The 254,421-nt window shown below is 42.4% G+C and overlaps 7 protein-coding genes across 15 annotated transcripts; 3 read left to right on the forward strand and 4 right to left on the reverse strand.

The window, feature by feature from the left end:
* Positions 1-5,296: 5,296 nt before the first annotated feature.
* On the reverse strand, positions 5,297-14,555 carry sin3b (SIN3 transcription regulator family member B). Of its 2 annotated transcripts, none has more exons than XM_029707313.1 (19): positions 14,073-14,555; positions 12,907-13,013; positions 12,623-12,776; positions 12,036-12,368; positions 11,692-11,844; positions 11,450-11,572; positions 11,272-11,361; positions 11,040-11,158; positions 10,645-10,858; positions 10,059-10,175; positions 9,662-9,900; positions 9,365-9,548; positions 8,512-9,247; positions 8,213-8,382; positions 7,856-8,029; positions 7,499-7,591; positions 7,100-7,194; positions 6,553-6,751; positions 5,297-6,307 (listed from the first exon to the last, which is right to left on the reverse strand). In XM_029707313.1, exons 1-19 carry the CDS (start codon positions 14,178-14,180, stop codon positions 6,074-6,076), a joined length of 3,642 nt encoding a protein of 1,213 aa, XP_029563173.1. In that variant the 5' UTR covers positions 14,181-14,555; the 3' UTR covers positions 5,297-6,073. The 2 variants fall into 2 exon arrangements, with proteins under 2 accessions (XP_029563173.1, XP_029563172.1); XM_029707312.1 differs by having other exon boundaries at positions 12,015-12,368.
* A 991-nt stretch (positions 14,556-15,546) lies between these two features.
* LOC115158406 (HAUS augmin-like complex subunit 5) lies at positions 15,547-23,567 on the reverse strand. Its single transcript, XM_029707314.1, has 20 exons — positions 23,474-23,567; positions 23,193-23,293; positions 22,930-22,992; positions 22,749-22,781; positions 22,556-22,580; positions 22,291-22,423; positions 22,004-22,163; positions 21,797-21,887; positions 21,613-21,704; positions 21,469-21,523; positions 21,240-21,367; positions 20,607-20,685; positions 20,364-20,512; positions 20,001-20,163; positions 17,141-17,221; positions 16,903-17,048; positions 16,667-16,763; positions 16,409-16,547; positions 16,091-16,223; positions 15,547-15,974 (listed from the first exon to the last, which is right to left on the reverse strand). Exons 2-20 carry the CDS (start codon positions 23,288-23,290, stop codon positions 15,872-15,874), a joined length of 1,968 nt encoding a protein of 655 aa, XP_029563174.1. The 5' UTR covers positions 23,291-23,293; positions 23,474-23,567; the 3' UTR covers positions 15,547-15,871.
* Positions 23,568-31,526: 7,959 nt separating this feature from the next.
* Positions 31,527-35,606, reverse strand: LOC115158407 (fizzy-related protein homolog). Of its 2 annotated transcripts, none has more exons than XM_029707316.1 (13): positions 35,062-35,606; positions 34,712-34,840; positions 34,526-34,589; positions 34,297-34,424; positions 34,137-34,216; positions 33,856-34,039; positions 33,682-33,747; positions 33,462-33,564; positions 33,180-33,364; positions 32,809-33,042; positions 32,609-32,713; positions 32,431-32,523; positions 31,527-32,290 (listed from the first exon to the last, which is right to left on the reverse strand). In XM_029707316.1, the coding sequence occupies exons 1-13, from the start codon at positions 35,128-35,130 to the stop codon at positions 32,249-32,251; spliced, it is 1,482 nt and encodes a 493-aa protein (XP_029563176.1). In that variant the 5' UTR covers positions 35,131-35,606; the 3' UTR covers positions 31,527-32,248. The 2 variants fall into 2 exon arrangements, with proteins under 2 accessions (XP_029563176.1, XP_029563175.1); XM_029707315.1 differs by having other exon boundaries at positions 34,297-34,427.
* Positions 35,607-35,626: 20 nt separating this feature from the next.
* On the forward strand, positions 35,627-38,335 carry LOC115158408 (protein ANTAGONIST OF LIKE HETEROCHROMATIN PROTEIN 1). The gene is made up of 2 exons (XM_029707317.1): positions 35,627-36,180; positions 36,366-38,335. The coding sequence occupies exons 1-2, from the start codon at positions 36,007-36,009 to the stop codon at positions 37,584-37,586; spliced, it is 1,395 nt and encodes a 464-aa protein (XP_029563177.1). The 5' UTR covers positions 35,627-36,006; the 3' UTR covers positions 37,587-38,335.
* rfc4 (replication factor C (activator 1) 4) lies at positions 37,809-44,939 on the reverse strand. Of its 2 annotated transcripts, none has more exons than XM_029707319.1 (11): positions 44,779-44,939; positions 44,432-44,548; positions 44,140-44,218; positions 43,959-44,038; positions 43,713-43,832; positions 43,379-43,522; positions 43,095-43,215; positions 38,530-38,655; positions 38,331-38,411; positions 38,096-38,209; positions 37,809-38,009 (listed from the first exon to the last, which is right to left on the reverse strand). In XM_029707319.1, exons 2-11 carry the CDS (start codon positions 44,542-44,544, stop codon positions 37,920-37,922), a joined length of 1,068 nt encoding a protein of 355 aa, XP_029563179.1. In that variant the 5' UTR covers positions 44,545-44,548; positions 44,779-44,939; the 3' UTR covers positions 37,809-37,919. The 2 variants fall into 2 exon arrangements, with proteins under 2 accessions (XP_029563179.1, XP_029563178.1); XM_029707318.1 differs by having other exon boundaries at positions 44,432-44,552; positions 44,779-44,938.
* A 4,675-nt stretch (positions 44,940-49,614) lies between these two features.
* mcf2l2 (MCF.2 cell line derived transforming sequence-like 2) lies at positions 49,615-181,122 on the forward strand. 2 transcript variants are annotated; one of them, XM_029707320.1, is made up of 34 exons: positions 49,615-49,859; positions 70,957-71,040; positions 74,272-74,386; positions 84,957-85,047; positions 85,371-85,490; positions 93,029-93,145; positions 93,382-93,531; positions 93,906-94,030; positions 94,140-94,254; positions 99,005-99,124; positions 99,342-99,533; positions 111,422-111,613; positions 111,726-111,912; positions 112,265-112,371; positions 113,019-113,107; positions 135,628-135,694; positions 136,083-136,198; positions 156,855-156,924; positions 157,023-157,115; positions 157,614-157,706; positions 158,138-158,263; positions 158,490-158,708; positions 159,308-159,400; positions 160,562-160,640; positions 162,214-162,268; positions 162,414-162,511; positions 166,415-166,513; positions 170,857-170,943; positions 171,514-171,588; positions 171,963-172,052; positions 172,400-172,515; positions 173,002-173,117; positions 178,306-178,403; positions 179,121-181,122. In XM_029707320.1, the coding sequence occupies exons 1-34, from the start codon at positions 49,781-49,783 to the stop codon at positions 179,210-179,212; spliced, it is 3,765 nt and encodes a 1,254-aa protein (XP_029563180.1). In that variant the 5' UTR covers positions 49,615-49,780; the 3' UTR covers positions 179,213-181,122. The 2 variants fall into 2 exon arrangements, with proteins under 2 accessions (XP_029563180.1, XP_029563181.1); XM_029707321.1 differs by lacking the exon at positions 178,306-178,403 and having other exon boundaries at positions 179,121-179,161.
* A 2,483-nt stretch (positions 181,123-183,605) lies between these two features.
* On the forward strand, positions 183,606-210,922 carry ect2 (epithelial cell transforming 2). 5 transcript variants are annotated; one of them, XM_029707324.1, is made up of 26 exons: positions 183,606-183,917; positions 184,915-185,073; positions 185,223-185,302; positions 186,490-186,585; positions 187,167-187,349; positions 188,016-188,105; positions 188,239-188,346; positions 189,051-189,124; positions 189,743-189,873; positions 190,063-190,178; positions 190,548-190,610; positions 191,073-191,298; positions 192,283-192,407; positions 193,530-193,649; positions 193,869-193,937; positions 194,014-194,124; positions 194,329-194,425; positions 195,366-195,447; positions 195,584-195,662; positions 199,532-199,651; positions 200,729-200,867; positions 204,951-205,105; positions 205,858-205,965; positions 206,111-206,251; positions 206,889-207,257; positions 209,906-210,014. In XM_029707324.1, the coding sequence occupies exons 2-25, from the start codon at positions 184,944-184,946 to the stop codon at positions 207,231-207,233; spliced, it is 2,988 nt and encodes a 995-aa protein (XP_029563184.1). In that variant the 5' UTR covers positions 183,606-183,917; positions 184,915-184,943; the 3' UTR covers positions 207,234-207,257; positions 209,906-210,014. The 5 variants fall into 5 exon arrangements, with proteins under 5 accessions (XP_029563184.1, XP_029563183.1, XP_029563186.1 ...); XM_029707323.1 differs by having other exon boundaries at positions 183,607-183,917; positions 206,889-207,160; positions 209,906-210,922; XM_029707326.1 differs by lacking the exon at positions 206,889-207,257 and having other exon boundaries at positions 183,607-183,917; positions 209,906-210,922.
* Positions 210,923-254,421: the final 43,499 nt, after the last annotated feature.

Raw genomic sequence — 254,421 nt, forward strand, 5'->3', positions numbered from 1 at the left:
ATTTATTCAAGCACAATCTCAGTATATGATATTGGTATAGATGAGGTGGGATTACACACACACACACACACACACACAGTTTTGAGTTATTCAGACAAAGAGGGATACACACAGGAACATATTTGAAAACCCACCAAGCACTGGGATTTTCCTATCAGTACTTTTATTTTTTAACAGACTTTGTGTTGATACTTTTTTGTTTGTATTTTTGTTTTTGTAGTTCTTTGCCATTTTTGGAGATGTATTAGAGATCAAACGACTGTTTACATGCATTTATTATATTAGGATCAACAGGGAGAAGAAATATTTATCAAAAAGACTAATAATAATAACAAGCCTGAGCATGGACTCTGGAACATTTACCACAGCATATCAACATCAACTGGTTTCAACCTGTTGCTTTTTTCTACTCCACTTACTGGGTTGGTTTTGTTTATTGAGTTGTAATAATAAAGTCAGTGTAAAACCCTGGTGGCACTTGCAGGAAAAGTGCATTTAATACAAACAAACAAAAACAACTTGTACAAAAATATAATTTAAACATATTTTAGTCTGTGAAAGTTGCTTGTATATTTGTTCATGTGCACTATTATTTACTCCATGTATTATTTAGAAGGAGAATAGCTCAAGCATCTGTGCAATGATATGTATGTGTTTCTCAATGGTGGGAATGTTGAATTAGACTTGTGCCATGTTTTCTAAAAGCTACTGTTTCCCCTCTTGTCCTGTGTGGAAGACTAAGAACACTTCAAGTGGCATAACTGTACTTTGCTTTTCTGCTAAAGCGTTATTTTAATGAATGTTGTTCACTGGCATAGCATCAATCATCTAGCTAGCCTGAGAAGAATAGTCTGTTTGTTGTACTGTCCAGCTGAGTTGAGATGTCTGAGAGTCTCGTGCATTTCTCTACCCTTTAAGAATAATTTCCCATTCTCTCTTTTTATTGCTCAACAACTAAAACAGCACTGTGACCATTTTCGATTGCAGTGTTTTCTACTGATTGTGTGGGGCACTTTGTATTTTTTCTGTTGTTCTGCTTTCTCAGAAGCAGTGGAGATCAGCGAGATCAGCTGACAGGGATCAGGGTTTTCCACTGGGGTTCCTCTGACTGTAATACCGCCCAAGTAGGTCATGTGGCATCTTCACAGGATATTGATTTCGTGTGCTGAGATGGGTTTTCCATAGGAGGGATGCCCTGGCTAAACAGGAGATCCTCATCTGTCATGTCTGCTAGCACTTTCACTATCCAAATAACAGTCCACACCATGACCTCTGTCATTTTTCCTCTGAAATATCTACGGACATTACAACATAGCTGCTGCATCACCTCTTTTGAATACAGAATGCATGTGTCATGTACAGTATCATAGGCCCTGGGACTCTGCGTGTGTCAGGGTTTTGAGTGGTAGGGTTTGTCAGGCCTGTTGACTAGAACAGGGACCAAGTGAGTGAGTCGTATACCTGCTGTGTCAAGTGATCTTTAATCCTGGAAAGACTTTGCTGTGAAACAGTAGTTCTCAGATCAGATAGCCGTGATTAAATAGGCCCGTCCTCCTTGGGTTGTAGACCTGCAGTATTTACTCTGTTGTTTAGGACTGGGTTAGCTCACAGTTTCAAGTCTCAGTGCCCAAAAATGATGTTGAAGGTGAGGTTGATTTCAATTATCAACTCATTCTACAGTACATTTCTGTTTCTCATGCTTTTATGGCAATGTACTCATCAACAAAACTCATGATTTTGCTTTAATGTATGTTGTTCCTTGATTAACATTAGTAATTTTTATTACTTGGTTTCGCCAAGAAAAAGAACCCCATGGAAATTGTTCAACTGGCATCCATTGTTAGCGCTCTTTTTGTTTGTTCATTTTGTTACATGCATGCTTTACTTATATAATTTACAAGCACAATCTATCAGCTGTAACTTTGAAGCGGGTAAGCCCCTTATCGTGGACCTCGCGGCTTTTCAAAGGAAGGATAAGTGTGTGTGTTGTTGACTGCTTTCTCCCCACTCCCTGTGTGTGACACCCTCTCTCTTTCACCCTGGGGCTCAACTGTGTTTACACAATGCAGTAGTTGATGTACAGTGTTGATGTGTTGATCAATCAGCATGAGCTTGTCTTGCCTTCCTCTTAGCTTTTCTTGACTATTTAGACTGTTGACGCGTCTAATGAGAAATGACAGTTGGGGTCCCAGCGTAAAATATTTGTTTAAATTGCAAAGTTCATAGGCTACAAAATGTTGTAAATGTGTAAGAGCACCATCAACAACAAGAAATACACACAATGTCGTGTGCCTTTGAGATAGATTTCTTCCATTACTGTGGTGATGATGCAGTTAGACATATGGAAATTATGGCTGTGCAATGAAGTCTGGTAGTGATGGAAACCGCTATCACAAAACACACAATTCAATTATCTAACTACTGATTGTGTCCTCTTTGTTGGAAGAATAGTTGCTTCCACTTTCTTCCCACACTCACTACAAATATGGAACAGGCTAGTCAACCAGTCTTTCCACCAAAGAGCACCCTGCTGCAAGGTCGCCTTTGGCATTTCAGTCCTTTTGAAGTGATGGAGAGCTCTTCTACCCCTCAAAACACACACAGATACACACACACTGTTTTATCTAGTCTAAAAATGTAACACTGTCCTCTTTTGACAGAGACCACAAACTCCTCCCTCCCAACTTCATGAGATTGCTTTAGTATCACTCTGACAATTGTCTTGCCTGCATGCTGCTTTTGTTTTCCATTGTACATATCTGAATGATTTTTTTTATTATCTGGAGAATACTGTAAATTCTAGCTGTACTGTTAAATCTTGATTACATACATTGTTTTTCATTTAGCTTTAGAACAAGCAGTATTCCAGGTGTTGAGGAGCATTTTGATTGTTCACAATCCTGCATTCTTTAAGTGTAAAACCTGTTGAATTGTGTTTGTTAAAAAAAGAGAAAAAGTAGAAAGTGAACCTGGATTGTGATTGGCTGTATCTTGTTGGTGTTTCCATATTCTTTCCTGGCTCCCTCATCCTCAGGGTTTGCGTCCAGGGCTACTGGAGGGAGGGGACTAGGGGTTGACATCCCTCAGTCAAGCGAGTGATGACACTAACAAGATACTAATGGTTTCCTAAGATGTTACCTTGGAAGCATTCTAATGCATATGACTGCTTAGCAGTTATTCACTAATTTATGTACAACTGAGCCATTTTTAATGTCAAGATATGGTTAGAAAGTGATAACCCTTTGACATTGAGGGTTATTTTGTATAGTTTTTTCTAAGACCTGAATCATACGCAAGCCCTGACATCACATTTTCTCATGAGTAAAACCTCTCAATGATTTGCTGATTTTACTGCTTGCTAAATCCCATGTTATGTGCTTGATGTCTCTGCATCTATACTTCCTTCTTGATGTTGTTGTACCCTTTCTAAAGTAGAAGACTAACAGTGTCTATAGTAACTACATGGATGTACTTTGAACGCGTTATGAAAACTGATAAAGATCAGCTATGTGGTTGTGTTTTAAAAAGACAAAGGAAATGTCTTACAATAGCCCTTTTCCAGAGTAGATTGTAAATGTTGAGTGTATAATGTTGTACTATGATGGTTTTAATGATGGTCTCATTTCTATTTCTGTATACACTTTGGTGATCCTGTCACATCTGGGTTTTATAAACCACGCATATTTTTTTAAACTGTTGCCCTGGCTCTGGCTTTTTTATTTTGTCCATTCCATAATAAAAATAGTGTTGTCTGTACCGAGATTTCCTAATGTTGAACATACATACATAGGTTAGGAATTTTGTTGGCAAATTCTTTGGAATGAGAAGAAAAGCCACAATGTTGCACTTCCAAGTTCTGCAGCCCAACACAATCAAGAAAACAAATTATATGGGGAGGTGTTGCTGTACATACAGTACCAGTCAAAGGTTTAGACACACCTACTAATTTTTCTTTATTTTTACTATTTTCTACATTGTAGAATAATGAAGGCATCAGAACTATGAAATAACATATGGAATCATGTAGTAACCAAAAAAAGTGTCCAAATGAAAAGTAGCCACCCTTTGCCTCAATGACAATTTTGCACACTCTTGGCATTCTTTCAACCAGCTTCACCTGGAATACTTTTCCAACAGTCTTGAAGGAGTTCCCACATATGCTGAGCACTTGTTGGCTGCTTTTTCTTCGCTCTGCGTTTCAACTCATCCCAAACCATCTCAATTGGGTTATGGTCGGGTGATTGTGGAGGCCAGGTCATCTGATGCAGCACTCCATCACTCTTTTTTCTTGGTCAAATGGCCCTTACACAGCCTGGAGGTGTTGGGTCATTGTCCTGTTAAAAAAACAGATGATAGTCCCACTAAGCCCAAACCAGAATGCTGTTAAGTGTGCCTTGAATTCTAAATAAATCACAGTGTCACCAGCAAAACACTCCCACACCTCCTCCTCCATGCTTCACAGTGGGAACCACACATGCAGAGATCATCCGTTCATCTACTCTGCGTCTCACCAAGACACGGCAGTTGGAATCACAAATCTCAAATATGGACTCATCAGACCAAAGGACAGATTTCCACCGGTTTAATATCTATTGCTCATGTTTCTTGGCCCAAACAAATCTTATTGGTGTCCTTTAGTAGTTTATTTTTGCTAAAAAAAGGTTATTGAATATCCGAAACATGCAGTATAGTAATGGTTTCTTTGCAGCAATTCGACCATGAAGGCCTGATTCACGCAGCCTCCTCTGTACAGTTGATGTTGAGATGTGTCTGTTACTTGAACTCTGAAGCATTTATTTGGGCTGCAATCTGAGGTGCAGTTAAGTTCATTAGAGTTATCTTCTGCAGAGGTAACTCTGGGTCTTCCTTTCCTGTGGCGGTCTTCATGAGAGCCAGTTTCATCATAGCGCTTGATGGTTTTTGCGACTGCACTTGAAGAAATTTTCAAAGTTCTTGACATTTTCCGTATTGACTGACCTTGATCTTAAAGTAATGATGGACTATCGTTTCTCTTTGCTTATTTGAGCTGTTCTTGCCATAATATGGACATGGTCTTTTACCAAATAGGGCTGTCTTCTGTATACCACCCCAACCTTGTCACAACAACTGATTGTCTCAAATGCATTGAGAAGGAAAGAAATTCCACAAGGAACACCTTTTAACTGAAATGCATTCCAGGGAACTAACTCATGAAGCTGGTTGAGAGAATGCCAAGAGAAACCCTGGAATGAGTAGGTGTGTCCAAACGTTTGACTGGTACTGTATATAAAATGTTAAAAAAGGCTTTTCCAGGCTGTTTAAGAAGTTCACAACTAGGTTGTTTATTCATGATAACTGATACAGGATAAATGTTATACATTATTTTTTTAACACTGATAGTTTATTTTAGTATGCAAAATGACAAACCAAAGTAAAGATTTGAATATGATACATAATTCTGATGTTCCATAAAATGTACAAAGTTAAATCAATTGTGAGGACTTGTCACACTGGCAATCAATCATCTGTTTAGTCACAAGAAAAATAAAAATGACCAGAAAAAAGTAAATATCAAGAATTGGCTGCCTGCAAAACACTAAGATCCATGTAATTTGACATTTTTCATCATATTCATGTAAATGCATATATAAAATGTGTACAGTTGTATATGCACATACAGTAATCAAATTACTGAAGTTGAGCTTACTGTACAAAAGACATTGTGGAGCATGAAACACATTTTTAACCATTTCTCAGTACTTCAGTATAAACATATACAAAAACAAACAAAAAAGGCCCTCTGGCTTCAGAAGCTAAAAACTACAATGGACTTTAAAAAAACGAGACATTCACATTTCTGAAACAAACATTTCTGAAACAAACAATGATTTTATTCTCACGTCCCTCTGCTTGCACTGCTGACTGTGTGAACAGAGAAGCAGCATGGGTGAATCGGATGAAGAGCTCCTGTGTTCCGCACTGGATCCCCCAATCTCAGTCTCAACATGTCTGCAAAGTCCACCCAGTCTCTCTCAGTGTGTGTAGTAGGTCAGGTGTGTGTGTGAGAGAGAGATTGTGTGTGTGGATCCAGCCTCTAGGGAGAGGAGGGGGGTTTCCTACTGTAATGCACCTGGTATCTGTTGACAGGCAGGCCTTTGACCTGTGTGTTGAGGCAGGTGGTCTTGCAGGGGATCATGTCCTCTTCCTCCTCACCCATCAGCCAGTCGTGGACCGAGCGATCGGCCGCCGGAGGCACGTGCTCTGCCAGCCAGCCCTGGTGCCACTTGTCAAAGCGCTCGTGCTGTTTCACAGCCACCCTGTGCTGGGACTAAGGGAGAGAGATGGGAAGAGTTAGTCAAACCTACAGACAGGGCTTCATGCACCACTGTGGAAGCAGTCTGGATGATAAGGTCTAGCTGATGCCAAAATAAGACACATAACACATTAAATTAACTTGGAACCAGATTTTATGTCTGCCATCTAAAGCTATAAATCATTAAAGCGACAAGATATTCCTGCCTTAGCTGTTCTTCACCTCAAAACACAAACAGAGTAAGAAATACTAATAGCTACCTTCCTGGCTTTGACCAGAGCTCCCCGGCGGTACATGTAGTCCTCAGAGTTCATGACGAACACCATCTTGTGGGTGTTGAGTTTAAAGCGGCAGTCCAGACTGCCAGCACTCTCCACGCCCAGCTGCCTGTGCCACTTCCGTCTGCAGCGCATCGCTTCCACCTGGCGCACCTGCCAGCGTCTGAAGTGCCTCAGGTTCCTACACACAGAGACCCACACACAGTAGCACAGGGAAGCGGGGGACAGTCAGAGTATATCAGAAGGAAAATACTGTGCCTCAGGTTCCGACAGAGGACCACAGGGACAGCCACATTCAGATTCAAATCAGAGCCGGTGATACTAGGACTCATTTTGTGCATTGCTGTTATGGCGGGCAGAAACCATCTGCACTCAAATACTTTTACGCAGTCATTAGTTAAGACAGTGAATGACAAAATGTGAAAACACAATAGAGGATTGCTATGTAACATCTAGGGAAATAATGTGGCTTCATACGATGGCCAATATATGGAGATCACAACTAACAGTAATAGCATGAATCTCTTACCTGGGCAAAAATACAGGTTTGAAAAAGTAGCCTTCGGTCTGCGAGCAAAGCGTCGACTCTGTCCCTACAAACTGTTCCATATAGCTGGACAGGCACTGGACAGGGAAAGAGAAAATGTAATCAATATGGAAAAAAAGCCAGGACATTGCAAAAACACTAAAACTGTGAGATTAAATAACAAAAAGGCCATAAACTCAGAGGTATAATGATCATTTTATCTTGTATTGACTTTTGAAAGTGGGTGGGAGAACTAATAATGTTTACAATTTAATAACCTCAACACGCAAGCTGCCCATCAAAATCTGAAGCAGCAAGTTGCCTTACAAGGTCAGTCTATGTTCATGTCCAAAGGGAATCCTGTGACATTCTATAGGTGCGACTGTCCATAGGATTCTTTACCTGCACATCCAGGGGATCATCGGCCTGGGCCTCCTCTGTGTCCAGCAGCTCAATGGTCAAGGTCACCTGGCCTTTGTTCTGAATGAACAACACCTACAAAGGCAAATCACACCACAGCAAGCCATTAAACATCAATGATTAACACTTATGACGGTTTCAGAATGGACAAAATCTCTGTTCCAAAAAAGCAGAAGCTAAAGCCCTACACTAACGCTAGGAGGAAACTATTCCCTCTCAACCAAATAAAAGATACACCCTCGGAGTCTCCCCATGCTCAAGCACAGAATCAATAGGAAATATCATCAAATATTCAAGGCTAAAAGGTTCGGCGTTTGTCTCCCCAGGGCAGGCCGTTACCTTGAAGCAGTTCTCCTCAGCCATGACCCTCTCAGACTTCCACTGGTAGCTGGTCTCCCAGGCTGCTCTCACACACTGGGACGACAGGTTCCCCCCCGCTGCGCCCCTCTTCCTCTCAGCCAGGTACAGCTCAGCCACCTGCAGGCACACCTCGTCACTCACCAGGTGCTGCAGCTGCACAGAGACAGAGAAATGACATGTCAGCCCAGAGGAAGGAGAACCTACAGGCATTCAGAGAACAATCAAACACGTCAGGATCACAATGTTATTGAGGTAAAGCATGAATATGTAATGAACGGATATGGCTCTGGTTCTGTAGAATGCAATTTGGCAACTAAAGTAAGAGACAACCCTGACCTGTCTAATGATATTCTGGATGAGCTTGTCGATGGTGAAGCCGATGTAGGCGTGGATGGTGAACATCTCCCGCAGTGTGTCCTCATACTGCGTAGACTCCAGGTTCCCATCCAGAAGACTGCGCACCATGTCCAAAAACGCTGGGTAGTACTCCTCCAGTTCCACCTCACCTGTGGATCGAGTACAAAAAAAAAAGGGGGGCAACTTTAACCCAATGTTCCCTCTCCCATACAGAGATACACACTCACCAATGCGGAATACAAAATATTAAAAAGACAAAATCTGAGAAGTTCTCTTACTTGGCTGTTTGAGGCGGAGCTCCATGGCCAGGTCGCTGGCCTTATCCCTGCGGCCCTCTGCCATCAGCAGCCTCTCACGGTTCTGCTCGGCACGGTGCTCCAGCAGCTGCCGTTCTGCCTGCCGGTACACCCTCAGCAACCGCTGGCACAGGGTCTGGTGCAGCCGCAGGAAGAAGTACCAGTTGTTGTTGACGAAGAACAGGTTGTAGACTCCGTCCAGCTCCTTCTGGTGCTCTGCCTCGGGGTCTCTCAGGTCCACCTTCTCCCCTCCTTCTGGGGCCAGGCTGTGAGAGGAGGCTCCACCCAGCTCCGCTGTCTGAGGAGAGGTGCAGCGCCGCCGCCTCGACTCCCCATTCAGTTGCTGTTGTTGCTGCGGCTGGCCAACTGGTGTCGCCACTGCTCCTGTTATGCTGCTGCTACCACCACCTCCCCGGTCTCCTCCCTCCTCCACCTCGGCCTCCTCGTCCGTCCACTCCTCCGTCTCGCTGAGCTCGCCGCGGCGGGAGAAGAATAGGTCAGGGACAAAGTGCTGGATGATGCGCTTGATATGGTCCTTGTCATCCTTGTGGATGGTGGGCTGGCGTTTGACGTGGTAGATGATGAGGGAGGCGGCGTCCTCCAGGATCTGCTTGTCCTCATAGGTGAACACCATGTGTGGCTCGCTGACCACTGCCGCACTGCTCCCATCACGCCCCTGCTGGCCCACGCCCCCCTCCTCTGTACTCTGCTCCTGACGCTGAGGGGTACAGACGTGTTAGACACAGAGAGGAGATGTTCTCCTGTGCTCAGAACATTTGATGTATCAGTTTATCAATACAAAGAAAGTAGACTGAATTGACATCGGAGTAGTCACCTCATCATAGACACTTTCAATCTCATTGAGCAGGCTTTTGGATCGCAGGGCCTTCATGTCATTCTGCTTGAAGTTGACCCCCTGGTGGTCCAGGGACTTGAGGTAGGCCTTCTCATACTGCTCCCTCCAGATCTTGTTGAAGCCCTGCTGGGCTTCTCTCCACTCCTCCTCCTTCGCTTTCAATCTACAGACATAGCAGAGAGGACATGGAAGAATTAACACACAGCTAGATTCACATTAGCCAAGTATCTTAGTTACACCCCTGGATGTGTGTGTGGTTTGTGTGTGCACCCTGACCTCTTGAGCACCACAGGCACAGCAGTAGCAGGGCTCCTCTTCAGACCCTCTATAATCTCAGGGGCCTTGTCGCCATAGATACGGTAGATGGCTCGGCGCTGGATGACCTCAGAGGTGCCACCCAGACAGTCGTCCAGACGGAAGCGGTCCTGGTCCTCGGGCGACAGACGGGACAGCTTCTTCTGAACACTCTCCAGGACCCGGATGGTGGCCAGGTTTGTCTCCAGGACCACATCCAACTTGAGGAAACAGGAAAATAACCATTAGCAATCGTTCTGGAACATGTTCATCTAAATTATTCTGCAGAATGATGCTCTGGGTAGACAAGGGAGAACAGTCCGTTTGTATATAGTTGGTGGCTGTAGTAATAGTAGTTCTGATATCTCATCTTGCTTACTTCAAACCTCTCATCCTCACAGCGATGAAGCTGCTCCTCATATGGGGTTTTCTTAGAGCTTGCAAACGTAGAGTCCTCTGACCACGAGGGGAAGGAAACCCAGGTGTCATTCAACACCTGTAAATGCAGGAAGTCAGGACTTTAACACCTGTTTGGTTTCACATTCAATAACCATACAATTAAGAATATTATCATTAAAGCCAACCAGAAGCCATTAGTGTCTGGGAAAAATAATAATCACATGCTCAATTCTGATTGGTTGTTACCAATACCTTATCCTCACTGACACAGATGTCAAGTTAAAAGCTCCAACTAAACATTGGTCAAGTTCAACTCTAAAAGAATGTGTGGGGGGGGGGGGGGGGGGTGACTAAGAACTGGCATGCACTGACAAACAAAACTTGTATGGGAGTAGATTCACAGCTACTGGAGCAATAGTAATCCCTGTCAATGCCATATATCTAGCCCTCAAACAACTTGTTTCTGTCTTCCACTACCAGACTCAAAAAATGCTATGAACTTGGACTAGAAATCAGTGCAGGAATGGCCACTCTTAAAAAACAGAACTGGTTTAATTTCTGCAGACCTCTTTGCAGATGGCAGTGCGACCGCTGCACTTGGGCTGCTGGTAAGTCTTGGGTAGTGCTCTGTAGCTGGATCCCAGGCGCTTGCAAGATGCATAGTCAACCTCCCTGCCCCCACCTCCTTCCATGTAGCGGTCTGACAGGCCAGACATTGAATGAGAGAGCTCTTTGTCCCCCAGAAATGACTTGAACTGGGTATATAGCTCTGGAAACTTCCTGGAGGAAATAATGAACATGTACAAATAAATGAATGGGATCAAGAGGAGACTTGGCAAAACATACTGCCCTTCATAGAGTACAAAAATATCAGTATGCATTTATTTACTCCGGAAGACATCAGTGACTGTTCCCTTTGAAAGCTCCCATGGTCCAATGCAAGCTCCCACAGTCCACTTACCCCAGAAAGGGGGTGACAAGCTGCAGCAGCTCTGCTCCCGAAACCACTTCCTGGTTAAACAAAGCAATGCAGCGGAGGAAGTTTTCATACACCTCCTGGCTCTTGAAGAAACGTCGAACCTGCAACGAATCAAAACATTGTCATTGGTGACCAAGGATTTCATGACGTCTGTCAGAGCCAAAACATTATGGAATGATTCCAACACTGACACTTGTGCTGTCTTGAGCATTACCTTGTCAAAAAAGGTGAACTCCCGCAAGACTCCATGCTTCCCAACTGAGGCAAAGGACTGGTCTTGGGAGCACGAAAACTTCATCTTTTTCTAAAATAACCAAACCATAACCAATCACATACAGTAAAGGTCTTCTAGGAAAATGCTCAAGCATATGAATGTGTGATTAAGTCCAAACCTTGAGCAGTGGCGTCATGTGCGGCAGCAGCATGGGCCTTGATCTCTTCTTGCTATGTTTGCTCATATCCTCATCCTCTGCCCTCTTCAGTTGGTCTTTCCCTGTCAGGGAGCTGCCAGTGAACTGAAAGGACACAGAACTGATAGTTCGATATAGCAACACAAATGGCACTGAAAATCAACTGATCAAACATAATGACCATGGACAGGTAACATTCTCAGAAAAAAGGGGAAAATACTAACCAATGATCTCTTAGCATCTGGTAAGAACTGTCCAAACTCAGCCAGTAAGTCCTCTTGGCCTTTGAAGAGGCTGGCCACTTTTGAGAAAACTTCATCCTCTGTCATCCCACTACTACTACGACCCCGGCTCTCCTTGACTTCAAGCTGCTCCTTCTGAAAACACAAAAACAGACCGTTGTTCCATCTGAGTAACTGTGATAGGATACACACTTATCTGCAACAATTTAAAGTGGCCTTGACCTAGATGCTAGCAAACAACTTCACTTTAAGCAGACATCAATCAAATGTGTTGTTTTCAATTGACAGAAAAACAAATCAATTACCATATTGATGACACAGTGTACCTGGTAAGTGTGTAGTATCTCAAGGAAGGATCTGTAGATCTCTGGATGGTCTAAGAAGCGGTTTTTGATCTTGTTGACATAGCTGATAGCACTGTCAAATTCTACTGGGCTGGGCTCCGAGGCAGGGGGGGACACCGAGGAGGACTGTGGCTGGCTCTCTCTGCTGGGGAGTGGCAAGGACAGTCTACTGGGGGGTTCTGGGGGTCCAGAGGACGAGGAGATGCTTTCAGGCGATGCCACAGCTTCACTTTGGGCAGAGCCAGCTTCAGCAACAGATGAGCCAGTGGCACTCACAGCAGGGCTTGCAATACTCTTCCCCTGGCCTGGGGAGACCTACCAAAGAAAAGGCACACTCATGTTTAACATAAATTATCTTCACAACATGCATCTTAAGCGCACCTTCGTGTGTGACCATGTGGTCTGCTCTGGTGGAAAAGTTGTAGCACACTCCACTTATATATAGGCCCACTACCAGTACTTTGTGTGGATATTGATTCAAAAAACTGGGTTACACAACTTGTTGTGCAGAGGCAGCCAGTATTACGATTGTCTGGAAACCCAATCAATACACATTTATAGTGACCCACCTGGGCAGAGAAAGGTGACTGAAGGAAAACCACTCCATTCTTGGGAATCTCTATCCGATAGCCTGGGGGCAGGAAGGCATTGAATCCTAAGACAAGGTCCGGGTGTCCGTGGAAGAGCTGAGACACACGGTTTATAACACCTGGTGTGTCAATGCTATGAACGAGGAGAGAAAGACTTTTATAGGGACAGAGGACATGACCTTAAATGAGATTGCATTAAGAACATCTTTTCAACACATTTAAAGGCCCAGTGCTGTGAAAATTGGGAAAGGGAAATGCTATACCTTTGTGATTTAAATTCTTTCATTATGTCAAGAAATTTGTTGTATATTCCAGGGTCATTCCCAAATCGTATTTTCACTTGGTCCAGATATGATAGGGCATCTTCAACCTGAGGGTAAAGATAATGGTGAGGCATTAGAGAAAATTGTATTTTTTTCTCTCCATAAAAAGCAAGAAATTAAGGGGCCCACTGCAGAACATCAACAAAGAACAGTGTGGTGTGTGTTATGTTATCACTGTTATTACACGTTCACAAACACTGGGGCAAACCAATCATGCTGCTCCTCAATGCAGTCATTAGCTGAATAACTTATGGCATGTCTTGACCATAACTCGTTTAGCTAACTAGCTTTCCAACTATCTACCAGTATTATTCGCAGCTACACTTCAAATAATAGGCAGATAAAAAAAATCTTGCTCAGACTAGTTTAAATAGGCTTACTATACACGACATCGAAACACCTTTGTCTTTGATACATTAACGTAGCTCAAATCTGGCCAACTATGAAAACGTAAACTGTATGGTTAGCTAGCTAACAAAATCGATGGTTCTGTGTGCTTGGTGGAAAACAAGGAATACGCCTGAATAAACAATAACAAAACGTTTGGGTTTTCTAAATATACCATTCTGTTCATAACCAAGCAAGTGAACCGACGAGTATGTTTGCTAGCTGTCGACCTCGGATTACAAACCAGCAAAGACAAGTCTCCCATTTTGTGCCAACAAACACCATCCCATTCTAGACAACGCACGTTTGACTTTGTTCTGCCTGGTAGTGTGGGCAGAGAAGGTGAACAAGGAACTTCGGATGTCCGAAGTTATCTGACAATCAAACTAGGTAGCTTCTAGCCAGCCAAATCAACTTGCTAGATAACTAACGTTTTGTCCTACTGGGCTGTATTTGGAAGACCTAGTGACTCATTACTAAAATCGTGTTTAACGCCATTGAAGAACCCAAGTTAGCTGGCGTTTGCTAACCTCCACTAAAGTACTGTGCATGCATGCGACAACAAACGCCAACTAGCGTTATCTAGCTAGTAACATTCCAATCAGAACCCCTTATGATTAGCTAGCAAGCTAACTCGTTAGCATCGAGAGATGGCCAATATCTGACGAACACAAAATGGTTCTGAGGAAGACTTTTCCATTTTTGTTCCCGTCTCTTACCTTCAGTTTCTGAAAGTGCTGTTGTTGCACTTGTTTTTGTACAACATAGGCCTTGTCTTGAATTTGGTTTATTTGCTTCGTGTTGCTGTGTGCCTGAATTTTCGCCATTATCCCGGCGATAGTAGCCACTACTACTTGATTATAAGCCTCAATATATGGTTGTTGGCTAGCCGACAAATCTTGCTCTTCGTCGGGAAACCAGCTAGCAACGCTTATTTGGCTAACGTTAGCCAGCAAGCAAGAGGGAAAATCCAACCAGGTAACTTAGCTATGAGGATAAGCTACTACTCGATTTGACTTTGATTAAACGCCATTATTGGTCCAACGAGTGACTACTACTGGTGCGCTATGTCAGAGTGAAGCCTCTTTTAAAACAAGCTTTGAGACAATGGTTGCTGATTATGTTATTTTAAATAAACGATTGCCTGTCTCTTTAAATTCGGCGGCAGCTGTGCAGTCAGTCTTGCTCAATCTTGGCATCCGGAAGCAGAGTTGATCAGTGCGCAGACTCATGGAGAAAGGGGTGGAGTCTGCTTCATAATGATGCGTTCATAACAAAGTGGGAAGGTGGTTATTACCAATAGGATGCATTCACGTGCCTTCAACTCGTTGAGAAATGCAGATTGGCTAATGGCCAACAAGCTACTTCAACCATAAACGAAAGGTACAGCTATCATGCTTGTAAACAATTATGATTTCTATGTTGTGTTACATTTAACTGCCGAAAATGCTGTTATCGAGATAATTTCCTTAGTGGGTGACTTCAGAGATCTGTATGTGGGAGAAGCCGCGCTCAGGGATGATAGACTAGTAATTACCAGTTGAAAGGGTCGTTCATGTGGCCTTTTCCCAGTTGAATACGGTAAATACCACCTTCCCACTTGGTTATGAACGCAGAATAATTCGAGTCGGGGCTCGGATTGTTCTGCATCATCGTTCAATATAACAGTACAGTCCTTTTTCAATTTTCACACCTTCATACGCAGACTAGAGGACAAATTTGTACAGAAGTGTTCACGTTGCACGTATAATTGGCATATTTTTACGAATGCCTCCACTTGCAAAGATTGAGATATGACCGGTGTGAGCAATGTCATTTGACTGCCTGCCTCTCATCAACTGGGAAGGAAAGTACAGGGTGTGCCATAAAATTGGTCAAACAATGCAAATCACACAGAAAACCATTCCATGTGTCAAGAACAAGTCCTGAATATAGCTAGTTGCCAATAATAAACACAGGATATTAGGATAATTCATCCAACTACAGCTCACAGACATTGCAAAACCACACCATGAACAAAGTGGTCCTATATGGAACACTCATTTATTTCAACAATCTATTCCTCTATCAACAAAAAAGTATTTGTCTATTGTCAATAACATGGTCATATGGATAACAACTAATGCAACGGTCTTGGTCAAATAGGATTACATTTGTGATTGAGATTAACCGTCAAGCGCATTAAAACAGAGATAAGGTGCAGGCAAAGTTCATTTAATGGCATAAAAACAATAGCAATTTACATGTGATACAGATTGAATGGCATCATGTTTAGCAAAAAGAAGATGTGAGAAACAAACAATATTGTAAATTAATGTCAGTGGGAATAAAATTGTAGTTTTAGTACTACAAAGAACAGTATTGTTCTCTAAAATTCACCTTGGTGCATACGCTGCAAACAGAAATTAGTCATTAAGATGTCCCCAGAACTTCAGGAGGTTGTGTCATGGTCCCCTGGACATCCTGTTTGCTGGGTATCTATGCACTTCAGTCTTGTCTTTATTTTCTAGGGAGCTCATCAAGAAGCCTTAGCTGCAAATTTCCACCTCTGTAGCCACTGCTGAAAAGTCAGTCCCCCCTTGCGTATGTCAGGCAGAGCAAACTGAGCAGGCTGATCCCACCTGCACAGAAAGAACACAGAAGAAAAAGGTGAATTGTCAATAGTAGCTGGTGAATAATATGGAGGTTCAATATGAGTAAGAGTTATATGGGAGAAAGTGTTAATGGTAGCACTTACCAATGGGAAATTGCAGTCTTGACCTGATACCCATAACAAAGGCCCTGTGAGCAGCGCTGGGCAAGCTCCCGAACCTTGGGCAATAAAGACTTAAGCAGCTCCTTGTCTTCCTCCAGGACACGTAGCAGGAGGGCTAAGGAGGAATACATAAGAGGGAGATGAAAGCGAGATGAAGAGATCAAACATGTACGATTGCATAATCTGCCTTTGGTTAACTAGGTAAAGATGAGTGATACAGTTTGATTGGCATCTGATTGGATGGCATCGAGCTCTCCCATTTGTTAGTTTGCATCTTTGAACTCTATAGAAGATCTGTACCTTGTTGGTCAGGTGCAGGAAGCAGTGCTCCCTGCTTTTCCACATTTGTTAAAGAGGAGGAGTGCAATTGCAGCAAACGATGCAGAAATCGAAGCTCCAGATGCTGGGATAGAGCTTGGGTGTACAGTTCCTCAGGGGCCTGGCAGAGAACCATAAAGCAGGCAAAAAACAGACAATATTTAAACAAACAAGAGGATAAGAGCAAGAAGCAAACCACTAGGTGCATAAATGGTCATGGAATAATAAGCTGGGACTCACCCGATACATTGGGAAAGCCAGGCTTTGACACAGATTGTGGAAGGGCAAGGAATGCAAACGATGGATAGACAACCACGCAGCTGGAATTCTCTGCTCGCTGAAATATATATAGCAGTTTACAAAACTTAACCATCTGAAAAATGTCCCTTTGAGCATTTTTTCTCATCCAGACCAAATAGTGATTAGAAGGATAACGCCTCTCACCCATCAAAGACGAACAAATATGAAGCACTTACCCTTCAATGATCCTGCGGTCAAGTGTCAATAGTGACACGTTTCCAAACTGTCTGGCCTCCTGGGACACAGAGTTGCGAAGCCTATTGGCCGCTGAAAGAACTTTAGCAAACTGGGGAACCAGCTTTCCCTGGACAAACTGTCCAATCTCAGGTCAGACAGGAGAGAAGAAAAGGTCAAGTTAGATGGCCACTGTTTACACAATATGTATTACAGTACACAGCAGCATAGTGGGCCTACCTCTTTGTGCACACGAGTCAGTTCAGTCTTAGCTGTTGAGTTCCCCTTGATCAGACCTCTTATCTGTTCCTGCCTGACATCCTATAAAGAAAAACAAAAAAAGTGTCACATTTTGGTTTTTACCTTTATTTAACCAGGTAGGCCATTTGAGAACAAGTTCACATTTACAACTGCGACCTGGCCAAGATAAAGCAAAGCAGTGCGACAAAAACAACAACACAGTTACACATGGGATAGACAAACGTACAGTCAATAACACAATAGAAAAATCTATATACAGTGTGTGCAAATGTAGTAAGAGGAGGGAGGAAAGGCAATAAATAGGCCATAGTGGCGATATAATTACAATTTAGCATTAACACTGGAGTGATAGATGTGCAAGTAGAGATACTGGAGTGCAAAGGGGCAAAAAAATAACAATATGGGGATGAGGTAGTTGGTTGAGCTATTTACAGATGGGCTAGGTGCAGTGATTGGTAAGCTGCTCTGACAGCGGATGCTTATAGTTAGTGAGGGAGATAAGTCTCCAGCTTCAGTGACTTTTGCAATTCGTTCCAGTCACTGGCAGCAGAGAACTGGAAGGAAAGGCGGCCAAAGAAGGTGCTGGCTTTGGGGATGACCAGTGAAATATACCTGCTGGAGCGCGTGCTACGGGTGGGTGTTGCTATGATGACCAGTGAGCTGAGATAAGGCGGGGCTTTACCTAGCAAAGGCTTATAGATGACCTGGAGCCAGTGGGTCTGGCGACAGATACGTAGTGAGGGCCAGCCAACGAGAGCGTATAGGTCGCAGTGGTGGGTAGTATGTGGAGCTTTAGTGACAAAACGGATGGCACTGTGATAGACTGCATCAAATTTGTTGAGTAGAGTGTTGGAAGCTATTTTGTAAATGACATCGCCGAAGTCAAGGATCGGTAGGTTAGTCAGTTTTACGAGGGTATGTTTGGCAGCATGAGTGAAGGAGGCTTTGTTGCGAAATAGGAAGCCGATTCTAGATGTAATTTTGGATTGGAGATGCTTAATGTGAGTCTGGAATGAGAGTTTACAGTCTAGCCAGACACCTAGTTATTTGTATTCGTCCACATATTCTAAGTCAGAACCGTCCAGAGTAGTGATGCTAGTCGGGCGGGCAGCGATCGGTTGAAGAGCATGCACTTAGTTTTACTAGCATTTAAAAGCAGTTGGAGGCCACAGAAGGACTGTTGTATGGCGTTGAAGCTCGTTTGGAGGTATGCTAGCAGTGTCAAAAGAAGGGCCAGAAGTATACAGAATGGTGTCGTCTGCGTAGAGGTGGATCAGAGAATCACCAGCAGCAAGAGCAACATCATTAATATATACAGAGAAAAGAGTCGGCCCGAGAATTGAAACCTGTGGCAACCCCATAGAGACTGCCAGAGGTCTGGACAACATTCCCTCCGATTTGACACACTGAACTCTATCTGAGAAGTAGTTGGTGAACCAGGCGAGGCAGTCATTTGAGAAACCAAGGCTGTTGAGTCTGCCAATAAGAATGCTGTGATTGACAGAGTCGAAAGCCTTGGCCAGGTCGATGAAGAAAGCTGCAAAGTACTGTCTTTTATTGATGGCGGTTATGATATCGTTTAGGACCTTGAGCATGGCTGAGGTGCACCCATGACCAGCTCGGAAACCAGATAGCATAGCGGAGAAGGTACGGTGGGATTCGAAATGGTCAGTGATCTGTTTGTTAACATGGCTTTCAAAGACTTTAGAAAGGCAGGGGAGGATGGATATAGGTCTGTAGCAGTTTGGGTCTAGAGTGTCTCCCCCTTTGAAGAGGTGGACGACCGCGGCAGCTTTCCAATCTTTGGGGATCTCAGACGATACGAAAGAGAGGTTGAACAGGCTAGTAATAGGGGTTGCAACAATTGCGGCAGATCATTTTAGAAAGAGAGGGTCCAGATTGTCTAGCCCAGCTGATTTGTATGGGTCCAGAATTTGCAGCTCTTTCAGAACGTCAGCTATCTGGATTTGGGTGAAGGAGAAGCGGGGGGGGGTCTTGGGCAGGTTGCTGCGGGGGGTGCAGAGCTGTTGGCTGGGTTAGGGGTAGCCAGGTGGAAAGCACGGCCGGCCGTAGAAAAATGCTTATTGAAATTCTCGATTATCGTAGATATATCGGTGGTGACAGTGTTTCCTTGCCTCAGTGCAGTGGGCAGCTGGGAGGAGGTGCTCTTATTCAAACTTAATGGAATTAGTGCTACAGGATGCAAATTTCTGTTTGAAAAAGTTAGCCTTTGCTTTCCTAACTGACTGTGTATATTGGTTCCTGACTTCCTTAAAAAGTTGCATATCGCGGGGACTATTCAATGCTAATGCAGTACGCCAAAGGATGTTTTTGTGCTGGTCAAGGGCAGTCAAGTCAGGAGTGAACCAGGGGCTATATCTGTTCTTAGTTCTAAAATGTTTCAATGGGGCATGCTTATTTAAGGTGGTGAGGAAAGAACTTTTAAAGAACAACCAGGCATCCTCTACTGACGGGATGAGGTCAACATCCTTTCAGGATACCCGGGCCAGGTCAATTAGAAAGGCCTGCTCGCTGAAGTATTTTTGGGAGCGTTTGACAGTGATGAGGGGTGGGCATTTGACCGTGGACCCATTACGCACGCAGGCAATGAGGCAGTGATCGCTGAGATCCTGGTTGAAGACAGCAGAGGTGTATTTTGACAGCAAGTTGGTCACGATGATATCTATGTGGGTGCCCATGTTTACGGATTTAGGGTTGTACCTGGTAGATTCCTTGATCATTTGTGTGAGATTGAGGTAAATGTGTGGCAAGTGATGAAATGCTGTGGTGTGTGTGGAAGACACAAAAGTACACAGTTTTAATGATGGCAGGTTCTCACCCCAAGCTGTCTGAAGTCCATGATGTTTTGCCATTGGCTCCGTAGGTTGCGGAGGTCCTCCTGTCGGTCCCTGGCATGCTGCTCCATTTGAACACACTGGTCCCGCAAACCATTTCTCACTGCTGCCTGAATCCCACACTGCATCTCCAGCTTAAACACTGACCTGAGCAGGACGGAAACATGGGAGAAAAGAGGTTTTAAACTGGGAAAGAGTAAAGAGCATCACAAACAATAGATACAGACAACAAACCAAAGTCTTCTGATGAATTGACATGACTAGTTTAGAGGCTGGGCATGTTCATTGATGACATGTAAATGTAATGTAAATTATGTGGAAGAAGTCAATCTATTGTGCAGATTTACTGTGACAGGGCTTCGGTTTGAGATTCCCCGCCAATCAGCTCTAACTGTGCCTCTTTCTTTCGGGCATGAAGCTGGGTCTGGAGCAGTTGAATTCGTGACCGTGTCTGAGCCAGTTCCATCAGACTCTGTTCCACCTCCTCCCAGGCTGACTGCAAAAAGATCACACATATATTACTGTTCCAGCCTATGCAGTGTCTTGGCCCCATGTTGGTATTTTAGTGTAAATGGAAACGTGTAAAGCACCTGTAAAAGACTCTTAACGGTTGGTAGCTCTTCCTCTTCTTTTGAGATGTCCGGCAGGTGATTACTCTCGTAGCGAAACCTAAAATAAAACAGATACATTTGCCCCTATAATTCAAATCCATGCAGATATTTTTGTCCAGCTAACTTTCTTATCAATTTAACCATTTATCGGCCTCCTGAGTGGCACAGCGGTCTAAGGCACTGCTTTGCAGTGCTATAGGTGTCACTACAGACCCGGGTTCGATCCCGGGCTGTATCACAACTGGCTGTGATCGGGAGTCCCATAGGGTGGCGCACAATTGGCCCAGCGTCTTCCAGGTCAGGGGAGGGTTTGGCCAGGGGGGCTTTACTTGGCTCATCGCGCTCTAACGACTCCTAGTGGCGGGCCGGGTGCCTGCAGGCTGACATAGGTCGTCAGTTGAACGGTGTTTCCTCCGGCACATTGGTGCGGCTGGCTTCTGGGTTAAGCGGGTGGGTGTTAAGAAGCGCAGTTTGGTGGGTCATGTTTCAGAGGACGCATGACTCGACCTTTGCCTCCCGAGTTGCAACGATGAGACAAGATCAAAATTGTGGAGAAAAGGGGTTAAAATACAACAACCAAATTTTACATCTATATTTTTTTTAACCATTTACCGTAATGCAGCAACATCACGAGCCACATCCAAAGAGGCAAGCATCTCCTCCAATGTCATTTCCTGTCCCAAGGCCAGGTACTGCAAGGCTGACAGCACTTGGTTCGGAGGATAGCATTGCAACAAGTCCTGATGAGATTAAAAAAAATAACAATATGATTCTCACTCAAATGAAGAAAATATGAAACAGACCATGATGTAACTAACTAAGTGCAAACAATGCAACTTACCTCCACAGCACTTAACCAATGCTGAAATACTGCAGTTCTCTGTTCACGTGTCAAGCTGAAGAGAGAGAGACAACAATGATTTAGCAATAGAAGTATCCCATGGATGACTCCGGTTCCTATATAAAACCATCTGATGATTCTTACTGTGTGGCAGTGGAAGATGTCATGTTCAGTTCACTCTCTTGCAAAGACTGGAAGAACTGGAGTCTTTCATCACATAACTCTCTGACTTTACGCTAAGGGAAAAAATAAACAAGACCTGTAAAATGCAAAACCATCACAAAACCAAGACTATCATATAAGTAATAAAATATAGTAAAGCACTTACCAGAACCTTAGGCTCTGCTCCTGATGGGTTGAGATGGTCCCCACTGCTATTGGAGATTTCATTTCCAAACACCACCTTCATCTCTGCCCTCCTGCAAAACACACCAAAAGTAAAGAATGGATTTAGGGTTGGCTTGAGGCGTCAAATGCATGTGGAAGTGTGGTAAGAAATGGTAAGGGTAAACGGCAGAGGCTCTAGCAAGCACACCTAGACAGCTGCTCCAGAACTTGAGAGTGCCCACTGATCTTGTGGATATCCTCTGAAAGAGAGTGGCGCTCCTTCATGCAGCGCTGCTTAAAAGCCTGTAAAAGCAGCTCCCTGCATTGGTTCTCCTCCACCATCTCCCAGCTCCGGTTAATGGACTCCTCTACTCAATACAAAGGGATTACAGAGTACAATGTGTCAAGGCGAAAGAGGACATCCACATATACAGACCTAGCACATTTTAGGATGTGGTATGTAGAAAAAATATATATTTTTGATCAAATGCTCACCCTCAGTAACCAGCTGTGCTTCAGTCCCATTGATTTGAGAGTCCAGGTGGTTTAGTTCTACTCTCAGCTCCTCTATCTGCTCCTGAAGCTCAAACCGCTTAGCAGCATCACTCTGCCCCACTACCTGTTTCAACTGCAAATGTGTACATACAATAATGTAAAAGAATGAGCACACAGAAAACATAACGCTAACACATTGCTACAGTATCACATTTTTAAGACTATCAAACTATCTCGACATTTGTTTAGTGAAATATGGTTGTACCTCCTTATCGTGCAGAACTTTGTACCTGAGAGATCACAACGTCAAGGCTTGTACAACTGTACATACAACAAAACCTGTGTCATATTAATGTCAGAGAAATTAGGCAGTTATCCTATCAAGAGTTGGTGTCATCTCAGAGACAATGAAATTATCACATTTGTAGATAACTCAAGACACCAAAAATAAAGGATACCATTGGAGATTTCCACGCATAACCCTTACATTCCTGCAAAGACAAAGGAATAGACGAATATATTGGAAGAACAAACGTATTAGGACAAAACGACAATAGTTGACCTAGCTACTACAAATAATTGCTAGAAACACTAGGAAGTATAAGAAATAAGGTTGTAAAAACCTGTCTGCATACCCACCTCTGATTGAAAATATGTTGTGTGACATATCTCCATATAGAGGCACCTGGGCCAACACATAACCTGAATCAAAACAAACATCAATATACTTAACGTTACTTGGGTTAACTCAATGTTGGGACAAATTCGTTTTAATTAATCTGCTACTGCCGATATGAAAGACTGTAGTTAGAATTGCTACCAAGACATAAAGGAATAGCTCAACAAGGCCAAAGAAAGGTGCATGTACGTTAAATTGGACATTTATGAATGACGTTACGCACGTTTTAAAGTAGTTGTCGTTTGGGAGACTTTGGGTTGGTAGATTAAATTCTTCAATCGCCCACCGCTTTAGTTCCCGCAGCAGGGTCCTGTCTCCCATCCTCTAGACAAAACAAGCGAGGCGTTAGCAAGCTAGCTATCCAGCTCAATAATGCTCACCAAAATCGAATACTAGCAAGTACATCTTAGCTTGACAGGTAGCTGTAATAGTACGATGGCGAAGTAGATTTGTTTCCAAGTGATTGACTGTCAAAAAGATGGCAAGAAAAGTTAGCTGTCCTACTTTGCTCAGTTGGGCGATTGTTATTTTTCCGCCCGTTCAATTTCCCGCTCTGCAGCATATCCGGTGACGTTTGCTTACGTTCTGAAACAGGACAAATAGTACGTCTAACGTTCTACAACATTACGCCGATTCTGTTGCAAAACATTTCTTAAACGGAAGCAAACTGAACGAAACGGGACGAGATCTACCTGGATTTGTCTATTCAGAATTCTCCTTTTGCTCTGTTTGATTCTCAAACGTGTTCCGTAATGAATACGGAAATGTTACACAAAATGGGAAACTTACATTTGAGTAATTTAGCAGACGCTTTTATCCAGAACGACTTAAAGTTAGTGCATTAATTATGAAATAGCTAGGCGGGACAACCACATCAGAGTGAGTACATTTTCCCCTCAATAAGATAGTCAGAGCGACACAGCAGCTTTCATCCACTTCACCATTCCGTATAAATATATACATTATTTTCAGACATATGGCAAATAATAATAAATACCTAATGGGCAGGGCCGGTCCTGGACGTTCTGCCGCCCTAGGCGAGATACACATCTGCTAAAAGTCGGAGGAGCAGAACATAATAGCAGCCCAATTAATAGGCCTATGCTACAAATTAAACAATTTAACACATCTGGTTAGTAGGCTATATTATCAGTTCAATGACAATAACATAGCCTAATATTTTTAATCTGATTACATTGATAAAATCACCAATGCCCTGGATGTTCTGCCGCCCTAGGCGAGACAAAAATAATGACATCTTACACATCCTTATGAATCTAAGCATGGCACTTTCAGAAGTTACCTTTCCACCCAGACAGGCTCTACTGACGCAGAAAACTGTAAGCTTCAAATGCTGAGTACTCCTCCGTATTTTCATCTTCTTCATCTTCTCATTTCGGAAAGAGAAAAGCTCAGTTTATAGGGACAGAATAGCAAAGTATATATTTTTTATCTGCTCGAATATTATAGGCTGGAGTTAAGCTTCAGATTGTCATAGAGAGGAATCAATATATCCCCGTATGCATTGGAGTCACGTCTTTCACAGTCATTTTAGAGCATCAGAGTTAAGCGTTGTTATAGAACGCTTTATGTAATCTGGATACGTTTTATGTATTTATTTCAAAATAGAAAGCAAACAATCGATTTAAATTTTGCCCTTTTATTTAACAAAGGGTATGTGATACCCTCACTCAATTCGAGCCCTGGTTTTAGTCAAACACACCAAGCCCTTCCCAGACACAGGTATTTAGTCAGTGCATGCGACAGTGTTGGAGTATTTGGCTATAACAACATCGATGGATAGGATAATTGTGTCTGTCGAACAGGTAGGTTAACTACAAATGTTTTGGAAGATAAAGAAATAAGCTCCAATTATATTTAACCCCTGCATTGGAGTGTTACAATGTTGATATCATTATGCAACCTACTACCTATAGTAGGAAAACAAGTTTCTCATTAATAATATCCCACCTGTTAAAAAAAATCAATCAATCAAATGTATTTATAAAGCCTTTTTTACATCAGCCGATGTCACAAAGTCCTGTACAGAAACCCAGCCTAAAAACCCAAACAGCAAGCAATGCAGATGTAGAAGCACAGTGGCTAGGAAAAACTCCCTGAAAGTCCAGAACCTAGGAAGAAACCCAGAGAGGAACCAGGCTCTGAGGGGTGGCCAGTCCTCTTCTGGGTAGAGATTATAACAGAACATGGCCAAGATGTTCAAACGTTCATAGATGACAAGCGGGTCAGATAATAATAATCACAGTGGTTGTTTTGGGTGCAACAGGAAAGCACCTCAGGAGTAAATGTCAGTTGGCTTTTCATAGCCGATCAATCAGTTAGAGACAGCAGGTGTGGTATAGAGAGAGTCCAAAACAGCAGGTCCGGGACAAGGTAGCACGTCCAGTGAACAGGTCAGGGTTCCATAGCCACAGGCAGAACAGTTGAAACTGGTCATCAGGCCTGGTAGTCCTTAGGCATGGTCCTAGGGCTCAGGTTCTCCAAAAGAAGAGAGAGAGAAAAGAGAGAGAGAATTAGAGGGAGCATACTTAAATTCATACAGGACACCGGAAGAGACAGGAGAAATACTCCAGATATAACAGACTGGCCCTAGCCCCCCGACACATAAACTATTACAGCATAAATACTGGAGGCTGAGACAGGAGGGGTCGGGAGACACTGTGGCCCTGTCCGACGATACCCCCGGACAGGGCCAAACAGGTAGGATAAAACCCCACCCACTTTGCCAAAGCACAGCCCCCACATCACTAGAGGGATATCTTCAACCACCAACCTACTACCCTGAGACAAGGCCGAGTATAGCCCACAAAGATCTCCCCCACGGCACGACCCCGAGGGGGGCGCCAACCCGGACCAGATCACGTCAGTGACTCAACCCACTCAAGTGACACATGGAAAGGCACCAGTAAGCCAGTGACTCAGCCTCCGTAATAGGGTTAGAGGCAGAGGATCCCAGTGGAGAGAGGGGAACCGGCCAGGCAGAGACAGCAAGGGTGGTTTGGTGCTCCAGTGCCTTTCTGTTCATCTTCACACCCCTGGGCCAAACTACACTCAATCATAGGACCTGCTGAAGATATGAGTCTTCAATAAAAACTTAAAGGTCGAGACAGAGTCTGCGTCTCTCAAATGGATAGGCAGACCATTCCATAAAAATGGAGCTCTATAGGAGAAAGCTCTGCCTCCAGCAGTTTGCTAAGAAATTCTAGGGACAATAAGGAGGCCTCGGTCTTGTGACCATAGCATACGTGTAGGTATGTACGGCAGGACCAAATCGGAAAGATAGGTAGGAGCAAGCCCATGTAATGCTTTGTAGGTTAGCAGTAAAACCTTCAAATCAGCCCTAGCCTTAACAGGAAGCCAGTGTAGAGAATCTAGCACTGGAGTAATATGATCAATTTGTTTGGTTCTAGTCAAGATTCTAGCAGCCGTGTTTAGCACTAACTGACGTTTATTTAGTGCTTTATCCGGGTAGCCGGAGAGTAGAGCATTGCAGTAGTCTAATCTAGAAGTGACAAAAGCATGGATACATTTTTCTGCATCATTTTTGGACAGAAAGTTTCAGATTTTTGCAATGTTACAAAGATGGAAAAAAGCTGTCCTTGAAATATTCTTGATATGTTCGTCAAAAGAGAGATCAGGGTCCAGAGTTACGCCGAGGTCCTTCACAGTTTTATTTGAGATGACTGTACAACCATCAAGATTAATTGTCAGATCCAACAGATCTCTTTGTTTCTTGGGACCTAGAACTAGCATCTCTGTTTTGTCCGAGTTTAAAAGTAAAACATTTGCCGCTATCCACTTCCTTATGTCTGAAATATAGGCTTCCAGGGAGAGCAATTTTGGGGCTTCACCATGTTTCATCGAAATGTACAGCTGTGTATCGTCCGCATAGCAGTGGTAGTTAACATTAGGTTTCCGAATGACATCACCAAGAGGTAAAATATATAGTGAAAACAATAGTGGACCTAAAACAGAACCTTGAGGAACACAGAAATGTACAGTTGATATGTCAGAAGACAAACCATCCACAGAGACAAACTGATATCTTTCCGACAGATAAGATCTAAACCAGGCCAGAACTTGTCCGTGTAGATCAATTTGGGTTTCCAATCTCTCCAAAAGAATCTGGTGATCGATGGTATCAAAAGCAGCACTAAGGTCTAGGAGCACGAGGACAGATGCAGAGCGTTGGTCTGACACCATTAACAGGTAATTAAACACCTTCACGAGTGCAGTCTCAGTGCTATGATGGCATGACCCCATAATTGTTACAATTACAATAAAAATAAATTGTTTATATAACATATTTAACATATATTTTAATATTTCTGTGGAACTGTAAAACAGAGTAAGATCATTTGAGCTTTGGAAACAACTGCTTTCATAAATGCATGGCTAGCCTCGTTTCGCTGGAGTAGTGTAAAATAAGCTTTATGTCAATGACCCAGCCTTAAGGAATTTAGTTTATTTAGATATCGAATTTGATTGCCCAACATCAATTTCAACATTATTTATTTTGTCTCCACCTAGAGTTTCCGCTTTCCTCTGTTGTGGTGCTGATGTGTTTTCTCTCGGGAGCTGTACATGGTCCTGAAATCAAATCATCTGATTTTGCTTGGACGCCAGCCTGATCTCCAGCTCCTTCCACCGCTGGAAACTATCTAGGTGGTCATGCGACTTCTCATGCGAGCTGAGGAGGTGGCACAGATTCTTCCAGTCCCTGGTTCCATCCCTGACCAGTGCAGATTTGCACTCGTGTGAAAAAGGTTTGCAGCAAAAACAGGAGGCTGCATCGTTTTGCTTGGAATAGACAAGCCTTGGTCTCTCCCAATTCTCCATCCTCCTATTGTAGTGGGCCACAGAAAACTTTCATTGTCCCTCATCTCTTGGGAAATTCCCCTCCTTATCCTGATGTGGCCCAGCCTGCACTAACATATCCCTTAAAAATCCATTCCTATATTTTGGCCACTCACCGGGATCTTTTATGTTTTTTTGTCTGGGAGTTCGGATTTAGCAGCAGCACCACCACTGTCATCTGGGACGGGGAGCGACGAATCTGAGTCTGGGTCCAAGATAGTAGGGTCTTCGCCGGCATTGTTTGGAGGTGTGGCTAGGCCTGGTGCGACCACCTGTTCTTGTCCAGACAGAGAGCTTTAATCATTGGTGGAAGTGCATGGCTCGGACTCCTCCGGTTTACCCTCTTCGCTGCTGGGATCAGCGAATTGGGGCTCGTCATTCTCGGCGAATGAATGGCCTGTCCTAGTAGGCTTGTCATTCTCCACACCAGCTGATGGACATTGCTGCACGCTGATCAATTTCACCAGCGAATTTGTCTTTGGTTTGAGATTATGCCTCTTTTCTCATTGTTTTTTTTAATATTCGCTTCCTGATAGTTTTTGTCTCTTAGACATGATAGCAAATTGTTTCAAATCTCTATAGATTACTTTTAGCTAAAATAATATCCACTAGTAGTAGCTAGCTAACGTTAACAAGCTAGGTTAGGCTACTGCCTTAATCACTAATCGTTTTCGTCACACACAAACAAAATAAAAATCCAATCATTTAATTGGCAGATTCATTTTTGTTAATGTTTCACAATTGGATGATCCCATATAAACACACGCATCACCATAGCTACCAAGGATAGTGGGAGTGAACTTCGGGAGAAGAGGGAATGGGGTGGGGCGGGAAGTGCAGCAAGGCTTTTTGTTGTTGTTGATTTAAACTTGCTTTAAAAAAAAATGTATGCACACAACAAATACATTTTTTTTTAAATATACAAACAAGAGTACATAAACCTAACAGACAGGGGTATTACATATCAAGATTCATTTTCAATTTGTTAAATACTTTTATGGTGCGTATTGCTTTTTTGTTTTTACATTTACTGATCATTTCAAAATAATATTCTTCATTTTATGGACAAAGAATCTTCCATGAAAGATAAACAAATGAACAATGAAAGTTAAATCAGGGTCCATATCATTTGGATCAAAATAAAACCTATCAGAGTCTTTCAAATTAACATTAATAGTCGTTTTTTTAAAAACAAAATCTTCTAACTCACTCCAAAATCTTCTGACATAAGAACAGTCCCAAAATAAATGGTCAAGAGTTTCTGGTTCACAACCACAAAATACACATTTGTTATCAATAGCTATTTTAAATCTATAATAAAGGTCTTTACAGGGTTGATTCTATGAATGAGTTTGTATGATACTTCTTTCACCTTATTAGATATACAATATTTACCAGATAACAACGAAACTTTGTTCCAGTTCACTTGTCCCAGGGCTGCATTCCAGTACATTTTGGCAGAGGGAATAGTAACACATTGACATAGTTTCATTATATACATGTTATTACATTTATAGTTTAAAATGTCAATTCCTTCTAATTGTATTGAGGCTACAAAATCCTCAACAGTTGCACTTTGAGTATCGTTATATTCTCCTAAAAGAAGAATAGCACCTTTAGGGACAACTCTAACAACAATTTGGTACTCCTCAGGAGTGAATGTAACATTGTGTGTTCTAATAAATTCTGGATAATCATATAATTGTCCATCATTTTTCAATAATTCTTTAACCCAAATAATGTTGTTGTCAAACCTGTTCTGGAAAAATAAAGACTTGTTTTTGTATTTATGTCTTTATTATTCCAGATTGTATACCAATGTGGGGGAAAATTGTGTTTGTACATGAGGTTCCAAGTTAGCAGTACTTGTTAATGAAAGTTTGCAAGCTTAACAGGGATTTTACCCATATCAAAGGTGCATTTCAGTAAGAATTCTAGACCACCAATCTGTTGGAATATTACATTAGGGATGATATTCCAAATGCAATCCTTATTTCTTAAATAGTTTTGTATCCATTTAATCTTAAATATTATATTAGAGGTTTTAAAATCCAGAGCATTCAACCCTCCCTCACTTTGGGTGCTACATATTACCGCTTTTCTTAAATAATGAGGTTTATTCCTCCACATGAAGTTAAATCATTTAGTATCAACCATCTTAGTTACTGACAGAGGAACATCCAAGGGAGGTATAAACTAATCGGGACAGACCTACAGATTTTGATAAAAGTGCACGTCCAGATAAAGAAAGGTCTCTTAATAACCAGGAGTTAAATCTCTTACCAGTTTTCTCTACAATAGGAGAGAAATTTAAGTTGGCCCTTTCTTTCTGATCTTTGCTAACTTTAATACCAAGATATGTGATCACATCTTTTAAAGGGATATTACATACTGAGTTTTAAGTCACATCTTTTCAACGCAAATAATTCCCATTTCCTAATATTCCGAGATAAACCTGATACATGTGAGAAGGCATTAATACACTCAATAGCTTTCCTGACTTCATTATGATCTTTCAAAAAAAGGTGGTGTCGTCAGCCAATTGTGAACATTTTATCTCTTTGTCTTGTATCTGAATACCCCTAAAACTATCCTTATTTATATGATGTGCCATAACTTGTCTGACAAATAAGAAAGGAGAAATTGGGCATCCTTGTTTAATTCCACGTCTAATGTCGAATCTTTGTGAAGTTCCATGGGATAATTTAACGGAGCTGTAACTAATATTGTAAAGTGTCTTAATTACACTTTGAAAATATTGATCAAAAGCAAAAAATCTAAGAGTCTCAAAAATAAAATAATGTTCAACTGTATCAAATGCCTTGTAAAAGTCTACAAATAAAATAATGCTATCTTCCATAATGTGCTCATTGTAGTCTATCAAGTCCAATACTAGTCGAACTGCAGCAAGGCTATGCGCTGGTGGCGCCGGAGGGCGGCAGCCAAATTGTCAAAATGCCGCCCCAAATTGATGTGCCGCCATAGGCTGGGGCCTAATCTTGCCTATTGGGAGGGCCGGCCCTGCTAATAGGCCAAAACCAGATCGTTGTTTAGATTGTCTCATGACGACAGATGCACATTTAAAAAGTATACTGAACAAAAATGTAAACACATGTTGGACCCATGTTTCATGAGCTGTAATAAAAGATCCCAGAATGTATGAAAAGCTTATTTCTCATTTTTCTGTGCAAAAATGTATTTACATCCCTGTTGGTGAGTGTTTCTACTTTGCCAAGATAATCCATTCACCTGACAGGTGTGGCATATCAAGAAGCTGATTAAACAGCATGATCATTACACAGGTGCACCTTGTGCTGGGGACAATAAAAGGCCACTCTAAAATGTGCAGTTTTGTCACACACCACAATGCCACAGGTGTCTCAAGTTTTGAAGGAGTGTGCAATTGGCATGCTGAATGCAGAAATGTCCACCCGAGCTATTGGAAGAGAATTCAATATTAATTTCTCTACCTACCATAAGCATTGTTTTAAAGAATTTGGCAGTACATCCAACCGGCCTCCAACCGCAGACCACGTGTAACCATGCCAGCCCAGAATTTCCACATCCGACTTCTTCACCTGCGGGATGGTCTGAGATGTCGCACTGCATGAGGCAAATGGTGGTCGCACCAGATACTGACTGGTTTTCTGATCCACGGCACTTTTTTTTAAGGCGTCTGTGACCAAGAGATGCAATTCTTTATTCCCAGTCATGTGAAATCCATACATTAGGGTCTAACTTATTTATTTAGCTAATTTCCTTATATGAACTATAACTCAGTAAAGTCTAAGAAAACACCAGACATTTCTTTTGAAATACTCTTGTTATATCTTGTTCTTGAGTTCCAGCAATTTAACATCACATTTTACTCAGTTTTGTTTACTCCACCCTACTATATTCAATGTAGTGCTTTGGCACATTTAGTGGCTATTTTTTTAATTCCAAAAGTTAATTGTTTTTCTTAAAACAACTGCCATGGATTGCCATGATTGTCCCATTATATTATACAATTTGCCCCAGTCTATATAACATTCAAATATAGAATTTCAAAAGGCAAAAAAAAATAATCAACAACTTAAATTGTAGATCCATTTCTCTACATTGTACTTTAAGGCTCCTTTAACACATACTTTCAACATAGACATGGAATACAAAAATCAACATAGAAAAAGCATAACTGTATATTGAAGTGTACATGAATAGAAAAAAATCTAATAAAAACATTGAGGACAAATTATTTTCTATCTGAAAATGATCCAGTTTCACTTTTTTCTGGGCAAAGTAAAACAGTTCTTTCCTCCCATGACAAGATGTCATGTCCATGTTGGGTCATTCTTTTGCATTGGGTTGATGAATGTTGTGATGAATTCAAGGCACTCCAAGTCCATTCCTGCGTTGCCGTTATCTTATCCTGGTAAAGAGGTTTAAAACTGACACAGATTCCTGAATAAAAAGAGGAAAAAGTTCATTTAAAATCACAGGACAACAAGAAAGTAAAACATAGACACGTACTGTAATTTTAAGAGCAGATTTGAGTGTAGTGTGTACTGTACAGAAATGTGAAAAAAACTCCACTTTTGCACCTTTGTTGACCGTGTTTTACTAAAGAGATTCCAAAAGCGTAGCGTTTCATCACCAGCCCCTGTGACGATGGCCTCACCATCAGGAGACATTGCCTTCATAGTGCAGGGGATAGACAATATCAGAACATTAGGAAAAGCTAGGAGGTTAGGAACATCAAAACAAGACAATGTTACTTACCAGGTAGAGCACCCTGTACGAGTGTCCGGTAAGCTTGGCTACTTGACTGAGTGCAGGATATTTCCACACCAGGATCTGATTCTGAGAGTAACCATGTGTGCTGACCTATAGAAAAGGGAGAGTGCCACCAGACCATCAAAGTGCCATCAAGGTTTAAATAACGTTATAGGATCACCATCTCAACAGTGAGTGGTACGTACCAGTTCATTGGCATGTTTCGACCATGCCAGGTTGCAGACCTGCGAGCCTGTGTCCATGCACTGCAGTGGCTGTGCGGTGAGCGTGTTCCAGAAGCGAATGCAGCGGTCAGCCGTTCCTCCCCCAGATGCCAGCAGCCCGTGCTGGTGGGGGGACCAGGCGATGGCTTTGACTGCAGCTAGGTGATCCGTGTACTGCTGCACTGGTGCCGTACTAGAGTGGTTCCACACAAGCAGCTGAGAGAAATGCAGGCCATAACCAGAACAGACATGCATGGTTGGTGAGGTTGTCATGTTATGTAAACTTGGCTAATCTATGTTAAAAGCCATATCTGAGGGTTGTGGACACAGAGTCATGATATATGCTATTATACCTTATTGTCGTTGCCCCCAGATGCAAGCAGCTGGTGGTCTGTACTCCACTTCAGACCACACACTTCCTGCCGGTGACCCTGCAACTGACGGTCAGACTGGAGAGGTGGTGTGCGAATGTCCCTCTGCAGGATCATACGGTCTCGACTACCTGATGACAACTGGTCTGCGTTCCATGCCAGTGCACCTGTGGAAGATCAGACATGGGAATGGTGAGGGAGAGACCGATGAAATGAACAACTAGTATGCTACATCTATAACAGGGATTTCCACTGAGTGCTCACCAACTCTAGCAGTGTGACCCTCTAGTGTAAAGAGCTTTTTGCCAGCTGCTGCATCCCAGATCTGTACGTAGCCTTTGTGAGTCCCCACCGCCACATGATTGCCCTGAATCAGAAACGCACAGCATTGGAGTCAGCAAACCACACACAAAAAACACCTAGAGCAAGTAAAAAGTGTTATGGTGGGATTTACAAACGGCAGATTATATGGAGTTGAACTCACTCTCTCTGACCAGCCCACGGACGTAACAGAATTTCCCTCCACTGATAAGTCACACAGACGAGTTACCTGGAAAGACAAATCAATGCTCTCTGAGGGTTTGTATAGAAATGAACACCATGTGTAATGAGAGGCTAATTAAATCATATGCACATGTATTAGTCACACAAGCAGTACCTGGCTGGTGCAGGCACTCCAGAGATAGACGCATGTGCCTAAGCCAACACTCAGCACATTTAAAGCAGACCAGTCCACAAGGTTGAGGTAGAAGTCATCCTGTAGTTCTGGAGCATCCAAGACCTTGAATGGGATCTTTGAGATTTTACGAGTCTGCTTCCTGGGTGACCGTAGCAACTTCTGACTGCACAGAAAGAAAACAAACCAAATGAAAAAACATTGATTTGAAGTTAACAGTAACCACCCTGCATCTTTACAGAGACACCAACTTATGAATTTACCTTTTGCTACTGACAGGTGACAATGAGTAGGGAGAGATGCCATTGTCCTCATCTGTTGTGCTCCTAGCACTGAGAGAGTACTGCACATAAAGGAAAAGATTTGGGTCAGACCTTGCTCCAGAATAACTTCATGTAGCTTGGAAACAAATTAGATTCTTACACTGAAGAGACTCCTCTTTTCCGGCGTGGATGGCTGCAACCGTCTGTCCTCTGTCTGGGGGTCCTGAACTTTGTCAATGCCTGCTCCGAGCAGCTCATTTTTCAGCAAAGCAGAGTAGGCCAGCCCATCTGCTAATTCAGAACCACAGTTACATTAACTACTATAATGTATGCTGTTCTTAAATGTTAGTAATTTCATCTGATGTGGCATAGTTTGTTATGTAACTTACCTTTGCTGCTATCAGATGTCGCATCCTTTGTTTTTCTATTCTGACTTGGTGATTTCTCATTCTCCTAAAAACGCAGATCACATAAACATTTCTCCATGAGCTGACTAAATGTGTCAATAAAAGAAGCTATAGTGAGGTAATGTATTATAATTGATAGGGTATTAAAGAGGTTTAAGTGACATATACATTGATCCTGTGGAAGTTGATGTTCCAGTTGGCCCCTGCACGGGATGGGATGAACCTGTCACCGTGTTTGCTGGGAGAGGACATTGGGGAGTTGTTGGGCGTCAGGTTTCGCATCACCTCGGTCACCTTCTGTATAATGACAACATGTAAAATAATGACTAATGATGAATCATGACAGGTAAATGGAGAACCAACAAGTGCCAGTGTCCTTTTAAAATAACATTGTTCTAATAGTATGGTCATCACTGCACCACGTTGGTTAGGTGAGACACACCTTCCTTTTAATAACACTTCAGAAATGTTCCCAGTAATATAATAAAAGCGAGAGTGGCATGATAATGAATACTCACAATGGGGCTGGTGTTTTCGTTCTGAATGTTGATCTGCCGAAGCAGGCGACGCTGATACTCTTGGTCCATAGTAGTGGTAGTGCCTCGCTGGCTGGATCTTGATTGGAAAGCCACAGTTAAAAGAGCAGTCTACTGCTGGCACTGATCCTCTGCACATTGCATGCCAGGTATTTTTTTTAACCAAGTTAACAGAAACAACACCACCAAAGAAATGAGGGTTCAGTCTACGTCGATGACATTTCACTAAACCACAGATAGCTAGCTAACTTCACTAAGGTCCGGAAGAATAGACAGGGAGCCTTCCCGTCTGCTTGGTAACGTTAGCAAGCTAAGCTAACTCTGATAAGCTACCAAATACCACACACAACGCCTTGGACACGGAAGTAAATATTTTTAAATCGAGTGCAGGTGTCAGGACACACCAGTATAATTTTTCTCTTATTCACGAGCAACTGAGGAGCAATAATGTAGAATGAAATAAGTACACGTTCTGTGTGCTAGCTAGTTAACGTTAGCCGGCTAGCATAAAATGTTACTGACCAAATTGCAATGCATTGTGGGAAATGTTTACGTAGCTAAGCTGTTCAAATCAAAACACTGAACAGTCACACGTTGTTGCCAGAGGAGAAGAATGCTGCTGCAGCTAGCTAACGTCCGTTTGGTGAATTCTGAAAACGCACATAAGCTATGTCGTTAGGTTAGCTAATCAACGTAGCTACTTCCTTTGCTAACAGTATACACAGGTTAGCAAGCAAAGAGTTTAGCCAAATAATACTCATAACCAGAGCCATCTATGTATCTTAATACATGGCTGTGCTGATAACACCCATGGAATTATAATGAGTTAACGTTATCTAGCTCAAATTGAGCTTGAAAACATAGCAGTTAGCTGCATGCATGTCTCCATTCTGATGCTGTAACGTTAGCTAGATTCGACTCTAAGCCATGGAGAGTTCTATGAAAAAAGCTGTTGTGGAACGGAGGTCGAGGCTTCTGTATCTGTCCATGAGGCGTAGAGAGAAGATTAGGAAAGCCATCATGGATAAACGGATGGAAATCCAACGGCATATCAGACATAGAATGTATATCCTCAACAAAATGAAGAGGCTTGCACATACAGTAAGTAACACTTTGATGTGGAATCAACCTGACATAAGGTCAAGTGTCTGTATCAAGAGAACACATGCAGTATTTCAAAGCCAAAATCAAATAGCCTAGGTGATTCAAACATCCCAACTTGAACAGTTTTTCAATGAGTAAAAAGTGGCAATTCAAATATCCATAATTGCTATATCTTTTTCTAGTTTCAGCCACCACCAAGCTCACCTTCAAGACCATCCTCCCCATCAAGACCCTCACCCATGAGACATTACTCACCTGCAGAGCCTAAATCAGACTGGTGGGAGAGGGTTGTGACTAAGGAGTTCCATCCTCAAGACTGGCTCAACACATTCCATCTGACCAAGGACACATTTGACCTACTCTGTGACCAGCTCAGACCGGAAGTTAAAGACCCTACCTGTCATGTCTCTCTGGAGAAACGCGTGGCAATGGTTATATTACGGTTGGCCACCAACTTGGACTATCTCTCTATCGGTGACCTACTTGGCACGAGCAGCACCACAGTAATCAAATATGTACGAGACGTATGCAATACCATTGTGACCGTGCTGAAGCCACTCTTCATTCATCAGCCAAGTGAACAGGAGCTAGAGGAAATTGCTGCTGCGTTCAACACACAGTGGGGTTTCCCTCATTGTGTGGGTGTCATTGATTCCCTTCACATTTCTGTGAAATCTCAAAGCCAAACCAGTGATGGCTGGAACAGCAAAGGATGGCCCTCCACGGTGGTGCAGGGAGTTGTGAATGGACGTGGTCACTTCTGGGACATCCGTGTAGGCTTTTCAGGCAGCACTGATGATGCAACCATACTGCAGGGCTCTGAACTATGGATGTTGGCGAGAGAAGGGGGACTGTCACCTAAGACACCTCACAAACTCATGGGCCAACCTCTTGGCTATGTGCTGTTGGGTGATGCAGCCTTCCCTTTGCAGACCTGGCTGCTCAAATGTTATCCAGAGTCACCTCAACTAACACCTCAGCAACGTACATTTAATACTCAGCTAAGCCAAGCACGGACCCCTATTGAGGTTACCTTTCGTCGCCTGAAAGCCCGCTGGCAGTGCTTAAAGCGCAACAACAGCAATGCTGCCCTGATCCCTGTGATGACTCAGGCATGCTGCATTCTACATAATATGTGTGAGATGAATAATGATCCCTTTATAGAGAAGTGGCTTGAAGAGACGAGCCAAAGCCTTTCCCAGCCTTGTGACCTAGCTCCTGCATGTCTGGATGACTCCAATGGCGAGGCGGTGAGGTCTTTGCTATGCAATTACCTCCATCAGCTACCAGAATCACAGAAGCAGGGCAGTACACATACAGCGCCACCTGACCTGGCAGACTCTCGCCCTGTCACACTCTCTGAGTGTGCTGAAGCAGTCAACATATTAACTACACTAGACTGACAATGTTGATCTGTTACATCTGTAATCCTACTTTTCAAATGCATTGAAAAGTGATGTGTGTGTATGTATGACGTATATTATGGACAGTATGTGCATGTCTGCCATGAAGCATCCATCTTTGTTTCCTAACTGACTCAAAGCCCAGATGATAAATGTGAAAATGTTTCTATAAAACTGACCCCTGAAGTATGACTTGAACAGCACTGATTGACAAAGACAGTATTTACAGGAAACAATTAACATTTTAATACAGTCAACCTACAAAAATGTATAGAAAAGGCTGTTGGTCTAGATGCATATGGAGAGGAATGATCCATAAGGTTGTGGAGTCAGTTACTCAGTGGCTTGCTGCATGATCACAGAACACAGACTCAGCATCTGCAGGTACTCATCTGCACCATCCACTAAACACTTGTCAACCACCTGAAAAATTAGACAAATCAATAAGTCACTACTACTGTAAAATAAATGCCACATTGATGTAAGTTATGCCATTTTGAAACACCTACTGCCATCTTTTCCGTGATGGCAGACTTCTGCTTGTCATTCAGCTCTTCCTCTATGATGGCTTCGTGTAGCTGGTTGACGATCTGTGTGGCAGCATAGCCCTCATCTACCATGTTCTGTAAGTGGAAGAATGGCCGGGTGATTAGTCTGACAAAAAGCTGCTACATTAAAAGTGTCATGCAGTTAGATTTTCGATCCCTATGTAATGAAGCAGCAATAAAAAGTGAATGTGCATACCCGAACAGCAATCTCTAGTTTTTCAAATGTTCCCTTGTAACAGATTTTGAGCAAATTGTCAATCATCTTGGGAGGAACAACCTTAGAGAGGAATGTGAGCATAGGTGTCAGCAAAGTTGGATACCTCTCTTTTGACTAGGCTGCAGTGCATAAAACAGGCAACTATTGTTGATGATTGATATACAATAAAAGCACTCACCCCTGCTATCTCTATGACCGCACTCTCCGTGATCTCATTATCTGTGTTCAGCCGTGCAGCACTTTGAAGAAAGGTTATGGCTTTTCTAAGATCCCCTTCTGAAACCTTTACCAACGCTGCAATACCCTGCAGGAAAACAGAATGGAAGACGATTTTTATTAACTTTTATTTAACCAGGGGAAAAACACATATTTGACCTAGGTCTCATTTGCAAATGTGCCCTGGGATCAATACAGAAAATACAATTATACACAATTTAAAACAATAAATAAATAGCAAATATTATATATAAAAAAAAAAAAACACATTCATCAATATAAAAATTCCTTTCTCCTAAACTGACCCAGAGACAACACATCCAAATGAAAAGTTACTTGGAGATTATCCCACATGATAGGGGCCTGATAGGAAAAGACAGATTTACCCAGCTCTGTGGAGTCTCCAGCATTAACCAACCCTGTGTTGTAATCAGAGTTTCTATAGTTCCACAATGATGTTAAGTAAATTGTAGTTTGAGTTAGGCTTTATAAACAAAAACAGAATAATGAAATGACCTGTGTTTTTAGCAAGGTCCAACCAACTTTACGATAAAAACATCTAACAGTAAAAACGGTTTGATGTTATAAAATGAAGTGTTTATTTTATTTCACCTTTATTTAACCAGGTAGGCTAGTTGAGAACAAGTTCTCATTTACAACTGCGACCTGGCCAAGAATAAAGCAAAGCAGTTCGACACATACAACAACACAGAGTTACACATGGAATAAACAAACATACAGTCAATAATACAGTAGAAAAAAAGTCTACATACAGTGTGTGCAAATGAGGTCATGGCCATGGTGGTGAAGTAAATACAATATACCAATTAAACACTGGAGTGATTGATGTGCAGAAGATGAATGTGCAAGTAGATACTGGGGTGCAAAGGAGCAAGATAAAAAAATACAGTATGGGGATCAGGTAGTTGTATGGGCTATTTACAGATGGGCTATGTACAGGTGCAGTGATCTGTGAGCTGCTCTGACAGCTGGTGCTTAAAGCTAGTGAGGGAGATATGAGTCTCCAGCTTCAGTGATTTTTGCAGTTCGTTCCAATCATTGGCAGCAGAGAACTGGAAGGAAAGGCGGCCAAAGTAGGAATTGGCTTTGGGGGTGACTAGTGAGATATACTTGCTGGAGCGCGTGCTACGGGTGGGGGCTGCTATGGTGACCAGTGAGCTGAGATAAGGCGGAGCTTTACCTAGCAGAGACTTGTAAATGACCTGGAGCCAGTGGGTTTGGCGACGAGTATGAAGCGAGGGCCAGCCAACGAGAGCGTACAGGTCGCAATGGTGGGTAGTATATGGGGCTTTGGTGACAAAACGGATGGCACTGTGATAGACTGCATCCAATTTGTTGAGTAGAGTGTTGGAGGCTATTTTGTAAATGACATCGCCGAAGTCAAGGATCGGTAGGATGGTCAGTTTTACGAGGGTATGTTTGGCAGCATGAGTGAAGGATGCTTTGTTGCGAAATAAGAATTCTAGATTTCACTTTGGATTGGAGATGCTTAATGTGAGTCTGGAAGGAGTTTACAGTCTAACCAAATACCTAGGTATTTGTAGTTGTCCACATATTCTAAGTCAGAACCGTCCAGAGTAGTGATGCTGGGCGGGCAGGCAGGTGTGGGCAGCGATCGGTTGAAGAGCATGCATTTAAGAGCAGTTGGAGGCAACGGAAGGAGAGTTGTATGGCATTGAAGCTCATCTGGAGGTTAGTTAACGCAGTGTCCAAAGGGCCAGAAGTATACAGAATGGTGTTGTCTGCGTAGAGGTGGATCAAAGAATCACCAGCAGCCACAGCAACATCATTGATGTATAGAGAAGAGTCGGCCCGAGAATTGAACCCTGTGGCAACCCCATAGAGACTGCCAGAGGTCCAGACAACAGGCCCTCCGATTTCACACACTGAACTCTATCAGAGAAGTAGTTGGTGAACCAGGCGAGGCAGTAACTTGAGAAACCAAGGCTGTTTAGTCTGCCGATAAGAATGTGGTGATTGACAGAGTCGAAAGCCTTGGCCAGGTCGATGAATACGGCTGCACAGTAATGTCTCTTATCGATGGCGGTTATGATATTGTTTAGGACCTTGAGCGTGGCTGAGGTGCACCCATGACCAGCTCTGAAACCAGATTGCATAGCGGAGAAAGTACGGTGGGATTCGAAATGGTCGGTGATCTGTTTGTTAACTTGGCTTTCGAAGACTTTAGAAAGGCAGGGCAGGATGGATATAGGTCTGTAGCAGTTTAGGTCTAGAGTGTCTCCCCCTTTGAAGAGGGGGATGATCACGGCAGCTTTCCAATCTTTGGGAATCTCAGCCGATACGAAAGAGGTTGAACAGGCTAGTAATAGGGGTTGCAACAACTTCGGCAGATCATTTTAGAAAGAGAGGGTCCAGATTGTCTAGCCCGGCTGATTTGTAGGGGTCCAGATTTTGCAGCTCTTTCAGAACATCAGCTATCTGGATTTGGGTGAAGGAGAAATGGGGGAGGCTTGGGCGAGTTGCTGTGGGGGGTGCCGGGCAGTTGACCGGGGTAGGGGTAGCAGGTGCCAAGCATGGCCAGCTGTAGAAAAATGCTTATTGAAATTCTCAATTATAGTGGATTTATCGGTGGTGACAGTTTTTCCTAGCCTCATTGCAGTGGGCAGCTGGGAGGAGGTGCTCTTATTCTCCATGGACTTTACAGTGTCCCAGAACTTTTTTGAGTTTGTGCTACAGGATGCAAATTTCTGTTTGAAAAAGCTAGCTTTTGCTTTCCTAACCGCCTGTTTATATTGGTTCCTAACCTCCCTGAAAAGCTGCATATCACAGGGGCTATTCGATGCTAATGCAGTACGCCACAGGATGTTTTTGTGCTGGTCAAGGGCAGTCAGGTCTGGAGTGAACCAAGGGCTATATCTGTTCCTGGTTCTACATTTTTTTGAATGGAGCATTCTTATTTAAGATGGTGAGGAAAGCACTTTTAAAGAATAACCAGGCATCCTCTAATGACGGGATGAGGTCAATATCATTCCAGGATCCCCCGGCCAGGTCGATTAGAAAGGCCTGCTCGCTGAAGTGTTTTAGGGAGCGTTTGACAGTGATGAGGGGTGGTCATTTGACCGCAGACCCATTTCGGATGCAGGCAATGATCGCTGAGATCTTGGTTGAAAACAGCAGAGGTGTATTTGGAGGGCAAGTTGGTTAGGATGATATCTATGAGGGTGCCCATGTTTATGGATTTGGGGTTGTACCTGGTAGGTTCATTGATAATTTGTGTGAGATTGAGGGCATCAAGCTTAGATTGTAGGATGGCTGGGGTGTTAAGCATGTCCCAGTTTAGGTCACCTAGCAGCACGAGCTCTGAAGATAGATGGGGGGCAATCAATTCACATATGGTGTCCAAGACACAGCTGGGGGCAGAGGGTGGTCTATAGCAAGCGGCAACGGTGAGAGACTTGTTTCTGTGTGCTATGATAAATTGTGTCCAAGGGCTTCAAAACACTGGTAGCTGCATTCATGTATATAATATCACCATAATCTATAACAGAAATAAATGTGGACTGAATATTTGTTTTCTACTATTTAATATAAAGGTCCTATTCCTATGGAAGAAGCCCAACTTAATTCTTAATTTTTTGAGTAACTCGTCAAAATGCTTTTTAAAAGATAACTTTACCTCAATCCAGATATTTATAGGCGTGGACACGATCAATCCAGATATTTATAGGCGTGGACACGATCAATTGGGGCACCATCTAACATACTTATGCATAAATCATCAGTTACATTATTACATGATTTGGAAAATAACATGTACTTGGTTTTACCAGCATTTAGTATCAACTTCTGGTCAACCAAGGCCTTCTGCAAGGTAGTAAAAGCAGATTGAAGAGTCAGAGCCTGAGCTGCCATAGGGGCAGTAGCGTATACAACAGTGTACGCAGATGACATGAAAGTTACAGTTTTGTACAGATAGACCAATGCTGTTAATACAAATAGTGAAAAGAACTAGACCAAGAATTGAACCCTGTGTGACACCTTTTGTTATGTCTAGAAATCCTGACTTAACCCCATCAGTAAGTATACACTGTTCTGTCTTTTAAATAATTCTCAAACCAGCTGCAAGCAGTCCGATCTAAGCCAATCATAGAGTTTCTGAATAAGTAAGGTGTGATCCACAGTGTCGAGTGCCTTGGACAGGTCAATGAAGAAGGCAGCACAGTGTTTCTTCGTATCTAAACAATTTATGACATAATTTAAAACCATAGAAGTAGTAGAGATGATACTATGACCTGGTCTGAACCTGGACTGTTTTACATTCAGAAAAGATGTAGCAGTTAAAAGGGATCCAGCTGAGTATTAATCAATGATTCCAGGATTTTTTCTAGGCAAGAGAGTTTGGTAAGGGGACGATAATTATTTAGATCACTCAGGTCGCCACCTTTATGTAGAGGAAGCACATGGGCTGCCTTCCAAACTCTAGGGATAGTACTCAATATAATTGTAAAACAATGATGATGCAGTGTGTGCAGTTGTAATCATTACCTCCTTTGAGTACTTGAGATTCTCCTTGTCACAGATATCCAGCAGGCGCTCTTCTTGGACCTGATTTGCTAGAGGTTTGAAGCGGAATTTGGAGCATCTGGATGTCAAGGGCTCAATAATCCTGGAAATAAAATCACAGAAAATCACAATAAAATCACAGATTTAACATTTATTACATCATATTGTAAAGTGTCTCAAAGAGTTTGTAATGTTATGTAAAAAAAAAATACAACTTATAGATTTCATATTCTAGAGTGCCTCTTGGAATACGAAGCCCAATTGACCTGCTGATGTAGTTGCAGATGAGACAGAAGCGGGTGGTCCGGGACTCCTTCTCCATGGTGCGTCTGAGAGCAGCCTGAGCAGCATTGGTCATTGAGTCAGCCTCATCCAGGATGATGATCTTAAAGGGTGGACATGGTTTCCCACTGTCAGAGGTGAGGAATGGAAAGAGGCTTTAATATCCTAATTTAACATGAACAATATGCTGACTGTTATAGGGGGTAAGGAAGGTACATGTATTATATGATCTGATTTGTTGTGTAGATTGAGCTAGCTACGTGTGTGTTTGGGGGGGGGTATGTGAATGTAATGAAGGTTAATTAAACTGGTACTTGCTCAGTGCGGTGGCCTGCTACAGTCAGCTGGGCAAATCTCTTGACTTTCTCTCTCACCACCTGAATCCCTCTCTCATCGGAGGCGTTCAGCTCCAGCACTCTCTGTCGGTACAGCTCTGGCCTGTGGAAAGGAACGGAAACTGAAAACTTACTGTGGTGTAGACAATCACTGAAACCCACAAACGCAGATCTGCATCAGTTGGGAGTTGGAATGCAGTAATCTGGAAAGCTGGTGAGTCACTCTCACCCATAAAGTTCCCTGGCTGCAGCCAGGATGGTGGAGGTCTTTCCTGTTCCAGGTGGTCCATAGAACAGTAGATTGGGGAGCTGCAGCAGAAATCATGTAATATTCAAACAGAATCCCAGGCAGACAGTATTTACCCTAAGCATATGAAGTCACTACTCATGGAATTGAAGAGGCTACTTACATCAGCGCCCTCTATAGTCTTCTTCAGCACAGCAACCACCTCCTCTTGAAACGCCACCTCTTCCATACATTTTGGTCTACTGTAAACAGCCAAACAAGGGTTTTCAGTGTAGTTGATCAAATGAATGCAGGGTTTTCTATCTGACTAAACATATTAAGCCACTTTAATTATCACCAAGATATTTGTCTGCAGCTACCGAATAGCATTTCTATTCTTTGGGTGTCTGTAATTACATTCTATGAATGAAGATTCTCAAGGGCTTATACTACAGCCGCTGAGAAATTGAACTTACTATTTCTCTACCCAGGGGACAGATTTCTGCTTCTTCTCTCCACTGGTCCCTGTACCTTTCTCTTTCAGAGGTCTGGTGCCTTGAGTTGATGTTCCTTTCAAAAACGCCTGCATGGCTCTTCCTTGAAAATAGGATTTAGAAAACAGATCACTGCCCATTAGTCACTGAGTCTTACTTGACTGTCTTGAGTGTCAAAAAGAGGGATACGTTCACCTCTTTCTTTGACAAGCTAGCTAACGTTAGCTGGCTAAACAATAACAACCAGCAGCTAGCTCGCAGAACAGTTAGCAAGTAGCAACAGTGCTCAGTAGCTAGCTATATAGCTTTGGTAATAAGAATGAACTTACCCAAAGTTGATTGAAACCAGACTTTACACTTAACTTACACCGTTTAAAATAATTAGGTATATGTAGCTAGATAAAATGCGCTGACATTCGGAATGTGTAATCTGTTGACATGTGTCGTTAATTTCCCGCCCTGACGGTTGTCACTAGTTACTATAGCCACAAAATTAGAATTATGTCTAAAACCCCGCCTATTTATAAAATGTATCTTCTTAAAATCAAACCCTAGACGTAACCCTAACCTTAACTGAACGGCTAACCTCATACCTAACATTACATTAAGATCAAAAAGCATTTTTGTTTTATTTTCATTAATTTTTACAACACAGACAATGTTGACTTTGTGGCTGTTGTAACTAGTGACAACCCGCCCTGATGGAGAAGATGCGACGCCTTCTTCCGCCTACGGTAATCTTTTTCCTCCAATCAGAGAGTTGAGCGACGGTAATGTTTTAATATTTCAAGACGTCTTCTCTTCATCCGTCTCCTCATCTTGGGCGGTAGCTCCTGTTGTACTACTATCGAATGATGTATTTAAAATAACATCGTGAGAAAATAAGTAAAATTATGCCATGGCATTGTTTAATACTCGTTTCTTATTGGCTTGAAGGGCATTCTAGAGCGTGCATTATTTTTGTATGACACACGGTATATCGGCACGGTAGAATTTGGCTTTAGTTCATACTTACATGTTTTGAAAGCAAAAGTCGAATTGAAAACATGATTGGTATTGTTGAATTCGATTATCATAATAGAAAGCTCGGACTGATGGTTTGGTTAGCTAAAATAGCAAGTCTGTTTGATTACCACAGCAACTATTGAAGCTATCTAGTAAACTTGCTAGCTACTTCAGATGTTGAACACATTTCTACTGGCAAATTAATGAACACATTTCTAGTGGCACATGTGTTGAATTATAGCCATGGTATAAAAGGGATAATTAACTCGGGGCTCAATGCTTTCTCTGGAAAATAACGCAACTCCTTGGAAGGTAATTTCAACTCAAGTTTCATCGTCATGGAAAACACCTTTGGCGTCCTTCAACATTATTTTCCATAGAACGCATAGCCCCTCGTTGATTATCCCTTACACATTTTCATTTTGTATGCCTCATCACCAGTCACGACCAGCTGTCAGTTATTCATGATTGTCGCCTGGGGTAATGGAGTGACCATTTCTATTTCTATGGGAGTGACATTAGGGGCGCAGATGTCTATGGGGCGGCTGCTCGTCTCCTAGGCAATCGCCAAGGTCCCAAGGGCAACAACGTGTGGTAAGAAGATAATGCCCTTGGCTTGCATGTTTGCGTTCATCAAAATGTGGGACAGAGTAGTAGAGGGATGGGTTGACCTTATTGTATTGAATCATGCTTTCTTGCATGACATTACACTATTAATACTATCTGTATTAATACAGCCAGTGATGGGGAAGCTACTTTGAAAATATAGGTTACCAAGCTACCATGTTACTTCACAATGGAAGAAGTTAAGCTACACCAAAGCTACCCTAAAGACAAATGTTGTTTACTTAGCTAAAGTTGATTCAACCTGTTTTTGCCCAGTGAGTTGTTCCAATAGTTAGCTAGACTGCTCATGGTCTGCAAAGTTCTAAACTTTTGATAGATTTAAACAAACTACAGTGTATTCTGAAAGTATTCAGACCCCTTGACCTTTTCCACATTTTGTTACGTTACAGCCTTATTCTAAAATGTATTACATTATTTTCATCAATCTATACACAATACCCCATGATGACAAAGCAAAAACAGGTTTCACAAATGTTTGCAAAATTATGAAAAATAAAAAAATTGAAATATCACATTTAGATAAGTATTCAGACCCTTTACTCAGTACTTTGTTGAAGCACTTTTGGCAGCAATTACAGCCTCAAGTCTTTGGGTATGACGCTACAAGCTTGGCACACCTGTATTTGGGGAGTTTCTCACATTCTTCGAGGCAGACTCTCTCAAGATCTGTCAGTTTGGATAGGGAGCGTCGCTGCACAGCTATTTTCAGATCCCTCCAGAGATGTTTTTCATCAAGGATATCTCTGTACTTTGCTCCATTCATCTTTCCCTCGAACCTGCCTAGTCTATCAGTCCCTGCTCCTGAAAATATCCCCACAGCCTGATGCTGCCACCACCATGCTTCACCGTAGAAAGAGTGCCAGGTTTCCTCCAGATGTGACACTTGGTATTCAGGCCAAAGACTTCAATCTTGATTTCATCAGACCAGAGAATCTTGTTTCTCATGGTCTGAGTCCTTTAGGTGCCTTTTGGCAAACTCCAAGCAGGCTGTCATGTGTCTTTTACTGAGGAGTGGCTTCCATCTGGCCACTCTACCATAAAGGCCTGATTGGTGGAGTGCTGCAGAGATGGTTGTCTTTCTGGAAGGTTCTCCCATCTCCACAGAGAAATTCTGGAGTTCTGTCAGAGTGACCATCTGCTTCTTGGTCACCTCCATGACCAAGGCTCTTCTCCCCCGATTGCTCAGTTCTAGGAAGAGTCTTGGTGGTTCCAAACTTCTTCCATTTAAGAATGATGGAGGTCACTGTGTTCTTGGGGACCTTCAATGCTGAAGAAATGTTTTGGTACCCTTCCCCAGATCTGTGCCTCGACACAATCCTGTCTCGGAGCTCTACAGACCTCATGGCTTGGGTTTTGATCTGACATGCACTGTCAACTGTTGGACCTTATATAGACAGGTATGTACCTTTCCAAATCATGTCCAATCAATTGAATTTACCACAGCTGGACTCCAATCACGTTGTAGAATCATATCAAGTATGATCAATTGAAACAGGATGCTCCTGGGCTCAATTTCGAGTCTCATAGCAAAGGGTCTGAATACTTATGTAAATAAGGTATTTCTATTTTTTATCTTTAATACATTTGCGAAAATTGCAAAAAAACTGTTTTCGCTTTGCCATTATGGGGTATTGTGTGTAGATTGATGAGGATTTTTTTTAAATCCATTTTAGAATAAAGCTGTAATCTAACAAAATGTGGAAAAAGTCAAGGGATCCGAATACTTTCCGAATGCACTGTAATTCGAAATCACCATGGTCACAACTATAAACTGTCAACTCCATCTATCTGATGGATAGAATATGAATTTTGGTTCAAATATGTTTGTTTTTATGTACATTTTAGAGTCATAAAGCAACTGAGGAAAAACAAAATGTGTACTTTTTACACCACTTGAATGAAGAAAAATGCAATTTTTGTTAACTCCGTCAGATTTTTGTCTCACGTCAACTCTGTCAGAGTACTGGAAGATCTGATATAATGGTTATGTTTATATTGGGGATTTTCAAATAGATCATGTTTCATATTATGTGTGGCTTGTCAAATCTTTTCACTGATGGCTAACCACCTTAATATACATTTTATTTGTCAATATTCTGAAATAAATGTAAGCACTGTTCTGCAACATATGCTTAAACTATTGAAGCATTTGCTGTGCTAGACCTAAGGGATGATGTTTGCTTTATAAATGCCCTGAGTGTACAAAACATTAGGTACACCTTCCTAATATTGAGTTGCACCACCCTTTTGCCATCAGAACAGCCTCATTTTGTTGGGGCATGGACTCTACAAGGTGTCGAAAGAGTTCCACAGGGATGCTAGCCCATGTTGATTCCAGTGCTTCCCACAGTTGTGTCAAGTTGGCTGGATGTCCTTTGGGTGGTGGACCATTCTTGATACACACAGGAAACTGTTGAGTGTGAAAAAGCCAGCAGCATTTCAGTTCTTGACACATTCAAACCAGTGCACCTGGCACCTACTACCATACCCCGTTCAAAGGCACTTACATTTTTTGTCTTGCCCATTCCCCCTCTGAATGGAACACATACATAATCCATGTCTCAATTGTCTCAAGGCTTAAAAATCCTTCTTTAACCTACTTCTCCCTGATTGAAGTGGATTTAATAGGTGACATCAGTAAGGGATTATAGCTTTCACCTGGATTCACCTGATCAGTCTATCTATGCCATGGAAAAGCAGGTGTTCCTAATGCTATAAAACAAAACAAAAAAAATATTTGTATTATATAGTTCAATAATCTAATGTTAGACTTAAACAATCAAAGGCCTTTAAAAACTTGTTGGACAATAAATGTAGAAATGAAATGTCTTATGGAGTTGACATAAATCCAGTTGGGTGCATTTTATGAAACAAATCTAGAATTAGTAGGTTGTTCCCTTACATGGTGTGATAGCTGATACTTTGGTCTATCAAAATATATATTTCCAATTTTGTTAATATGAATAAAAATATTTGTGAAAAAAACTAGTTGAGATTGTCCCGTTTTTCAAGAGTCCCAGAACTACATATTTAGTTTCTGTATGCTACCAGCCTATTTCAGCCTACACATTTCCATTATTAAAATGGATTACTTGAAAATGAAATCCTTTACTTACAATATTATATTTTAAATGTATATGATATTATTTGATATTGTCTGCCATTTAGATTAAGCAGATTTTTTTTAGAAGCAACATTTTCATCATAGCTGAATTGGTACTGTAGCTCCATTCCAGTGGCTCTATAGCTCCAGGTTTTGTGTTAGTGAATCCATTAGCCCCCTATCTCCCCAAGGCAGGTAGCTGCTCTCTGATTTGCTTCCTGGTGTCTGACTCAGCCTTTATTACAGCAAGCCGAGCATCAGCCTGAAAGCAGCGTTAGCCCCTCCTGATTGGCTCACCCAGTGAGCGTGTTTGTATCCATCCATTATTAAGGACACATACACATACTATGCTAAATTGTATTGCACTTTTTGAGGAAAATATATCTTTTTTGTGGAGTTAGAGATATCCGCAGACCCTGAAGTTGCTTCCCTTCTCTCACATCATCTCTGAGGTGCTTTCGGACTGGGAGTGGCACTGTGCTTTGTGTGTGAAGGGTCCTTCAGCCTCCGGTGAGGGAGCGGATTGACAAAGGACAGTGGTGGAGAGTAGAGCAGAGGAGGGGAGAGAGGAGAGCCAAAGCTGCACACACCCTGAGATGCTCTGCTGGCTAAGAGAGGAGGAGATGTCTCTGCAGGAGTTCCAGCAGCGTGTGGACTGTGTCATCACACATGTCGGTGAGTGTCCTGTCTTCATCCCTCCATCAGCCATCAGCCACACTGGGGGTTGTGGGGAGGGAAGGGGTATGTACCAGGGAGAGAGAGAGGGAGCAGGGAGGTGATACCCAGCAGCTGCTCCCTGGATGGTCTCCCTATTCCAGGCAGTATCCTTAGAAATGCTCAGATATGGAATTGCTTTATAATAGAGATACATGTGTAAATGTATGGTCTAAACTGGTAGAAATGTCAGATTTGGGCTGATCATTATAGCTGCAATTTACATAGTTAGTTCAAGGTCATAGTCAACGTTACACAAATAACCATGAAGTATGTGGTTATATCTAGTGGGATCTGGTATGTGGATTTATATTTTATTATTGTATAGATTCATAATGGACGCATCATGTTCCTCACACCAGTCAGACTTCTCATACTATGCTGGTGTAGTAACTAGTTGTCACAGAACTTCACAGGGGTGTCATCAGAGTGTGATTGTCAAATCAAATCAAAGAGAAATCAAATTTTATTTTGTCACATACACATGGTTAGAAGATGTTAATGCGCATGTAGCGAAATGCTTGTGGTGTAGCACAATACTTGTGATGCAGCGAAATGCTTGTGGTGTAGCAAAATACTTGTGATGCAGCGAAATGCTTGTGATGTAGCGAAATGCTTGTGATGTAGCGAAATGCTTGTGATGTAGCGAAATGCTTGTGGTGTAGCAAAATGCTTGTGATGTAGCGAAATTGTTGCAGTGTAGCAAAATGCATGTGGTGTAGTGAAATGCTTGTGATGTAGTGAAATGCTTGTGATGTAGCAAAATGCTTGTGGTCCTATGCTCCTATATTGAAAAGGATTTTTCCATTATCTGGAAATCCCATCCCATTCTTATTATGAATTTAATTGTAAATCAGTATAACCACATTTAAGCGCTAATATGTATATCATCATGAAGATAGATATACTGTATTTACTGGTATCTATGGGTTTCATTAGCTATTTAATGAAAGTCAATGTTATTAGCCACAGAAAACAGAAAACCTAATATAAATCTCTTTAGATTCCTATTTTCCCCCTCTCTCAATTCCTCTTGTTGACCACCATTTCACATTCTACATCCGGGTCTTCCGGGCTGGGCAGAGGAAGTAGGTTATTGTGCCACGCTGGAGATTGTTACGGAGTGTCTTCTATCATGGCTCTAGTGAGGTAGGCAGTCAGCAGCCATCCATGGGGGAGGGGACCATGCAGGCAGTTACCATAGAAACTGAGATAGCCCAGGCTTGTGTGCATCAGGCCCTATTGATTTATGGTAGCAGCCTCCCCTGTGTTGCTGCTTGCATCTCTCACGCCCCCAATTTGTCCGAGACCCCCAATTATCATCAGTGTCATGTTATATGTTGAGCGTTATAGATCGCTGTCGTGACAATACAGTTGAAGTCGGAAGTTTGCATACACCTTAGCCAAATACATTTAAACTCAATTTTTCACAATTCCTGACATTTAATCCCAGTAAAAATTCCCTGTCTTAGTTCAGTTAGGATCACCACTTTATTTTAAGAATGTGAAATGTCAGAATAATAAGAGAGAATTAATTATTTCAGCTTTTATTTCTTTCATCACATTCCCAGTGGGTCAGAAGTTTATTTACACTCAATTAGTATTTGGTAGCATTGCCTTTAAATTGTTTAACTTGGGTCAAATGTTTTGGGTAGGCTTCCACAAGCTTCCCACAATAAGCTGGGTGAATTTTGGCCCCTTCCTCCTGACATAGCTGGTGTAACTGAGTCAGGTTTGTAGGCCTCCTTGCTATCACACGCTTTTTCAGTTCTGCCCACAAATTATCTATATGATTGAGGTCAGGGCTTTGTGATGGCCACTCCAATACCTTGACTTTGTTGTCCTTAAGCCATTTTGCCACAACTTTGGAAGTATGCTTGGGGTCATTGTCCATTTGGAAGACCAATTTGTGACCAAGCTTTAACTTCCTGACTGATTTCTTGAGATGTTGCTTCAATATACCCACATAATGTTCCTTCCTCATGATGCCATCTATTTTGTGAAGTGCACCAGTCCCTCCTGCAGCAAAGCACCCCCACAACATGATGCTGCCACCCCCGTGCTTCATGGTTGGGATGGTGTTCTTTGGCTTGCAAGCCTCCCCCTTTTTACTCCAAACATAACGATGGTCATTATGGCCAAACAGTTCCATTTTTGTTTCATCAGACCAGAGGACATTTCTCCAAAAAGTACGATCTTTGTCCCCATGTGCAGTTGCAAACCATAGTCTGGCTTTTTTATGGCGGTTTTGGAGCAGTGGCTTCTTCCTTGCTGAGCAGCCTTTCAGGTTATGTCGACATAGAACTCGTTTTACTGTGGATATAGATACTTTTGTACCTGTTTCCTCCAGCATCTTCACAAGGTCCTTTGCTGTTGTTCTGGGATTGATATGCACTTTTCACACCAAAGTACATTCATCTCTAGGAGACAGAACGCGTCTCCTTCCTGAGCGGTATGACGGCTGCGTGGTCCCATGGTGTTTATACTTGCGTACTATTGTTTGTACAGATGAACGTGGTACCTTCAGGCGTTTGGAAATTGCTCCCAAGGATGAACCAGACTTGTGGAGGTCTACAATTGTTTTTCTGAGGTCTTGGCTGATTTCTTTTGATTTTCCCATGATGTCAAGCAATGAGGCACTGAGTTTGAAGGTAGGCCTTAAAATACATCCACAGGTACACCTCCAATTGACTCGAATTATGTCAATTAGCCTATCAGAAGCTTCTAAAGCCATGACATCATTTTCTGGAATTTTCCAAGCTGTTTAAAGGCACAGTCAATATAGTGTATGTAAACTTCTGACCCACTGGAATTGTGATACAGTGAATCATAAGTGAAATAATCTGTCTGTAAACAATTGTTGGAAAGATTACTTGTCATGCACAAAGTAGATGTCCTAACCGACATGACAAAACTATAGTTTCTTAACAAGAAATTTGTGGAGTGGTTGAAAAACGAGTTTTAATGACTCCAACCTAAGTGTATGTAAACTTCCGACTTCAACTGTGTGTTATTACACCAATCTGACCTAAATACTGTATCCCCAAAGTGTTCTTTATAAAAGGTTCATAATGAGCTTCTCTATACAGAAGATGATTGACTTGCTACACAAGATGCTGATGACAGTAATGTTATTCTGCTAGTGGCATTTATTCTCCATTGATTTATTTAAGATCAAAGACACACCCCTCTGTTTATCTGTGAGGGATGTAGAACTGTGCAGCTTCAATCACATACTTGACATTTTAAGCCATGAGTGGGAAATGGTGAGCTTGGCAGCTGAGGTATTCAGAGGTATTATTGCAATTAAAACCTTGTAACAGGCTCCATGACTCACAGGGAGAGAGAAAGAGAGAGATTCAAGCCTTATCTGAGCTCTCATTGGTGGCAGGTGACATCATAGTTGCCAGAAAGTGAAGGCTGCGCGGGTATTTGTATCCAGTCACAGCTCTCCCAAACAAATGATATTTAGAGGAAAATACATGACCTAATTGAAATGAACCTTCAAATAGTTTTCAGGAAGAAAAGGTCAGGCAAAAGTATGTTATGTTTTGTTGCCTCTATAGCAACAGAGGAATTACAGTAGTACAACGCTTCTTGTGTACTGGGAAATCCTCCATAACACACCCCAAGGATTTCTAATATGAAGAAATACATTTCCATACAGGAAAATATAAACTCAGTATTACTGGTTGAATTCTTAACCTCATTGTGTGCAAAGAATTTGGCCCAGTGTAGCAGTAACCCTAATTTTGCACACTGTACTATTTAGCAGAGTAGAAGAATGGAAATGTGTGGCATCAGTCACCCGTAGCTAATTGAACTAAGAGGATTAGTATGGTCTGGCCACTCATGGCTGGCCCCATATACAGTATGTGGTTAACACAGGGAAATGAAACAGTCTATAGGCCTATAGAAAAAGAAAATACAACCACTTCCAAACATGAGCACAGAATAAAGACACAGCTTGCAGCTGACTGGGAATCATAAAGGCACCAAGGCTGGAAAACACATTAAAATGTCAGAGTAATAACTACAATATATGGTTTCCGGAGGCATTTCGTTTCAAGCATACTTTTCACTGATAAGTGATAATTGACATGACAATGTACATGTTCTGCAGGCTCTACAACACAGACCTCTATCCTAGACGTTATGTATTTTGTGTGAGCATGTTTATGGTTTCTCTCACCATAAATGTGGTCTGTCATTCATTTTGTTGTAACTATGGCACTGTGGTAGTTATATCCTCTTACAGTAAGCCATGAATCTATTGAAACTCTATGGACATCTGCGATGTTGGTTTGTGCAGGTTATCACAGATAGATAAATAGAAATCAGCATTGTTTTGTCCCTCCCTTTATCTATGTGCCCATCCCTCATCGGCTTAGCAGCCAAAGGGTCAGTGCTCTTCTCTAAAATCAATACCAGATGCCACCATGAGGGCCTGGTGCCATGTTATTCTGTGATACTGATAGTACATTCATAAGCCTTGGCACAGAATGAGACACAATTCAGATCTATAAAAAACTGTCCCATACGCAGAGAGGTAAACAATGGGAAGGTCAAAGGGTCATCCTCTCTCCTGTTGGAACAGCAGCCCTGGTGTTCATCATCTCAAACGGCTTGAGCAGATGCCTTCCTTCCTTACCTCTCACCTCTGAAATCATATCCCCTCACAACAATGCCGTCAACTTTATCTCCGTGTTTGGATTTTAGATTATGTGGATTTAGGATTTAATGTTTGTAGTGATTCAAGATTATATTATTTGTAGATTTGATTTAAACAAAATTGCAATCTTACACATTGGCACAAGTGCATAGAATCTGCAGGCACATCATAGTCTGTTTGTTTTTTGTATCAGTCATAGGTTGTCAACATCTTTGAACCTCTTTAGGTCAGATTGGGGTTCCAGCCATCAATATCACTGGTGACATAACCCCAGACAGCTCTGGGCTTGTTTACCCAGTCAGGCCAACCTTGTTTTTATGACGTAGGCTGTATTCACACGGCTTCCTATTTGTCCCTGCTTTACGTGAAATGGGCTCTCGACATCCTTTGGAAAACGTTTGTCTTTTTTCGCACAGTCCCCTTTGGGCTTTGGCCAGCATTTGACTTGTGCTCACAGTAACACAATGGAACAATAACCCACTGAGCCATAAGATATGAACATATATTTGAGAGTCTGGCCTAATTTCTGACTCTAGTGTAACTACTCGAGTCCTAGAGGGCTCAGGGTGGCCCCTCAGATCAGATCAAACGAGGTAAAGCTCCACAGTATGCTTGGGAAACCAGATGGCACGTAGGGGGAAGAGAGGAGTCTTACTAGGTCAGCCTAGGACACACAGAGGGAGTACTTAGGATTACTACTCCCCATTCTCCTTCTGTGACCTTGACCCCATGACCCTCCACTCTCTGAAGGTGGGTAGGAAGGTTTGCAGCAAGGTTTGCTCACCCCCCCACAGGGCATTGTTTTTGAGAATAATTACCTCTCAAGGCCACTGTGTCGATTCATTGTAGACAATAACACTGCAGATGTTTAGAACCTTAATCTATCTCGCAAGGGGCTGCAGTATATTGTGTGCAGTCACAGCAGACCTGATCTTTGGATCGATTTCCTATCCTCAGTGCCTCTCACGATTGAGAGCTTTGATGCATTCTCTGCTCCTGCCCTGGTAACTGAGGTTCACAGCACTAACAATTTATACATCAGATAATAGACCAGATGTTTACAACAGCTCTGAATGTGGGACAACATACTGCTAATTTATTATTAAATGGTGCTGAAACTATCTTTTTTCATGATGTTTTCACATATTTTAACAATGTTTTTTCAGACTGGGTAGGGTTGTTCCTGTCAGATAAATCAACAAAGGGAAGGTAAATATATGCTATTTGGACTTGACGGACTCGATTGTAATTTAGTCATGTACTACTTGTGAAGAGGACCAGATGAACCATCCAATATCTATCTTTTAAAAACAGGGTGACTTTGTGTTGACATGACAACATACATGTGCGAGCCTCATTACAATAGCAGGAAGAGATAAGACACTGTATGTGTGTAACAGTTTCGCCCCAACCTGGGCTCGAACCAGGGACCCTCTGCACACATCAACAACTGACACCCTCGAAGCATCGTTACCTATCGCTCCACAAAAGCCGCGACCCTTGCTGAGCAAGGGAAACAACTACTTCAAGGTCTCAGAGCGAGTGACGTCACCGATTGAAACGCTATTAGCGCGCACCCCGCTGACTAGCTAGCCATTTCACACCGGTTACATGTGGTTATCTGACTCAGTGTGTGTGACCCTGGACCTCTTGACTACCAGCATGGTGCTGGTCAGAGCTCACATATACAGTACTAATCCTCACCATCCTTGTGTGTGTGTGTTTGTATGTGTGTGTGTGTGTTTTCTCTGGAGGGAGGAGTGACTGCCAGATGCCAGTGACACTAGTATAATGTGGCCTTACTGCAAACATTGGACCCATGCAGTGCAGGCTTATAGTGCAGGCGTATAGCCCTGTGATTCGTTGATGTCAACCATGGGTGATGGTAAGGGCTGGCCGGCTGATCAGGCTTCAGAACTGAATAGGTCATGGTTCAGGGAGGGCTGCAGAGGACGTGGAAATGGGAAGTGTGATCTCCAGATCCAGACTTCTTATATGCCAGCATCTTGTTCCTGTTTTTCTGTTTTTAGAGCACATGTCCCAATGGTAAAGGTCATCCCTCCTTCTGCTGACAGAGAAACATGGTGATGTCATATGATGTAATTTACTCCTTGCCCTTAAGTTGAAAAACAAACAGTGCAAATGTTGTTATAATATGCTTGCAGGAGTTGCTGCTTTTGTAGTCTTTCGTGCTGTTTCATTAGCATAGTGGTTTAAAATAGATTCTGTCAATATAGTGATTCAAAATCATACTGTTGATCTGAACTAAGGATAGTTCTACTCACATGAAGTAATCGCTCCACCGCTACAACACTAGGGAATAGGAGTCTGGACCCTGCCATTCTCTCAGCTTGAGAGACCAGCTCTATGAACGTAGGCTGTGGAGACTTATCTCAAAGTCATCTAAAAAGAAAGCTGGGACATTTCACTTCTTTACATTATATGCAAAAAGTGGCATATCACCTGATGTGATATGTGCGCTATACGGAATGTTTGAGCTGTGACAGAACAAGCCATCTTTGTGGACTGAGCTGTGGTCTATTGTTGTTAAAGTGTATTGTTGGGGCATGCAGAGGTAAACACTAATGCTAAAAAAGGCATATCATGTCAATAAACTTCTCCCTGAATAGACTAGTGTATTAATATTAGCTAGCGAGAGTAATATATGTTTATCAGCCAGTGGAAAGGTAAGCTTTAAGATACAGACCTGTGTGTTATATCTCTTTAAAGACAGGAAGCCCACTGGTTACAATTTCCTGTGACAAACATCAAGGCTACAGTATCACACATTGGTGTTTGCTTGGACACTAAAATGACACATTTTGATGTAATGGTTGGTAACTCCTTTGCCTCTTCAGTTGTTACAGTATGCTGTGTGGTGTAAAAAAGTTATATTGGAGTAGTAGGATTTCTCTTTCTTTTTTGCAAATAGCAGTTCTACAAACTTAGCCCCCTAAATTTGAGGGGACACACAAACACATGCACACACTCCAACACACACATCATTTGTGTTGTTGTATTGTTTGTATATCGTTGTATTTTACATTTGTGTGACTGTCCTTGTCTATCAGTGTATTAGTGTTTTGTTGCTGTTTTGTGATTTTTGTGGACCCCAGGAAGAGTAGCTGCTGCTTCTGCAAAAGCTAATGAGGATCTGAATAAACAAATAAACAAACAAATAACTGCCATGCCCATGGGTTTAACTTAGATACAGTATGACTGAGTATAACTGATAATATTCTTGTGTGTTTATTCTCATGTGATACATACCCTTGTCCACTGAGAGTGTCTTGGGAGGGAGGGGTGAGAAAGTGCTTCCGAGACAAGGCCAGGCCAGTGAATGAGCTACAGCCAGAAGGAGGAAAAGCTGTGGTGGGTTCTTGACGCACGGTGGCCACACAGCACAACGGCTGAATGTCGGGCAGGGTGGGGGAGGAAAGGGAAGCCCCCAGTGCCTCAGGACATTGTTGAGGAGATTTGTGTAAACTATGCCAGTCTCCTGAGCTCCACTGGTCACAAGACTTCAACTCAGACTGCTGGCGAGAGCCCTGACAGAACACATACACATGCACCCACACACTCACAGAAACACACACAGGAAGGAATCTGCTCTGCGGTGCTCTGCGCGGCTCTCCATACCACAGCTGGAGTCCTCAGGGCAGGACTGTCGGTCTGGTCCAGACAGAAAGACCTCACCATGGGCTCAGTTATGTGTAAGTGACTGGATTATCTACTTTAAACCTTCATGGACATTTTCTGTGTGTTTGACACTCATACAGGTCTGGCTCCTATGGTTATTTTGCCTATGAGTGGTGTGAAACAGATGTATGCTAGTTGTGGTACTGGAGAAGCCTGCTCAGTAGATAGCAGTAGGTAGGGGCTGGTGATTGAGTGGTGTTTCCTTGTGACGTCTTGAGTAAGGAGTTCTGTGTGCTTACAGGCTGAAGACGTTCAGAAAGGACGGTGATTACCCTGTGAACACCTTGTGGGAACCTTGTTACGAATAGAGCTAGTAGTTCAAAATGCCCTATAAATTCACATTGGAATGTATGACAGAGTTCTTTTTCAGTTTCCATTGCTTCTATGTTTCCATGTTGTGCTTCACAGTGATGGTGCATTTCACTGTTAGATTCTCACCTGAGTGTGAAGTCACCTGAGCTTTGATAGAGGTTAGCTAAGAAGGGTTTGTGATTATTCTCTGTTGCATGTGCCTGACAAAGAGAGGGAAGTGGAGGGAAGAGACCTAGGCAGAGGTCAGAGGCAGCAGCTCACTGCCTCCCTGGACTGAAGAGAAATACTTGTGGTGGTAGAGGCTGGCAGGGGACCTGGTGTGTGTGTACTGTATGCAGTATGTGTGTGTTAGAGTTGTGCTGCTCTGAGAGACCGGGCTATCAGATGCAAGGCACTGTAAGAGAAGAGTGTCCAGGGGACATGAATAGCAGACCGGGGGGGATTCAGGAGCTCTAAACCTGGGAGGAGAGTGACGATCTGGTAGCCACTCAGAGTTCTGTCTGTCCCCGTCTCCCTACTGTCTCCCTACTGTCTCCCTACCGTCTCCCTACCGTCTCCCTACTGTCTCCCTGAGCTGAAGTCTGGACTGACCTTGGCTATACTAGGCACTGAGTAGGAAGGAACTACACAGGCTGCTGTGCAGGAAAGCCACCCCTTGCACACAAACACACACACTCAGACTCTATATTAGAGATGACTGGTGCAGATATTTAGATGCTCTGCTGTGGTGGGATGATGGACGGCTCTCCGCGGTACCAGACCATCCCTTCGCAGTGTCCGGCGTGCGGGTGGCACACGAGTCAGCCAGAAGTATGTCCTCCCTCTCTTCCCTCTCACCCTCCTCCTCAGTTCCTCTCCCTTGCTCCATCCACCTGCCATTTGACGTTTTATTTTACTAATTTAGTAGACACTCTTATCCTTAGTGCAATGCATTCATCTTAAGATAGCTAGATGAGACAACCACATATCACAGTTGTAGTAAGAGCATTTTACTTCAATAAAGTAGTTATCAGCGAAGTCAGTGCTATTAGGAAAAGACAAGTGGGGATCTGTCAGGTAGTTGATTGATGTTGATCTGCTAAGGCCCTGCTATATGTTAATGTTAAAGGCCCTGCTATATGTTAATGCTTTGGTGAGATTTCATTAGTCTGCAGCTGCTATCTGTGGTGTGCCTTTCCTTCTAATATTATTAGACTGATGCATTTATGAATAGGCAGTTGTCACCTTCTCAGATAGGAAAGCAACCTGGCATACACTATCTGCATGTCAAATGGCTTTCATTGTCCAGGATAGAAAAGCTCCACATCACAACTACCTTTGAAAGAATACTGAGTAGAACATGTCTTATAACATGCAAGCATGCACCATTTTGATTGTTTCCTTCTGTGGAGAAGTGGCAATGACAGCAGAAAAAATAGCTTCAGGTTTTTATTCCAAAATCTGAATCGGCGTGTGTCTATGGTTGGATAAAGCTGTCCTGTCTGACTTTTTTAAATGTGTGGAAAAAGACTAGCTGGCAGTATTCCTCAAAGTTGAATGATGTCACAAAATAACCTACCCAGAAGCCGTTGATAGCAGTTTTTGTAAAACCTTACAAGGTCCCACAAACCCTCAGTGCCTGTCTTTTTATAGTGTGTGTGTGTGTGTGTGTGCGTGCGTGTGTGTGCGCATGCTCAGCCTACTCACTCTGACACATAATGTGTAGACATGCACCCTCTCTTATGTGTGATTATCCCGAGAATGGAATGTACATCATTTGTCAGTCACTTCTCCATATGGTGTCCAGTTAGCTGCTGAGCCTTGAAAATACAGTGCATTCGGAAAGTATTCAGACCCCTTGACTTTTTCAACATTTTGTTACATTAAAGCCTTATTCTAAAATGAATTCATTAGTTTTTTCCCCTAATCAATCTACACACAATACCCCATAATGACAAAGCAAACACTGGTTTTTAGGAAAGTTTACTGAAATATATTTACATAAGTATTCAGACCCTTTATTCAATACTTTGTTGAAGCACCTTTGGCAGAGATTATAGCCTTGAGTCTTCTTGGGAGTCACACTACAAGCTTGGCACACCTGTATTTGGGGAGTTTCTCCCATTCTTCTCAGCAGATCCTTTCAACTCTGTGAGGTTGGATGGGGAGCATCGCTGCACAGCAATTTTCAGGTCTCTCCAGAGATGTTCGATTGGGTTCAAGTCCGGGCTCTGGCTGGGCCACTCAAGGACATTCAGAGACTTGTCCTGAAGCCACTTCTGCATTATCTTGGCTGTGTGCTTAGGGTCGTTGTCCTGTTGGAAGGTGAACCTTCATCCCAGTCTGAGGTCCTGAGTACTGGATCAGGTTTTTAATCAAGGATCTCTCTGTACTTTGCTCTGTTCGTCTTTCCCGCGATCCTGACTAGTCTCCCAGTCCCTCACGCTGAAAAACATCCCCACAGTATGATGCTGCATCACCATGCTTCACCGTAGAGACGGTGCCAGGTTTCCTCCAGACGTGACGCTTGGCATTCAGGCCAAAGAGTTCAATCTTGGTTTCATCAGACCAGAGAATCTTGTTTCTCATAGTCTGAGAGTCTTTAGTTGCCTTTTGGCAAACTCCAAGCGGGCTGTCATGTGTCTTTTACTGAGGAGTGGCTTCCGTCTGGCCACTCTACCATAAAGGCCTGATTGGTGGTGTCACACCCTGATCTGTTTCACCTGTCTTGTGCTTGTCTCCACCCCCCACCAGGTGTCTCCCATTTGTTCCCATTATTCCCTGTGTATTTATCCCGGTGTCTTCTGTCTGTCGCCAGTTAGTCTTGTCAAGTCAACCAGCGTGTTTGTCCGTGCTCCTGTTTTTGATAGTCTCTGTTTTTCTAGTTCTCCTCGTTCTGACCCTTTGCCTGCCCTGACACTGTACCTGCCTGACCATTCAGCCTGCCCTGACCTCGAGCATGCTTGCCGCCCTGTACCTTCTGGACTCTGACCTGGTTTATGAACTTCTGACTGTCCTCGACCTGCCTCTTGCCTGCCCCTTGTTTTTCAACAAATATCAGAGACTCTAACCATCTGCCTCTGGTGTCTGCATCTGGTTCTCTCCCTGTGTTGTTATAGATGGAGTGCTGCAGAGATGATTGTCCTTCTGGAAGGTTCTCCCATCTCCACAAAGGAACTCTAAAGCTTTGTCAGAGTGACCATTAGGTTCCTGGTCACCTCCCTGACCAAGGGCCTTCTCCCCCGATTGCTCAGTTTGGCTGGGCGGCCAGCTCTAGGAAGAGTCTTGGTGTTTCCAAACTTATTCCATTTCGAATGATGGAGGCTACTGTGTTCTAGGAGATCTTCAATGCTGCAGAAATGTTTTGGTACCCTTACCAAGATCTGTGCCTCGACACAATCCTGTCTCAGAGCTCTACGGACATTTCCTTCGACCTCATGGCTTGGTTTTTGCTCTGACATGTACTGTCAACTGTGAGATCTTATATAGACAGGTGTGTGCCTTTCCAAATCATGTCCAATCAATTGAATTTACCACAGCTGGACTCCAATCAAGTTGTAGAAACATCTCAAGGATAATTAATGGAAACAGGATGCACCTGAGATCAATTTTGAGTCTCATAGCAAAGGGTCTGTATACTTATGTAAATAAGGTATTTCTGTATTTCTCTTTGTCATTGTGTGAAGGTTGCTAAGGATTTTAACAAATTAAATCCATTTTAGAATATGGCTGTAACATAACAAAATGTGGAAAAAGTCAAGGGGTCTGAACACTTTCCGAATGCGCTGTATGTGGATCTAAAGATTGAAATGTAATTAAATTGTTTGGGTACATTCAAGTGAGGATCTGTTTCCCTTTTTCTTGTTCCTGGACTGGCTGTTTCCAAAGGTCTTTCTGATAAAATTATATTTAGTCTGAACAAAGGAAAAGCCAAACAGCAGTTTCTGTAACTGCCAGGGTGGAAATTCCAAGAAGTATTTGATTGTTAATAAGAGAATGGGGAATCCATCTTAATGTCCTGAATGTATGACTGAAACCATAATGACCATCACATGACCTTGGCATCTCTTCCTTAGATATCCTTTCTGCTCTTAGCACTATAATGACGTCCATTAGTTCTGTTCCTAGGACAAGTTACCATATGAATGTTAGCATAAAATGTATGATCAAAGTCCCTATTTTCAGCCCTATCTTTCCATTTGGTTGGTTGGTTGGTATTCCCTCCACCTGAAGTCCAGATTATAACACAGCTGGGGCTCATTCAACTTTCAAAGGGCTCAAACACAACCAGACTCCCATTGTCTCCCAAAACCTTGCCCCTTGTAATCAAACCGTCATGACAACATACCTTTGGTTTGGTCTGGCCCCCATGCCCGCCTCCCCCTTTGTCTCCTAGGAGCATACTGTCAGGAACATACCTGGGAACATACATGGTTTTGTTTTCCTATGGTAGCTGTATATGTACAGTAGCCTTCCATGTTATGACATCTCTTCAATCTTGTGTTGGTTTTGGAGGCAGTGTTGGCTTCGCTTTCATTTGATATTCACCACTAGGTGAGGTTTGTTATTGGGAGATAAATGGACCTTTCTGACACATCCTTTTATTGTTTTCTTGCACGGCTGCCCTTTTCCTGAGTGTCAATGGGAAACGTGCTCTTTTGGACGTATCTGGAATTCCGAACCAAAATAACTGCTATATCCAGACTTCCTCTCCAACAATATTGTAGGAGATTACATCAGGAGTGTTTGTAGATCTAGGACCCTGGCAATGCCATGTTATTGTAAACTGTATGTACAGGTGACTTGATACCGGTACTCCTTGTATATAGTCTTGTTATTTTGTGTTACTATTTCCTGTTTTGTTTTTTGCAAATTTGTCTTTTTAACTCTGCATTTTTGGAAAAGGGCCCATAAGTAAGCATTTCACGGTAAAGTCTACACCTTTTGTACTCTGCGCATGTGAGAAATAACATTTCATTTGATGTATAAGTCAAATGGAGTACAGGGAGGATTTCTTTATATAAACACAATCAATTCTACCAACTACATCATGTTAGGTAGTTTGAATACTCAATGATAGAGAGTACTTACCACATATTGTATCAAAGATGATGTTTGATGTTCTTCTTAGAGAGAGAGAAATATTAGCGGTGTTGTATTCTCCCTGTGTTATTAGCTTACACCATTGTGTGTATGTCAGAATGAGCGTGAGGGCTTCCCCTCCCCCACTGGGCCAATGGAGGGTGGTGGTGGAGAGATGCTTGGCCTAGTTCTTCCAAAAACACTACCTCACTTTGTTTTATGGGCTCCTGCTCTGCTCAGCATGGAGTGTTGGTCACAGCTTCTCATGTGCCATTAGTTAAGACAGAACTTTTGTTCTGGAGAGGCTGTTTCAACCACTATAAAATGACATTAAAATCACAAGGCTGGACTATTTTTATACAATACGTTATGTGTGTAATTTGATTGGGCTTCTGTGTTAAATGTGGATTTTGAGAAACGTATTACTCCACATGGACACACCTGTATGTGTTTGCGCGCATGTGTGTGTGTGTCTCTGTGTGGGTGGAGGTCGTGTAGCAGGGATCCAACTGGATAAGGAACATTATGGGATGCTCAGGCCTGGTTGGCTGGGCGTCTTTACAGTCACATGTTAATGTTAGGGGAGCTCGAAAAACAGTGCTGTGGTCCCTGATGCTTTTCGTTAAATAGTCCTCTGCTTTAAGTTGCTCATTAGGAGGGCTCCTCATGTAACATTGATATTTTAGTCATTTAACAGATGCTCTTATCCAGAGTGACTTACATGAGCAATTAGGGTTAAGTGCCTTGCTCAAGGACACATCGCCAGATTTTTCACCTTGTCGGCTTGGTTATTCAAACCAGCGTACTTTCGGTTACTGGCCCAACGTTCTTAATCGCTAGGCTACCTGCCACCCTGTCCTCTCCTGGAGGACAGATTTTGTTAAAGGGATGAACTTCTCACCCCAGGGCTCAATTTCTCAACTAAGGGGTTCATATTCTACAAGGAAAGTGTGGAGAGAAAGTGTGATGAATGTGTGGCATTTAGGCTATATGTGGTGGAGATTGTAGGCTTTGTTTTTCACACAAGAATCTAGAGTGTATGTGTTACTTGTGTCTTCTGTTTGGAAGAGAACAGTGGGAAATGTTGTCATCAACATTGATTTGCACTCTCCTTCTGAACAATTGGCTGTCTCCTTATCCTGTCCTCAATAATGGTCTCTTGTTACGTAACCCTGTAACACTGTGTGTGAGATACATGGTGGCTCAGGCAGGTCGGCAGGGCAGACACAGCAGCCCGTCTACCCGTTCAGACACAGCTGACCTCCCTGCTGTAGATTGCTGTTGACCCTCCAAATTATTAAGCACACAGCTAATTATCCCATTATAGCAGATCTACTGGTGCTTTCTCTTACCCCCGTCATGCAGGGGGCCTCGTCTCCTAACGAGCTCTCTTAGTTACGATAAGCTGCTCTCGTTGGGTGGGGGGAGAAAGCTTGTTTACACAATCAATGGTAGGATTTTAAGTATAAACCTTGACATGGATTCAGATTGCATGGACATATGTTTTGTAAGTGATATAATGTGTCCTCAAATTGAATATTAAATTAAGGGACATAAAACGTTTAATCGGATTTACAAAAGAGAATGTTTTTCAAGTTGTCCTTTGACCTTTTTGAGACCATTGTAACACATTTCACCTGGCAAACTGGACATGTTTCAGTGAATCTCACTATTTTAGAATCTAATGGGAAGGGAAGCTGCTTATTTAACATACAATGCCTCAGTAGCTGCCACCGGTGTTTTGGGACATGCTTCCTCTAGGACCATAAACACCCCTGTACTCTCAGCCAGCTGCTCTGACAAGGGGGAGGACTCAGAGGAGGGAGGGGCGGGGGGTGTCATGTTCAGTCAACCACAGAAAGGACAGAGAAAGACAGAGTCAGATTAGAGAGGGGTGCACGGTCAGCGTGTGACTTTAATGAAGAGGGATGATGTTGAAGGGATCTTCTCGCTCTCTCTCTCTCTTCATTCTTTCAAAAGTATGTAGTTAAATGTTTGGGGCTGCCCCCCACTTAAAGAGGCAGTAAGCAGTGTGTTTATGATCTCCCTCCCTCCTCCCTGATGTCCTGATAGGTTGCTTGTATGGTTGCTATGTTCTGAGAGAGCCTTGTGAGAGGTTAGACTGGAGCTGCGTGAAGCAGCTAGGGCTGGAAAAAGTGACAAAAGACTCGGACGCACTGCTTCCTTAGAAAAAACTGTACGAGATGGGTGGGTGCGTGTGTGTGTTTTGGTGTGTGTAAATGGGGGGAGGGAGTGTAGGAGTGTGTGTGTGTGTGTCTGCCTGTCTGTCTGTGTTGTTACTCAGGAAGTCTGAAGAGAAGAAAGGGATGATAATGGTAGAAAAGCAAGTCTGGACTAAGTTCTACTGGTGTGATTTACCTCTGTCGCCTGGATTAGTGTGACTTCTCTCTGTTCACACCCGACTATCGTGGCGCTATGATGAAGAGAACCAGACATGTCATAGGTAAGGTATTGATACTCCCCTCGCTCGCTGGCTCTCTGTCGGGAGCTATAGGGTGTTTACATGCCAAACAGAGAGACACATTTGTTGTGTCCTAGACTTTATTTCCATTACAACAGAATATCAAGAGGTTGATATATTCTCAAGTGTCTTCTGAGGAGCTCAAGGGACTCTTGCCCGTCTGTCCATAGCTAATGCTCAGGGAAAAAATGCCTCAATTGTTTTGCAGTTTTCTGTGCGGGAGATGCAACTGTGCTTCAGGATTTTGTGATTTTCTGATGGCGGCCGGGTGTGACAATTAGATTGTTGTGTTATAAACCTTATGTAGGCTACAAATATATAACATGTGTTGCAATTGCTTTGTGTTTGGTATCCTGTCCTCTACTCATTATTTCATAACAGCCTTGTTGTTCATTTGTAGGCTAAGCAATGATGCATTTTTTAGCCTTTGTATAAATCGATTTAGAGGGAAAGTAGGGTAAAGTGAAGTAGGATACTTGATTTAGGGAATTCTCGGACCTCGCACATTGTCCTAATATTCACCATAGCTAATGAAAAAAAGGTAAAGCACCTGGTTGGTTGGACTCCATCTAGGTTATTGAGGTTAAAAATGTATTTGAAGAAATTATCTACTTTCCAGAGAGAGTAACTGGTGCCCTGATCTGCACCAAGCATACAGTACTCTACAATGGGAATCCTAAAAGTTTAGGGTAGTTATAGCTTTATTGTTGTCAGTCAAATACAGTTGAAGTCGGAAGTTTACATACACTTAGGTTGGAGTCATTAAAACTCATTTTTTAACCACTCCACAAATTTCTTGTTAACAAACTATAGTTTTGGCAAGTCGGTTAGGACATCTACTTTGTCCATGACACAAGTAATTTTTCCAACAATTGTTTACAGACAGATTATTTCACTTATCACTGTATCACAATTCCAGTGGGTCAGAAGTTTACATACACTAAGTTGACTGTGCCTTTAAACAGCTTGGAAAATTCCAGAAAATGATGTCATGGCTTGAGGAGCTTCTGATAGGCTAATTGACATCATTTGAGTCAATTGGAGGTGTACCTGTGGATGTATTTCAAGGCCTACCTTCAAACACAGTGCCTCTTTGCTTGACATCATGGGAAAATCTAAAAAAATCAGCCAAGACCTCAGAAAAACAATTGTAGACGTCCACAAGTTCATCCTTGGAAGCAATTTCCAAATGCCTGAAGGTACCACATTCATCTGTACAAACAATAGTACTCAAGTATAAATACCATGGGACCACGCAGCCGTCATACCGCTCAGGAAGGAGACGCGTTCTGTCTCCTAGAGATGAATGTACTTTGGTGTGAAAAGTGCATATCAATCCCAGAACAACAGCAAAGGACCTTGTGAAGATACTGGAGGAAACAGGTACAAAAGTATCTATATCCACAGTAAAACGAGTCCTATGTCGACAGAACCTGAAAGGCCGCTCAGCAAGGAAGAAGCCACTGCTCCAAAACTGCCATAGAAAAGCCAGACTACAGTTTGCAACTGCACATGGGGACAAAGATCGTACTTTCCAGAGAAAGGTCCTCTGGACTGATGAAACAAAAATGGAACTGTTTGGCCATAATGACCATTGTTATGTTTGGAGGAAAATGGGGAGGCTTGCAATCTGAAGAACACCATCCCAACCGTGAAGCACGGGGGTGGCAGCATCATGTTGTGGGGGTGCTTTGCTGCAGGAGGGACTGATGTACTTCACAAAATAGATGGCATCATGAGGCAGGAAAAGGACAACTATTATTCTGACATTTCACATTCTTAAAATAAAGTGGTGATCCTAACTGAACTAAGACAGGGAATTTTTACTAGGATTAAATGTCAGGAATTGTGAAAAACTAAGTTTAAATGCATTTGGCTAAGGTGTATGTAAACTTCCGACTTAAACTCTAGGTCCATATTTTACAATATTGCATTGCACTTTGAACCTTGTGCGATTGACAATCTTTAATGTGCCCTATTAACGACACATCACAATAATACATCCATACAGTATGCCACACAGCTTAGTTAAGGGGAAATATGGTATGTACTTAAAGTCCTCATTTCCAGTAGATGTGTGACTGTGGCTGAGAGTGAATGTGTGTGTTTCTGCTCATTAAACCTGATGAATTGGAGCAGAAGGCTGAAGGCTGCCTAGGACAAGGTGGACACTGGGATGAGGTTTGATGAGGTGTGTGGAGAACAGAGGACGGTGCCCCTCTGTGTTGCCATGGCATTAATCCATGGTGTCTCCACATGTTGCTGGCACAACCTGCCACAGAATCAACACACCCACCAGACTAAACATATGACTGACTAGGCCCAGGAGTTTTCCCTCACCACGTGATATAGAAAACCTGGAAGAACTGGACTTTCTTCTGGTCAGATCACAATAGCATACAACCAATAGCATTCCAGTAACTAGAATCAATGTGTTGTTGTGCTGTTTTTTATTACTGTATACTATAATGCTTTTTGGTATTTAGTCAATAGAATTTGATCATGCATTTTTCCATTGTTTGCTCTGCGACGCCAAAGAACAAGACTGACCATTGTGATCTTGTTTTGTGATCTTGCTGTTTTTTTTAATATTCAATTCAGTATTATGTCATATTATTTATGTATATGTTCTTGGAGAGCTAATTCCTTCCAGAGCCTGTAGCTGGCAGGATGGAGGCAGGAGGGTGGGTTGTGTCTTTGTGCTCTGCATGCTGTTCCTCTAGAAGTGAATGCTGTGACCTTTCTCTGAAGCCTGCAGAGGCCATTATGAGACCTGGCTTTGTGATTTACTTACATGTCTGAGGCTGGGATTCCTGCAGCAGGATGATAAGATCTGGAGTTAGCGTGTTAACATGCTCCCAGACGCAGATCCTCCTTCCTCTCGCCACCACTCTGCTGAGGGAGGATGTATGTGTGTGTCCGCGCGCATGCGTGCAGGTTTGTGTGTGTGTGTGTGTACTGTGATGCACACGTTTTAGTATATTGTCGTAAAAAGAGCCGTGGAAATATGTGTAAATGAGGTAACATGCTAAGAATAATACTGTCAATGTAATTTGGCCTTGATACCAAACAATGGACCAAATCCCTGTGGAGACTTGAAGTTGCTGGTACCATGACAACACTACAGCTTACAACTTCCATACAGTAGAAACATGCTTCTGTGAGGCTCTCTGTGCTATCTATAGCCCTGGCTGCAAGACCCACTCAAAGCTCGCTCAGTCTTTGATAAAGTGTAGTCTGTTGTAATGCACTCCTTTATACCGTGGCCAGACAGAGGGTGTTTTGTTCACAGTGGAAAGCTAGCTGCAGTGTGCTTCAGGGTGATACCAAACTATTAAGGCAGAGAGTGATGAAGCTTCATTAACCCTCCCCCCTCCCCTCCAAGCATCCAGAATGGCTACTGAGTCTTCCAAGAACAACACAATGAAAGAAACATATGTCTGAAAGTAGGGATACAGTAGCTACAGAAGCTTGTAATGGAAATTGAATGAAGGCACACAAAGATCTGTGTTCACAGCTAAAGGTATTGACTGCGAGGGGCAGTGGTAGACATGGAGACCACTGTTAGCAAGAGAACAGACACTGTGCTTTGAGAGACTAGTCAAGGATCATATCACCTCCACCCTACCTGACACCTTAGACCCACTCCAATTTGCTTACCGCCCCAATAGGTCCACAGACGACGCAATCGCAATCACACTGCACACTGCCCTAACCCATCTGGACAAGAGGAATACCTATGTAAGAATGCTGTTCATCGACTACAGCTCAGCGTTTAACACCATAGTACCCTCCAAACTCGTCATTAAGCTCGAGACCCTGGGTCTCGACCCCGCCCTGTGCAACTGGGTCCTGGACTTTCTGACGGGACTCCCCCAGGTAGTGAGGGTAGGAAACAACATCTCCACCCCGCTGATCCTCAACACTGGGGCCCCACAAGGATGCTTTCTAAGCCCTCTACTGTCCTCCCTGTTCACCCATGACTGCGTGGCCATGCACGCCTCCAACTCAATCATCAAGTTTACAGACGACACTACAGTGGTAGGCTTGATTACCAACAACGACGAGACGGCCTACAGGGAGGAGGTGAGGGCCCTCGGAGTGTGGTGTCAGGAAAATAACCTCACTCAACGTCAACAAAACAAAGGAGATGATCGTGGACTTCAGGAAACAGCAGAGAGGGAGCACCCCCCTATCCACATCGACGGGAGAGCAGTGGAGAAGATGGAAAGTTTTAAGTTCCTCCGCGTACACATCACGGACAAACTGAAATGGTCCACCCACACAGACAGCGTGGTGAAGAAGGCGCAACAGCGCCTCTTCAACCTCAAGAGGCTGAAGAAATTTGGCTTGTCACCAAAAACACTCGCAAACTTTTACAGATGCACAATCGAGAGCATCCTGTCAGGCTGTATCACCGCCTGGTATGGCAACTGCTCCACCCACAACCGTAAGGCTCTCTGAGGTCTGCACAACCCATCACCGGGGGCAAACTACCTGCCCTCCAGGACACCTACACCACCACAAGCATTTCACTACACTCGCATTAACATCTGCTAACCATGTGTATGTGACCAATAAAATTTGATTTGATTTGTGGAAATGTCCAGAGCCGTGCCTTGGCCTCATTTTCCACAGGTCATACTGACCTGTCAGACATGTGGATGGATTGTCCACCGATGATGACTGGGCCAGTGTATGGCCGCAGGGCTTGATTTGTGGGGACACATTGTACGCTGTTGTTTAATGCTGCTCTCTTTCCTATACATTCCTATGATATTGTGATTGCTGACTGGAAGTTTTCTCCCTGTTGTTTTCCTCTCCCTCCCCAGATGAGATCATGCAGCAGGAGATCAGGCCCCTGCTTGCCGTCGACATCATAGAGCAGCTGCATCGGCAGTTTGCCCTGCTCTCAGGTACGTAGCTAGGCCTCCGTCTCCTCTCCTTATCCCTACTTCCCTCACACACAGACGGGCAGACATTTGAGTTCCTCTCCCTTTGCGAAGGAGCAAATATGGGAATGACAAAATAATCACATTTTAGTCAGAGGTGATCATATATACTTTACAGTTATACAGAACAGCACAATGTAAAGTTTGTTAATTCATTTTGATCACGATCAGAAAAAATACATTTGTCATATCCGTTATGAATTAAAGGCCATTTCCATTGTTGACGTTAAGACATGATTGAGTTGTGACCGGACTTGAACCTTTTAACTACTGATCAATAGGATTGCCTCTTAATCACTTCCTGTCTCAGACAGTAGAGAGGTCTGGTCTGCTCCATGGTCTGTTCCAGAACAATAACAGCATTATCACATTACACCATGAACCATTTCCTGGCAGGATGTCTTTGTCTCTCTGGCCATATTCATGAGCTTTGTTCAGAGTGGATAAATTGGCCACTTTTTCTATTCAGTTAAGTTGGGATGCAGAAGCAATGACTGTGTACATACTATACATTATTATTAACATGTATTTGAGAATATTGAGTCCACTAAATCATGTCCGTACACTCACAGATCACCTCAGTCTGAAGACTCTCTCAAACCTTTTACCATCTCGGTTTTATTTCCCCTAAACCCAAATAAATGTGTCTTAAACTTCTGCCATAGCCACCTTTTGAGTTACCGGAGACATAGAAGAGTAGTGGCGACATGAACAGAGGTGCAGGGCCTAAGCTGGAACAGTAACAGAGGGAGTTGTTGGTAGTTATTGGGCTAGCCTGGCCTCAGAGCCATACTACACAAAACATACTATGCATATTTCTAAGCACCTCCAAGACATATGATATGTACTAATGGTCTAGTTACTTTAGACAGAAACAAAAGTAGGGAGGCTGGTCAGGGAAGATGTGTGGATGTATACCGCGACCGTCTAGCAATCCAAAGGTTGGTGTTGGAGTCGCGTCGGGAACAACTGTAGCATTTTAGCTAACCCTTATTCTAACCTTGACCCATTTCACCTAAACTGCTACGTAAATTCTCCTAACGTTTGTCGTTTTAGTAGTTTTCCTAACCTTTTACATAAATGATCCTAACCTTTGTTGTTAGTTCTCCTAACTACCAATGTAAATTCTCCCAGTCATTCTCCTTTGTTGAAACAAGCAACTTGATCTCAGAGAAAGACAGATAATACTATACATCCCCCAAGATGTATGATAAATTACATCATCCAATTCTTAAGCTATTGTATGACCGGGTGAGACGTATATGATACGTCCTCCAATTCCTATGATATTGTAGAACCGCTATTCCATTCATAATGTAACCTAACGTAACGTAATATAAATGGAGTAAAAGATCCAAATCCAACGAATTGCCCTGAGACCAGGTTGATTGGACGGGAGCTCTACGCCACAGCCTCTGGCTCCACAGGGATTGTTTCCATTCTTTCCGACCCATGTCAAACCACCAAGGGTCAGCCAGCTGCGATCCTGCCAAGCTGGTGTCTTACTCCAAAAACCCTGGCTCAGCAAAGCTAGTTTTCAAACTTATGTCATTTTACTGTGGAAAAAGCACAAGTATATTTAATTATCTACACAGCAAGCCTGTTTTTATTCTCAAGGTCACTTGGGTTGTTTTGTACGATTTTAAAACATTGGTCTCCATTCCTTTTCTCCATATTGTGATGCTGATACCTGACAGAGTCACAAGCAGTGGTGGAAAAAGTACCCAAATGTCATACTTGAGTAAAAGTAAAGATGCCTTAATAGAAAATGACTCAAGTAAAAGTGAAAGTCACCCAGTAAAATACTACTTACTCAAAAAAACTACTTAAGTAGTACTTTAAAGTATTTTTACTTAAGTACTGTACTTTACGCCACTGGTTACAAGCAAAGGCCACCTCGCTGTTGACGTTATTCCAGTATTACCTCCACACCTATAGAAGCATTATTTCTGCATTACTTACCTTATACCTGATGAGGTGATGCTGAGTTGAGCTTTCTAGACAGGGCAGTATTGTACAGCTCTGATTGTTATCTGGTGTACTGTTGTCAGTGAGAGAGGTAGGCAACAGAAGCCCTGACATATGTGAGGATTCCCTGTGGTGGTTTTTTCTGCCATATGCAGGTAAATAATTGGATGTGTCTGGCTGGGAAGACTGATAGATGAGTTGTCACCCAGTGGGATGGATGGCAGATGAGATGGCACAGGAAATAAACTACATGCTGCTTTTAGCACAAAGACATCTGAGTTTGGGAGGAGGCTGTTATGCTTGTCTATGTGATTTGCTTCAGTGTTAGTACATTTTTAGAACTGAGAGACAGAGAGAAGAAGGAAGAGGAGGAGTTAGGAAGGGAAAAAGTTAGTCAGTAAAAGTAAAGAGCTACAGTTACCTCACCACTAATATGAAAGGCAGCATTTCCTGACGTGCTCCTCCAGAATAAGAGCAGTGTATGTCCAAATAATGTAAGTGTCCAGACTCAGGGGTGCCTCAGATAGAAAATCAGACTGCCTCAGGCAGATGAGGTGCAATTTACAGCAGTTCCCCTCTGTCATCCCAAACTGAACTGTTTTGAAGTTGAGAATTCACCCTAAAATCTATTTCATAAGGCCAACCTCTATACTCCTATCTCCACTCAGGAATGCAGGCACTGGGGCATGATCATGAGTGAGGAGGAACACTTTAGATATAGGGTGACTTGCTGTTCCACTATGCTTTCTCATAGTGATACACTTTGACTGATAAATATCTGATTGGAGAGATATAGGATCATGGATTATATTATGGCTGCCTCTGATTGCTTCATTTGTTTCAGGATTTAGTAAGACAAATTTGATTATTTGAAATGTACATCTCTCCTCTTATTTCTTCATTTAGATTGTCATATCAACATTTTCACTCATCAAACTTATTTAGTTTCATGTTTCATATACGTTTTGATTCAATCATGACTTCTGGCAAAAAAATGATCAAATCCGAATTTGTGCTGACATTAGCCCAATGCCACCACCTTGTGGTTGATTAGTAGAAATATAACTTTTCTATTGATATAAAGTCACCCATCAGATCTGAAACAGCAGAATGTCGTTTTTTATCCAAATAAATATTTATTTTACTGTAGAAGCCTGGTGTAAATGAATGAATGTAACACAATGGACACATTTCTGTCAATCTATTGATGTAACCCTATGTGTGCAGGAGGAAGAGGGAAAGATGGCGCCCCCATCATCACCTTCCCTGAATACTCAGGCTTCGGCGACCTCCTAGACGAGGACTTCCAGAATGTTGTCACATATCTGACTAGCATCCCCAGGTAAGGTATGCAGCTTCACTACAACCATAAATATGCTCCCATGGTTATGCAGTTCAGATCAATTCTGCAATTCTGGTGCACATTATTTTCCCACAGTGGAGAACAGAAGCTTACTGTAATGCTACTGTGTATTTGATCAGGACAGGTCAAAGAGTGCTGCTTCTAGCAGCACAGTGATGCATTCATTTGAATGAGTGCTGCTTGAAGAAACACAGGCTTAAATAAACATACAGTGCCTTCAGAAAGTATTCACACCCCTTGACTTTTTCCACATTTTGTTGCGATACAGCCTGAATTTACACACAATACCCCATAATGTCAAAGTGGAATTACATTTTTAGAAGTTTTTACAAGTGAAATAAAAATAAAAAGCTGAAATGGCTTGAGTCAATAAGTATTCAACCCCTCTGTTAAGACAAGCTTAAATAAGTGCAGGAGTAAAAATTTGCTTAACAAATCACATAATAAGTTGCATGGACTCAGTCTGTCTGCAATAATAATGGTTTACATTACACCTGATGTAAAACCAGTGACCCAGGGACCCCATCATATATTAGCAAACAGGTTTTTTTCTCACGTCTTGTCTTATCATCAGGTGAATGATAATGGCAAGTGGAAGTAATCAACATTTTTTAATTATTAGATTTTGTAAATAGTTTTTCATTATTTTGACCTCCCTACATTATAGTTGAAAGTGTGAACTCTAACATAGCCTCAAATCAAATCAAATGCTATTGGTCACATACACATGGTTAGTAGATGTTATTGTGAGTGTAGCGAAATGCTTGTGCTTCTAGTTCCGACAGTGCAGCAATATCTAACAAGTAATCTAACAATTCCACAACTACCCAATACACACAAATCTAAGTAAAGGAATGGAATAAGAATATATACATATAAATATATGGATGAGCAATGACCGAGCGACATAGGCAAGATGCAATAGATGGCATAAAATACAGTATATACATATGAGATGAGTAATGCAAGATATGTAAACATTATTAAAGTGACTAGTGATCCACTTTATTAAAATGGCCAATGATTTCAAGTCTGTATGTAGGCAGCAGCCTCTCTGTGTTAGTGATGGCTGTTTAACAGTCTGATGGCCTTGAGAAAGAAGCTGTTTTTCAGTCTCTCGGTCCCAGCTTTGATGCACCTGTACTGACTTTGCCTTCTGGATGTTAGTGGGGTGAACAGGCAGTGGCTTGGGTGGTTGTTGTCCTTGATGATCTTTTTGGCCTTCCTGTGACATCGGGTGCTGTAGGTGTCCTGGAGGGCAGGTAGTTTGCCCCCGGTGATGTGTTGTGCAGACCCCACCACCCTCTGGAGAGCCCTGTGGTTGTGGGCGGTGCATTTGCCATACCAGGAGGTGATTCAGCCTGACAGAAAGCTCTCAATTGTGCATCTTTTTTTTTTACCCCTGTTTCTCCCCAATTTTGTGGTATCCAATCGGTAGTTACAGGCTTGTCTCATCGCTGCAACTCCCGTACGGACTCGGGAGAGGCGAAGGTCGAGAGCCGTGCGTTCTCCGAAACACAATCCAGCCGTACACACCGTACACCGGTCACCATACACCTGGCGACCGTGTCAGCGTGCACTGCGCCCGGCCCGCCACAAAAGTCGGGACAAGGACATCCCTGCCGGCCAAACCCTCCACTAACTTGGATTACGCTGGGCCAATTGTGCGCTGGCCCATGGGTCTCCCGGTCGCAGCCGGCTGCGACAGAGCCTGGGCTCAAACCCAGAATCTCTAGTGGCACACCTAGCACTGCGATGCAGTGCCTTAGACCACTGTGCCACTCAGAAGGCCCTCAATTGTGCACCTATAAAAGTTTGTGAGGGTTTTAGGTGACAAGCCAAATTTCTTCAGCCTCCTGAGGTTGAAGAGGCGCTGTTGTGCCTTCTTCACTACATTGTCTGTGTGGGTGGACCATTTCAGTTTTTCCGTGATGTGTACGCAGAGGAACCTAAAACTTTCCACCTTCTCCACTGCTGTCCCATCGATGTGGATAGGGGGGTGCTCCCTCTGCTGTTTCCTGATGTCCACGATCATCTCCTTTGTTTTGTTGACGTTGAGCGAGAGGTTGTTTTCCTAACACCACACTCCGAGAGCCCTCAGCTCCTCCCTGTAGGCTGTCTCGTCATTGTTGGTAATCAAGCCTACTACTGTTGTGTCGTCTGTAAACTTGATGATTGAGTTGGAGGCGTGCATGGCCACGCAGTCATGGGTGAACAGGGAGTACTACGGAGGGTGCTGAGCACACACCCTTGTGGAGCCCCAGTGTTGAGGATCAGCGAAGTGGAGATGTTGTTTCCTACCCTCACCACCTGGGGGCGGCCCGTCAGAAAGTCCAGGACCAAATTACACAGGGCGGGGTTGAGACCCAGGGCCTCAAGTTTAATGTTGAGGTTGGAGGGTACTATGGTGTTGAATGCTGAGCTGTAGTCAATGAACAGTATTCTTACATAGGTATTCCTCTTGTCCAGATGGGATATGGCAGTGTGCAGTGTGATGGCGATTGCATCATCTGTGGACCTATCGGGGCGATAAGCAAATTGAAGTGGGTTTAGGGTGACAGGTAAGGTGGAGGTGATATGATCCTTGACTAGTCTCTCAAAGCACTTCATGATGACAGAAGTGAGTGCTACGGGGCGATAGTCATTTAGTTAATTTACCTTTGCATTCTTGGGTACAGGAACAATGGTTGCCGTCTTGAAGATGTGGGGACAGCAGACTCCGATAGGGAGAGATTGAATATGTCCGTAAACACACCAGCCAGCTGGTCTGCGCATGCTCTGAGGACGGGCTGGGGATGCCGTCTGGGCCGGCAGCCTTGCGAGGGTTAACACGTTTAAATATCTTACTCACGTCGGCCACGGAGAATTTTTATTTTATTTATTTATTTCACCAGGTAGGCAAGTTGAGACCAAGTTCTCATTTACAATTGCGACCTGGCTAAGATAAAGCAAAGCAGTTTGACGCATACAACAACACAGAGTTACACATGGAGTAAAACAAACATACAGTCAATAATACAGTAGAAAAATAAGTCTATATACAATGTGAGCAAATGAGGTGAGATAAGGGAGGTAAAGGCAAAAAAGGCCATGGTGGAAAAGTAAATACAATATAGCAAGTAAAACTCTGGAATATTAGATTTGCAGTGGAAGTAGAAATAGAAATAATGGGGTGCAAAGGAGCAAAATAAATAAATAAATAGAGTATGGAAGAGGTAGTTGTATGGGCTAAATTATAGATGGGCTATGTACAGGTGCAGTGATCTGTGAGCTGCTCTGACAGCTGGTGCTTAAAGCTAGTGAGGGAGATAAGTGTTTCCAGTTTCAGAGATTTTTGTAGTTCGTTCCAGTCATTGGCAGCAGAGAACTGGAAGGAGAGACGGCCAAAGGAGGAATTGGCTTTGGGGGTGACCAGAGAGATATACCTGCTGGAGCGCGTGCTACAGGTGGGTGCTGCTATGGTGACCAGTGAGCGGAGATAAGGGTGGACTTTACCTAGCAGGGTCTTGTAGATGACCTGGAGCCAGTGGGTTTGGTGACGAGTATGAAGTGAGGGCCAGCCAACGAGAGCGTACAGGTCGCAGTGGTGGGTAGTATATGGGGCTTTGGTGACAAAACGGATGACACTGTGATAGACTGCATCCAGTTTATTTTGTAGGGTATTGGAGGCTATTTTGTAAATAACATTGCCGAAGTCGAGGATCGGTAGTATGGCCAGTTTTACGAGGGTATGTTTGGCAGCATGAGTGAAGGATGCTTTGTTGCGAAATAGGAAGCCAATTCTAGATTTAACTTTGGATTGGAGATGTTTGATGTGAGTCTGGAAGGAGAGCTTACAGTCTAACCAGACACCTAGGTATTTGTAGTTGTCCACATATTCTAAGTCAGAACCGTCCGGAATAATGATGCTGGACGGGCGGACAGGTGCAGGCAGCGATCGGTTGAAGAGCATGCATTTAGTTTTACTTGTATTTAAGAGCAGTTGGAGGCCACGGAAGGAGAGTTGTATGGCATTGAAGCTCGTCTGGAGGGTTGTTAACACAGTGTCCAAAGAAGGGCCAGAAGTATACAGAATGGTGTCGTCTGCGTAGAGGTGGATCAGAGACTCACCAGCAGCAAGAGCGACATCATTGATGTATACAGAGAAGAGAGTCGGCCCAAGAATTGAACCCTGTGGCACCCCCATAGAGACTGCCAGAGGACCGGACAACAGGCCATCCGATTTGACACATTGAACTCTATCAGAGAAGTAGTTGGTGAACCAGGCGAGGCAATCATTGGAGAAACCAAGGCTATTGAGTCTGCCGATGAGGATGTGGTGATTGACAGAGAAGGAGAGCCCACAGTCCTTGGTAGCAAGGCCTATTAGCTAGAACACATTTTCGCTAAGATCAGCTGTTTACCTGGTTAAACAAAGACTAACCATGTGTTGGCAAAAATATATGTCCAAGTCAAGAAAGCTTACCAGTAGCCAGCGGCACTTGCCACACTGGTAGCCAATTTGCGTGAGTTTTTTTCCAAAGCCTATGTCAGAAACTCCAGTGAGTGTAATTGACTACAATGAGTATAATTTGCTCAATATTAAGAGTTGAGAAATAAAGTTGACATCATTAGAAATAAGATATTCTCCTATTTTCTGTTGTTTCTAGCAGGTAGCCTAGTGGTTAAGAGCATTGAGGCAGTAACCGAAAGGTTGCTGGTTTGAATCCCCGAGCTGACTAGTTGAAAAATCTATGTGCCCTTGAACAAGGCACTTAACCCAAATTTCTCCTTTAAGTCGCTCTGAATAAGAGTGCTAAATGACGTCAATGTAAAATGTAGCGATATTTATCAAAACATTGGGGGAAAAATCACACTAATAAAAAATATATATGTTTTTGCGGATCCCTTGCTGTACCTGTAGTACCCCTAAGGGTCCGTGGATTTACGATGGAATACCCTTGGTTTACATGATTTTTTAATGACTACCCCATCTCTGTACCCCACACATACAATTAACTGTAAGGTCCCTCAGTTGAGTAGTGAGTTTCAAGCACAAATTCAACCACAAGACCAGGGAGATTTTCCAATACCTCGCAAAAGAAGAGCACCGATTTGTAAAAGGGCCAAACATTTTTAAAAAGCAGACATGGTGAAGTTATGAATTAGTCTTTGGATGATGTATTGATACAACCAGTCACTACTGTCTTGACTTCCGCAGAAGTCGGTCCCTCTCCTTGTTCGGGCGGTGTTCGGCGGTCGACGTCACCCACCTTCTAGCCATCACTGATCCATTTTTCATTTTCCATTGGTTTTGTCTTGTCTTCCTTCACACCTGGTTCCAATCCCATCAATTACATGTTGTGTATTTAACCCTCGGTTTCCCCTCATGTCCTTGTCGGAGATTGTTTGATTGTATGTTTGTGTATTATGTGTTGGTGTGTGACGGGTTTTGTACCCACTTTTTTATTATTTTGTAATTTTGGTTTTGGAGTTTTGTGAAGCACTGATTAAACAACTCCGTTTATACCAAGTTCGATTCTCCTGCGCCTGACTTCCTTGCCACCAACACGTACCCATTACAACTACAAAGATACAGGTGTCTTTCCTATCTTAGTTGCTGGAGAGGAAGGACACCGCTCAGGTATTTCACCATGAGGCCAATCGTGATTTTAAAACAGTTACAGAGTTTGGCCGTGATAGGAGAAACCTGAGGATGGATCAACAAAATAGTTGAAATTAGTGCCTTTTGCGTCCCTTTTATATTTTAGGTAGAAATTGCGCACCAATATTGACTTTTAGCATGTTATATTCAATGACGTGCCCTTTAATATAAAACGCATGGAGAATTCAATACAGCCTATGTTTAATATGAATAAAGACTTTCTAAAGTGCCAAAATTCAGCATTTTCACATGTCCCTCCATGCACCCTCTGTGACTTTAACCCACTTAACCCCAAAATGTATCCAAGTTTACATCATTATTGTAAATCCCTAGCTATTTTGTTGCTTTGACAAAGTCATTTCTGAATATTATTATTTATTTAATGTGATTCATTTTAATGAAATAAAAAAAACTGTCAACCCTGTTACGAGAACTGAACTCTCGTTTTAATATGACGAAACTATTCCTTTTTTTATGTCAAAAGAAACATTGAACATCTAATAGTCAAATCATAGAATAAAAGCAGGTGACCTGGTTCTACTCTTTATCTGGTGTTTTGTGGTGGGAAACTGAGTGGTTCGAGCATAACACATCACTGACACAGAGAGTATGCTGCCTACATACAGACTCGAAATCATTGGCCACTTTAATAAATGGATAACTAGTCACTTTAATAATGCCACTTTAATAATGTTTACATACAGTTGAAGTCGGAAGTTTACATACACTTATGTTGGAGTCATTAAAACTCGTTTTTCAACCACCACAAATTTCTTGTTAAAAAACTATAGTTTTGGCAAGTCGGTTAGGACATCTACTTTGTCCATGACATAAGTAATTTTTCCAACTATTGTTTACAGACAGATTATTTCACTTATAATTCACTGTATCGCAATTCCAGTGGGTCAGAAGTTTACATACACTAAGTTGACTGTGCCTTTAAACAGCTTGGAAAATTCCAGAAAATTATGTAATGGCTTTAGAAGCTTCTGATAGGCTAATTGACATCATTTGAGTCAATTGGAGGTGTACCTGTGGATGTATTTCAAGGCCTACCTTCAAATTCAGTGCCTCTTTGCTTGACATCATGGGAAAATCAAAAAAAATCAACCAAGACCTCAGAAAAACAATTGTAGACCTCCACAAGTCTGGTTCATCCTTGGGAGCAATTTCCAAACGCCTGAAGGTACCACGTTCATCTGTATAAACAATAGTACGCAAGTATAAACACCATGGGACCATGCAGCCGTCATAACACTCAGGAAGGAGACGCGTTCTGTCTCCTAGAGATGAATGTACTTTGGTGTGAAAAGTGCAAATCAATCCCAGAACAACAGCAAAGGACCTTGTGAAGATGCTGGAGGAAACAGGTACAAAAGTATCTATAACCACAGTAAAACAAGTCCTATATCAACAGAACCTGAAAGGCCGCACAGCAAAGAAGAAGCCACTGCTCCAAAACTGCCATAAAAAAGCCAGACTACGGTTTGCAACTGCACATGGGGATAAAGATCGTACTTTTGGAGAAATGTCCTCTCGTCTGATTAAACAAAAATAGAACTGTTTGGCCACTGTTTGACCATCGTTATGTTTGGAGGAAAAAGGGAGAGGCTTGCAAACCGAAGAACACCATCTCAACCGTGAAGCACGGGGGTGGCAGCATCATGTTGTGGGGGTACTTTGCTGCAGGAGGGAAGTGGTGCACTTCACAAAATAGATGGCATCTTGAGGAAGGAACATTATGTGGATATATTGAAGCAACATCTCAAGACATCAGTCAGGAAGTTAAAGCTTGGTCGCAAATGGTCTTCCAAATGGACAATGACCCCAAGCATACTTCCAAAGTTGTGGCAAAATGGCTTAAGGACAACAAAGTCAAGGTATTGGAGTGGCCATCACAAAGCCCTGACCTCAATCCTATAGAAAATTTGTTGGCAGAACTGAAAAAGCGTGTGCGAGCAAGGAGGCCTACAAACCTGACTCAGTTACACCAGCTCTGTCAGGAGTAATGGGCCAAAATTCACCCAACTTATTGTGGGAAGCTTGTGGAAGGCTACCCGAAACGTTTGACCCAAGTTAAACAATTTAAAGGCAATGCTACCAAATACTAATTGAGTGTATGTAAAATTCTGGCCCACTGGGAATGTGATGAAATAAATAAAATAGGAAATAAATCATTCTCTCTACTATTATTCTGCCATTTCACATTCTTAAAATAAAGTGGTGATCCTAACTGACCTAAAACAGGGAATTGTTACTAGGATTAAATGTCAGGAAAAACTGAGTTTAAATGTATTTGGCTAAGGTGTATGTAAACTTCCGACTTCAACTGTGTCTTGCTTTACTCATCCCGAATATAGACTGTATTCTATACTATCTATTGCATCTTGCCTATGCCCCTCTGTCATCGCTCATCCATATATTTATATGTACATATTATTTTTCCATCCCTTTACTTAGATCTGTTTATTAGGTAGTTATTGTTGAATTGTTAGATTACTTGTAAGATATTACTACACTGTCGGAACTAGAAGCACAAGCATTTCGCTACACTTGCATTAACATCTGCTAACCATGTGTATGTGACCAATAAAATTTGATTTCATTTGAACCGTGTTACCCATAGATAGACAAGCTAGAAACGTTTTAACAATTTTTTTTTTTTTGTGAAGCACTCAATTGCCCCTCCCTGTTGTACACAACAAGTTTCCATTTCCCCTGTCCCAAGAGAATGTATGGATGATTTCAAATTAAATCATCAACTTTTGTTGAACCTCTTGAGATGGGACAACTGTGGAATGACCCAATTACTCCATAATACTAACCTGAACAACAGAGTGAAAAGAAGGAAGCCTGTACAGAATAAAAAATATTCCAAAACATACATCCTGTTTGTAACAAGGCACCAAAGTAATACTGCGAAACATGTGGCAAAGTGTTATGTTTGGGGCAAATCCAACACAACACGTCACTGAGTATCGCTCTTCATATTTTCAATCATGGTGGTGGATGCATCAGGTTATGGGTATTCCTGTCATCGGCAAGGACTAGGGAGTTTTTCCTGATAAAAATAAACGTAATGGAGCTAAGCACAGGCAAAATCCTAGAGGAAAACCTGGTTCAGACACTGGGAGACTAAATCACCTTTCAACAAGACAATAACCTAAAAAAGACAAGGCTACACGAGCTGCTCACCAAGAAGACATTTAATGTTCCTGAGTGGCCTAGTTACAGTTTTGACTTAAATCTGCTTGAAGGTCTATGGCAAGACTTGAAAATGTACCAATGATCAACAACCAACTTGACAGAGCTTGAAGAATTTTTTAAAGATTGCTGGGCAAATATTGCACAATCCAGGTGTGAAAACCTCTTCGAGACTTACACAAAAAGATTCACAGCTGATATCGCTGCCAGTGTGGGGTAAAAGTGACATAATCAAAATATATTAGTGTTTTATTTGTCATGAAAAATATATACTGTATATATTTTCTTCCACTTTGATGTTACTGAATATTTTGTGTAGATCAGTGACAACAAATGACAAATCTTAAATCAATTTTTATCCCACTTTGTAACACAACAAAATGTGGAAAAAGTCAACGGGTATGTATACTTTCCGAAGGCACTGTAAATACCATTACCTTCCCTCTGTATTGGATGTGGTTCCGGCTCCCAACTAACCACAAATCTGAAGATACAGTCAGGTCCATAATTATTGGTAACCTTGATATACTGCAGATGAGCAAGAAAGACTGTATCTAAGATCCACCACCATATTTAGTAGGTATGATGTACTTCTCTGCATATGCTTCTGTTTTTCAACGCCAAACCCACCACTGATCTGTGTGGCCAAAGAGCTCTATTTTCATGTAATTTGACCATGCAGACCAGTGGTGAGTTTGGGGTTGAAAAACAGAAGCATATGCAGAAAAGTACCTCATACCTACAGTAAACTATGGTGGTGAATCTTTGATGTTTTGGGCTATTTTGCTTCCCCTGGTCCTGGCACCCTTGTTAAGGTTAACGGCATCATGAAATTTACCAAGTACCAGGACATTATAGCCCAAAACTTGGTTGCTTCCTGCAGAAGGCTGACACTTGGCCACAATTGGATCTTCCAGCAAGACAATAACCCCAAACACTAATCAAAATCCACTTTTTTTTTCATTACTTGTCTTTATTACTTGTTAAGAAACAAAATCTATTTCTCTGAGCAATTGTATTAGTATAAAATAAAATGGCATAGAATATAGGTCAGTATTTGTATTATTTGTTTTATACAGTCTTTTTTGCTCATCTTTCTCAAGGGTGCCAATAATTATGTACCTGACTGTATTTCACAAGACATTTCTCAGGGTGTGGCAAAATGTGAAAAAGGTGTCTTGTGAAATACTCTCCGAAAATGGCACATCTGGGATATCATTCTCTCTCTCATGACACAGTGAGTGTTCAATTAATCTGGTCTCATGTAAGCTGCTCTCAGTCAGGAAAATAGACAAAAGTTTTTCAGTCGAGTAGGAATATACTAGGCCAGATAACACAGTAAGATCACCACCCAGTGAGCACATGACATTGTCTTTTAAACGTCTTGTGCTGATAGGGGAGCAACTTCATTCACCCTTTTGTCAGAGTAACACATTGAGAATGTTAATGAGCATCACTTAACATCTTCTCTGTAAAACACCCCAAACATTAAACAAGCTTACACAGCTCCTCTTACACTGTTAACTATAATGGCCTGGTTCAGAGAGCGCTGAAGTGATTTGGTATAAACTCTGTTTAAACTGTACAGAGACAGAATGAATACAGCAGTGTACTGTAGTGCCCTCTTGGATATGTCTTGTGACTACATGCTTGGATAGCTACACCTACCGCATGGGTTTATTTCTATCTTTCCTTGTCTAGTTTGGACGCTGCCAGCATCGGTTTCGTTATAATCATCGACCGCAGGCGGGACAAATGGAGCTCAGTGAAGGCCTCGCTGACGCGGATAGCGGTATGAAGACGTCCATATTTAACTTCAGACAACGCTTTTATCTCTTTCCTGGTGGTCCAGTCTGTTTGTGCTTCACTCGACTTCTCTCTGTGTTTGGCATCAAGGATGAGTTTGCCACAACACATAGAGTATGGAACCAGGCTATTTTATCTCAGCATTATGTACCATTGTAAAATAGACCAATGCTTCTATATCAGGAAGTCTTGCGTAAGGCAAATTATTCCCAGGTATAATATGTGCGATACATAATGGAAAGTATAAACAGAGCAGGATTCAGAACTATGAGATGTCATGAAGCTGTGCTTTGTACCTGTGGCCACTAGGGGGCATTTCCAGGGAACCTCCAGCTGGTGTTGGTGCTGAGGCCCTCCCGTTTCTTCCAGAGGGCCGTCGCTGACATAGGCATTAAGCTGCACCGGGATGACTTTAAAATGAAGGTACCGGTAAGCATGCTTCGCTACCACTCACCGTGTCCAACTCTTAGATCATCGTATAAACTTTTCCTCTGTGTCTGGGTGTGAGATAGTGAGTGACCTGATGTCATGTGGCGTGTTGCATGGCAGTGTGATGTTCACCGGTAAACTAACTGCTAGAACAGTGACTATTTACTCACTGCATGTTTTGCTTGTTTATGTAGAGCAACAAATGCGCCAACATATTTAGTCAGGTCCCAAATTATTGGCACTCTTGATAAAAATAAGCAAAAACACCTGTATGCTATTTTTTTAGTGCAAAATTATATTATTTAATACAATTTCTTGGAGAAAGAGATTTTGTTTAACATTAAAAAAAATGTATCTCAAATATAGGGGTAAAAAGTATTGGCACCCATGTTTTCAATACCTTCAATGCATATGCATCTTTCTTTTGACGCAAAACCCACCACTGGTGTATGTGGCCAAAGAGCTCTATTTTCATGTCATCCGACAAATGTGAATGCCTAGAGTTTGCTAAACGGCATTTTGATTGGAACAGGTGCTACTGTATGTTCAGATGACATGAAAATAGAGGTCTTTGGTGCCGAACACCATTGGTGGGTTTTGCATCGAAATAAATATGCAGAAAAGAACCCCGTACCTACTGTAAAATATGGTGTTGGATCTTTGATATTATGGGGCTATTTTGTTTCCACTGGTCCTGGGGCCCTTGTTAAGGTCAACAGCATCATTAACTTTACCCAGTACCAGGACATTTCAGCCAAAAACCTGTTTGCCTCTGCTAGGAGCCTGAAACTTGGCTCCAAGTGGATCTTCCTGCAAGACAATAACCCCAAGCACACATCAAAATCCACAAAGAAATTGTTAATTGACCACAAAATTCCTAAAAATTCTGTATGGAAGAATGGCCTAAGATCCCTCCCAATGTGTTCTCCAATCTCATAAAACATTTTAGAAAAGACTCATTGCTGTTATCTTCACAAGGGAGGTATTGAAAGGTCATAATTTTGACCCCTATTTTTCTCTGTACAAGTGTATTAGTATAAAATAATATGTTGCTTTTTTTTTTGCATACTGTACAATATAGCTCAGTATTTGTATTATTTATTTTATACAGTCTCTTTTGCTCATCTTTATCAAGGGTGCCAATCAATTTGGACCTGACATTCATATATTTCCCTTACTTCATTCAAGAATTTTGGTGAAGGCCAATTCTCCTGCATGACTGTACACATTTTCCAAGACAAATGTTCCAAAACCTCCTTAGATTCCTCACCAACTCATGTGGGCATGCCATCATTATGCAAGTGTTATATGATTCAAGTCAAGCCATCTGGTGAGGAAGTGTTAGTAGAGAACTGTAATAAGCCCAAAACCTGGTTGTAATAAAACCCACAGAAGACACAAGACATCAAATCATGCTGCATTAGCATGCCATGACACTTCCCACTGGGCACAGATGTCAAGTCCACATCTGTTCCACGTTGGTTCAAGGTAATTTAATTGAAATGTGGAAACAATGTTGATTCAACCAGTGTGTGCCCAGTGGGCTATATTTTGCAAAATTCAGTGTGATGCAGAGGAAGTTGCATTAACATCTACACTCCCCTACGTATTTATTGACTTTTTCTCTATACTCCAGCATTTTGGATGTTTCATATGAGGCGACAATACCGAATGTCCCCTTTTATTTGAGGGTCATTTAATACACATCTGTTTTCATACTTACTGTATCTGGTAAATAATGTATTGTGTCATTCAGGAGTCACTTTTATTGTAATAAGAATAGAATGTGTTTCTAAACACTTCTAAATTAATGTGGACGCTATCATGATTACAGATAATCATGAATGAATTAGGAATAATGATGAGTGAGAAAGTTAGAGGCATACAGTGCCTTCAGAAAGTATTCACATCCCTCGACTTTTTCCACATTTTGTGTTACAAAGTGGGATTAAATGGATTAAATGGATTTAATTGTCATTTTTTTACAACGATCTACACAAAATACTCTAATGTCAAAGTGTAAAAATCGAACATTTGTGAGAAAAGAGAATATGAAAAATAAACATTATCTTGATTGATTGATTTTAGCCTCCCGGGTGGCGCAGTGGTCTAAGGCACTGCATCGCAGTGCTAGCTGTGCCACCAGAGATTCTGGGTTCGAGCCCAGGCTCTGTCGTGGCCGGCCGCGACCGGGAGGTCCATGGGGTCCATGGGGTGACGCACAATTGGCTCAGCGTCATCCGGGTTAGGGAGGGTTTGGCCAGTAGGGATATCCTTATCTCATCGCGCACTAATGACTCCTGTGGCTGACCAGGTCGCCAGGTGTACGGTGTTTCCTCCGACACATTGGTGCGGCTGGCTTCCGGGTTGGATGTGCCAAGAAGCAGTGCCAAGAAGCAGGTTGGGTTGTGTTTCGGAGGACACATGGCTGTCGACCTTCGCCTCTTCCAAGTCCGTACGGGAGTTGCAGCGATGAGACAAGACTGTAACTACTACCAATTGGATACCACGAAATTGGGGAGAAAAAAAGGGGTAACATTTTTTTTTTGTGTAATAAATATATATCTGGATTTGATAAGTAACCCATGTTAGAATCATCTTTAAAGAACACGAGGGGAGACACAGAGGTTTCAAGTGCAGGGCGCAGCAGGTGTTTAAAAGGACCACAGGAGAAGGCAGAAGGTCATACACAGGGGGTCCAAAAGGGCAACAGTACAGGCAGGGAAAAGGCTAGTAACGTAGTCCGGGAGATCAGGCAATAGATAGATAACAGGAAATCCGATAGGCTAAAGTACAGACAGGGAATAGGAAAAAGGCATCGTTAGTGAGGCAGGCAAAAACTATCAATCACGGGGAAAACAGAGCTCTGAAAGACATGTCACAAAACAAACAATACTTCACAGTGACAGGGTGCAAAGAACTGAACTAAATAGTGTGTGATAATGACATACAGGTGTGTGAACAGGTGATTAGAATTCAGGTGATTGGGATCTGGAGCGTGAGCTGCGTTCAGGGGATCTACGTGTTTGAGTTGGAAGCAGATGTTACATCATCTTTGGCAGCGATTACCGCTGTGAGTCTTTCTGGGTAAATGTCTAAGAGCTTTCGAACACCTGGATTGTGCAACATTTCTCCATTGTTCATTAAAAAATTCTAAAAGGTCGGTCAAATTGGTTATTGATCATTGCTAGACAACAATTTTCATGTTTTGTCATAGATTTTCAGGTAGATTTAAGTAGAAAACTGTAGATTGGCCTCTCAGAAACATTCACTGTCTTCTTGGTGTAGATTTGGCCTTGTGTTTTAGGTTATTGTCCTGCTGAATGGTGAATTCATATCCCAGTGTCTGGTGGAAAGCAGACTGAACCAGGTTTTCCTTTAGGATTTTGCCTGTGCTTAGCTCCACTCCATTTATTTTTTATCCTGAAAAACTCCTTATTCCTTAACGATTACAAGCATACCCATAACATGATACACCCATCACTATTCTTGAAAATATGGAGAGTGGTTCTCAGTGATGTGCTGGATTTGTGGAGTTGTTGATCCATTGTCAGATTTCTCCTATCACAGTCATTATACTCTGCAAGCGTTGGCGTCATGGTGAAATCCCTGAGCAGTTTCCTTTCTCTCTGCCAACTGATTTAGGACGCCTGTATCTTTGTAGTAACTGGGTGTATTGATGCACCATCCAAAGTGTAATAAATAACTTAACCATGCTCAAAGGGATATTCAATGTCTGTTTTAGTTGTATTTTTTTACCCATCCATCCATCTGACATGTGTGACATAACAAGAAGCTGATTTTAAACAGCATGATCATTACGAAGGTGCATCTTGTGCTGGGGACAATAAAAGGCGACAGTGCAGTTTTGTCACACAACACAATGCCACAAATGTCTCAAGTTTTGAGGGAGCGTGCAATTGGCATGCTGACTGCAGGAATGTCCACCAGAGCTGTTGCCAGATCATTTCATGTTAATTTAATCGACCATAAGTTGTCTCTCACGTCGTTTTGGAGAATTGGCAGTACGTCCAACCGGACTCACAACGGCAGACCACGTGTCACCACGCCAGCCCAGGACCTCCACATCCAGCTTATTCACCTGCGGGGTCATCTGAGACCAGCCACCCGGACAGCTGATGAAAGTGTGGGTTTGCACAACTGAAGAATTTCTGCACAAACTGTCAGAAACCGTCTCAGGGAAGCTCATCTGCGTGCTCGTTTTCTTCACCAGGGTCTTGACCTGACAACAGTTTGGCGTTGTAACTGACTTCAGTGGGAAAATGCTCACCTTCGATAGCCACTTGCACGCTGTAGAAGTGTGCTCTTCACGGATGAATCCTGGTTTGCTGATATCAACGTTGTCGCCCATATAGCATGTTTGTGCTGCTCTGGATCGCCCTGTATGACAGCGTGTTCCAGTTCCAGCCAATATCCAACAACTTAGCACAGCCATTGAAAAGGAGTGGGACAACATTCCACAGGCCACAATCAACAGCCTGATCAACTCAAACTGTCGTCACACCAGATACTGACTGGTTTTCTGATCCACACCCTTACCTTTTTTTTAAAAGTATCTGTGACCAAAAGATATATCTGTATTCCCAGTCATGTGAAATCCATAGATTAGGGCCTTATGAATTATGAAATTAAAGAGTAGGACTAAACCAAATCGAGCTTTATATAGAGGGCATAAAAAAAGTTTGATTTAGTTCCAACAGTGCATTCTGAAAGTATTCAGACCCCTTGGCTTTTTCCACATTTTGTTATGTTACAGCCTTATTCTAAAATGGATGAAATTATTTATTTTTCTCATCAATCTGCACACAATACCCCATAATGACAAAGCGAAATCAGGTTTTTAGAAATGTTTGCACATTTATTAAATATAAAAAACAGAAATACCGTATTTACAGAAACCAACCTAACAATTATGACTTTTGTAATACAGTAAATAGCCTAAAGTTAAGTCCTAACAAATTAATGTAACAGTTTTTATTCAACTTTAAAATTTGAAACGCATCCATGGTCACATTTTGAAGTTACTGTAACTATACAAGTCATATGTAATAATAGAAAGGCTGCATTTTCAAGATAGCATGCAAAGGTCGCAGGTTTGTGGAGATCTTCACAATATAGAGGTGAAAGAAACGCACACCAATTTACACACTATAAACACATATCTGACATTGTATTCCCATTTGAACTTTATTGTGCTTTTAGATAGTTGAACGCATAGTGACAACATATTGGAAATTCCAAAAACTTCTGTCTGTCTTTTTAAGTGGGTGAATAAAGGTTGAAATCTCATTGATCAACATCTCAACTAAAAATTACTCACATTTCTATGTTGAAATGGCATAGTGTGGTTGCATCCACGTTAATTTAGAAGTGTTCAGAAACATATTATTTTCTTATTTACATTAAAAGTGACTCCAAAATGACACAATACATTATTTACCATTAATTTCTATTTAGCACAACATAATCTGAAACACAACCAAAACAAACTACAAATGCATTTTGTAGTCACAATCTTGATGTAGTCATTGCATGATCGGAATATAGGACCAAATACAAAACTTTTGACTACTTTAGTACGCATATATGTGAATTTCTCCAAATACTTATGACACCTTCAAATGGGGGTACTAGATACTGTCAAAGCTAAAATACCACCTCTGCAAGATGAACAACTCAACTCGAACCTGCCTACCCAATAGCAGTCAGTTATTCCTTGTCATTAATCTCTCAGATCTGTTAGATGCTGCTCTGCCTTACCACTGAGCCAGTTTACGGCTAGGGCCTGTTCCTCAAACTCAACAGTAAGGGCCTTACAGTAAAGTGGGCTAACCTCAGAGCCTAGTGCTTATGCTGCCTCACTCTTGTTCCACCTGGCGCCTTCTCAGGATCGCCCAGGCCAGAGCTTCCACCGTAGCCCACTATGAGTGGCCCCTATTTCCTGGGTAGGCTTAGCCCAGAAACACCTCTCTTACGACTCCAACCATTGTACTCAGTACCTATAGTTCGGTCTCAGGTTATTTTATTCCAGCAACTAAGGTTCCCAACAGACTAATTAACCAGATGCTAAAAATCCTAAATAAATCAAGTCAATTTCAGAAACCTAGAGTAAAACGACATGACTCTTTGATGACACGGGGTTTCAGAACAATAAACCAAGTTTATTCAAAATTCCAGAAACAGGCATTATAAGTCCCAGCTCAATCAATCAACATCACAAATCAATAATCACACAAGCAATTATGAGAAGCAAAAATGAACTATGGATTAGATACCTCCAGCGCCCTTATCTAAACCCCTATTAGGCTGCAAATGCAATATTTTTTGTATATTACACTTTTATGAGAAGCATATCATTTAATAACAAGAAAAAGGATGTCTTACCTTCTACAACTATAAACAGTCTTTTGTTGCCCCCCTCAGGATGATCAGTCCCTCAATTGGTGTTTCAAAACTCTAACAGCTACTTAAAACGTCTATCAATAAGGTAACCTTAAGGATTCCTTGTAGAACGTTACTTTTACTATTCTAGGTCAAGCTAGCACCCTTAATATACCTCTAGCTAAACATCATCATCACTTTTAAACATTAACACTTCTTATTCCCTTCAAACCGTTGGGCCAGTAACCGAAAGGTAAAAATCTGTCATTCTACCCCTGAGCAAGGCAGTTAACCCACTGTTCCCTGGGCGCCGAAGACGTGGATGTCGATTAAGGCAGCCCCCCGCACCTCTCGGATTCAGAGGTTGGGTTAAATGTGGAAGACACATTTCAGTTGAAGGCATTCAGTTTTACAACTAACTAGGTATCTCCCTTTCCTTTTTTTTTATCAACCTTTAACATTCAAATTTCCCTCAATTCTAATTTCACCCTAACCTAACTTATTACTCCAGTTGCATCTTAAACATTCAACATCCCATCATCATCCTATTATTTCAACATGATAACATTTCGCTATCTATCTCCAAATGTACTGTACCTTAAAACAAACAAACATATCATCCTTAACCATTTTACTATATTACTTCAGTCACACTTTAACATTCGCCAATGTTTCCAACCATATTTAACATTTAATTATTATTTTAATAAATTCCAGTCCCAATTCATTTCTTCTTCTTTTTCTTCTTTTCTAGGGTCAATGTCAATTTTTCTCTCAATGTTCATTCTCCTTTGTGTGAGTGTAAGTGAAACTTCTTCATAAGTGTGTGAGTGTGAGTGGGGCCTTCCTATCAGCATTTCCAGTGCCACGAAAATGTCACAGAAAACTAGGCCTTAGCCTGTTATTCTGACAATACATAAAGTGCTTTCATTTCTGAAAAGTTAAATATTTATGTATGAAAATACCCTCAAAAATAAGGTGACATTCTGAACTGTCGCCTCATATTAAACATTTGATCTCAAATCCCAAATGCTGGAGTATAGAGCCAAATGAAACATTTTTAGTTCACTGTCCAAATACATAGGTGACTTTATAGCATACAGTATTGTATGTGAATATCTTTTCTGTCTTTACAGATTGTGATGCTGAACTCCCTGTCTGACTTACATGGCTACGTAGATAAGGGCCAGCTAACATGTGAGCTTGGTGGGAACCTGGAGTACTGTCACAGTCAGTGGATTCACCACCGGACAGTGAGTCACCATGACATTTGACCTTTGGTCTAAACAGTCTTTACTCACTGGGAATTTCTTGTAACTGCAGGATCTTACAGAGTAGTGACTACTGAAATATTGCCAGTTTCCACATAATAGTCATTTTCTACCATATTTATCTTCTACTGGGATGTCGGTTTACTATAGATGTAATCCTAAAAATGTATGGGTCATGGCACAGTATAATCTGAGGTGTGTTTGTGTTTTGCTCTCAGGCCATTGAGAACTTTGCTGTGACAGTGAAGACCACAGCCCAAATGCTGCAGATGTTTGGCACAGATCTGGCCGAGACGGAGCTGCCTAATGACGTGCAGTACACCAAAGACCTGCTAACTACTCACACTGAGAAGCATGACAAACTAAAGGTGAGACACTGCTTCAGCATCAACATGGGGCTTCTGAACCTGGCTACCTATTAGGGTTCACTTGTACCCATAGTTAGCATCTGAATATTCCCTATGTTGATGAGTGGTAGTATAGTATTAGTAGATGCACATACAGTAGTGAGATCAGTGGACTGGTTTCTAACATGGCCTGTTGCTTAGTAGTTGAACCACACTCATTAGCATCAATGGCCTAGATAACAAGCATAGCAAAGTATAGCATAGCAAGCATAGCAAGTATTCTATTCCAAAACCAGACTGTTGATCAGGAGCAGCCCGTCTCATGATCCCCCCATAGGCAGGTGGGTCTCCTCCTGGCATAGCCTGGTATTTAATTAGTTATTTAAATTTCACAGGATGAACTGAAATTAGCAATGCAACAGGGGACTACTCTGCTGGGCTGCATCAAAGAGCAGGCCGCGAAGTCTGAGAACCACAAACTAAACCCAGACGAGATGGAGAACCAGACTACAGTGGAAAGGTTGGTTACTGGGACCTAGTTCAGATACTATATGTTTCTAATAAAACATGTTTTTATGTACAGTTCAGTACAAACATATACGTACAGTTCATGAGTGCATGGGTTTCAGGTTGTTGGCCCAGCTGGATGAGACAGAAAATGCATTTCAACAGTTCTGGTCCAAACATCACCTCAAACTGGAGCAGTGCCTGCAGTTACGCCATTTTGAACATGACTTCCGAGAGGTATGTAGATTTCTATGACAGAGTCCCTGTCTGCTGACTACTGTGGTCAGCAGGTTTTGCTTAATCATATAAAAAAAGAGAGCTGGACAGAACACATCCTGGATATTTGAGTTCCTCCAGAGAGAGCATGGCAGTCAAGGTCACTGAAATACATGGATATTATACTACATACACAATTAAACATTTAATTAAATGTAACTAAATGTAATTGAAAATGTAATCTACGTAATCCCCATGTAATTGTTTATCATGAGAGGGCCATAAACAATAACTAGTAATGCTGCATACTCAAATATATATATAAAAAAAAATTGCTGAGGTGGATTCACTTTTGAGGACACAAGACTAGTACACAATACAAATATGATAAAAATATGATTATATTTTATATGATGTGTTTTCTATTCAAGAAAACTGTATTAATAAGGCTTGAAATCACTTTTATGATTTCTAAATATAGCATAATCAAATTATAAAACAACTAACTATAAGATTTCACCTTTCTTATAACTGTAAAATACATTTGTATGTTTAGTTTTAGACAAAATGTGCCTATTTTCTAAAGGTCTCTCTTGATCAAAACGTCTGCCCCAATCGCTGTGAATGTCTCACATAGCTCTAGTTTGGCTTTAGGAACTCGCCTTTCACCTCATATTAATCTCGTCTGTTTATGATGAACAGAAAGGTTTTTTTGTTTAAAATCTATGAATTGTTTTAGATGAATGGCTATAAATCGCTCTTTGAATGTGCTACCGTGATGAAACCACTCTCTCCTGCTGTGCTACTATGTAATGATTGCGATGTAGGGTTCAGCCAGGAGTTGATGTACAGTCGGAAGTGCGAATAAAATGGTAGGAGGGACATCCTAGCTTCAAGTGGTTTCACATTCCACATCCTACGTCACACAGCAAAGCCCAGGCACTGTTTCTCTCTTCTCTCACAAAGTGAGGGTAGTGATAATAAAGTCCTCCTTGTATCCAGAATATGCTGTGGAGAGGATGATTCTGCAAGTGCTTCTGGATGCGCTCCAGTTAATCGGAGAGGGCTTAAGTTAAGGAGCTATTCCAAGCTGGTGCTGCGTTGTCACGTCCTGACCAGTATAAGGGTTATTTGTTATTGTAGTTTGGTCAGGACGTGGCAGAGGGTATTTTGTTTATGTGGTTCGGGGTGGTGATTTATGTAGTAGGGTGTTTGATTTATTATTTCCGGGTTTTTGGGGTTATGTTCTATGTTTGTATTTCTATGTGGTCTCTAGTCTTTTGTATTTCTATGTCTAATTGATTGGGGTTGGACTCTCAATTGGAGGCAGGTGTTTTCTAGTTGCCTCTAATTGAGAGTCCTATATATAGGTATGTGTTTGGTTAAGTGTTTGTGGGAGATTGTTTCTTGTTTTGCCTGTGTGAGCACGACAAGACTGTTTTGCTGTTCGTGCGGTATTTTGGTGTTCTCTTTATTTTAAATAAATAACAAGATGAGCATCCACATTCCTGCTGCGTTTTGGTCCTCTATTCCCGACGACAGCCGTTACATGCGTGTTCTAGGCAGGGGTGGATGTAGCCTGTGTATGGCTACCAGGTCAGCCTGTGGGACATTGAAACTTTTTAGTCTGCGTAAAACAACTTCTTGTTTCCTTTTCTAACAATGGACGTTACTTGTTCGTCCCACTGTAGATTCTTTTGCACAAGGACAAGCACAAGAATTTTGACTGACTCAGACTTGCAGGTCTTTCCCGCTGATTGTAAGGGGACTTGGATGGGGCAGGTTTCTCACAAATGATATCAACAGGACCTTGCATTTCGAGGGGTTCAGGGCCGTATTAGTTTCCTGGAACCTCCCCACTAAGCATTTACTGACGGCAACGTCTTTTGGACCAGTCTAAATTTGGCCCAAACATAGACGTCTATAATTGGTTCAGATTTGGTCGATCTGGACCGGGCCAAATCTGAACCAAACATAGACACTTACAGTATGTTTCACAAGTTTTGACATCATAGTACAGCACAGTATAGTACTGTAGAGCACAGCAGAGTACATTACATTACAGTACACAGTACAGTATACAAAATTAAAGTATATTATAGAACAGTACAGTAGAGTACAGTTCAGTACAATACAATAGAGTAAAGTAAAGAAAAGTATAGTGTACTGTATTGTACTCTACTTTACTCTAATGTACTCTACTGAATTAAACTGTACTGTACTGTACTCTACTGAATTAAACTATAGTGTACTGTGCTATACTGAATAAAACTTGACTGTCCTGTACTGTACCATACTGTAATCTACTGTGCTCTACTGCAGTGGTTCCCAACTAGTGACAATACCCTATAATGACAATGTGAAAACATGTTATTAGGCATTTTTGCAAATGTATTGAAAATGAAATAGAGAAATATCTCATTTACATAAGTATTTGGCTGCGATTACAGCTGTGCGTCTTTCTGAGTAAATCTCTAAAAACTTTGAACACCTGGAATGCACAATATTTGGCTATTTTTTTCTTATTTTTTCTTCAAACTCTGTCAAGTTGGTTGTTGATCATTGCTAGACAAGTCTTGCCATAGATTTTCAAAGACAATTTAAGTCAAAATTGTAACTGGTACATTCAGGAGCATTCAATGTCATCTTGGTAAGCTACTGTATATTTGGCCTTCTATTTTTTTGGTTATTTTCCTCCTGAAAGGTGAATTTGTCTCCCAGTGTCTGTTGGAAAGCAGACTGAACCAGGTTTTTCCTCTGATTTTGCCTGTGCTTAGCACTTTTCCCTTTCTTTTTATCCTGAAAAACTCCCTAGTCCTTGCCCATGACAAGCATACCCATAACATAATGCAGCCACCACCCTGCTTAAAAATATGAAGAGTGATACTCAATGATGTGTTGTGTTGGATTTTCCATAAACATAATGCTTTGTTCTCAGGACATAAAGTGAATTTCTTTGCCACGTTCTTTGCAGTTTTACTTTAGTGCTTTATTGCAAACAGTTTTGGAATATTTGTGTTCTGTACAGGCTTCCTTCTTTTCACTCTGTCATTTAGGTTAGTATTCGGGAGTAACTACAGGACAATGTTGTTGATCCATTCTCAGTTTTCTCCAATTACAGCCATTAAACTCTGTAACTGTTTTAAAGTCAGTATTGGCCTCATGATGAAATCCTTGAGTGGTTCCCGTCCACTCTGGCAACTGAGTTAGGAAGGACACCTGTATCTTTGGAGTGACCGGGTGTATTGATACATAATCCAAAGTGTATTTAATAACTTCACTATGCTCAAATGGATTATCAAAGCCTGCTTTTTTATTTTTCCACATCTACCAATAGGTGCCCTTCTTTGCGAGGCATTGGGAAACCACCCTGGTCTTTGTGGTTGAATCTGTGTTTGAAATTCACTGCTTGACTGAACAACCTTACAGATAATTGTATGTGTGGGGTACAAAGATGAGGTAGTCATTAAAAAAATCACTACTATTGCGCACAGAGTGAGTCCATTCAACTTATTATGTGACTTGTTAAGAACATTTTTACTTCTGAACTTATTTAGTCTTGCCATAACAAATAGGTTGAATACTTATTGACTCAAGATATTTCAGCTTTTCATTTGTATTTAATTGGTAAACATTTCTAAAAACATAAGTACACATTGACAATATGGGGTATTGTGTGTAGGCCAGTGACACAAAATCTAAATTTTTATTATTTTTTATTCAGGCTGTAACACAACAAAATGTTGAAAAAGTCAAGGGGGGTGAATACTTTCTGAAGGCACGGGAAATCTCCAAATGGATGTAGCAACTGCAGATTCCTCCTTAAAAATATTATTGTGATATAATGCTTACTTCATTGAGAATGTACATGTGTAGTTGAAATTTGTCCATAGAATCAATGACCGAAAAATACAGATTTTCAACGTATTTGATATGTATATTCAATATATATTTTAGACATCTGGAAAATATGTATTTTCAACATCCGGAAAATACATATTTTCAATGTCACCTTTCTTTCAGCACTTAAAATGCACCTGACGTCAATGTCTGGAATAGAAGTCTAAAAGACGTCTTTTCAACGCAATTTTGCTTATTGGGATAGTAGCTGTGCTGGTCTCATACCCAGTTGTATCAGACGCTCTATTGCTGTGGTGTGGTCAATCTTATCAAAGGCTTTGGAAAAGTTTTGGTGATTAAGGTGGATATTGTGGATGGAATGTCAGATTCTTTGTATAGGCAGTCAAGCATACTGACCAGGGCTTGGGTGGATGATCTGTTCGGCATGCTCCCAAATTGCCTAAGGTTTGGTGACATGTCCTCTTTAATCCAGGCAGCGGCAAAACTCTCTGATACTTTAGAGAGCTGTGGAGTTAGTGATATACAGTAGGTCTCAACTGGTCGATGGGGGGGGTAGGTATCGGCAGCACTGTGTCCTCCTTCCGCTGTGAAGGAAATTTTCCCTCCTTGAATGAGGAATTGAGGATGTTGCTAACAGGGTGGCTTAATTCACAGGCAGACTCACATATATTTTTGGGATGTAAGCCTTCAGGGCTGGACGCTTTGTGAAAAGCCAGTACAATGTAACACTTTGCTTGTCTAAAAATAGTTGCTTCCCCTTTACTTTTTTCACTTTTCTCAGTGTTATACATGCTTGTTTATGTTTACACTTACAGTATAACACTCCCTCTCAAGCATATAAGTTAGCAGAAACTGGACATGAATATGTGCCTGATCTGCAGTTGTCTCTGTGTCCTCTCCTCCCTCCCAGGTGAAAGTGTCATTGGACAGTCTGATGGACACTCTGACTTCCCTGTCAGATATTGGGGACTGTGTCACCCGAGTGGAGATGTTACTGAACGACCTCAATACCTTAGAGGAGAAGGCTCAGGTCAGCTCAGTCACATAACACACGTGAAATGAGATGTAACATCTAAACCTTTCAATTCCAATGATTGAGTACATTGCACAATGTCTCCACTATGGCTTCATTAGCATATGATCATCAGCCTTTGATTGCATTGTATGTGAGCCTCACATGGATGTGCCCCAGTGTGTTGGTCATGTGAGATGAATGGCTCTCTGTCTGTCTGTTGTGTGCATGTCAGGAGTCGTTAGAGAAGGCCCAGCTCCATGCCCTACACGGGGACCAGCTGATCCAGAGCAACCATTATGCTGTGGACTCCATACGGCCCAAGTGTGTGGAGCTCCGACGCATCTGTGACGACTTCACCAACGAGGCCAAGAAGAAATACGACATCCTCTCCAAATCAAACCAAATACACAAAGGCATGGACAAGGTGAGGTGCATTACAGAGGAAGCTCCTCATCCCTATATTTCTGACAGAAAAGACACTGGCCTCTTAGAGAAATTGTTTGCATGATCAATTGTGTCCTTTACACTTTCTCTAATAGATTCAAATAACTTTCACACAGTTTGAAATCAAATCAAATTTGATTTGGCACATGCTTTGTAAACAACAGGTGTAGACTAACAGTGAAATGCTTACTTAAGGGCCCAACAATGCAGAGATATTTTTTTAAATAGAAAAATATACAAATAACAACACGAGGAATAAATACACTATGAGTAACATTAACTTGGCTATATACATGGAGTACCAGTACCGAGTTGATGTGCAGTGGTACGAGGTAATTGAGGTATGTGGACACCTGCTTGTCAAACATCTCATTCCAAAATCATTGGCATTAATATGGAGCTGGTCCCCCCTTTTCTGCCATAACCGCCTCCAGTCTTCTGGGAAGGCTTACCACTAGATGTTGGAACATTGCTGCGGGTACTTGCTTCCATTCAGCCACAATAGCATTAGTGAGGTCGGGTGCTGATGTTGGGCGATTAGGCCCACAGTCGGCGTTCCAATTCATCCCAAAGGTGTTTGATGGGTTTGAGGTCAGGGCGCTGTGCAGGCCAGTCAAGTTCTTCCACACCGATCTCGACAAATAATTTCTGTATGGACCTTGCTTTGTGCACGGGGGCACTGTCATGCTGAAACAGGAAAGGACCTTCCCCAAACGCTTGCAACAAAGTTGGAAGCACAGAATTATCTAGAATGTCATTGTATGCGGTAGCGTTAAGATTTCCCTTCACTGGAGCCTAGCCTGAACCAAGAAAAACTGCCCCCGACCGTTGTTCCTCATCCACTAAACTTTATAGTTGCCAATATGCATTGGGGCAGGTAGCGTTCTCCTGGCATCCGCCAAACCCAGATTAGTTCGTTGGACTGTCAGATGGTGAAGCGCGATTCATCACTCCAGAGAACATGTTTCAACTGCTCCAGAGTCCAATGGTGGCAAGCTTTATACAACTCCAGCTGACGCTTGGCATTGCGCAGGGTGATCTTAGGCTTGTGTGTGGCTGCTCGGCCATGGAAACCCATTTCATGAAGCTCCCGACGAACAGTTATTGTGCTGACGTTGCGTCCAGAGGCAGTTTGGAACTCGGTAGTGAGTGTTGCAACCGAGGACAGATGATTTTTACAGGCTTCAGCACTCAGCAGTCCCGTTCTGTGAGCTGTATGGCCTACCTGAGTCATTGTTGCTCCTAGACATTTCCACTTAGGTGATAATGCCCGAGAAGCTGGTGTTTGGAGGATATATTGCCATGGGTGTTGTGGAAGGATGAAATAGTATGAATAAATTCATCAAAATAAAGATGGAAATATGTCAATCATTATTTTAATATGTTGTTAACCAGTTGTACAAAAGTGATATCTGTGCCAATATATCCTCCAAACACCAGCTTCGAGGGCACTATCACTTTTGTACAAAAGATTAACAACATATTAAAATAATGATTGCCATATTTTCATAAAAATCTTTATTTTGATTAATTTATTCATACTATTTCATCCTTCCACAAGATATAGTCCTGACACAAATCTAGAGTTGCTACCGAAGCCGGCTGGTTATTCGTTCTATCGGTTCGGTTGCCAGAGACGCGACCTAGTCGTTCAGTATTGTTGTTCTGTATCTATGGTCATTTGTTCTAAATGTTCCATTGCCATATTGGCTGGGAACGTTCTTACCCCTTGCTTGCTAGCTAGCCTACGACGGCTTACTTATGGTCACGTCAAACAGTGCAGTCGTGGCCAAAAGTTTTGAGAATGACACAAATATTCATTTTCACAAAGTCTGCTGCCTCAGTTTGTATGATGGCAATTTGCATATACTCCAGAATGTTATGAAGAGTGATGAGATGAATTGCAATTAATTTCAAAGTCCCTCTTTGCCGTGCAAATGAACTGAATCCCACAAAAACATTTCCACTACATTTCAGCCCTGCCACAAAAGGACCAGCTGACATCATGTCTGGACAAGGCTGGAGATCACTCTGTCATGCTGATTGAGTTCGAATAACAGACTGGAAGCTTCAAAAGGAGGGTGGTGCTCGGAATCATTGTTCTTCCTCTGTTATTAATGGTTACCTGCAAGGAAACACGTGCCGTCATCATTGCTTTGCACAAAAAGGGCTTCACAGGCAAGGATATTGCTGCCAGTAAGATTGCACCTAAATCAACCATTTATCGGATCATCAAGAACTTCAAGGAGAGCGGTTCAATTATTGTGAAGAAGGCTTCAGGGCACCCAAGAAAGTCCAGCAAGTGCCAGGACCATCTCCTAAAGTTGATTCCGCTGCGGGATCGGGGCGCCACCAGTACAGAGCTTGCTCAGGAATGGCAGCAGGCAGGTGTGAGTGTATCTGCACGCACAGTGAGGCAAAGACTTTTGGAGGATGGTCTGGTGTCAAGAAGGGCAGCAAAGAAGCCACTTCTCTCCAGGAAAAACATCAGGGACAGACTGATATTCTGCAAAAGGTACAGGGATTGGATTGCTGAGGACTGGGGTAAAGTAATTTTCTCTGATGAATCCCCTTTCGGATTGTTTGGGGCATCCGGAAAAAAGCTTGTCCGGAGAAGACAAGGCGAGTGCTACCATCAGTCCTGTGTCATGCCAACAGAAAAGCATCCTGAGACCATTCATGTGTGGGGTTGCTTCTCAGCCAAGGGAGTGGGCTCACTCACAATTTTGCCTAAGAACACAGCCATGAATAAAGAATGGTACCAACACATCCTCTGAGAGCAACTTCTCCCAACCATCCAGGAATAGTTTGGCGATGAACAATGCCTTTTCTAGCATGATGGAGCACCTTGCCATAAGGCAAAAGTGGCTCGGGGAACAAAACATCGATATTTTGGGTCCATGGCCAGGAAACTCCCCAGACTTTAATCCCATTGAGAACTTGTGGTCAATCCTCAAGAGGTGGGTGGACAAACAAAAACCCACAAATTCTGACAAACTCCAAGCATTGATTATGCAAGAATGGGCTGCCATCAGTCAGGATGTGGCCAAGAAGTTAATTGACAGCATGCCAGGGCAGATTGCAGAGGTCTTGAAAAAGAAGGGTCAACACTGCAAATATTGACTCTTTTGCATCAACTTCATGTAATTGTCAATAAAAGCCTTTGACACTTATGAAATGCTTGTAATTATACTTCAGTATTCCATAGTAACATCTGACTAAAATATCTAAAGACACTGAGGCAGCAGACTTTTGGCCACGACTGTACAGCCAGAATAACAACGAAGTAGCTGCATTTGCATTTGTTTAAGCTGTTTTCTAGTGACATTTATTTGGATACATCTACAACAATGAAAGAATTGCACGATTTCACCTGGCATAGAAAATGTGCTCTCTCGTCAGGACACTGTTGTTCAGAGGAGCTAGCCAACAACACAGCTAACACAATCACTTCAAAAGTTTGGACACGCCCACTCATTCAAGGGTTTTTCTTTATTTTTACAATTGTCTACATTGTAGAATAATAGTAAAAAGATCAAAACTATGAAATAACACATATGGAATCATGTAGTAACCATAAAAAGTGTTAAACAAATCAAAATCTTATTTAGATTTTAGATTCTTCAAAGTAGCCACCCTTTGCCTTGGTGACAGCTTTGCACACTCTTGTAATGAAATCAAATTTTATTGGTCACATACACATGGTTAGCAGATGTTAATGCAAGTGTAGTGAAATGCTTGTGCTTCTAGTTCTGACCGTGCAGTAATATCTAACAAGTAATCTAATAATTTCACAACAACTGTCTTATACACACAAGTGTAAATGGATGAATAAGAATATGTACATATAAATATATGGATAAGCGATGGCCGTGCGGCATAGGCAAGAGTATATACATATGAGATGAGTAATGTAGGCTATGTAAACATTATATATGTAAGGCTTGGGTGTAGTGGGTGAGGAGTGAGGCGCAGGAAGCAGAGAATACAGGGTAGTGTTTTTAATGAACACAACGGCGAACACAAGCCACCCCACAGCGATCCAGAGCGCACACAAAAACCAAAGTGCCCCAAACACAGGGGACAGAAAATAGTCGGCGCACAACACGCACTAGCACCAAAAACACAATGTACGTGTACAAGCAACACACAGATCAATAATCCCGCACACAGAGCAGGCGGGCCTACTGGGTAAAATAGCCCAGCTAATCAGCCCAACACAAAAACAGGTGCAAACAATAAACGGAAAGGGGGAAAAAAGGGAATCAGTGGCAGCTAGTAGGCCGGTGACGACGACCGCCGAGTGCCACCCGAGCAGGAGTTGTGACAATATAAAGTGGCATTGTTTAAAGTGACTAGTGTGACATTTATTACATCAAATGTTTTATTATTAAAGTGGCTAGAGATTTGAGTCAGTATGTTGGCAGCAGCCACTCAATGTTAGTGATGACTGTTTAACAGTCTGATGGCTTTGAGATAGAAGCTGTTTTTCAGTCTCTCGGTCCTAGCTTTGATGCACCTGTACTGACCTTGCCCTCTGGATGATAGCGGGGTGAACAGGCAGTGGCTCGGGTGGTTGTTGTCCTTGGTGATCTTTTTGGCCTTCCTGTAACATCGGGTGCTGTAGGTGTCCTGGAGGGCAGGTAGTTTGCCCCCGATGATGGTTTGTGCATCTGTGTGGGTGGACCATTTCAGTTTGTCCATGATGTGTACGCCGAGGAACTTAACTTTCCATCTTCTCCACTACTGTCCAGTCGATGTGGATAGGTGGGGTGCTCCCTCTGCTGTTTCCTGAAGTCCACGATCATCTCCTTTGTTTTGTTGACGTTGAGTGTGAGGTTATTTTCCTGACACCACACTCCGAGGGCCCTCACCTCCTCCCTGTAGGCCGTCTCGTCGTTGTTGGTAATCATGCCTACCACTGTAGTGTTGTCTGCAAACTTGATGATTGAGTTGGAGGCGTGCATGGCCAAGCAGTCATGGGTGAACAGGGAGTACTACGGAGAGGGCTGAGAACGCACCCTTGTGGGGCCCCAGTGTTGACGATCAGTGGGGTGGAGATGTTTCCTACCCTCAGCACCTGGGGGCGGCCCTTCAGAAAGTCCAGCACCCAGTTGCACAGGGCGGGGTCGAGACCCAGGGTCTCGAGCTTAATGATGAGTTTGGAGGGTACTATGGTGTTAAATGCTGAATGATGAACAGCATTCTTACATAGGTATTCCTCTTGTCCAGATGGGTTAGGGCAGTGTGCAGTGTGCTTGCGATTGCATCGTCTGTGGACCTATTGGGGCGATTGGAGTGGGTCTAGGGTGACAGGTAAGGTGGAGGTGATATGATCCTTGACTAGTCTCTCAAAGCACTTCATGATGACAGAAGTGAGTGCTATGGGGTGATAGTCATTTAGCTCAGTTACCTTAGCTTCTTGGGAACAGGAACAATGGTGGCCGTCTTGAAGCATGTGGGCACAGCAGACTGGGATAGGGATTGATTGAATATGTCCGTAAACACACCAGCCAGCTGGTCTGCGCATGCTCTGAGGACGCAGCTAAGGATGCCATCTGGGCCGGCAGCCATGCGAGGGTTAACACGTTTAAATGTTTTACTCATGTTTGCCGCAGTGAAGGAGAGCAATCAGGTTTTGGTAGCGTGCCATGTCAGTGGCACTGTATTGTCCTCAAAGCGAGCAAAGAAGTTGTTTAATTTGTCTGGGAGCGAGACGTCGGTGTCCGCGACGGGTCTGGTTTTCTTTTTGTAATCCGTGATTGACTGTAGACCCTGCCACATATATCTTGTGTCTGAGCCATTGAATTGTGACTCTACTGTGTCTCTATACTGACGCTTAGCTTGTTTGATTTCCTTAAGGAGGGAATAGCTACACTGTTTTTTTATTTTTCATGTTTTTGGTCGCCTTGCCATGATTATTAGCAGTGGTTCACGCTTTCAGTTTTGCGCGAATGCTGGCATCAATCCACGGTTTCTGGATGGGGAAGGTTTTAACTGTCACCGTGGGTACAACATCTCCGATGCACTTGCTAATAAACTCACTCATTGAGTCAGCCTATAAATCAATGTTGTTGTCTGAGGCTATCTGGAACATATCCCAGTCCCGTGATCGAAGCAATCTTGAAGCGTGGAATCCGATTGGTCGGACCAGTGTTGTAGAGACCTGAGCACGGGCGTTTCCTGTTTTAGTTTCTGTCTATAGGCCAGGAGCAACAAAATAGAGTCGTGGTCAGATTTGCCGAAAGGAGGGCAGGGGAGGGCTTTGTATGCGTCGTGGAAGTTAGAGTAGCAATGATCCAGAATTCTGCCAGCCAGAGTCTCACATTCGATATGCTGATAAAATTTAGGGAGCCTTGTTTTCAGATTAGCTTTGTTAAAATCCCCATCTACAATAAATGCAGCCTCACGATATATGGTTTCCAGTTTACATAGAGTCCAATGAAGTTCTTTCAGGGCCGTTGAGGTGTCTGCTTTGGGGGGATATACACGGCTGTGATTATAATCGAAGAGAATTCTCTTGGTAGATAATGTGGTCGGCATTTGATTGTAAGGAATTTTAGGTCAGGTGAACAAAAGGACTTGAGTTCCTGTATGTTGTTATGATTACACCATGACTCATTAATCATAAGGCATACACCCGCGCCCTTCTTACTAGAGAGATATTTGTTTCTGTCGGCGCGATGCGTGAAAAAACCGGGTGGCTGTACCGACTCTGATAACATATCCCGAGTGAGCCATGTTTCCGTGAAACAGAGAACGTTACAATCTCTGATGTCTCTCTGGAAGGCAACCCTTGCTCGAATTCTGTCTACCTTGTTGTCAAGAGACTGAACATTGGCGAGTAATATACTCAGGAACGGTGAGCGATATGCCCGTCTACTGAACCTGACTAGAAGACTGCTCTGTCTGCTCCTTCTGCGGCGCCGTTGTTTTGGGTCGCCTACTGGGATCCGATCCATTGTTCTGGGTGGTGGTCCGAACAGAGGATCCGCTTCGGGAAAGTCGTATTCCTGGTCGTAATGTTGGTAAGTTGACGTTGCTCTTATTTACATTTACATTTAAGTCATTTAGCAGACGCTCTTATCCAGAGCGACTTACAAATTGGTGCATTCACCTTATGATATCCAGTGGAACAACCACTTTACAATAGTGCATCTAAATCTTTTAAGGGGGGGGTTAGAAGGATTACTTTATCCTATCCCAGGTATTCCTTAAAGAGGTGGGGTTTCAGGTGTCTCCGGAAGGTGGTGATTGACTCCGCTGTCCTGGCGTCGTGAGGTAGCTTGTTCCACCATTGGGGTGCCAGAGCAGCGAACAGTTTTGACTGGGCTGAGCGGGAACTGTGCTTCCTCAGAGGTAGGGAGGCGAGCAGGCCAGAGGTGGATGAATGCAGTGCCCTTGTTTGGGTGTAGGGCCTGATCAGAGCCTGAAGGTACGGAGGTGCCGTTCCCCTCACAGCTCCGTAGGCAAGCACCATGGTCTTGTAGTAGATGCGAGCTTCAACTGGAAGCCAGTGGAGAGAGCGGAGGAGCGGGGTGACGTGAGAGAACTTGGGAAGGTTGAACACCAGACGGGCTGCGGCGTTCTGGATGAGTTGTAGGGGTTTAATGGCACAGGCAGGGAGCCCAGCCAACAGGGAGTTGCAGTAATCCAGACGGGAGATGACAAGTGCCTGGATTAGGACCTGCTCCGCTTCCTGTGTGAGGCAGGGTCGTACTCTGCGAATGTTGTAGAGCATGAACCTACAGGATCGGGTCACCGCCTTGATGTTAGTGGAGAACGACAGGGTGTTGTCCAGGGTCACGCCAAGGTTCTTAGCACTCTGGGAGGAGGACACAAGGGAGTTGTCAACCGTGACGGCGAGATCATGGAACGGGCAGTCCTTCCCCGGGAGGAAGAGCAGCTCCGTCTTGCCGAGGTTCAGCTTGAGGTGGTGATCCGTCATCCACACTGATATGTCTGCCAGACATGCAGAGATGCGATTCGCCACCTGGTTATCAGAAGGGGGAAAGGAGAAGATTAATTGTGTGTCGTCTGCATAGCAATGATAGGAGAGACCATGTGAGGATATGACAGAGCCAAGTGACTTGGTGTATAGTGAGAATAGGAGAGGGCCTAGAACAGAGCCCTGGGGGACACCAGTGGTGAGAGCACGTGGTGCGGAGACAGATTCTCGCCACGCCACCTGGTAGGAGCGACCTGTCAGGTAGGACGCAATCCAAGCGTGGGCCGCGCCGGAGATGCCCAGCTCGGAGAGGGTGGAGAGGAGGATCTGATGGTTCACATTATCAAAGGCAGCAGATATGTTTAGAAGGATGAGAGCAGAGGAGAGAGAGTTAGCTTTAGCAGTGCGGAGAGCCTCCGTGACACAGAGAAGAGCAGTCTCAGTTGAATGCCCAGTCTTGAAACCTGACTGATTAGGATCAAGAAAGTCATTCTAAGAGAGATAGCAGGAGAGCTGGCCAAGGACGGCACGTTCAAGAGTTTTGGAGAGAAAAGAAAGAAGGGATACTGGTCTGTAGTTGTTGACATCGGAGGGATCGAGTGTAGGTTTTTTCAGAAGGGGTGCAACTCTCGCTCTCTTGAAGACGGAAGGGACGTAGCCAGCGGTCAAGGATGAGTTGATGAGCGAGGTGAGGTAGGGGAGAAGGTCTCCGGAAATGGTCTGGAGAAGAGAGGAGGGGATAGGGTCAAGTGGGCAGGTTGTTGGGCGGCTGGCCGTCACGAGACGCGAGATATCATCTGGAGAGAGAGGGGAGAAAGAGGTCAAAGCACAGGGTAGGGCAGTGTGAGCAGGACTAGCGGTGTCGTTTGACTTAGCAAACGAGGATCGGATGTCGTCAACCTTCTTTTCAAAATGGTTGACGAAGTCATCCGCAGAGAGGGAGGAGAATTCAGGAGGGAGGAGAAGGTAGCAAAGAGCTTCCTAGGGTTAGAGGCAGATGCTTGGAATTTAGAGTGGTAGAAAGTGGCTTTAGCAGCAGAGACAGAAGAGGAAAATGTAGAGAGGAGGGAGTGAAAGGATGCCAGGTCCGCAGGGAGGCGAGTTTTCCTCCATTTCCGCTCGGCTGCCCGGAGCCCTGTTCTGTGAGCTCGCAGTGAGTCGTTATATCCAATAGTTCTTCCCGGCTGTATGTAATAACACTTAAGATTTCCTGGGGTAACAATGTAAGAAATAACACATAAAAAAAACAAAATACTGCATAGTTTCCTGAGAACACGAACGCGAAGTGAGGCGACCATCTCTGTCGGCGCCATCTTTAGCATCCACTTCAGTGGACCACTTCCGTATTGAGCGTGTCACTGGTACTTCCTGTTTGAGATTTTGCTTGTAAGCAGGAATCAGGAGGATAGAGTAATTGTCCAATTTTACAAATGGAGCGTGTGGGAGAGCTTTGTACGCATCTCTGTGTGTGGAGTAAAGGTGATTTAGAGTTTTTCGCCTCCAGTTGCACAGGTGTCATGCTGGTAGAAATTAGGTAAAATGGATTTCAGTTTTCCTGCTTTAAAGTGACCGGCCACTAGGAGCGCTGACTCCGGGTGAGCATTTTCTTGTTTGCTTATGGTTCTATACAGCTTGTTCAGTGCGGTCTTAGTGCCAGCATCAGTTTGTGGTAAATAAACAGCTATAAAAAATATAGATGCAAAGCCTCTTTGTAAATAGTATGGTCTACTGCCTATCATGAGGTATTCTTTAATCTTCCATGTAGGTGATAACCACATACCAAACCAAGAACTTGTTGTAAACAGTACAACATGCCTGGATGAAGATTTATATATTGTTTAAATGCCACTACAAATATTCAGTGGCATGTATTCATGGCAGCCCAAAAAATGGCCAATAAAAAAAGAAACAAAATAATGTACGTTTCATCTCTGTGTTTTGTAAATGTCCTTCAATTTGCACGAGGGTAAATGTATCTCACCGGAGAAAGCATCCAAGTGAACTAAACAGCACCACTCTGTCTCTTTATGTGTAGCCCGTGTATCTGATGCTGTCTGTTCAAAAATACTATGATATTGTTGCCGCACATAACATTGCATGCAAGGGAAGCCAATGAGCATTTGGCTTCCCTTGATAAAAAAAAAAGCCAATCAGCGTTGAGCTAAACAGAGTGAGCTCAGCTGTGAATGGTCCTGGCGCACCAAAAGAATGTGTCAAGGGAAGCCAGTTTGGATTTGGTTTCACACCAATCACATCACATTAGAAGCCAAACGTCATTGACAGAAAACTGGAATTGTTTAACATTTTTGTGTCGGTGTCCTCAAGTGACTAGCTAGCTAAAATCGTCTCTTTCCGAGATTAGCAATGGATGGAGATGTGGTTTTACTTAATTCTCCGTACTGGCCAGTGATTATAACATAAATTCTGATCCAACCATAAATTCATACATTGTGCTCCTGGCATGAGAGGGTTGAAGTTCAACATGTATCTAGATGTAGTAACGTTAGGCTAATGTTACCTAGCTGGCCTGGAACATCGTTGCTCATAAAAGGGAGTTAGGCTAGAGAGCAAGCATTTTAGCCAGGTAGCCTAGGACAATAAAAACTAAAAGCGTTGTGACGTTCTCCCGCAAGAAAACTAAAAATGTTGCTCAAACAGAAGGTGGAACTAACAAAGAGTCACTGACCAACAACCAAAATGAAACAGGTGGGGTTTTAGGAGGGGATCTGAAAGACACTCATGGGGGTGTCCACTGAAAGTTGACTAGCAACAACTGGAACACACCATGAGCGCCCACTAAATTTTCCCAAGAAGAGGCAAACAAAAGAAAAACCCACACCAAACTTAAAGACATGAAGCAAACCGAAAAGGTGGAGCAAAACGAAATCAGGGAAATCAGACAAAGGAACGTTTTTCTAGAAATCAAAATAATAATAACTAAAGCTGTTGACCCTCCATATCCCTCAAGATAACTGGAGCACTTGGCTAGCCACTCTGAAATAGCACCTGGGCCAACCAGGTGAAACACCTTCCATCTAACGAGATGACCAACCAGAACAGGCGTTACACAGACTGACTAATGAGGTGACACCAATTGGTGCGCCCCTCGTGCTAACATTCAACCTCAAAATATAAAATGGAAAAACCAAAGCCTGTAACAGCGTATATGACAGTCATAGACTGTTTAGGCAACATGAAAGAGGAGCATGGCATTGGCATTTCTCTACAGGTAGGGTGAGTCAACATGTTTTTTTCTACTTACACACACACACACACACACACACACACACACACATACACACAAATCAGTACCATGGACAGCCCACATCATATTTAGCTTATGTTGATTGGAATAAATCATTTTTGGTATCTTTTAGTTGTCACTGTATTAGACTAAGCATAGGTAATTAGATGATGTTGAAATGGTGCTGGAATGGGGGAGGCAGCGCCTGGTTAATATTTGTGACTTGTTGGACCTCTCAGTGGTTTTAAATCAATAGTTGTTTAGTAGTCTGAAAATGTTGTAGGTAATGTAACTGTTTGTTACATGCATTTTGTTTTGTGGACTTCACAGGGCAGATGTTGCTCCCTGGTTTTGTGATGAAACAAAAGTGTGGTTGAATTTATTTTGCCACTGTGTCTTCTTATTGTCTTAGTCACGGTGTCAAGGCATATTAACTAACAGGTTATAGAGCAAACACAATTATCACAACACATAGGTTGTAATAATGTTTTTTTCCCCCCTGGCTTGGCTTCCCCAGTGATTTTACCCACGCACTGTTACTGCAAATGCTATGTATAGTTGTTCAAAAGAGATAGTGCCATGCCAATGAGCATAGATATATACTACTGATGTGGAGCCTCAACAGTACATACTGTAGTTATTGTTTATTCATCCATGTGTTCTCTGGTGGTTGCAGGTGAACCAGTGGTGTGAGTCAGGGGTGTACCTGCTGGCCTCTCAGGCAGTGGACAAGTGCCAGTCCCAAGATGGGGCTGAGGCAGCGCTGCAGGACATTGAGAAGTTCCTGGAGACGGCTAAGGAGAACCAACTGAGTGACCTCAAGACCATCCACAACCAGTATGAGCTAGTCCTCAACGCTGAAGTCAAGGTATGTACAGTGGTCCCTTAACTCACTCATGGAATCCTAGTTCCTGGAGTTGTCAGCCTACTGATGAACAATTGTTCTATTTTTTTACCACTTGTATTGTGCTTTCCCTCAGGCCAATGTAAAGAAGGCTCTAAAAAGGTTGGACGATGTACAGGAGATGTTTGAGAAAAGACAGGTCAGTCTGAAGAAGCTGTCGGCCAAACAGACCCGGCCCGTCCAGCCTGTGGCACCCCGGCCTGAGTCCTCTCCCAATCGCCCCGCGCCCTCCAAAACACCCAGGACCACCGGCCCTGCCCCTGGTAAGTCTCCCCCACTTTGACCTAACCACAAACTTTACCTGCCCTCAACACAAGACCATCGATGTAGAGCCTATTCATTGCTATTCAAACTGAAAGGTAGTCTATATGCTGTACTTTACTTGCCAGGAAGCAGTCATTTTCTAGTTTTAGACAAAGCATATGTTTAAAACCTTACATCCTGATGCCTTCGCCTTGTAAAGGAAGTTTATCATATTCACTGCGGTACTACGACAGGAAGAGGACATGGCTTTGGGCCAGGGCCTTCTGCTGTTGTTCCACACATAGAGAATGGAAACAGGACTTATGTTTCTCTTTCTTCTTTTTCCCATCCCTGTTCTGTAACCATTACCAGCACTCAGTCGAAGGACCTCAGAGAACTCCAGTGCCACAAAGCAGCCCACGGAGGCTGAGCTCGCCAAAAAGAAAAATTTAAGTCGCAAAGTCAAAGGGAGCCTGAAGGTAAGATCTGATGAACTCTAGACAATTGAACCTGAATGGTTCAAACTCATCTATAACAACAACAACCATCTTTTTTTGTTGGCTAGCCACTGGTCCATTTTTATGAGAGTATTCCACCAATATAGTTATTTTATCATTTATTAGAACAGAACTCTTGGTCAATGGGAGTCTGGGAGAGAAAGTCATTGGGGTGTCCAGTTTTACTATCTTCTGTTTCCTGCCTTTCCCCAGCTGAAACATGTGGAGATAAGAAAACCTAGAGCCCTGGTTTAAATCAATTATGCACATTTTTCCCTGACAACATCATGTCTGTCTGATGAATATCAATAATGTACCATACTAGTCATGCATGATAAGCATCTCATCTTATCTAACACCATTTACATTTTTGTCATTTAGCAGACACTCTTATCCAGAGCTACTTACAGGAGCAATTAGGGTTAAGTGCCTTGCTGAAGGACACATCGACAGATGTTTCACCTAGTTAGCTCTGGAATTCAAACCAGCAACCTTTCAGTTATGGCACAACGCTCTTTGACCAAGAGTGTGATATTTGAAAGGAAATAGGGGCCTCCAAGGTATATGTGTGTGACCCTTCCTCCACCTACAGTATCCATGACTGCATCACTCTGTGTTTCTGTCCCCAGATTGAGGTAATGCATGAGGCAAGCCAGGGAGGCTCCAGCCACATCCTGGTGACGAACGAGACAGAGGAGAGTCTTTCAACCAGGCGGAGGTAAATTGATATTTTCTCTTCTCTGCCCTTCTACAATATGGAAAGTAAAATCTTCTGAGAAAGAGAACCATCCTTTCTCTTTCTCTCTGCTCTCCGTCAAAGTTGATACAGAGCAACTGCTGTATGTACTCACAAAGTTGCTAATGATATGGTTTATGATGTCAACATCGACAATGGACTACCATTTCCTCAGTAACTGAGGAGAATCTGTCGTACACCCAACTGTAGCTGAGGTGCAGGAGATGAAGAGCCACATATAGCCAACGTGTGTCAATGCAGTCAGGCATGATGAGCAACACTTGGGTTAAAACACAGTGCCAGGAGGCACATCGGTTTGTTGCATTTGCATGATACCAGTTGTATTTCTGTATTTTGAAAGTTATATATCTTGAAAATGTGATTGCTGACATGCAAACCATGTTGGGACTATCAACAATGGACTAATGAAACTAATTCCAAAATATAGTTTTGGGGTGGAATTTTTTTAAGTAAAAAATGTACTGATGTGTAAATATTTGACATTATTTTTAGATAGTTTGAAATGTTTTATCATGTATTTTTAACATGAAATATAAACACTTAACAAAACAAGAAGCAGGTGTCACAACCAGGACAAACCTAAACAAATATGAGAATTATACTGGACAAAAATATAAACGCAACATGCAACAATTTCTACGATTTTACAGTTACAGTTCATATAAGGAAATCAGTCAATTGAGATAAATAAATTAGAACCTAATCTATGGATTACACCTTAAGTACATTTTATGTATATTTCTCATAAATTAGAAATATACTAAAATGGTATTTGAAAAATAATTAATGTATTTTATTTCCAAAAAAGTGTATTTATAATGTGTTTCAAGCATACTTTCACAAATCCACTTTTACTCATTAACCACATTAGCAATTGTAATTAGCATTGTAAAGGTTACCTTGTGTAACAAGCCTCTTGCAAGAGGGGGGTGTGTGTGGAATCAGGAGCAGGAGAACAGATGGGTTCCAGGGAATCAAATGTTTTAATACAGGGGATCCCAAAGGCACAGCACAAACACAAAAAGTAACCGCACGAAAAGCAGCATCCACCCACAGGGATAGGAACACAGTTCACACAGAGGAGAAATCTCAACTTCGAATACTAGCGAACACAAATGTCCACGGTAAAACACATACCGCACAAAACGAAACAAAATCCCGTGGTGCAGGCACGCACCCCTTACTGTACTAATTAGTAACAATCCCGCACACAGCCTAACCTGCAGCGGGGAAATATAAACCCACCGAATCAGATACAACAAGACACAGGTGTGAAAACCAGACAATGCTAAACGAAAAAGGAAAATGGGATCGGTGGCAGCTAGTAGGCCGGCGACGACGACCGCCGAGCACCGCCCGAACAGGGAGAGGAGCCACCTTCGGTGGAAGTCGTGACAGTACCCCCCCCAACGTGCGGCTCCCGCAGCGCGCCGACGTCGGCCTCGAGGACAACCCGGAGGATGAGGTGCAGGGCGATCCGGATGGAGGCGGTGAAACTCACTCAGCAGAGAAGGATCCAAGACGTCCCCCACCGGCACCCAGCATCTCTCCTCCGGACCGTACCCCTCCCAATCCACGAGGTACTGCAGGCCCCTTACTCAACGCCTGGAATCCAGAATGGATCGTACCATGTACGCCGGGGCCCCCTCGATGTCCAGGGGGGGCGGAGGGACCTCCCATACCTCAGCGTCTTGAAGCGGACCAGCCACCACCGGCCTGAGGAGAGACGCATGAAACGAGGGGTTAATACGATAATAACGGGGGAGCTGTAACCTATAACACACCTCGTTTATCCTCCTCTGGACTTTATATGGCCCCACAAACCGCGGACCCAGCTTCCGGCAGGGCAGGCGGAGGGGCAGGTTTCGGGTCGAGAGCCAGACCCGATCCCCAGGCGTGAACACTGGGGCCTCACTGCGGTGGCGGTCAGTGCTCGTCTTCTGCCGGGCCTCGGCCCGGTTTAGGTGCTCCTGGACGGCCTCCCAGGTCTCCCTCAAGCACTGTACCCACTCCTCCACCACAGGAGCCTCGGTCTGGCTCTGTTGCCATGGTACCAGGACCGGCTGGTACCCCAACACTCACTTAAAAGGCTAAATGTTTGTTGAGGAGTGGCGAAGCGAGTTCTGGGCCATCTCTGCCCATGGAACATACATCGCCCACTCCCCTGGCTTGTCCTGGCAATACGACTGCAGAAACCTACCCACATCCTGGTTCACTCTCTCCACCTGCCCATTACTCTCGGGGTGAAAACCAGAGGTCAGACTGACAGAGACCCCCAGACGCTCCATGAACGCCTTCCTCACCCGGGACGTGAACTGGGGACCCCAATCAGAAACTATGTCCTCAGGCACCCCGTAGTGCCAGAAGACGTGAGTAAATAGGGCCTCCGCAGTCCATAGGACCGTAGGGAGACCGGGCAAAGGGATGAGACGACAGGACTTAGAAAACCGATCCACAACGACCAGGATCGTGGTGTTCCCCTGGGAAGGTGGGAGATTGGTCAGGAAGTCTACCAATAAGTGTGTCCAAGGCCGCTGTGGAACGGGGAGGGGTTGTAACTTCCCTCTTGGCAGGTGTCTAGGAGCCTTGCTCTGAGCGCACACCGAACAGGAGGAGACGTAAAACCTCACGTCCTTAGCTAGCGTGGGCCACCAGTACTTCCCCCTAAGGCTTCGCACCATCCAATCTATGCCTGGGTGACCAGAGGCAGGTAACGTATGCGCCCACCGAATCAATCTTTTTATTTATTTTATTTCACCTTTATTTAACCAGGTAGGCAAGTTGAGAACAAGTTCTCATTTACAATTGCGACCTGGCCAAGATAAAGCAAAGCAGTTCGACAACATACAACAACACAGAGTTACACATGGAATAAAACAACATACAATCAATAATACAGTAGAAAAAAATAAGACTATATACAATGTGAGCAAATGAGGTGAGATAAGGGAGGTAAAGGCAAAAAATGCCATGGTGGCAAAGTAAATAAAGTATAGCAAGAAAAACACTGGAATGGTAGATTTGTAGTTTGAAGAAAGTTCAAAGTTAAAATATAAATAATATGGTGCAAAGGAGCAAAATAAATAAAATAAATAAGTACAGTAGGGGAAGAGGTAGTAGTTTGGGCTAAATTATAGATGGGCTATGTACAGGTGCAGTGATCTGTGAGCTGCTCTGACAGCTGGTGCTTAAAGCTAGTGAGGGAGATAAGTGTTTCCAGTTTCATAGATTTTTGTAGTTCGTTCCAGTCATTGGCAGCAGAGAACTGGAAGGAGAGACGACCAAAGGAGGAGTTGGCTTTAGGGGTGACCAGAGAGATATACCTGCTGGAGCGCGTGCTACAGGTGGGTGCTGCTACGGTGACCAGCGAGCGGAGATAAGGAGGGACTTTACCTAGCAGGGTCTTGTAGATGACCTGGAGCCAATGTGTTTGGCGACGATTATGAAGCGAAGGCCAGCCAACGAGAGCGTACAGGTCGCAGTGGTGGGTAGTATATGGGGCTTTGGTGACAAAACGGATGGCACTGTGATAGACTGCATCCAGCTTGTTGAGTAGGGTATTGGAGGCTATTTTGTAAATGACATCGCCGAAGTCGAGGATTGGTAGGATGGTCAGTTTTACGAGGGTATGTTTGGCAGTATGAGTGAAGGATGCTTTGTTGCGAAATAGGAAGCCAATTCTAGATTTCACTTTGGATTGGAGATGATTGATGTGAGTCTGGAAGGAGAGTTTACAGTCTAACCAGACACCTAGGTATTTGTAGTTGTCCACAAATTCTAAGTTAGAACCGTCCAGAGAAGTTATGCTGGACGGGCGGGCAGGTGCAGGCAGCGATCGGTTGAAGAGCATGCATTTAGTTTTACTTGTGTTTAGGAGCAGTTGGAGACCACGGAAGGAGAGTTGAATGGCATTAAAGCTCGTCTGGAGGGTTGTTAACACAGTGTCCAAAGAAGGGCCAGAAGTATACAGAATGGTGTCGTCTGCGTAGAGGTGGATCAGAGATTCACCAGCAGCAAGAGCGACATCATTTATGTATACAGAGAAAAGAGTTGGCCCAAGAATTGAACCCTGTGGTACCCCCATAGAGACTGCCAGAGGTCCAGACAGTAGGCCCTCCGATTTGACACACTGAACTCTGTCAGAGAAGTAGTTGGTGAACCAGGCGACGCAATTGTTTGAGAAACCAAGGCTACTGAGTCTGCCGATGAGGATGTGGTGATTAACAGAGTCAAAAGCTTTGGCCAGGTCAATGAATACAGCAGCACAGTAATGTTTCTTATCGATGGCGGTTACGATGTCGTTTAGGACCTTGAGCGTGGCTGAGGTGCACCCATGACCAGCTCTGAAACCAGATTGCATAGCGGAGAGGGTGCGGTGAGATTCGAAATAGTCGGTAATCTGTTTGTTGACTTGGCTTTCAAAGACCTTAGAAAGGCAGGGTAGGATGGATATAGGTCTGTAGCAATTTGGGTCAAGAGTGTCACCTCCTTTGAAGAGGGGGATGACAGCAGCTGCTTTCCAATCTATGGGAATCTCAGACGACACGAAAGAGAGGTTGAACAGGCTAGTAATAGGGGTTGCAATAATTTCGGCAGATAATTTTAGAAAGAAAGGGTCCAGATTGTCAAGCCCAGCTGATTTGTAGGGGTCCAGATTTTGCAGCTCTTTCAGAACATCAGCTGAATGGATTTTGGAGAAGGAGAAATGGGGGAGGCTTGGGCGAGTAGCTGTGGGGGGTGCAGTGCTGTTGAATGCAGTTGGGGTGGTTAGGTGGAAAGCATGGCCAGCCGTAGAAAAATGCTTATTGAAATTCTCAATTATAGTGGGCTTATCGGTGGTGACAGAGTTTCCTATCCTCAATTCAGTGGGCACTTGGGAGGAGGTGTTCTTATTCTCCATGGACTTTACAATGTCCCAGAACTTTTTAGAGTTGGAGTTGCACGAAGCAAATTTCTGTTTGAAAAAGCTAGCCTTGGCGTTTCTAACTGCCTGTGTGTATTGGTTTCTAACTTCCCTAAAAAGTTGCACTGCGGGGGCAGTTCGATGCTAATGCAGAACGCCACAGAATATTTTTGTGTTGGTTAAGGGCAGTCAGGTCTGGGGAGAACCAAGGGCTATATCTGTTCCTGGTTCTAAATTTCTTGAAAGGGGCATGCTTATTTAAGATGGAGAGGAAGGCATTTTTTAAAAATAACCAGGCATCCTCTACTGACGGGATGAGGTCAATATCCTTCCAGGATACCAGGGCCAGGTCGATTAGAAAGGCTTGCTCGTTGAAATGTTTCAGGGAGCGTTTGACAGTGATGAGTGGAGGTCGTTTGACCGCTGACCCATTACGGGTGCAGGCAATGAGGCAGTAATCGCTGAGATCTTGGTTGAAAACAGCAGAGGTGTATTTAGAGGGCACGTTGGTTAGGATGATATCTATGAGGGTGCCAGTGTTTGCGGCTTTGGGGTTGTACCTGGTGGGTTCATTAATAATTTGTGTGAGATTGAGGGCATCAAGCTTGGATTGTAGAATGGCTGGGGTGTTAAGCATGTCCCAGTTTAGGTCACCTAGTAGCACGAGCTCTGAAGATAGATGGGGGGCAATCAGTTCACATATGGTGTCCAGAGCACAGCTAGGGGCCGAGGGGGGTCTATAGCAGGCGGCAACGGTGAGAGACTTGTTTTTGGAGAGGTGGATTTTTAAAAGTAGAAGTTCAAATTGTTTGGGTACAGACCTGGATAGCAGGACAGAACTCTGCAGGCTATCTCTGCAGTAGATTGCAACACCGCCCCCTTTGGTCGTTCTATCTTGTCTGAAAACATTTTAGTTAGGGATGAAGATTTCACAGTTTTTGGTGGACTTCCTAAGCCAAGATTCAGACACAGCTAGGACATCCGGGTTGGCAGAGTGTGCTAAAGCAGTGAATAAAACAAACTTAGGGAGGAGGCTTCTAATGTTAACATGCATGAAACCAAGGTTATTACGGTTACAGAAGTCATCAAAAGAGAGCGCCTGGGGAGTAGGAGTGGAGCCAGGCACTGCAGAGCCTGGATTCACCTCTACATCCCCAGAGGAGCAGAGAAGAATAAGTATGAGGGTACGGCTAAAAGCTATAAGAATTGGTCGTCTGTGACGTCCAGAATAGAGAGAAAAAGGAGCAGGTTTCTGAGGGCGATAAAATAGCTTCAAGGTATAATGTACAGACAAAGGTATGGTGGGATGTGAGTACAGAGGAGGTAAACCTAGGCATTTAGTGATTATGAGAGAGATATTGTCTCTAGAAACATCATTGAAACCAGAAGATGTCATAGCATGTGTGGGTGGAGGAACTGAGAGGTTTGATAAGGTATAATGAGCAGGGCTAGATGCTCTACAGTGAAATAAGCCAATAAACACTAACCAGAACAGCAATGGACAATGCATATTGACATTAAGGAGAGGCATGCTTAGCCGAGTCATCAAAGGGTCCAGTGAGATTCAGACAGCTAGCAGGGCCATAGGTAGCAATCTATCGCGGACACCAAGCGGGACATACCTCTGTCCCGCAGGACACTGAGGTGGAGTAGGCTCCGAACGACATGCCCGCTCGATGTCCGCATCCACCTCCCACACCACCGGCGCCACCAGTTAAGAGGCCGGAAGTATGGGGGTGGGATCGATGGGCCGTTCCTCCGTATCATACAGACGGGACAGTGCGTCTGCCTTCGTGTTCTGGGAACCTGGTCTGTACGAAATGGTAAATCTAAATCAGGTGAAGTACATCTCCCACCTTGCCTGACGAGGGTTCAGTCTCCTCGCCGCCCGGATGTACTCCAGATTACGGTGGTCAGTCCATATGAGGAAAGGGTGTTTATCCCCCTCGAGCCAATGTCTCCACACTTTCAGCTCTTTTACGACAGCTAGCAGCTCCCGGTCCCCCACGTCATAGTTTTGCTCCGCCGGGCTGAGCTTCCTAGAAAAGAAAGCGCAGGGGCGGAGCTTCAGTGGCGTGCCCGAGCGCTGTGAGAGCACGGCTCCGACCCCAGCCTCGGACGCGTCCACCTCCACTATGAATGCCAAAGAGGGATCCGGATGAGCCAATACGGGAGCCTCGGTGAACAGCGACTTCAAGCGATCAAAAGCTCTGTCCGCCTCAGCCAACCACCGCAGACGCACCGGCCCCCCTTCAGCAGTGAGGTAATGGAAGCAGCCACCTGCCCAAAACCCCGGATAAACCTCCAGTAGTAATTGGCAAACCCTAAAAACCGCTGCACCTCCTTCACCGTGGTGGGAGTCAGCCAATTACGCACGGCCGAAATGCGGTCACACTCCATTTTCACCCCTGATGTGGAAATGCGATACCCCAGGAAGGAGATGGACGGTTTGAAGAACACGCATTTCTCAGCCTTGACATATAGGTCATGCTCCAACAGTCGCCCAAGCACTTTGTGCACCAGAGACACATGCGCGGCGCGCGTAGCGGAGTATATCAGGATGTCATCGATATAAGCCACCACACCCTGCCCGTGCAGATCCCTGAGAATCTCGTTTACAAAGGATTGGAAGACGGCTGGAGCATTCTTCAACCCATACGGCATGACGAGGTACTCATAATGGCCGGATGTGGTACTAAATGCTGTCTTCCACTCATCTCCCGCCCAGATCCGCACCAAGTTATACGCACTCCTGAGATCCAATTTTGTGAGAAACCGTGCTCCGTGGAATGACTCCGTCGCCGTAACTGTACCCCACCATAATCGAATTTAGACCTCTATAGTCAATGCACGGACGCAACCCTCCTCCTTTCTTCTTCACAAAAAAGAAACTCGCGGAGGCGGGTGAAATGGAGGGCCGAATGTACCCCTGCCTCAGAGATTCAGAGACATATGTTTCCATAGCCCCCGTCTCCTCCTGTGACAGGGGATACACGTGACTCCTGGGGGGTGCGGCGTCTACCTGGAGGTTTATCACACAATCCCCTCGTCGATGAGGTGGTAATTTGGTCGCCCTCTTCTTACAGAAGGCGATAGCCAAATCGGCATACTCGGGGGGAATGTGCACGACGGGGACTTGGTCTGGACTCTCCACCGTTGTTGCACCGATGGAAACTCCCATACACCTGCCTGAGCACTCCTCTGACCACCACTTTAGAGCCCTCTGTTGCCACGAAATGGTAGGATTGTGAAAGGCCAACCAGGGAATCCCCAGCACCACCGGAAACGCAGGAGAATCAATGAGGAAAAAACTAATTCTTTCCTCATGATCCCCCCGCATAACCATGTCCAGTGGAGCCATGGACTCCCTAACCACCCCTGACCCAAATGGTCGACTATCTAGGGAGTGCACCTGAAAAGGTTTGTCCAGCGGAACCTGGGGAATCCCTAACCTATGTGCGAAACCCCGATCTATATAATTCCCTGCTGCGCCTGAATCGACTAGCGCCTTATGCTGGGAATGAGGAGAAAACTCAGGGAAAGAAATCAAAACATACATGTGACCAACAGGGGGCTCTGGGTGAGCTTGGTGCTGACTCACCTGAGGTGTCTGAACGGTGCTCTGCCGGCCATCTCGATTCCCAGACGAGCCCCTCCAACACCGTTCGGCAGTGTGCCCTCTCCGACCACATCCGGTGCAGGAGGAGTCTCCTCCTCCGGTTGCCCTCGCTGCAGCACCTCCTAACTCCATTGGGGTTGGAGCAGAGGTGCTGGGGGGTGGAACCAACAGGACCCTATCCGGACGCCCGCAGGTAGCCAGCAGGTTATCCAACCTGATGGACATGTCCACTAGTTGGTCCAGGGTGAGGGTAGCGTCTCTGCAGGCTACCTCTCCCAAAGGAGCCGGGTGAACGGTTGCCAGGTACAGCTCCAGCTGGAGCAGAAAACCCTTGCACCCGGCAGCCGTCCCATTGTACTCCCTCGGGAGCGCGAGCCGAATACCGCTGGGCCCGGATGGTGCCGGCACAGGTGATGGGGTAGGGTGGGACACGGTGGGTGCAGGAGTAGGCAGACCACCCCTCTCCCATCTCTCCATCGTTGCCATCACCTGATCCATGGCAGTCCCGAGATGGTGGAGGACGGTGGTGTGATGTAGAACGTGCTCCCCCATGGACGTGGAGGGCGCGTCAGCTCCTGCTGACTCCATGATAGTGGTGCGGGATTCTGTAACAAGCCTCTTGCTAAAGGGGGGTGTGTGTGGAATCAGGAGCAGGAGAGCAGATGGGTTCCAGGGAATCAAATGTTTTAATACAGGCGATCCCAAAGGCACAGCACAAACACAAAAGGTAACCGCACGAAAAGCAGCATCCACCCACAGGGATAGGAACACCGTTCACACAGAGGAGAAATCTCTACTCCGAATACTAGCGAACACAAATGTCCACGGTAAAACACATACCGCACAAAACGAAACAAAATCCCGTGGTGCAGGCACGCACCCCTTACCGTACAAATTAGTAACAAACCCGCACACAGCCTAACCTGCAGCGGGGAAATATAAACCCACCGAATCAGATACAACAAGACACAGGTGTGAAAACCAGACAATGCTAAACGAAAAAGGAAAATGGGATCGGTGGCAGCTAGTAGGCCGGCGACGACGTCCGCCGAGCACCGCCCGAACAGGGAGAGGAGCCACCTTCGGTGGAAGTCGTGACACCTTGATTGACCGAGGCATCTTCTCAGACAATTTTAACATGCTATTTACAAAAGAGTTGTGGCTGGAGCAGAAATTTTTAAGGGACGTTTTTGTGAAGTGTGCACCATTGGCATTTCACACTTTAGTGGTTCACATTTCGGAAATAAATGAACATTTCATTAAAATGTGTAATCTGTTATTAAAAGTACAACATTATTCAGTTTGAAAATGAACATCAAAATATTTGAATGAACAATATCATAATATAAATCAAAACTTCAGCTGCAGAAAAGGATGCTGGGAAATATGCCAATTTTTGTGCACATTTGTTTTTGAAAGTATACTTTAAATACAGGACCAGTCAACGCCTACTCATTCAAGGGTTTTTCTTTGTTTTTACTATTTTCCTCATTGTAGAATAATAGTGAAGACATCAAAACTATGAAATAACACATATGGAATCATGTAGTAACCAAAAAAGTGTTAAACAAATCAAAATATATTTTATATTTAAGATTCTTCAAAGTAGCCACCCTTCGCCTTGATGACAGCTTTGCAAAGGTATTCATACCCCTTGGATTTATTCACATTTTGATTTAACAAAGTGCGACTAAAACAAATTTAATTGCAATTTTTGGTCAACAATCTACACAAAATACTCTGTCAAAGTGAAAGATTTCTATACATTTTTTTTGTATTCAGCTCCCTGAGTCAATACATGCTAGAAACACCTTTGGCAGCGATTACAGCGGTGTCTTCTTGTGCAATATTAGCCCTATATTATTTTCATAATTCTTCAAGCTCTGTCAAGATGTTGGTGCTCATGGCTACACAGCTATTTTAAAGCAAGCAGATTAAAGTCAAAACTGTAACTTGGCCCCTCAGGAACATTCACTGTCTTCTTGGTAAGCAATTCCAGTGTAGATTTGGCCTTGTGTTGTAGGTTATTGTCCTGCTGAAAGATGAATTCTTCTCTCAGTGTATGTTGTAAAGCAGACTGAAGCAAGTTTTCCTTCAAGATTTTGCTTGTGCTTAGCTCTGTCCCGTTACTTTTTAACTGGAAAAACTCCCCAGTATTTGCCAATGTCAAGCATACCCGTACCGTGATGCAGCCACCAACCACCGTGCTTGAAAATAAGGCGGCAGTTACTCAGTGATGTGTTGTGTTGGATTTGCCCCAAACATAAGGCTTTGCTTTTAGGCCATTCTTTTTTTTGCAGTATTACTTTATATATTCTGTATATTTGTATTATTATTTTCAAATCATTATTGTGGAGTCACTAAAACGTTGTTGATCCATCCTCGGTGTTCTCTCATCACAGCCATTGAACTCTGTTTTAACATCACCAATGGCCTCACGGTAACATCCCTGAGCAGTTTCATTACTGTCCTGCAGCACAGTTCAGAAGGACGACTGTATCTTTGATGTGCCTGGTGGTTTAATACATCTTCCACAACATAATTATTAACTTGACCATGCTTAAATAGATATTTAATTTCTGATTTGATATTGTTACCAATCTACCAATCACTGCCCCTTTTATGAAGCTTTTGAAGGACAGCCTGGTCTTTGTAGTTGAATCTGTGCTTGAAATTCAAAACTTGACTGAGGGACTTTACAGATGTTGTATGTATGCGGGACAGAGGAAGGGTTACTCATTCAGAAATCATGTCAAACACTATTATTTCACACAGAATCCATGTAACTTATTATGTGATTTGTTAAGCCAAAAACGAATTTAGGCTTGCCTAAACAAAAGAGCTGAATACTTATGCAACGACTATATTTTAGTTATCTAATTTTTATTAATCTTAATATTTGTTTTGGACTTTTTCTTCCACTTTGACATTACAGAGTATTTTGAGTTCTTTTTTGACAAGAAATGACCATTAAATTAAAGCTCCTACTTTTAAAAAGCCACCTTTCCAGAAACAAGTCTCTCACCGTTGCCGCTTGCTATAGACCACCTTCTGCCCCCAGCTGTGCCCTGGACACCATATGTGAATTGATTGCCCCCCATCTTTCTTCAGAGCTCGTGCTGTTAGGTGACCTAAACTGGGACATGCTTAACACCCCGGCCATCCTGCAATCTAAACTTGATGCCCTCAATCTCACACAAATGATCAATGAACCTACCAGGTACAACCCCAAATCCTTAACCACGGGCACCCTCATAGATATCATCCTAACCAACCTGACTTCCAAATACACCTCTACTGTCTTCAGCCAGGATCTAAGTGATCACTGCCTCATTGCCTGCATCCGTAACGGGTCTGCGGTCAAACAACCACCCCTCATCACTGTCAAGCGCTCCCGAAAACACTTCAGCGAGTAGGCCTTTCTAATCAACCTGGCCCGGGTATCCTGGAAGGACATTGACCTCATTCCGTCAGTAGAGGATGCCTGGTTATTCTTTAAAAGTGCTTTCCTCACCATCTTAAATAAGCATGCCCCATTCAAAAGCAATTTAACCAGGAACAGATATAGCCCCTGGTTCACTCTAGACCTGACTGCCCTTGACCAGCACAAAAACATCCTGTGGCGTACTGCATTAGCATCGAATAGCCCCCGCGATATGAAACTTTTCAAGGAAGTTAGGAACCATATACACAGGTAGTTAGGAAAGCCAAGGCTAGATTTTTCAAGCAGAAATTTGCATCCTGTAGCACAAACTCCAAAAAGTTCTGGGACACTGTAAAGTCCATGGAGAATAAGAGCACCTCCACCCAGCTGCCCACTGCACTGAGGCTAGGAAACACTGTCACCACCGATAAATCCGCGATAATTGAGAATAAGCATTTCCCCGGTCAACAGCCCTGCACCCCCCACAGCAACTTGCCCAAGCCTACCCCATTTCTCCTTTACCCAAATTCAGATAGCTGATGTTCTGAAAGAGCGGCAAAATCTGGACCCCTACTTGTCAGCCGGGCTAGACAATCTGGGCCCTCTCTTTCTAAAATTATCCGCCGAAATTGTTGCAACCCCTATTACTAGCCTGTTGAACCTCTCTTTCGTATCGTCTGAGATCCCCAAAGATTGGAAAGCAGCTGCGGTCATCTCCCTCTTCAAAGGAGGAGACACTCTAGACCCAAACTGCTACAGACCTATATCTATCCTACCCTGCCTTTCTAAGGTCTTCGAAAGCCAAAGTTAACAAACAGATCAGCGACCATTTCAAATCCCACCGTACCTTCTCCGCTATGCAATCTGGTTTCCAAGCTGGTCATGGGTGCACCTCAGTCACGCTCAAGGTCCTAAACGATATCATAACCGCCATCGATAAGAGACATTACTGTGCAGCTGTGTTCATCAACCTGGCCAAGGCTTTCGACCCTGTCAATCACCACATTCTTATCGGCAGACTCAACAGCCTTGGTTTCTCAAATGACTGCCTCGCCTGGTTCACCAACTACTTCTCAGACAGAGTTCAGTTTGTCAAATCGAAGGACCTGTTGTCCGGACCTCTGGCAGTCTCTATGGGGGTACCACAGGGTTCAATCCTCGGGCCGACTCTTTTCTCTGTATACATCAATGATGTCGCTCTTGCTGCTGGTGACTCTCTGATCCACCTCTACGCAGACGACACCATTCTGTATACTTCTGGCCCTTCTTTGGACACTGTGTTAACAAACCTCCAGACTAGCTACAATCCCATACAACTCTCCTTCCGTGGCCTCCAACTGCTCTTAAATACAAGTAAAACGCATGCTCTTCAACCGATCGCTGCCCACACCTGCCTGCCCGCCCAGCATCACTACTCTGGACGGTTCTGACTTAGAATATGTGGACAACTGCAAATACCTAGGTGTCTGGTTAGACTGTAAACTCTCCTTCCAGACTCACATTAAGCATCTCCAATCCAAAATGAAATCTAGAATCAGCTTCCTATTTCGCAACAAAGCATCCTTCACTCATGCTGCCAAACATACCCTTGTAAAACTGACCATACTACCGATCCTTGACTTTGGCGATGTCATTTACAAAATAGCCTTCAACACTCTACTCAGCAAATTGGATGCAGTCTATCACAGTGCCATCCGTTTTGTCACCAAAGCCCCATATATTACCCACCATTGCGACCTGTATGCTCTCGTTGGCTGGCCCTCGCTTCATATTCGTCGCCAAACCCACTGGCTCCAAGTCATCAATAAGTCTTTGCTAGGTAAAGCCCTGCCTTCTCTCAGCTTACTGGTCACCATAGCAGCACCCACCCATAGCACACACTCCAGCAGGTATATTTCACTAGTCACCCCCAAAGCCAAGTCCTCCTTCGGCCGCCTTTCCTTCCAGTTCTCTGCTGCCAATGACTGGAACGAACTGCAAAAATCACTGAAGCTGGAGACTCATATCTCCCTCACTAACTTTAAGCATCAGCTGTCAGAGCAGCTCATAGATTACTGCACCTGTACAGTACATAGCCCATCTGTAATTAGCCCTTCCAACTACTACACCCCCATACTGTTATCTATTTTATTTATTTTGCTCCTTTGCACCCCAGTATCTCTACTTGTACACTCATCTTCTGCACATCTATCACTCCAGTGTTTAATTGCTATATTGTAATTATTTCGCCACTATGGCCTATTTATTGCAATACCTCCGTTATCCTACCTCGTTTGCACACACTGTATATAGACTTTTTCTATTGTATTATTGACTGTATGTTTGTTTATTCCATGTGTAACTCTGTTGTTGTTTATGCTGCACTGCTTTGCTTTATCTTGGCCAGGTCGCAGTTGTAAATGAGAACTTGTTCTCAACTAGCCTACCTGGTTAAATAAAGTTGAAAAAAAGAATATCAATATTAATCCCACTTTGTAACACAATGGAGTGTGAAGGAATCCAGGGGGTATGAATACTTTTGCAAGTTACTGTATACTTATTGTGCACTTGATCACTCACAAGCAGAGTTACAAAAAATAAATTCTTAAACTTAAATACAACTCCAAGTGTATTTTGAATGAATATACTAAATTACAATTAACATTTTTGAAATTGAAGTACAGTTTTAATGACTGTGTTTAAGTTTAATGATAGTGAACATAGTATACTTAAATATTGAAAAACAATTAATTTAAAGTACACTTTTAATAAGCATATTGAAAGTTGATAGTTTTTTCAGTCTTTTAGTATACTATAAATACACTATGAATTTAAAATACACTTTTAATTAGTGTATTGAAGTGTAATGATAGCATATTTATAATATATTAAGACTGAAAAAACAATGAATATAAAGTACACATTTAATAAAAATGTTGAAGTGTAATGATAGTATATTTATAGTACACTTAAGATATACTAGCAAATTACATCTCATATTTGAAGTACTGTGTATTATTAGATTTTTTTTGTATATTTAAGTATACTTGCAATATATTAAAATATACTTTTTTTTTAGCTTGGGTAGGCTCACCCACTTGGGAGCCAGGCCCATCCACTGGGGAGCCAGGCCCAGCCAATCAAAATGAGTTTTTCCCCACAAAAGTGCTTTATTACAGACAGAAATACTCTTCAGTTTCATCATCTGTCCGGGTGGGTGGTCTCAGACGATCCCACAGGCAAAGAAGCCGGATGTGTAGTTCCTGGGCCGGTGTGGTTACACACCAAATTCTCTAAAATAACGTTGGAGGCGGCATATGGTAGAGAAATTAACATTCAATTCTCAAACAGTTGCACGCTCCCGCAAAACTTGAGACATCTGTGGCATTGTGTTGTAAGATAAAACTGCATATTTTAGAGTGCTGTTTTATTGTCCCCAGCACAAGGTGCACCTGTGTAATGATCATGCTGTTTAACCTGTTTTGGATAGGGGGCAGTATTTTCACGGCCGGATAAAAAACGTACCCGATTTAATCTGGTTATTACTCCTGCCCAGAAACTAGAATATGCATATAATTAGTAGATTTGGATAGAAAACACCCTAAAGTTTCTAAAACTGTTTGAATGGTGTCTGTGAGTATAACAGAACTCATATGGCAGGCCAAAACCTGAGAAGATTCTATATGGGAAGTGCCCTGTCTGACCATTTCTTGGCCTTCTGTAGCCTCTTTATCGAAAATACAGGATCTCTGCTGTAACGTGACATTTTCTAAGGCTTTTATTGGCTCTCAGAAGGCGCCAGAACGTGGAATGATAACTCTGCAGTCTCTGGGCGAAAAACAGTAGGGGTTTTGGAGAGTGGTACTTCTGAGAACAATGACACTGGTGCGTGCGTGCATGTGACGACTCCATTTTTCTTCTTTCAGTTTTTGAACGGATACAACGTCTCCCGGTTGGAATATTATCGCTATTTTATGAGAAAAATCGCATAAAAATTGATTTTAAACAGCGTTTGACATGCTTCGAAGTACGGTAATGGAATATTTTGAATTTTTTTGTCACGAAACGCGCCGGCGCGTCACCCTTCGGATAGTGATTTGAACGCACAAACAAAACGGAGGTATTTGGATATAACTATTGATTATTTGGAACCAAAACAACATTGGGTGTTGAAGTAGAAGTCCTGGGAGTGCATTCTGACGAAGAACATCAAAGGTAATCCAATTTTTGATATAGTAAATCTGAGTTTGGTGAGGGCCAAACTTGGTGGGTGTCAAAATAGCTAGCCATGATGGCCGGGCTATCTACTCAGAATATTGCAAAATGTGCTTTCACCGAAAAGCTATTTTAAAATCGGACACCGCGATTGCATAAAGGAGGGCTGTATCTAGAATTCTTTAAATAATGTATGTTTTTTGTGAACGTTTATCGTGAGTAATTTAGTAAATTCACCGGAAGTTTTCTGTGGGTATGCTAGTTCTGAACAAAACATGCTAATGTAAAAAGCTGGTTTTTGATATAAATATGAACTTGATTGAACAAAACATGCGTGTATTGTATAACATAATGTCCTAGGAGTGTCATCTGATGAGATCATCAAAGGTTAGTGCTGCATTTAGCTGTGGTTTTGGTTTTTGTGACATATATGCTAGCTTGAAAAATGGGTGTGTGATTATTTCTGGCTGGGTACTCTCCTGACGTAATCTAATGTTTTGCTTTCGTTGTAAAGCCTTTTTGAAATCGGACAATGTGGTTAGATAAAGGAGAGTCTTGTCTTTAAAATGGTGTAAAATAGTCATATGTTTGAAAAATGGAAGTTTTTGCATTTTTGAGGTATTTGTGATTCGCGCCACGCTATACCATTGGATATTGGTGAGGCGTTCCGCTAGCGGAACATCTGTCCCTAACAGGTTTTAATCAACTTCTTGATATGCCACACGTCAGGTGGATGGATTATTTTGGCTAAGGAGAAATGCTCTCTAACAGGGATGTAAACAAATTTGTGCACAAAATTTGAGAGAAATAAGATTTTTGTGCATATAGAATATGTCGGGGATCTTTTATTTCAGCTCATGGGACCAACACTTTAAATATTGCGTTTTTGTTCAGTATAGTAAGGGGGTAACGGATTAAAGAACTGTTATAAATTACAAGAACCACATAGCCAGGGATCGTAGAAATCAGATTGAAACATGACCCTCATGTCAAAATTATCATTAAGCTCTGCTGGATGTAAGGTACCCAGTGTATGAATCCAAAAAAGTTCCCTTTGGCACAGCTTTTTCCTCCTATGGGTGAAAGTCAATTTCCTCAAACATTAGCTTGTTTTAAGGCACTTTGAGAGAGGTCACAGACAGAAAGTGACAATTGAAAAGAGAGTTTAGGAGAGCATAGCACACACAGTACAGCTGTCTGAAGAGAGGATTTGTAGAGATGAAGAGAGACTTAAGGCAGAGCCTCCCAGCTGACTGTTAGCACCAGGTGACCACACACCTGCTTGTGGAATGTCTCCTGCTCTAATTTCAGCCTGCACAATACCTCCTGATATGGAACATACTCATCATTTAGGATTGAGGTCAGGGCTTTGTGATGGCCACTCCAATACCTTGACTTTGTTGTCCTTAAGCCATTTTGCCACAACTTTGGAAGTATGCTTGGGGTCATTGTCCATTTGGAAGACCCATTTGCGACCAAGCTTCAACTTCCTGACTGATGTCTTGAGATGTTGCTTCAACATATCCACATAGTTTTCCTACCTTATGATGCCATCTATTTTGTGAAGTGCACCAGTCCCTCCTGCAGCAAAGCACCCCCACAACATGATGCTGCCACACCCATGCTTCACGGTTGGGATGGTGTTCTTCGGCTTGCAAGATTCCCCCTTTTTCCTCCAAACATAACGATGGTCATTATGGCCAAACAGTTCTATTTTTGTTTCATTAGTCCAGAGGACATTTCTCCAAAAAGTACGATCTTTATCACCATGTGCAGTTGCAAACCGTAGTCTGGCTTTTTTTGGCGGTTTTGGAGCCGTGGCTTCTTCCTTGCTGAGGTTATGTCGATATAGGACTCGTTTTACTGTGGATATAGATACTTTCGTACCTGTTTCCTCCAGCATCTTCACAAGGTCCGTTGCTGTTGTTCTGGGATTGATTTGCACTTTCCGCACCAAAGTACGTTCGTCTCTAGGAGACAGAACGCGTCTCCTTCCTGAGCAGTATGACAGCTGCATGGTCCCGTGGTGTTTATACTTGCATACTATTGTTTGTACAGATGAACGTGGTACCTTCAGGCGTTTGGAAATTGCTCCCAAGGATGAACCAGACTTTTTTTTCCTGAGGTCTTGGCTGATTTCTTTTGATTTTTCCCATGATGTCAAGGAAAGAGGCACTGAGTTTGAAGGTAGGCCTTGAAATACATCCACAGAAACACCTCCAATTGACTCAAATTATGTTAATTAGCCTTTCAGAAGCCTCTGAAGCCATGTCATCATTTTCTGGAATTTTTCAAGCTGTTTAAAGGCACAGTCAACTTAGTGTATGTAAACTTCTGACCCACTGGAATTGTGATACAGTGAATTATAAGTGAAATAATCTATCTGTAAACAATTGTTGGAAAGATTACTTGTGTCATGCACAAAGCAGATGTCTAACCGACTTGCCAAAACTATAGTTTGTTAACAAGAAATGTGTGGAGTGGTTGAAAAACGTGTTTTAATGACTCCAACCTAAGTGTATGTAAACTTCCAACTTCAACTGTATCCATCTATTCAATGATGATGGCTTATTCACCATGTTCATCAATCAGAGTCAATCCTCTGTGCTTGTTCAGTGTGAAGTATCTTAAAGGGTTAGTTTGGGATTTTGGTGATGCTGCCCTTTATTTACTTCCCTAGAGTCAAATGAACTCGTCGATACCATTTTTATGTCTTGCGTCCAGTATGAAGGAAGCTAGCATTAGCGCAACGACTGGAAGTCTTTGGGTACAGCTAATATGCTAGTTAGCGTTGGCTCACGAATCTACCTCTAACTTCCTTCATACAAGACACAGAGACATAAAAATGGTATTCACAAGTTAATTTGATTCACGAAGGGAAACACTTGTGCTTCCTCGCCAGAAGGAGGCTATCGAGGAAAGGGGACTGTCTTCCGTTTGCCTTCCGTTTGCCTACTAATGAATTGACACACTCCACGGTTTCCGGGTCACAGAGGAGAGAGAACGGAGGACAGACAATGGACTTTTGCCCAAACGAGGAAAATCCTTGTAACTATGTTTCTAGGACATACTGGTCGTAAACAATGCAACAGAGTGGCGGAATTTAAATGTTACAATTGCAGGGTTAAATGTAACACTGGGCGCTTTCGAGCAGATCACTTTTGCCAAGAAGTTGACCATCGTTGGTCACCACCTTTCAAAGTGTGTTGAATTATGGGGATAGAAATTGTCTGACTTTGTCCAAAAAATTGTCCAAAAGAATCGTGATCAAAGGTCATGAAATTTTGACTGCAAGTTTCTGTAATTGCTCTTCACCAACTTCATCCTGCAGCCATCGCCTACATTGTGGGAGGCTCTATTATCAACCAATCATTAGGGTGTTTTTGTTTGACCCACGCAAATGTGACCAAAGACATCCCTGAAACAGGAACCAACTTTGCCACAATCCATGTATACAGTGGATATGCGCAAATAAATGTGATATTTGATGCTTTCTCTCACCAATTGATTGTACAATGTACATACGAATGTAGAGTTTGTGAGCATGTGATATTGGGGTTGAAGACACGTTTAATTCAACATTATAAAGAAAAACTTTTACAAACAATGGAAACGTTGCACTGAGCCTTGCTGTTGAAAACCACATCAGTGTCCCACTTTTGGCTGTCGCAGATAAACTTCCCCCGACTTCACTCCTTGGCTTTCGTTTAACAGTCGCCTTACCACTCAAAAAAGCCCACTTTCAATGGTAAAAATGAGGGGTAATTGAAACATTTTATGATTTTAAAGTGATATATGGAGGAAAATACACACAATTGACAAAAAAAGCTATATTGTATGCTCAAAAAAAGACTAAAATGTTATACTAATAAAATTGCTCAAAGAAAGAGATTTTGTTTGTTTTACTCAAAAAGGTAGGGGTCAAAATGATTGACATCACTAAAGATTCTTATGAATAAAGTAGTGAAAAGTTTAGTATTTGGTCCCATATTCCTAGTACGCAATGACTACATCAAGATTGTGACTTTACTAACTTCTAGGATGCATTTGCAGTTCATTTTGGTTGTGTTTCAGATTATTTTGTGCCTATTATTACGGATCATACTGAATGAATCGTGAATAATGATGATTGAGAAAGTTACAGAGGGTCAAAAATCATACCTCCAAGACATGCTAACCTTCCTTGTTATTGGTAATGGTGAGAGGTTAGCAAGTCTTGGGGCTATGATCTTTGACCCTCTGTAACTGTCTCACTCATCATGATTGGCGATTCATTCAGGATTATCTGTAATCATGGTAGCATCCACATTAATGTAGAAGTGTTTAGAAACATATATTCTTTTCTTATTTGTAATAAAAGTTACTCAAATAACACAATCCATTAATTTCTGTTGGGCACAAAGTAATCTGAAACACAACTAACTGCAAATGCATCCAACATATTTGTATTCACAATGTGATGTAAGCTTGATGTGCTGAAAAGCCTCTACCCAAGACAAATTGGAGCTACTAACCTCTATAGATAAGAACACTTAAACAGAGCTCTTATTTGTATTAGCAGATGTTTTATCATATCTACCAATGATCTCTAAAATGACCTAATTTTTATATCATTGTTGAGTATAATTGTATTTTTTATTCTGTTAGATTTCCTGTGTCTATTGTTTAAAACCTACCAAGAGAGGTTAGGTTCCAATTCCATGAAAGGGGATTGGCCTCTCCCCCCTCTCTCCCTCCTCATCCCAGCGATGATTCTACCGTTAGTGGACATCTCCCCACAGGCTAACTGTAAAAGCAGTGTGAACCCTTGCTTTGAGCACCCTAAGGTATTATAAACAGTCTTTCAGCTAGAGCATAAAACACCCACACCTCCCTCTCCCTGATCACTTACCAGCCTGTGAGTTCCATCCACCTGTTTCTGGGAAAAGTACAGAAAAGTACTCTCTCCTGCCCCTCCTTTCCAGTAGATGAGCACTATCCCCCTCTTTCACTCTCTTTTTCTCTTTCCTGTCTGTGTGTAGGGAACAACAGCGTAACTGTGTAGTAACTCCAGGGTTCAGGGCTGCTGCCTGAGCTGCTCTGTCTCGATATGTCTCTCCATCTGTGTGACTGTGAGAGAGTGAGAGCAGAGTGGGACTGGTGGGGGAGGAAACTGCTGGGCTAGAGGGGGAAAGCCCCTTTGACTAAGTTGAGGTAGGCAGGGGAAGTAGTCTAGGATTTCTCTAAGTTATTATCAAATCAGTGAGGCCAACCAGCAGGAGTGAAGCTGGATTCTATGCCAGAGCTTGGGATTTGTCATCTGAATTGCATCCGGTACTACATACTCTTCATAATAAAAGTAATTCAGTCTTCCCGAGGGTCACATTTGGAAAGGGATTGTAGCCATACAAAGTCAGATATGCACAGGACAAACTGGCATTGGCAATGTGTTCTTTTAGTACATGACATGTATACGTTCTTTGTTTTATATAGTTAAAGCATTGCTTTTTGGTTGGAGGGTGAAATTATCTTCTTGACACGCAGAGGGCTGTAGACGTCTCAGCTCTTTTATGCACTAATACATTTAGCTAGTGTAAACAACTTGAGGTAGAACGACCAAGTAACTATCATTAATATAAACACTGTCCACTAGGGCATTCAAGAAAAATTGTCTTACTTAGGAGCACCAATAACAGGCTAGGCACATGACTTCATGGAATGTTTTTTTCCCCCCAGGGGTTCAATGAAGGCAACTCTGTCCATGATATTTATTCACACGATGCTGCCTTCCCACATCCAAAAATGGATATGCAAATATCCTAATGTATTGGGAATTCGGAAGGCAGTCACATATGATATGACAGATGCCTGCCTCTGTGAGAATGGCGGGTGCCTTTGAAGAGCTTTATTGACCTATAAAATGTGCCCATACATCAAACAGCACTCAGTGTCTCGATGGGCTCGTGATGGCACATAAAAATCAAGACCTCAGAACTCATGTGCACATTAAAGGGACCATTAAAGTCTGGAAATGTTAGCTTTGCTCAAGCTCCTTGGTTTTATTACAACCTCCTCTGTTAGGCCTTGTTTTCCCCCCATGTACCTCATGTCTGGGGTGCTGTGCTTCTATATCTAGCGGAGCCTCTTTTGGGTTTGTTTGATGACCGTGTTTTCCACCTTCGACTGAGTGCACACCCACTTCCTGATGAGGATGATTATTTGGTTGGAGAACTTTGACAAAGCATTTAGGATATGAGTGGCAATTGGAGTCTCAATTCTGGCTTTTATTAATCTATCTGCACTGACAAATACCACTAAAGGGCTTCTCTGTAACTGACGGATACTGTATTTTTCCTCCCTAGACACATCATGAATGAGCTGATTGAAACTGAGAGGCTGTACGTCGAGGAGCTGCAGAGCATCATGGAGGTGCGTTTTACTTTAAATGGCTCTCTCGTGACTGTGAAACGTTGTGAATTAGTGGCAATAATGTTAGAGACAGTAGAGAAAGCTCTCCTTTCTCTGCTAACTGCACCTAGGGAACATAAAACCTGACATTGCCTGACATTGCAAATGTTGCATCAGGTCTGGCCATTTCAGAATATTGTATGAACTTTTGTTGAACTTAAAATGTGCTTGCTTTGTCGATTTAGATGAGCCATTAGGCTACTCAAACTGTCACTGATTTATGCTCATGTAATGTTCATTCAAATGTTAGGTGTAAAGCCATGTGAAGGACTGGGTTTTATTGGGTTCACATTATCACAGAGGCGTCATAGTTTTACTTATTGGCTTTGAATGTAATTTTCCTGTCCAGGGGTACGCTGCCGAGCTGGACAACACAGAGCTTTCCCCTCTCATCCCTACAGCACTGGAGAACAAGAAAGATGTGCTTTTTGGCAATCTCCCAGAAATATATGAATTTCACAACAGGTAAGCAAATTTCCTCTGTCTCTTTCTGAATTGCATTTCCATATCCAGCGAGGAGACAAATGTGCCTGTGATATCAAAAGAAAAAGGATTGGCATGGTCCCTATCCCTGCTGCAAAATGATAACAATCCTGAGGGAACCATCTTCCTCTGCCTAGTCTCCCATTGCTAACAACTGCCATGCTTCCATTGGCTGTCGGCACTCACATGGAACAAGTGGTTTGTGCAGTTTATTCCCCCCTTTTTTTCACTGGAAGCTCTCAATATAACACATTGTACAGGTATGTTAACTATGTAGGATCCTACTCCCGATGACTCGTTTTTAAAATCATATGAGCAAAAAATATTTTGCTTTATCTGGGACGCTAAACCAGACAAAATAAAACGTGCCTATCTAAACTCAGCAAAAAAAGAAACGTCCCTTTTAATTCGTAAAAATCCAAAACTTCACAGATCTTCATTGAAAGGGTTAAACACTGTTTCCCATGCTTGTTCAATGAACCATAATTAATGAACATGCACCTGTGGAATGTTCGTTTAGACACTAACAGCTTACAGACGGTAGGCAATTAAGGTCACAGTTATGAAGACGTAGGACACTAAAGAGGCCTTTCTACTGACTCTGCAATGTCCGTAATGTGAGACGCCTAAGACAGTGCTACAGGGAGACCGGATGGACTGCTGATCGTCCTCGCAGTGGCAGACCACGTGTAACAACACCTGCACAGGATCGGTACATCCGAACATCACACCTGCGGGACAGGTACAGTAAGGGAAAAAAGTATTTGATCCCCTGCTGATTTTGTACGTTTGCCCACTGACAAAGAAATAATCAGTCTATCATTTTAATGGTAGGTTTATTTGAACAGTGAGAGACAGAATAACAACAAAAAAATCCAGAAAAACGCATGTCAAAAATGTTATAAATTGATTTGCATTTTAATGAGGGGAAATAAGTATTTGACCCCTCTGCAAAACATGACTTATTATTTAGTGGCAAAACCCTTGTTGGCAATCACATAGGTCAGACGTTTCTTGTAGTTGGCCACCAGGTTTGCACACATCTCAGGAGGGATTTTGTCCCACTCCTCTTTGCAGATCTTCTCCAAGTCATTAAGGTTTCGAGGCTGACATTTGGCAACTTGAACCTTCAGCTCCCTCCACAGATTTTCTATGGGATTAAGGTCTGGAGACTGGCTAGGCCACTCCAGGACCTTAATGTGCTTCTTCTTGAGCCACTCCTTTGTTGCCTTGGCCGTGTGTTTTGGGTCATTGTCATGCTGGAATATCCATCCACGACCCATTTTCAATGCCCTGGCTGAAGGAAGGAGGTTCTCACCCAAGATTTGACGGTACATGGCCGCGTCCATCGTCCCTTTGATGCGGTGAAGTTGTCCTGTCCCCTGAGCAGAAAAACACCCCCAAAGCATAATGTTTCCACCTCCATGTTTGACGGTGGGGTTGATGTTCTTGGGGTCATATGCAGCATTCCTCCTCCTCCAAACACGGCGAGTTGAGTTGATGCCAAAGAGCTCCATTTTGGTCTCATCTGACCACAACACTTTCACCCAGTTGTCCTCGGAATCATTCAGATGTTCATTGGCAAACTTCAGACGGGCATGTATATGTGCTTTCTTGAGCAGGGGGATCTTGTGGGCGCTGCAGGATTTCAGTCCTTCACGGCGTAGTGTGTTACCAATTGTTTTCTTGGTGACTATGGTCCCAGCTGCCTTGAGATCATTGACAAGATCCTCCCGTGTAGTTCTGGGCTGATTCCTCACCGTTCTCATGATCATTGTAACTCCACGAGGTGAGATCTTGCATGGAGCCCCAGGCCGAGGGAGGTTGACAGTTCTTTTGTGTTTCTTCCATTTGCGAATAATCGCACCAACTGTTGTCACCTTCTCACCAAGCTGTTTGGCGATGGTCTTGTAGCCCATTCCAGCCTTGTGTAGGTCTACGATCTTGTCCCTGACATCCTTGGAGAGCTCTTTGGTCTTGGCCATGGTGGAGAGTTTGGAATCGGATTGATTGATTGCTTCTGTGGACAGGTGTCTTTTATACAGGTAACGAGCTGAGATTAGGAGCACAGTGCTCCTAATCTCAGCTCGTTACCTGTATGCTCCTAATCTCAGCTCGTTACCTGTATAAAAGACACCTGGGAGTCAAAAATCTTTCTGATTGAGAGGGGGCCAAATACTTATTTCCCTCATTAAAATGCAAATCAATTTATAAAATTTTATGACATGCGTTTTTCTGGATTTTTTTGTTGTTATTCTGTCTCTCACTGTTCAAATAAACCTACCATTAAAATTATAGACTGATTATTTCTTTGTCAGTGGGCAAACGTACAAAATCAGCATGGGATCAAATACTTTTTTCCCTCACTGTACTGGTTGGCAACAACAACTGCCCGAGTTACACTAGAAATGCACAGTCCCTCCATCAGTGCTCAGACTATCCGCAATAGGCTGAGAGAGGCTGGACTGCGGGCTTGTAGGCCTGTTGTAAGGCAGGTCCTCTCCAGACATCACCAGCAACAATGTCGCCTATGGGCACAAACCCACCTTCGCTGGACCAGGCAGGTCTGGCAAAAGTGCTCTTCACTGACGAGTCACAGTTTTGTCTCACCAGGGGTGCTGGTCGGATTCGCGTTTATCACCTGTACTCTGGAGCGGGATGAGGTGGAGGGTCCGTCATGGTCTGGGGCGGTGTGTCACAGCATCATCGGACTGAGCTTGTTGTCATTGCAGGCAATCTCAACGCTGTTCGTTACAGGGAAGACATCCTCCTCCCTCATGTGGTACCCTTCCTGCAGGCTCATCCTGCCATGACCCTCCAGCATGACAATGCCACCAGCCATACTGCTCGTTCTGTGGTGATTTCCTGCAAGACAGGAATGTCAGTGTTCTGCCATGGCCAGCGACGAGCCCGGATCTCAATCCCATTGAGCACGTCTGGGACCTGTTGGATCGGAGGGTGAGGGCTAGGGCCATTCCCCCCAGAAATGTCCGGGAACTTGCAGGTGCCTTGGTGGAAGAGTGGGGTAACATCTCACAGCAAGAACTGGCAAATCTGGTGCAGTCTATGAGGAAGTGGCCACACCAGTTACTGACTGTTACTTTTGATTTTGAACCCCCCCTTTGTTCAGGGACACATTATTCAATTTCTGTTAGTCACATGTCTGTGGAACTTGTTCAGTTTGTCTCAGTTGTTGAATCTTGTTATGTTCATACAAATATTTACACATGTTAAGTTTGCTGAAAATAAATGCAGTTGACAGTGAGAGGAGGTTTTATATTTTTCGCTGAGTTTCTATAATGAAAATTAATTGGGTGGGTTGAGATGATTAAATATAAAAGTACTAAACCTCTCTCTATTGTTTAAACATGGCTTTTTTGCCTTTGTGCAGATTGCCATGTCACATTATCAGTTCATTGAAAATTATACTTTTTTCAAAGTATCTCTTTTTCAAACAAGCATTGCAGAGCTGGCTACAATTTCAATTTCATCCCCCTGAAAGAAGAACAAATATTATGGCTGAACTCAAATGTGCTGGTTGATAAAATACCTGTATTTATGGGAAAGATGTTTGAAAAGGGTATTTTGTTCTTAAATTATATTGTAAATTGGAATGGTAGAGGTATGTTCTTCATAGAGTTATCAGAATTGTACAGGAAGGTCTGCTCAATCCAAGAGTACAACCAATTGATTACAGCATTACCTCAAAAATGGAGGAGGCAGGTGGCAGCGGGAGGAGGTAGGGAACTGGTCTGTCTGCCCAATATAAAGGATCAAAACTGGCAGAGGAATAAAAATAGCATAAATAGGAAAGTTTACCAGTTTCATTTGAGGACCAGGATGTTGTCAACTGTGCCATACAGATCGCAAAATAGTTGGGAAGAGATTTTTGATGTACCGATTCCATGGTACGGGTGTATGAGTTGATATATAAAACAACGCAACATTCAAGACTTTTCAGCTAAAATTATTATATAGAATTCTTGACAAGAACAAAATGTTGAATATTTGGGGCATCAAATCATCGAAGCTCTGCAGATTTTGTTGTGAGGATACAGAATCAATAGACCATTTATTTTGGTATTGCCCTCAGGTAGCCTGTTTCTGGTCTCAGGTTCAGGAATGGCTGAAAATGCATAGCATTGCTCTAAAATTGACCCTATGTCAACGGTGGGTGTAGCTGGTGCATGGAAGTCAGGTGCAGGAGAGCAGAGATAAGTGGATAAAGCACTTTACTGAGGCAATTATTAGAACAGAACGCAACCGAGTCACAAAAACAAATGCCCAAAGAACAAGTGAGGCAGCACAATGTACAACACAAAGTACCGGCTGCCACAAAGCACTGGTACAAAACAAAACCCGGCGCAAACCAGCCGGAAGCGTGCCAACCTAGACAATAAACAATACCCCACACAGACATGGAGGGAACAGAGGGCTGTGCAGGAAACCAGGTGTGCAGGAAAACAAGACAAAACAAATGGAAAATGAAAGGTGGAGCGGCGATGGTTAGAAGACCGGTGACGTCGACCGCCGAACGCCGCCCGAACAAGGAGAGGGACCGACTTCGGCGGAAGTCATGACACCCTAGAAATACTACTGTTAGGAGATCTGGAGAGACCGGGTCAATCAATTAGTAATACTCTTTGTAAAAGTATTTATCGTCAACTCGTCAATCTGTGTATTCTATTTGATTAGATAGATTGAAGTTGTTTCGTTAAACATCACAGCATAGTTGAAAGACGTGTTGCGTAGAAACCCGAAGTGGGTGGCCAGCAGAGATCGATGGGATTTGCTGAGGGTTGGGATGTGGAATTGGAGACAAGTGGGAGTGGAGTTGCTGTGCGGGAGATAAATGTAAAAAAAAGAGGTCAAAATAAAACATAATAAAAGGTACGTTTGAATAACACTGAGGAGGAGTGTTTTTACAACTAATGCCGGTTTGCCTGAGGCTGATGCCGTGCAGGTGTTTGTACACATGCATAAATAAACAAACAAACCCTGTGTTGTGATTGGCTGAGAGAGCTCCATTGACGGTGGGCTCTGTATTGTCTTGGAGTCTTTGTGTTTTACGTGTGACGCCTAATTTAATTGACACCCATTTTCTGTAAGGCCCTGTATGAGCCTGTCTACCCTGTGATCACTCACTCTCAGGTCGGGTTGAGCTACAGCGAGAGCCAAGGGACAAACAAAAGGTTCCACAGGGACCCATAGAGCTCCACGCCACGTGGGCATGCGATATAAAAAAAAATCAAATCAAAGGTTATTGGATGTAGACAGTTTTGCAGTTGTTATTGCAGGTGCAGCGAAATGCTTATGTTTCTAACTCCAACAATGCAGCAATATCTAGCAATACAATAACAATACACACATATATCAGCTTGAAAATCTATGGCGAGACTTGAAAATGGCTGTCTAGCAATGATCAACAACCAACTCGACAGAGCTTGAAGAATTTGTTAAAGAATAATGTGCAAATATTGTACAATCCAGGTGTGCAAAGAATTACTCAGAAAGACTCAAAGCTGTAATCGCTGTCTGTTGTGTATTGATATTCTAGTTTTGTCCCTTTTAGGGCCCCTGTAACCCCCCCTTGCTTACCTACGTTGAAATGCTTGGAATGTTCTTCCTGTGAAACGCATTAAACAATGCCCACGTTAATTTCTACTCACGTCTCATGTCCTGTCCTTATATTAGTTGTATAAGTAATAGTGTGCTATACAACACTGTCAAAGGGGATTTTAACATGTATTGACTCAGGGGTAAGAAATACTTATGTAAATTAGATATGTCTGTATTTCATGTTCAAAAAATTTGCAAACCTTTCTAAAAACAATATTTCACTTTGTCATAGTGGGGTATTGTGTGTAGATGCGTGAGAACAATCATTTTTTTATTCGGGCTATTCAAAATTCAAAATGGACTCACATCTGAGCTATCTTTGTTGCAGGTGTATGGTAATAGTTGAATAAAATTTGAAAAATTCAGGCTCTAATACAATAAAATGTGGAATAAGTCAAGGAGTATGCATACTTTCTGAAGGTACTGTACATATGAAGTGGGTAAAACGATATGTAAACATTATTAAAGTGACCAGTGTTCAATGACTCTACAGTATGTACATAGAGCAGCAGTCTCTATGGTGCAGGGTAGAGTACCGGGTGGTTGCTGGCAAGTGATGACTGTTGAGGACAGACGTTCCGCTAGTGGAACGCCTAGCCAATATCCAATGGAACAGCGTAGCGTGAAATACAAAAACCTCAAAAATCCAATAATTTCAATTTCTCAAACATACGACTATTTTACACCATTTTAAAGATACACTTCTCCTAAATCCAACCACATTGTCTGATTTCAAAAAGGCTTTACAGCGAAAGCAAAACATTAGATTATGTTAGGAGAGTACATAGACCAAAATAACCACAGCCATTTTCCAAGCAAGCATATATGTCAATAAAACCCAAAACACAGCTAAATGAAGCACTAACCTTTGATGATCTTCATCGGATGACACTCCTAGGACATTATGTTACACAATACATGTATGTTTTGTTCAATCAAGTTCATATTTATATCCAAAAACAGCTTTTTACATTGGCGCGTGATGTTCAGAAAATGTATTCCCACCAAAAACTTCCAGTGAATTTACAAAAATACTCATCATAAACGTTGACAAAATACATAACAATTATTTTAAGAATTATAGATACAGAACTCCTTTATGCAATCGCTGTGTCAGATTTTAAAATAGCTTTATGGAGAAAGCACATTTTTCAATATTCTGAGTACATAGCTCGCCATCATGGCGAGCTATTCAGACACCCGCCAAGTTCGGGGCAACCTAAACTCAGAATTAGTATTAGAAATATGCTCTTACCTTTGCTGATCATCGTCAGAATGCACTCCCAGGACTGCTACTTCCACAAGAAATGTTGTTTTTGTTCGAAATAATCCATAGTTATGTCCAAATACCTCCGTTTTGTTTGTGCGTTCAGGTCACTATCCAAAGGGTAATGCGCGAGCGCAATTCGAGACAGAAAAAGTCAAAATGTTCCATTACCGTACTTAGAAGCATGTCAAATGCTGTTTAAAATCAATTTTTTATGGTATTTTGAATGTAAAATTGCGATACTATTCCAACCGGACAATAGCGTATTCATTCAAGGAGAAAAAGAAAAAACAGCGTGGTCGCGGGAACGTGCATATCCAATCCCTTTGTTGCCAGGCAGACCACTCAGTAACTGAGCTCCTATACTCTGCCCAGAGACAGGAGAAGGCTCAAACCACTTTCTGAAGGCTTTAGACAGCCAATGGAAGCCTTAGAAAGTGCAACGTAACAGCACAGATACTGTAGTTTCGAAAGGGACTAGAAAGAAGAACTACAATTCTCAGATCCTCCACTTCCTGGTCAACTTTTTCTCAGATTTTTGCCTGCCATATGAGTTCTGTTATACTCACAGACACCATTCAAACAGTTTTAGAAACTTCAGAGTGTTTTCTATCCAAATCTGTCTCTCAGTTCCAGCTTTGCTGCACCTGTACGGTTTCCACCATTTTGATGGTAGCAGGCTGAACAGGCCAAGACTCGTGTGGCTGAGGTCCTTGATGGTGTAGATATCCTGGAGGGCAAGCACTGTGCTCTGATGATGTGTTGGGCTGCCCGTAGCCTTTTTGAGAACCAGACTTCCGTAAAAGGGAAGCCTGTGGCACAGTCAGCTAAAAATGGGTGGGAACCAGGTATAAATCAGTGATGCCTCGCAACATGTCAAACCAATCAAATGCCTTGCTTGGGTGGAGCATCAAAGGTGCTCACTAGATTAGTGTTGTAAGTGCAACAGTGTGTGAGGATGTTCATGAAATTGCAGATTAAAACCCCATCAAAATATGTTGATATATGTCCTGTTTGTGGTGAACCGTACGACTGTAACAGGAAAAAACATAACCTTTTGCAAGGTAAATCGTCTTTTATTGCGACCGGACTACACACTGGCTTTAGTATAGATAATGCGACCTGTCACACTGAGTGGTGGGTTTTCAAAAGCAGTAAATTATGTGGCTCCTGTCGCAATCTTCTACTCATATGAAGAAGTGCCAATGACGTGGAAAGAATGGTCTATTTTGTGACGGAAAGAGCAAGTTCTATAGTTAGCCGCAGCACATCTTTTCGATCTGTCTCGACCCTCAGAAGTACCAGAAGAGTGTCTGCTCAGGAAAAAAAAAGACTGTCTGCTCAGTCCGGCGAGACGAGGCCTATTCAGGGACCCAGCCCCAGCGACAGATGACCAGCCGCCAGATATGGGAATTCAACCGCTACAAGCAACGTTTTTTGGTGCATCATCGGCTCTGACAAGAACAAAAGTGATCACTGTGTACTTAAAAGTGCTCTACCTTCTAACAACATTCAATAGCTATCTACAGATAACTTTTGTCAATGCAACAGGCCATGCAGCTACAGGTGTACTTTTGTTTGATTGATTGTTTTTTATCCCAGTATTAATCATTACACTCTTCGTAGATTTATCATATAGGTTGAAAACAGTGTTGCACAGGTCCTACAGGCTCACATTTGTAGGCTACATTGAATAATATAGTCAGTTGGTCATAGTGACAGTTGTAGCCTAGATCATTTCTACATTGTTTGTATTTTTCCTTGACAATTAAGTAACTGATAAAGCCCATTTTATGTGGCACCAAAGTTTATCATTGCAAATGTGTTGCATAATGCATGTCAGTCTCAGATGTTAAAACCTTATTTTACTTTTATTAAATGTCACTGTTACAACTCATTCTGGTACAAAGTCACGGATATGTAGATGTCTTTTGGAAATAATTGGTATATGTCTTCAAGGTTATCGGCACAGAGAAATACCAAAGTATTTGATGTAAGAACTGCGAATACCATGTGCGCCTCACAAAAGACCTCATCCAATATCAAGGGGCCCAAGAATTTGTGCTCCAAGATGGCATATCAGTTAGACGTCCTTTGTCCTCGTCTTGTCGTGTCCCGTGTATTATACATATTTACTTATTTTCTTCGCATATCTTTTTATATATATTTTTTTAATAAAAACTCAACGTCTAAACACTCTCCTGCAACCCGCCTCACCAATAAAAAAAAAAGTATTATTCCCCTCAAATCTGAAATCCACAACAGAAGCTAGCCAGAAGCAAGCGTTAGTATTCAGCTAACCACGGTTGGCGGTCATCAGCTATCCCTTAGTTCGAATAGCTATCGGCAGTTTTGTACAACGTGACTCAGACCAGAGCATACCGAACCTATTTTTCTCTCCATATCCCCGGATTTCTATCGCAAGCTCTGGACATTTACACCTGGATCTTGCAGCTAGCAAGCTGCTATCCGAGTGACTATTGGCTAACGTCGGTCCCGGAGCTAACATCAATTATTCCGGAGCTAGCCAGCTGAAGAGTTCCATCAGCCACTCCTGGGCTACAATCACCTATCTGTTTTACTGCCGATGCGGAGCCCCACCGGGCCTCACGACTGGACTACCGACGTTATCTGCCCGACGTTATCTGCGGCTCGCTAATCGTTAGCTGTCTTATCGGTTGCTATCTGAATAGCCTTCCCCATTTCTCCTTCTCCCAAATCCAGTCAGCTGATGTTCTGAAAGAGCTGCAAAATCTGGGCCCCTACAAATCAGCCGGGCTAGACAATCTGGACCCTTTCTTTCTAAAATGATCTGCCGAAATTGTTGCAACCCCTATTACTAGCCTGTTCAACCTCTTTTTCGTATCGTCTGAGATTCCCAAAGATTGGAAAGCAGCTGCGGTCATCCCCCTCTTCAAAGGCGGTGACACTCTTGACCCAAACTGCAACAGACCTATATCTATCCTACCCTGCCTTTCTAAGGTCTTCGAAAGCCAAGTCGCCAAACAGATTACCGACCATTTCGAATCCCACCTCACCTTCTCCGCTATGCAATCTGGTTTCAGAGCTGGTCATGGGTGCACCTCAGCCACGCTCAAGGTCCTAAACGATATCGTAACCGCCATCAATAAGAAACAATACTGTGCTACTGTATTCATTGACCTGGCCAAGGCTTTCGACTCTGTCAATCACCACATTCTCATCGGCAGACTCAATAGCCTTGGTTTCTCAAATGTTTGCCTCGCCTGGTTCACCAACTACTTCTCTGATAGAGTTCAGTGTGTCAAATTGGAGGGCCTGTTGTCCGGGCCTCTGGCAGTCTCTATGGGGGTGCCACAGGGTTCAGTTCTTGGGCCAACTCTTTTCTCTGTATTCATCAATAATGTCGCTCTTGCTGCTGGTGAGTCTCTGATCCTCCTCTACGCAGACGACACCATTCTGTATACTTCTGGCCCTTCTTTGGACACTGTGTTAACAACCCTCCAGACGAGCTTCAATGCCATACAACTCTCATTCCGTGGCCTCCAACTGCTCTTAAATACATAAGTAAAACTAAATGCATGCTAAATAGCCTCCAATACCCTACTCAATAAACTGGATGCAGTCTATCACAGTGCCATCCGTTTTGTCACCAAAGCCCCATATACTACCCACCACTGCGACCTGTACGCTCTCGTTGGCTGGCCCTCGCTTCATACTCATCGTCAAACCCACTGGCTCCAGGTCATCTACAAGACCCTGCTAGGTAAAGTTCCCCCTTATCTCCGCGCACTGGTCACCATAGCAGCACCCACCTGTAGCACGCGCTCCAGCAGGTATATCTCTCTGGTCACCCCCAAAGCCAATTCCTCCTTTGGCCGTCTCTCCTTCCAGTTCTCTGCTGCCAATGACTGAAACGAACTATAAAAATCTCTGAAACTGGAAACACTTATCTCCCTCCTCTTTAAGCACCAGCTGTCAGATCAGCTCACAGATCACCGCACCTGTACATAGCCCATCTATAATTTAGCCCAAACAACTACCTTCTCCCCTACTGTATTTATTTATTTATTTTGCTCCTTTGCACCCCATTATTTCTATTTCTACTTTGCACTTTCTTCCACTACAAATCTACCATTCCAGTGTTTTACTTGCTGTATTGTATTTACTTTGCCACCATGGCCTTTTTTGCCTTTACCTCCCTTATCTCACCTCATTTGCTCACATTGTATATAGACTTATTTTTCTACTGTATTATTGACTGTATGTTTGTTTTACTCCATGTGTAACTCTGTGTTGTTGTATGTGTCGAACTGCTTTGCTTTTTCTTGGCCAGGTCGCAATTGTAAATGAGAACTTGTTCTCAACTTGCCTACCTGGTTAAATAAAGATTAAATAAAAATAAAATAAATAAATAAAAATGTCCAGTTTGATATTGCACAGTAAGTCAGCAAGACCATTTGAGGCCACCTCTTGCAACGATTTGCTAAAGACAGTGAGCTGAAGCAAGAGTCTGGAAAGCACTCTATCATCTCGCAAGTGTGCTTCTTGATCAGAAGGTGTTTGCTTTGACAACTAGCAGGTTCTACCCAAGTTCCAGAACTTCCAAATACCTGTTGCAAAAATTGGACAATGAGGAACTACTGTTGTGTATCAGCAACCACAAACTGAACTTAAACCGTGAGAAGAACAAACTGTCTGCTCATTTGGTATGCAGACTGAGAACACAAACAGTTGATTTCAGCTGTAGTGCTGAGATCCTAGAATGGAAATGATCTTAAATGTCACCGTTAGAGAAGTAATGTAAGAGAGAAAGAAGACGTTGTACTGAAACCAATGACAATGTAGACTCTCAAAATGTGTGTTTACTTTCATAACATTACGTTCTTTGTTGCTTTTATTTGTGTAATTATTTGAACTGAAAATATTCTGTAATTTTATGTAACATCATAATCATCATCACTCAAGTGTTCATCATATCCAAAAACCTCCAAAGTAATGATAGACAGTAGGGCTATTGCATATCTCACGTCAGTAATGGGCAAAGCGGAATGTTTTTTTCCTGAATTCAGAAAAGTAAGGGAATTGTGCTCAGAATGTTGTCGATTTTTGTCAGGGTTACCCTCATTGGCTGATGTGCAATAAAACAGAGACACTCCCATGAACATCTGTGTGTGTCATCTCAAGTACAAGGTCCACAGAGCATGCGCAGACCAGCTGGCTGGAGGGTTTTTCACGGACATATTCAATCTCTCCTTATCCTAGTGTGCTGACCACACTTGCTTCAAGATGTCTACCATTGTTCCTGTACTCAATAATGCAAAGGTAACTGAACTAAATGACAAGTAGCTCACACTTCTGTCATCATGAAGTGCTTTGAGAGGCTAGTTAAGGATCATATCACTTCCACCATACCTGACACACTAGACCCACTTCAATTTGCATACCACACCAATAGATCCACAGATGATGCAATCGCCATTGCACTGCACACTGCCCTATCACATATGGACAAGATGAATACATATGTAAGAATGCTGTTCATTGACTACAGCTCAGCCTTCAACATCATAGTACTCTCCAACCTCATCGTTAAGCTCGGGGCCATAGATCTGAACCCTGCCCTGTGCAACTGGGTCCTGGACTTCCTGACAGGCTGCCCCCTGGTGGTAAAGGTAGGAAACAACATATCCACTACGCTGATCCTCAACACAGGGGCCCCAATAGGGGGCGTGCTCAGCCCCCTCCTGTATTCCCTGTTCACCCATGACTGCATGGCCACGCATGCCTCCAACTCAATCATCAAGTTTGCAGTCGACAGAGCAGTATTAGGCCTGATTACCAACAATGATGAGACAGCCTACAGGGAGGAGGTGAGGGCCCTGGTGGAGTGGTGCCAGAAAAATAACCTCTCCCTCAACGTGAACAAAACAAAGGAGCTGATCATGGACTTCAGGAGACAGCATCCACATAGATGGTGCTGCAGTGGAGAAGGTGAAAAACTTCAATTTCCTTGCCGTACACATCACTGATAATCTGAAATGGTCCACCCACACAGCCGGTGTGGTGAAGAGTGCGCAACAGTGCCTCTTTCTCCTCAGAAGGCTGAAGAACTTTGTCCTGGCCACTAAGATCCTTACAAACTTTTACAAATGCACCATTTGAGAGCATCCTGTCGGACTGTATCCCCACCTGGTACTGCACTGCCCACAACTGCAGGGCTCTCCAGAGGGTAGTGCGGTCTGCCTAACGCATTACTGGGGGCACACTGTCTGCCCTCCAGGACACGTACAGTACCAGATGTCACAGAAAGGCCAAAAAGATCATCAAGGACATCAACAACCCAAGCCACGGTCTGTTCACCCCACTATCATCCAGAAGGCAAGGTCAGTAAAGGTACTTCAAAGCTGGGACCAAGACAATCGTTTATTCACCCTTGGCAATTTTCTCATCCTCCATCTCACTTTGACCCGCGTGTTGACATCAGAGGATAAACTACTATTACCATCGATTTCTCTACTTTCAATTTCAATAAATCGCGGACTGTCGGCTACACTTGACACACTAAACTTTTACCATAGCTTGTAGGTAGACAGACCAAAACGTCTCTGCAAAGAAAAAAGTGTTCAAGCAGAGGCGTTGTAATGCCTTCATCGACTTGATTTTGTGTATAGATCAGACTTCTGGCTAAACAGAATTACATTTTTCCTCCGTCTTTTCTTACATTTTCTGAAGTGTTGCAAACTAGCTAGCATACGGAACAACTTTCTACATAATATGGCTTACCTGGTCAGAAAACAGTGATGAACATAACATGTCACACCCCCTTCAATGGGTGTGTGGGGGAGGGTTCTTGAAATGTCACATCCAATAAAAATCTTGCAGCTGGGAGCCAGCCGACCATTCAAACCACCATTGCGATACAAAATTCTCTAGACCTCCAAGGGAGGTGTGACAACAACGGCATTTTGGAGGAATGGCAAAGCGAGACTACATTGACCTCAACACCCTCTGGAGAGCTCTGCGGTTGCGGGCAGTGCAGTAGCCATACCAGGCTGTGATGCAGCCCGACAGAATGCTCTTGTTGGTGCATCTGTAGAAGTTTGTGAAGATCTTAGGGACAAAGACACATTTATTCAGCCTCATGAGGTTGAAGAGGCACTGTTGAGCCTTCTTTACCACACTGTCGGTGTGAAGCATTGTTCATTTAGGCACGCTTTTTAGATTTAGTCTAGTCTTAGTCATTTTGACAAAAATATAATTGCATTATGCTGCCATCTATCCATGGCTTATGGTTTGGGTAAGTTCTAATCATCACCGTAGGAACAACATGTACTTCCTGATGAACCCAGTCACTGAGTCAGCGTATACTACAGTACTATTCATTGATGCGACCCGGAACATTTCCCAGTCCGCGGGATCGAAACAGCAGTGACAGTAACTAAAGAAAATTATCTTGAGACGTAAGCAGTCAGCATTTGATTGTAAGGTATTCCAGATCGGGAGAACAAAAGGACTTGAGTTCCTGTATGTTACCACAATCACACCATGAGTTGTTAATCATGAGACACACCCCTAAACCTTTGTGTTTCCTGGAGAGTTCCTGCTTCCTGTTCGCACGATGTAAGGAGAACCCCGCTGGCTGTATGGACGGGGACAATATATCCGAAGAGAGCCATGAATCTGTAAAACCGAGTATGTTACAGTCCCTTTATGTCTTTCTGGAAGGAGATCCTCACCCTGAGCTTGTCTATTTTATTTTCATGAACGTTAGAGAGTAACACGGAACCCAAACCAGCTGCGCGCGTGCGCCATTATGCATACATTTATTTTGTCCCCCCACACAAAATGCGATCAAGACACGCAGGTTAAATATCAAAACAAACTCTGAACCAATTAAATTCATTTGGGGACAGGTCAAAAAGCACTAAACATGTATGGCCTTTAGCTAGTTACCTTGCACTTGCTAGCTAATTTGTCCTATTTAGCTAGCTTGCTGTTGCTAGCTAATTTGTCCTGGGATATAAAAATTGAGTTGTTATTTTACCTGAAATGCACAAGGTCCTCTACTCCGCCAATTAATCCACACATAAAACGGTCAACTGAATCTTTTCTAGTCATCTCTCTTCCTTCCAGGCTTTTTCTTCTCTTGACTTTATATTGCGATTGGCAACGTTCATAAATTAGGTGCATTACCGCCACTGACCTCGTTCGTCTTTCAGTCACCCACGTGGGTATAACCAATGAGGAGATGGCACGTGGGTACCTGCTTCTATAAACCAATGAGGAGATGGGAGAGGCAGGACTTGCAGCGCGATCTGCATCAGAAATGGAACTGATTTCTATTGTAGCACTTGGCAACGCAGTATGGGGGTAATAATTGAATAACATCGATTTTTTTTATTTTATTTTGCAGCGCACACGACGCGAGCGGTGTGGTCAGCCTGTAATATACACGGAAGCATTGGATGGTTTGCTCTTCACCTGAGTCTGACTAGATGTCACGCCCTGACCTGAGAGAGCCGTTTTTCTCTCTTTGGTTAGGTCAGGGTGTGATATGGGATGGGCATTCTATGTCATATATTTCTTTGTGTTTGGCCGAGTATGGTTCCTAATCAGAGGCAGCTGTCTATCGTTTTCTCTGATTGGGAATCATACTTAGGCAGCCCTTTTTCCCACCTTCGGTTGTGAGATCTTGTTTTTGTACAGCTCTGTGTAAGCCTGCAGAATGTAACGTTCGTCTTATTTTTTCGTTATTTTGTTTAGTGTTCTGAGTTAAATAAAAGTAAACATGAGCACTTACCACGCTGCACCTTGGTCTCCTCCTTACGACGATCGTTACACTAGAACCCCACTTCTTCTCCGGCGTTGACGTTTTTGTGTTGCAATCAGGATGAGTGGGGCTGCCAACTGCCTCTGGATTTTCAAAGGAAGTGTCAAGTTCAGGGAAGTTGAATTTCTGGTGAGATCTAATATCCAAAAGTTATTTTTGGCTATAGGTAATAATACTAGAAAGATAGTGTAAGAAATAACTGCCCCATCTGGCCAGGGAAAACAAAGCGACAACGTTATGTATTTATAGCCTAAGCCAATTTATTTAGAAAAACTCCGTTCTCATCGTAGCCCACCCAAAAAACGTTCTGCAACTTCTTAATCACTGTCATAACACACACAGTGATCGACTTTAAAGGTCCAGTGCAGTGAATGGATATTTCCACACTATGATGTTGGAATAATACATAATACTGTTGTGAATTGTGAAAATGAATTGTGAAAATGATGTTAAAATCCTTTTAGTGTAAGATTGAGTGAAATTTCTTCCTGTTTTGGTGGGATGGAGTTTTGACCTGCTTGGTGTCATCACCACACAGTAAATTAGTTAATAAACCAATAAGAAGAGAGTTCTAAACCTCTCTGCAAATAGCAGCTGTTTTTTTCCCACTCGGACCATTCCAAGGCAGTCCTAGCAAAATTCTTGCTTGAGAAATTGTTCTTTGCTAAGAAGCTGCCACTTTCAAAAAGTGGGACACTAATCTGGACACTTGTACGAACTCCCACTACGCCCTCCAATGAATCATCAAACAGGCAAAGCGTCAAGATCGAATCCTATTACACCGGCACTGACACTTGTCGGATGTGGCAGGGCTTGCAAACTATCATGGATTACAAAGGGAAACACAGCCGCGAATTGACCAGTGACGCGAGCCTACTAGATGAGCTAAATACCGTCTATGTGCTTCGAGGCTAGCAAAACTAAACCATGCATGAGAGCACCAGCTGTTCGGGTCAACTGTGTGGTCACGCTTTCCATAGCCTATGTGAGTAGAACCTTTAAACAGGTTAACATTCACAAGGTCGCAGGGCCAGACTGATTACCAGGACGCATACTCGGAGAATGCGCTGACCAGCTGGCAAGTGTCTTCACTGACATTTTCAACCTCTCCCTGACCCAGTCTGTAATACCAACATGTTTCAAGCAGACAACCATAGTCCCTGTGCCCAAGAACACCAATGTAACCTGGCTAAATTATTATCGCCCCGTAGCACTCATCTGTAGCTATGAAGTGCTTTGAAAGGCTGGTCATGGCTCACAACACCATCATCTCATACACCCTGGATGCACTCAATTCCCATACCGACCCAACAGATCCACAGATGACGCAATCTCAATCGCACTCCACACTGCACTTTCCCACTTGGACAAAAGGAACACCTATGTGAGAATGCTGTTCATTGACTGACTATAGTTCAGTGTTCAACACCATAGTGCCCTCCAAGCTCATCACTAAGGACCTGAGATTAAACATCTCCCTCTGCAACTGTATCCTGGACTTCCTGACAGTCCGACCCGAGGTGGAGAGGGTAGGCACACATGAACCACGCTGACCCTCAACATGGGGACTCCTCATGTGTGCGTGCTTAGTCCCCTCCTGTACTCCCTGTTCCCCCATGACTGCGTGGTCGCGCATGACTCCAACACCATCAGTACGTTTCCTGACGACACGACGGTGGTAGGCCTGATCACAGAGGACAATGACGATGTTCGACAGCATACAGGGAGGAGGTTAGAGACCTCAATAACCTCTTCCTCAACGTCAGCAAGACAAAGGAGCTGATCGTGGACTACAGGAAATGGAGGGCCGAGCCCGCCCCCATCCACATCGACAAGGCTGTAGTGGAGCAGGTCGAGAGCTTCAAGTTTCTCGGCGTCCACATCACTAAGAAGTTATCACGCTCCACACACACCAAAATGGCCGTGAAGAGGGCACGCAAGAGGAGGCTGAAAACATTCAACATGGGCCCACAGATCCTCAAAAGTTATATAGCTGCACCATTGTTAGGATCTTGACTGGCTGCATCACCGCTTGGTATGGCAACTACTTGGCATCCGACCGCAAGGCGCTGCGGAGGGTAATGCGCATAGCCCAGTACATCACTGGGGCTGAGCTCCCTGCTATCCAGGACCTCTATACCAGGCGGTGTCAGAGGACCCGAACCATCTCAATTGGGTTGAGGTCGGGTGATTGTGGAGGTGAGGTCATCTGATGCTGCACTCCATCACTCTCCTTCTTGGTCAAATAGCCCTTGCACAGCCTGGAGGTGTTTTGGGTCATTGTCCTGTTGAAAAACAAATGATAGTCCCACTAAGCGAAAACCAGATGGGATGGCGTTTCGCTGCAGAATGCTGTTGTAGCCATACTGGTTAAGTGTGCCTTGAATTCTAAATAAATCACTGAAAGTGTCACCAGCAAAGCACTTCCACACCATCACACCACCTCCTCCATGCATCATGGTGGGAACCACACATGCGGAGATCATCCGTTCACCTATTCTGCGTCTCACAAAGACACGGCAGTTGGAACCAAACATTTTAAATTTGGACTCATCAGACCAAAGGACAGATTTCCACCAGTCTAATGTCCATTGCTCGTGTTTCTTGGCCCAAGCAAGTCTCTTCTTCTTATTGGTGTCCTTTAGTAGTCGTTTCTTTGCAGCAATTCAAGCATGAAGGCAGGATTCACGCAGTCTCCTCTGAACAGTTGATGTTGAGATGTGTCTGTTACTTGAACTCTGAAGCATTTATTTGGCCTGCAATTTCTGAGGCTGATAACTCTAATGAACTTATCCTCTGCAGCAGAGGTAACTCTGGTTCTTCCATTCCTGTGGCGGTGCTCATGAGAGCCTGTTGACTGACCTTCATTGACTTACCTTTAAGGCATAAAGTAATGATGAACTGTCGTTTCTCTTTGCTTATTTGAGCTGTTCTTGCCATAATATGGTATAATATACAACCCTACCTTGTCACAACACAACTGATTGGCTCAAACTCAATACGAAGGAAAGAAATTCCACAAATGATCTTTAAACAAGGCACACCTGTTAATTGAAATGCATTCCAGGTGACTACCTCCATGAAGCTGGTTGAGAGAATGCCAAGAGTGTGCAAAGCTGTCATCAAGGCAAGGGGTGGCTACTTGAAGAATCTCATCTCAAATATATTTTGATTTGTTTAACACTTTTTTGGTTACTACATGATACCATGTGTTATTTCATTGTGTTGATGTCTTCACTATTATTCTACAATGTAGAATGTTAATGTCCCTTGCCCACTTCACTTCTTCTATTGAAAATGAATAGCTTTCCGTAGTGTCATTGCCCACATCATCTTCAGTTAATACGTACGGTGAGAGCAATAGGATAAAGTGGCTTGTGCTCTGCTTGCCCTGACCAAAAGTTACACTTCCAGTGTAGCAGAGAAACAAAATATACTGCTTTTGTGACGCCCCAGTACAGTGCCTTCAGAAAGCATTCATACCCCTTGACTTATTCTACATTTTGTTGTGTTACAGCCTGAATTCAAAACATAAAATATGTTTTTAGACATTTTAGCAAATCCTCTCCGGCAACCGAGTTAGGAAGGATGCCTGTATCTTTGTAATGACTGGGTGTATTGATACACCATCCAAAGTGTAATTAATAACTGCACCATGCTCAAATGTATATTCAATGTTGTCTTTTTTTTTACCCATCTACCAATAGGTGCCATTCTTTGCGAGGCATTGGAAAACCTCCCTGGTCTTTGTGGTTGAATCTGTGTTTGAAATTTACTGCTAGATTGAGGGACCTTTACAGATAATTGTATGTGTTAGGCACAGAGATGAGGTAGTCATTCTGTCAGATGTCAGTTGTGAGGATAGAGTCAGGCGCAGGACACAGAACTGAGTAAAATAATGTACTTTACTCTCGGAAAAAATCATAAGCCAATAATCCACGCAGGGATAACAATCCTGACACAAACAACTAACATGAAGACAAGAAAACAATCATGCACAAATCATAATGACAACCAGAGGGTTAAATATGGAAATAATCATAACGAGATGGGAACCAGGTGTGAACACTCAAGACATAACAAATGGAAAAAGAAACGTGGATCGGTGGTAGCTAGAAAGCCGGTGACGACGACCGCCGAACGCCGCCCAAACAAGGAGAGGCACCAACTTCGGCGGAAGTCGTGTTACCAGTCTTTGCATCTGCACTGTTCTTCCAGTAAATGTGTTTTTGTAAAATGTTTATAGGAATTTGTTAAAAGTAGTCCTTGTGTATAGAGTTGTATAGTTTGCAAAGTTAAACAATCATTGGATTTTGTTTGACATGCTTTTTAAATTGAAGAATCTGAGAGTCAGCATCATTCTGTTACCTTGGAATCGCCCTATGTAATATACTTATCACATTCCGTGCACCACCAAAAAATACTAGATGTTGAGAGAATAATGTTCTTCCTCTCATTTGGGTTGCTGACCCCTGGTTTGCAACATGGGGCTGAGGGAACATAGACATGGTCCCGTTTAAGGCTGGCGTGCTGGAATTCCTTGCATTTTTGTTTTCAGTTTAAAAAAAACTTGCCTGACTGCTCAGTTCACTCACCCCAGGAAATAAGGCAACCCTTAAGGTCCCTGCTACAACTAGATTCCGCAGTTTTACCTGCATTTAACCATCAGGAGAAAGAAAATTGCAGACCGGCATCTCCGGCTTCCCTAACATCACAGACATTCCAAACAGAAGTGCACAGACTCTGCCCACAAGCTATTATTTTCCAACCCAATCTTTACTCTACACTTCCGCTTTACTTCCCAGCATAGGAAATGGCAATCTGATTTAACTGAATGTGCAGTTGCTATGCAATTGTATCCAATGTTATACTTTATGTGCCTTGTAAAGTGCAAACAGGAAATGTGTAATTTGAGTTCACTTATTCCTTCTTGTTCACAGGACTTTTTTCAAAGAGCTTGAAAATTGCATGGAGAGGCCAGAGTTGGTGGGGACTTGCTTTTTGAAAAGGGTGAGTTCCTTGTGTTAATGTCATTTGGAAACTGAAGGCCATTACTGTGCTGTTACGGTGTGTTGCAGTGCAAAGTCTCTGTGTGTGTCTCTCTCCAGAAAGAAGAGCTGCAGATCTATGAGAAATACTGTCAGAACAAGCCCCGATCAGAGGCACTGTGGAGACAGTGTGGTGACAGCCTGTTTTTCCAGGTGACTCCCCTTCCCTATGTGTCTCAGTGTTAACATGGTTATGATATAGTATTCCACTATATGATGCTGTCAGTTTACATTAAGCAACATGTCATTGGACAAACTTACATTTTCTGTTTGGATGACTAAAATTATAACATTGACTTAACACATGATTGCAACTAGAAACGTTCTGTTTCTAGTTATTATTTGACCATGCTGGTCATTTACGAACATTTTAACATCTTGACCATGTTCTGTTATAATATCCACCCGGCACAGCCAGAAGAGGACTGGCCACCCCTCATAGCCTGGTTCCTCTCTAGGTTTCTTCCTAGGTTTTTGGCCTTTCTCAGGAGTTTTTCCTATGGAGTTTTTCCCAGCCACCGTGCTTCTTTCACATGCATTGCTTGCTGTTTGGGGTTTTAGGCTGGGTTTCTGTACAGCACTTTGAGATTTCAGCTGATGTACGAAGGGCTATATAAATACATTTGATTTATATGATGTTTGTTACTGCAGGAATGTCAGAAGAAGCTGGACCACAAACTCTCCCTGGATGCATATTTACTCAAGCCTGTGCAGAGGATCACCAAGTACCAGCTGATGCTCAAGGCAAGTTTATCACGGTCAAATCTCTCACCTTAGCACCATACAATCAAGCCTTCCACATCAGATAACAGATGCTATGCTCAAACTTGATCCTTGGACTAACGTGCAGAGCACTTCATTCAGTCCTAATTTGATTGGAAGTCTCAAGTATATGTATTTGTCATGCCTAGTGCACCTTGATATCTTGCAGTAAAACCACCCACACAGTTAGGTCAGTACCTGTTGCCATGTTGCTGAAAAGACACAGCTGAATGGATATTGAATAGTATAAGTTGCTGTTGGTTTTAGAGTGGTTTCTTTGCAGTAGCCTGTGTGGTTGGAAAGCCTTCATTCTGAAACTTGGTCTGTTGTTAGTGTAGGAGTAAGCCAAACACTGAAAGATACATTATTTATCCAACTTCACTTTGTCCCTACCGGCTCTGTTCCCCTTCTAGGAGATGCTGAAATGCAGTAAGAATCAGGAGGGTATTGCTGAGTTGGAGGAGGCCCTGGCCACCATGCTGGACATCATCAAATCTGTCAATGACTCCATGCATCAGATCGCCATAACAGGATTTGAGGTCAGTATGACTGGGCTGGAGTTTAAGGGTGTGAAAAATCAGTTTGATGCCTATCTTAGAGTGGATCTGCTGGGCTGTGGGAAAGTTATAGGAAACCCTGCCGTAAATGAGTTTGACTAATCGGGCGGAGAGAGACTGTCATGGCTAGGCTGTATAGATGTATAGAGGGTGTACTGTATGTACGTGGGTGTGGGACTGATGGCCTCTGTGTCTCTCTCACCCCCAGGGAAACCTTAGTGAGCTTGGGAAGCTTCTGATGCAGGGCTCGTTCAACGTGTGGACGGACCACAAGAAGGGCCACAGCAAGGTGAAGGACCTGGCCCGCTTCAAGCCCATGCAGAGGCACCTGTTCCTCTACAACAAGATGCTGCTCTTCTGTAAAAAGCGGGAGGAGACCACGGACGAGAAGCCATCCCCCTCCTATAGCTTCAAGCACTCACTAAAGGTGAGGTTGGTTGGTGGGGTCAGTTCTTGTTGGACAAACATAACCTGTGTGTATATACAAACATCACCTTTTGTGTAAGAGAACTATTTCTGACCTGAAATTGAAACAAGAAAGCATGTGCTAAGTCCATTTGCTTGACTGTAGGGCCATACTGCCCACTATCCTACACTAAGTTCCCCCGCCTCAAATGGAAACTTTACAGTGGCTCTCTCAGACCCCTGAGAACCTTGGTATTCACTGTCACTCCCCATATTTCAATTCAAGCTTATCTAGACGCATGAAAAATCAAGGCAGTAAACAGGGCCCTACGATGACAGGAACCTTTCATCACTGGGATCCTGGAACAACCATTTGTTTTCTTGAGGAAACCTTTGAACTTGTTTTCTGCTCCCACTCGCTGGCTAGTGTGCATGTAACCAACTCAATGAATAGTGCTACTCATCGCTCAATAGAAGTGAAAAGACACATTTCAGCTTGTAGAAAAAAAGCTGTAGCAGTTCACATTGAAGAATATAAGGGCATCATAGTGTGAATCAGCGGTGTAAATCTAAAATATAAAGCTGTCACTGTTTTTAACCACAGCCTTGCCTTTGTTTCAGATGAGTGCCGTGGGAATCACAGAAAATGTCAAAGGAGACATTAAGAAGTTCGAGGTCTGGTATAACGGCAGAGAGGAAGTCTATATCATTCAGGTACATGTCCATATAGTTTCTGTGTAAAAAAACAACTTCCAAAACATATCCATTATTCCCATTTGATATTACCAGTTATAGTCTAAAGAATTCTAAATACATACTAGATAAACTTGATAAAACTGTGATTCAGCAACATCCTTTACTAAGTAGCATACAGTGCATTCGGAAAGTATTCAGACCCCTTCCCTTTTTCCACACTTAGTTATGTTACAGCCTTATTCTAAAATGGATACAAATTTTAAAAATCCTCATTGATCTACACACAATACCCCCTAATGACAAAGCGAAACAGGTTTGCAAGTGTATTATAAAATAAAAAACAGATACCTTATTTACATAAGTATTCAGACCCTTTGCTATTGGACTCGAAAAATTGAGCCTAGGTGTATCCTGTTTCTATTGATTATCCTTGAGATGTTTCTACTACTTAATTGGAGTCCAACTGTGGTAAATTCAATTGATTGGACATGATTTGGAAAGGCACACACCTATCTATATAAGGTCCCACAGTTGACAGTGCATGTCAGAGCAAAGGTTGAAGGAATTGTCGTTAGAGCTCCGAGACAGGATTGTGTCGAGGCACAGATCTTGGTAAGGGAACCAAAAAATGTCTGCAGCATTGAAGGTCACCAAGAACACAGTGGCCTCCGTCATTCTTAAATGGAAAAAGTTTAGAACCATCAAGACTCTTCCTAGAGCTGGCCGCCCGGCCAAACTGAGCAGTCGGGGGAGAAGGGCCATGGTCAGGGAGGTGACCAATAACCCAATGGTCACTCTGACAGACATCCAGAGTTAATCGGTGGAGATGAGAACCTTCTAGAAGGACAACCATCTATGCAGCACTCCACCAATCAGGCCTTTTTGGTAGATTGGCCAGATGGATTCCACTCTTCAGTAAAAGGCACATGACAGACCACTGGAGTTTGCCAAAAGGCTCCTAAAGGACTCAGACCATGAGAAACAAGATTCTCTGGTCTGATGAAACCAATCCCTTTGACCACTGGGTGGCAGTGTTGCCCTATGAAGAGTAGCCACCCACAGACATCATTCTCACAGAAAAATCCATTGTCTGGTGTGAGACAGGCTGTAGAGTGAAACCTCAGGGTGTGTATATATATATATATGTGTGTATAACTGTGTGTTTGTGTGTCTCCACAGGCTCCCTCCATGGATGTGAAGAACATGTGGGTGTCAGAGATCCGAAAAGTTCTGACGGGCCAGCTCGAAGCTTGCAGAGGTATACAGTGTGTGGGGGTTCTCTCTAGGCATATTCAAACCACCCTCTCTCTCATACAGCACTAGACATCTGAACACAGCCCTGAACCCTCTCAGACTGCTGATGTGAATGTTAAGCAGTGGGAGGGAGGGGTTATCCAGTGTTGGAGGAGAGCTGATTTAGAGTTCGGGGAGGGAGGTGGACAACTGTTTGTGAACACATACCTGACCCTGACGGTACAGTCCACTCACTCACATACACACACATACACACTCCTCTCCCTCCACCACCCTCCAGCAGTATGCATCAATCGCCGACTGTTCCGCTCTGAAGCTCCTGACAGTCAGGAAAACGACCCTCTGCTCTGTCTACACTCGGCTGGACTGACAAGCTGTGTGTATGAGAGAGAGAGGATGTGTGTGCGTGTATGTGAGGGGACTGAGTAATGACATAGCAGCCCTCATATGAAGCAGAGTGAGAGAAAGATGCTCTGGCCTGCTGGAGGGTTGGAGGTGATTTACGCCTGTCTCGGCTGGCGAGCGGGGGGAGGGGGAGGGCAGCACGTAGCAGAAAAGAGCGGCACACAAGATAAGCCACTGTGTGCGGTATTAAAAAGCCCGGCGATGTGGGGTTTGTGTAATAGCAGGACAAGGCCAGTATACAAACCATCCAGCTCCAGCAGTGGCTTGTACTGAGGATACCGGCTGCAGCTGTTTGATTTGATGACTCCCCTGGGCCTTGGCAGTTAACTGTCCTGTCCTCCTGTTAAAGGTCCAATGCAGCCATTTTTCTTTCAATATCAAATCATGTCTGGGTAACAATTAATACCCTACTGTGATTTTTTTTTTTTCAATAAAAATTGTCAAAAAGAAACAAAAATATCTTCTTAGCAAAGAACAATTTCTCAAGCAAGAATTTTGATAGGACTGTCTGTGAGTGGTCTGAGTGGGGAGGGGAATACTGAAAATGAGAGGTTTGGAACGATCTTTCTTATTGGTCTATTAAATAATGTACTGCCTGCAAAACTCCATCCCACCAGAAGAGGCTGAAATTCCAGGCGATCTTTTCAAACAGCTCTTACACTAAAAGGGCATTATCATTATTTTCACAATTTCACAGCATTATTCCAACCTCATAGTGTGGAAATGTAAATAAAACACAGGAGAATCACATTTTTGACTGCACTGGGCCTTTAAAGACACGGATTAGTGGCTTCCATTCTGTCTGCACCACTGTTTTGGTCTATGGCTTCAGGTCTGACTGCGCTGTTTTGGTCCACGGACTCTCCTGTGGCTTATGTGACCCCTGGGATTTCTCCTGTTTTATCGCCTGGCATTGAAACACATAGGTTTATTAACCTGCTTTTGACTGCAGGTTTCTCACACAGTCCTACACACAGTGTGACATACACAAGCATGCAAACAACAAACACATGTGCGTGCACACACACACACTTGCATACCTAAGATCTCACCTAACAAATTCACCTCACTGACCTTTTTATGTCAATTTAACCTAATCTAATATCCCTTTCATTCCATTGAAAATAAATCTACGTTCTATTCCAATGCCATTTTCTTTTCTCCATTCACAGAGGCTAGTCAACTCCATCAGAAGATCACTGAGAATGTGTATCATGCTCCCATGAGGTAGAGTACTCCGTCTCTCAACGTTTTCATCATGTCCTGTGATTGAATGGCGACACCGCACAGATGCTCTCAAGGATAGCGAATGTAACGCTTCTACAGTGGCTGTGTGATTGACTGTCCTATATCTCTTGTCTCCTCCACTCAGAAACATGCGCAAAATGGCCCTGAGGCAGTCGGACTCGTCTAGCCCGGAGACAGGCTTCAGGAGGAGCAACCCCAGCCCCAACATGAGACAGAAACGAGGTGAGATGTCACACAGCCGCAGCCAGTCCCGCCAGGCCCCCGGCCCTGCCAAACCAGCATCCACTCAGCTCCGCTGACTGGAAACAAAAGGCAGCAACTTCCATGTACAAATCATCCCATAATGGCATTATGAAAGACACCACACTGATGGCACAATTAGCTGGGATGTTTTATCTGGGCTCTAACTATTACTGGCTCCAACTCTGTCTGTCTCGGCATCAGCCCAAGCCAACCCCTCACCACCACTTCCCTCTGATCGCTCACTACATACACTATACTGGCAGATGAGGATGAGGTAATGGGTAAGATTTCACGCTGTGTAGAGCCCGGCGGCAGAGCGCTGCTGCATCACAGTGCGAAGGAGCTGGGATAACGGTAGTCTTCCAGGGAGCGGGTGTTGGTGGTTAGAAGAGGAGAGTTGCTCTTTGACTCTGGATGTGGTCAGTGGCTGGACATCCCTAGCTCTAGGAGTAAGTGGATCCGACAGGTGCTTAGTCCTGGGTGCATGAGGGCCTTTATTACCCCCACCACAGACTCACAGAGGAAATCTATGAAATCTCTCCCATTCTCCTCTGTGGGAAAGGAATATTGCAGAAGCTGGTTGAGCAATGGTGTTTTTCAGTACCAACCTTACACTAAAATGTCTACATTATTCATTTAGTTACACAACTGCAGTACAGTACGGTTTTGACTACAATGAGTTTTGAACTGTGGTCTGGTGGGACTTTTTAGTTTTGACCCATATGTAACTGATGCCAACCATTTCCCTGATTGGGACTGTTTCCTTTTGGGTCAGAAGGACCCACTCCAGAGGTCGTGACCCCAAATACTGTAGTCCCACTAGTACACCTCCCACAATACCTCCCCAGTCTTCCGGAGTTAGTCTGACTAGCTGTTAGATTCTGCCAACGGTACGGTATATACCACACTCAGATAGTCTGATGAAAGGCTTTCCCATTCTTTATTTATAAAAAATAAATTCACTCCGCTTTTCTCCCCAATTTCGTGGTATCCAATTGTCTCATCACTGCAACTCCCGTACGGACTCAGAAGAGGCAAAGATCGAGAGCCGTGCGTCCTCCGAAACACAACCCAGCCAAGCCGCACTGCTTCTTGATACAACGCCCGCTTAACATGGAAGCCAGCCGCACCAATGTGTCAGAGGAAACACCGTACACCTGGCGACCGCGTCAGTGTGCACTGCGCCTGGCCCGCCACAGGCCCGCCACAGGAGTTGCTAGTGCGTGATGAGCCAAACTCTCCCTTAACCCGGACGACACTGGGCCAATTGTGCGCCACCCCATGGGTCTCCCGGTCGCGGCCGGCTGCGACAGAGCCTGGACTCGAACCCAGAATTTCTAGTGCCGCAGCAAGCACTGCTATGCTGTGCCTTAGACCACAGCGCCACTCGGGAGGCCCTGCTTTCCCATTCTTAGTCAGTCTACTGTATTCTCTCTCATAGTTGTCCAAAAGCTCTGATTTATTTTCTAATCTCAAGATCTCCAGAAGGCCAAAGTAACCTCAGAGGACAGAAGCAGCAGCTGCGTTGACATCTCTCTGTTTGGCAGCTTTGTCAGAGGTGTGAGACGAGATGAACCTGGAAGTTGTGATTATTCTGTGTTCTCACAATCAGAAGGTGATAATTATGTACATGATAATATGGACATTTTGAGCGGTCCTCCAGGGCAGGTAGTTCAAGTGTCCTTGAAATCACACACTCTCCAAGACAAGCTGTCCATTTTGAAAAAGTGTAAAACTGTCTTCTAGTTTTGGCATTGGCAGGTGTCTAAATCCTTATACCCATGCAGTTCCAGCATGATTGTGGAGGACTCTTCTCTTCCCAATGCAGGTTGTGTTGATGGAACATAGAGGGGTAAATCATGGATCAGGTTTGTCCATATGATGAAAGTCTCCAGGAAATTCCATGGCAAACTTATTATGCATCTCAGAGCTCTGTCAGCATTGTGATTAGACCAGAGAGAGACCCTTTTAGTGGAGATGAGAAAGATCTAGATAAAAGCTATCATTAAGGACCATCTGTCTCCAGCATAATCTTACAAACATATTTTTTACAACCTTGTCAGCACTCTTCAAACTTGTGACAATTTGAATATACACTGCTCAAAAAAATAAAGGGAACACTTAAACAACACAATGTAACTCCAAGTCAATCACACTTCTGTGAAATCAAACTGTCCACTTAGGAAGCAACACTGATTGACAATAAATTTCACATGCTGTTGTACAAATGGAATAGACAACAGGTGGAAATTATAGGCAATTAGCAAGACACCCCCAATAAAGGAGTGGTTCTGCAGGTGGGGACCACAGACCACTTCTCAGTTCCTATGCTTCCTAGCTGATGTTTTGGTCACTTTTGAATGCTGGCGGTGCTTTCACTCTAGTGGTAGCATGAGACGGAGTCTACAACCCACACAAGTGGCTCAGGTAGTGCAGCTCATCCAGGATGGCACATCAATGCGAGCTGTGGCAAGAAGGTTTGCTGTGTCTGTCAGCGTAGTGTCCAGAGCATGGAGGCGCTACCAGGAGACAGGCCAGTACATCAGGAGACGTGGAGGAGGCCGTAGGAGGGCAACAAACCAGCAGCAGGACCGCTACCTCCGCCTTTGTGCAAGCAGGAGCAGGAGAAGCACTGCCAGAGCCCTGCAAAATGACCTCCAGCAGGCCACAAATGTGCATGTGTCTGCTCAAACGGTCAGAAACAGACTCCATGAGGGTGGTATGAGGGCCCGACGTCCACAGGTGGGGGTTGTGCTTACAGCCCAACACCGTGCAGGACGTTTGGCATTTGCAGAGAACACCAAGATTGGCAAATTCGCCACTGGCGCCCTGTGCTCTTCACAGATGAAAGCAGGTTCACACTGAGCACGTGACAGACGTGACAGAGTCTGGAGACGCCGTGGAGAACGTTCTGCTGCCTGCAACATCCTCCAGCATGACCGGTTTGGTGGTGGATCAGTCATGGTGTGGGGTGGCATTTCTTTGGGGGGCCGCACATCCCTCCATGTGTTCGCCAGAGGTAGCCTGACTGCCATTAGGTACTGAGATGAGATCCTCAGACCCCTTGTGAGACCATATGCTGGTGCGGTTGGCCCTGGGTTCCTCCTAATGCAAGACAATGCTAGACCTCATGTGGCTGGAGTGTGTCAGCAGTTCCTGCAAGAGGAAGGCATTGATGCTATGGACTGGCCCGCCCATTCCCCAGACCTGAATCCAATTGAGCACATCTGGGACATCATGTCTCGCTCCATCCACCAACGCCACGTTGCACCACAGACTGTCCAGGAGTTGGCGGATGCTTTAGTCCAGGTCTGGGAGGAGATCCCTCAGGAGACCATCCGCCACCTTATCAGGAGCATGCCCAGGTGTTGTAGGGAGGTCATACAGGCACGTGGAGGCCACACACACTACTGAGCCTCATTTTGCCTTGTTTTAAGGACATTACATCAAAGTTGGATCAGCCTGTAGTGTGGTTTTCCACTTTAATTTTGAGTGTGACTCCAAATCCAGACCTCCATGGGTTGATAAATTGGATTTCCATTGATTATTTTTGTGTGATTTTGTTGTCAGCACATTCAACTATGTAAAGAAAAAAGTATTTAATAAGATTATTTATTTCATTCAGATCTAGGATGTGTTGTTTAAGTGTTCCCTTTATTTTTTTGAGCAGTATATTTTCAGAAATAGGTTTAGGTTGGTCTACACCTGATCTTTGAATCAGTTTTCATGCAGACTCAAGTGTGGGTGGTTGAATAGGGGTCTCCATAATGTCCAGGATTGTCATGGTATCCATTACTCTTACAAAGTCGTACCTCAGGCTTTCTCTCTACCCTCTGCTTCTGCTTTCTCCTTTACCGTTTTCCTCTCCCTTTCCCTCCCTAGCTGAGGCTTCTGCAACTAATAACCCTGACCACAATGCTGCTCTCGCTAGAAAGCGCTTCACCTTGCAGGGCCTCTCCAATAGAAGGTCTCTTCCCTCAGGTAAAGAAGACATGACATCTCCACTGACCTGCTCACCCTGTCCTTATCACCACCCTGTCCTCATCCCCTCTTTGAAGAGGTCCCACTCATTGTGTTGTATACAACTTCACCTACTCTCATTCATTCTCATTGTTAGTCATTATCCTTAGCCTGCTACTCTGTATGTCTTTGTGCCGCAGGCAGTGCTGCTAATACACACTGGTGCTTTCGCTCAGAGCAGAGAACTAGTGTATGTATAGTATGTCAGGCGGAGTCAGAGGAAGGACCAACATATTGTCAAAGACTCCAGCCACCCAAGCCATAGACTGTCCTCTCTGCTACCGCACGGCAAGTGGTACCAGTGCCCCAAGTCTGGAACCAACAGGACCCTAAACAGCTTCTACCCCCAAGCCATGAGACTACTCAACAAGATTGCTAAATAGCTAATCAAATGGCTACCCAGACTACCTGCATTTACCCTTTTTTTGCAATGACTATGCACACACACTAGACTCTACCCACACACTCAAACATACTTACACCGACAAGCCAACCCACACATACACACACTACATATGCCCACTTTCACATATGCACTACACATGCATACTGATACCACACACACTTTCACACCGTATGCTGCTGCTCCTGCTCCACATACGCTGCTGCTACAGATCAATCTATTATCTATCCTGTTACCTAGTCACGCTATCCCTATATATGTACTCAGTGGCTAGTTTATTAGATACACCCATCTAGTACCGGGTCGGACCCTCCTTTGCCTCCAGAACAGACTGAATTCTTTGGGGAATGGAAACATTGCTCAATTGGTATCAAGGGACCTAATGTGTGCCAGGAAAACATTCCCCACACTAGTACACCACTGCCACGAGCCTGTACTGTTGACACCAAGCAGGATGGGGCCATAGACTCATGCTGCTTACATCAAATCAGCATGACCCAACAGGAACTGGAATTCGTCGGACCACTCCTCAATTGTCCAGTGTTGGTGATCGCCTGGCCACTGGAGCTGATTCTTCTTGTTTTTAGCTGATAGGAGTGGAACCCTATGTGGTCGCCTGTTGCAATAGCCCATCCGTGACAAGGACCGACGAGTTGTACGTTCCAAAATGTCGTTCTCCAAAACACATGCCATTATTTGCTTGTTTATGGACCGCCTGTTAGCTGCACGATTCTTGCCATTCTCCTTCGACCTCTCATCAACGAGCTGTTTTCGCCCACAGGAATTCCGCTCACTGGATGTTTTATGTTTTTCTCTGTAAACCCTAGACATTGCGGTGTGTGAAAAGCCCAGGAGGCCGTCTGTATCTGAGATACTGGAACCGGCACGCCTGGTACTGACGATCATACCAAGCTCAAAGTTGCTTAGGTTGCAAATTTCTCCCATTCTAACGTTCGATCGGCTACTAACTGAATGCCTCGATGCATGTCTGCCTACTTTTTAGAGAACCACGGCCATGTCACTCACTGAGTGTATGTACATAGCTACCTCAATTACCTCGTACCCCTGCACATCGACTCAGTACTGGTACTCCCTGTATATAGCCATAGTATATAGTTATTAGTTATATAGTTATTTTTCTTGTTATTCACTGTGTATTTATTTCTTGTCACTATTATTTTGTATCTTTTAACTCTGCGTTGTTGGAAATTGTTGAACCCGTCAGTAAGCATTTCACCCTTAGTCTACACCTGTAGTTTATGAAGCATGTGACAGATAACATTTGATTTGATTAGAATTTTCCAAATACTAGTGTGTCTAGAGAACAAAGGGATTTCACATTTTCAAGACTATAGAACAACCTTGGCATCCAGGCAATGAAAACGCATGAAGGCTAAATTCGCAGACAGGTAGCCTTAGTAAATGTCAGCCTGTAATGCTTTTGACATTCAAAAGTGTATTAACATTTTTTTAAGAGGATGGTTTGATTCAAGGTTCTTCTCCACAGAATATATCCTTAATAACAATACTGATAGCCTGATTAGCTACATCTGATTATATTTTACAACATACATTAGATTGCTTTTAGTTAAACAAACCAATTGAACAGGGAGATAGGTTTATTATTATTTTATTACCACTTTGGTGCTATGGTTTGTAAGTGGGCAGTAACATTACTGTACATAATATGTCAGCATTTGTATGGTGATAATCTAATACTGTGTAGTTGGCTCCATTCATGATGCAGAGCAGGCTAGCTGAAGAGATATGGACACTGAGGGGGTGATGTTTTTGTACTTATTGGCCCGACGATGGTAATGCCTCGCTGTGAACTTGAGTTGTCGATAGATTTCATCTTGTTAGCATACCCCACCCCACCCATACCCCACCCATCCTAAACGATATCATGACCGCCATCGATAAAAGACAGTACTTGCAGCCATCTTCATCGACCTGGCCAAGGCTTTTGACTCTGTCAATCACCGCATTCTTATCGGCAGACTCAACAGCCTTGGTTTCTCTAATGACTGCCTTGCCTGGTTCACTAACTACTTCTCAGATAGAGTTCAGTGTGTCAAATCGGAGGGCCTGTTGTCCAGACCCCTGGCAGTCTCTATGGGGGTGCCACAGGGTTCAATTCTCGGGCCGACTCTTTTCTCTGTATACATCAATGATGTCGCTCTTGCTGCGGGTGATTCTTTGATCCACCTCTACGCAGACGACACCATTCTGTATACATCTGGCCCTTCTTTGGACACTGTGTTAACAAACCTCCAAACGAGCTTCAACGCCATACAACACTCCTTCCGTGGCCTCCAATTGCTCTTAAATGCTAGTAAAACGAAATGCATGCTTTTCAACCGATCGCTACCCGCACCCGCCCGCCCGTCCAGCATCACTACTCTGGACGGTTCTGACTTAGAATATGTGGACAACTATAAATACCTAGGTGCCTGGCTAGACTGTAAACTCTCCTTCCAGACTCACATTAAGCATCTCCAATCCAAAGTTAAATCTAGAATTGGCTTCCTATTCCGCAACAAAACCTCCTTCACTCATGCTGCCAAACATACCCTCGTAAAACTGACTATCCTACCGATCCTTGACTTTGGCGATGTCATTTACAAAATAGCTTCCAACACTCTACTCAACAAATTGGATGCAGTCTATCACAGTGCCATCCGTTTTGTCACCAAAGCCCCATACACTACCCACCACTGCGACCTGTATGCTCTCGTTGGCTGGTCCTCGCTACATATTCATCGCCAAACACACTGGCTCCAGGTCATCTATAGGTCTTTGCTAGGTAAAGCTCCGCCTTATCTCAGCTCACTGGTCACCATAGCAACACCCACTCGTAGATCGCACTCCAGCAGGTATATTTCACTGGTCATCCCCAAAGCCAACACCTCCTTTGGCCGCCTTTCCTTCCAGTTCTCTGCTGCCAATGACTGGAACGAATTGCAAAAATCACTGAAGTTGGAGACATATCTCCCTCACTAACTTTAAGCATCAGCTGTCAGAGCAGCTTACCGATCGCTGCAGCTGTACACAGCCCATCTGTGAATAGCCCATCCAACCAACTACCTACTTCATCCCCATATTTGTTTTTGTTTACTTCGCCACTATTGGCCTATTTATTGCCTTACCTCCTTACTTCATCTGCTCACACTGTATACAGATTTTTCTATTGTGTTATTGACTGTACGTTTGTTTATCCCATGTCTAACTCTGTGTTGTTGTTTTTGTAGCACTGCTTTGCTTTTTCTTGGCCAGGTCGCAGTTGTAAATGAGAACTTGTCCACGATTTATCTTCATCTTCCTGCACTTCCTCGTGTCTCCTCCATTCATTGCATGTTTCTCAGTCCCACAGTCAACCGCCTGCCTGTTTGAACTCACTAATTTGATACAACTAAGAGAAATTAATCATCTTGAAGGGATAGTGCGCCATTTTGGCAATTAAGTCTCTGCGTGCCGTTTGAAGGAAGTTGAAGGTCATTTCTGGAGCCATTGCTAACTAGCATTAGCGCACTGACTGGAAGTCTACAGGAACAGCTAGCATGCTTCTACTTCCTTCAAACTGTATGCAGAGACACAAAATTACACTCCATGAGTTCATCTGACTCTGGGTAAGTAGAAAAAAGGGCTTAATTGCTAAAATGTCACACTATCCATTTAAGCTGGACAGTGTTTAGTGAGGAATCAACAGTGACAGTTATCACCAAGTCTTATATCAAATCAGAAGTCAATCCAGAGAAAAGGCAGGAATCCTCAAAGCAATATGCTCATTTAGCCTTGCCATTAAAATGCTTCTCTGTGCCTTCCTGTGCCATCCATCCCTCTCTCCCTCCCTCATATTCTTTTGCCCAGCTAATTGCTAACCCTGCCCTGCCTTTCACAGCCTGTCCTCCATCTAAGGTGACAGATGTCACGCGCCGCTTCTCTTTAGCCTCCTCTATCAGTGTCTCCGCCACCAGACGCACAAAAGGTACCTGATTGCCTGGGGTCTTTCGCTTTCTTTTTATCTCTCCTCCCGTCGCCATCAAACTTTTTAAAGTGTTTGAGAGCAGGTACAGACCGGTTAGTGAGGGGGCTCTTTGAGAGAGAGGGAAGGGAGAGAGAGCTAGAGATGTAGAGAGCAGGAGTCAGCTAAGGTAATGAGAGAAAAATATATTTTCTTAACAAGGCCTACCCATTTATGAATTTCATGATATTGATGAGATGATGAATAAAATCAGTCTTTCTCAGAAATGAAACAAAAAGGGAAAAAAAAATGTTGTTGAGAAACCATAGTAATCGAATGTGAATTTTGATAAGCTGACATTTGGAATGTGGGGTGACATTCAGAGCTGCAAAGCAAGTGCAATTGTTCTGGAATTTAGATGAGAACTTCATTTTGCCAATATTCCCCTCCTTTCTTCTTCCTAGTAATCAAGTATTTCAATAACTTATGAGCAATGAAAACTGAGGATGTACAATAAAATGGATTTTGCTTCACTGTCTCAATAGATCAAATTTTCCACTAACGCTTCCACCATGCATTCATTGCCCCTGACAGGTCCTCCTTCAACTCATGTTAAAAAGACCAAAAGACATGAGATAAAGAGTGATCCAACACCATTCGGTTATGAAGGTAGCTATAGCTTCACAGTATGCTGTGGATCTGTGCATGTTCAGCCGTCTTTGTTAATGGGGACGGCTTTGCATTTTGGTGAGGTGACGTGTGTGTGCGCGTGCATGTGTGCTTGCATGACTGTCTGTGTGTGGGTGTGTGTTTTGCCTGCTCCGTTGTGATTCAATGTGATGCATGGTATATGTATTAGTTTGGCACAAAAAGTGCTGAACAAGATGACTTCACATTAGCAGTGCCATGTTGTTGGTAATGAGTCAGTGTGGCTGTGGAGCGATGATGGCTCCTTAATTTATTTCTGAATGCGTATATCAATTTCCTGCAATGTGATGTAAAATGGCATCCCAGTGGTCTGTAAAGAGCTAATTTCCTCCCAGATACATTACGCAGTGCTATCCCTGCTGCGAGCAGACACAAAGGCACCACAAGCACTGATTCAGCTGTGCCTAGGTCCACTTCTCAACCAGGTAATCTACTGATGGAAAAGTCACGCTATGACGTATTTTTCTTTTCTCATTTTGCTGGTTTTGGTTAAACATTTTTTGTCTTTTTTTTGCCATTGAGTGTCTTGTTGTATGTGGCACCTTTTCGATTGGTTTCTTGCATTGTGTTTTTTAGATATTTCCAACTTCTTCATACCTTCTTTGACTGTCAGTATAAATGTTTCAGAATGTTCAATGCTTATGTGTAAAGGGTACATTTGCAAAGCAGTAGATGTGTAATACCATGTCTTAAAACTAACGTGTTCACTTCTTCTAGTCAACTGAAGGGTTAACAGGACCTTGTCTTCTTTCTGTATGCTCTTTTTCTCTAGGCTGGACCCAACGGTGTTTGCCTTCAATGGACACAGAGGACTTTGAAACCATCCATTCGAGTGCAGAGGAGCTCTCCAACTCTTCGGATGGTGAGGACCAGTCCAGTAATAAAAATGTAAGTTATGTTGAATAAATCCTGACAGGTAACTTCATCCCCTCCATCTTGTTGCTTCTCTTAAATCCTTTCAATCCCCGGGAAATAAATCCTCTCTGCTTAATTATTTCCCACCATCACCCATCTTGTTAACGCGGGCTGACGACTTGACATTTAAAAGACAAAATAGCCTAGTGTGGGTCTCCCCAGAGCCTCTGGATTTCTCCTTCCATTACAATCTTTCTGATGTATGAGAGCCGGAGATCTGTTTTAATGGAGGGCCTGCTTCACAACTCTACCACACTGAGAATAATGCTCCCTGAGTCCAACATGAGACTGACGGATGGACATGCTGTACACACACATAGAATAGATGGGTGGACACAGACACACGTCACATGACACACACACGAAAGTTACACACCATCACATACAAAGACAAACCACAACTACAAGGATAGGGTATCTCCTCTAAATCACCCTCCTCCATTCTCTCCCTGCTCTTAGGGGGACAATGATCGCTTCCGTGTCCAGTTGACGTACGAGTCGAGGACAGCACAGGACCTGTCTCTGGAGTCAGGAGATTTAGTACAGTTCCTGGATGAGGCAGAGAATGGCCACTGGTGAGTGATGGTAGCACCCACCCTCTCTATCCATTGAACACTATGAGAGTCCCAGAGAGAAACCAATTCTCCTGCCGTAGTAAGAGGGACCCAACTCAACAGGATAAAGCACAATCATATTAGTCCTTGTTCCTGCACTGTATTCACACACTGCCCATCTCTATCTCTTCTCTGATTTAAAACCGTGTTTGTAAAAATGTAAAACTAATAACAATGTTGTTCCTGGGTTCCCTTGGGACTAACAGTTATTGCTGTGTTGTTTTATATTAAAAGTTAATTAATTGTAAAATTATTTCGATGAGGCATTCAGGATATTAAAGCATAAATGTTGAGTAGATCTGTATATCACAGTGGAAATTAAAACACAATGCCTAAATGAATAATATATATGTCTGTTCGATTCATCCCACCACTATGAGGAGTGGTTATTACCTTCTCACAGTAATAGCCTCCAGAATCCATTGCAAGCCAGGGTGGATGAGAGAGGGATTGTGGTTTCACACGAGCTTTCGCAGTACATTTTGGGGTGACTAATACCCCATTAGATTAAAGCTGCACTTAAAAATGCTTTGAATATGCTCATATTTCATCACCTCATGCATATTTCATATTTTAAAACCGTCTTCAATCATTTGCATCTTTGGGTTCTGGCACTAAAACGTCTCACACAACCCTCTCCTCTCCTTTTCGGCAGTCAGTGATATGAAGAATTTATATATTTTTTCATGGATGGAAGTCAACATGTACTGTACAGAAGTTTTTAAAACTCTGCACAACTCTCTTTGTGTATGATACCTCTGACTAACTGAAATCTGGTCCACCATTTGCATTGACGTTAGCACAGTGCTCCAAGGAGCGGGTGCACCTGTCTGTCCATGCCACGGATGAGGTATCAGCTTCACACCTAGCATCCACACGTAGGCTTCAGTATGTCCCCAGCCCACTCACTGTTGACAGCATATTTACAAATGCTGTCAACAGGAACTTTGCAAGAACAAGAATGTCTCCTTTTGTGACCATTTTGATTTGCTGTGGGAGAAACCAGCACTCTGTAAAAGAGAGAGGATTCACCCTAACCGCAGGGGTTCTAAGATTATCTCCAGCAACATTGCACACTGTTTTAGAGACTGACAGCCAGGGTATATTAATGCTCTAGTCCTCACTGTCGTAATCAACAACAGAGGACATGGAAAGCATATCACCTCCTGTAGAAATGGTAGTACGGTCAATGTAACTTAATTTATGTTTCTCTCACTCCCCTGAATACCTATGTCAATCTGACAGCTTTTGTCATCAGTAATCATGTGCCTATAAACCTGAATTACACTGTTAGCACTGAGACAATTGACCCTAGTAGGAAGCCCACTGGGAGCAGTTCACCTTGCACTATCAGCGCAAATAAGCAACCCAGAAAAGGGCAAAAATTGCCCACAATAACATATGTAGCCTGAGAAACAAGGTTCATGAAATCAATAACTTACTAACATCAGATAACATTAATTTCCTTGCTATCGCTGAAACTCACTTGGATAATTAATTTGACACAGTGGTAGCAATACATGGTTATAACATCTACAGAAGAGACAGAAATGCCAATGGGGGAAGTGTTGCTGTATAAATTCAGAGTCATATTCCTGTAAATCTTAGAGGATCTCATGTCATGCTGTTGAAGTATTATGGCTTCAGGTTCACCTGCCTCAACTAAAGCCTATTCTTGTGTAAAGTTGCTATAGACCACTGAGTGCTAACAGTCAGTATCTTGATGATGTGTTAAGTGCTTGATAGTGTATGTGATATCAACAGAGAGGTATATTTTCTGGGTAACCTAAATATTGACTCATTTTCTTCAAGCTGTCCACTCAAGAAAAAGCTTCAAACTGTAACCAGTGCCTGCGATCTGGTTCAGGTTATTATTCAACCTACCAGGGTATATATGAATGAAATCATCCACGTGTATTGATCACATCTTTACTAATGCTGCAGAAATATGCTCCAAAGCAGTATCCACACCCATCGGATGTAGTGATCACAATATAGTAGCCATATCTAGAAAAACCAAAGTTTCAAAGGCTGGCCCTAAAATAGTTCATAAGAGATCATACGAGAGGTTTTGTAGTGATTCCTATGTTGAAGATGTAAAGAATATTTGCTGGTCTGTGTGTATTGAAGAACAACCAGATGCCAGAATTTACACATTTATGAAATTGCTTCTTCAATGTACTGATAAGCATGCACCCAGTGGATTGATGAGGAATTAAAACATTTTATGGTTGAGAGGGATGAGGCGAAAGTCTGGCTGCACAGCCGATTGGCAAATTGAAAAATCATATGACTAAACTAACCAAAAAGAAGAATAAGTTGTACTACGAAACAAAGATAAAAGATATAAAGGGTGATTAAAAAGCCTTGGAGCAGCTTAAATTACATTTTTGGCAAAAAGGCAAACTCAGCTCCATCCTTCATTGAATCAGATGGCTTATTCATCACAAACCCTCTGATATTGCCAACTACTTTAATTACTTTTTCATTGGCAAGATTAGCAAACTCTGAACCTTCATATCCCTTAATAACTGACCAAATTATGAAAGACAAGCATTGTTATTTTGAATTCTTTAAAGTGAGTGTGGAAGAGGTATAACAATTATTGCTGTCTATCAATAATGGCAAACCACCTGGTACTGACAATTTGGATGGAAAATTACTGAGGATGGTAACGGACTATATTACCAGTCTTATTTGCCATCTCTTCAATCTAGACCTACAGGACAGTGTGTGCCCTCAGGCCTTGAGGGAAGCACAAGTAATGCCTCTACCCAAGAATAGCAAAGCACCCTTTACTGGTTCAAACAGCTGACCCATCAGCCTGCTACTGACCTTTAGTAAACTTTTGGAAGTTGTTTGACCAGATACAGTACAATGCTATTTCACAGTAAACAAATGAACAACTGACTTTCAGCACGCATATAGGGAAGCGTACTCAACACTGACACAAATGGTTGATGATTGGCAGAAAGAAATTGGTAATAAGAATATTGTGGTATGTAACGGCTGTCGTCAGAATTAGACCAAGGTGCAGCGGAGGATGTGTTCACCATTAGAATTTTAATTGAAAAAGAGAACACTACAAAAATAAACAAAAGACGACAGCAAAACAGTCCTGTCAGGATTAACTCTACACAGAAAACACTAGACAGAAACAATCACCCACAAAACCCAAAGGAAAAACAGGCTACTTATGTGTGACTCCCAATCAGCAACAGCGAACTACAGCTGTGCCTGATTGGGAGCCACACACGGCCAATCCAAAGAAACCAGCCAACATAGAAAAATTAACATAGAATGCCCACCCAATGTAACACCCTGGCCTAACCAAAATAACGAACAAAAACCCCTTTCTATGGCCAGGGCGTTACATGATAGCTGTTTGTTAGACTTCAGTGCAGCTTTTGACATTATCGATCATAATCTGCTGCTGAAAAAACGTATGTTTTATGGCTTTACATCCTCTGCCATATCATGGATCGAGAGTTACCTATCTAACAAAACACAGAGGGTGTTTTTTTAATTGAAGCCCCTCTAACGTAAACCAGGTAGAGTTTGGCATACCACAAGGTAGCGGTCTTGCTTGGACCCTTACTTTTTTTCTATTTTTACTAATGACCTACTAGTCTTGAGTAAAGCCTGTGTGTCTATTTATGCTGATGACTCAACATTATACACACCAGCTACCACAGCAAGTGAAATCACTGCAACACTTAAAGAGCTGCAGTCAGTTTTAGAATGGGTGGCTAGTAATAAGCTAATCCTTAATATATCCAAAACTAAAAGCATTGAATTTAGGACAAATGATTTGCTAAATCTTGTAATGAATAATGTGTCAATTGAGAAGACTGAACTGCTAAGTGTAACCCAAGATTGTAAACTGACATGGTCAGAACATATTGATGCAAGGTAGCTAAGATGGGGACAGGTCTGTCTGTAAAGCTCTGCTTTCTTGACATCACAAGCAACAAAACAAGTCCTACAGGCCATAATTTTATCACGCCTGGACTACCACCTAGTTATATGGTCAAGTGTCACAAAAAAAGACAGGCAAATTACAGTTGGCCCTGAACAGAGCAGCACAGCTGGCCCTTAAATGTACACAGAGGGCTAATATCAATAACATGCGTGTCAATCTCTCCTGGTTCCAAATAGAGGAAAGATTGACTGCATCACTACTTGTCTTTGTGAGAGGTAGTGGCGTGTTGAAAGCACCAAATTGTCTGTTCAAACAGCTAACACACAGCTCAGACCCTCATACATACCCCACAAGACCTCCAAAGTGGGGTCTCTTCAGTCCCAAAGTCCAGAACAGACTCTGGGAAAGGCACAGTACTACATAGAGACATGACTACATGGAACTCTCTTCCACAACAAGTAACTTAAGCGAGCAGTAAAATCTGATTTAAAAAAAACCCCTGATAAAACAGCACCTTACGACGCGGACTTTGAAGAGACACACACACACACACACACACACACACACACACACACACACACACACACACACAAACACGCACACACACTGTAAAATTTGACCTTTTATATTGTACATTTCTAATAATAGAGTAATAATGCAATATGATGTATTGTTTTATTTATGATATAGGCTGTTGTTTTGTTGTGATGTAATTGTTTTAATCCTGTAGCTGATGGGGGATCCTAATAAATACTAAATACATGAGAAATGGGGCCAGTGCACCTTCTCATGTCCCTTCATGTGGGTGGTTCGCATCAGGCCAAGGCCAGAGAGTGCTTGTTCTGCTAGGCAGAGCTGCAGAGTGTACAGACAGAATGCTGGGAGGATTTAAATACATATATGAAACAGTATAGAGGCTTTGGACAGAATCAACTGTCGGAAGCAGCAGCATAACCAATGAATACACAAGCTTTCCATCACACGAAGCAGGGTGTCAAAAACTGAAACTTTGGACTTGACAGTTCACAGACAAGATCATAGAGAGAACTCCTGATCAAATACTATGCCTATAAATACGTGAGATTGTACACTCCCAGGGCCCCATCAGCTCTCCCCACTGCCAGTGGCAGTAATCCAACTCCTAGTCACTCTCTGATCACTTCTATTCCAGCATGAGACCCTACACCAGCCTTTCCATTAAAGCCTACATTCTCTTTCATGTTTTAGGCTAGTCAAGAATCTTATTACTCAGAAGACAGGTCTGGTACCGCCCAGTATACTTCAGACAGCAGCAGAAGGAGGTCACTCATACTGTAACACTACTGGTATTTCTGACTAATCCACATCCACTATAAAATTATGAGGTATTCCTGGCATTGCAAGAAAACACTCACCCTAGCTCAAAGCGGTAGTTTGATTCAGTGCTGGGGGATTGGGCAGGGTGCGTGCTTGGGAGGACTCTAACGGTAAAGCTTTTGCCTGAGAGGTGAACAAGCAAAGCATGATGTCATCCATTGCAGCATGATCTCTCTCTCCCTCCCTCCCTCACCTCAGCCTTCCCTTGAAATGTTCAGTTCACGGCCTTGCTTGTCTTGTTGTCTTGGAGCTCTGTCCTTTAAACAAGTGCTCTCTCAAGCTCTTGTCTGCACTGAGAGGAATGCCATCTTCTGTTCTTTGCTTGGGCAGTTGACATATTTTTGCTCAGAGCTTCCCCACTTGAAACCATTTATAAGCCACATTCCAGCAGCATACTGGTTTGTACTACTATTAAGTTGAATAGAAGCACTCTTCACTGGTATTGATCTTAATCAATATTGTTTCTCCATCGTGTCCTTCTTTACACTGCTATTAAAACTGCATTGTTTGGTCAGTCATTGTATCCATTCTATGCAACCCCTCTCTAAAAAGACTGATGGTGATGTTTGAATCTTAAGAATCACCACTCCCTTCACGCCTGTTGCTTGGCCTCCATAATGTTAGATCCTAACTCCCATGTATGTGAGTTTGCGTCGTTAACTCTTCTTTTTGTTTTTACATTCCAGATATCTTCAGTGACATGTGCACAGCAGCTCTGTCTGACTCAGAGGAAAATGAAACCAGTACGTGGGGAGATGTATCTCAGGAAAGTAGATAAGCATGATGGACCATTTGGCCATGAACTTCTGGAACATGCTGTTAGCCCAACTTGGTCAAGCTTCAAAGTGGGGGAGCAATTTCAGCTGCTGTGTGCAGACAGAGAAAAAGCAAGTCTGAAGTCAAGTCAATAGTGGTGTAGCTGCCCTCTGTTGTTGCTATGCTACACTGAAAATAAGACCTTTGCTCGGCTCAGCTACTGAGATTAAAGAAAATAACTTTTGCCACCATTTTGCCATGTGTCAAACCCTGTACTTGATTAGTGCTCTCAAAGATATTCTGATGTGCCTTTGCTGCACACCACACTCCCTCCTGTGGCCTAATCAAGGGTGTAGTCATTACCTCTTGCAACGGAAACCGTTTACCGTTTAAGAACCAAACAGAAACAAACAGAGCAAACAGAATGAAATGGGTAGGGAATTACCTGAATTTGTCCAATAGAAACTTTAGTTGTTGTTGGAAAACATTTGGCAACAGAATAGGCATAATGAATACACCCCAGGTAACCTTTTGTGAGGAGGGTCATCCTGAACACAGTGGGCCAGGAAGTACCACCATGGAAACTGGAGATCTCTCCATCGAGGGGAATAATCTTTGATCTATAGACTTAATTGGAGACAAGCTTGATTGTATTCTTACCTTTTAAAAATCCTTAAAGTTTAAATTTCTTCAAACTTTGTTTCGTCCTGCTGAATTCCTTGCCCGTTCAGTTGTTTTATAAATAACTGAGGGATTTCTCATTTTGCAAGAGATATTATTCTATTCCCTGAACAACATAAATAGCTCTTTACTTCATCTTATGTACATACATGTAATATATTTCTTTTTTTCACTCGTGTAAAATCTGTGTATAACTATTCTATAAATATCAATTCCCATCTGATCATTATATAAGTATTCATGCCATCTTCTTTCAGATTTTGGCTTGTGCCTCCCCATTGGATTCATCTCAAATGTACTGTATGTCCTGGTTGGAATGTAGTGAATTTACCCATGAAGTAGCATCTTATGGTTGATTATGATTACAAGCATTGAACATAGGAATTAACTTATTCTAACAATGCACTATCATTGTAATGAAAATATTCAAATTTTACTGTACAGAATATTTATTGCTATACGCTATGTTCCCAATATATAATGTTTTACTATTATGCATATTTAAGAACTAGCTAAGAGCCATCAGTGATATGACTCATATGATCCTTCAACAGTTTATCATCTGACTTTTGTATAAATATCAGTGTTTCTAAGCCATTGAATGCCCCAGATATTATATAACATACCTGAGATTGTCTACGGCCACAGTATAAGTATAGCAGTCTTGTAATATAAAGAGCCTCAAAAAGCTGTATTGCTACTGCAAACATTTTTGTATTTATTTATTTGACTTTTATATCCAGGTTTGTCATTGAGAACCAATTATTTTTCACAATAACAACATATTATTCAATGAACTTGTTGCATCATGTCAATGTGATTAAATCTTCTCTGAATATGACCGTCAAGGAACATTTCAAGTGTTTTAACAATTTGGGGTGTTTTAAGTATTGGAAGACACTGAAAGTTATCAGCATGTTCTCAAATGGACTGAAGACAGAGGAAACTCTAGATGCAGTGTGGTAAATCCTGGTGATGGAATGTGAAAAAGAGGTCTGGACCTTTGCAAAAAATATCTAAGACGTTATGAAATTCAGCCAAAAGGCAATGAATTCCCACAAAGCAGCTGCCTTTTTAGACAGGTTTTTGACTCATTTGTGATGATTTAAGGCTGTGTTAAAATGAAATGTCATTATTTACGGTGAAAGCAGAATAAATCTGTGACTGTTTTTATGGATCATGCCATCTAAGTGATGTGTAAATTATTTTTTCTGTAAAGTATATGATGAAATACATGCGTCTTGAAAGCCATTATTTATTTCTGCTCTTTTGTCAGTAATCAATGGGGTTTCGGGTAGCAGAATACAGCCAGCCCACTACATCATTGTAATTCCCTCAGTTGATGACTGGTACTAACTTTTGATCTGCTTTCTTCTCCCGAGATGAAACTATATTTTAAAAATAAGCACATTAAGTTTTAAATGCTCAAGATATCTAGTCTCTGGCAACAGTTACATGAAAGAAATGATCAAAATATAATTATTTATAGCACTTGAAAAGAAATGTGTCTAAAAACGTATATTCTTTCTCTCAGAATCATTCATTTTCACCAAAAGCATTAACCTAAACCTGCCACTCTGAGTACATCAACAGATTTCTTTACAAAACTGTTATGCAACATATTTTTGGATTAAAAGTTTGAAAGATGTGATCTTCTTCGTAGGCCAAATTTCCTTGCTGGTGATTATCATATAGATGTACATTTCATGTCGTTTTGCATTGCCTTTCACTATCTTTTAATTTCCATTGGCATATACACTACTAGGGCATATCTTAGCACTAGCTCCACTTCAATAAAGTGTTCCAAAAAAACTATTGTGCAGTATCCTGGACCTTTTCAATTAAGGTACTTATCACTGCAATGTGAACATTTAGTCCATCACAGCCAATCACTGCGGTAGAAATTGAGTGTGGTACAGGGAATGACAATGGCAGGGGGGTGGAGGGCAAGGCAAGGCTTTGTTGTACAATGTCTTTCAAGTTACATATGGGAATACAGGTGGAGAGAGGAGTTGACACAAAGAGCTGGGGATGTGACAGGCATACAGAAGCTGGGACTTGAGGAAAAAAGGAAAAGGAGGAAAGGGACTTGCTTGCGCTCATCACTTTGTCCTCCAGGCTTGGTGCAGGTTCCAGAGGCTCTGTGAAGACAAACTCTGCAGCGCAGCCAGAAGGGCCTGCTGGGAGGAATTAATCATGAGCATCGGCCCCAGGAACAAACTCTCAGTGATGACAACAGGGAATATTGGGCAGTTCAAAGAGGTAGGCCTGTACTATAGGTATTTTGTCTTTTAGCCTTGTCTGGGTGCAAGTCTGAGAAAGTTGATTTGCCTGAGAGGGACTGAAATGAAAACCGTAGGTTGACGCTGTCTTGTTGCTCCACACTCCTCTTCATGTAAGCCTAGAAACGGGAGAGGAATAAATTATGTGCTAGCCTATCTCACTTGTGAATGTACAATGCACCTTTCTCAAATCAAATGTTATTGGTCATAAACATATTTAGCAGATGTTATTGCAGGTGTAGCGAAATGCTTGTGTTTCTAGCTCCAACAGTGCAGTAGAATCTAACAATTCCCAACAATACATACAAATCTAAAAGTAAAAGAATGGAATTAAGAAATATATAAATATTAGGACGAGCAATGTCGGAGTGGCATTGACTAAAATACAGTAGAATAGAATACAGTATATAAATATATAATTAGTAAAGCAGTATGTAAACATGATTAAAGTGGCTAGTGTTCCACTATTAAAGTGACCAGTGATTCCATGTCTATGTATATAGGGCAGCATCTTCTAAGGTGCAGTGAATAACCAGGCGATAGCCGGCTAGTGATGGCTATTTAACAGTCTGATGGCCTTGAGATAGAAGCTGTTTTTCAGTTTCTCGGTCACAGCTTTGGTGCACCTGTATTGACCTCTCCTTCTGGGTGGTAGCTGGGAGAACAGGCCGTGGCTCGGCTGGTTGATGTCCTTGATGATATTTTTGGCCTTCCTGTGACATTGGGTGCTGTAGGTGTCCTGGAGGGCAGGTAGTGTGCCCCTGGGGATGCATTGGGCAGACCGCACCACCCTCTGGAGAGCCCTGCGGTTGCGGATGGTGGAGTTGCTGAACCAGGCGGCGATACAGCCCGACAGGATTCTCTCAATTGTGCATCTGTAAAAGTTTGTGAGGGTCTTAGGGGCCAAGCCAAATTTCTTCAGCCTCCTGAGTTTGAAGAGGCGCTGTTGCGCCTCCTTCACCACACTGTCTGTGTGGGTGGACCATTACAGATTGTCAATGATGTGTACTGCGAGGAACTTGAAGCTTTATGCAATATTTATTAACAGCACTGTAACAGTTGGCATTTGGTAGGTTATTGGTAGGTTGCCAGTAATAGGGCAGGCTACTATCTTCGTTATTTTGGTCAACAATATTCTAGCTTGAAAAAAAACAGAGGTATGTAATGAGGTATAGAATTATGTAACGGTATAGAGTTATAGACGACCATTGTCCCACATCTCAATTAACTACAAGTTGCCCAGGTTTATTTAGGGATTTATAACAGAAGCGGGGAATTTGAAGAATCTCTGATGAAAAGGTGTGTGTGCAACATCGTGTGTCAACCCGTGTCCATCGCAATGTCAGTGGGCATCGTAGTTTGAATCCACGAGCCAATCAGAAGCCCCGCAGTGCTGCTTCCGCTCAGGCTTTCCCATTCTTGTCCAATCAGATTACAGCCGCCTTGTATGCCTTGCTTTTTGAATTCAGGTTGAGCGAACTGTTTTGTCCACGGGAGTACAATGTCCCAAACAAAATGGATTATGCAGACAAACAATTAATTCCGACAACCAAAGTTAATTTCGCGTTTTCAGTATGCATTAGATAAGATTTAAGCAAATATTTGTCTGTTGTACCGCAAACATATATATATTTACTTTTAGAGACAGGAATAACCTGCAGATAGCAGTGTCTATTCAGTTAGCCAACCGCTAGCTGAACTGGTCGACTAGCCAGTTTGCAACTGTCACCTGCGATTATTTTTTTGTTATTTCCAAAGCTTTGGGTAAGTACTTTTGATGTTTCTGTTTACTTCTCCCAGTAACCATGATTATTAAGTATCTAGCTAACAATATGCACCGTTGGCCAACAAGTGAGCTCGCGTTAAATAGCTAGCTAAAGTTGTTCAGCAGGTCGCTAGCAACACGTTGGGTAATGTATATAACTACTGTTAATGTGAGCCAGCCTGCCTCGTTCAGCCTTTGACAAGTTTGTCCACTGTACGTTAACGTACACATTGTTTCTAGCTAACTAAGTAACAGCAACAACCTTGATTAACAACTGGGGATGTATTTTACTGTATTTATACATAGCCATGGGATATTGCTTTAAACAGGAAAAGTAAAAAAATCGACTGAGTACGTCTAACTTTGGGACACACTGCATAGCTAACGTTACACAGACTCCTGATGTTGTGTCACAATGGTAAAGTACGAATAATGTTAAATGCCAAGATAACTACCAAAAACGCTTGAAATACCCTGCCTGAATAACGATAACTAGTTATACATTTAGAACAGCAGTTGGAAGTTAGCTAACTAACGTTAGTGGACCAACTTCTTACTTGCTCAAACCAACTTAGACATTGCACCAATGTGCACATAGCTAACGTTATTGTTAAAATTTTAACAATCTGAGTCTCATTTTAAGTTCACATCAAATTACATTTCAGCAGATAACATGTTCAATCTTTGTGCAATGCCAACTTCTTGGCATTGCACAAAGCTAGCTAACGGTTAACAAGATTCAGATACTGTATGTAACGTTAAATCTTAGAAAACAAACCAATCGTAATCATGTGCCTAGCTTGCTATCTTGATTCTAACGTTAACACTTAGATCAACAACGCTCATCCAAGCTAGTTGGCTTTGTAGCAGCACAGTCAGGCCTAGTTCAGACTAGAACATAACATTCGCTTCCATTTTTATTCCAAGTGGTTTGGCAGTTTACTCCTCACTCTCTTCTCAAGCTCTGACTCTCCTAACTTTTGATTGTTTGGACAGGATTGTGCCACCACCCTTGTCACACTGCCATGGCTGACAGCAGCATAGTTACTTTGGGGATGGCTCGTAGCCTGCTGGTGGACTCCTCCGTGTATGACTCCAGGTTGGCTGAGACTACTAAGGATGTATTCCTGAGTTTGGACTCTGAAGACATGGAAGGCAAGAGTTTCCCCTTCTCTCAATCAGTTGGATATTAACTTCCTTTTACCTGAGGCTGTCACGCAAAACAGGAAAGACTTCTTTCTATGATTGCTTTCACATTACCTTTGAGATTCACTGAGCCCTTAGTCCTCTGTATTCTCTTGTAGAGATGCTGCATCGTGTCGAAACCAGAGTCGTTCTTGTGGGAGAAGCTGCCAAAAATGGAGCACTTGTTAAAGCACTGCAGGTACCATGCCCTAATAGTTCTGAGCCCAGTTGTATGGGTTGTCATTGTGAAAACATTGCGTTGTTTTGTTTCTTGTGATTGTTTTTATTGTTTTAAGGATGAGTGCATTGAGTCAATATCATTACAAATAAATGTGGGACTAATATAGCCTATTTATTTAGCAGTCTAGCTTCGGCCAAGATGAGGAGAATCTCACCCAGGTTCTCCAGTTAAACTTCAGACTCTGTCCTGTCCATAGCCTTTAGAGACCCACTACTGCCAAAGCTTTCATAGTGAAGGCAGGACAGGAGACATGTCTGTGTGCGAGTCAGGGGAGGAGAGTGGGCAAATGGGATTTGTCTGTGAATGTGAAACAGCACACGCCTAACTGCTGGAATAAAATGGCTTCACCCTTGAGAACAACTGAGAAACTTGTCATATCTAAAGAATAATCAGAATCTCGTTCAGGATAATGCCTCTGCATCCAAAAAAAAAAAAAAAAAAAACATTTTCCACTGCCTCGTAAATCCATATTTGCATTTTTTTTTTTACAGTATCATTCAAACATGGATTTATGTGGAGAACAATGGAGAACAATTATTTAAAAAAAAATATATATTGTACAGAGGCATTATCCAGAATGAGATTGTGTTGTAATATGAGTTGGTTTGGAGTGTTTTGCAGATTTTTATAACATGCTTTAGACACATTTTCAAATTGCCTTGTATTCAATGGCAAGTGATGACTCGGCAAAACAAGCAATTTTGTCTTACATTTTTTTTTTTTTTACATTTTGTGGTATCAACTACATGCACAGAACGATTGAAAATAAGGCTAAATGTAAAAATGTTTGAACTTCCCCTTTAAATTATCTATTTCGTGGGACAATCTGTACATAGATAAGTGCTGCACTGTCGGCACAAGAAACATTCCGCTACACTCGCAATAACATCTGCAAACCATGTGTATGTGACTACTCAAATCAAATTTTATTGCTGTCACATCCGCCAACAGTTTAATCGGACTGAATTGACAAAAAAAAGTTATCCTGCTCCTTTGAACTTTTAATACATCGGAACTTTCCCCCTGGATTGCACTTTACATTTGTTTGAAGTCATTGCCTTCTGGGTTGCAAGGACACTGGCCCCTGGTTCAGAGAATTTGTCAGTTTGGTGTCGCCAGCTTGACGTTAATGCTTAATTTTACAGGCCGTCAGAATAATGGAAGTTCCGGTGGTTAAGATTAAAGGAGGGGAACCGGGTGTTGAGGCCGGAGAGAAATTGATAAAATCTATAGTCAATATGGTATGTGTTTGTCCGGACTGGGAGTGTGTTGCATGCTTTAATGCACCAAGGGGGTGTCTTTGCATGGGCAATCACAGGGTGATTTGTGTGTAACTGCAGCAGTATCATCACAATTACTGGTAAATGTCACAGATTTCTATTAACACCTGGTGTCCAAGCTAAATGTTTAACATAATGATCTAACACGTTCACACTGCTGATTACTCTAGTCCGCTGTACTCTGATGTATGGTAGTAATATTTGACCTTTTGTGTTCTTGACTCAATTTCTGCTCTTGACTGAATTTAGTGAGTTAATCAAAAACAAAATAACACCATCTGAGTGAGCACTCAATTAATTTCGTACGGCATTTAGGAATATCATCATGGTGTGCGGCAGTGTGTGTGTCTGCAAATGAAGGAACGGCTTTCAAGTACCTGAACTTTAATGTTCCTGTTTGCTCTAAACTCACCTAAATGTGCTTTAAATGAGTCATTCATATTGCAATATGATATACCCCTCATAATTATAAAATTACTCCTTTTTATATCAACGAACTACTTGTGTGTCCCTACTCTCATTAACAGTATTTTAATCCACAGGATATCAACGTGCCTTGCATAAAGACAGACAACGTCAAAGAGTTTGGAGACGGAGAAAACACAGAGTTTGAGACTGTGTTCGTGCTCACAGACTTTGCCTCGCCTGACTACAGCTACCTTTACAAACATGACAACCGGATCGTGGGCCCCCCGGTTGTTCTGCACTGTGCGGGAAGAGAGGAGGTAAGGACAGGAGCAAATCACTCCTGAAATATACTCACTCAATCACTCAGGGATGGCACTCAGTGCTCAGCTATGGATCATTCCTCTCAGGTTCAAGATCTGATGTTTTGACTGTTATGGTGCAATTTAGCATCTGCCTGCTACAGGAAGATGAAGTAAAACGCAGGGAAAGTTGTGCTTTGAAGTTAAATAGATTTATAGGAGGGTTTTGATTGTTCCCATGAACCCTGAGAAATGCGTCACTGTTATCTGGGTCTAAGCAGAGCACCTGCTCAACACAGTCCGATTACTGCAGAAGCTGAACACACCACTGGCCACAGATCATTGCACATCTCACCAGTCACCGCTCTAAGATGACTGTAGATCTATGGAGGAGTAAATCACAACTCTAAAAACTGAACATGGACAGACACTGATTCGAAAGGCATGAAATATGGCCATTAATATTCAGAATGAGTAATTATCTCCGGATCTCTCCCCATATCTACAGAGCCTGTTAACTTCGAGATGTTTGTGTTCTGTATAACATCACATGTTTACACATGCATAGGCCATGCAGCTTTGCTACTGACCAGTAAAGCACCCCCAAAAGATTAGAACTTGATACAAGCATTGGAGGAAAGTCTTCAGTATCAGAGATTTGAGAACCATGTTTGTTTCCCACAGCCCCTGCCATTTTCCTCTCGTCCTTTATACTCGACCACCATGCTCAACTTGTCACTGTGTTTCACTGGTTTCCGCAGCAAAGAGGAAGTTGTAAGTGGAATGCATTCAAGCTGATTTTGTCATTTGTAACACTACCAAGTACCAACATGTTGGGTTTGTTTGCTATTTTGATGCTAAGAGAGATATGTTGGTGTCAAATGTCACTTTCGTTTATCCCCTGCAGAAAAACCTGGTGAATCTGGTGCATCACATGGGTGGCGCCATCCGTAAGGACTTCAGCACTAAAGTCACCCATCTCATTGCATACTCCACTCATGGCGAGAAGTACAAGGTTTGTAAAACACCCCTAACATTTCCTCCCATCTGGAAGAGCTCATGTATAAACCTAATCCATATGATTTAGTTGTGATTTTGTGCCACCAATTTTTCCATACTTTTAACTGAATATCTTCAAACTTAGTTCCACAGCACAGTTTAAACTATCAAAACTCGCGGTGTGCTAATACACTCCCTCATTGGTTCCTTTAAGCTGTGTTTTTCATAGATTCTCCTCAGGGAGTCACTCTTAACTCTGGATTATTTTGTTCATTACATGACATTTCACTTGCTGACTGTGAAATTGTTATTTTTATTGATTATCTGTAGTTCTGTTTGCTTTTCTCCACACCCCATCCTTTTTTGAATTGAAAGCTTAACTAGTTTCGTCATGTTTTGATCCAGCACTTTAAACAGGAAAAGTAGCCTTGTTCTCTTAACAGACAGACTGAGCTGTTTTACATCAGAAGTTGTCTTCGTGGTTAACAAAGTACAAGAATGAGAGCAGTTTCAATACACATGCCCTTTTTCATCCTTAGCTTTGGAGAATAAACTTGTGACCTCTTGCAGTACCTGGTGTGTGTGTGCGCGCGCGTGTGCGTGTCTCTTATACACCCATAACCACCCTATGCTGCGGTTAATGTTACAGCGGACCAGTAACCTCAATACACATTTCTAAACAATCATTCTCCTAATGTGACGTGTACCTGTTTCTTGTAGCTTGCTGTGTGTATGGGCACGCCCATCCTCACCCCAACATGGATCCATAAGGCCTGGGAGCATAGAGATGATGTGTAAGTACCTCCTCATGCTCATGGACCTGATTGTGGTCTTCACATTCATGTTTGTACATCAACTTATACTATTGTATACAAAACATTAGGAACACCTTCTTAATATTGAGTTGCACCCCCTCTTTTCTTAGAACAGTCTCAATTTGCCAGGGCATGGGCTGTGCAAGTGTTGATAGCGTTCCACGGGGAAGCTGGCCCATGTTGGCTTCATTGCTTCCGACAGTTGTGTCGAGTTGGCTAGATGTTCTTTGGGTGGTGGACAATTCTTGATACACACAGGAAACTGTTGAGCGTTAACCCAGCAGCGTTGCGCCTGGCACCTACTAACATGCCCATTTCAAAGGCACTTGCATGTTTTGTCTTGCCTGTTCACCCTCTGAATGGCACACATACATAATCCATGCCTCAATTGTCTCGAGGCTTAAAAACTCTTATTTAACCTGTCTCCGCCCCTTCATCTTCACTGATTTGAAGTGGATTTAACAAGTAACATCAATAAGGGATCATAGCTTTCACATGGATTCACTTGTTCAGTCTGTTATGGAAAAAGCAGGTGTTCTTAATGTTTTGTATACTCAGTGTAAATGCATAGGGGCTGACAATCACCTGTTCCTACAGTAAGTTCCATGCTGGAGATGAAGAGTTCCGCACAGAGTTCAAAGTTCCCCCCTTTCAAGACTGTGTGCTGAGCTTCCTGGGCTTCTCAGACGAAGACAAGACCAACATGGAGGAAAGGACAGTCAAACATGGTATTGGCCTGAGATGTTGCTGATTCGTTAGACTGTTATTTTTTCAGTATTTTTTTTCATTCTTTAATATGTTATGTCTAGTCTTTACAAAAGCTGCTCTGCATGCACATATTCCTCTTCAATAGTATTTTCTTTTTATGGAGTCCTTTTGGAGTTTCTAAAACCTTAATCCTAATGTGTTTCTCCTAGGTGGCAGCTACCTGGAGGTTGGAGATGAGAAGTGCACTCACATGGTGGTGGAGGAAAACTCTGTCAAGGAGCTGCCATTCGTCCCGTCAAGGAGACTTTATGTTGTCAAACAGGAGGTGAGCACTTCAATGTAGTAGATGTCAGCTTACATCACTGAACCGGGGGGAGGCAGACATAAACATAAAAACAACATAAGAACAGTTTGTCTGACTGAAGCATACTACCTAAAATTCTGGCATTTATGCACCTCAAATTAATTTTCTAATATGTTGGCACTGTCGAGTCTTGGAAAATAAGCATTGTTATATTTCTAAACAGTATTTAAAATAAGCATTTCTATTCAATGTGTTTAGTTGTATTGAAATACTGACTTGGATGGATCAATATTTTATTTTCCTTTCGACTAGGCACGTAATTTGAACAGAGGTAGTCAACACTGGTGTTCCCTGCCTTGTATCAATACTCTGTTTCTTTGACTGTTCAAGTGGTTCTGGGGGAGCATACAGATGGATGCCAGAGCAGGGGAGTCCATGTACTTCTATGAGAAGGTAAGTTCTGTCGTGAGTCAGTCATATATATGCAGAAATCTCTACAGTGGAATGGACACTGCTGATATTCTATAGCTGTGTCGCACACATTCTCACGAGTGTCCCTCTTTGGTGCGAGTGAAGTGAGCTAGGAAAATCAAAAACACTTTGTCCCAACTCAGAATCAAATAGGCTCCACAAAAATAATTTAGTTGCTGCGATAGAAAGTTTTTCTGCATTTTTCAAAGTCTCTCAGCATGTAGGCTTGCAAACCATCTTAACAATTTTATCGAACTATTATATAAGTCTGAGTATTCCCAATTGTAGTATTGTATGCATGTAAACGTAGTCCATACACTTCCACGTCACTGCTTTGTGTAATTTCACCTAGTTTATTATCGGAGTGGGGGGGGGTTTCGTCAAACTTATCTCCATACACCTTCATCCGTCATGCCCGTGTTTCTGCTACTCTCCTGCTCTCAGATGGACAGTCCTGTGATGAAGAAGGCTGTGTCCCTGCTGTCCCTCAACACACCCAACAGTAACCGGAAGAGGAGGCGTCTGAGAGACACTCTGGCCCAGCTCACCAAGGAGACTGAGATCTCCCCCTTCCCTCCCCCCCGCAAGAGGCCTTCTGCCGAGCACTCCCTGTCCATTGGTTCTCTGCTGGACATCTCCAACACCCCAGAGACCTGCAAGGCCCTGGCAGGTGAGAGGAGCCATAGTCACTCATAATCAGCCACACGTCATGTCACAGTTCTGGGAACACTTTGACGGTTGTTAATAAGCCCCTCTGTCCTCGTTAAAAGTTATTGCAGGCAAAAAGAGACAGGGTTTATAGCATAATTAGTGTCTCATGTCAGTTGTAATCAGGACCCTGTCATAGACTGTGGGGACAGTCACTACTGGTCGCAGAGGGAGGCAGGAAGAAGCAACACGCTCTGCTATTCTGTTTGAAACGCCCCCCCCCCCCCCAATGAGACTGAACACCCTGTCTTTCAGAGAACAGTGTAGAACGCAGCAGGTGTATGAGGGTATGTGCTGAGACCAGCAGGCAGAGGAGGATGAGGAGTGCCAGAGAGAGGAGTAGGGGGGCAGACCAAGAGTGGACCTTCCACTGCTCTAGCACCCCTACCCCTCAGCAGGAGACTGGCACACTAGAGGGCCTCCCATGCCCCCAGCCAGCCCAGGCCACAGAGACGGAGGAGGCTTCATGGATGGACTCGTCCCAGGAGTCACTCTATCTTAGCGCGGGTCAGGAGAAGACAGGTCACTCAGTTGAACTGTTGCTGTGGTGTAATCTGATTTTTGCATGATATTAGAAACTGTATAAAGTTTTTTTTAGTGCTGTCTTGCTGATCAAATAGGTACAACAGGAAGAATAGTATATTGATTGTTAAAGCCCGGAGAGTTGATTTTGAGGGTGAGATGATATGAAGGGGTGTGATGGTATGAAATACACTTGTTGCCTTCTCAAACGATTCTCGCTAGCTAAGACAAAAGCCCAAAGCTTCCACAGAGTAGTTCTCACTTTGCATGTCAGACAATATACTCTTATTTCCTCAACTATGAGGCATACAGGAAGTCAAAAACTACAGAAGTTCTGGATTGTGTATTGTTGAAGAAAACAACATGTTTTTCTCCACTGTCTCAATCAATATTCACTTCTTGACTCTCTCTGGCACTTTCCCAGAACACTCCCGGCCGTCGAAGAGCTCTACACCTGCTGTCCTGAAGCAGTCTGCAAGATGGCAGGTCTCCAAGGAGTTATACCAGACAGAGAGCAACTATGTGGATATTCTCACCACAGTCATGCAGGTTTGCTGCTGCTGCTGTGGACATGGGGCTCACATAACACCACCGGGGATGCTAGGGTCCTTATCAGGCTGGCCCACCGGTGCCTGAGTCCAGTGACCAGTGGGGGAGAAAATGAATAGGATTATGAGCATCAGGACTGTCAGCAAGGCAGGCAGGCTCCCACTCACACCACACCACTCACTCTGTTGTTCATAGAGCCAAGCCTCAGGCCTTTCCTTGTCTCATTGCTCCCACTTTGGCAGCTCTCCATCTCTCTCTCTGCTTGCTATAGCATTACTATGATACAAGTAGAATGGAATGTCCTCGCTCACTCTCTGGTTAAGCAAACATCACTATGCCAAAAATAATGTACCCACTCCTTGGCTCACTCCCCCCTAAGTCACCTGTGCTCACTTTCACCCAGGCCTGGTCACCCACCACCAGTCTTATGAAGTAACCAGTAGTATTGTGTCCTTTGCCCCATGCCCACTACACCATGCCAGCTCAGATGAGACAGATGGCAGGCTTCACATCAAATGGTCTTTAACACTGACTGCTGACAGGTCGACTTCATGTCCACTGCCTTCTGAAGTTCGCCGATAAGCTGGCCTGCCAAGTGTGGGCTTGAATACTAATTTTCCATTATGATTCACACATGTTGGGCGCTTGTTAAAATGTGTTTTTATTAGAACAAATTGTAATTAAAAGCCATTTGGAGCCTTTTTTATACCTTTTACAGGGAAAGCTGAATATAGCTTTGCTAGATCACAGGAATTTTAATGGGTTTAATTCCTGGTAGTTGATTAGATTAAAGACCTATTGTTTTGGTGTTTTCTAAGTCTTTGATTAGATGAGAAGGGAGGTTGGCTTGTTATATTTAATACATACCTGCACTCTAGAAATATTTTTCTCTTCCCCAATGCTGAAAATAGATTCACTGTCTTTTTTATGCCATTCTGGTAGTAATATTCAGTCTGAAATAGTGAGGCCTTATCTAAACCACGTGTTTCACAGCCAGTTGGTTGACTTCTCCACCCATGCATAAGTCAATGGTACCATCTGTATTGGGGGGTGGGTGTGTGTATTGGTTTAGGGAATAGTGGGATCTTGGCTGTGTCTCACCTGAAATGTCTGTTCCTATAGTTGTTCAAACTCCCCCTGGAAAAGGAAGACCAAGTTGGAGGACCCATTTTGGCTCAGGAAGAAATCAAGACCATCTTTGGCAGCATCCCAGAGATCTATGATGTACACACCAGGATAAAGGTAAGCACTTCTCTCCTGGAAATGTCCAAAGTTTCTTTTTTTTATTTAACTAGGCAAGTCAGTTAAGAACAAACTCTTATTTACAATGACGGCCTACCCCGGCCAAACCTGGAGAACGCTGGGCCAATTGTGTGCCGCCCTAATGACCTGAACAAGAGTTCAGTCTGCAGTAGTCATTTAAGGCCCTCTGTGTCTCTGCTTATTGGGTTGTTTTGACAGGCTGATCTGGAAGAGCTGGTTATGGACTGGTCTGAGGACAAGAGTGTCGGGGACATCATTCTCAAATACGTGAGCATAACAAGCCTTTGTTCTTAATATGTTGTTTTTAGCCATTTTGGACATTCTGACTGTTCTTCTCTGTCAGTCGAAAGACCTGGTGAAGGCTTACCCACCATTCGTCAACTTCTTTGAGATGAGCAAGGATACGATAGTGAGGTGTGAGAAGCAGAAGCCACGTTTCCATGCTTTCCTCAAGGTATGTGAGACTATGTACATTCGTGTATACATCCATGTGAGTGTGGGTTTTGAAGTTACCATATGCCTCATGTTAAAGATCATTAATTTCTCATCTCTTTGTGAATTAAGCTTTGAGAAACTCTGTGTGAGCATGTTTATATGAGTAGTTTGCGACATCTGTCAGGTCTCCTCTCCTTCAACATTAGTGTTTTCTTGCCTCCAGATCAATCAGTCGAAGCCCGAGTGTGGGCGGCAGAAGCTGGTGGAGCTTCTGATTCGCCCCGTGCAGAGACTGCCAAGCGTTGCCCTCCTTCTCAACGGTAGACTACACCACACACACTGCTCACAATTGACAGCCACATGTTGAGCAACATGCTGCATATGTGCCATGATAGAAGTACTAATTGCAATGCATTCTCCTCAGCTGCAGTATGAAGAAGTGTTTCACGGTATTGCAAAACTGTGGTACTTTTTAGATACTACAACATAAAAAACGGTTCAGTTGTAGAATTTCTATTACTTTCGGTACTTCTATCAAAATGTGTCTCATGTCATAAACTGACTGAGCGGATCGTGTCTGTCAATTTGTTTGAATTCTCTCAAGGCAGTACTAGGCTTAGTTTGTTGCCCGTGCAATGGGGAGTCAGCTTTAAGCAATCGCGGGAAACACTTTGAAAGCACTTTTGATGGCCCTTGTTAAAAAGACCAGCTTTCCATCACAACCTCATTTATTTTTCAACTCCTAAAAAAACTAGCGTGAACTGCACTTTTTTGAAACAGTATCAGCATAGTGCTCCGCAATTCGACGTGACTGCATACGGGAGACCGGGGCTGAATTAAATTTGATGTGATTTTAAATGTAACATGGATCAATTGTAACAGGTAGGCAGGCCTACATTACATTTACTGTGTTGCACATTTTTTGGAGAAATTTAAGTCATCAATATGTTGCTAACTAATAAGTTGTAACTAGTTTAGCCTTCCCCCAAAAAATTCTCCCAACTATTTTTTTTGCCGTGGCATCGTTTTGGTATCGAGTATTGTGATACTAAACCTGATATCGAATTCAAAATTCTGTTATCGTGACAACACTAGTATGAAGAGTGCTTGATTTGCAACTAAAGTGTCATGAAGGAAAAAGATGCTCCTCGCCTTTATCCGCTGTTATAAATTTGTCCTTGTCATATCCGTTTGCTGTTGACTTTTCATTATTCTATCAATTATGTATGTTATTGTCCATTGACCCCATCCATGCTGCAGATATTAAGAAGCACACTGCCGATGAAAACCCTGACAGAATCACTTTGGAGAAGGCAATCGAATCACTCAAGGAAGTTATGACGTGAGTCAACTGTGCATTTCCAGCAATGCCTGAAGCATTTTGTTGTGATGAAGTTGAAGCCTCATCCATTATCCCTTACTACAATAATTTTATGTAAATGTGTCAGTTGGCTAAACTGAATGCATTTTATCCCCAGTCATATAAACGAAGACAAGAGAAAGACAGAGGGACAGAAGCAGATCTTTGATGTTGTCTATGAAGTTGACGGCTGCCCTGTAAGTTTGTGTATTTCGTCACTAGAATGTGGCAAGCTTTGTTGAGCCTTTAATCTGTAAATGGCTGTCCTCAGCACAATAACGGCCAGGCCTCACCCTATGCTTTCAGGCTGATACCCATATTTCAAATTTCCCTGGGATGCATTTTTCGCACTGTCCAATACATATGTGTATCTTGTAATGCACGGCTTATTGTGCATGTTTCAAGCTACATTCTGGATAGAATTTATGTTGTGCTGTTTGTATAATGTGAACCAAGCCATTCTTCTGTGTTCTGGTGTCCTGTTTTGAGGTGATTAGAGTGGACTTGAGTTGGTACTAGAGGGAGTGAATTGGTACACCTCTGGCTCTGGGCTGTGAGGATAGCTCTTATCTGGATTTGGTTAAACAGAGCTAGGGCTGTTAGGGTGACCATATTAATGCCACATATTAAGTCACAACCGCTGTCAAATTCCACGTGACCAGGCTTCTCCAAAACTGAGCTCTGATGCCACTGATGGTCATTAGTAGTAGTCTACCAAATTTGCTAACTGTCAGTCACTAATGGCCGGTACTCAGCACTCTGGTCCCTCTAATCATTCTGACATCAATGCAAATCGAAAATCAAACCAAACACTTCATGAGAGCCCTGACATTCAGAGTTTGAGAGGAATAGAATCGTCTGTTGCGCTGTGAGAGCCAGCTCCTCATAGCTGGTTGATGCATGGAATGAAATCCGTGTTCCTATAAGCCCATTTTGCGCTTCATTTCTATAGGCTATGCAATTGAGTGAGAACTGAGTTTTGATGGCCTCTATTAAAAAGAGGATCCCATCAGCTTTCCATAGGCAAGGCCTACTAATATATTTATTTCTCAAGTTTCCTAATATTAAGCACTTTGCTTCGCATTACAATCGGAGTAGCTTACCTGGCTGGCATGAAATTAATCTGTGGGGAAAGCGTCCTCCATTCGCTATTCAAGTGTATATAGATGATGCCTTTTTTACCCTGCCCATGTTACGACAGGTGCATGAAAATGGTCAATTCCCCTAAAAATAAATTGTTTATATATACTAAATAATGTGAAAGACTAGATTAAATTGAGAATAGTCTGATGGGGTGAGAATATTATCACTTGTGAATGATGCCCAGCATGTGCAGTCTAAGGCTAGAAAAAGCGCATTTTTGCGACTTTTCCAATCATAGTTGCGTGCGTCATGTAGCCTTGCCCATAGGCCAATATATGTTTTGATAAGGTTTGTATCACAACTAAAGTCGCCAAATAACTTCAAATGTAGCCTAAAGGCCCAAGACCCCTGGAACACGGTTGGATAGCCCATATATATATAGCCTACAGAGCATTGTGAAACATGTCCTATAAGCCCAGTCTTTGCGCAATCGAATTGTGGTTGGCGGTAGTATTGTCAAATTGTGAATGAGAGACTGATTAAGTGTGTGCAGCCTGCGCAAGAAACGGAGCAGAGTGCTTGCCTTTCATGCCACTTTTTTCAAATCATTACTTGCATCATCCATCCTTGGAATGTATTAGAAATCAAAACCTATAGCCTAACATTTCTACCACAACTAAAGTTGCATGAATAACTCTAAATTAAACATATAGGAGGACTTACTTCTTTGTTTACCGCTCAACATGGAATAGCCGCATGTGCGCACTCCCTCGCGAATCGCTTGGGGAAAATATCCTTTCTTTTTTATTCAGCTATGTTCAATTGTTGTTCTTACTATAAAATAATGCCACAGGAATTAAAAGCAAATCTTGCCTGCTAAATGAACTTGTGTAGTCCACAGCCATTTGGCATAGCCAGATCAGGGCCTAACATAAAGACGACTCAGAATATTCTGTTCTTCTGAAATAGGCTACATTTTCTTCATATCATGTTTCTTTACACCTGTCTAATAGAAAGCATGAGCTGGTGCACACCCAGAGAAAATGATTTATTGTGGAGGTGCTGACTAACAGCGAAATAAACTGGAAGCTATAAAAATAGTTGCATACACTATATATACACTACCGGTCAAAAGTCCATATTATGGCAAGAACAGCTCAAATAAGCGAAGAAATGACACTCCATTACTTTAACACATGAAGGTCAGTCAAGACGGAGAATGTCAAGAACTTTTAACATTTCTTCAAGTGCAGTTGCAAAAACCATCAAGCGCAATGAAGAAACGGGCTCTCATGAGCACCGCCACAGGAATGGAAGACCCAGAGTTACCTCTGCTGCAGAGGATAAGTTAATTAGTTACCAGCCTCAGAAATTGCAGCCCAAATAAATGCTTCAGAGTTCAAGTAACAGACATATTTCAACATCAACTGTTCAGAGGAGACTGTGTGAATCAGGCTTTCATGGTCGAATTGCTGCAACGAAACCACTACTAACGGACACCAATAACAAGAAGAGACTTGCTTGGGCCAAGAAACACGAGCAATGGACATTATACCGGTGGAAATCTGTCCTTCGGTCTGGTGAGTCCAAATTTGAGATTTTTGGTTCCAATTGCTGTGTCTTTGTGAGATGCGGTGTGTGTGAACGGATGATCTCTTTAACCGTGAAGCATGGAGGAGGAGGTGTGATTTGGGGGTGCTTTGCTGGTGACACTGTCTGTGATTTATTTAGAATTCAAGGCACACTTAACCAGCATGGCTACCACAGCATTCTGCAGCAATACGCTATCCCATCTGGTTTTCGCTTAGTGGGACTATCATTTGTTTTTCAACATGACAATGACCCAACACACCTCCAGGCTGTGTAAGGGCTATTTTACCAAGGAGAGTGATGGAGTGCTGCATCAGATGACCTGGCCTTCACAATCTACTGACCTCAACCCAATTTAGATGGTTTGGGATGAGTCGGACCACAGAGTGAAGGAAAAGCAGCCAACAAGTGCTCAGCGTATGTGGGAACTCCTTCAAGACTGTTGGAAAAGCATTCCAGCTGAAGCTGGTTGAGAGAATGCTAAGAGTTTAAAAAGTTGTCAAAGCAAAGGGTGGCTATTTTGAAGAATCTCAAATATAAAATACATTTTGATTTGAACTTTTTTGGTTACATGATTCCATATGTCATTTCATAGTTTTGATGTCTTCACTATTCTACATGTAGAAAATAGTACAAATAAAGAAACCCTTGAATGAGTAGGTGTTCTAAAACATTTGACCGGTACTGTATATTAACTCCCAGTCATTTATTGTTTAACCAATAAATGACTGGGAGTTTATACATATGGAGTGTACTACTCTCTTTGTTTCTTTACACCTGTCTAAATAAATAATGGATTTACTGTGATGGTGTAGGCTATATATTAAATTATTAGACTTTTTAAAATGTAGATGTTCCCAAGGTTCGCATCAGTGGATTGTAGGCTATGTGTGGAAGCCGGAGGAGCTAAACGTAAGTTAATTAACGGTCAATTACCGTGAGACCAGCAGTTATTTGTATGACGGCTGACAATTTCATGACCGCCACAGCCCTAAGCAGAGCATCCACATGAATAAGCAGTGAAATTACCAATCTTTAGATTTAGACCCATTTAATTCCAATTATGGCTCTTTAAAGATGGAATCTGCAGTAGCGGGAAACAGTGCCACCATTATTGTTTTTATTGCAGAGCTGGCAGCATGGTAAAAAATGTTTGCAGTACATATTGTGCTCTATTGCCCATGCAATGGGAAAATACGTTTTTGTTGACTGCAGTAACTTTGTTGTAATATCGCAAACGAACGTGGCAGTTTCACCACTAAGGATTCCAGCTTTAAATGAGGCCTGTGAGTGAATCATGAAGGTATCTCTGGTGACATTTATTTATTTATTCACAAATGGCTGCTGGATGTCTTTGGTTGAGTGTGATTTATCCTTTCTTTTCTCTCTTTAGGCCAACCTGCTCTCGTCCCACCGCAGCCTGGTCCACAGGGTGGAGACCATCGCCCTGGGAGACAAACCCTGTGACCGAGGCGAAAATGTCACACTCTTTCTTTTCAACGACTGTCTCGAGGTAACGCCCACATCAATTAAATAATACCAAAAGAGCCAGATGGGCTCAATGAAGTACTGAAAATATTTGAAAGGGGGAAAAAAACTACCATTTGAACTGTGGTCTTGCCCACATGCCACCTTATTGTGACATGGCTTTAGATTGTACAACTTTACAATACACCCCAAACGCTCTCCAAGTTAACACCATCGCTCATTTTCACTATCTTGCCATACCAGCTACTCCCCTTGCCGTCCTCTCACCCTCCCCCTCATTATGAAATCTTTGGAATTTGAAATGCTTAAATGGAAATTGTTGGAGGGGGAAAAAAGTGGATTATTTATCGATGTGCGATATATCGTTGCTGACAGTTTCTTATCTCTCTCCTAATTAGTGAAGTGTTACATTAGTATGGGGGTGAGCAATCAAACCCAGAATGGCTGAGGTGTCCTTATTCAGGAGAGTCAGAGCAGCCTGGTAATGAGGATGGGGAGAGCAGGGGCTGCACCCTTGAATTATTCATTGATTAACTCTTCTGTATTCAGATCTCCACTCCCCTCTGCCCGATAGATATCACCCTGCCTTCATGGGACAGACCCAAACCTCTGCCCCGGCCCCCACACTGGCCATTTAAACGCATGCTAATGACTGGGACCTTTTGCCTTTTATAAGAGGCCCTATTCCTATTGATTTGTCACAGCATAACCTCTATCACCCCTCCCCCTGAGGGGACACATACTTCAGATATGATGTATGTAGTAAAGATAAGTTTTATTTGTCAAAGATTATATTATAAAAATCACAAATAAAAGCTAGACAGGGACATTTTTAAATTCTAAAAACAATGAATTTAGGAGTTGATTTTATGTTTGAGTAAAAAAACAAATGGAAACATTTTAACGAATGGCGTGCAATTAGCTTTAAATGTATCTTGGCTTCATGGAGAAATGTGTAGAATTGCAAGAAATTGCCTTAACGTTTAAAAAAAAAAAAATCTTTACATCGCCAAGATGGGGGACTCTAAAGGTTTCTCAAATTCAGACTGGCCGACTGCACCTAAGCCCCTTTTTGATTCAGAATTTTTGTCTGTATTTGCAGATTGCCAGGAAGAGACATAAGGTGATCAGCACTTTCAGGAGTCCTCTGGGCCAGACGCGGCCTGCAGCCCAACTCAAACACATCACCCTCATGCCTCTGTCCCAGATCAGGAGGGTCTTGGACCTGCAGGATACAGAGGGTGAGTGAGCCCCAGCTCCTGGCATGTTCTCTACGGAACTACGTAACAGACAGTGCTTAACCCCCTGGATACGATGTCCGAGCCCCCCGCGGAAGTCTAATTAGCATAATAATAACACAAAACCTAAAAAATCTGTCAGTTTAAGATATAGGTGATTTTTTTTTTGGGGGGGGGGGGTCTGCGGTGAAAGGTGACAGAGCTAGAGCGGTGTTTGTCAGACAGATCTAAAATCGATCTTCTCATAAAATCGTCTGTAGTGTCCAAACGGGTTTTGCCTTCAAACTATTGTGACCCCTTTATGGAAAGAGGAGTCTCACGAACACGATGGTGTTCTCCGTTTTGAAGTTGGTAAAGCCGATCTGACAACTTCTGTCTGTAGCGTCCGAACAGTTCGGGCTTCACACTAATAAAACCCCCAAACTATTGTGACCCCTCTATGGAAAGATGAGGCTCACGTACACGTTGGTTGTTTTGCTCTCGGACGCCCACAGTTCTCACAAGACTCATCTGAAGGTCCCCCAGTGTCAGTTGAAATAATGAATGGAAGTACTGTATACAGTGCATTCTGAAAGTATTCAGACTCGTTTACTTGTTCCACATTACGTTACAGCCTTATTATAAAATGGATCCATTTTTATTTTTTTCCCTCCAATCTACCCCATAATGACAAAGCAAAAACATTTTTTAAATGTTTGCAAATGTATAAAAAATCTGCATCGATCTGCACGCAGTACCCCGTTATGACAAAGAAAAAACAGGTTTTTAGAAATGTGGTAATTTATTACAAATACATAACTGAAATATCACATTTACCTAAGTTTTCAGACCCTTTACTCAGTACTTTGTTGAAGCACCTTTTTGGCAACGATTTCAGCCTCGAGTCTTCTTGTGTATGATGCTACAAGCTTGGCACAACTATATTTGGGGAGTTTCTCCCATTCTTCTCTGCAGATCATCTCAAGCTCTGTCAGGTTAGATGGGGAGTGTCGCTGCACAGCAATGTTCAGGGCTCTGGCTGTGTGTTTTAGAGTCGTCCTGTTGGAAGATTAACCTTTTCCCCAGTCTGTCCTGAGTGCCGATTAATCTACCACGTGCTTCATAACCACGGTTGCTATTTACTCTTATTTTCATATAAACCAAAATATAGCCATAAAAATAAGAGAACCGATTCTAACATGGCATGGTCATTTAAACAGTAAATATAATACAGGTGGATATGGTGGGATTTCTTTTGCTGTGACATGCACTGTCAACTGTGGGACCTTTTTTTATATAGACTGGTGTGTGCCTTTCTAAATGTCAAATCAATTGAATTTAACACAGGTGGACTCCAATCAAGTGGTAGAAACATCTCAAGGATGATCAATGGAAACAGGATGCACCTGAGCTCAATTTTGAGTCTCATAGCAAATGGTCTGATACTTATGTAAATAAGGTATTTCGGTTTTGTATTTCATAATACATTTTCAAAAATGTTTTTGTCATTATGGGATATTGTGTGTATATTGATTGATTTGGGGGGGGGGGGGGGGGGTGTATTTAATACATTTTAGAATAAGGCTGTAATGTAACAAAAGGTGGGGAAGGGGTCTGAATACTTTCCGAATGCACTGTATATGGAGACTTAAGTGCCAGAAATAAGGGATTAAATACATGTCAAAACCATTTCAAATATTCCCTTATCTTCCTTATCTCTCAGATTTATAGGACAGACACTTCAGAACAAACTTCCTTTAGATCTTTTTGGGGGTGTTATATGTTCCATGTAGTGAATCTGTTATTCAATGTGTTTGTATGGGCTTATACTGTAGCAGTAAGGCCCCCCCCCAAAAAAAACTATTTATATTTATATCACACACACACACACAATTTCTAACAGATGCCTCAAGTCCTTAACTGGCAGCTTCATTAAATACTACCCGCAAAACACCAGCCTCAAAGTCAACAGTGAAGAGGCAGAGTTCCTCTCTCCGGTGTCTGTGTTCTTTTGCCCATCTTAATATTTTCTTTTTATTTGCCAGTCTGAGAGATGGCTTTTTCTTTGCAACTCTGCCTAGGAAGGCCAGCATCCCCGAGTCGCCTCTTCACTGTTGACGTTGAGACTGGTGTTTTGTGGGTACTATTTAATGAATCTGCCAGTTGAGGACTTGTGAGGCATCTGTTTCTCAAACTAGACACTCTAATGTACTTGTCCTCTTGCTCAGTTGTGCACCGGGGCCTCCCACTCCTCTCTCTACTCTGGTTAGAACCAGTTTGCGCTGTTCTGTGAAGGGAGTAGTACACAGCATTGTACAAGATCTTCAGTTTCATGGCAATTTCTCGCATGGAATAGCCTTCATTTCTCAGAACAAGAATAGACTGATGAGTTTCAGAAGAAAGTTCTTTGTTTCTGGACATTTTGAGCCTTTAATCAAACCCACAAATGCTTATGCTCCAGATACTCAACTAGTCTAAAGAAGGCCAGTTTTATTGCTTCTTTAATCAGAACAACAATTAACAGCTGTGCTAACATAATTGCAAAAGGGTTTTCTAATGATCAATTAGCCTTTTAAAATGATAAACTTGGATTAGCTAACACAACGTGCCATTGGAACACAGGAGTGATGGTTGCTGATAATGGGCCTCTATACGCCTATGTAGATATTCCATTAATAATCAGCCGTTTCCAGCTACAATAGTCATTTACAACAATATCTACACTGTATTTCTGATCAAGTTTGATATTTTAATGGACAAAGAATGAGCTTTTCTTTATAAAAACAAGGACATTTCTAAGTGACCCCAAACTTTTGAACGTGTGTGTGTGTGTGTGTGGATATATGTATGGATATCTCCATCTCTCAATTCTAAATGACGTAGCTAAGTGATCCTTAGTATGAACTTTTCTATATAGCTATAGCTTAGTAGAACCCCCCCCCCAGCTTAGACATGGCTTAGACTCTTGTGGGTGAACGTTATTATTAAGCAACAGGATCGTGCTGGTTTGTGTGACTCTTTCGGGTGAATACGGTATTCTCTGAGCATGTTTATTGTTAATTCTGTCCTTGTCTCCCCTGTATCCTTTTGGTCATGTGAAATCTCATTCATAAGTATACTGGATAGCCTAATGTTGGGAGTCAACACTAAGTGTCTGATATGACAGCCCAGACATAATCAAGTAAACCTATCTCTCCTCTCTCCCACTAGCAGTGACTCAGCTCATGTTTGGCCTTGTCCTAGAGCTGCTAGGTTTAATTTCACTGTCAGTATGCACTGTATTAGCTATAAGCAGTGTATGTTGATTAGGGCTATGACAGTCATGGAGTTTTTGTTAATATTGGTCAGCCAAATGACTGGTCACGGTTATAACTGTTCGAGTAGCAAAATGTACTTTTTTTTCAAGAAGCACATTTTCTCCTCTGAATGTGCTGCCATAGAAATGATTCAATAGAATTGGCGTCCCCATTCAAGTCAATGATGTCGTAGTGGGTGGACTGGCGGCCATTGCGAGTGTAATAAACGCATAGGAGGTGTACCTATCAATATGTACTGTGGTTTTTGAGTCAACTCAACTGACATTACAAAAAAACGCATTCCATTGCGTGAGCCACATTGCTAACATAATTTGTATGAACATTCTACATTACCATGGAAATTATTGCATCACAATACCAGGCAGCGAGTGTACCAATGAGTTTACCAGTCAAATTGCAAGGGCTGGAGGTTCCAATTCTATTCATTTTATTTCTGTGCTGCTGCAGGTAGGGGGGTGTTGCCTAGGCATCCGAAGAGTAGTTTGCTACAACACTGCTTGTTTCAGCAAGGACCAACAAAGTTTCATCACGTTAAGAGTCCAGAAATGGACTCGACCGCACGAATGCCCGGCTGTCTCGTCTTAAGTCACCTTTTTGTTACACACACAATAACCCGGTTATGACTACAGTAATTGTGCCAGCGTAGTGTTGATACATACAGAGATGCCCCTCTACGTGTCTTGAAGAGAAATGGATGAAATGTTTGGGCAGCTAGACCATTATTCTTTACATCGAGTCGACCAAACCAGAAAGCTCAAATCTTTCTCCTTACCCCCTCTCCCTTTCTCAGATTGCCATAATGCCTTTGCCCTGGTGGTGCGCCCGCCCACGGAGCAGGAGAATCTTCTCTTCAGCTTCCAGCTGACTACTGAGGACACAATGAAGTCAACCTGGCTGAAGATGCTCTGTCGCCAGGTGGCCAATACCATCTGCAAGGCTGACGCGGTGAGACGCGAGAGACAGTGGTCCACTGAGCCGCTATAGGCCAGACGGGGCTGGGTGGGAGGGCTCCTGAGAACACAAGCTGTAACACATGCTGCCTGTCTGCTCGTCCTCTCACTAACACAGCCAGACTGGCCGAAGGGACCAAGGCATCCCTCACTGGTCTGGTGTCCTCATGTAGAACAGTGTCTGGACTCTGGAGGTTGAAGAGGACACAAATGCTATTATTTAATTATTTAGGCCACTTTTATTACACTTACAAATTATATTGCGCAAGAGTCCTTTTTGGTCATTTTAATTCTATTAGATTGTCCTCTATGGTTAAACTGGAAGATGGATTAATGTAATTAGAAGTGGAATTGTGTTTGAACTTTAACACTTCAGACATAGATGGGTTGGTTTCTCTCCACAGGTCTTTTCACTGATGTAGTATTAGGGATTGATTGAGGAAGCTAGCTAGTAATTGGCTGCTACAGACAGACGTATGTTTCCCATCATAATTAAAAACAGGCGCAATAAGCTTCGGCGGTGTGCCCGGGCTGTTCCAGCTCTGAGTGAGGTGTCCACTAGGTGGCGATGTAAACCTCTACTACCACCTGGGCTTGCTATCTTAATTGATTCACTGGCTCTCCCCGCACCCTGAATACCAATGAGCTCCAGCTGCTTGCAAAAACGGACTACTGCTTCTCACTCTTTGCATTTTCACAGCGTTGCAGAATGGGCTGGATATTTATATTTGTTTCTATTTTAAACAGCAAGATCTAATTCAGTGCACTGAGCCTGACTCTGTCCAAGTGAGCACAAAGGATATGGACAGCACGCTGAGTAAAGCCTCTAGAGTCATCAAAAAGACTTCAAAGAAGGTAAAATGGGTGCCGAATTAGCCCGTCTCACTCCTGTATTCCACACAGGCCTATGCTGGATATTAGACATGTTCACAGCTGCATGTTAGAAAGAGCTATTTTGAGTCAGGTTTTGAGTGTTTGTGTGACTGTGTTTACACCCCAGGTAACGAGAGCCTTTTCCTTCACCAAAACACCCAAACGGGTAATCCAGAGAGCCTTCATGGCCAACAGCACCCCAGATGACAAGAGCCCTGGCCCTAGCTCTGAGAACATGAGCCGTGTGGGCAGCAGTGCCACCCTGTCTGTAAGTTCATCCAATCATCTACTTCCAAGCCTTGAACAAGGCTTATCTAACCAAGTCAAGAGTCTAAAGGGGCATATTACAAGTCAAAAGGAGGTTAACAGGGCTATGCCAGAGGAAACATACGTAATATAAGATTCTGACATGGGCTGTCTAATTGCGCCATGTACCTTGTTTCCCTCTGAAGATCCATTTGCAGTGCTCTCCAAAGCATGATGGTAAATGGGTTACACATTAGGAGTTTATGTCTAATGGTGAAATTGCTGTTCCTCCAGTGCAAGCCATTTGTATTTTGACAATGGCTGCAGTTTTCACATGCCTGTTTTGAACTTTTAGACATTTATTTCCTGTTCTTCTAACTGCGTTAGTGATGTCAGGCTTAATTTAAAAAAAATCTTTGATTACCCTTTTTCTGAGCGAGGTTACCTTCTTGATATTTATCTTTCCTTTTACTAAAACGGTAAAGATGAATCATACAACACTAAATATTTGAAGAAAGTTACTGCTCTCAAACTTGGCTATTAAAAAGGGATTTTAAGTGCACCTTGGTGCAGTGGTGGGATAAGTAGTCTGTCTTGTGAGTTCTCTCCCCCAATACTCTGACCCCCCCCCCCCCATGCTCTGATTTGTGACTGTGTAGATGGCTCGGTCTACCTCCACATTCAACCTCAGTGGTTCCGCCAAGGACTCTGCTGCTGCCGTGGTGCAGCGCTCGAACTCCCTGGACAACGCCCCCTGTCCCCGCCTCCGCGTTCCCGTCTGTATTCACACCCCCGATCCCACCCCTAGTCTACCCTGCCCTGAGGAGACCACACCTAGACCCCAACCCACCCACACCAGGCCTCCTTACTCTACCAGCCCCCCTTCCTTGAGGGTCCCGTCCAAAGGGAGGATTCCCCCTGGGGCTTGCAGGTACCTGCAGGTCCCCTACTCTGACACCCGCAAGGCAGGCTGCCTGAGCCCCCGCAAAGAGACCCTCCTATAGGTGGCTGACTGACCTCAGACTGATGTGAGCATCACTACGCTGGCTTTAACTCACTGGGATAGGTGCTTGGGTGGTGGCTGTCTCACTGACTAACCTCTAATTCCTGGACTGTGCTGGCACCAGGGCTCAAAATAAATACAAATATTGGTTGCACTGGTGCTCATAATTTAAAGGTGCTTGACAGGATTTTTGCATTGTAGATTTAAGAAAACATCCATAATATATCTGCAGTAATAGTGGAATTATAGTCTTTCACAGTATTACTTACCCGCCAGTGTTGTGATTGGCTGTGATATTCGACTATTGATTTCTGCCGCCGGAGCAGCAAAATGTGAAAGCTGTTCTGACTTTGGCTGCGTTATCTAATGGAAATCGCTCTGTCATTTCCTGGTTGCTAAAATTCTACACCGTAAACTCAATTTCAGTTTGTGAGAACAAGCACTAAATAGTGTAGGGAATCATTGTACCATCTTAAATCGCTGTGAAATATATTTTCAATTAAATATTGTTTTTACAGCCGTTCAAAGCTGGTGGAGTAACGGTTTGACTTGCGATATAGATCAAAACACTTGGGTGAATTGTTGGAATCATAGAAATATAATTATTATTCGAATTCTATGGTTGGTGTTTGGCATGACATCAAATGAAAAGCCAGGTATGGGTTATAACAAGGTAGGAACCAAAGTGTTGGTCAGTGTTTCCCAGGGGACTATAATCACTTTTCAATAGACATTACATTTAGACAAAGGTTTTAAAGTAGACCATTTGATTCAGAACATGCCATTGTACAAACATGCTGATCTACACCAATACTGGTAGCAACCTGTATTAGCGCTAACGTTTGCTTTGTCCTAGCTAGTGCATTTTGCTAAATGGCATTTAGCTATCAAGCTAGCGATAAACATTAGCGATTAGCAAAACTTTACACATGCCAGCTTTCTTAGATTAACTTGTGTTTTGCAGAGCGCAAGATACACAAACTAGTAGTCTAATAGAGAGAACATGTGGATCCATATTTAGAAGCAGCCTGGGAAGCAGCATCGCTCTTGTTTTTTTAAGAATATATTGAGTGCATAAATTGACAGCATGCTGAAAGAATAAACAGCTGTGGAGAAACTGCTGCCTGCTTGAGTGACGGGGCGGGGCTTGTGTCTGGCCTGGGAACTGGAAACAAGCAGCCGCTGGAGGGAGAGGACTAGCACTCAGAAGCTGCGGTAAAGCAAAGCCTAATAATCATAACAATTATCAAGGTTCATTATTTTTTTGTTCAGCCGGTCTTGTTTGAGCAGTGTAGCGAAGTATTGCGGCGAAATATTGTTTGGTATTGGATTTTGTTAGCTGTAATGTTTCTCAAATAAAACTCCAGGTTGTACATGCAGCCTTTAGAGCCCTGGGTGGAACTCACTCTCCTGCTCTCTGTGGGCTGTTACTTATCTGCTGCACACCTCACTCACTCAGTTCCGCTAACATCCGCCTGAAGCACCGGGCAGACGCTCACTCAAGCTTTTACATAAACCCCCTCAATCCGTTTTGGAATAAGGAGGGATGTATTTTTACAGCAGTCACGGCAGCGGATGATTTGGTAATGATATATGTCCTCCAAAGCAGTAAATGTTGTGGTGACAGTTATTTAATCATTCTCCCACTAATTTAATCCAATAAAGCCAACATCTGTGTGTCACATGATGCTTGAGTGTTTGGATGGAGGCTCCAGACCTTTTGGCAATCCATCACTGGGCATTTGTGAAACCCTGGCACTGGCTTCATGTCTGTCCTGTACAGTCTGGTCATCGCTTTTCCACTGCTATTGATCCCAGGTCCTCACATTAAACCATAATGTCACCTCAAATCTCATTAACATGACTAGGCCCTGTTGAAGTGAAATTGTGTGGTGGTGTTTATAGCAACAAGCACGCAATGAGGTGCTGGTGCATAAATTGGGTTGCTATTCAGGCTGGCCTTTCCTTTCACCCTGGCATTAGCCAGCAGCAGCCTTACTGAAGGAGTATACATGACACGTACCTGTTTACGCTCCTACCTTTAACACTTGTGTCTCCATAGGGCAGACTCTTAATAAGAGTCAAATATGTATGCATTTTAACCAGCCAGACCCTGTGCTTCCCCAGAAAACACCCTGCATTTATGCAGCACCTTTTCATGTTCAAGTTGCTGCGGTAACATATAAGTACTCGGGTTCCTTTTCAATATATCTGATTCATCCACAGTAATAAGCAGAGCGAGAACCACATCTTTACAACATGACAAAAATGTTGTGAATGGTTTAAACGCTTGTTTTGCAAGTTGGGCAGAGAACAGTAATATTCTATTGGCTTTGCTCGATTAGTTCAATGCCAACATTTGGCTGGGAAGGCTGAATGTAAAAGTAATTAAATGAGACTGGTGCATATAAAACGACCTTGTATCCTTCACTAAGCACTTCCCACAAGATTGCTTCTGCGGCCCACATGACAATCCATCTTCGTGTCGAGGCTTTTAAACTGTCCTCCAGAAGTCCCAGCGTATACTTGTGATCAGAAAGCCCTCATATAGAAGAACTTAAGTAAACACTCAAGTAACTCATAGTTTAAGGACAAACACTCGAGGGGTCATTTCTGGTTTGGAACACAATCAATTTCCTAATTTAATCGATGTCCCTGTTCTGTTCCCTCCAGGCGATGCACTCTCCCTCCATGGTCAACCTGCCATCCATGTTTGAGAGGAAGTACCACACATTCAGTCGCTCCACAACCCACCTGTTCTGATTGACTCAGAGGGGACAGACTCAGAGGGGATAAACCCAGCACGCTGTTCTGCACCGTGCACCCCTCACTGTAATTCAATTAGCTCACCTTTCTGCAATGGTACTGCTGATTGGCATATTCTGTAAGTGTTTTAATTAACACAAGTTCAGGCAGATATTGTCCGACTTGGAAAATGAAGGATGTATACCCTTGTATTTAGTGTTTACTTGCAATGTTACAAGTTGGCTTTGTGTGTTAGACATTTTGACATATGTAATAAACAGCCACATGTATAGAGAAGATATTCACTGACATTTTATATAGTTTTGTCGTAGAGGTATATATATTCACTGAATGATTAACCAATGAAACTATGTCTTTGTTTTATGGGAACAAGCCTGTTGGTTTCACTTACTATAGTTTCCAGCTTTTATAAAGCTCTTGAAATGTTTTTACTTTTTATACAAATGATCAGGAAAAATGGAACAAAAGCAAACATAAGCTGTAAGTCTGTCTGTTTGCTGTAGTTTTTAGGTGATTTATTTTGTTAAGTGGTTGTTTTTGTTCAGAAGGGACTAGGAATGATGCTGCAGTACATATTTATTCTCCATAATCATTTTGTAAATAGTCTTTTTAAAAAGTATCTTTCTCTCTTGCTATTAATGTGTAAATGTGCCTCTATCCTGTTTGTCTGTCATTATCGGTACTGTATCATCTTCCAATGTATCTGTATCCAACGCACTTACACATGTACATGATCCAACTTTAAGCTTATTTCTGGTGGTTTATTCAATTATAGGGTGTTGTTCACTACTTCTTTTGTCAACAGATGAATTAAAAAATAAATCAGCACCCCCATCCCCATTCATCTGGATTGAATAGTGGCTATTATTATACAGTCACTTATGGTTTGGAATTGAATTCTTTTAATAAAATCCCTTGTATGAATTATGTGTTTGGGATGTTTTTTGGGGGAGGTTTACATTATTTTTGAACAAAAACATGCATCTGGACTTCACCCATCTACCTATTCAGTTACTTTCTCATTCATTATGTCCTTGGTGTATTATCCTCCTTTAATACTTGGGGGGAAGTGAAAATCTGAAATGACGTGTTCATTTGTAAACTGTTAACTGGATGCCATTTGCTTGCCTTAAGCGTCCTTTGACCACTCTTGACGTGTTGTTCAGAATAGCCCACTCTAAAGTGAGACACGTCAGCAATGCTCATTGTCTCAATTTGAGCAAGACATGTACATTACTGGACAAAGCAAGCAGTCTGAGCTATCATGTGTAAAGCAATGAATGTGATAACTTCCTTATTTGGCAGTTTTTGCGACAGCTACTGGCCTATTAAGGTTCAGGTAACTCACTTGAAAGGTGTCTTTTTAATATTATCCCCTTTATTTTTGCCATTTCTACATTTGTATTCAAGCTCAGTATAGCACACACATCCTCCCCATCCAGTCTGTTCAAAGGGCCAGACGATAAGCAGCCTCCTGGATAGTGAGCCAAAGCTAGAGCCCAGAGGCAAAGGGAGACCAGGGAATACCACAGTGAAAAGGCACCCATTAGAGGACACACTCTTTTCATATTTGCCTTTCCTCCACTTCAAAGCAGATCTGTCAGGCCAGTTAAAGGGGAACTGCACCCGCTGATTTGGCCTCGTTTTTTTGGCTTGCTCTTCAAGAAAAGCTGGCAGCTGTGACAGAAGCCAAATGTGAGTTGGCTTGGGGGTGTGGTTTGATGTGGGTGTGTCTTGGTGGCAAGGACACACCCATCTGTCAGAACCTTGCCTGCTGCAGTTTCCTCCCACTCAATCACAACAAACCTCCAGGTTGAGTTAAATAACTACAGGCAGATGAATGGTGAGATGCTGGAGGAAGCTTTGAATAGGTCAGTAGCCTATAGAGTGATATGGAAGAATGCAAATGCTGAATTTATGTACATATTCTAAACTAAGTGTTTCAAATGTAGTAACAGGTACATGTAGAATAAACAAACCTTTACATAATACCATAGAAGCAGTGTTCTGCCAATATAAAATGTGTACCTTTCATTGTCATTCCCAGCTGAAACAGATATTTTGTATCAGCATTTTGTCTTTTCGTAATGGGGCTACCTTGGCAATCATGTCAGAGTGAAACCGGGGTTTCCCAAACTTGTTCCAAATTTGATTACCAATGGCAGGTAGGATAGGTAATATCTAAAACACAAACAGGTAATATGTTGAAGTTTGAACAGGTCAGACAATACCTACCCAATTATGGTCTCCCTATCAAACGACCGAGGCTGGCGAATGGAGAGAGACCTGGCAAAAGCATCTACATTCCTCTTCATCTGTAGAAACAGGCAGAGTTCATCAGTGACACAAATTCTGGACATTTCTGCTGTACTATATTATTAGTAATCATTTTCAGTCCCACATTGTGGATGTGTTGAGTGCCAGGTCTCTCTCCATTCAGAGACGTCAGTATCAAGTCTGTCTGTCGGTCATGACTCCTTCACATCATCTTGCAAGTCTCCAAGTGCTGGCTCCATAGATGCATCTGTGAACACATACAGTCACTGTTCTATTACCAACTGCACTTAGGATAGGTGATATCTGACAAACATATATTATGTTGAAGTTTGAACAGGTCAAACTAAACCTAACTAATTCTGGTCTCCCCATCGACGACCATTGGTGAGCAGGCAAGAGGTAAGGTCTTTGCCAGAGTCATTGATGGGCATGGTAGCGTAGATCAGCGCCTGGCCCCACATCAAAGATACTGGTCGGTAAAAAAAACAACCAAAAACACACACACAGATTACATTACCAATGGTGGTTATGATTAGCATGGTGGAAGGAACCGACTTGATTGCTGCATTCACCTTCCTACTACACTTCAGATATCATATGTGGTTCCACCAGGCTAGGTCACGAAGGTAAATTGGGACAAAACTCAAAACTGTTTTGACCTTTGACCAGGTCAAATGTCATCAAGCTGATTAAAGTTTCCTCTCTGTTCCATTTATAGGAATTCTCACAGCTAGTGGATGTCTATGTGATACTGAGGGTCACCTTGCTGGACTTCTCTATGTTGCATGTTCGGTTGCATACGGGACATCCTCATAAACAATGTACTTCATCTTATGAGGTGGCATTGACTGGGAGGGCCTGTGACAGGGTGATATAGGTTTATGAAGCCATCTGTGTCATCAGGGCAGTAACTTGGTCAAGCTAATTCTAGGTCGTCACTAGTTACCACAGCCATAAAGTCATATAGGCTGCCCATTTCTACAATTTCTCTTCTTAATATGTGATTTTAAACCAAACCTTAACCATGTTGCTAACCTTATGCCTAACCCCAACCTTAAATTAAGACCAAAAAACAAAATGTTTGTTTTCATGAATTTTTACGATTGACAATTTTGACTTGTGGCTGTGGTAACTAGTTGAAACCATAATTATATGCTTTGACTGTAGCTCCAGATTGGATTATATTCAGGCCGGTAATGCTATTGCGGAATCCGACATGAGTTAGCTACCACCATAGCTGCATCCACTATTTCGTTTTGCCCTAGACCAGGGCTCTCCAACCCTGTTCCTGGAGTGCTACCCTCCTCTAGGTTTTCAATCCAACCCCAGTTGTAAGTACCTGATTCAGTTAATCAACAAGCTAATTATTAGAATCCGATGCGCTAGATTAGGGTTGGAGTGAAAACCTACAGGACAGCCTGGTCTCATAGACTAGACGTAGTAAATGTAAATACGGGACACTGAAATTAGTATGGATGTTACAGAAGGTTACTTAAGGTAAAAAGAAGGTTACTTAAGGCAAAAACTAATGTCTAGCAGCCCGAAGGTTTAGTGTTTGAATCTCATCATGGACCATTTTAGCTAATTAGCAACTTTTCAAATGACTTACTACTTTTTAGATACTTTGCAACTATTTAGCATGTTAGCTAACTCTTCCCTTAACCCTAACCTTACTAACCCTTCTCCTTACCCTTGAACCTAACTTTAACCCTAACCTTAAAACCCTAACTCCTAATAGATAACTTTAGCCACCTAGCTAACGTGAGCCACAACAAATTGGAATTCGTAACATATTGTACATTTTGCAAATTCAAAACATATTTTAGGTTTTGCAAATTCGGAACATATCATACGAATTGTAATACGTAACATATCATAAGAAATGGATGATGGACATCCATTAATTAAGTATGAAATGCAGCATATCATACTAAATGGAGTGTCTTGGAGTTACATACAGAATAATATGAAATGCTCAGGACAGTAGCTCTCCAGGAACAGGATTGGAGAGATTTTTATAACTAACACAAGATATCCCAGAATCTGTCGTTTCCAATGAGAGCAACTGAATCATAGTGGGCAGAACAAGAAAGGAGGTGGGCAGAGCCAAGAACAAGCTAGTGAGATCCTTGTCACGCGAAGCGGAACAGGTGAACCCAAGAGCAGACTCAGACGAGAAGACTGGGATGAGGTAACCATGGTATTTATTGAAACACAGGGGGAAGATGGGGTGCAGGCCAGGGGAAGCTCCGGGGGTTGCAGGAAGCCAGGTGCGAAGGCTGAGGCTGGAGTGAGGGGAGTTGGGACTGGGCAAGCAGGTCCAGAGAGGAATCCAAGGACGCAGTGGAGTGGAGGGTCCAGGACAGAGTAGCAGGACTGACAAGACGTGGGACTGGAGACAGGGGCCAAAGTCAGAGCGGGAAGAACTGTAGCAGAGAGGAAAACAGCGTCAGGCAAGGGAAAACAGGAATAACATGAAAACAGGTTCTAAGCAGGAACAAACAGCTAAAAACCGCAGACTGACTGAGCAGAGGTTACTATCTGGCAGCGTGGAAGTGGCAGGGCTGAGTATTTATAGAGGTCTTGATTATGGAACAGGTTGCAGCTGGTGGGGATCTGCTCTGCCTCCAGCACACTTGTCTCCACCCACACCCCCCCCACACACACACACACACACACACACACACACACACACACACACACACACACACACACACACACACACACACACACACACACACACACACACACACACACACACACACACACACACACACACACACACACACACACACACACACACACACACACACACACAGAGGAAGACGGAGAGAGCACAGGGGGAGTGGGCAGGTTAGGGAGACAGGATGAGAAGCAGAGGGCGTGGCAGGAGCAGATGTAACAATCCTATTGGAGCATTCTAGCATTTATTTGCATATTTCCTTTAGGGAACGCCTACTCTGTGAAGTGCACGTATGCAATAACAAAATTTGCCCTTGCACTCCTTCTAAACAACGCAATTTTTGGAAACTTTGGCAAAGGGTAAAGTCTACAAAACGCAGTCCACTCTGTTTCAGATTCTAGTTTTGGAAACAGAAAACTGTATGGAAACCAAGCGTTATCTAACGTATCTAAAGTTAGGGACTGTACATTATTTATAATGAGGAATACCTGGAGAAAATCAGACCTCTCTGAATGAAAATGGATGAACCTCCCTTCAGTAAAATATATTTTGTTAATGCGTCATTTTAAGGGGTCCTTATTACAGTGTAATTACATATATAATTGCAACAAGTAATGTAATTAATTGTAATAATTCATAGCTACAATGCAACACATACATGTAACTGCTGGTAACCCTGGGGAGGGTGTGGCTCAGTTGGTAGAGCATGGTGTTTGCAACGCCAGGGTTGTGGGTTCGATTCCCACGGGGACCAGTATGGAAGAAAAAAAAATGTATGAAATGTATGCATTCACTACTGTAAGTGAGCGTCTGCTAAATGACGTAAATGTAAAATGTAATTGAAGTCTGTAATTACAAGGGTGCAATGACGAATGCCATGCTTGTTACAAATGTTAAAGTTTCCGATAGCGTCCCAACGGATCATATTTCAAACTACGTGATATGTGTTAGCCAATTGAAAACCGATCACTTCATTGATACAACTCTGCCATAAAGATCTGGAGTCTGATGCCCAGGCTCAATGTCAAAAACAGGTTCACAAATGGATCACGTAAAAAAACACTTTAAATTATTAAATCATTTAACTTCTATGGGCTACGTGGGACGCTAGCGTCCCACCTGCGGGACACAGCCAGTGAAATATCAGGGCGGCAAATTCAAAAACAACAAAATGTCATAATTCAACTTTCTCAAACATACAACTATTTTACACCATTTTAAAGATACACTTCTCCTTGATGTAACCACATTGTCCGATTTCAAAAAGGCTTTACAGTGAAAGCAAAACATTAGATTATGTTAGGAGAGTACATAGACAAAAATAATCACACAGCCATTTTCCAAGCAAGGACATGTATCAATAAAACCCAAAACACAGCTAAATGAAGCACTAACCTTTGACGATCAGATGACACTTCATCAGATGACACTCCTAGGACATTATGTTACACAAAACATGTATGTTTTGTTCGATAAAGTTCATATTTAGATCCAAAAACAGCATTTTACATTGGCGCGTGATGTTCACAAAATGTATTCCCACCAAAACGTCCGGTGAACGTGCACATCAATTTACAAAAATACTCATCATAAACGTTGACAAAATATAAAACAATTATTTAAAGAATTATAGATAGACTACCCCTGGATGCAACCGCTGTGTCAGATTTTAAAATAGTTTTATGGAGAAATCACATTTTTCAATATTCTGAGTACATAGCTCAGCCATCACGGTGAGCTATACAGACACCCGCCAAGTTTGGGGCAACCTAAACTCAGAATTAGTATTAGAAATATTCTCTTACCTTTGCTGATCTTCGTCAGAATGCACTCCCAGGATTGCTACCTCCAGAAGAAATGTTGTTTTTGTTCCAAATAATCCATATTTATGTCCAAATACCTCAGTTTTGTTCGTGCGTACAGATCACTTATCCAAAGGCATAACATGCGAGTGCGGAACCAGAGACGAAAAGTCAAAATGTTCCATTACCGTACTTAGAAGCATGTCAAACGCTGTTTAAAATCAATCTTTATGGTATTTTTAACGTAAAATTGCGATAATATTCCAACCGGACAATAGCGTATTCATTCAAGGAGAAAAAGAAGGAACAGCGTGCTCGCATGACCGCGCATATCCAATCCCTTTGCTGCCAGGCAGTCCACTCAGAAACTGAGCTCCTATTATCTGCCCAGTGACAGGAGAATGCTCAAACCACTTTCTGAAGGCTTTAGACAGCCAATGGAAGCCTTAGGAAGTGCAACATAACCCCACGGATACTGTAGTTTCGAAAGGGACTAGAAAGAAGAACTACAATTCTCAGATCCTCCACTTCCTGGTTGAAATATTCTCAGGGTTTTGCCTGCCATATGAGTTCTGTTATACTCACAGACACCATTCAAACAGTTTTAGAAACTTCAGAGTGTTTTCTATCCAAATCTCTACTAATAATATGCATATTCTAGTTTCTTGGCCAGAGTAGTAACCTGTTTAAATTGGGTACGTTTTTCATCCGGCCTTGAAAATACTGCCCCCTAGCCCAGACAGGTTAACGGTACATTTGACAATAGTTAAATTCCTATAACTATCAATTAAACATTTTTCGACATGGTTAAAAGGTTAAAATTGTGAGATAGCTATCCGTGCTTGTCAAATTATACGCCGATTAAGTTTGGTTGAATAATGTTTTATAAAAGCACTTATAATGGTCATAAGACAAACTCTTATTCCATCATGTAACCTTGCAAGGGTTTCGCTGTTGAGGAACATTTTTACTTTTGGATGGGATGCATTGGTGCAATTATTTATTTATCCCAGGAATTAAGTTATTGCGTCAAGATCTGCCCATCTGCAAAACACGCTTGAAATAATGACAACCTCGAATGTGCTCACAGGTGTTGACACTGATGTCCTGTAACAATGCAGAAATAAAAGGGTGGAAAAGATAAGTAACTATGTTTCCATCCACAGTTTCTATGTCAGTAAAGTCGTACCACATAAAACAGCTTTGATGGAAACACGACATTTCAGCACAATTTTATAAATACCTACAGCTAGCTAGCAAGCAAGCTAAAGGGATTGCAAATTAGTTAATATAACTCTAGCCAAACAAAAAAAAGTGTTTCTAAATATTTGCTTGCTAGCATTTATGAGGCCAGCAAACATGTTCCTCACACGCTAGGAATGTATTTCCTCCAACTTTTTAATCAAAAGGTGGGGTGAGCCTGATGTTCCGCATGTCACGTCTCATGTCCAAAACATAGGAAAAGGGGACAGAAAGTCTAAATGTCGATGCATCTACAAATGCAATGTTTCACACAATATTGTATTATATTTGATGAGTTACTGACCTGTTCATCCACAGGCTCGATGTGCTTGCGCTCTGATCACACTGCCACAGGATGTCCATGCACCAGATGGTCTGAGAGATGCACTCCTATTGGACTGAAAAACAAAGAGACATTTGGTCAGTGGTGTTTCCTTTTCAATGCTGTATCAACATCTTTATCTGGACAGAAAATGCATTGTTTATCATAACGCAAACCCACCTTGGACAATGTGACAAGTGGTTCCTCAACACCCAATCCTCATGCCTCATTGTTTGTTCTTCTTTCCCAATCAACAGCTGATGAGTGGGTTTTAGGGGTTTACAAGTGCACAGTAAGTCTACACCAGCACATTACTATAACAATACAGATAAGGTGGGATGAATCTCAGGATTTTGAAATCTTTTAGTCAAGCATTTGCCCTTTCAACATGAATCCTGAAAAGATGCAGGAAAACATGTTTGGTTCTTCTCCTGACTTATAACAGTCTTCATGATGCTCATGAAAAAAGATTGTGGATCACGATAATGAAAGTGATTGTAACAGTGATTGTACTACAATGGAATAGTTGAGCCAGATGCAAGTTGGTGTAGCTGTGACGCAACTTCATAAGCACCATAAAGACTTGATCCTCATATGACAGCATCTCAACCCTCTACTTGGCAAAGTAGACAACGCAGTCCTTGTAGCGTTCCAAGTATTCAATGATGTTGAACATGTCTTTGTCTGGAAGTCCTGATTCCATCCTAAGTACTTTATCAGACAGCTGTGATGCTGAATACCTGTTGCAGGTATACAGCTGATTCTCCTGTAAACCTTCAACTGCGCTAATGTTTCCTTAATATGCACCTCAGTGAGAACATTCTGCAACTGTGCAGACAGCAGCCTCTTACATTCTTCAGCGGCCGAGGGGCCTGGAACTTCATCGTCTGGCATGCTGGTAGGGTTTGGATCTTCCTCTTCTATCATGGTGGATGAGCTACCTGTTCTGGTAAATACAGAGCAATTTATCTTTCCCAATGGAAAATGGCAGCTGCATAACTGAGTGTTGTCACTGAGTATCTGGTCCGCCTGTTTTGAAAGACATTTTTTTTTAAACTTTTACTAGCTAGCTAGGTTGATTACTAAAATGGTAACATCTATATTTAAATCCCATAACCCACAGACTTGAGACTTGACTATAGTAACGGTAAAATAGACTGGGCTTTGGTCTATCTGCACATCTAAATTCCTACTATGTGGATGGGACATTTCTGCTGGGATCGAGGAATATTCTGGAATTCTCAACCAGATGATCAGGACAGTCTAGGGTACTATTTGCCCGAAGAGGTGAAGTATTGCGATGAGCTATACGACTGTACTTCTGATTCTAATTCTCAAGAGGAAAGTTAAAACCCTCTGCCGTGAGGTCACAGAGGAGGACCAACAGTGATAGGGGGATTGTCTGAAAAGGACTGACATGCAGCGATGTAACATAAGGATTTGGGAACTGCCCAGCAGACCACAATTTCTTTTTTCAGGTCCTAAATCTGTGGCATGCTGTGTTTGTAAAGGCAAAATTTCACTGCTGTGTCAGGCTAGTTTGGCACATTTTCTACTGTAACGATGTGCGCTGAGAGTCGAGAAGCAAGTTCAGGGAGTGAGGGATTTAATAAATAAACACAACATAATACAAAATAAGAAACACAAACAACGCACAGACATGACACAGGAATAGAAACAATAATGCCTGGGGAAGGAACCAAAGGGAGTAACATTTATAGGGAAGGTAATCCGGGAGGTGATGCAGTCCAGATGAGTCTGATGACACGCAGGTGCACGTAACGATGGTGACAGGTGTGCGCCATAACGAGCAGCCTGGTGACCTAGAGGCCGGAGATGGAGCACGTGGAACATAACCGGTTTCTATGTTTTGTATAGGGAAAACATTCAGCCCACAAGTCCTTTGTGAGCGAGCTAGCCAAATTTAGCTAATATAGCTAACTAGCCAACCAAGGTGCTTAACTACAGACTCGACTTTGACTTGAGACTGATGATTTGAAATGATCTGGTCAGGTTTTGTAACATTTTGTCACAAATGTTGTGGCACAGAGTCTACATGCATCAATCTATATGCAGACAGAGACAGTAGCATCGCCCTTGCAAAAAACTACAACAGATTGGCTTGTGAAACGCACACTCGGCACTCTGATTAGACCAGCAAACTGTCAATCAACACAGGTCAGGTGAGCTAGCGAACAGATTTATAATTTGCTGTACAGCTATAGGATCGGGTGCAGCGCAAACGTCAAATTGTCTGGAGAGAGTATTGCCATAATAAATACCCTATACTGTATATACAAAATTATATGGACGTCCCTTCAAATTAGTGGATTTGGCTATCTCAGCCATACCCGTTGCTGACAGGTGTATATAAAATCGAGCACACAGCCATGCAATCTCCATAGTCAAACATTGGCAGTATAATTACCTTACTGAAGAGCTCAGTAAGAGCTCACTTTCACTGTGGCACTGTCATAGGATGCCACCTTTCCAAAAAGTCCGTTTGTCTAATTTCTGCCCTGCTAGAACTGTCCCTGTCAACTGAAAATCATATGTCCTCGGTTGCAACACTCACTACCGAGTCCTAAACTGCCTCTGAAAGCAACTTCAGCACAAGAACTGTTCATGGGTTTCCATAGCCGAGCAGCCAAAGATCACCATGCGCAATGCCAAGCGTCGGCTGGAGTGGTGTGAAGCTTGCCGCCATTGGACTCTGGAGCAGTGGAAACAGGAGTCAAAAATGTTATAAATTGATTTGCATTTTAATGAGGGAAATAAGTATTTGACCCCCTCTCAATCAGAAAGATTTCTGGCTCCCAGGTGTCTTTTATACAGGTAACGAGCTGAGATTAGGAGCACACTCTTAAAGGGAGTGCTCCTAATCTCTATTTGTTACCTGTATAAAAGACACCTGTCCACAGAAGCAATCAATCAGATTCCAAACTCTCCACCATGGCCAAGACCAAAGAGCTCTCCAAGGATGTCATGGACAAGATTGTAGACCTACACAAGGCTGGAATGGGCTACAAGACCATCGCCAAGCAGCTTGGTGAGAAGATGACAACAGTTGGTGCGATTATTCGAAATGGAAGAAACACAAAAGAACTGTCAATCTCCCTTGTCCTGGGGCTCCATGCAAGATCTCACCTCGTGGAGTTGCAATGATCATGAGAACGGTGAGGAATCAGCCCAAGCTCAAGAAAGCACATATACATGCCCGTCTGAAGTTTGCCAATGAACATCTGAATGATTCAGAGGACAACTGGGTGAAAGTGTTGTGGTCAGATGAGACCAAAATGGAGCTCTTTGGCATCTTCTCAACTCGCCGTGTTTGGAGGAGGAGGAATGCTGCCTATGACCCCAAGAACACCATCCCCACCGTCAAACATGGAGGTGGAAACATTATGCTTTGGGGGTGTTTTTCTGCTAAGGGGACAGGACAACTTCACCGCATCAAAGGGACAATGGACGGGGCCATGTACTATCAAATCTTGGGTGAGAACCTCCTTCCCTCAGCCAGGGCATTGAAAATGGGTCGTGGATGGGTATTCCTGCATGACAATGACCCAAAACACACGGCCAAGGCAACAAAGGAGTGGCTCAAGAAGAAGCGCATTAAGGTCCTGGAGTGGCCTAGCCAGTCTCCAGACCTTAATCCCATAGAAAATCTGTGGAGGGAGCTTAAGGTTCGAGTTGCCAAATGCCAGCCTTAACCTTAATGACTTGGAGAAGATCTGCAAAGAGGAGTGGGACAAAATCCCTCCTGAGATGTGTGCAAACCTGGTGGCCAACTACAAGAAACGTCTGACCTCTGTGATTGCCAACAAGGGTTTTGCCACCAAGTACTAAGTCATGTTTTGCAGAGGGGTCAAATACTTATTTCCCTCATTAAAATGCAAATCATTTTATAACATTTTTGACATGTGTTTTTCTGGATTTTTTTGTTTTTATTCTGTCTCTCACTGTTCAAATAAACCTACCATAAAAATGATAGACTGATCATTCCTTTGTCAGTGGGCAAATGTACAAAATCAGCAGGGGATCAAATACTTTTTTCCCCTCACTGTAGGTCCCTTAGTTCCAGTGAAGATAAATCTCAACGCTACAGCATATAATGACATTCTAAATGATTAAATGATTATGTGCTTCCAACTTTCTGGCAACAGTTTGGAGAAGGCCCTTTCCTGTTTCAGCATGACAATGCCCCCGTACACAAAGCGAGGTCCATACAGATATGGTTTGTGGAGATCGGTGTGAAAGAACTTGACTGGCCTGCACAGAGCCCTGACCTCAACTCCCTCGAACACCTTTGGGATGAATTGGAACGCCAACTACAAGCCAGGCTTAATCGCCCAACATCAGTGCCCGACCCCACTAATGCTTTTGTGGCTGAATGGAATCAAGTCCCTGAAGAAATGTTACAACATATTATGTATGTGTACTTGTGTGTTTATTTTCTCACTTCGGTGGTGCTTCCGGAAGCTGTAAAATAAGGGCCAGGTTGTCAAGATGAGTAATGTACTATATAAGCACATATTAATTACAAGTAAGTAGCCTTCAAGATACACTTCCTTTTAAGTAGCTAAATCCTGTGTAACACCTAGTAATTACATTGTGTTTATGCAGATATTACATTTCATCTGTGGTGTACTAGTGTGATTATCCTCCCACTTAGATGGTGCTTCCAGAAGCCTTAAAATGAGGGCCAGGTTGTCAGGATGAGTAATGTACTATATAAGTACACATCAAATACAAGTAAGTAGCCCTCGAGATACACTTCATTTTAAGTAGCTAAATCCTGTGTAACACCTAGTAATTACATTGTACTTATGCAGATATTACATGTACTCTGTGTTGTACTAATGGGGTTATCCTCACTTGGATGGCAAGGAGGTTCAGGTTGTCAATTATAAGTTATTTTTTATTATAACCTTTTCGGACACATAGCGCATCTGTCCATGAGATTACAACCTTGTGACAGTTATTACTGAATCAGATGCAGCTGAGAAGAAACTTAACACTAAATTGGTGAATTTGTAACAAGCATGTTCTTACACCTCTGTAATTACACGACCGCAATTACCACCAGTTATGTTGTTATTACAATGTAACTACAGTTATTAAATTAACAACAATATTTGTTAGTGTAATTACATGTGTAATAAGGAGGTAAGAAGGACACCTTAAAATGAAGTGTTACCTACACTACCGGTCAAAAGTTTTAGAAGGGTTTGTCTTTATTTTTACTATTTTATACATTGTAGAATAATAGTGAAGACATCAAAACTATGAAATAACACACATGGAATCATGTAGTAACCAAGAAAGTGTTAAACAAGTCAAAATCTATTTTATATTTGAGATTCTTCAAATAGCCTCCCTTTGCCTTGATGACAGCTTTGCACACTCTGGCATTCTTTCAACCAGCTTCATGAGGTAGTCACCTGGAATGCATTTCAATTAACAGGTGTGCGTTCTTAAAAGTTAATTTGTGGAAATTCTAGCCCTATTTGGTAAAAGACCAAGTCCATATTATGACAAAGAGAAACGACAAAGAGAAACGACGCCAGGACAGCGGAGTCAATCACCACCTTCCGGAGACACCTGAAACCCCACCTCTTTAAGGAATACCTGGGATAGGATAAAGAAATCCTTCTAATCCCCCCCCCTAAAAGATTTAGATGCACTATTTTAAAGTGGTTGTTCCACTGGATTTCATAAGGTGAATGCACCAATTTGTAAGTCGCTCTGGATAAGAGCGTCTGCTAAATGACTTAAATGTAAATGTAAATGACATTCCATCATTACTTTAAGACGTCAGTCAATACGGAACATTTCAAGAACTTTTAAAGTTTCTTCAAGTGCAGTCACAAAAACTATCAAGCGCTATGATGAAACTGGTTCTCATGAGGACCGCCACAGGAAAGGAAGACCCAGAGTTACCTCTGCTGCAGAGGATACGTTCATTAGAGTTACCAGCCACAGAAATTGCAGCCCAAATAAATGCTTCAGAGTTCAAGTAACAGACACATCTCAACATCAACTGTTTAGAGGAGACTGTGTGGATCAGGCTTTCATGGTGGAATTGCTGCAATGAAACCACTACTAAAGGACACCAATAATAAGAAGAGACTTGCTTGGGCCAAGAAACACGAGCAATGGACATTAGACCGTTGGAAATTTGTCCTTTGGTGTGGAGTCCGAATTGGATATTTTTGGTTCCAACCGCTGTGTCTTTGTGAGATGCGGTGTGGGTGAACGGATGATCTCCGCATGTGTATTTCCCACAGTAAAGCATGGAGGAGGAGATGTTATGGTGTGGGGTTGCTGGTGAGACTGTGATTTATTTAGAATTCAAGGCACACTTAACCAGCATGGCTACCACAGCATTCTGCAGCGATACGCCATCCCCTCTGGTTTGCGTTTCGTTGGCCTACAATTTGTTTGTCAACAGGACAATGACCCAAAACATACCTTCATATTCTGTAAGGGCTATTTTATCAAGAAGGAGAGTGATGGAGTGCTGAATTGGATGACCTGGCCTCCACAATTCCCCGACTTCAACCAAATTGAGATGGTTTGGGATGAGTTGGACCTCAGAGAGAAGGAAAAGCAGCCAACAAGTTCTCAGCATATGTGGGAACTCATTCAAAATTTTTGGAAAAGCATGCCAGGTGAAGCTGGTTGAGAGAATGCCAAGAATGTACAAAGCCGTCATCAAGGCAAAGGATGGCTATTTGAAGAATCTCAAATCTAAATTTGATTTTGATTTGTTTAACACTTTTTTGGTTACTACATGATTCCCTATGTGTTATTTCCCAGTTTGATGTCTTCACTATTATTCTACAATGTAGAAAATAGTATAAAATAAATAAAAACCCTTAGGTGTTGTAAAACTTTTAACCGGTAGTGAATATTTTTCCCCGACCCTTCTTGAACACTTGAAAAAACAGTGACCCTCCCCTACACCCAAAGTAATAATTAAAACATGAAGTGGATTGCAGAGAACATGCCAACATGCTGTTTATCCTCACTCCTCGGACAGACCAGAGCTTAACATGCTGAACAAAACCGCTCGCCTTGTGTGCGCGAGCATTGCTAAATAAATTCATACATACAGTTGAAGTCAGAAGATTACATACACCTTAGCCCAATACATTTAAACTCAGCTTTTCACAATTCCTGACATTTAATCCTAGTAAAAATGCCCTGTCTTAGGTCAGTTAGGATCACCACCTTATTTTAAGAATGTGAAATGTCAGAATAATACTGGAGAGAATGCTTTATTTCAGCTTTTATTTCTTTCATCACATTCCCAGTGGGTCAGAAGTTTACATACACTCAATTAGTATTTAGTAGCATTGCCTTTAAATTGTTTAACTTGGGTCAAACGTTTCGGGTAGCCTTCCACAAGCTTCCCACAATAAGCTGGGTGAATTTTGGCCCATTTCTGCTGACAGAGCTGATGTAACTGAGTCAGGTTTGTAGGCCTCCTTGCTCCCACACGCTTTTTCAGTTCTGTCCACAAATTTTCTATAGGATTGAGGTGTAGGGCTTTGTGATGGCCATTCCAATACCTTGACTTTGTTGTCCTTAAGCCATTTTGCCACAACTTTGGAAGTATGCTTGGGGTCATTGTCCATTTGGAAGACCCATTTGCGACCAAGCTTTAACTTCCTGACTGATGTCTTGAGATGTTGCTTCAATATATCCACATAATTTTCCTACCTCATGATGCCATCTATTTTGTGAAGTGCACCAGTCCCTCCTGCAGCAAAGCACCCCCACAACATGATGCTGCCACCCCCGTGCTTCACAGTTGGAATGGTGTTCTTCGGCTTGCAAGCCTCTCCCCTTTTCCCTCCAAACATAATGATGGTCAAAGTTTGAAGGTAGGCCTTGAAATACATCCACAGGTACACCTCCAATTGACCCAAATTATGTCAATTAGCCTATCAGAAGCTTCTAAAGCCATGACACCATTTTCTGGAATTTTCCAATTTTTCAACCCACTGGAATTGTGATACAGTGAATTGTAAGTGAAATAATCTGTCTGTAAACAATTGTTGGAAAAATTACTTGTGTCATGCACAAAGTAGATGTCCTAACCAACTTGCCAAAACTATAGTTTGTTATTAAAAAATTTGTGGAGTGGTTGAAAAATGATTTTTAATGACTCCAACCGAATTGTATGTAAACTTCCGACTTCAACTGTACATGTTATTCAATCATTACACCTACACAAGCGTCTGCATTGCCAAGCGCTAAAATAGAAGTCAGTTGTATTTGTGACGCTGAACGCGGTGCAAGTCCTGCCTCTCCCATCTCCTCATTGGTTATACCTACGTGGGTGATTGAAAGATGAACTGAGGTCGGTCGGTCGTCGTGGTACACTCTAAAAAGTAAAGGTTCATGGAGTATCCTTTAGGGGTTCTTCAAATTTAACTGTGGGGGAACCCCATAAGTTCTTCGAGGAACCCTTGAAAAAGGTTCTTCAAAGAACCTTTTGTGGGAACCCCTATAAGTTCTTCGAAGAACCCTTGAAAAAGGTAATTCGAAGAAACCCTTTTAATGGTTCCTCAAAGAACCCGTTGGGGTTAATTTTTTTAACTCCCTGTCCACCCTCCCTCCATTATAAAAAAATATTTTTATAATAATAATAACAATATTGACAATATTAATTTACATAATTCATTGTTTATTTAGTGGCACCACAAATGTGAATTAATATTTAGAAAACAATTTACCAAACAAAACACATTAAACAATTGCAACATTTCTGCAGACATGACATACATATACTTTGTATAGTGCTTTTCATTACAATCTTTTATGTTAAATAATGATGTACAATAAAAACACCCCTGCCTCGCCTCGCTACCTCTGCTGGTCCTTGAATTTTATTTTGTCTATATCCATTTCATGGACTTGATTCACTTCTGAGAAGATCTGAAAAGATCTTTGCACACATTTGTATGTTAATAGATTTCAGTTTGTATTGACTGCTATGTAAGTTAAATGTACACTTCAAATGCAGCTGTCCTACTACATATCCTTGCCTTCTTCTTGATCCCAATTCCATTGTGTCCCTGTTCTGTCCTATAAGAATTTCAAAGGAAGAAAAAATGTGTGAAAGAATAGTCTTACAAGCATAAAAAAATGTATATATATTAAATAAATAATGAAAGATAAATGGCATCGACATACAATTGAATGCAAAATCGAAGAACATATTGGACAAAGCACTAGCCAATACAGTACTGCCATAAAGTAAAAGTACTGCCATACAGTAAAAGTACTGCCATACAGGCCTAATATCACATTTCAAGCTATCTTTGTACAAAAAGTGTTCAATATTTTTTCAGGCTGACTTGAAAGATTATAAGCAACATTTAGCTGCGTGGCAATACTGTGTTTGGATTCTGAAGGGCATGCATGTATACAAAAGAGGTCTAGTCACTGTATTAATACCATTATACATTTGAATCCCATCTATAGCTACCATCTAAGCTATTCATTTCCCTCCACAAGGGGGCATACATGTAGCTTTTCCAAAATGGGATAGTATTGTACATGTAATGTTATGCTCCCTTGTGAGTTCACAACAGTATTGCATGCTGTAGCAGGCTATATAAAGAGGAAGCCCTCCATTGACCGATTAAGTTCGTTGCAACATCTCGTCTGGACAGGTCACCGTCTTTAGTTGGTTAGTTGGTGTCAACGAAGCTAATGTTAGCTAGTTCATTCTCACAAAAGTGAGAACTGCTCTAGATTGGAAACTTATATTAATAATTATAAAACCATGTTGGCTTTATGGAAATGATATACAATATATGGGACAGAATATAGTTCAGGAAATAATACAAATCTTAACTCAGCAAAAAAAGAAACGTCCTCTCACTGTCAACTGCGTTTATTTTCAGCAAACTTAACATGTGTAAATATTTGTATGAACATAAGATTCAACAACAGACATAAACTGAACAAGTTCCACAGACATGTGACTAACAGAAATTGAATAATGTGTCCCTGAACAAAGGGGGGTTAAAATAAAAAAGTAACAGTCAGTACCTGGTGTGGCCACCAGCTGCATTAAGTACTGCAGTGCATCTCCTCCTCATGGACTGCACCAGATTTGCCAGTTCTTGCTGTGAGATGTTACCCCACTCTTCCACCAAGGCACCTGCAAGTTCTCGGACATTTCTGGGTGGGAATGGCCCTAGCCCTCACCCTCCAACCCAACAGGTCCCAGACGTGCTCAATGGGATTGCGATCCAGGCTCTTCGCTGGCCATGGCAGAACACTGACATTCCTGTCTTGCAGGAAATCCCCACAGAACAAACAGTATGGCTGGTGGCATCGTCATGCTGGAGGGTCAGGATGAGCCTGCAGGAAGGGTACCACATGAGGGAGGAGGATGTCTTCCCTGTAACGCACATCGTTGAGATTGCCTGCAATGACAACAAGCTCAGTTCGATGATGCTGTGACACACCGCCCCAGACCATGATGGACCCTCCACCTCCAAATCGATCTCGCTCCAGAGTACAGGCCTCGGTGTGACGCTCATTCCTTCGACGATAAACACGAATCCGACCATCAGCCCTGGTGAGACAAAACCGTGACTCGTCAGTGAAGAGCACTTTTTGCCAGTCCTGTCTGGTCCAGCGACGGTGGGTGTGTTCCCATAGGCGACGTTGTTGCTGGTGATGTCTGGTGAGGACCTGCTTTACAACAGGCCTACAAGCCCTCAGTCCAGCCTCTCTCAGCCTATTGCGGACAGTTTGAGCACTGATGGAGGGATTGTGCGTTCCTGGTGTAACTCAGGCAGTTGTTGTTGCCATCCTGTACCTGTCCCGCAGGTGTGATGTTCGGATGTACTGATCCTGTGCAGGTGTTTTTACACATGGTCTGCCACTGCGAGGACGATCAGCTGTCCATCCTGTCTCCCTGTAGCACCGTCTTAGGCGTCTCACAATACGGACATTGCAATTTATTGCCCTGGCCACATCTGCAGTCCTCATGTCTCCTTGCAGCATGCCTAAGGCACGTTCACGCAGATGAGCAGGGACCCTGGGCATCTTTCTTTTTGTGTTTTTCAGAGTCAGTAGAAAGGCCTCTTTAGTGTCCTAAATGTTCATAACTGTGACCTTAATTGCCTACCACAGGCGCATGTTCATTAATTCAATCAATCAATCAAATTTATTTATAAAGCCCTTTTTACATCAGCTGATGTCTCAAAGTGCTGTACAGAAACCCAGCCTAAAACCCCAAACAGCAAGTAATGCAGGTGTAGAAGCACGGTGGCAAGGAAAAACTCCCTAGAAAGGCCAGAACCTAGGTAGAAACCTAGAGAGGAACAAGGCTATGAGGGGTGGCCAGTCCTCTCCTGGCTGTGCCGGGTGGAGATTATAACAAAAGATGGCCAAGATGTTCAAATGTTCATAGATGACCAGCAGGGTCAAATAATAATAATCACAGTGGTTGTCAAGGGTGGAACAGGTCAGCACCTCAGGAGTTAATGTCAGTTGACTTTTCATAGCCGATCATTCAGAGTATCTCTACCACTCCTGCTGTCTCTAGAGAGTTGAAAACAGCAAGTCTGGGACAGGCAGCACGTCCGGTGAACAGGTCAGGGTTCCATAGGCAGAACAGTTAAAACTGGAGCAGCAGCACGGCTAGGTGGACTGGGGACAGCAAGGAGTCATCAGGCCTGAGGCATGGTCCTAGGGCTCAGGTCCTCCGAGAGAGAGAAAGAGAGAAAGAATTAGAGAAAGAGAGAAAGAAAGAGAGAAAAAGAGAGAGAGAATTAGAGAGAGCATACTTAAATTCACACAGGACACCGGATAAGACAGGAGAAATACTCCAGATATAACAGACTGACCCTAGCCCCCCCGACACAAACTACTGCAGCATAAATACTGGAGACACTGTGGCCCCATCCGATGATACCCCCAGACAGGGCCAAACAGGCAGGATATAACCCCACCCACTTTGCCAAAGCACAGCCCCCACAGGGATATCTTCCACCAACTTACCATCCTGAGACAAGGCCGAGTATAGCCCACGAAGATCTCCCCCACGGCACGAACCCAAGGGTGGGCGCCAACCCGGACAGGAAGATCACATCAGTGACTCAACCCACACAAGTGATGCACCCCTCCTAGGGACGGCATGGAAGAGCACCAGTAAGCCAGTGACTCAGCCCATGAAATAGGGTTATAGGCAGAGAATCCCAGTGGAGAGAGGGGAACCGACCAGGCAGAGACAGCAAGGGCGTTGTGTTGCTCCAGTGTCTTTCCGTTCACCTTCACACTCCTGGGCCAGACTACACTCAATCATAGGACCTACTGAAGAGATTAGTCTTCAGTAAAGACTTAAACCTGTTTGGGAAAGGTGTGCCGCTAGCGGGACACCTCGACAACATCCGGTGAAATTACAGAGCACAAATTAAATTACTATAAATATTTAACTTTCATGAAATCAGAAGTGTAATACATCAAAACAAAGCTTAAATTGTTGTTAATCCAGCCGCCGTGTCAGATTTCAAAAAGGCTTTACGGCGAAAGCAAACCATGCGATTATCTGAGGACAGCGCCCAGCACACAAAACATTACAAACAGTTACCAGCCAAGTAGATTAGTCACAAAAGTCAGAAATACCAATAAAATGAATCACTTACCTTTGATGATCTTCATATGGTTGCACTAATAAGACTCCATCTTACACCATAAATGTTCGATAAAGTCCCTCTTTATGTCCAAAAACCTCCATTTTGTTGGCGCGTTTTGTGGCTTTGTGGCATTGGCTCAAATGCGGTCACAACAGTCAGAAAAAAAATCCAAATTGTACCAGTAAAGTTGGTAGAAACATGTCAAACGATGTTTATAATCAATCCTCCGTTTGTTTTTAGCCTAAATAATCGTTAATATTTCAACCGGACAATAGCGTCGTCAATATAAAAGTGAAAACAAGAAAGGCGCACTCTCAGTCACGCGCAGAAAACAGCTCTGGGGACTTCCCAGGGTCTACTCACTCAAAGAGGTCATTCTCCCTCATTTTTCAGAATAAAAGCCTGAAACAATGTCTAAAGACTGTTCATAACTAGTGAAAGCCACTGGGAGTGGAATCTGGGTCCTATCCCTTTAAATGGTGGATAGGCTTTCATTGGAAAAACACCCATTTCAAAATAATGGCACTTCCTGGATGGATTTTCCTCAGGTTTTCGCCTGCCATATCAGTTCTGTTATACTCACAGACATTATTTTAACAGTTTTGGAAACTTTAGAGTGTTTTCTATCCAAATCTAGATAATATATAATTATATGCATATCCTAGCTTCTGGGCCTGAGTAGCAGGCAGTTTACTTTGGGCACGCTTTTCATCCAAAATTCCGAATGCTGCCCCCTATCCTAAAAAGGTTAAAGGTTGAGACCGAGTCTGCATCTCTCACATGGATAGGCAGACCATTACATAAAAATGGAGCTCTATAGGAGAAAGCACTGCCTCCAGCTGTTTGCTTAGAAATTCTAGGGACAGTAAGGAGGCCTGCGTCTTGTGACCGTAGCGTACGTGTAGGTATGTACAGCAGGACCAAATCAGAAAGAGAGGTAAGAGCAAGCCCATGTAATGCTTTGTAGGTTATCAGTAAAACCTTGAATTCAGCCCTTGCCTTACCAGGAAGCCAGTGTAGAGAGGCTAGCACTAGCACATATAATAAGAGTAATATGATCAAATGTTTTGGTTCTCGTCAAGATTCTAGCAGCCATGTTTAGCACTAACTGAAGTTTATTTAGTGCTTTATCCGGGTAGCTGGAAAGTAGAGCATTGCAGTAGTCTAACCTAGAAGTGACAAAAGCATGGATTAATTTTTCTGCATCATTTTGGACAGAAAGTTTCTGCAATGTTACGTAGATGGAAAAAAACTGTTTTTCGTCAAAAGAGAGATCAGGGTCCAGAGTAAAGCCAAGGTCCTTCACAATTGTATTTGTTTATGGTTCATTGAACAAGCAAACCCTTTTCAATGAAGATCTGTGAAGTTATTTAGATTTTTACAATTGATCTTTGAAAGACAGGGTCCTAAAGTTGAGTTGAGTTTAGTTCTGCATAGTTAGGACACAACATTATCTAGCTAGCTAACGTTACTGTGTTGTAGCTCATAACGCCAACAGTCAAACCCGGCTTTCTAATATTTACGTTAATTCTTCTGAACTATAGCTAACTAATGTAACAGCTAACGTTATGGAAGCTATTCACAGAAGACCATAATTGTCTTCGTTATTCATTAATGTTTTATAATATTATAGAAATGATTTTGATACATATTCAGAGCCAAACATCAACCCAACTTACATTTTTAACTGTTGTCACATTCAAACTTGACATGAGTGTTTTCAGTTGCGAAGTTCCCCGAAGAACTCCAGCAACAATGGGGGTTCCTCGATGAACCCTACCTCCTAAGAAGTTCATTGAAGAACCTTTTGGGGCTGTTAAGGTTCTTCGAGGATCTGGGAAGAACTCCAGTTAAACCCCTAATTTTTTGAGTGTAATAATATGAATGTTTGATGCCAATTGCCATATAAAGTCCAATGAAGAAAAGCCTGGAAGGAGGAGAGATGACTAGAAACGATTCGGTTGACCGACTGTCGGAGTAGAGGACCTTGTGCATTTCAAGTAAAATAACAACTCAACATTTATATCCCAGGACAAATTATCTAGCAATATCAAGCTAGCTAAATAGAACAAATTAGCTAGCAACTGCTAGCCTAATTGACATAAATGTTTAATGCTTTTCGACCTGTCCCCAAATTAATATAACGTTAATTGGTTCAGAGTTTGTTTTGATATTTCAACCTGGTGGTCGTGATGGCGTTTGGTGTGGGGGGACAAAATAAATGTTATTTACGGTCTGAAAAAAAATAGCCTTTTATAAACACATTTCTTGCAATTCTAAATAATTTTGCATGGCTGGAGACAAACAATATTTTTTTAATACCATAACAGAGCATGACAAGGGGTACGAAGGGGTAGGCCTATGCTTTTAGCCATTTTCTTTAACAGAAGCCATAATGCCCTCACATAACCCCTCAATTTGAGCCCTGGTTTTAGCTTAACATAGCAAGCCTTTACTGACACTGAGATATTTAAGGAGTGCATGGTGACTGAAGGAATTGGCTGACAAAAATCTATGGATAATAGACTATAATTTAGTCTGTCAAACAGGTAGGCCTACCTCTTATTTCTTGAATAGGAAGAAATAGGTTACAACACAAAGCCCTCCTGTTGTTAGTAGTCTAAAGTCAAATGAAGACTGTTTAAATGAATTATAGGCCTTCTCGTATTAGCCTACTTTCAGAACCCATGCGCTGTGCATCTCCGTGGCTGCCACTTCATAGTAATTCATGTAACTCTGATAAATAGGAGCTCTCCCTTTACCCCTCTCTCTCTCAATCAATAGGTCCACCAGAGAGAACACCAGGAAGGAAGAAGACAAAAACGTAATATTCAATATCAGTAAGTTAAACAAAATATTAGCACTACACATTCTGGTGGGTGATAACCTTCAATCTGGATAACAACACAAAACAAATCTTAAGACTAGAGAAATGTATCGACAAATATTACGAAAACAAGCAACACCCAAACATAACGGAGAGTAAGACAGGGGAACCTATCTGGAATGGTAAAGGTCGAAACCGATCTGTTAAAATCAATAAATGACAAACGGGGTATACTTGAACTAGTCAGTAAGGATATAAGAGTTGAAGGCCTCGAGATGAGTGATGAAAAAGCTGCGACATTGGAGAAAGACACAAACAAGCTAAAAGGGACAGTCAATAAGATTGAAACCGAAGTTATTGAACTTAAAAAGAACACCGTTCTGAGAGAAGCCTTACTTGACATACAGACTAGATCCATGAGAGAGAATCTGGTACTTACAGGTATCCAAGAGAAAGAAGGAGAAGTTCCTGAATCTGTAGTTAGAGAGTTCCTCCTTACAGAGCTTCAGATTTCATGCGAAGCTATCGACAAAATCCAACTCGAACCTGTACACCGTTTCGGGCAGAGGTATGAACACCCAATTGTTGCCAAATTTGCTTTCTTTAAAGATACAATAATGGTTAAAAGCCTGGGTAAATTACTTGCTGGCATGAATGACCAGTTCCCAAAGGAAATTTCAGAACAGCGTAAAGTTCTGTATCCAATTTTCAAGGAAAATAGATTAAAAGGGAAAGGAGTAGCTCTCGTCGTTGATAAACTATATATTGATAACCAGTTGTTCAGAGACACAAAGACTACTCCATGGTTATTTTAAAAATTACAAAGTTCTTATAGACGAGAAAAATAATGAAACACACAGTTCTCATGGATTGTAATAATACAACAAAAAATACAGCTTTTATATCTTTAAATATAACTAATTGGAACACAAAAGCACTAATTCAACATGGTGAAGATAAAAACGCAGCAAACAGAAGGCACAGTATGTGTGGTGTGTGTTTTTTGGTGTTTGGGAAAGTTTGGCGTTGAGTGAGCAAGGAAATGGTTGCATATCCCAGAACCAATGTATTGCTATGAGCAGGAGTTTTGAGAGAGCTTTCAATGTTGTTCAGATGATGGATAAACTTTTTACAATTAATTATACATCTTATTTATTTATTGTCCTATTATGGTGGAACAGCGTTTTAAAATAAATTATACATTTAAGGTATTTATTGTCCTATCATGGGGAACACATTTTTTAAAATAAATTATACATCTAATTTATGTATTTATGATCCTATATTGATGGAAAGGTCCACAACCCTATACCCTAGACACCCACCTGAATGACCCAGATACTAAGGAGAAGTCCCTAACTGTTTTATGGGCCTGCTGTAAGCGGTCCGTATGCAGCCAAAATGCAGTCAGAGACCTAGAGCAGCACTGCCCCCTCAAGATTCTGAGCCTGCTTGGCAGGGTTGGTCCTGCAAAGCCAAAGCCCCCCTAAAAGGAGAGCATAATATATAAGGACATTCTCAAAGCTGCTAATGAGAACTTTCACGACCTTGTACCTAGCCGGTGGGGATTCCGGTGGGGTGCCCCCACCCAGGCAGTGGCAGTACTGGCAACACTATCTGCAGTAACCCATGGGGAGGGGGTCACACTCGGACATTCAGAGAGGGGGTATATTATTGTGGCTCTGGCGGCAAAAAAATCAAAGTCTGACTGCATGGAGATGCTTGGGTATGGTCAATACGGGGGACCATGTTGTGGGTGTTTCAGGGGTACATTTGACCTCCACAATCTAGGACGTGACAACGGTTAATAAAATCTCCCCATTTCAGCCCACTGTTTTGCACAGTTTTGCAGGCCTTCTCATACAGCTGCAACTGTTTATGCAATCGTAAATTAAGACTTTTCTTGTGTTGGGCTCTGAGATGGTGCAACTGTTGAGAATGTAAGCCTATGGTTGTGTGGGGGAAAGGGGTTGAGTGTGTATGAGTGTGTATGAGTGTGTGGGTGTATGTGTGTGTCCCACAACTGTTGCGAGGGAGTAAAAGATGTTAGGGACAATATAGGATGATTCACAATAATTGCTTGCAATAATATTGCTTGCAATACTGTAATGTTGGTAATGGCGAGACTGGTGAGAGGTAAAATCCTTTGCATAAATTGCCTAGATTACTACAAATATTAATAGCTAATTATGGAAAATAAGAAATAGGATTTTTAAAATATATATATATATATATATTATATATATTTTTTTGATGGCTATATATAATACAAATCGAGGTGGAAATCCATTTGGTGGTTGATCTACTTCTGTTCTGTGAGTGGCACTGTGTGCTCTTTTCGAAGGATGGATCCCAGTCTCTTCAGGGATATGGGATGTGGGGGGTCGGGGGTGGTCTGCCGGGCATTGGGATGACAACCCAACTCGGGATGAGGAGGGCTTTTATCGGGTGGAATAGTGGGAACCAATTGGAGGTTTACTTAGTAGCAATGCAAATATCATTGTACAGCTATATAGACACTCAATCATGTTACTTTTTAATGGTACGTTTACAAACATATATTTTGATAAATAGAATTGAAAGTTGTCTCATTATGGCAAGTGGTGAAATAAGTATAGCCAGTTACAATTGTAATGGCCTAGCAGATAATAAGAAAAGACGATCAGTATTTAGAGCGTTGGGTTAGTAACTGAAAGGTTGCAAGTTCGCATCCCCGAGCTGACAAGGTACAAATCTGTCGTTCTGACCCTGAACAAGGCAGTTAACCCACTGTTCCTAGGCCGTCATTGAAAATAAGAATTTGTTCTTAACTGACTTGCCTAGTTAAATAAAGGTAAAATAAAATAAATAAACCTGGCTAAAAGAGAAGGAATATAATATCTATTGTTTACAGGAAACTCATTCAACAATTTTAGATGAAGTTTTGTGGAAAAAGGACTGGGGGGGGGCAAAATATATTTCTCCCATGGGCAAAGAAATTCAAAAGGGGTAATGGTGTTATTTAACAGTAATTTTGATCCAAATGTGCAAATTGTCCAAACAGATCATCAAGGTAGATGGATTATTTTAAATATGTTATTGGACAATAAACAGATATGGCTTATTAACCTATATGGTCCAAATAAGGATGATCCAAGCTTCTTTGAAAATATATACAAGAATTTATCAAGTCTACAAGCAACACTAGACTCTATTATTATGGTGGGAAATTTTAATACAGTTTTAAATACCTCTATGGACCGGAAAGGAAATCACACTGCAAACTATTACCCTCAGGCACTTAATAAGGAAATCATGAATGTCATGGATATATTGGAATGTGGAATGTAATTTTCTCTGGCACCAAAAGTTTAAAAAGTGTTGATAGGGGACAGAATGCGGTCGGATCATCACATAATTGGCATATATATTACTCTTACAGAATTTCCACGTGGGCGAGGATATTGGAAATTTAATCAAAGCCTACTAGATGATAAATTGTTTAGAACTAGGACAGAAGAATTTATAACTGACTTTTTCAGACATAACATAGGAAATCACACTGCAAACTATCAATCATGTTACTTTTTAATGGTACGTTTACAAACATATATTTTGATAAATAGAATCCCCTTATTGACATAAGAAAGTAATCAGCATATCCCCTTATTGTATGGGATACTTTTAAATGTGCCTTTAGAGGCCATGCAATTCAGTAATCATCTATAAAACAAAAGCAATTTAGATCAAAAGAGTCCATATTAACAAAGGAAATTGAAGGACTAACAGTACAGTTAGATAGCAATAAAAACTGTACCATAGAGGCACAGAATAAGTTAGAGGAAAAACAAAAAGAAATGGAGGAACTTATTCAAGAAAGATCCAGTGTAATATATTATAAAAATAAAGCGAACTGGATGGAATATCGGGAAAAATGCATCAAATTATTTTTCAGTCTTCAGTATAGAAATGCTACCAAAAAAATGTATTGAAACTTGTTACAAATGATAGTTACGCATGATTCACCGAATAATATTTTGAAAGAGGAAGTTAAGTACTTTAAGAATATGTTTTAGTTTCAGTCTCCTCCATCACCACTAACCGAAGCTAGTTGTATGGATTTTGTTTTCTATCAACAATATAAAATTAACATCTGTACAGAAAGACTCATGTGAAGGCCAAATTACAGAGGAGGAACTTCTTGGTGTAATTAAAGCCTTTAAGTCTGGGGAAACTCCAGGGCCGGATGGCATACCAGTGGAAGTACGCCAAACCTTTTTTGATATACACAGAGGACTATTATTAGCATGTTTTAACCACTCCTATATAAATGGTAGATTATTGCACACACAACAAGAAGGTCTGATATCATTATTACTGAAATAGGACTCAAGTGGTATATATAAAGATCTTCTCCTTTTAAAAAATTGGAGGCCTCTTACACTTCTGTGTTGTGAAAAATCATAGCTAAATGCTTGGTGCATAGAATTTAAAAACTATTGTCAGATATTATTCATCCTAATCAGACAAGTTTTTTACATGGATGATACATTGGAGATAATATAAGACAAGTACTGGAAACAATAGAATACTATGAAATATCGGGGACACCAGGCCTGGTTTTCATAGCTGATTTTGAAAAGGCTTTTGATTAAGTTTATATATAAATGCCTAGAATATTTCAATTTTGGGGAATCTCTTATAAAATGGGTTAAAGTTATGTATAGTATCTCTAGGTGTAAAATAGTAAATAATGGCTACATCTCAGAAAGTTTTAAACTATCTAGAGGAGTAAAACAAGGTTGTCCACTATAGGCATATCTATTTATTATTGCCATCAAAATGTTAGCTGTTAAAATTAGATCCAACAATAATATTAAGGGATTAGAAATCCGTGGCTTAAAAACAAAGGTACGCTGATGATTTATGTTTTCTTTTAAAACCACAATTAGAATCCCTCCATGTCCTCATAGAGGATCTAGATACTTTTGTTAACCTCTCTGGATTAAAACCAAATTATGATACTATATTACGTATTGGATGACAAAAAAATGCTAATTTTACATTACCGTGAAGTTTACCAATAAAATGGTCGGGCAGGGATGTGGACATACTCGGTAAACAAATCCCAAAGAAAGAAATGATCTCACTCCAATACATTTTTTAGAAAATTAACAAAAACAGATAAGATCTTGCTACCATGGAAAGGAAAATACCTGTCTATTTGTGGAAAAATCACCCTGATTTTAACTCTTTAGTCATATCACAGTTTACCTTATGGTTTTGCCTACACCTAGTGACCTGCTTTTAAAATTATATGAACAAGGAATATTCCATTTTATTTGGAATGGCAAGCCAGACAAGTAAATGGGCCTATTGATATAACGAATATGAATTTGGAGGGCAGAAATGATTAAATATTAAAGCATTAGACCTCTCACTAAAGTCATCAGTCATACATACTTAAATCCAAACTGGTTCTCTAGTAAATTGGTAAGAATGTCTCACCCCGTGTTCAAGAATGGCCTTTTTCCCTTTATTCAGATTACAACTGCTCACTTTTGGTTGTTTGAAAAGGAAAGAATCTCCAAAATATCGTTATTTTTTAATAAACAAGCCTTAGAATTTTGGTTGCAATTTCAGTTTAATCCACCTGAAAAGACAGAGCAAATAATACAACAAATATTGATATTGTTAAAAAAATATATTTTTCGATGACATTTTTTAAAAAGTTATAATTTTAGTGAATGATAACATAAAAAGGACTGGTGGAGTTATGTCACACATGCAGCTAACACAGACATATGGAAATGTCTGCTATACCCAAAATTACAACCAACTAATTGCAGCGTTACCACAAAAAGGGAAGAGGCAAGTAGGATGGGAAAAAGTAAGGAACTTGTATGTCGGCCCTGCATTAAAGAACATTCATGGTTAAAGAAAAGTGTGATAAAAGAAACATATACCAATTTCATTTAAGGACAAAAAATTGACACCTGTACCATATAACTTGCAAAATAGTTGGGAAGAGATTTTCAATGTACCCATTCCATGGCACATGGTTTATGAACTGACATGCAAAACAATGCCGGATTCAAAACTTCGAATTTTTCAATTTAAATTACAATCCAAAATTCTTGCAACCAATAGAATGTTATTTATATGGGGGATACAATCTTCCCAGCTCTGCAGATTCTGCTGTGAGGAGGCAGAGTCATTAGATCGTTTATTTTGGTATTGTCCATATGTAGCTCGTTTTTGGTCACAGGTCCAGGAATGGCTGAAGAATTGCAACATTTGCCTAGAACTAACGCTGCAGATAGCAATACTGGGTGATTTGAAAAGCCATAGTCAATCAATCAATAATATAATAATTATTTTAGCAAAAATGTTTATCTTTAATTTACAATCTGTAGAAGCTATGAGAATAGAAAGGTTCAGTACTTTTGTGAAGCATCACAGCACAGTTGAAAAATATATGGCAAATAGAAATCCAAAATGGATGGTTTTAAGAGATAGATGGGAGGGGTTGAATGGAGCTGAAGGGTGGGACTAATAACAAGATAACCAATGTAAAATATACAGGGTCTGTAAAATGTATATAGGTTCAGAAATGTTGTGAAATAGCACAGTTACAAATATAAATCAAACTGGATAGACATCCAAAATAAAGGAAGGACTAAAAACAAACAAAATAGAACTATTGTAAAATAGATTGTGTCTGTAAATGTGTATAAGATGTCCACCTGGCCATGCTGCTGCTCCAGTTTCAACTGTTCTGCCTGCGGCTACGGAACCCTGACCTGTTCACCGGACGTGCTTGTTGCACCCTCGACAACTACTATGATTATTATTATTTGACCATGCTGGTAATTTACGAACATTTTAACATCTTGACCATGTTCTGTTATAATATCCACCCGGCACAGCCAGAAGAGGACTGGCCACCCCTCATAGCCTGGTTCCTCTCTAGGTTTCTTCCTAGGTTTTTGGCCTTTCTCAGGAGTTTTTCCTAGGGAGTTTCTCCCAGCCACCGTGCTTCTTTCACATGCATTGCTTGCTGTTTGGGGTTTTAGGCTGGGTTTCTGTACAGCACTTTGAGATTTCAGCTGATGTACGAAGGGCTATATAAATAAATTTGATTTGATTTGATTTGATTTTGAAGGTAGAAGCCTGTGTTACTGTTTATTAGTTTACTCCAATTGGGGGAAGGGTGGTAGGGTTTGCGGGGAATAATAAAGGTATATTCTAATAAAAGTATGTATATCTATATAGGTATGTGTATGTATTTATGTGTATATGTATACATATGTATATGTATGGGTGTGTATGTAAATGGGTATTTACCAAAAAAAGATATGGGGGATTGGAAATGATGCAGACAATTACATTGATGGAAGCAACAATCTTTCTGCAATATTAAGCTGATCCACCCCTAAAAATAAAAAAAAATAAAAAAATATTGAGATCACACTAGTGTTAGAGAATTTGGTTTTTCCATTTCTATTTTGAGGTTGGACGTTAGCATGTTAGCACGTGGGGTTGCACAGATTTGTGTCACCTTGTTAGTCAATAGGTGTTACACCTGTACTGATTTGTAATCTCTTTAGTGGGAAGGTGTTTCACCTGTGCTGGTCCAGTTGATATTTAGGAGTGGCTGGCCCAGTGCTCCAGTTGTCTTGAGAGATGTGGAGGGTTAGCACCTTTAGTTGACTCTCCCTGTTTGATTTCTAGACAAACAATCCTTTTTCTGATCTCCCCTGTTTTTGTTTTTCTCGATCATTTTGGTTTGCTTCCTGTCTTTAAGTTTGGTGTGGGTATTTATTTTGTTACATTTAATCGACTTCAAATTACATGACCCTCCCTTGGAATACAAAAACAACTAAACCCTCCTACTGACTGAAATTGAAAAAGCATGAACATCCCCATTTTCCTCCTGGTAACAATTGTGTACATTTCGACCGCTACTTTATACCAGAGAATCAAAGACTGCAACACTTCCGGGGTTTTCACGACTCATATCAATGCCACAGGTCATTTTCAAATGGAGTAGTTGTTTTTTAGGGGAAGTCGCTCTTTAAGGGTGAACCATGAAGATTAATCTTGACAAGATGGTTATTATCTTGTAGGGGCCTAAACTCTGATGGCAGAGATGTAGTGATGTTTTTATTTTTCTAAACATTCTGGTCTATAAGTAGTAGAGTACCACCATGGTTCAGGACATCATCGGCGTCTGATAGAACTAGCAGATCATTAAAATGTACGACTGAGGACTAAGTGAGATGATTTCAGAGATCTATTCCAGGGTCATATAGTCTCTGTGGTCCACACCATATGAACCATTACATGAATGGAATCAGTTTTGACTATAAAATAAATATCGTCCCTTGTTGAATGTCAGGTACAGTGCATTCGGTAAGTATTCAGACCCCTTCACTTTTTCCACATTTTGTTACGTTACAGCCTTATTCTAAAATGGATTAAATAAAACAAATCTTATTCAATCTAAACACAATACCCCACAATGGCAAAGCGAAAACAGGTTTATAGACATTTTTGCAAATGTATTACAAATAAAAAAACAGATACCTTATTTACATAAGTATTCAGACACTTTGCTATTCGAAATTGAGCTCAGGTGCATCCTGTTTCCATTGATCATCCCTGAGATGTTTCTACAACTTGAATGGAGTCCTCCTGTGGTAACTTCAAGTGATTGGACAGATTTGGAAAGGCACACACCTGTATAAATGAGGTCCCACAGTTGACAGTGCATGTCAGAGCAAAAACCAAGCCATGAGTTAGAAGGAATTGTCCGTAGAGCTCAGAGACAGGATTGTGTCAAGGCACAGATCTGGGGAAGGGTACCAAAAAATGTCGGCACCATTGATACAGTTAAACAAAAGTAAAAAAAAGGTCCCCAAGAACATCAGGCCTTTATGGTAGAGTGGCCAGGCGGAAGCCACTCTTCAGTAAAAGGCAGACGACAGCCCTTGGAATTTGCCAAAAGGCACCTAAAGGACTCTCAGAGCATGAGCCAAGATTCTCTGGTCTGATAAAACCAAGGGTGAACTCTTTGGCCTAAATGCCAAGCGTCAAGTCTGGAGGAAACCTGGCACCATCCCTACGGTGAAGCATGGTGGTGGCAGCATCATGCTGCGGGGATGTTTTTCAGAGGCAGGGACTGGGAGGCTAGTCAGGATCGAGGGAAAGATGTACGGAGCAAAGTACAGAGAGATCCTTGATGAAAACCTGCTCCAGAGTGCGCACAGGACCTTAGACTGGGGCGAAGGTTCACCTTCCAACAGAACAATGACCCTAACCACACAGCCAACACAACATAGGAGTGGCTTCGGGGCATGTCTCTGAATGTCCTTGAGTGGCCCAGCCAGAGCCTGAACTTGAACCCGATCGAACATCTCTGGAGAGACCTGAAAGGTATGCCAAGCGTGTAGCGTCATACCCAAAGAAGACTCGAGGCTGTAATCTCTGCCAAAGGTGCTTCAACAAAGTACTGAGTAAAGGGTCTGAATACTTATGTAAATGTTTGCTTTGTCATTATGGGGTATTGTGTGCAGATTGATGAGGGGAAAAAATGATTTAATCAATTTCAGAATGAGGCTGTAACGTAGAAACATTTGCAAAAAGTCAAGGGGTCTGAATACTTTCCGAATGCACTGTATGTGTTTGATGGATTTTTTTCTATTTATATCTGAATCCGATGCAGTCAGACACTCATAACACCCCGTTTCATGCGTGAAACTATATAGTTTTATGGATGAAAGTTACCCCTCAGCCATTTGAGCTATTCTATCATCTTGGAAACACTATACTTTATCTCAGGGTCATCCCATTGCACTTCATGACCTGACATTGGCCTTTTTATTTGTCATCCCTTTTATTTGTTTTTTATTTAACCTTTATTTAACTAGGCAAGTCAGTTAAGAACAAATTCTTATTTACAATGACGGCCTACCCCGGCCAAACCCGGACGTCGCTGGGCCAGTTGTGCGCTGCCCTATGGGACTCCCAATCACGCCGGTTGCGATACAGCCTGGTATTGAACCAGGGTCTGTAGTGACGCCTCTAGCACTGATATGCAGTGCCTTAGACCGCTGTGCCACTCGGGAGAGAAGTGGTGCAGTTTGCAACTGTCAATTAAGGTTGTCTGCTGTTTGCAAAGTGAAACATCCATGTGGGTGTAACAAAGAAGATGTGCCCCTTTTAAAAATAAATGTATGTTTTTTTTCCCTGTAACAGCTGTCATGTTCGTGTACTGTGGGATATTGTCGGTCTCCAACAAGCCCTTTATAAATTACCATAGTTGAAAACCTCAGTAGGACGTCACTCTATCCAGTCCTTTGGCTGGATTCCTTATGATCACAAATGACGACCTGATATTTTAGGTAACTTAAAACGCCATTGGTCTGTCTGCTTGTGCAATGAGACACCCCCTGAGAGAGAGAGGTGATAGCACAACTTGGATCAATGTCTCAAATGATGAAAAATGTATGCATGGCACAAGGGTTTATGGCACTTAACAGGTGAGAAACAGTATTGACTTTCCACTAAGGGGAGTGATTACTTAAAGAGCCAATATCAAATGGAGAAAGAGAGGAGGTTATTTACATGTTTTACCATAGTAATGATGAGTTAGGGCAGTGTTTCCGCTCCATTTCCAGCTGTACCTTAACATTCTATGTCTGTGACCTTGTGAGGCTCTCAGCTCTTCTCTGAGAGATTGTCTTAAGGTTTCTAGCTCGCATAGGGCATTCCTTACCCTTCACATCTACATATCACTCAGTTTCAGACTATACAGCATTTGAATTAAGAGAATGTCAATTCTTGATTTTATATGGAACATCTATAGTTTCATAGAACCAACAAACCATTCCAGTATGTGTGGAATCATCTTCCCTTCCTGGAATGGTTTTTCTTCCCACACACCTTTTTTTTAACCTCCAGGTCACTCATTATTCATTTCTCTGAGCATATATCTGTTAACGTAAGCCTGGTGTCAGCAGCAAACATTTACTCACACTACAGATGTCGGATCTTAATTTGGCCCCTTTCATCGCAGGAGGAAAATAATCCTGCAGCTGGAGAATTTGAATGAATATTGAATATTTAGAATATCCAACAGCAGCTGGATGCAGTGTTTGTACGCTATATTAGAATGCAGGTCCACTGAGCGTCATTAACATTTCAACTTTTTTTTATTTATTGTCACACACCGGATATGTGCAGTGACATGAGTTGTTTTACAGGATCAGCCATATTAGTATGGTGCCCCTGGAGCTAATTAGGGTTAAGTGCCTTGCTCAAGGGCACATCAACAGATTTTTCACCTTGTTGTCTGGCTTCTGAGCGTCTTGTGTGGATTATAATAAATTGACATTTATAGGGAATAGATGCATTTTTTGTTAGGGAAAATCTTTTTTTTTAATCAATTGTATTATTATATTTTCAAGGAAACCAATGGTCTGAATAAATGTAATGTTGCTTCAGTGCCTGTGTGGTCCAGTGGTTACAGGTGCTGACCCCACCACACATTATGCCAGAGTTGGCATGGGGTTGAATCTGGCCCACTACTGCTCTTTGAATTTTTGGAGGAACAAGTACTTTTCTAGTTACGTTCAGTGGGCTGTACTTGTACTCTTATTCAAGTAATTGCTGAAGGGAGTAACTTGCTTTTTACTCTGTTACATTTGACCAAATCATTTCATGGACCAGCCCAACAAAAGAAAATACCCCTTCAAAGTGGAAAGGAGAGGTTCAGAAGAGAAGGAGGATTGAGGGTAAATCTGGTTTGGCCTAGAAGGGATACAGCTTTAGATTTTTTTCGTAGCAGGTTAAGAAAACTTACGCAGCAGATTAGGATAATTAATGTAGCGGGTTAGGAGGAGTTGGTTAAGGTTAGGAAAAGGGTTAGGGTTAGATAAAATGTAAAAAAAAATGTCAGAACTGTATCCATCTACGCATGACCGGTAAATCCTACCTTGGCAGAAAAAAATGATTGAGTTGGCTTTGGCAATTGATATCTGTTTGATTATTTATTAATTAAATGATTCTTACCTGATCTTTTTTGATGTTTCGTTCTGAGTGAAATTCTACATCTCATTTGGTGTATATCTTTTTTGCATGCATTCACCATCACATGTAGCAGTCAAAATGTTGGATACATCTACTCATTCAATGGTTTTTCTTTATTTGTACTATTTCCTACATTGTAGATTAACAGTGAATATGGGATATGGGATCATGTGGTAACCAAGAAAGTGTTAAACAAATCAAAATGTATTTATATTTGAGATTCTTCAAAGTAGCCACCCTTTGCCTTGTTGACAGCTTTGCACACTGTTGGCATTCTCTCAACCAGCTTCATGAGGTAGTCACCTGGAATGCATTTCAATTAACAGGTGTGCCTTGTTAAAAGTTCCTTCTTAATGTGTTTGAGCCAGTCAGTTGTGTTGTGACAAGGTAGGGGCAGTATAAGACCAAGTCCATATTATGGCAAGAACAGCTCAAATAAACAAAGAGAAATGACAGTCTATCATTACTTTAAGACATGAATCCGGAAAATGTCAAGAACTTTGAAAGTTTCTTCAAGTGCAGTCACAAAAAACGTCAAGCGCTATGATGAAACTGGCTCTCATGAGGACCGCCACAGAAAAGGAAGACCCAGAGTTACCTCTGCTGCAGAGGATAAGTTTATTAGAGTTACCAGCCTCAGAAATTGCAGCCCAAATAAATGCTTCACAGAGTTCAAGTAACAGACACATCTCAACATCAATTGTTTAGAGGAGACTGCGTGAATCAGGACTTTATGGTCAAATTGCTGCAACGAAACCACTACTAAAGGACACCAATAATAAGAAGAGACGTGCTTGGGCCAAGAAACGCGAGCAATGGACATTAGACCGGTGGAAATCTGTCCTTTGGTCTGATTTTAGATTTTTCTTTCCAACCGCCTGGTCTTTTTGAGGTGCAGAGTAGGTGAACGGATGATCCCCGTATGTGTGGTTCCCACATTGAAGCATGGAGGACAAGGTGTGATGATGCTTTGCTGGTGACACTGTCAGTGATTTATTTAGAATGCAATGCACTCTTAACCAGTGTGGCTACCACAGCATTCTGCAACCCAACAGATCCACAGATGATGCAATCTCAATCGCACTCCACACTGCCCTTTCCCACCTGGACAAAAGGAACAGCTATGAGAGAATGTTGTTCATTGACTACAGCTCAGCGTTCAACACCATAGTGCCCACAAAGCTCATTACTAAGCTAAGGACTCTGGGACTAAACACCTCCCTCTGCAACTGGATCCTGGAGTTCCTGACGGGCCGCCCCCAGGTGGTAAGAGTAGGCAACAACACGTCTGCCATGCTGATCCTTAACACTGGGGCCCCTCAGGGGTGTGTACTTAGTCCCCTCCTGTACTCCCTGTTCGCCCACGACTGCGTGGCCAAACATGACTCCAACACCATCATTAAGTTTGCTGACGACACAACAGTGGTAGGCCTGATCACCGACAACTATGAGGGCCTATAAGGAGGAGGTCAGAGACCTGGCAGTGTGGTGCCAGGATAACAACCTCTTCCCCAATGTGATCAAGACAAAGGAGATGATTGTGGAGTACAGGAAAAGGAGGACCAAGCACGCTCCCCATTCTCATTGACTGGGCTGTAGTGGAGCAGGTTGAGAGCTTCAAGTTCCTTGGTGTCCACAACACTAACAAACTATTATGGTCCAAACACACCAAGACAGTTGTGAAGAAGGCACAACAACACCTATTCCCCCTCAGGAGACTGAAAAGATTTGGCAAGGGTCCTCAGATCCTCAAAAAGTTATACAGCTGCACCATCGATAGTCATGACTGGTTGTATCACCGCCTGGTATGGCAGCTGCTCGGCCTCTGACCGCAAGGCACTACAGACGGTAGTGCGTACGGCCCAGTACATCAGTGGGGTCAAGCTCCCTGCCATCCAGGACCTCTATACCAGGCGGTGTCAGAGGAAGGCCCTAAAAATTGTGAAAGACTCCAGCCACCCAAGTCATAGACTGTTCTCTCTGCTACCGCATGACAAGCGCTACCGGAGTGCCAGGACTATGTCCAAAAGGCTTCTTAACAGCTTCTATCCCCAAGCCATAAGACTCCTGAACAGCTGATCAAATGGCTACCCGGACTATTTTCATTGTTCTCCCTGCCCCATTTTTACACTGCTGCTACTCTGTTTATTATCTATGCATAGTCACTTTACCTCTACCTACATGTACATATTACCTCAATTACCTCAACTAACCTGTGCCCCCGCACATTGACTCTGTAGCGGAACTCCCTGTATATAGCCTCGCTACTATCATTTTATTGTTGCTCTTATTTGTTTTTTTGCTATTTTCTTCTTTTTAATTTAAATGTAAAATTGTATTTATTTTTTATATGAGTTTATTTTAAGAAAGTATTTACTAACACTTATTTTTCTTAAACTGCATTATTGATTAAAACCTGTTGAGGATCTTATCCCGATCTTATCCCGGTATTGGGATTCATTGTCATGTGACCATGGCGGGGAATTCAAAACTGCAAGAGTAATCATTTCAAAAAATCAAATAATCAACTATTTTCCTCCATTTGAAAGATATATCTCCTAAATCTAACCACGCTGTCCGATTTTCAGAGGCATTACGGAGAATGCATAAAGTTAGGTTATGTGAGGAGAGTACATTGACAATAGCTGCGTGTAATGTTTAGCCAATTCAAAGAAGGGCATCAACAGACAGAAAACTAGCTAGAATTATGCACTTACCTTTGACAATCTGCATCAGATGACACTCATAGGACATTATGTTATACAATACATGCATTTTTAGTTCCATCAAGTTCATATTTATATCCAAAAACAGCATTTACAGTCGCGGTGAAATTCAGAATTTTTTTCGGCTCGAATGCACCCAGTGAATCCAGCATTACAAATCACGGAATTACTATTCGAAAACATTGGTAAATTATAATATTGTCATTCAAAGAATAATATATTATCATCTCGTAATTGCTACCGAAGGGCCAGATCTCAAAATAACTTTACTGGGAAATCACATTTTGTATAAACTGGGTACTATGCTAACAACAATAAGCTATATGCTAAGCTAAGCTAAGCTATACCGTTAGCATTAGCATCATCTAATATCGATAATAACATTCTAAATATCCCCTTACCTTTGATTATCTCCATCAGAAGGCGCTGCCAGAGATCCCAGGTCCAGAACAAATGTGGTTTCTTTTGACAAAGTTCATAATTTATGTCCAAATAGTTAGCGTTCAGTAGGCTCCCACAAAATGAGGTGGGCAGTGTAAAGTCACGTCGAAAAACTAAAGAAAACCTAGTAAATAATCTATTTACGTTTGTTTAAACATGTCAAACGTTGTTTAGCACTAATCTTTTGTTCCATTTTTAACGTGAAACATCAGTAAACATCAGTAATATTTTCACACAACCTATCAAGTGTCTAGAATAAACGATAATGACAAAGGCACTCTTCTCAGATTCATGCGCAGGCGCAAAAAATGAAGTGATGACGTGTCAACTTGTAAGCTTTCTAATTCGGTGTGTATTTATCACAGATGCTTCAAACAACTTTCTAAAGATCGTTGACATCTAGTGGAAGCAGTAGGAGTTGCGAACTGAATCCTTTCTCACTGTGGTATCTTTAAAACAATGACACTAAATAGTACAGTCACAAAATTCTCTTTTTTTTTAATCTATTTTTCACAGGTTTTTGCCTGCAATATGAGTTTTGTTATACTTACAGACACCATTCAAACTGTTTTAGAAAATTCAGAGTGTTTTCTATCCGAATGTGTTAATAATATGCATATCCTAGCTTCTGAGTTGGTGTAGGAGGCAGTTAAAAATGGGCACATATTTCTTTCAAAATTCTCAATACTGCCCCCGTGGCCCGTAGAGGTTAAGGGCTTGTAAGTAAGCATTTCACTGAAAGGTCTACACCTGTTGTATTCAGCGCAAGTGATAGCATTTGATTGATCGATATAAGAAAGCGATATAAGAAATCTCAGGAAATATATATATTTTTTGACACGTATTTAACCCCTTTTTTGTTGGCACAAAACTACTTCCATTCTTCCAGTAATTGTTTTAACCTGTACTGGGTTACCTTCAGACGAGTCCCGTGACACTTGTGGGGTTTGTAGAGAAAAATGTTGCACCCCTTCTCAAAAAACCTACACTCGATCCCTCCGATGTCAACAACTACAGACCAGTATCCTTTCTTTCTTTTCTCTCCAAAACTCTTAAGCGTGCCGTCCTTGGCCAGCTCTGCTCTCTCTCAGAATGACCTTCTTGATCCAAATCAGTCAGGTTTCAAGATTGGTCATTCAACTGAGACTGCTCTTCTCTGTGTCACGGAGGCTCTCCGCACTGCTAAAGCTAACTCTCTTTCCTCTGCTCTCATCCTTCTAGACCTATCTGCTGCCTTTGATACTGTGAACCATCAGATCCTCCTCTCCACCCTCTCCGAGTTGGGCATCTCCGGCGCGGCTCACTCTTGGATTGCGTCCTACCTGACAGGTTGCTCCTACCAGGTGGCGTGGCGAGAATCCGTCTCCGCACCACGTGCTCTCACCACTGGTGTCCCTCAGGGCTCAATTCTAGGCCCTCTCCTATTCTCGCTATACACCAAGTCACTTGGCTCTGTCATATCCTCACATGGTCTCTCCTATCATTGCTAAGCAGACGACACACAATTAATCTTCTCCTTTCCCCCTTCTGATAACCAGGTGGCGAATCACATCTCTGAATGTCTGGCAGACATATCAGTGTGGATGACGAATCACCACCTCAAGCTGAACCTCGGCAAGACGGAGCTGCTCTTCCTCCCGGGGAAGGACTGCCCATTCCATGATCTCGCCATCACGGTTGACAACTCCATTGTGTCCTCCTCCCAGAGTGCCAAGAGCTTTGGCGTGACCCTGGACAACACCCTGTCGTTCTCCGCTAACATCAAGGCGGTGACCCGATCCTGTAGGTTCATGCTCTACAACATTCGCAGAGTACAACCCTGCCTTACACAGGAAGCGGCGCAGGTCCGAATCAAGGCACTTGTCATCTCCCGTCTGGATTACTGCAACTCGCTGTTGGCGGGGCTCCCTGCCTGTGCCATTAAACCCCTACAACTCATCCAGAACGCCGCAGCCCGTCTGGTGTTCAACCATCCCAAGTTCTCTCACGTCACCCCGCTCCTCCGCACACTCCACTGGCTTCCAGTTGAAGCTGGCATCTGCTACAAGACCATGGTGCTTGCCTATGGAGCTGTGAGGGGAACGGCACCTCCGTACCTTCAGGCTCTGATCAGTCCCTACACCCAAAGAAGGGCACTGCGTTCATCTAACTCTGGCCTGCTCGCCTCCCTACCTCTGTGGAAGCACAGTTCCCGCTCAGCCCAGTCAAAACTGTTCGCTGCTCTGGCACCCCAATGGTGGAACAAGCTCCCTCACAACGCCAGGACAGCGGAGTCAATCACCACCTTCCGGAGACACCTGAAACCCCACCTCTTTAAGGAATACCTGGGATAGGATAAAGTAATCCTTCTACCCCCCCACCCTCCCCCCACAAAAAATATATAGATGTACTATTGTAAAGTGGTTGTTCCACTGGATATCATAAGGTGAATGCACCAATTTGTAAGTCGCTCTGGATAAGAGCGTCTGCTAAATGACAAAATTGTAAATGTAAATGTCCTCAACTGGCAGCTTCATTAAATAGTACCCGCAAAACACCAGTATCAACATCAACAGTGAAGAGGCGACTCAGGGATGCTGGCCTTTTAGGAAGAGTTGCAAAGAAAAAGTCATATCTCAGACTGGCCAATAAAAACAAAAGATTAAGATGGGCAAAATAACACAGACACTGGACAGAGGAAGATTGGAAAAAAGTGTTATGGACAGACGAATCTAAGTTTGAGGTGTTCGGATCACAAAGAAGAACATTCGTGAGATGCAGAAAAAATGAAAAGATGCTGGAGGAGAGCTTGATGCCATCTATCAAGCATGGTGGAGGCAATGTGATGGTCTGCGGGTGCTTTGGTTGTGATAAAGTGGGAGATTTGTAGAGGGTAAAAGGGATCTTGAAGAAGGAAAGCTATCACTCCATTTTGAAACGCCATGAAATACCCTGTGGACGGCGCTTAATTGGAGCCAATGTCCTACAACAGGACAATGACCCAAATAACTATTTAGTGAAGCTTGACCATAAGAAGTGCCCATCAAGCCAATCCAACTTGTGGGAGGTGCTTCAGGAAGCATGGGGTGAAATCTCTTCAGATTACCTCAACAAATTGACAACTAGAATGCCAAAGGTCTGCAATTTAATTGCGGATTCTTTGACGAAATCAAAGTTTGAAGGACACAATAATTATTTCAATTAAAAATCCTTATTTATAACCTTGTCAACATCTTGACTATATTTCCTATTAATTTTGCAACTTATTTCATGTATGTTTTCATGGAAAACAAGGACATTTCTAAGTGAACCCAAACTTTTGAATGGTTGTATGTATGTATGTACAGTGGGGGAAAAAAGTATTTGATCCCCTGCTGATTTTGTATGTTTGCCCACTGATAAAGAAAGGATCAGTCTATAATTTTAATGGTAGGTTTATTTGAACAGTGAGAGACAGAATAACAACAAAAATATCCAGAAAAACGCATGTCAAAAATGTTATAAATTGATTTGCATTTTAATGAAGGAAATTAGTATTTGACCCGCTCTCAATCAGAAAGATTTCTGGCTCCCAGGTGTCTTTTATACATGTAACGAGCTGAGATTAGGAGTACACTCTTAAAGGGAGTGCTCCTAACCGCAGCTTGTTACCTGTAAACAAGGTACCTGTCCACAGAAGCAATCAATAAATCAGATTCCAAACTCTCCACCATGGCCAAGACCAAAGTGCTCTCCAAGGATGTCAGGGACAAGATTGTAGACCTACACAAGGCTGGAATGGGTTACAAGACCATCGCCAAGCAGCTTGGTGAGAAGGTGACAACATTTGGTGCGATTATTCGCAAATGGAAGAAACACAAAAGAACTGTCAATATCCCTCGGCCTGGGGCTCCACGCAAGATCTCACCTCGTGGGGTTGCAATGATCATGAGAACGGTGAGGAATCAGCCCAGAACTACACGGGAGGATCTTGTCAATGATCTCAAGGCAGCTGGGACCATAGTCACCAAGAAAACAATTGGTAACACACTACGCCGTGAAGGACTGAAAACCTGCAGCGCCCACAAGGTCCCCCTGCTCAAGAATACATATACATGCCCGTCTAAAGTTTGCCAATGAACATCTGAATGATTCAGAGGACAACTGGTGAAAGTGTTGTGGTCAGATGAGACCAAAATGGAGCTCTTTGGCATCAACTCAACTCGCCGTGTTTGGAGGAGGAATGCTGCCTTTGACCCCAAGAACACCATCTCCACCGTCAAACATGGAGGTGGAAACATTATGCTTTGGGGGTGTTTTTCTGCTAAGGGGACAGGACAACTTCACCGCATCATTTGACGGGGCCATGTACTGTCAAATCTTGGGTGAGAACCTCCTTCCCTCAGCCAGGGCATTGAAAATGGGTCATGGATGGATATTCCAGCATGACAATGACCCAAAACGCACGGCCAAGGCAACAAAGGAGTAGCTCAAGAAGAAGCACATTAAGGTCCTGGAGTGGCCTAGCCAGTCTCCAGACCTTAATCCCATAGAAAATCTGTGGAGGGAGTTGAAGGTTCGTGTTGCTAAACGTCAGCTTCGAAACCTTAATGACTTGGAGAAGATCTGCAAAGAGGAGTGGGACAAAATCCCTCCTGTGATTTGTGCAAACCTGGTGGCCAACGACAAGAAACGTCTGACCTCTGTGATTGCCAACAAGGGTTTTGCCACCAAGTACTAAGTCATGTTTTGCAGAGGGGTCAAATACTTATTTCCCTCATTAAAATTAAAATCATTTTATAACATTTTTGAAATGCGTTTTTCTGGATATTTTTGTTGTTATTCTGTCTCTCACTGTTCAAATAAACCTACCATTAAAATTATAGACTGATCATTTCTTTGTAAGTGGGCAAACGTACAAAATCAGCAGGGGATCAAATACTTTTTCCCCCCCACTGTATGTATGTATGCATGTATGTCCTGAGCGTTCTTATATTAGACAGACACTTCAAAACTTTTTCTTCTTATAATTTTTTTTACTGTATTTTTTGCCATTTATCAATGTGTTATTCAATGTGTTTCTATGGGCTATAGTAGTAAATGCCAAATTCAATATTTTATCAAATATTTATTTTTATACCTAAAGGGGTCCTAAAATTCTAAATCAGATAGCTAATTGATCCATGGTATGACCATTTCAAAACAATTCCATATGTTAGCTTAGTCCTTCATGAGAATGCTGAAGTGTCCACAGAACATAAAGATGCTAATGATTTATTGATGATGTAATCCTAGAGGGCCTTGTGCTTCCCATTGAAGATCTTACTGCAGGTATCATCTAAACGTGGTGATAATAAGAATGGACAAAACACCCACAAGAATGACAAATATGCCTAAGAATC

This window comes from Salmo trutta, chromosome 22 (genome assembly GCF_901001165.1).
Source record: "Salmo trutta chromosome 22, fSalTru1.1, whole genome shotgun sequence".
Classification (NCBI taxonomy): domain Eukaryota; kingdom Metazoa; phylum Chordata; class Actinopteri; order Salmoniformes; family Salmonidae; genus Salmo; species Salmo trutta.

Bases quoted from the DNA above. Each gene is read 5' to 3' on its own strand.
- sin3b (XM_029707312.1), bottom strand. From the start codon at position 14,180: ATGGCGAAAATTCAGGCACACAGCAACACGAAGCAAATAAACCAAATT. The intron at 13,014-14,072 runs GTAAGAGACGGG...CTTTACCCTCAG, and splicing joins AGCACTTTCAGAAACTGAAG to GTTGAAGATGCCCTATCATA. The intron at 10,859-11,039 runs GTAAGTGGACTG...TATTTCCTCCAG, and splicing joins CTTGTCACCCCCTTTCTGGG to GAAGTTTCCAGAGCTATATA.
- LOC115158407 (XM_029707315.1), bottom strand. From the start codon at position 35,130: ATGGACCAAGAGTATCAGCGTCGCCTGCTTCGGCAGATCAACATTCAG. The intron at 33,043-33,179 runs GTATAATAGCAT...CATTTCTCTCAG, and splicing joins CTGGGGGCAACGACAATAAG to CTGCTTGTGTGGAACCACTC. The intron at 32,291-32,430 runs GTGCAAAAGTGG...CTTTTTATTCAG, and splicing joins GTAAAACACGGTCAACAAAG to GAATCTGTGTCAGTTTTAAA.
- ect2 (XM_029707323.1), top strand. From the start codon at position 184,944: ATGGCTGACAGCAGCATAGTTACTTTGGGGATGGCTCGTAGCCTGCTG. The intron at 189,125-189,742 runs GTAAGTACCTCC...CTGTTCCTACAG, and splicing joins TGGGAGCATAGAGATGATGT to TAAGTTCCATGCTGGAGATG. The intron at 206,252-206,888 runs GTAAGTTCATCC...GTGACTGTGTAG, and splicing joins GCAGCAGTGCCACCCTGTCT to ATGGCTCGGTCTACCTCCAC.
- LOC115158406 (XM_029707314.1), bottom strand. From the start codon at position 23,290: ATGGGAGACAGGACCCTGCTGCGGGAACTAAAGCGGTGGGCGATTGAA. The intron at 22,993-23,192 runs GTGCGTAACGTC...GTTTTGATTCAG, and splicing joins AACGACAACTACTTTAAAAC to GTTATGTGTTGGCCCAGGTG. The intron at 22,164-22,290 runs GTGAGCATTTGA...TGTATTGAGTAG, and splicing joins AGCACAGCTGGTTACTGAGG to AGGAGTCCATTAACCGGAGC.
- rfc4 (XM_029707319.1), bottom strand. From the start codon at position 44,544: ATGCAGGCGTTTTTGAAAGGAACATCAACTCAAGGCACCAGACCTCTG. The intron at 43,523-43,712 runs GCAAGTACCAGT...CACCTCTGACAG, and splicing joins GTAGCAGGCCACCGCACTGA to TGGGAAACCATGTCCACCCT. The intron at 38,210-38,330 runs GTATGCACATTC...TTCCACTTACAG, and splicing joins AACTAGAGATTGCTGTTCGG to AACATGGTAGATGAGGGCTA.
- mcf2l2 (XM_029707320.1), top strand. From the start codon at position 49,781: ATGCTCTGCTGGCTAAGAGAGGAGGAGATGTCTCTGCAGGAGTTCCAG. The intron at 111,913-112,264 runs GTAAGTCTCCCC...AACCATTACCAG, and splicing joins GACCACCGGCCCTGCCCCTG to CACTCAGTCGAAGGACCTCA. The intron at 156,925-157,022 runs GTGAGTTCCTTG...GTCTCTCTCCAG, and splicing joins GGACTTGCTTTTTGAAAAGG to AAAGAAGAGCTGCAGATCTA.
- LOC115158408 (XM_029707317.1), top strand. From the start codon at position 36,007: ATGGAGAGTTCTATGAAAAAAGCTGTTGTGGAACGGAGGTCGAGGCTT. The intron at 36,181-36,365 runs GTAAGTAACACT...ATCTTTTTCTAG, and splicing joins TGAAGAGGCTTGCACATACA to TTTCAGCCACCACCAAGCTC.